Source organism: Pseudophryne corroboree, unplaced genomic scaffold, assembly GCF_028390025.1.
Source record: "Pseudophryne corroboree isolate aPseCor3 unplaced genomic scaffold, aPseCor3.hap2 scaffold_400, whole genome shotgun sequence".
In the NCBI taxonomy this organism is placed as follows: domain Eukaryota; kingdom Metazoa; phylum Chordata; class Amphibia; order Anura; family Myobatrachidae; genus Pseudophryne; species Pseudophryne corroboree.
The window spans coordinates 111914-386588 of record NW_026970040.1 but is presented as its reverse complement, the minus strand read 5'-3'; the positions used below and the strand labels follow the sequence as shown (position 1 = coordinate 386588).

Below are 274675 nucleotides of genomic sequence, written 5' to 3'. Positions count from 1 at the left end.
GGAAAGGCAGCAAGATGCATCCTCATTTCAATATCTACTGAAATAATACAGGTTGACACCAGGAAACATTAAAGCCACTGCATCCTTGCTGCTTTCTCATGTGGAAGTCTGTTTAATGTGAAAACAAGGTGATATCTAATTAGCACACAGGTAAGGAATTAAGAAAATCTTTATTTAAGGGTGAAGAGGTTTCTCACAAAATCGTTGCCCCAATGCATCATTGAAATTCAAGCTGGAAAGATGATTTTAATATATCACTTGTACATTTTGTATTGCTCTTCTGGTGACAATGTAGTTTGTTTTTGTCAATTACCATTTTAATAATCGGGTAAAGAAAATTAAGTGGATTTTTGAAAGAAAACAATACTGTCTATATACTATTAAAACAAATTAAAAAGGTAAAAGTTATTGTACTTTAAGTAAAATAAAAAGAGCAAAAATATCAATCCCAGTTTTGGATTACTTTAATTAACAAAAAAAATGCATATAGCAGAGGATAATTTAAATCTGCCTACCTCTGGGTTATGGACCCAGCATGCTTCCATTACAGTACTCTGCTGCACATGTAAGTGCAAGAGATCCTGAAGCACTCACTCATCATGGGAAAGTACCAATGTGTTTCTTCATTGGTTGATGGAAGAAACATCTTACAAAAACTCTCCAGATTATTGACTATTTAAAGTTTTTCTAGGAAACGTTCTAGATGAATGCTTATTAGCCTTTGTCAGTATGTACTTTTGCAAAGTGTCGCTGTAGCGCAATCAGTTAGTGTGTACGGCTATTAACCAAAAAGTTGGTGGTTCAATCCCACCCAGGGACGTAATTGACCTTGTGATCAGCTTTTGGTGATATTTAAGTAGACAAGTCAAAATTTCAAACCCTCTCTTATGGTGTAGGGTACCTGGCCTACTCTGATGTAATCAGAGTTAGATTTGATTAAGTGATTTTATAAAAAAAACAGCTAGGAAGCACAATTTAGCAGTGGGTTGCAGAGAAAAAGAAATATGCTGGCAGAAAAATCCAATTGAGTGATTAAACAGCTCTTCATTTTCTGGCTTTATTTTTATGCTAACAAATTTGTTCTCTGAAAAGTGTCCACAAAGCCAAGTATATGATTAACACCTTTGTAGGGATGGTTTTTCACCTATTACTAAATTAAACATGCTTCATTGGAAAGGCAGCAAGATGCATCCTCATTTCAATATCTACTGAAATAATACAGGTTGACACCAGGAAACATTAACGCCACTGCATCCTTGCTGCTTTCTCATGTGGAAGTCTGTTTAATGTGAAAACAAGGTGATATCTAATTAGCACACAGGTAAGGAATTAAGAAAATCTTTATTTAAGGGTGAAGAGGTTTCTCACAAAATCGTTGCCCCAATGCATCATTGAAATTCAAGCTGGAAAGATGATTTTAATATATCACTTGTACATTTTGTATTGCTCTTCTGGTGACAATGTAGTGTCAATGTTTTTGTCAATTACCATTTTAATAATAAGGTAAAGAAAATTAAGTGGATTTTTGAAAGAAAACAATACTGTCAATATAATTTTAAAACAAATTAAAATAATAAAAGTTATTGTACTTTAAGTAAAAATAAAAGAGCAAAAATATCAATCCCAGTTTTGGATTACTTTAATTAACAAAAAAAAATGCATATAGCAGAGGATAGTTTCAATCTGCCTACCTCTGGGTTATGGGCCCAGCATGCTTCCATTGCAGTACTCTGCTGCACATGTAAGTGCAAGAGATCCTGAAGCACTCACTCATCATAGGAAAGTACCAATGTGTTTCTTCATTGGTTGATGGAAGAAACATCTTACAAAAACTCTCCAGATTATTGACTTTTTAAAGTTTTTCTAGGAAACGTTCTAGATGAATGCTTATTAGCCTTTGTCAGTATATACTTTTGCAATGTGTCTCTGTGGCGCAATCAGTTAGCGTGTTCGGTTATTAACCAAAAGGTTGGTGGTTCAATCCTACCCAGGGACGTAATTTACCTTGTTATCAGATTTTGGTGATCTTTAAGTAGACAAGTCAAAATTTCAAACCCCCTCTTATGGTGTAGGGTACCTGGCCTTCTCTGATGTAATCAGAGTTAGATTTGATTAAGTGATTTTATAAAAGAACAGCTAGGAAGCACAACTTAGCAGTGGGTTGCAGAGAAAAAGAAATATGCTTGCAGAAAAATCCAATTGAGTGATTAAACAGCTCTTCATTTTCTGGCTTTATTTTTATGCTAACAAATTTGTTCTCTGAAAAGTGTCCACAAAGCCAAGTATCTGATTAAAACCTTTGTAGGGATGGTTTTTCACCTATTACTAAATTAAACTTGCTTCATTGGAAAGGCAGCAAGTGATGTCATCCAAGCAGTGGGTCAAAGTTGGCTTCAACCCTCGTCTGCTTATGAAAAGAGAAAAGGGATATGCAGGGCATGGCGGCCTTTTGCGACGCTTGGATGACCCCTAGTTCGCATTAAACACCCCAACCCTCCTTCGGTGTGGGGCTCATGTTGGCCATGCCCCAGCCCCTGAAGCATTCAATCTGATTTCTTGCAGCTGCTGGGTACTGTAACAGCTCCAGGGCTGCTCTGTAAGGCAAGTAAAAGGGTGTGGGCCCTGCAGCACTACCTGTAGTTCGCATTGTGCATTGGAAGGCACAAAGTAAGCAGACGGGAGGAGAAGTCAGGATAGTGCACAAGGTTATAGAAGGGAGGGGCTCAAGAAAAGAGAAGTGGAAACAGACAGCATACTAGGCTGGAGAGAGACCTGAGACAAAGAGATCTGAATTATACGAGAGCCGTCCAGGGGAAACACAAATTATGCAGTCAAGTTTCCCACATTTGGGGAAATCGCAAGGGGCAGCACACCCAGAGTGCAATGGGTGAGCCTTGCCCTGGGAGAAGCACCTTCATGATCATAGTATCTCACCTGGCAGGTTAGTAGGAGTTGGGCTAGAGCTGGGGAGGGTCGCTGCTCGGGCACTACCTGTCAAGTGAAGGAGATCCAACTGAGGCAGCACAAGGGAACATTTAAAAGAAGAACAAGGCTAGAGGAAGATCTGAGACAAAGAAATCTGAGTTTTACCAGAGCTGACCAGAGGAAAGCACAAACACAGTCCCCCACTACCACAAATAATGCAGTCGAGTTTCCCACATTTGGGGAAATCACAGGGGTCAGCATACCCAGAATGCAATGAATGAACCTCACCCTGGGAGAACAATCTTCATGACAATAGTATCTCCTATGCAAAATAAGTATGATTTGGGATAGGGCTGGGGAGGGCCGCTGCTCAGGCACATCTCTGTCAAGTAAAGGAGATTCAACTGAGGCAGCACAAGGGAACTCTCATCTGGGGACAACAACTGCAGGGAGAACACATATTTTCAGATGAACATGGGGTGGCAGAAGGCTGCCTAATACTGAAGCACCCCCAAACAACAAACCAAATGCAACAACTAGTGCAAGCATTCCTGGGGGATGGCCTGCAGCAGATGGATTTGAATATGGTGATGTCATCCAAGCAGTGGGTCAAAGTTGGCTTCAACCCTCGTCTGCATATGAAAAGAGAAAAGGGGCGTGCAGGGCATGGAGGCCTTTTGTGGTGCTTGGATGACCCCTAGTTCGCATTAAGCACCCCCACCCTCCTTCGGTGTGGGGCTCATGTTGGCCATTCCCCAACCCCTGAAGCATTCAAGCTGATTTCTTGCAGCAGCTGGGCACTGTAACAGCTCCAGAGCTGCTCTGTAAAGCAAGTAAAAGGGTGTGGGCCCTGCAGCACTACCCGTAGTTTGCATTGTGCATTGGGAGGCACAAAGTAAGCAGACGGGAGGATAAGTCAGGATAGTGCACAAGGGTATAGAAGGGAGGGGCTTAAGAAAAAAGAAGTGTAACCAGACAGCAAACTAGGCTGGAGAGAGACCTGAGACAAAGAGATCTGAATTACATGAGAGCCGACCAGGGAAAACTCAAATTATGCAGTCAAGTTTCCCACATTTGGGGAAATCGCAGGGGCAGCACACCCAGAGTGCAATGGGTGAGCCTTGCCCTGGGAGAAGCAACTTCATGATCATAGTATCTCACCAGGCAGGTAAGTAGGAGTTGGGCTAGAGCTGGGGAGGGTCGCTGCTCGGGCACCCCCCTGTCAAGTGAAGGAGATCCAACTGAGGCAGCACAAGGGAACTCTCGAAAGAAGAACAAGGCTAGAGGAAGATCTGAGACAAAGAAATCTGACTTTTACCAGAGCTGACCAGAGGAAAGCACAAACACAGTCCCCCACTACCACAAATAATGCAGTCGAGTTTCCCACATTTGGGGAAATCACAGGGGTCAGCATACCCAGAATGCAATGAATGAACCTCACCCTGGGAGAACAATCTTCATGACCATGGTATCTCCTATGCAAAATAAGTATGATTTGGGATAGGGCTGGGGAGGGCCGTTGCTCAGGCACATCTCTGTCAAGTAAGTTGCATTTGATTTGTTGTTTGGGAGTGCTTCAGTATTAGGCAGCCTTCTGCCCTACCATGTTCATCTGAAAATATGTGTTCTCCCTGCAGTTGTTGTCCCCAGATGAGAGTTCCCTTGTGCTGCCTCAGTTGAATCTCCTTTTGGAGAAGACCTCAATAAGATTGTAGCTGATCTGGCTACTGCTAAAACAGCTTGCCTACCTAGTATTACTCCTACCACGCAGAAGGCTAAAACTACTTTTCTTGGCCCTTTCATCCTCCAGGTAAAGCGTACCCAAGGTCAGGCATACCCAAAGCAAGCTCATGTTTCCAGACCTGCCAAGCCCAGACTGAAGCAATCCTGGGCTGCCCATCAGCCTGCTTCCAAAACGGACAAGCCTGCCGCATGACGGTGCAGGCCTCCCTCTGGGGGATCCCAGGGTGGGGGGCCCGACTTCTAGGTTTGGCAAAGAAAGGTATAATTCTAAGCTAGAGAATTCTGTTTGGAGCTCACCTTGTACTTTGTGAAGAAATAATCAGCATTGTGGCTGAGCAGATACATGTAGTGTGTGGCTGCAAACTGCATGGATCTGCTGCGTTGTAATGCTGATTCTTTTTTTTGCAAAGTACCAATAGCTTCATATAATGTTCACAATTTTTATGCAGGATCAAATAGCTCAATAGGTAGGGTGTTTGATTAGAATTCAACAGGTTATAGGTTTAAATCCTGGGTATGGTAGTTTGAGATGTGTTATTTAATAAAGTCTGTTGTTCTGACTGCCGGCATCCTATCACCTGGGATATCATACTAAATAAATGGAGTTGATCAAATTTTTTTTTTAACTAGGGACAATTTCCAGATACTTCTCTTTATAACTGAGATTGCCCCCTGGAACTTCACATCAGTTGACAACTATGCATGAGTGGGCAGTGCTTGCCCTGGATCTGCCCACCCATTTATGTGCCGTCATAAAATAAAGCATGACTAACAGTTATCCTGGGCGTACACTACACAATTATCTGTCAGGCTATCTATCCAGTCTGGATGGATGGAATTAAAATCTGGTAATGTATAGGAGCAAATGTCAATTAACCATTTGCTCCCAAACACTAGAAAAGTGGTCAAAAATGGTCATTACACAAATTGGTTAAACCCAAAATTTAACCAATTTGTTTAGGGGACCATTTTTGTCCATTTTTTAGTGTTTGAGAGTAAATCGTTGATGGTCATTTGCTCACATAGATAACCGGATTTCTATTCCAACCAGCCAGTGTTGGAGAGATGGTCTGCCAGATTACATAATGCATACCAGAGCCATAACTAGACTTTTTGGTGCCCTGTGACAGAGAATTATATGCCCTCCCCCCCATTTTTGCAATATGGACAAAAGGCGCATGCCTTGTGGGGAATGGGCATAACAAGATTGGTCTCAGAGAAAGCACATGAGATATGAAGATATATCTAGTATACTTGACACTCAATGGTTTGTGGTATTGCCGGGGTGCCCTCCTTAAATGCATATACAGTCACACATGGCATGTTTGTGTAAATGGCATATCAGCAGTCAGCACTAACTGGTGACATGCCATTTGTACAAGTATGCCATGTGTGACTAATATATAAACATACTTTATTAAATAACACCTCAAACTATCATACCCAGGATTCAAACCTATAACCTGTTAAATTCTAATCAAACACCCTACCCATTGAGCTACTTGATCCTGCATCTATTCTAACCTCCAAAAACAGATTCAGTTGCATTTTCCAGTTTGTTTTGTTTGCGCCTTTGCAAATGTCTTACATCGACAAACTTATTTAGTACTATTTTGCAAATAGGGTTACATTGTCGCAACATTGTGTTCCCTAATTGCTTGATTTTTTAAATGCAAAAATTGATAAAGACACCTGATAATTGCTCTGTGGAGTCTTCTTTTGTGTCTACTTCTTATCTACATTTAATTCCCTACCTATAATCAAGGCATTTTTAAATGCTGGGCGCTGCCAGGACGTGAGGCCTACCTAGTCTTTAGATCTGAATTTGAATGTACTTGTGAACTAACTTAATTTCCTACTTCTAAATTCATTCCTAAATTCACTACTTACATTAATCCTGTAGTTGGGCATTTTGAGCCTTCAATTGTGGGCATTGTTTTGTGTCCAGACCAGCAGCTGGTGGTGTGCATTTGCTGGAAAGGCATCGAAGACCTCCGATATGCTGCATCTCCTGATGTGTGTCTGCCTCAAGTGGCTGTCAGCAAATGCATGCTAGACACCCCATTCCAAGCTGATTGTGACATCACGGAACATGCATCATAGAACAGGCATGCTAGAACATGGGTCTTCAACCTGCGACCCTCCAGCTGCTGTGGAACTACATATCCCAGCATGCCCTGCCTCAGTTTTAGCATACCTTAATAGCAAAACTGTGGCAGGGCATGCTGGGATGTGTAGTTTCACAGCAGCTGGAGGGCCACAGGATGAAGACCCATGTGCTAGAACCAAACCGCAGGTACATTGAATGCTAGCAAGCTGAATGTTTAAATCCTTTTTGTTCCGCAGCATTCCAATGCGGAAGATTCCATGGAACCAGAGATTATTCCATTGAGAAGGACATGCTGCCTGGATGACTGCACTGTGCAAATTAAATCACGGAGCCAGTTGGCTTGTGGGTAGCTCTGGTGACTGGGTGGTTGGGTGGGCGGTGTGTCGGAGGTGGAGCACATGCAAATGAATGTGTATCATCCAGCTAGTGAGAGAGAAAACTCATGCAGGAGTGTGCCTGCTTGTCAGTGAGTTATGCACCTTGCCAGACGTCAAATCTACATGGAGCAACTGGAGGGGACAAGAGCAGGTTTGGAAAATATAGACAAAAGAGCATATATGCTTGCGCATTCTCCATGATTGTGTCAGCGTATGTTTTGGTGCACTGCACTTTCCTCCACTAAGTTTTAGCCATTTTGTTTAAACGCAAGTGTAGTTGCTACTCGCTCTTTTGGCTGTGATATTGTATCGTGGTTGAAGAGTCTGCTGGAGGGATTGTTTTCTTCATTGGCGAGAGACTGAAGATATTCCAGGATGGAAGGCTTGGGAACACTATCCGATTTTCAGTTGTGGAAGAGTTGAAAGACCGGATTGGACTACATTCTATAGTAAAGGGTATCTTTGTATTTATTAATCCTCCCTTTATATGTGTCTGTCTTTCAATAAAGCTTTGGGCTTGTGATTCCGTCACCCTCTTACACTCCACACCCATAGCCTTATTAACTATTGTATTGTTTAAATGTATAGTGCAGTTCATGATTTATAGTGTAGGCTGGCCTGTGCTGTAGTTCTTGAACTGTACTATACCGACAGCATTTGTATTGTGTTTTGGCTGTGTTGCAACACAGTACTTATGTGTGTAATGTTTATGTATGTTTTTTTGCTTCTTTATGTCAATAAAGACTGCTTTTTCAATCCAATATCTGAAAACAATCAATGTTTATCTTTGATGGCAATAGAAGTGGTATGATATTTGCTGCTTTTGAAAGGCAATATCTGATATGTCCCCTATCTGGGAACCATATATTAAATGGCTTTTCAGAAAAGGGAGAGGGGAGAAGAGCTTTCAGTACTTGTAGGACCGATGCACATTTCCTATTCTAGCCTCCAAAAACAGATTCAGTTGCATTTTCCAGCGTGTTTTGGATGCGCCTTTGCAAATGTCTTACATCGACAAACTTATTTAGTACTATTTTGCAAATAGGGTTACATTGTTGCAACATTGTGTTCCCTAATTGCTTGATTTTTTAAATGCAACAATTGATAAAAACACCTGATAACTGCTCTGCGGAGTCTTATTTTGTGTCTACTTCTTATCTACATTTAATTCCGTACCTCTAATCAAGGCATTTTTAAATGCTGGCGGCTGCCAGGACGTGAGGCCTACCTAGACTTTAGATCTGAATTTGAATGTACTTGTGAACTAACTTAATTTCCTACTTCTAAATTCATTCCTAAATTCACTACTTACATGAATCCTGTAGTTTGGCATTTTGGGACTTCGATTGTGGGCATTGTTTTGTGTCCAGACCAGCAGCAGGTGGTGTGCATTTGCTGGAAAGGCATCGAAGACCTCCGATATGCTGCATCTCCTGATGTGTGTCTCCCTCAAGTGGCTGTCAGCAAATGCCTGCTAGACACCCCATTCCAAGCTGATTGTGACATCACGGAACATGCATCATAGAACAGGCATGCTAAAACATGGGTCTTCAACCTGCGACCCTCCAGCTGCTGTGGAACTACACATCCCAGCATGCCCTGCCTCAGTTTTAGCATACCTTAATAGCAAAACTGTGGCAGGGCATGCTGGGATGTGTAGTTTCACAGCAGCTGGAGGGCCACAGGATGAAGACCCATGTGCTAGAGCCAAGCCGCAGGTACATTGAATGCTAGCAAGCTGAATATTTAAATCCTTTTTGTTCCGCAGCATTCCAATGCGGAAGATTCCATGGAACCAGAGATCCTTCCATTGAGAAGGACATGCTGCCTGGATGACTACACTGTGCAAATTAAATCACGGAGCCAGTTGGTTTGTGGGTGGCTCTGGTGACTGGGTGGTTGGGTGGGTGGTGTGTCGGAGGTGGAGCACATGCAAATGATTGTGTATCATCCAGCTAGTGAGAGAGAAAACTCATGCAGGAGTGTGCCTGCTTGTCAGTGGGTTATGCACCTTGCCAGACGTTAAATCTACATAGAGCAGCTGGAGGGGACAAGAGCAGGTTTGCAAAATATAGATAGAAGAGCATATATGCTGGCGCATTCTCCATGATTGTGTCAGCTTATGTTTTGGTGCACTGCACTTTCCTCCACTAAGTTTTAGCCATTTTTGTTAAGCTCAAGTGTAGTTGCTTCTCGGCCTTTTGGCTGTGATCTTGTATTGTGGTTGAAGGGTCTGCTGGAGGGAGGGATTGCTTTCTTCATTGGCGAAAGACCAAAGATATTCCAGGATGGAAGGCTTGGGAACACTATCCGTTTTTCAATTGTGGAAGAGTTGAAAGACCGGATTGGACTACATTCTATAGTAAAGGATGTCTTTCTATTTATTAATCCTCCCCTTATATGTGTCAGTCTTTCAATAAAGCTTCGGGCTTGTGATTCCCTCACCCTCTTACACTCCACACCCATAGCCTTATTAACTGTTGTATTATTGTACAGTTTAAATGTATAGTGCAGTTCATGATTTATAGTGTAGGCTGGCCTGTGCTGTAGTTCTTGAACTGTACTATACCGTCAGCATTTCTATTGTGTTTTGGCTGTGCCGCAACGCGGTACTTATGTGTGTAATGTTTATGTATGTTTTTTTTGCTTCTTTATGTGCATCGGTCCTACAAGTACTGAAAGCTCTTCTCCCATCTCCCTTTTCTGAAAAGCCATTTAATATATGGTTCCCAGATAGGGGACATATCAGATATTGGATTTCAAAAGCATCAAATATCATACCACTTTTATTGCCATCAAAGATAAACATTGATTGTTTTCAGATATTGGCTTGAAAAAGCAGTCTTTATTGACATAAAAAAAACATACATAAACATTGCACACATAAATACAGTGTTGCAGCACAGCCAAAACACAATACAAATGCTGACGGTATAGTACAGTTCAAGAACTACAGCACAGGCCAGTCTACACTATAAATCATGAACTGCACTATACATTTAAACTATACAATAATACAACAGTTAATAAGGCTATGGGTGTGGAGTGTAAGAGGGTGAGGGATTCACAAAACCGAAGCTTTATTGTAACACAGACACATATAAGGGGAGGGTCAATAAATAGAAAGATATCCTTTACTATAGAATGTAGTCCAATCCGACCTCTGTGCTCTTCCACAACTGAAAAACAGATAGTGTTCCCAAGCCTTCCATCCTGGAATATCTTTGGTCTTTCGCCAATGAAGAAAACAATCCCTCCCTCCAGCAGACCCTTCAACCACGATACAAGATCACAGCCAAAAGGCCGAGAAGCAACTACACTTGAGCTTAACAAAAATGGCTAAAACTTAGTGGAGGAAAGTGCAGTGCACCAAAACATAAGCTGACACAATCATGGAGAATACGCCAGCATATATGCTCTTCTATCTATATTTTGCAAACCTGCTCTTGTCCCCTCCAGCTGCTCTATGTAGATTTAACGTCTGGCAAGGTGCATAACCCACTGACAAGCAGGCACACTCCTGCATGAGTTTTCTCTCTCACTAGCTGGATGATACACAATCATTTGCATGCGCTCCACTTCCGACACACCACCCACCCAACCACCCAGTCACCAGAGCCACCCACAAGCCAACTGGCTCCGTGATTTAATTTGCACAGTGTAGTCATCCAGGCAGCATGTCCTTCTCAATGGAAGGATCTCTGGTTCCATGGAATCTTCCGCATTGGAATGCTGCGGAACAAAAAGGATTTAAATATTCAGCTTGCTAGCATTCAATGTACCTGCGGCTTGGCTCTAGCACATGGGTCTTCATCCTGTGGCCCTCCAGCTGCTGTGAAACTACACATCCCAGCATGCCCTGCCACAGTTTTGCTATTAAGGTATGCTAAATCTGAGGCAGGGCATGCTGGGATGTGTAGTTCCACAGCAGCTGGAGGGTCGCAGGTTGAAGACCCATGTTTTAGCATGCCTGTTCTATTATGCATGTTCCATGATGTCACAATCAGCTTGGAATGGGGTGTCTAGCAGGCATTTGCTGACAGCCACATGAGGGAGACACACATCAGGAGATGCAGCATATCGGAGGTCTTCGATGCCTTTCCAGCAAATGCACACCACCTGCTGCTGGTCTGGACACAAAACAATGCCCACAATCGAAGTCCCAAAATGCCCAACTACAGGATTCATGTAAGTAGTGAATTTAGGAATGAATTTAGAAGTAGGAAATTAAGTTAGTTCACAAGTACATTCAAATTCAGATCTAAAGACTAAACACAAAACACAAAATAAGACTCCACAGAGCAATTATCAGGTGTCTTTATCAATTGTTGCATTTAAAAAATCAAGCAATTAGGGAACACAATGTTGCGACAATGTAACCCTATTTGCAAAATAGTACTAAATAAGTTTGTCGATGTAAGACATTTGCAAAGGCGCAAACAAAACACGCTGGAAAATGCAACTGAATCTGTTTTTGGAGGTTAGAAAAGATGCAGGATCAAGTAGCTCAATGGGTAGGGTGTTTGATTAGAATTCAACAGGTTATAGGTTTGAATCCTGGGTATGATAGTTTGAGGTGTTATTTAATAAAGCATGTTTATATATTAGTCACACATGGCTTACTTGTACAAATGGCATGTCACCAGTTAGTGCTGACTGCTGATATGCCATTTGCACAAACATGCCATGTGTGACTGTATATGCATTTAAGGAGGGCACCCCGGCAATACCACAAACCATTGAGTGTCAAGTATACTAGATATATCTTCATATCTCATGTGCTTTCTCTGAGACCAATCTTGCTATGCCCCTTCCCCACACGGCATGCACCTTTTGTCCATATTGCAAAAATGGGGAGGGGGGGGGGGCATATAATTCTCTGTCACAGGGCACCAAAAAGTCTAGTTATGGCTCTGGTATGCATTATGTAATCTGGCAGACCATCTCTCCTTTACTTGACAGAGATGTGCCTGAGCAGCGGCCCTCCCCAGCCCTATCCCAAATCATACTTATTTTGCATAGGAGATACCATGGTCATGAAGATTGTTCTCCCAGGGTGAGGTTCATTCATTGCATTCTGGGTATGCTGACCCCTGTGATTTCCCCAAATGTGGGAAACTCGACTGCATTATTTGTGGTAGTGGGGGACTGTGTTTGTGCTTTCCTCTGGTCAGCTCTGGTAAAAGTCAGATTTCTTTGTCTCAGATCTTCCTCTAGCCTTGTTCTTCTTTCGAGAGTTCCCTTGTGCTGCCTCAGTTGGATCTCCTTCACTTGACAGGGGGGTACCCGAGCAGCGACCCTCCCCAGCTCTAGCCCAACTCCTAATTACCTGCCAGGTGAGATACTATGATCATGAAGGTGCTTCTCCCAGGGCAAGGCTCACCCATTGCACTCTGGGTGTGCTGCTCCTGCGATTTCCCCAAATGTGGGAAACTTGACTGCATAATTTGTGTTTCCCCTGGTCGGTTCTCGTATAATTCAGATCTCTTTGTCTCAGGTCTCTCTCCAGCCTAGTTTGCTGTCTGTTTCCACTTCTCTTTTCTTGAGCCGCTCCCTTCTATACCCTTGCGCACTATCCTTACTTCTCCCGTCTGCTTACTTTGTGCCTTCCAATGCACAATGCAAACTACAGGTAGTGCTGCAGGGCCCACACCCTTTTACTTGCCGTACAGAGCAGCTCTGGAGCTGTTACAGAGCCCAGCTACTGCAAGAAATCAGCTTGAATGATTCAGGGGCTGAGGCATAGCCAACATGAGCCCCACACCGAAGGAGGGTGGAGATGTTTAATGCGAACTAGGGGTCATCCAAGCGCTGCAAAAGGCCGCCATGCCCTGCACGCCCCTTTTCTCTTTTCACATGCAGACGAGGGTTGAAGCCAACTTTGACCCACTGCTTGGATGACATCACCATATGCAAATCCATCTGCTGCAGGCCTTCCCCCAGGAATGCTTGCACTAGTTGTTGCATTTGGTTTGTTGTTTGGGGGTGCTTCAGTATTAGGCAGCCTTCTGCCCTCCCATGTTCATCTGAAAATATGTGTTCTCCCTGCAGTTGTTGTCCCCAGATGAGAGTTCCCTTGTGCTGCCTCAGTTGAATCTCCTTTACTTGACAGAAATGTGCCTGAGCAGCGGCCCTCCCCAGCCCTATCCCAAATCATACTTATTTTGCATAGGCGATACCATGGTCATGAAGATTGTTTTCCCAGGGTGAGGTTCATTCATTGCATTCTGGGTATGCTGACCCCTGTGATTTCCCCAAATGTGGGAAACTCGACTGCATTATTTGTGGTAGTGGGGGACTGTGTTTGTGCTTTCCTCTGGTCAGCTCTGGTAAAAGTCAGATTTCTTTGTCTCGGATCTTCCTCTAGCCTTGTTCTTCTTTCGAGAGTTCCCTTGTGCTGCCTCAGTTGGATCTCCTTCACTTGACAGGGGGGTACCCGAGCAGCGACCCTCCCCAGCTCTAGCCCAAATCCTACTTACCTGCCAGGTGAGATACTATGATCATGAAGGTGCTTCTCCCAGGGCAAGGCTCACCCATTGCACTCTGGGTGTGCTGCTCCTGCGATTTCCCCAAATGTGGGAAACTTGACTGCATAATTTGTGTTTCCCCTGGTCGGCTCTCGTATAATTCAGATCTCTTTGTCTCAGGTCTCTCTCCAGCCTAGTTTGCTGTCTGTTTCCACTTCTCTTTTCTTGAGCTGCTCCCTTCTATGCCATTGGGCACTATCCTGACTTCTCCCGTCTGCTTACTTTGTGCCTTCCAATGCACAATGCAAACTACAGGTAGTGCTGCAGGGCCCACACCCTTTTACTTGCCGTACAGAGCAGCTCTAGAGCTGTTACAGTGCCCAGCTGCTGCAAGAAATCAGCTTGTATGCTTCAGGGCCTGGGGCATAGCCAACATGAGCCCCACACCGAAGGAGGGGGGAGGTGTTTAATGCGAACTAGGGGTCATCCAAGCGCCGCAAAAGGCCGCCATGCCCTGCACGCCCCTTTTCTCTTTTCATATGCAGACGAGGGTTGAAGCCAACTTTGACCCACTGCTTGGATGACATCACCATATGCAAATCCATCTGCTGCAGGCCTTCCCCCAGGAATGCTTGCACTAGTTGTTGCATTTGGTTTGTTGTTTGGGGGTGCTTCAGTATTAGGCAGCCTTCTGCCCTCCCATGTTCATCTGAAAATATGTGTTCTCCCTGCAGTTGTTGTCCCCAGATGAGAGTTCCCTTGTGCTGCCTCAGTTGAATCTCCTTTACTTGACAGAGATGTGCCTGAGCAGCGGCCCTCCCCAGCCCTATCCCAAATCATACTTATTTTGCATAGGAGATACCATGGTCATGAAGATTGTTCTCCCAGGGTGAGGTTCATTCATTGCATTCTGGGTATGCTGACCCCTGTGATTTCCCCAAATGTGGGAAACTCGACTGCATTATTTGTTGTAGTGGGGGACTGTGTTTGTGCTTTCCTCTGGTCAGCTCTGGTAAAAGTCAGATTTCTTTGTCTCAGATCTTCCTCTAGCCTTGTTCTTCTTTCCAGAGTTCCCTTGTGCTGCCTCAGTTGGATCTACTTCACTTGACAGGGATATGCCCGAGCAGCGACCATCCCCAGCTCTAGCCCAACTCCTACTTACCTGCCAGGTGAGATACTATGATCATGAAGGTGCTTCTCCCAGGGCAAGGCTCACCCATTGCACTCTGGGTGTGCTGCCCCTGCGATTTCCCCAAATGTGGGAAACTTGACTGCAGAATTTGTGTTTCCCCTGGTCGGCTCTCGTATAATTCAGATCTCTTTGTCTCGGGTCTCTCTACAGCCTAGTTTGCTGTCTGTTTCCACTTCTTTTTTCTTGAGCCCCTCCCTTTTATACCCTTGTGCACTATCCTGACTTCTCCTCCTCTCTGCTTACTTTGTGCCTTCCAATGCACAATGCAAACTACAGGTAGTGCTGCAGGGCCCACACCCTTTTACTTGCCTTACAGAGCAGCTCTGGAGCTGTTACAGTGCCAAGCTGCTGCAAGAAATCAGCTTGAATGCTTCAGGGGCTGGGGCATGGCCAACATGAGACCAACACCGAAGGAGGGTGGGGGTGTTTAATGCAAACTAAGGGTCATCCAAGCGCCGCTAAAGGCCGCCATGCCCTGCACGCCCCTTTTCTCTTTTCATATGCAGACGAGGGTTGAAGCCAACTTTGACCCACTGCTTGGATGACATCACCATATGCAAATCCATCTGCGGCAGGCCTTCCCCCAGGAATGCTTGCACTAGTTGTTGCATTTGGTTTGTTGTTTGGGGGTGCTTCAGTATTAGGCAGCCTTCTGCCCTCCCATGTTCATCTGAAAATATGTGTTCTCCCTGCAGTTGTTGTCCCCAGATGAGAGTTCCCTTGTGCTGCCTCAGTTGAATCTCCTTTACTTGACAGAGATGTGCCTGAGCAGCGGCCCTCCCCAGCCCTATCCCAAATCATACTTATTTTGCATAGGAGATACCATGGTCATGAACATTATTCTCCCAGGGTGAGGTTCATTCATTGCATTCTGGGTATGCTGACCCCTGTGATTTCCCCAAATGTGGGTAACTCGACTGCATTATTTGTGGTAGTGGGGGACTGTGTTTGTGTTTTCCTCTGGTCAGCTCTGGTAAAAGTCAGATTTCTTTGTTTCAGATCTTCCTCTAGCCTTGTTCTTCTTTCGAGAGTTCTCTTGTGCTGCCTCAGTTGGATCTCCTTCACTTGACAGGGGGGTGCCCGAGCAGCGACCCTCCCCAGCTCAAGCCCAACTCCTACTTACCTGCCAGGTGAGATACTATGATCATGAAGGTGCTTCTCCCAGGGCAAGGCTCACCCATTGCACTCTGGGTGTGCTGCCCCTGCGATTTCCCCAAATGTGGGAAACTTGACTGAATAATTTGTGTTTCCCCTGGTCGGCTCTCGTATAATTCAGATCTCTTTGTCTCAGGTCTCTCTCCAGCCTAGTTTGCTGTCTGTTTCCACTTCTTTTTTCTTGAGCCCCTCCCTTTTATACCCTTGTGTACTATCCTGACTTCTCCTCCTGTCTGCTTACTTTGTGCCTTCCAATGCACAATGCAAACTACACACCCTTTTACTTGCCTTACAGAGCAGCTCTGTTGCTGTTACAGTGCCAAGCTGCTGTAAGAAATCAGCTTGAATGCTTCAGGGGCTGGGGCATTGTCAACATGAGCCCCACACCGTAGGAGGGTGGGGGTGTTTAATGCGAACTAAGGGTCATCCAAGCGCCGCAAAAGGCCGCCATGCCCTGCATACCCCTTTTCTCTTTTCATATGCAGATGAGGGTTCCAGCCAACTTTGGCCCACTGCTTGGATGACATCACCGTATGCAAATCCGTCTTCTGCAGAACTTCCCCCAGGAATGCTTGTACTAGTTGTTGCATTTGGTTTGTTGTTTGGGGGTGCTTCAGTATTAGGCAGCCTTCTGCCCTCCCATGTTCATCTGAAAATATGTGTTCTCCCTGCAGTTGTTGTCCCCAGATGAGAGTTCCCTTGTGCTGCCTCAGTTGAATCTCCTATACTTGACAGAGATGTGCCTGAGCAGCGGCCCTCCCCAGCCCTATCCCAAATCATACTTATTTTGCATAGGCGATACCATGGTCATGAAGATTGTTCTCCCAGGGTGAGGTTCATTCATTGCATTCTGGGTATGCTGACCCCTGTGATTTCCCCAAATGTGGGAAACTCGACTGCATTATTTGTGGTAGTGGGGGACTGTGTTTGTGCTTTCCTCTGGTCAGCTCTGGTAAAAGTCAGATTTCTTTGTCTCAGATCTTCCTCTAGCCTTGTTCTTCTTTCGAGAGTTCCCTTGTGCTGCCTCAGTTGGATCTCCTTCACTTGACAGGGGGTGCCCGAGCAGCAATCCTCCACAGCTCTGGCCCAACTCCTACTTACCTGCCAGGTGAGATACTATGATCTTCACTGTTAGGGCAATCAGGATGTGGAATTCCCTGCCAGGGAAGGTGGTAATGGCGGACTCTGTAATTGGATTTAAAAAAGGAATGGATACATTTCTGAATGAAAAAGCTATCCAAGGTTATAATACTTAAAATATCAACATGGTTAATCCGGGGGTAACATGAGTTGTAGTAGCTAACTTGTCATAAAACATTATTCAGCAAGTATGTAGAATCATCACAACTTAAAACAGGTTGAACACGATGGGCAATTTGCCTCTATTCAACCTCAAAAACTATGTTACTATATGTTACTATATTACTATGTTACTGTAGTATACAGAACACCACAATGCAATGAGCAGTGATAGTGAGCACTGATGAGGATACTAGAACTGACACTGAGCAGAAAGATGCAGCACTGGACTATTAGTAATGTACTGTAGTATGCTGAGCACAACAATGCAGCACAAGACAATGAGCAGTGATACTGAGCACTGATGAGGATACTACTGAGAACTGACACTTAGCAGGAGAGACACACTACTAGTATTACTGAGCAGCAATAAGTATCCACTGATACTGAGCACTGATATTGAGATTTCCACTGAGAGAACATAGCCACGTCCTCTCCGCTCTCTCTTCAATGTACGAGTAAAAATGGCGGCAACGCGCATCTCTTTATATGGAATCCGAATCTCGCGAGAATCCGACAGCGGGATGATGACATTTTCCCTTGTTCAGGTTTTCCGAGTCAGGCGGGAACAACCGAGCCTGCCTCGGACCAGTGTAAACCACGTGGAGTTCATGGGGAATTCGGTTCTCGGAGAACCGAACCCGCTCCTCTCTACCTTATACCCATCAATTTTTTTTATTTTCAATCTAAGCCCCTGCAGTTTTCTGTAAGCATCTGCTTTGCTATGATGATCAACAAGTCACAAGGGCAAACACTCAGGGCTTGAGGCGTAGATCTTAGGACCAGCTGCTACAAGCATGGCAGAGGTGTCACTATCACTGGTGACACCCAGAGAGGTGGCGAGGGAGATTGTAATGCAGTGCGCGCAGATAAGCAGCGCAATGGTAAAAAGGAGGCATGGTTTCATAGGTAGGGGCGTGGCCTGGTGGCCTGAATCTACATTTTGTTGCTCCGGGTGTCTCGGGGGTTGGGGGCTGCACCGGGGACTAGTGTGTGAGCGGTGCTGGCTCCTGCACAGTGACAGGGCATGGCCACTAGAGATGTGCACCGGAAATTTTTCGGGTTTTGTGTTTTGGTTTTGGGTTCGGTTCCGCGGCCGTGTTTTGGGTTCGAACGCGTTTTGGCTAAACCTCACCGAATTTTTTTTGTCGGATTCGGGTGTGTTTTGGATTCGGGTGTTTTTTTCAAAAAACCCTAAAAAACAGCTTAAATCATAGAATTTGGGAGTCATTTTGATCCCAAAGTATTATTAACCTCAATAACCATAATTTCCACTCATTTTCAGTCTATTCTTAACACCTCACACCTCACAATATTATTTTTAGTCCTAAAATTTGCACCGAGGTCGCTGGATGACTAAGCTCAGCGACCCAAGTGGCCGACACAAACACCTGGCCCATCTAGGAGTGTCACTGCAGTGTCACGCAGGATGGCCCTTCCAAAAACACTCCCCAAACAGCACATGACGCAAAGAAAAAAAGAGGCGCAATGAGGTAGCTGTGTGACTAAGCTCAGCGACCCAAGTGGCCGACACAAACACCTGGCCCATCTAGGAGTGGCACTGCAGTGTCACGCAGGATGGCCCTTCCAAAAAACACTCCCCAAACAGCACATGACGCAAAGAAAAAAAGAGGCGCAATGAGGTAGCTGTGTGACTAAGCTCAGCGACCCAAGTGGCCGACACAAACACCTGGCCCATCTAGGAGTGTCACTGCAGTGTCACGCAGGATGGCCCTTCCAAAAAACACTCCCCAAACAGCACATGACGCAAAGAAAAAAAGAGGCGCAATGAGGTAGCTGTGTGACTAAGCTCAGCGACCCAAGTGGCCGACACAAACACCTGGCCCATCTAGGAGTGGCACTGCAGTGTCACGCAGGATGGCCCTTCCAAAAAACACTCCCCAAACAGCACATGACGCAAAGAAAAATGAAAGAAAAAAGAGGTGCAAGATGGAATTGTCCTTGGGCCCTCCCACCCACCCTTATGTTGTATAAACAGGACATGCACACTTTAACCAACCCATCATTTCAGTGACAGGGTCTGCCACACGACTGTGACTGAAATGACGGGTTGGTTTGGACCCCCACCAAAAAAGAAGCAATTAATCTCTCCTTGCACAAACTGGCTCTACAGAGGCAAGATGTCCACCTCATCATCATCCTCCGATTCATCACCGTGTACATCCCCCTCCTCACAGATTATCAATTCGTCCCCACTGGAATCCACCATGTCAGCTCCCTGTGTACTTTGTGGAGGCAATTGCTGCTGGTCAATGTCTCCACGGAGCAATTGATTATAATTCATTTTAATGAACATCATCTTCTCCACATTTTCTGGAAGTAACCTCGTACGCCGATTGCTGACAAGGTGAGCGGCGGCACTAAACACTCTTTCGGAGTACACACTTGTGGGAGGGCAACTTAGGTAGAATAAAGCCAGTTTGTGCAAGGGCCTCCAAATTGCCTCTTTTTCCTGCTAGTATACGTACGGACTGTCTGACGTGCCTACTTGGATGCGGTCACTCATATAATCCTCCACCATTCTTTCAATGGTGAGAGAATCATATGCAGTGACAGTAGATAATCGTTGGCAGGTCCTTCAGTCCGGACCAGATGTCAGCATCAGCAGTCGCTCCAGACTGCCCTGCATCACCGCCAGCGGGTGGGCTCGGAATTCTGAGCCTTTTCCTCGCACCCCCAATTGCGGGAGAATGTGAAGGAGGAGCTGTTGACCGATCAAGTTCCACTTGACTTGATAATTTTCTCACCAGCAGGTCTTTGAACCCCTGCAGACTTGTGTCTGCCGGAAAGAGAGATACAACGTAGGTTTTAAATCTAGGATCGAGCACGGTGGCCAAAATGTAGTGCTCTGATTTCAACAGATTGACCACCCGTGAATCCTGGTTAAGCGAATGAAGGGCTCCATCCACAAGTCCCACATGCCTAGCGGAATCGCTCTGTCTTAGCTCCTCCTTCAATGTCTCCAGCTTCTTCTGCAAAAGCCTGATGACGGGAATGACCTGACTCAGGCTGGCAGTGTCTGAACTGACTTCACGTGTGGCAAGTTCAAAAGGTTTCAGAACCTTGCACAACGTTGAAATCATTCTCCACTGCGCTTGAGACAGGTGCATTCCACCTCCTATATCGTGGTCAGATGTATAGGCTTGAATGGCCTTTTGCTGCTCCTCCATCCTCTGAAGCATATAGAGGGTTGAATTCCACCTCGTTACCACTTCTTGCTTCAGATGATGGCAGGGCAGGTTCAGGCGTTTTTGGTGTTGCTCCAGTCTTCTGTACGTGGTGCCTGTACGCCGAAAGTGTCCCGCAATTCTTCTGGCCACCGACAGCATCTCTTGCACGCCCCTGTCGTTTTTTAAATAATTCTGCACCACCAAATTCAAGGTATGTGCAAAACATGGGACGTGCTGGAATTTGCCCAGATATAATGCACGCACAATATTGCTGGCGTTGTCCGATGCCACAAATCCACAGGAGAGTCCAATTGGGGTAAGCCATTCTGCGATGATCTTCCTCAGTTGCCGTAAGAGGTTTTCAGCTGTGTGCGTATTCTGGAAAGCGGTGATACAAAGCGTAGCCTGCCTAGGAAAGAGTTGGCGTTTGCGAGATGCTGCTACTGGTGCCGCCGCTGCTGTTCTTGCGGCGGGAGTCAATACATCTACCCAGTGGGCTGTCACAGTCATATAGTCCTGAGTCTGCCCTGCCCCACTTGTCCACATGTCCGTGGTTAAGTGGACATTGGGTACAACTGCATTTTTTAGGACACTGGTGAGTCTTTTTCTGAGGTCTGTGTACATTTTCGGTATCGCCTGCCTAGAGAAATGGAACCTAGATGGTATTTGGTACCGGGGACACAGTACCTCAATCAAGTCTATAGTTGGCTCTGAAGTAATGATGGATACCGGAACCACGTTTATCACCGCCCAGGATGCCAAGGCCTCAGTTATCTGGGATGACCATCGACTCCCAGCAGCAACAACAGCAGCGCCAGCAGCAGTAGGCGTTACACTCAAGGATGCATCGGAGGAATCCCAGGCAGGAGAGAACTCGTCAGAATTGCCAGTGACATGGCCTGCAGGACTATTGGCATTCCTGGGGAAGGAGGAAATTGACACTGAGGGAGTTGGTGGGGTGGTTTGCGTGAGCTTGGTTACAAGAGGAAGGGATTTACTGGTCAGTGGACTGCTTCCGCTGTCGCCCAAAGTTTTTGAACTTGTCACTGACTTATGATGAATGCGCTGCAGGTGACGTATAAGGGAGGATGTTCCGAGGTGGTTAACGTCCTTACCCCTACTTATTACAGCTTGACAAAGGCAACACACGGCTTGACACCTGTTGTTCGCATTTCTGTTGAAATACTTCCACACCGAAGAGCTGATTTTTTTGGTATTTTCACCAGGCATGTCAATGGCCATATTCCTCCCACGGACAACAGGTGTCTCCCCGGGTGCCTGACTTAAACAAACCACCTCACCATCAGAATCCTCCTTGTCAATTTCCTCCCCAGCGCCAGCAACACCCATATCCTCCTCATCCTGGTGTACTTCAACACTGACATCTTCAATCTGACTATCAGAAACTGGACTGTGGGTGCTCCTTCCAGCACTTGCAGGGGGTGTGCAAATGGTGGAAGGTGCATGCTCTTCACGTCCAGTGTTGGGAAGGTCAGGCATCGCAACCGACACAATTGGACTCTCCTTGTGGATTTGTGATTTTGAAGAACGCACAGTTCTTTGCTGTGCTTTTGCCAGCTTAAGTCTTTTCATTTTTCTAGCGAGAGGCTGAGTGCTTCCATCCTCATGTGAAGCTGAACCACTAGCCATGAACATAGGCCAGGGCCTCAGCCGTTCCTTGCCACTCCTTGTGGTAAATGGCATATTGGCAAGTTTACGCTTCTCCTCCGACGATTTTTATTTAGATTTTTGAGTCCTTTTTTTACTGATCTTTTGTGTTTTGGATTTTACATGCTCTGTACTATGACATTGGGCATCGGCATTGGCAGACGACGTTGATGGAATTTCATCTTCTCGGCCATGACTAGTGGCAGCAGCTTCAGCACGAGGTGGAAGTGGATCTTGATCTTTCCCTATTTTTGGAACCTCAACATTTTTGTTCTCTATATTTTAATAGGCATTAATATTTAAAAGGCACCTCAGGTAAACAATGGAGATGGATGGATACTAGTATACTTATGGATGACGAGTGACTGACGACACAGAGGTAGCTACAGCCGTGGACTACCGTACTGCGTCTGCTAGTATAGAGATGATAATTAATGATATAAAAAAAATATATATATAACTACTGTAGGTATATATAATATAATGACGGACCTGGTGGACACTGTCAGCAGACTGCTAAACTACTAGTATGAAGAAGATAGAAAAAAAACCCCACCTCAGGTAGGTAGGTATACAATTATGGACGAGCACTGACGACACAGAGATAGCCACAGCCGTGGCCTACCATACTGCGTCTGCTAGTATAGAGATGATAATTAATGATATAAAAAAAATATATATAACTACTGTAGGTATATATAATATAATGACGGACCTGGTGGACACTGTCAGCAGACTGCTAAACTACTAGTATGAAGAAGATAGAAAAAAAACTCCACCACAGGTAGGTATACAATTATGGATGAGTGACGACACAGAGGTAGGTACAGCCGTGGACTACCGTACTGCGTCTGCTAGTATAGATAATATACTAAATATATTACTACTGTAGGTATATAATATAATGACGGACCTGGTGGACACTGTCAGCAGACTCCTAAACTACTAGTATGAAGAAGATAGAAAAAAAACCCCCACCACAGGTTGGTATACAATTATGGACGAGTGACGACACAGAGGTAGGTACAGCCGTGGACTACCATACTGCGTCTGCTAGTATAGACAATATATTAAATATATTACTACTGTAGGTATATAATATAATTACGGACCTGGTGGACACTGTCAGCAGACTCCTAAACTACTAGTATGAAGAAGATAGAAAAAAAACCCCACCACAGTTAGGTATACAATTATGGACGAGTGACGACACAGAGGTAGGTACAGCCGTGGACTACCGTACTGCGTCTGCTAGTATAGATAATATACTAAATATATTACTACTGTAGGTATATAATATAATGACGGACCTGGTGGACACTGCCAGCAGACTCCTAAACTACGAGTATGAAGAAGATAGTAATCAGTGTCCACACCAGTGCGCACACGGTCCACCCCCTACGGCCACGCTCCCCTTCATCAGCGGCCTCGTGATCCGGAAGGGCGGTGTGTGTGTGACTGACCTTAGGAAGAAACCGGAGCCTCCGCTGCAGTGACCCAGCAACCAGGGCACGGGAGTATACAGCGCCGCTGGGAGTGATGAAGCTGCAGTAAAGATGTCTATTAGACCTAGCCTGCTGCAGCCCTTGTAGATTCTCATAAAACAAGTTCTTCTTTTCTTGTCAAAATTAATAGCTAAGAATAGGCTGCCTGAGGCAGGCCCCTGTTAAGTGGCCTGCTACTGAAGGCACCAACTACAAACTGAGCTCCCTGTTCATGGAAGCGGGGTTATAGAGGAGGATGCGCTGAGCATCTTGGGAACAGTCAAAAGCTTTGAGCCGGTTGGTGCCTCAGATCAAGATCCTACTCTACACCCCAATGTGAATCCTTGTGGAGTCCAGTGTACCCCACAGAAGAAATTAATGTGTCACACCCATTGGCAGCAACCTTAGAATAGCTGCTGACGGGCACAATTGAGAAAAAAAGGGGGGGGGGACATTTGAATCCAGCACATAGATGCAATTCAAATATGTAATTTGTACCTTCCTATTTTAAAATATAATGGATGAACCTCACCCTGTGAGAACAATCTTCATGATCAAGAGATCTCATATGCAAAATAAGTATGAGTTGGGATAGGGCTGGGGAGGGTGGCTGCTCGGGCAGCCCCTGCCCCGTCAAGTTAAGGAGATTCAACTGAGGAAGCACAAGGGAACTCTCGTCTGGGGACAACAACTGCAGGGAGACCACATCTTTTCAGATGAACATGGGAGGGCGGAAGGCTGCCTAATACTGAAGCACCATCAAATATCAAACCATATGCAACAACTAGTACAAGCATTCCTGGGGGAAGGTCTGCAGCAGACGGATTTGCATACGGTGATGTCATCCAAGCAGTGGGCCAAAGTTGGCTGGAACCCTCATCTGCATATGAAAAGAGAAAAGGGGCATGCAGGGCATGGCGGCCTTTTGCGGTGCTTGGATGACCCCTAGTTCGCATTAAACAACCCCACCCTCCTTTGGTGTGGGGCTCATGTTGGCTATGCCCCAGCCCCTGAAGCATTCAAGCTGATTTCTTGCAGCAGCTGGGCACTGTAACAGCTCCAGAGCTGCTCTGTAAGGCAACTAAAAGGGTGTGGGCCCTGCAGCACTACCTGTAGTTCGCATTGTGCGTTGGAAGGCACAAAGTAAGCAGACGGGAGAAGTCAGGATAGTGCGCAAGGGCATAGAAGGGAGCGGCTCCAGAAAAGAGAAGTGGAAACAGACAGCAAACTAGGCTGGAGAGAGACCTGAGACAAAGAGATCTGAATTATACGAGAGCCGACCAGGGGAAACACAAATTATGCAATCAAGTTTCCCACATTTGGGGAAATCGCAGGAGCAGCACACCCAGAGTGCAATGGGTGAGCCTTGCCCTGGGAGAAGCACCTTCATGATCATAGTATCTCACCTGGCAGGTAAGTAGGAGTTGGGCTAGAGCTGGGGAGGGTCACTGCTTGGGCACCCCCCTGTCAAGTGAAGGAGATCCAACTGAGGCAGCACAAGGGAACTCTCGAAAGAAGAACAAGGCTAGAGGAAAATCTGAGACAAATAAATCTGACTTTTACCAGAGCTGACCAGAGGAAAACACAAACACAGTCCCCCACTACCACAAAAAATGCAGGCGAGTTTCCTACATTTGGGGAAATCACAGGAGTCAGCATACCCAGAATGCAATGAATGAACCTCACCCTGGGTGAACAATCTTCATGACCATGGTGTCTCCTATGCAAAATAAGTATGATCTGGGATAGGGCTGGGGAGGGCCGCTGCTCAGGCACATCTCTGTCAAGTAAAGGAGATTCAACTGAGGCAGCACAAGGGAACTCTCATCTGGGGACAACAACTGCAGGGAGAACACATATTTTCAGATGAACATGGGAGGGCAGAAGGCTGCCTAATACTGAAGCACCCCCAAACAACAAACCAAATGCAACAACTAGTAAAAGCATTCCTGGGTGAAGGTCTGCAGAAGACGGATTTGCATACGGTGATGTCATCCAAGCAGTGGGCCAAAGTTGGCTGGAACCCTCATCTGCATATGAAAAGAGAAAAGGGTTATGCAGGGCATGGCGGCCTTTTGCGGCGCTTGGATGACCCCTAGTTCGCATTAAACACCCCCACCCTCCTTTGGTGTGGGGCTCATGTTGGCCATGCCCCATCCCCTGAAGCATTCAAGCTGATTTCTTGCAGCAGCTGGGCACTGTAACAGCTCCAGAGCTGCTCTGTAAGGCAAGTAAAATATTGTGTGGGCCCTGCAGCACTACCTGTAGTTTGCATTGTGCATTGGAAGGCACAAAGTAAGCAGACGGGAGGAGAAGTCAGGATAGTGCACAAGGGTATAGAAGGGAGGGGCTCAAGATAAAAGAAGTGGAAACAGACAGCAAACTAGGCTGGAGAAAGACCTGAGACAAAGAGATCTGAATTATACGAGAGCCGACCAGAGGAAACACAAATTATGCAGTCAAGTGTCCCACATTTGGGGAAATCGTAGGAGCAGCACACCCAGAGTGCAATGGGTGAGCCTTGCCCTGGGAGAAGCACCTTCCTGATCATAGTATCTCACCTGGCAGGTAAGTAGGAGTTGGGCTAGAGCTGGGGAGGGTCGCTGCTCGGGCACCCCCCTGTCAAGTGAAGGAGATCCAACTGAGGCAGCACAAAGAAACTCTCGAAAGAAGAACAAGGCTAGAGGAAGATCTGAGACAAAGAAATCTGACTTTTACCAGAGCTGACCAGAGGAAAGCACAAACACAGTCCCCCACTACCACAAATAATGCAGTCGAGTTTCCCACATTTGGGGAAATCACAGGGGTCAGCATACCCAGAATGCAATGAATGAACCTCACCCTGGGAGAACAATCTTCATGACCATGGTATCTCCTATGCAAAATAAGTATGATTTGGGATAGGGCTGGGGAGGGCCGCTGCTCAGGCACATCTCTGTCAAGTAAAGGAGATTCAACTGAGGCAGCACAAGGGAACTCTCATCTGGGGACAACAACTGCAGGGAGAACACATATTTTCAGATGAACATGGGAGGGCAGAAGGCTGCCTAATACTGAAGCACCCCCAAATAACAAACCAAATGCAACAACTAGTAAAAGCATTCCTGGGTGAAGGTCTGCAGAAGACGGATTTGCATACGGTGATGTCATCCAAGCAGTGGGCCAAAGTTGGCTGGAACCCTCATCTGCATATGAAAAGAGAAAAGGGTTATGCAGGGCATGGCGGCCTTTTGCGGCGCTTGGATGACCCCTAGTTCGCATTAAACACCTCCACCCTCCTTCGGTGTGGGGCTCATGTTGGCTATGCCCCAGCCCCTGAAGCATTCAAGCTGATTTCTTGCCGCAGCTGGGCACTGTAACAGCTCCAGAGCTGCTCTGTAAGGCAACTAAAAGGGTGTGGGCCCTGCAGCACTACCTGTAGTTCGCATTGTGCGTTGGAAGGCACAAAGTAAGTAGACGGGAGAAGTCAGGATAGTGCGCAAGGGCATAGAAGGGAGCGGCTCAAGAAAAGAGAAGTGGAAACAGACAGCAAACTAGGCTGGAGAGAGACCTGAGACAAAGAGATCTGAATTATACGAGAGCCGACCAGGAGAAACACAAATTATGCAGTCAAGTTTCCCACATTTGGGGAAATCGCAGGGGCAGCACACCCAGAGTGCAATGGGTGAGCCTTGCCCTGGGAGAAGCACCTTCCTGATCATAGTATCTCACCTGGCAGGTAAGTAGGAGTTGGGCTAGAGCTGGGGAGGGTCGCTGCTCGGGCACCCCCCTGTCAAGTGAAGGAGATCCAACTGAGGCAGCACAAAGAAACTCTCGAAAGAAGAACAAGGCTAGAGGAAGATCTGAGACAAAGAAATCTGACTTTTACCAGAGCTGACCAGAGGAAAGCACAAACACAGTCCCCCACTACCACAAATAATGCAGTCGAGTTTCCCACATTTGGGGAAATCACAGGGGTCAGCATACCCAGAATGCAATGAATGAACCTCACCCTGGGAGAACAATCTTCATGACCATGGTATCTCCTATGCAAAATAAGTATGATTTGGGATAGGGCTGGGGAGGGCCGCTGCTCAGGCACATCTCTGTCAAGTAAAGGAGATTCAACTGAGGCAGCACAAGGGAACTCTCATCTGGGGACAACAACTGCAGGGAGAACACATATTTTCAGATGAACATGGGAGGGCAGAAGGCTGCCTAATACTGAAGCACCCCCAAACAACAAACCAAATGCAACAACTAGTAAAAGCATTCCTGGGTGAAGGTCTGCAGAAGACGGATTTGCATACGGTGATGTCATCCAAGCAGTGGGCCAAAGTTGGCTGGAACCCTCATCTGCATATGAAAAGAGAAAAGGGTTATGCAGGGCATGGCGGCCTTTTGCGGCGCTTGGATGACCCCTAGTTCGCATTAAACACCTCCACCCTCCTTCGGTGTGGGGCTCATGTTGGCTATGCCCCAGCCCCTGAAGCATTCAAGCTGATTTCTTGCCGCAGCTGGGCACTGTAACAGCTCCAGAGCTGCTCTGTAAGGCAAGTAAAAGGGTGTGGGCCCTGCAGCACTACCTGTAGTTCGCATTGTGCGTTGGAAGGCACAAAGTAAGTAGACGGGAGAAGTCAGGATAGTGCGCAAGGGCATAGAAGGGAGCGGCTCAAGAAAAGAGAAGTGGAAACAGACAGCAAACTAGGCTGGAGAGAGACCTGAGACAAAGAGATCTGAATTATACGAGAGCCGACCAGGAGAAACACAAATTATGCAGTCAAGTTTCCCACATTTGGGGAAATCGCAGGGGCAGCACACCCAGAGTGCAATGGGTGAGCCTTGCCCTGGGAGAAGCACCTTCATGATCATAGTATCTCACCTGGCAGGTAAGTAGGAGTTGGGCTAGAGCTGGGGAGGGTCACTGCTCGGGCACCCCCCTGTCAAGTGAAGGAGATCCAACTGAGGCAGCACAAGGGAACTCTCGAAAGAAGAACAAGGCTAGAGGAAAATCTGAGACAAAGAAATCTGACTTTTACCAGAGCTGACCAGAGGAAAACACAAACACAGTCCCCCACTACCACAAAAAATGCAGGCGAGTTTCCTACATTTGGGGAAATCACAGGGGTCAGCATACCCAGAATGCAATGAATGAACCTCACCCTGGGTGAACAATCTTCATGACCATGGTGTCTCCTATGCAAAATAAGTATGATCTGGGATAGGGCTGGGGAGGGCCGCTGCTCAGGCACATCTCTGTCAAGTAAAGGAGATTCAACTGAGGCAGCACAAGGGAACTCTCATCTGGGGACAACAACTGCAGGGAGAACACATATTTTCAGATGAACATGGGAGGGCAGAAGGCTGCCTAATACTGAATCACCCCCAAACAACAAACCAAATGCAACAACTAGTGCAAGCATTCCTGGGGGAAGGCCTGCAGCAGATGGATTTGCATATGGTGATGTCATCCAAGCAGTTGGTCAAAGTTGGCTTCAACCCTCATCTGCATATGAAAAGAGAAAAGGGGCGTGCAGGGCATGGCGGCCTTTTGCGGTGCTTGGATGACCCCTAGTTTGCATTAAACACCCCCACCCTCCTTTGGTGTGGGGCTCATGTTGGCCATGCCCGATCCCCTGAAGCATTCAAGCTGATTTCTTGCAGCAGCTGGGCACTGTAACAGCTCCAGAGCTGCTCTGTAAGGCAAGTAAAATATTGTGTGGGCCCTGCAGCACTACCTGTAGTTTGCATTGTGCATTGGAAGGCACAAAGTAAGCAGACGGGAGGAGAAGTCAGGATAGTGCACAAGGGTATAGAAGGGAGGGGCTCAAGATAAAAGAAGTGGAAACAGACAGCAAACTAGGCTGGAGAAAGACCTGAGACAAAGAGATCTGAATTACACGAGAGCCGACCAGAGGAAACACAAATTATGCAGTCAAGTGTCCCACATTTGGGGAAATCGTAGGAGCAGCACACCCAGAGTGCAATGGGTGAGCCTTGCCCTGGGAGAAGCACCTTCCTGATCATAGTATCTCACCTGGCAGGTAAGTAGGAGTTGGGCTAGAGCTGGGGAGGGTCGCTGCTCGGGCACCCCCCTGTCAAGTGAAGGAGATCCAACTGAGGCAGCACAAAGAAACTCTCGAAAGAAGAACAAGGCTAGAGGAAGATCTGAGACAAAGAAATCTGACTTTTACCAGAGCTGACCAGAGGAAAGCACAAACACAGTCCCCCACTACCACAAATAATGCAGTCGAGTTTCCCACATTTGGGGAAATCACAGGGGTCAGCATACCCAAAATGCAATGAATGAACCTCACCCTGGGAGAACAATCTTCATGACCATGGTATCTCCTATGCAAAATAAGTATGATTTGGGATAGGGCTGGGGAGGGCCGCTGCTCAGGCACATCTCTGTCAAGTAAAGGAGATTCAACTGAGGCAGCACAAGGGAACTCTCATCTGGGGACAACAACTGCAGGGAGAACACATATTTTCAGATGAACATGGGAGGGCAGAAGGCTGCCTAATACTGAAGCACCCCCAAACAACAAACCAAATGCAACAACTTTTGCAAGCATTCCTGGGGGAAGGCCTGCAGCAGATGGATTTGCATATGGCGATGTCATCCAAGCAGTGTGTCAAAGTTGGCTTCAACCCTCGTCTGCATATGAAAAGAGAAAAGGGGCGTGCAGGGCATGGCGGCCTTTTGCGGCACTTGGATGACCCCTAGTTCGCATTAAACACCTCCACCCTCCGTCGGTGTGGGGCTCATGTTGGCTATGCCCCAGCCCCTGAAGCATTCAAGCTGATTTCTTGCAGCAGCTGGGCACTGTAACAGCTCCAGAGCAGCTCTGTAAGGCAAGTAAAAGGGTGTGGGCCCTGCAGCACTACCTGTAGTTCGCATTGTGCGAGACCCCTAGTTCGCATTAAACACCCCCACCCTCCTTCGGTGTGGGGCTCATGTTGGCCATGCCCCAGCCCCTGAAGCATTCACGCTGATTTCTTGCAGCAGCTGGGCACTGTAACAGCTCAAGAGCTGCTCTGTAAGGCAAGTAAAAGGGTGTGGGCCCTGCAGCACTACCTGTAGTTTGCATTGTGCATTGGAAGGCACAAAGTAAGCAGATGGGAGGAGAAGTCAGGATAGTGCACAAGGGTATAGACGGGAGGGGCTCAAGAAAAAAGAAGTGGAAACAGACAGCAAACTAGGCTTCCAATGCACAATGCAAACTACAGGTAGTGCTGCAGGGCCCACACCCTTTTACTTGCCTTACAGAGCAGCTCTGGAGCTGTTTAATCACTCAATTGGATTTTTCCGCCAGCATAATTTTTCTCTTACGTCCTAGAGGATGCTGGGGACTCCGTAAGGACCATGGGGGATAGACGGGCTCCGCAGGAGACATGGGCACTTTAAGAAAGACTTTAGATCTGGGTGTGCACTGGCTCCTCCCTCTATGCCCCTCCTCCAGACCTCAGTTTACTACTGTGCCCAGAGGAGACTGGGTGCTTTTCAGGGAGCTCTCCTGAGTTTCCTGACAGAAAGTATATTTGTTAGATTTTTTTATTTTCAGGGAGCCTGCTGGCAACAGACTCCCTGCATCGAGGGGCGGAGGAGAGAGATGCACACCTACTTCTGTGAGTTGATAGGCTCTGCTTCTTAGGCTACTGTACAGCATTAGCTCCAGAGGGATCGGTACGCAGGTCTCACCCTCGCCGTCCGTCCCAGAGCCGCGCCGCCGTCCCCCTCGCAGAGCCGGAAGATAGAAGCCGGGTGAGTATGAGAAGAAAAGAAGACTTCAGAGGCGGCGGAAGACTTCATGATCTTCACTGAGGTAACGCATAGCAGTAAAGCTGTGCTCCATTGCTCCCATACACCTCACACACGGCAGTCAGTGTAAGGGTGAAGGGCGCAGGGGGGACGCCCTGGGCAGCAATATAGACCTCTCTTTGGCAAAATAAATATATATGCAGCTAGGCACTGTATATATATATAAGAGCCCCCGCCATTTTTTTACTATATTTGTGCGGGACAGAAGCCCGTCGCTGAGGGGGTGGGGCTTCTCCCTCAGCACTCACCAGCGCCATTTTCTCCACAGCACCACTGAGGGGAAGCTCCACGGACTCTCCCCTGCTTATACCACGGTAGAAAGAGGGTCTTAAAGAAGAGGGGGGCACATAATTAGGCGCATATATATATGGAAATACAGCGCTACTGGGTAAACATAAAATTATTGTGTTTTTTTCCTGGGTCATATAGCGCTGGGGTGTGTGCTGGCATACTCTCTCTCTCTGTCTCTCCAAAGGGCCTTGTTGGGGAACTGTCCTCAGATAAGAGGATTCCCTGAGTGTATGGTGTGTCGGTACACGTGTGTCGACATGTCTGAGGTAGAAGGCTCTCCTAGAGAGGAGCAGGAGCAAATTAATGTGGTGTCTCCAGAGCCGGCCCTAACCAATATGATGCCCTAGGCAAAATTTTGTCTGGTGCCCCCTGGCACCACCGCTGGTTCTGCCTCTGACCTTGCATCTCTTTCCCAGCACCATTACCCCTCACCCATAGCAGTCCTTGTATTTTAAATAGGAACAGTTAGCACATTTGACGCACAGCCCAAAAAGGGGCATCTTCTTGCTGGGAAGGGACATGGCCACACAATAGTAACCCCAATTCCAATTACGCCACACAGTACTGCAACTTTATTCACATTTAATCTTGCGATAGTGTCCATAATTCATATTACATCCCACAGTAGTATCACTTTACCTTATAAACGTTACTCCTCACAGTAGAGCCCCTTATTCACATTACATCACACTGAATTTCTCCTTATTCACATTGCACCACACCTTATTGCTCTTTATTCACATTAGATGACACAGTAGTGCCCTTTCTATTTGCAACGCCACATAGTATAGCACCTTATACACATAATGCCGCACATTAGTAATGCATTTATACACAATTCCACACAGTAATGCCCCTTACACATATGAGACACATTAATGTCCTTATAAACATAATGCACCTTACACATTATGACAACCTTTATTAATGCCCTTTTACACATAATGTCCCTTACACATATGCAGCACATTATTAATGCCCTTATACACATAATGACACACATAGTGCCCCCTACACATTTGCTGCACATTATTAGTGCCCCTATACACATAATGACACACATACATTAGTACCCTGTTACACATATGCCGCACATTATTAATGCCCTTATACACATAATGACACACATAGTGGCCCTTTACACATATGCTGCACATTATTAATGCATTTTTACATGACACACATAATGCTCCTTACACATATTCTGAACACTACTGCACAACCAACCCACTCACATGCACACAGCACTCACACTTCCACTAACACTGTGACCTCTGCCTCTGCTCGGATACAGATGTGTCCTCACAAATCTTGCATCAATGCTAACGTTGGGCACTTTTAAAAAAAATGAAAATGCATCTTATTTGCATTGCTATGTGGCTAGGATGCACAAGCAGCTTCTGCTGATTAAACTGATATGCAGCATGCCAATATACTGTGTGAGACTGTGGCTGTATCTGCATATGAAATGCTACATACAGAATATAGGCATGTCGCATATCATTTTAACCAGCAGAAGCTGGTGATGCCCCTAGGCATATCAAATGCCCTAGGCAATTGCCTAGGTTGCCTATGCCTATGGCCGGCTCTGGGTGTCTCCATCGACAACGCCGACACCTGACTGGATGGATATGTGGAATGTTTTAAGTGCTAATGTAAGCTTATTGCACAAGAGATTAGACAAAGCTGAAGCTAGGGAACAGTCAGGGTGTCAACCCATGCCTGTCCCTATGTCGCAGGGACCTTCGGGGTCTCAAAAGCGCCCACTATCCCAAATAGTTGACACAGATACCGACACGGATTCTGACTCCAGTGTCGACTACGATGATGCAAAGTTACAGCCAAAATTGGCTAAATGTATTCGATATATGATTATTGCAATAAAAGATGTTTTGCACATCACAGAGTCCCCTGTCCCTGACACGAGGGTACACATGTATAAGGGAAAGAAACCTGAGATAACCTTTCCCCCCTCACATGAGTTGAACGAATTATGTGAAAAAGCTTGGGAATCTCCAGACAAAAAGCTGCAGATTCCCAAAAGGATTCTTATGGCGTATCCTTTCCCGCCAATGGACAGGATACGGTGGGAATCCTCCCCTAGGGTGGATAAAGCATTGACACGCTTATCCAAAAAGGTAGCGCTGCCATCCCAAGATACGGCTACCATCAGGGACCCTGCTGACCGCAAGCAGGAGGTTACCCTAAAGTCCATTTACACACATTCTGGTACCTTACTCAGACCGGCAATTGCGTCGACCGGGGTTGTAGCGCGGTGGCAGCATGGACAGATACCTTATCAGCAGAGATTGAGACCCTAGATAAGGATGCTCTGTTATTGACCATAGGGCATATAAAAGATGCTGTCCTATATATGAGAGATGCTCAAAGTGACATTAGTCTACTGGGTTCTAGAATAAACGCTATGTCGATTTCTGGTAGACAAGTCCTATGGACCCGGCAATGGACAGGTGATGCCGACTCAAAAAGGCATATGGAGGTTTTACCTTACAGGGGTGAGGAATTGTTTGGGGAAGGTCTCTCGGACCTAGTCTCCACAGCTACAGCTGGTAAATCAAATTTTTTGCCTTATATTCCCTCACAGCCTAAGAAAGCACCACATTATCAAATGCAGTCCTTTCGATCACAGAGAAACAAGAAAGTACGAGGTGCGTCCTTTCTTGCCAGAGGTAAGGGCAGAGGGAAGAAGCTGCACAACACAGCTAGTTCCCAGGAACAGAAGTCCTCCCCGGCCTCTACAAAATCCACCGCATGATGCTGGGGCTCCGCCAAAGGAGTCCGCCCAGTTGGGGGCACGTCTTCGAGTTTTCAGCCACATCTGGGTTCATTCGCAGGTGGATCCCTAGGCAATAGAAATTGTTTCTCAGGGTTACAAGCTTAAATTCGAAGAGGTGCCTCCTCGCCGGTTTTTCAAATCGGCCCTACCATCTTCTCCCCAGGAAAGGGAGATAGTGTTAAATGCAATTCACAAATTGTATCTTCAACAGGTGGTGGTCAAGGTTCCCCTGCTTCAACAAGGAAAGGGAAATTATTCGACCCTGTTTGTAGTCCCAAAACCGGACGGTTTGGTCAGACCCATATTAAATTTAAAATCCCTGAACCTATACTTGAAAAGGTTCAAGTTCAAGATGGAATCGCTAAGAGCGGTCATCGCCAGCCTAGAAGGGGGGGATTTTATGATATCTCTGGACATAAAGGATGCATACCTTCATGTACTCATTTATCCACCTCATCAGGCGTACCTAAGGTTTGCGGTACAGTATTGTCATTACCAATTTCAGACGTTGCCGTTTGGTCTCTCCAGAATTTTCTCCGAGAATTTTCACCAAGGTAATGACGGAAATTATGGTGCTCCTGCGAAAGCAAGGTGTCACAATTATCCCGTACTTGAACGATCTCCTCATAAAAGCGAGATCAAGAGAGCAGTTGCTGAACAGCGTATAACTTTCACTGAAGGTGTTACAGCAACACGGCTGGATTCTCAATATCCCGAAGTCGCAGTTGGTTCCTACGACTCGTCTGACTTTGCTTGGGCATTATTCTGGATACGGACCAGAAAAGGGTTTATCTTCCGATAGAAAAGGCCCAGGAACTCATGACTCTGGTCAGGAACCTATTGAAACCAAAACAGGTGTCAGTGCATCACTGCACTCGAGTCCTGGGAATGATGGTGGCATCATACGAGGCCATTCCCTTCGGCAGGTTCCTTGCGAGGATCTTGCAATGGGACCTACTGGACAAGTGGTCCGGGTCACATCTACAGATTCATCAGTTGATCACCCTGTCCCCCAGGGCCAGGGTATCTCTCCTGTGGTGGCTGCAGAGTGCTCACCTTCTAGAGGGCCACAGGTTCGGCATTCAGGACTGGATCCTGGTGACCACGAACGCGAGCCTCCGAGGTTGGGGAGCAGCCACACAGGGAAGAAATTTCCAAGGTCTTTGGTCAAGTCAGGAGACTTGTCTTCACATCAACATCCTGGAGCTAAGGGCCATATACAACGCCCTATGTCAAGCGGAGACCTTACTTCGCGACCAACCAGTTCTGATCCAGTCAGACAACGTCACCGCAGTAGTTCATGTAAACCGCCAAGGCGGCACAAGGAGCAGAGTGGCGATGGCGGAAGCCACCAGAATTCTTCGCTGGGCGGAGAATCATGTAAGCGCACTGTCAGCAGTGTTCATTCCGGGAGTGGACAACTGGGAAGCAGACTTCCTCAGCAGACACGACCTACATCCAGGAGAGTGGGGACTCCATCAGGAAGTCTTCGCACAGATTGCAAGTCTGTGGGGACTGTTCCAGATAGACATGATGGCGTCCCGCCTCAACAAAAAGCTACAGAGGTATTGCACCAGGTCAAGAGACCCTCAGGCAGTAGCTGTAGACGTGAAAAGGAAAATTGCAGTAGAGATCAGTTTCATTGGGTGCACTCCATCCCTTTTACCAATAGTTTGTAATTTAATAATTCCATACATTCATTATTGGATGTTTATCCTTCAACAAGAAAAAACCAATATCCACGTGGAATATTCCTAGCTTGTGTTCCACATGTGATATTATTATGGTCTTATTAGGCCATACTAAAGCGAAATATTTAAAACTGATAGAAATAGAAAAACGTGAAGAAAGAAAAAATCTTTATTAGACAGATTTCTGTCTTGTGTAAAAATAAAACAAAAATTTGATTTAAAACCAAATTGTGTGCCGCCTGTTTTATGCTTCTATACTCTCAATATACTCTTATGATGAGTACAATGTGTAGCCTGTATTACTCGTATATACACCTGCTATAGATAGTAGTATAATCCCATCTTTATTCTGAATTGCTGTGTGTCATATATATTGACACCTATACCAGTGTAATGTTCTACTTATTATATATCTGGACCTTATGTATTGGTCCCAAAAAATTAACAAATTAGTGTAGGGAAAAAAACCGTCCGTTTCATATTAAATCATAGCCTTTGTGCTTATAGCGTATTCAATCACCCTCTTGCTCTGGTCACTCTTGTATTGTCAGTGTACTGTTGCCAAGTATGCATAAAGTGGCAACAACAGTTTAGTAACAATTTTGATGTTAATACTGTGTCAATTCTACATCATCTGCAACAAATGTTGCCATGTGGATAGTGTTTCATAGTTCTTAGTACTCTGTCCCTGTTAATGTGCTTGAGACATTCATGCAGGCTTGACACATGCCGATTTATTAATTATGCCTCAATTCTCATGTTCCAGTTGCTCTTTATATATATAAAATTCCTTGTGGATGATGTACCTTCAGAATTCTAATTATTAAAGGAACTGTTGTTAACCCCTTATATACATAATCTATATAAGTATTTACAGGAATCAGAGATTTTTCATTCACACGTATTTGTATGGATATTCCACACCCTCCCTATCATAGGGATTATTGTTGTTATTCTGATCTGTTACTGACATACACAAACCCTGATGGCATTTACAGGGATCTAAAGTTTGAAATTTAGATGTGTGCCTATATTGGCACTCCACACACCATTTATTCCAAAAACTGCAGTTTTGTTGCTAGTACATACACATGATGTTAAAGCACACACAAGTACACAAGAGTCTGTAAGTAATCTCTATGCATATGCTGATGATAATTTGTGTACCTATACACCACGTTTCTGATATAATATATACAAGAGTCACATGACCTGCATAAATTCCAGTGTCTGTGTACTGCAAAACGGATTATACTAATCCTGTTTGCGGTAACTTGCTCTTGTCATACACAGTCTATTCATTCTGAGTGGTGAATGTACATGAGACGGATCTTTACACATGCACGTCTCATAGACACACAGCTATGTTTCCAATAATACGGTCTCCTTTCTACCTTCTATAGTTTATTCTTAATATAAAGTTGGTGATTTAGGCTAAACATTAATGAGCATCGGCGACGCACAGCTTGGTTAGCTGTGCGTCGCCGATGCTCATTAATGTTTAGCCTAAATCACCAACTTTATATTAAGAATAAACTATAGAAGGTAGAAAGGAGACCGTATTATTGGAAACATAGCTGTGTGTCTATGAGACGTGCATGTGTAAAGATCCGTCTCATGTACATTCACCACTCAGAATGAATAGACTGTGTATGACAAGAGCAAGTTACCGCAAACAGGATTAGTATAATCCGTTTTGCAGTACACAGACACTGGAATTTATGCAGGTCATGTGACTCTTGTATATATTATATCAGAAACGTGGTGTATAGGTACACAAATTATCATCAGCATATGCATAGAGATTACTTACAGACTCTTGTGTACTTGTGTGTGCTTTAACATCATGTGTATGTACTAGCAACAAAACTGCAGTTTTTGGAATAAATGGTGTGTGGAGTGCCAATATAGGCACACATCTAAATTTCAAACTTTAGATCCCTGTAAATGCCATCAGGGTTTGTGTATGTCAGTAACAGATCAGAATAACAACAATAATCCCTATGATAGGGAGGGTGTGGAATATCCATACAAATACGTGTGAATGAAAAATCTCTGATTCCTGTAAATACTTATATAGATTATGTATATAAGGGGTTAACAACAGTTCCTTTAATAATTAGAATTCTGAAGGTACATCATCCACAAGGAATTTTATATATATAAAGAGCAACTGGAACATGAGAATTGAGGCATAATTAATAAATCGGCATGTGTCAAGCCTGCATGAATGTCTCAAGCACATTAACAGGGACAGAGTACTAAGAACTATGAAACACTATCCACATGGCAACATTTGTTGCAGATGATGTAGAATTGACACAGTATTAACATCAAAATTGTTACTAAACTGTTGTTGCCACTTTATGCATACTTGGCAACAGTACACTGACAATACAAGAGTGACCAGAGCAAGAGGGTGATTGAATACGCTATAAGCACAAAGGCTATGATTTAATATGAAACGGACGGTTTTTTTCCCTACACTAATTTGTTAATTTTTTGGGACCAATACATAAGGTCCAGATATATAATAAGTAGAACATTACACTGGTATAGGTGTCAATATATATGACACACAGCAATTCAGAATAAAGATGGGATTATACTACTATCTATAGCAGGTGTATATACGAGTAATACAGGCTACACATTGTACTCATCATAAGAGTATATTGAGAGTATAGAAGCATAAAACAGGCGGCACACAATTTGGTTTTAAATCAAATTTTTGTTTTATTTTTACACAAGACAGAAATCTGTCTAATAAAGATTTTTTCTTTCTTCACGTTTTTCTATTTCTATCAGTTTTAAATATTTCGCTTTAGTATGGCCTAATAAGACCATAATAATATCACATGTGGAACACAAGCTAGGAATATTCCACGTGGATATTGGTTTTTTCTTGTTGAAGGATAAACATCCAATAATGAATGTATGGAATTATTAAATTACAAACTATTGGTAAAAGGGATGGAGTGCACCCAATGAAACTGATCTCTACTGCAATTTTCCTTTTCATATCTACTTTTAGATCAGTGGGTAGCACCAATATTCGTATATATTGGGTATTAGACACATAAATGAGTGAATATACAATCCCTAACATTAAAACTTATATTTATTGTAGATCCAGGTGCGGGATTTTCTCTTGCAAAAAGTAGCTGTAGACGCCCTAGTGACACCGTGGGTGTTCCGGTCGGTCTATGTATTTCCTCCTCTACCTCTCATACCCAAGGTGTTGATAATAGTAAGAAAAAGAGGAGTAAGAACAATTCTCATTGTTCCAGATTGGCCGCGAAGGACCTGGTATCCAGATCTGCAGGAAATGCTCACAGAAGATCCGTGGCCACTTCCTCTAAGACAGGACCTGTTGCAACAGGGGCCCTGTCTGTTCCAAGACTTACCGCGGCTGCGTTTGACGGCATGGCGGTTGAACGCCGGATCCTAGCGGAAAAGGGTATTCCAGATGAGGTCATTCCTACGCTAATAAAGGCTAGGAAGGACGTGACATCTAAACATTATCACTGTATATGGCGAAAATATGTTTCTTGGTGTGAGGCCAGGAATGCTCATACAGAAGAATTCCACCTGGGCCACTTCCTTCACTTCCTACAAACTGGAGTGAATTTGGGCCTAAAATTAGGCTCTATTAAAGTTCAGATTTTGGCCTTATCCATTTTCTTTCAAAAGGAATTGGCCTCTCTTCCTGAAGTAAGTACAAACTTTTGTGAAGGGAGTACTGCATATTCAGCCTCCTTTTGTACCTCCGGTGGTCCCTTGGGACCTTAACGTGGTGTTAAGGTTATGGTTTGAACCACTTAAAATGGTGGAGTTTAAATATCTCACTTGGAAGGTGGTCATGTTATTAGCCTTGGCTTCCGCTAGGCGAGTGTCGGAATTAGCAGCTTTATCACATAAAATCCCCTATCTGGTTTTCCATATGGATAGAGCGGAATTGCAGACCCGTCCTCAATTCCTGCTAAAAGTGGACTCATCCTTTCATATGAACCAACCTATTGTGGTGCCTGTGGCTACGCGTGACTTGGAGGATTCCGAGTCCCTTGATGTGGTCAGGGCTTTGAAAATTTACGTGGCCAGAACGGCTAGAGTCAGAAAAACAGAAGCACTGTTTGTCCTGTATGCAGCCAACAAGATTGGCACCCCTGCTTCAAAGCAGACTATTGCTCTCTGGATCTGTAACACGATTCAGCAGGCGCATTCTATGGCGGGATTGCCGTTGCCTAATTCAGTCAAGGCCCATTCCACTAGGAAGGTGGGCTCTTCTTGGGCAGCTGCCCGAGGGGTCTCGGCACTACAGCTGTGCCGAGCTGCTACTTGGTCGGGTTCAAACACCTTTGCAAAGTTCTATAAGTTTGATACCCTGGCTGAGGAGGACCTCCTGTTTGCTCAATCGGTGCTGCAGAGTCATCCGCAGGAGCCCGTTTGGGAGCTTTGGTATAATCCCCATGGTCCTTACGGAGTCCCCAGCATCCTCTAGGACGTAAGAGAAAATAAGATTTTAAACCTACCGGTAAATCTTTTTCTCGTTGTCCGTAGAGGATGCTGGGTGCCCGTCCCAAGTGCGGACTACTTCTGCAAGACTTGTATATAGTTATTGCTTACATAAGGGTTATATGTTAGTTTTCATCGGTCTTGGACTGATGCTATGTTGTTTTCATACTGTTAACTGGGTAGTATATCACAAGTTATACGGTGTGATTGGTGTGGCTGGTATGAATCTTGACCTTGGATTAACAAAAATCCTTTCCTCGTACTGTCCGTCTCCTCTGGGCACAGTTTCTCTAACTGAGGTATGGAGGAGGGGCATAGAGGGAGGAGCCAGTGCACACCCAGATCTAAAGTCTTTCTTAAAGTGCCCATGTCTGCTGCGGAGCCCGTCTATCCCCCATGGTCCTTACGGAGTCCCCATCATCCTCTACGGACTACGAGAAAAAAATTTACCGGTAGGTTTAAAATGTTATTTTTTTCTCTGCAACCCACTGCTAAATTGTGCTTCCTAGCTGTTTTTTATAAAATCACTTAATTTAATCTAACTCTGATTACGTCAGAGAAGGCCAGGTACCCTACACCATAAGAGGGGGTTTGAAATTTAGACTTGTCTACTTAAAGATCACCAAAATATGATCACAAGGTCAATTACATCCCTGGGTGGGATTGAACCACCAACCTTTTGGTTAATAGCCCATGTAAGTGAAAGAGATCCTGAAGCACTCACTCATCATGGGAAAGTACCAATGTGTTTCTTACAAAAATTCTCCAGATTATTGACTTTTTAAAGTTTTTCTAGGAAACGTTCTAGATGAATGCTTATTAGCCGTTGTCAGTATCTACTTTTGCAAGGTGTCTATGTGGCGCAATCGGTTAGCATGTTTGGCTATTAACCAAAAGGTTGGTGGTTCAATCCCACCCAGGGATGTAATTGACCTTGTAATCAGATTTTGGTGATCTTTAAGTAGACAAGTCAAAATTTCAAACCCCCTGTTATGGTGTAGGGTACCTGGCCTTCTCTGATGTAATCAGAGTTAGATTTGATTCAGTGATTTTATAAAAACAGCTAGGAAGAACAATTTAGCAGTGGGTTGCAGAGAAAAAGAAATATGCTGGCAGAAAAATCCAATTGAGTGATTAAACAGCTCTTCATTTTCTGGCTTTATTTTTATGCTAACTAATTTGTTCTCTGAAAAGTGTCCACAAAGCCAAGTATCTGATTAACATATTTGTAGGGATGGTTTTTCACCTATTACTAAATTAAACTTGCTTCATTGGAAAGGCAGCAAGATGCATCCTCATTTCAATATCTACTGAAATAATACAGGTTGACACCAGGAAACATTAACGCCACTGCATCCTTGCTGCTTTCTCATGTGGAAGTCTGTTTAATGTGAAAACAAGGTGATATCTAATTAGCACACAGGTAAGGAATTAAGAAAATATTTAAGGGTGAAGATGTTTCTCACAAAATCGTTGCCCCAATGCATCATTGAAATTCAAGCTGGAAAGATGATTTTAATAAATCACTTGTACATTTTGTATTGCTCTTCTGGTGACAATGTAGTTTGCTTTTGTCAATTACCATTTTAATAATCGGGTAAAGAAAATTAATTGGATTTTTGAAAGAAAACAATACTGTCAATATACTATTAAAACAAATTAAAATGGTAAAAGTTATTGTACTTTAAGTAAAAATAAAAGAGCAAAAATATCAATCCCAGTTTTGGATTCATTTAATTAAAAGCTGTATTGTACCTTTGCATTTTTCTCCCAAACGAAGGACACTAGAATGAAAATTTTAAAGCCTCCTGTTAGTGCTTCATCTACACGTTATAGCCCTGAATTTTCCAATGCCTATCTCTTTGCAAAAGAGAGATATGGGCAAAGAAATGCTGTATTGTACCTTTGCATTTTTCTCCCAAACGAAAGACACTAGAATGAAAATTTTAAAGCCTCCTGTTAGTGCTTCATCTACACGTTATAGCCCTGCATTTTCCAATGCCTATCTCCTTGCAAAAGAGAGATATCGGCAAGGAAAAGCTGCATTGTACTTTTGCATTTTTCTCCCAAACGAAAGACACTAGAATGAAAATTTTAAAGCCTCCTATTAGTGCTTTATCTACACGTTATAGCCCTGAATTTTCCAATGCCTATCTCTTTGCAAAAGAGAGATATCGGCAAGGAAAATCTGTATTGTACCTTTGCATTTTTCTCCCAAACGAAGGAAACTAGAATGAAAAATTTAAAGCCTCCTGTTAGTGCTTCATCTACACGTTATAGCCCTGAATTTTCCAATGCCTATGTCTTTGCAAAAGAGAGATATCGGCAAGGAAAAGCTGTATTGTACCTTTGCATTTTTCTCCCAAACGAAGGACACTAGAATGAAAATTTAAAAGCCTCCTGTTAGTGCTTCATCTACACGGTATAGCCCTGAATTTTCCAATGCCTAGCTCTTTGCAAAAGAGAGATATTGGCAAGGAAAAGCTGTATTGTACCTTTGCATTTTTCTCCCAAACGAAAGACACTAGAATGAAAATTTTAAAGCCTCCTGTTAGTGCTTCATCTACACGTTATAGCCCTGAATTTTCCAATGCCTATCTCTTTGCAAAAGAGAGATATTGGCAAGGAAAAGCTGTATTGTACCTTTGCATTTTTCTCCCAAACGAAAGACACTAGAATGAAAATTTTAAAGCCTACTGTTAGTGCTTCATCTACACGTTATAGCCCTGAATTTTCCAATGCCTATCTCTTTGCAAAAGAGATATTGGCAAGGAAAAGCTGTATTGTACCTTTGCATTTTTCTCCCAAACGAAGGACACTAGAATGAAAATTTTAAAGCCTCCTATTAGTGCTTCATCTACACGTTATAGCCCTGCATTTTCCAATGCCTATCTCTTTGCAAAAGAGAGATATCGGCAAGGAAAAGCTGCATTGTACTTTTGCATTTTTCTCCCAAACGAAAGACACTAGAATGAAAATTTTAAAGCCTCCTGTTAGTGCTTCATCTACACGTTATAGCCCTGAATTTTCCAATGCCTATCTCTTTGCAAAAGAGAGATATCGGCAAGGAAAAGCTGTATTGTACCTTTGCATTTTTCTCCCACACGAAGGACACTAGAATGAAAATTTTAAAGCCTCCTATTAGTGCTTCATCTACACGTTATAGCCCTGAATTTTCCAATGCCTATCTCTTTGCAAAAGAGAGATATCGGCAAGGAAAAGCTGTATTGTACCTTTGCATTTTTCTCCCAAACGAAGGACACTAGAATGAAAATTTTAAAGCCTCCTGTTAGTGCTTCATCTACACGTTATAGCCCTGAATTTTCTCTTTGCAAAATAGAGATATCGGCAAGGAAAAGCTGTATTGTACCTTTGCATTTTTCTCCCAAACGAAAGACACTAGAATGAAAATTTTAAAGCCTCCTGTTAGTGCTTCATCTACACGTTATAGCCCTGAATTTTCCAATGCCTATCTCTTTGCAAAAGAGAGATATCGGCAAGGAAATGCTGTATTGTACCTTTGCATTTTTCTCCCAAACGAAAGACACTAGAATGAAAATTTTAAAGCCTCCTGTTAGTGCTTCATCTACACGTTATATCCCTGAATTTTCCAATGCCTAGCTCTTTGCAAAAGAGAGATATCGGCAAGGAAAAGCTGTATTGTACCTTTGCATTTTTCTCCCAAACGAAAGACACTAGAATGAAAATTTTAAAGCCTCCTATTAGTGCTTCATCTACACGTTATAGCCCTGAATTTTCCAATGCCTATCTCTTTGCAAAAGAGAGATATCGGCAAGGAAAAGCTGTATTGTACCTTTGCATTTTTCTCCCAAACGAAGGACACTAGAATGAAAATTTTAAAGCCTCCTGTTAGTGCTTCATCTACACGTTATAGCCCTGAATTTTCCAATGCCTATCTCTTTGCAAAAGAGAGATATCGGCAAGGAAAAGCTGTATTGTACCTTTGCATTTTTCTCCCAAACGAAAGACACTAGGATGAAAATTTTAAAGCCTCCTGTTAGTGCTTCATCTACACGTTATAGCCCTGAATTTTCCAATGCCTATCTCTTTGCAAAAGAGAGATATCGGCAAGGAAAAGCTGTATTGTACCTTTGCATTTTTCTCCCAAACGAAGGACACTAGAATGAAGATTTAAAAGCCTCCTGTTAGTGCTTCATCTACACGGTATAGCCCTGAATTTTCCAATGCCTAGCTCTTTGCAAAAGAGAGATATTGGCAAGGAAAAGCTGTATTGTACCTTTGCATTTTTCTCCCAAACGAAGGACACTAGAATGAAAATTTTAAAGCCTCCTGTTAGTGCTTCATCTACACGTAATAGCCCTGAATTTTCCAATGCCTATCTCTTTGCAAAAGAGAGATATCGGCAAGGAAATGCTGTATTGTACCTTTGCATTTTTCTCCCAAACGAAAGACACTAGCATGAAAATTTTAAAGCCTCCTGTTAGTGCCTCATCTACACGGTATAGCCCTGAATTTTCCAATGCCTAGCTCTTTGCAAAAGAGAGATATTGGCAAGGAAAAGCTGTATTGTACCTTTGCATTTTTCTCCCAAACGAAGGACACTAGAATGAAAATTTTAAAGCCTCCTGTTAGTGCTTCATCTACACGTTATAGCCCTGAATTTTCCAATGCCTATCTCTTTGCAAAAGAGAGATATCGGCAAGGAAAAGCTGTATTGTACCTTTGCATTTTTCTCCCAAACGAAAGACACTAGAATGAAAATTTTAAAGCCTCCTGTTAGTGCTTCATCTACATGTTATAGCCCTGCATTTTCCAATGCCTATCTCTTTGCAAAAGAGAGATATTGGCAAGGAAAAGCTGTATTGTACCTTTGCATTTTTCTCCCAAACGAAAGACACTAGAATGAAAATTTTAAAGCCTCCTGTTAGTGCTTCATCTACACGTTATAGCCCTGAATTTTCCAATGCCTATCTCTTTGCAAAAGAGAGATATCGGCAAGGAAAAGCTGTATTGTACCTTTGCATTTTTCTCCCAAACGAAAGACACTAGAATGAAAATTTTAAAGCCTACTGTTAGTGCTTCATCTACACGTTATAGCCCTGAATTTTCCAATGCCTATCTCTTTGCAAAAGAGAGATATGGGCAAAGAAATGCTGTATTGTACCTTTGCATTTTTCTCCCAAACGAAAGACACTAGAATGAAAATTTTAAAGCCTCCTGTTAGTGCTTCATCTACACGTTATAGCCCTGCATTTTCCAATGCCTATCTCCTTGCAAAAGAGAGATATCGGCAAGGAAAAGCTGCATTGTACTTTTGCATTTTTCTCCCAAACGAAAGACACTAGAATGAAAATTTTAAAGCCTCCTATTAGTGCTTTATCTACACGTTATAGCCCTGAATTTTCCAATGCCTATCTCTTTGCAAAAGAGAGATATCGGCAAGGAAAATCTGTATTGTACCTTTGCATTTTTCTCCCAAACGAAGGAAACTAGAATGAAAAATTTAAAGCCTCCTGTTAGTGCTTCATCTACACGTTATAGCCCTGAATTTTCCAATGCCTATGTCTTTGCAAAAGAGAGATATCGGCAAGGAAAAGCTGTATTGTACCTTTGCATTTTTCTCCCAAACGAAGGACACTAGAATGAAAATTTAAAAGCCTCCTGTTAGTGCTTCATCTACACGGTATAGCCCTGAATTTTCCAATGCCTAGCTCTTTGCAAAAGAGAGATATTGGCAAGGAAAAGCTGTATTGTACCTTTGCATTTTTCTCCCAAACGAAAGACACTAGAATGAAAATTTTAAAGCCTCCTGTTAGTGCTTCATCTACACGTTATAGCCCTGAATTTTCCAATGCCTATCTCTTTGCAAAAGAGAGATATTGGCAAGGAAAAGCTGTATTGTACCTTTGCATTTTTCTCCCAAACGAAAGACACTAGAATGAAAATTTTAAAGCCTACTGTTAGTGCTTCATCTACACGTTATAGCCCTGAATTTTCCAATGCCTATCTCTTTGCAAAAGAGATATTGGCAAGGAAAAGCTGTATTGTACCTTTGCATTTTTCTCCCAAACGAAGGACACTAGAATGAAAATTTTAAAGCCTCCTATTAGTGCTTCATCTACACGTTATAGCCCTGCATTTTCCAATGCCTAGCTCTTTGCAAAAGAGAGATATCGGCAAGGAAAAGCTGCATTGTACTTTTGCATTTTTCTCCCAAACGAAAGACACTAGAATGAAAATTTTAAAGCCTCCTGTTAGTGCTTCATCTACACGTTATAGCCCTGAATTTTCCAATGCCTATCTCTTTGCAAAAGAGAGATATCGGCAAGGAAAAGCTGTATTGTACCTTTGCATTTTTCTCCCAAACGAAAGACACTAGAATGAAAATTTTAAAGCCTCCTGTTAGTGCTTCATCTACACGTTATAGCCCTGAATTTTCCAATGCCTATCTCTTTGCAAAAGAGAGATATCGGCAAGGAAATGCTGTATTGTACCTTTGCATTTTTCTCCCAAACGAAAGACACTAGAATGAAAATTTTAAAGCCTCCTGTTAGTGCTTCATCTACACGTTATATCCCTGAATTTTCCAATGCCTAGCTCTTTGCAAAAGAGAGATATCGGCAAGGAAAAGCTGTATTGTACCTTTGCATTTTTCTCCCAAACGAAAGACACTAGAATGAAAATTTTAAAGCCTCCTATTAGTGCTTCATCTACACGTTATAGCCCTGAATTTTCCAATGCCTATCTCTTTGCAAAAGAGAGATATCGGCAAGGAAAAGCTGTATTGTACCTTTGCATTTTTCTCCTAAACGAAGGACACTAGAATGAAAATTTTAAAGCCTCCTGTTAGTGCTTCATCTACACGTTATAGCCCTGAATTTTCCAATGCCTATCTCTTTGCAAAAGAGAGATATCGGCAAGGAAAAGCTGTATTGTACCTTTGCATTTTTCTCCCAAACGAAAGACACTAGGATGAAAATTTTAAAGCCTCCTGTTAGTGCTTCATCTACACGTTATAGCCCTGAATTTTCCAATGCCTATCTCTTTGCAAAAGAGAGATATCGGCAAGGAAAAGCTGTATTGTACCTTTGCATTTTTCTCCCAAACGAAGGACACTAGAATGAAGATTTAAAAGCCTCCTGTTAGTGCTTCATCTACACGGTATAGCCCTGAATTTTCCAATGCCTAACTCTTTGCAAAAGAGAGATATTGGCAAGGAAAAGCTGTATTGTACCTTTGCATTTTTCTCCCAATCGAAGGACACTAGAATGAAAATTTTAAAGCCTCCTGTTAGTGCTTCATCTACACGTAATAGCCCTGAATTTTCCAATGCCTATCTCTTTGCAAAAGAGAGATATCGGCAAGGAAATGCTGTATTGTACCTTTGCATTTTTCTCCCAAACGAAAGACACTAGCATGAAAATTTTAAAGCCTCCTGTTAGTGCCTCATCTACACGGTATAGCCCTGAATTTTCCAATGCCTAGCTCTTTGCAAAAGAGAGATATTGGCAAGGAAAAGCTGTATTGTACCTTTGCATTTTTCTCCCAAACGAAGGACACTAGAATGAAGATTTAAAAGCCTCCTGTTAGTGCTTCATCTACACGGTATTGCCCTGAATTTTCCAATGCCTAGCTCTTTGCAAAAGAGAGATATTGGCAAGGAAAAGCTGTATTGTACCTTTGCATTTTTCTCCCAAACGAAGGACACTAGAATGAAAATTTTAAAGCCTCCTGTTAGTGCTTCATCTACACGTAATAGCCCTGAATTTTCCAATGCCTATCTCTTTGCAAAAGAGAGATATCGGCAAGGAAATGCTGTATTGTACCTTTGCATTTTTCTCCCAAACGAAAGACACTAGCATGAAAATTTTAAAGCCTCCTGTTAGTGCCTCATCTACACGGTATAGCCCTGAATTTTCCAATGCCTAGCTCTTTGCAAAAGAGAGATATTGGCAAGGAAAAGCTGTATTGTACCTTTGCATTTTTCTCCCAAACGAAGGACACTAGAATGAAAATTTTAAAGCCTCCTGTTAGTGCTTCATCTACACGTTATAGCCCTGAATTTTCCAATGCCTATCTCTTTGCAAAAGAGAGATATCGGCAAGGAAAAACTGTATTGTACCTTTGCATTTTTCTCCCAAACGAAAGACACTAGAATGAAAATTTTAAAGCCTCCTGTTAGTGCTTCATCTACATGTTATAGCCCTGCATTTTCCAATGCCTATCTCTTTGCAAAAGAGAGATATTGGCAAGGAAAAGCTGTATTGTACCTTTGCATTTTTCTCCCAAACGAAAGACACTAGAATGAAAATTTTAAAGCCTCCTGTTAGTGCTTCATCTACACGTTATAGCCCTGAATTTTCCAATGCCTATCTCTTTGCAAAAGAGAGATATCGGCAAGGAAAAGCTGTATTGTACCTTTGCATTTTTCTCCCAAACGAAAGACACTAGAATGAAAATTTTAAAGCCTACTGTTAGTGCTTCATCTACACGTTATAGCCCTGAATTTTCCAATGCCTATCTCTTTGCAAAAGAGAGATATGGGCAAAGAAATGCTGTATTGTACCTTTGCATTTTTCTCCCAAACGAAAGACACTAGAATGAAAATTTTAAAGCCTCCTGTTAGTGCTTCATCTACACGTTATAGCCCTGCATTTTCCAATGCCTATCTCCTTGCAAAAGAGAGATATCGGCAAGGAAAAGCTGCATTGTACTTTTGCATTTTTCTCCCAAACGAAAGACACTAGAATGAAAATTTTAAAGCCTCCTATTAGTGCTTTATCTACACGTTATAGCCCTGAATTTTCCAATGCCTATCTCTTTGCAAAAGAGAGATATCGGCAAGGAAAATCTGTATTGTACCTTTGCATTTTTCTCCCAAACGAAGGAAACTAGAATGAAAAATTTAAAGCCTCCTGTTAGTGCTTCATCTACACGTTATAGCCCTGAATTTTCCAATGCCTATGTCTTTGCAAAAGAGAGATATCGGCAAGGAAAAGCTGTATTGTACCTTTGCATTTTTCTCCCAAACGAAGGACACTAGAATGAAAATTTAAAAGCCTCCTGTTAGTGCTTCATCTACACGGTATAGCCCTGAATTTTCCAATGCCTAGCTCTTTGCAAAAGAGAGATATTGGCAAGGAAAAGCTGTATTGTACCTTTGCATTTTTCTCCCAAACGAAAGACACTAGAATGAAAATTTTAAAGCCTCCTGTTAGTGCTTCATCTACACGTTATAGCCCTGAATTTTCCAATGCCTATCTCTTTGCAAAAGAGAGATATCGGCAAGGAAATGCTGTATTGTACCTTTGCATTTTTCTCCCAAACGAAAGACACTAGAATGAAAATTTTAAAGCCTCCTGTTAGTGCTTCATCTACACGTTATATCCCTGAATTTTCCAATGCCTAGCTCTTTGCAAAAGAGAGATATCGGCAAGGAAAAGCTGTATTGTACCTTTGCATTTTTCTCCCAAACGAAAGACACTAGAATGAAAATTTTAAAGCCTCCTATTAGTGCTTCATCTACACGTTATAGCCCTGAATTTTCCAATGCCTATCTCTTTGCAAAAGAGAGATATCGGCAAGGAAAAGCTGTATTGTACCTTTGCATTTTTCTCCTAAACGAAGGACACTAGAATGAAAATTTTAAAGCCTCCTGTTAGTGCTTCATCTACACGTTATAGCCCTGAATTTTCCAATGCCTATCTCTTTGCAAAAGAGAGATATCGGCAAGGAAAAGCTGTATTGTACCTTTGCATTTTTCTCCCAAACGAAAGACACTAGGATGAAAATTTTAAAGCCTCCTGTTAGTGCTTCATCTACACGTTATAGCCCTGAATTTTCCAATGCCTATCTCTTTGCAAAAGAGAGATATCGGCAAGGAAAAGCTGTATTGTACCTTTGCATTTTTCTCCCAAACGAAGGACACTAGAATGAAGATTTAAAAGCCTCCTGTTAGTGCTTCATCTACACGGTATAGCCCTGAATTTTCCAATGCCTAACTCTTTGCAAAAGAGAGATATTGGCAAGGAAAAGCTGTATTGTACCTTTGCATTTTTCTCCCAATCGAAGGACACTAGAATGAAAATTTTAAAGCCTCCTGTTAGTGCTTCATCTACACGTAATAGCCCTGAATTTTCCAATGCCTATCTCTTTGCAAAAGAGAGATATCGGCAAGGAAATGCTGTATTGTACCTTTGCATTTTTCTCCCAAACGAAAGACACTAGCATGAAAATTTTAAAGCCTCCTGTTAGTGCCTCATCTACACGGTATAGCCCTGAATTTTCCAATGCCTAGCTCTTTGCAAAAGAGAGATATCGGCAAGGAAAAGCTGTATTGTACCTTTGCATTTTTCTCCCAAACGAAGGACACTAGAATGAAAATTTTAAAGCCTCCTGTTAGTGCTTCATCTACACGTTATAGCCCTGAATTTTCCAATGCCTATCTCTTTGCAAAAGAGAGATATCGGCAAGGAAAAACTGTATTGTACCTTTGCATTTTTCTCCCAAACGAAAGACACTAGAATGAAAATTTTAAAGCCTCCTGTTAGTGCTTCATCTACATGTTATAGCCCTGCATTTTCCAATGCCTAGCTCTTTGCAAAAGAGAGATATTGGCAAGGAAAAGCTGTATTGTACCTTTGCATTTTTCTCCCAAACGAAAGACACTAGAATGAAAATTTTAAAGCCTCCTGTTAGTGCTTCATCTACACGTTATAGCCCTGAATTTTCCAATGCCTATCTCTTTGCAAAAGAGAGATATCGGCAAGGAAAAGCTGTATTGTACCTTTGCATTTTTCTCCCAAACGAAAGACACTAGAATGAAAATTTTAAAGCCTACTGTTAGTGCTTCATCTACACGTTATAGCCCTGAATTTTCCAATGCCTAGCTCTTTGCAAAAGAGAGATATCGGCAAGGAAAAGCTGTATTGTACCTTTGCATTTTTCTCCCAAACGAAAGACACTAGAATGAAAATTTTAAAGCCTCCTGTTAGTGCTTCATCTACACGTTATAGCCCTGAATTTTCCAATGCCTATCTCTTTGCAAAAGAGAGATATCGGCAAGGAAAAGCTGTATTGTACCTTTGCATTTTTCTCCCAAACGAAGGACACTAGAATGAAAATTTTAAAGCCTCCTATTAGTGCTTCATCTACACGTTATAGCCCTGAATTTTCCAATGCCTATCTCTTTGCAAAAGAGAGATATCGGCAAGGAAAAACTGTATTGTACCTTTGCATTTTTCTCCCAAACGAAAGACACTAGAATGAAAATTTTAAAGCCTCCTGTTAGTGCTTCATCTACACGTTATAGCCCTGAATTTTCCAATGCCTATCTCTTTGCAAAAGAGAGATATCTGCAAGGAAAAGCTGTATTGTACCTTTGCATTTTTCTCCCAAACGAAAGACACTAGAATGAAAATTTTAAAGCCAACTGTTAGTGCTTCATCTACACGTTATAGCCCTGCATTTTCCAATGCCTATCTCTTTGCAAAAGAGAGATATCGGCAAGGAAAAGCTGCATTGTACTTTTGCATTTTTCTCCCAAACGAAAGACACTAGAATGAAAATTTTAAAGCCTCCTGTTAGTGCTTCATCTACACGTTATAGCCCTGAATTTTCCAATGCCTAGCTCTTTGCAAAAGAGAGATATTGGCAAGGAAAAGCTGTATTGTACCTTTGCATTTTTCTCCCAAACGAAAGACACTAGAATGAAAATTTTAAAGTCTCTTGTTAGTGCTTCAACTACACGTTATAGCCCTGAATTTTCCAATGCCTATCTCTTTGCAAAAGAGAGATATCGGCAAGGAAAAACTGTATTGTACCTTTGCATTTTTCTCCCAAACGAAAGACACTAGAATGAAAATTTTAAAGCCTCCTGTTAGTGCTTCATCTACATGTTATAGCCCTGCATTTTCCAATGCCTAGCTCTTTGCAAAAGAGAGATATTGGCAAGGAAAAGCTGTATTGTACCTTTGCATTTTTCTCCCAAACGAAAGACACTAGAATTAAAATTTTAAAGCCTCCTGTTAGTGCTTCATCTACACGTTATAGCCCTGCATTTTCCAATGCCTATCTCTTTGCAAAAGAGAGATATCGGCAAGGAAAAGCAGCATTGTACTTTTGCATTTTTCTCCCAAACGAAAGACACTAGAATGAAAATTTTAAAGCCTCCTGTTAGGGCTTCATCTACACGTTATAGCCCTGAATTTTCCAATGACTAGCTCTTTGCAAAAGAGAGATATTGGCAAGGAAAAGCTGTATTGTACCTTTGCATTTTTCTCCCAAAAGAAGGACACTAGAATGAAAATTTTAAAGCCTCCTATTAGTGCTTCATCTACACGTTATAGCCCTGAATTTTCCAATGCCAAGCTCTTTGCAAAAGAGAGATATCGGCAAGGAAAAGCTGTATTGTACCTTTGCATTTTTCTCCCAAACGAAAGACACTAGAATGAAAATTTTAAAGCCTCCTGTTAGTGCTTCATCTACACGTTATAGCCCTGAATTTTCCAATGCCTATCTCTTTGCAAAAGAGAGATATCGGCAAGGAAAAGCTGTATTGTACCTTTGCATTTTTCTCCCAAACGAAGGACACTAGAATGAAGATTTAAAAGCCTCCTGTTAGTGCTTCATCTACACGGTATAGCCCTGAATTTTCCAATGCCTAGCTCTTTGCAAAAGAGAGATATTGGCAAGGAAAAGCTGTATTGTACCTTTGCATTTTTCTCCCAAACGAAGGACACTAGAATGAAAATTTAAAAGCCTCCTGTTAGTGCTTCATCTACACGGTATAGCCCTGAATTTTCCAATGCCTAGCTCTTTGCAAAAGAGAGATATTGGCAAGGAAAAGCTGTATTGTACCTTTGCATTTTTCTCCCAAACGAAAGATACTAGAATGAAAATTTTAAAGCCTCCTGTTAGTGCTTCATCTACACGTTATAGCCCTGAATTTTCCAATGCCTATCTCTTTGCAAAAGAGAGATATCGGCAAGGAAAAGCTGTATTGTACCTTTGCATTTTTCTCCCAAACGAAAGACACTAGAATGAAAATTTTAAAGCCTCCTGTTAGTGCTTCATCTACACGTTATAGCCCTGAATTTTCCAATGCCTAGCTCTTTGCAAAAGAGAGATATCGGCAAGGAAAAGCTGTATTGTACCTTTGCATTTTTCTCCCAAACGAAAGACACTAGAATGAAAATTTTAAAGCCTCCTATTAGTGCTTCATCTACACGTTATAGCACTGAATTTTCCAATGCCTATCTCTTTGCAAAAGAGAGATATCGGCAAGGAAAAGCTGTATTGTACCTTTGCATTTTTCTCCCAAACGAAGGACACTAGAATGAAGATTTAAAAGCCTCCTTGTTAGTGCTTCATCTACACGTTATAGCCCTGAATTTTCCAATGCCTAGCTCTTTACAAAAGAGAGATATTGGCAAGGAAAAGCTGTATTGTACCTTTGCATTTTTCTCCCAAACGAAGGACACTAGAATGAAAATTTTAAAGCCTCCTGTTAGTGCTTCATCTACACGTAATAGCCCTGAATTTTCCAATGCCTATCTCTTTGCAAAAGAGAGATATCGGCAAGGAAATGCTGTATTGTACCTTTGCATTTTTCTCCCAAATGAAAGACACTAGCATGAAAATTTTAAAGCCTCCTGTTAGTGCTTCATCTACACGTTATAGCCTTGCATTTTCCAATGCCTATCTCTTTGCAAAAGAGAGATATCGGCAAGGAAAAGCTGCATTGTACTTTTGCATTTTTCTCCCAAACGAAAGACACTAGAATGAAAATTTTAAAGCCTCCTGTTAGTGCCTCATCTACACGGTATAACCCTGAATTTTCCAATGCCTAGCTCTTTGCAAAAGAGAGATATTGGCAAGGAAAAGCTGTATTGTACCTTTGCATTTTTCTCCCAAACGAAGGACACTAGAATGAAAATTTTAAAGCCTCCTGTTAGTGCTTCACCTACACGTAATAGCCCTGAATTATCCAATGCCTATCTCTTTGCAAAAGAGAGATATCGGCAAGGAAAAGCTGCATTGTACTTTTGCATTTTTCTCCCAAACGAAAGACACTAGAATGAAAATTTTAAAGCCTCCTGTTAGTGCTTCATCTACACGTTATAGCCCTGAATTTTCCAATGCCTATCTCTTTGCAAAAGAGAGATATCGGCAAGGAAAAGCTGTATTGTACCTTTGCATTTTTCTCCCAAACGAAAGACACTAGAATGAAAATTTTAAAGCCTACTGTTAGTGCTTCATCTACACGTTATAGCCCTGAATTTTCCAATGCCTAGCTCTTTGCAAAAGAGAGATATCGGCAAGGAAAAGCTGTATTGTACCTTTGCATTTTTCTTCCAAACGAAAGACACTAGAATGAAAATTTTAAAGCCTCCTGTTAGTGCTTCATCTACACGTTATAGCCCTGAATTTTCCAATGCCTATCTCTTTGCAAAAGAGAGATATCGGCAAGGAAAAGCTGTATTGTACCTTTGCATTTTTCTCCCAAACGAAAGACACTAGAATGAAAATTTTAAAGCCTACTGTTAGTGCTTCATCTACACGTTATAGCCCTGCATTTTCCAATGCCTATCTCTTTGCAAAAGAGAGATATCGGCAAGGAAAAGTTGCATTGTACTTTTGCATTTTTCTCCCAAACGAAAGACACTAGAATGAAAATTTTAAAGCCTACTGTTAGTGCTTCATCTACACGTTATAGCCCTGAATTTTCCAATGCCTAGCTCTTTGCAAAAGAGAGATGTCGGCAAGGAAAAGCTGTATTGTACCTTTGCATTTTTCTCCCAAACGAAAGACACTAGAATGAAAATTTTAAAGCCTCCTGTTAGTGCTTCATCTACACGTTATAGCCCTGAATTTTCCAATGCCTATCTCTTTGCAAAAGAGAGATATCGGTAAGGAAAAGCTGTATTGTACCTTTGCATTTTTCTCCCAAACGAAGGACACTAGAATGAAAATTTTAAAGCCTCCTATTAGTGCTTCATCTACACGTTATAGCCCTGAATTTTCCAATGCCTATCTCTTTGCAAAAGAGAGATATCGGCAAGGAAAAACTGTATTGTACCTTTGCATTTTTCTCCCAAACGAAAGACACTAGAATGAAAATTTTAAAGCCTCCTGTTAGTGCTTCATCTACACGTTATAGCCCTGAATTTTCCAATGCCTATCTCTTTGCAAAAGAGAGATATCGGCAAGGAAAAGCTGTATTGTACCTTTGCATTTTTCTCCCAAACGAAAGACACTAGAATGAAAATTTTAAAGCCTCCTGTTAGTGCTTCATCTACACGTTATAGCCCTGAATTTTCCAATGCCTATCTCTTTTCAAAAGAGAGATATCGGCAAGGAAAAACTGTATTGTACCTTTGCATTTTTCTCCCAAACGAAAGACACTAGAATGAAAATTTTAAAGCCTCCTGTTAGTGCTTCATCTACACGTTATAGCCCTGAATTTTCCAATGCCTATCTCTTTGCAAAAGAGAGATATCGGCAAGGAAAAGCAGCATTGTACCTTTGCATTTTTCTCCCAAACGAAAGACACTAGAATGAAAATTGTAAAGCCTCCTGTTAGTGCTTCATCTACACGTTATAGCCCTGCATTTTCCAATGCCTAGCTCTTTGCAAAAGAGAGATATCGGCAAGGAAAAGCTGTATTGTACCTTTGCATTTTTCTCCCAAACGAAAGACACTAGAATGAAAATTTTAAAGCCTCCTGTTAGTGCTTCATCTACACGTTATAGCCCTGCATTTTCCAATGCCTATCTCTTTGCAAAAGAGAGATATCGGCAAGGAAAAGCAGCATTGTACTTTTGCATTTTTCTCCCAAACGAAAGACACTAGAATGAAAATTTTAAAGCCTCCTGTTAGTGCTTCATCTACACGTTATAGCCCTGAATTTTCCAATGCCTAGCTCTTTGCAAAAGAGAGATATTGGCAAGGAAAAGCTGTATTGTACCTTTGCATTTTTCTCCCAAACGAAGGACACTAGAATGAAAATTTTAAAGCCTCCTATTAGTGCTTCATCTACACGTTATAGCCCTGAATTTTCCAATGCCTAGCTCTTTGCAAAAGAGAGATATCGGCAAGGAAAAGCTGTATTGTACCTTTGCATTTTTCTCCCAAACGAAAGACACTAGAATGAAAATTTTAAAGCCTCCTGTTAGTGCTTCATCTACACGTTATAGCCCTGAATTTTCCAATGCCTTTCTCTTTGCAAAAGAGAGATATCGGCAAGGAAAAGCTGTATTGTACCTTTGCATTTTTCTCCCAAACGAAGGACACTAGAATGAAGATTTAAAAGTCTCCTGTTAGTGCTTCATCTACACGGTATAGCCCTGAATTTTCCAATGCCTAGCTCTTTGCAAAAGAGATATTGGCAAGGAAAAGCTGTATTGTACCTTTGCATTTTTCTCCCAAACGAAGGACACTAGAATGAAAATGTTAAAGCCTCCTGTTAGTGCTTCATCTACACGTTATAGCCCTGAATTTTCCAATGCCTATCTCTCTGCAAAAGAGAGATATCGGCAAGGAAAAACTGTATTGTACCTTTGCATTTTTCTCCCAAACGAAAGACACTAGAATGAAAATTTTAAAGCCTCCTATTAGTGCTTCATCTACACGTTATAGCCCTGAATTTTCCAATGCCTATCTCTTTGCAAAAGAGAGATATCGGCAAGGAAATGCTGTATTGTACCTTTGCATTTTTCTCCCAAACGAAAGACACTAGAATGAAAATTTTAAAGCCTCCTGTTAGTGCTTCATCTACACGTTATAGCCTTGCATTTTCCAATGCCTATCTCTTTGCAAAAGAGAGATATCGGCAAGGAAAAGCTGCATTGTACTTTTGCATTTTTCTCCCAAACGAAAGACACTAGAATGAAAATTTTAAAGCCTCCTGTTAGTGCTTCATCTACACGTAATAGCCCTGAATTTTCCAATGCCTATCTCTTTGCAAAAGAGAGATATCGGCAAGGAAATGCTGTATTGTACCTTTGCATTTTTCTCCCAAACGAAAGACACTAGAATGAAAATTTTAAAGCCTCCTGTTAGTGCTTCATCTACACGTTATAGCCCTGAATTTTCCAATGCCTATCTCTTTGCAAAAGAGAGATATCGGCAAGGAAAAGCTGTATTGTACCTTTGCATTTTTCTCCCAAACGAAAGACACTAGAATGAAAATTTTAAAGCCTACTGTTAGTGCTTCATCTACACGTTATAGCCCTGAATTTTCCAATGCCTAGCTCTTTGCAAAAGAGAGATATCGGCAAGGAAAAGCTATATTGTACCTTTGCATTTTTCTCCCAAACGAAAGACACTAGAATGAAAATTTCAATGCCTCCTGTTAGTGCTTCATCTACACGTTATAGCCCTGAATTTTCCAATGCCTATCTCTTTGCAAAAGAGAGATATCGGCAAGGAAATGCTGTATTGTACCTTTGCATTTTTCTCCCAAACGAAAGACACTAGAATTAAAATTTTAAAGCCTCCTGTTAGTGCTTCATCTACACGTTATAGCCCTGCATTTTCCAATGCCTATCTCTTTGCAAAAGAGAGATATCGGCAAGGAAATGCTGTATTGTACCTTTGCATTTTTCTCCCAAACGAAAGACACTAGCATGAAAATTTTAAAGCCTCCTGTTAGTGCTTCATCTACACGTTATAGCCCTGAATTTTCCAATGCCTATCTCTTTGCAAAAGAGAGATATCGGCAAGGAAATGCTGTATTGTACCTTTGCATTTTTCTCCCAAACGAAAGACACTAGAATTAAAATTTTAAAGCCTCCTGTTAGTGCTTCATCTACACGTTATAGCCCTGCATTTTCCAATGCCTATCTCTTTGCAAAAGAGAGATATCGGCAAGGAAAAGCTGCATTGTACTTTTGCATTTTTCTCCCAAACGAAAGACACTAGAATGAAAATTTTAAAGCCTCCTGTTAGTGCTTCATCTACACGTAATAGCCCTGAATTTTCCAATGCCTATCTCTTTGCAAAAGAGAGATATCGGCAAGGAAAAGCTGCATTGTACTTTTGCATTTTTCTCCCAAACGAAAGACACTAGAATGAAAATTTTAAAGCCTCCTGTTAGTGCTTCATCTACACGTTATAGCCCTGAATTTTCCAATGCCTATCTCTTTGCAAAAGAGAGATATCGGCAAGGAAAAGCTGTATTGTACCTTTGCATTTTTCTCCCAAACGAAAGACACTAGAATGAAAATTTTAAAGCCTACTGTTAGTGCTTCATCTACACGTTATAGCCCTGAATTTTCCAATGCCTAGCTCTTTGCAAAAGTGAGATATCGGCAAGGAAAAGCTGTATTGTACCTTTGCATTTTTCTCCCAAACGAAAGACACTAGAATGAAAATTTTAATGCCTCCTGTTAGTGCTTCATCTACACGTTATAGCCCTGAATTTTCCAATGCCTATCTCTTTGCAAAAGAGAGATATCGGCAAGGAAAAGCTGTATTGTACCTTTGCATTTTTCTCCCAAACGAAGGACACTAGAATGAAAATTTTAAAGCCTCCTATTAGTGCTTCATCTACACGTTATAGCCCTGAATTTTCCAATGCCTAGCTCTTTGCAAAAGAGAGATATTGGCAAGGAAAAGCTGTATTGTACCTTTGCATTTTTCTCCCAAACGAAGGACACTAGAATGAAAATTTTAAAGCCTCCTGTTAATGCTACATCTACACGTAATAGCCCTGAATTTTCCAATGCCTATCTCTTTGCAAAAGAGAGATATCGGCAAGGAAATGCTGTATTGTACCTTTGCATTTTTCTCCCAAACGAAAGACACTAGCATGAAAATTTTAAAGCCTCCTGTTAGTGCTTCATCTACACGTTATAGTCCTGAATTTTCCAATGCCTATCTCTTTGCAAAAGAGAGATATCGGCAAGGAAATGCTGTATTGTACCTTTGCATTTTTCTCCCAAACGAAAGACACTAGAATTAAAATTTTAAAGCCTCCTGTTAGTGCTTCATCTACACGTTATAGCCCTGCATTTTCCAATGCCTATCTCTTTGCAAAAGAGAGATATCGGCAAGGAAAAGCTGCATTGTACTTTTGCATTTTTCTCCCAAACGAAAGACACTAGAATGAAAATTTTAAAGCCTCCTGTTAGTGCTTCATCTACACGTTATAGCCCTGAATTTTCCAATGCCTATCTCTTTGCAAAAGAGAGATATCGGCAAGGAAAAGCTGTATTGTACCTTTGCATTTTTCTCCCAAACGAAGGACACTAGAATGAAAATTTTAAAGCCTCCTATTAGTGCTTCATCTACACGTTATAGCCCTGAATTTTCCAATGCCTAGCTCTTTGCAAAAGAGAGATATTGGCAAGGAAAAGCTGTATTGTACCTTTGCATTTTTCTCCCAAACGAAGGACACTAGAATGAAAATTTTAAAGCCTCCTGTTAATGCTTCATCTACACGTAATAGCCCTGAATTTTCCAATGCCTATCTCTTTGCAAAAGAGAGATATCGGCAAGGAAATGCTGTATTGTACCTTTGCATTTTTCTCCCAAACGAAAGACACTAGCATGAAAATGTTAAAGCCTCCTGTTAGTGCTTCATCTACACGTTATAGCCCTGAATTTTCCAATGCCTATCTCTTTGCAAAAGAGAGATATCGGCAAGGAAATGCTGTATTGTACCTTTGCATTTTTCTCCCAAACGAAAGACACTAGAATTAAAATTTTAAAGCCTCCTGTTAGTGCTTCATCTACACGTTATAGCCCTGCATTTTCCAATGCCTATCTCTTTGCAAAAGAGAGATATCGGCAAGGAAAAGCTGCATTGTACTTTTGCATTTTTCTCCCAAACGAAAGACACTAGAATGAACATTTTAAAGCCTCCTGTTAGTGCTTCATCTACACGTAATAGCCCTGAATTTTCCAATGCCTATCTCTTTGCAAAAGAGAGATATCGGCAAGGAAAAGCTGCATTGTACTTTTGCATTTTTCTCCCAAACGAAAGACACTAGAATGAAAATTTTAAAGCCTCCTGTTAGTGCTTCATCTACACGTTATAGCCCTGAATTTTCCAATGCCTATCTCTTTGCAAAAGAGAGATATCGGCAAGGAAAAGCTGTATTGTACCTTTGCATTTTTCTCCCAAACGAAAGACACTAGAATGAAAATTTTAAAGCCTACTGTTAGTGCTTCATCTACACGTTATAGCCCTGAATTTTCCAATGCCTAGCTCTTTGCAAAAGAGAGATATCGGCAAGGAAAAGCTGTATTGTACCTTTGCATTTTTCTCCCAAACGAAAGACACTAGAATGAAAATTTCAATGCCTCCTGTTAGTGCTTCATCTACACGTTATAGCCCTGAATTTTCCAATGCCTATCTCTTTGCAAAAGAGAGATATCGGCAAGGAAAAGCTGTATTGTACCTTTGCATTTTTCTCCCAAACGAAGGACACTAGAATGAAAATTTTAAAGCCTCCTATTAGTGCTTCATCTACACGTTATAGCCCTGAATTTTCCAATGCCTAGCTCTTTGCAAAAGAGAGATATTGGCAAGGAAAAGCTGTATTGTACCTTTGCATTTTTCTCCCAAACGAAGGACACTAGAATGAAAATTTTAAAGCCTCCTGTTAATGCTTCATCTACACGTAATAGCCCTGAATTTTCCAATGCCTATCTCTTTGCAAAAGAGAGATATCGGCAAGGAAATGCTGTATTGTACCTTTGCATTTTTCTCCCAAACGAAAGACACTAGCATGAAAATTTTAAAGCCTCCTGTTAGTGCTTCATCTACACGTTATAGTCCTGAATTTTCCAATGCCTATCTCTTTGCAAAAGAGAGATATCGGCAAGGAAATGCTGTATTGTACCTTTGCATTTTTCTCCCAAACGAAAGACACTAGAATTAAAATTTTAAAGCCTCCTGTTAGTGCTTCATCTACACGTTATAGCCCTGCATTTTCCAATGCCTATCTCTTTGCAAAAGAGAGATATCGGCAAGGAAAAGCTGCATTGTACTTTTGATTTTTTCTCCCAAACGAAAGACACTAGAATGAAAATTTTAAAGCCTCCTGTTAGTGCTTCATCTACACGTAATAGCCCTGAATTTTCCAATGCCTATCTCTTTGCAAAAGAGAGATATCGGCAAGGAAAAGCTGCATTGTACTTTTGCATTTTTCTCCCAAACGAAAGACACTAGAATGAAAATTTTAAAGCCTCCTGTTAGTGCTTCATCTACAAGTTATAGCCCAGAATTTTCCAATGCCTATCTCTTTGCAAAAGAGAGATATCGGCAAGGAAAAGCTGTATTGTACCTTTGCATTTTTCTCCCAAACGAAAGACACTAGAATGAAAATTTTAAAGCCTACTGTTAGTGCTTCATCTACACGTTATAGCCCTGAATTTTCCAATGCCTAGCTCTTTGCAAAAGAGAGATATCGGCAAGGAAAAGCTGTATTGTACCTTTGCATTTTTCTCCCAAACGAAAGACACTAGAATGAAAATTTTAAAGCCTCCTGTTAGTGCTTCATCTACACGTTATAGCCCTGCATTTTCCAATGCCTATCTCTTTGCAAAAGAGAGATATCGGCAAGGAAAAGCTGTATTGTACCTTTGCATTTTTCTCCCAAACGAAGGACACTAGAATGAAAATTTTAAAGCCTCCTATTAGTGCTTCATCTACACGTTATAGCCCTGAATTTTCCAATGCCTAGCTCTTTGCAAAAGAGATATTGGCAAGGAAAATCTGTATTGTACCTTTGCATTTTTCTCCCAAACGAAGGACACTAGAATGAAAATTTTAAAGCCTCCTATTAGTGCTTCATCTACACGTTATAGCCCTGAATTTTCCAATGCCTAGCTCTTTGCAAAAGAGAGATATCGGCAAGGATAAGCTGTATTGTACCTTTGCATTTTTCTCCCAAACGAAAGACACTAGCATGAAAATTTTAAAGCCTCCTGTTAGTGCTTCATCTACACGTTATAGCCCTGAATTTTCCAATGCCTATCTCTTTGCAAAAGAGAGATATCGGCAAGGAAAAGCTGTATTGTACCTTTGCATTTTTCTCCCAAACGAAGGACACTAGAATGAAGATTTAAAAGCCTCCAGTTAGTGCTTCATCTACACGGTATAGCCCTGAATTTTCCAATGCCTAGCTCTTTGCAAAAGAGAGATATTGGCAAGGAAAAGCTGTATTGTACCTTTGCATTTTTCTCCCAAACGAAGGACACTAGAATGAAAATTTTAAAGCCTCCTGTTAGTGCTTCATCTACACGTAATAGCCCTGAATTTTCCAATGCCTATCTCTTTGCAAAAGAGAGATATCGGCAAGGAAATGCTGTATTGTACCTTTGCATTTTTCTCCCAAGCGAAAGACACTAGCATGAAAATTTTAAAGCCTCCTGTTAGTGCTTCATCTACACGTTATAGCCCTGCATTTTCCAATGCCTATCTCTTTGCAAAAGAGAGATATCGGCAAGGAAAAGCTGCATTGTACTTTTGCATTTTTCTCCCAAACGAAAGACACTAGAATGAAAATTTTAAAGCCTCCTGTTAGTGCCTCATCTACACGTAATAGCCCTGAATTTTCCAATGCCTATCTCTTTGCAAAAGAGAGATATCGGCAAGGAAAAGCTGCATTGTACTTTTGCATTTTTCTCCCAAACGAAAGACACTAGAATGAAAATTTTAAAGCCTCCTGTTAGTGCTTCATCTACACGTTATAGCCCTGAATTTTCCAATGCCTATCTCTTTGCAAAAGAGAGATATCGGCAAGGAAAAGCTGTATTGTACCTTTGCATTTTTCTCCCAAACGAAAGACACTAGAATGAAAATTTTAAAGCCTACTGTTAGTGCTTCATCTACACGTTATAGCCCTGAATTTTCCAATGCCTAGCTCTTTGCAAAAGAGAGATATCGGCAAGGAAAAGCTGTATTGTACCTTTGCATTTTTCTCCCAAACGAAAGACACTAGAATGAAAATTTTAAAGCCTCCTGTTAGTGCTTCATCTACACGTTATAGCCCTGAATTTTCCAATGCCTATCTCTTTGCAAACGAGAGATATCGGCAAGGAAAAGCTGTATTGTACCTTTGCATTTTTCTCCCAAACGAAGGACACTAGAATGAAAATTTTAAAGCCTCCTATTAGTGCTTCATCTACACGTTATAGCCCTGAATTTTCCAATGCCTATCTCTTTGCAAAAGAGAGATATCGGCAAGGAAAAACTGTATTGTACCTTTGCATTTTTCTCCCAAACGAAAGACACTAGAATGAAAATTTTAAAGCCTCCTGTTAGTGCTTCATCTACACGTTATAGCCCTGAATTTTCCAATGCCTATCTCTTTGCAAAAGAGAGATATCGGCAAGGAAAAGCTGTATTGTACCTTTGCATTTTTCTCCCAAACGAAAGACACTAGAATGAAAATTTTAAAGCCTCCTGTTAGTGCTTCATCTACACGTTATAGCCCTGAATTTTCCAATGCCTATCTCTTTTCAAAAGAGAGATATCGGCAAGGAAAAACTGTATTGTACCTTTGCATTTTTCTCCCAAACGAAAGACACTAGAATGAAAATTTTAAAGCCTCCTGTTAGTGCTTCATCTACACGTTATAGCCCTGAATTTTCCAATGCCTATCTCTTTGCAAAAGAGAGATATCGGCAAGGAAAAGCAGCATTGTACCTTTGAATTTTTCTCCCAAACGAAAGACACTAGAATGAAAATTGTAAAGCCTCCTGTTAGTGCTTCATCTACACGTTATAGCCCTGCATTTTCCAATGCCTAGCTCTTTGCAAAACAGAGATATTGGCAAGGAAAAGCTGTATTGTACCTTTGCATTTTTCTCCCAAACGAAGGACACTAGAATGAAAATTTTAAAGCCTCCTGTTAGTGCTTCATCTACACGTTATAGCCCTGCATTTTCCAATGCCTATCTCTTTGCAAAAGAGAGATATCGGCAAGGAAAAGCAGCATTGTACTTTTGCATTTTCCCCCAAACGAAAGACACTAGAATGAAAATTTTAAAGCCTCCTGTTAGTGCTTCATCTACACGTTATAGCCCTGAATTTTCCAATGCCTAGCTCTTTGCAAAAGAGAGATATTGGCAAGGAAAAGCTGTATTGTACCTTTGCATTTTTCTCCCAAACGAAGGACACTAGAATGAAAATTTTAAAGCCTCCAATTAGTGCTTCATCTACACGTTATAGCCATGAATTTTCCAATGCCTAGCTCTTTGCAAAAGAGAGATATCGGCAAGGAAAAGCTGTATTGTACCTTTGCATTTTTCTCCCAAACGAAAGACACTAGAATGAAAATTTTAAAGCCTCCTGTTAGTGCTTCATCTACACGTTATAGCCCTGAATTTTACAATGCCTTTCTCTTTGCAAAAGAGAGATATCGGCAAGGAAAAGCTATATTGTACCTTTGCATTTTTCTCCCAAACGAAGGACACTAGAATGAAGATTTAAAAGCCTCCTGTTAGTGCTTCATCTACACGGTATAGCCCTGAATTTTCCAATGCCTAGCTCTTTGCAAAAGAGAGATATTGGCAAGGAAAAGCTGTATTGTACCTTTGCATTTTTCTCCCAAACGAAGGACACTAGAATGAAAATGTTAAAGCCTCCTGTTAGTGCTTCATCTACACGTTATAGCCCTGAATTTTCCAATGCCTATCTCTCTGCAAAAGAGAGATATCGGCAAGGAAAAACTGTATTGTACCTTTGCATTTTTCTCCCAAACGAAAGACACTAGAATGAAAATTTTAAAGCCTCCTGTTAGTGCTTCATCTACACGTTATAGCCCTGAATTTTCCAATGCCTATCTCTTTGCAAAAGAGAGATATCGGCAAGGAAATGCTGTATTGTACCTTTGCTTTTTTCTCCCAAACGAAAGACACTAGAATGAAAATTTTAAAGCCTCCTGTTAGTGCTTCATCTACACGTTATAGCCCTGCATTTTCCAATGCCTATCTCTTTGCAAAAGAGAGATATCGGCAAGGAAAAGCTGCATTGTACTTTTGCATTTTTCTCCCAAACGAAAGACACTAGAATGAAAATTTTAAAGCCTCCTGTTAGTGCTTCATCTACACGTGATAGCCCTGCATTTTCCAATGCCTATCTCTTTGCAAAAGAGAGATATCGGCAAGGAAATGCTGTATTGTACCTTTGCATTTTTCTCCCAAACGAAAGACACTAGAATGAAAATTTTAAAGCCTCCTGTTAGTGCTTCATCTACACGTTATAGCCCCTGCATTTTCCAATGCCTATCTCTTTGCAAAAGAGAGATATCGGCAAGGAAAAGCTGCATTGTACTTTTGCATTTTTCTCCCAAACGAAAGACACTACAATGAAAATTTTATAGCCTCCTGTTAGTGCTTCATCTACACGTTATAGCCCTGCATTTTCCAATGCCTATCTCTTTGCAAAAGAGAGATATCGGCAAGGAAAAGCTGCATTGTCCTTTTGCATTTTTCTCCCAAACGAAAGACACTAGAATGAAAATTTTAAAGCCTCCTGTTAGTGCTTCATCTACACGTTATAGCCCTGCATTTTCCAATGCCTATCTCTTTGCAAAAGAGAGATATCGGCAAGGAAAAGCTGCATTGTACTTTTGCATTTTTCTCCCAAACGAAAGACACTAGAATGAAAATTTTAAAGCCTCCTGTTAGTGCTTCATCTACACGTTATAGCCCTGAATTTTCCAATGCCTATCTCTTTGCAAAAGAGAGATATCGGCAAGGAAAAGCTGTATTGTACCTTTGCATTTTTCTCCCAAACGAAAGACACTAGAATGAAAATTTTAAAGCCTCCTGTTAGTGCTTCATCTACACGTAATAGCCCTGAATTTTCCAATGCCTATCTCTTTGCAAAAGAGAGATATCGGCAAGGAAAAGCTGCATTGTACTTTTGCATTTTTCTCCCAAACGAAAGACACTAGAATGAAAATTTTAAAGCCTCCTGTTAGTGCTTCATCTACACGTTATAGCCCTGAATTTTCCAATGCCTATCTCTTTGCAAAAGAGAGATATCGGCAAGGAAAAGCTGTATTGTACCTTTGCATTTTTCTCCCAAACGAAAGACACTAGAATGAAAATTTTAAAGCCTACTGTTAGTGCTTCATCTACACGTTATAGCCCTGAATTTTCCAATGCCTAGCTCTTTGCAAAAGAGAGATATCGGCAAGGAAAAGCTGTATTGTACCTTTGCATTTTTCTCCCAAACGAAAGACACTAGAATGAAAATTTTAAAGCCTCCTGTTAGTGCTTCATCTACACGTTATGGCCCTGAATTTTCCAATGCCTATCTCTTTGCAAAAGAGAGATATCGGCAAGGAAAAGCTGTATTGTACCTTTGCATTTTTCTCCCAAACGAAGGACACTAGAATGAAAATTTTAAAGCCTCCTATTAGTGCTTCATCTACACGTTATAGCCCCGAATTTTCCAATGCCTAGCTCTTTGCAAAAGAGAGATATTGGCAAGGAAAAGCTGTATTGTACCTTTGCATTTTTCTCCCAAACGAAGGACACTAGAATGAAAATTTTAAAGCCTCCTGTTAATGCTTCATCTACACGTAATAGCCCTGAATTTTCCAATGCCTATCTCTTTGCAAAAGAGAGATATCGGCAAGGAAATGCTGTATTGTACCTTTGTATTTTTCTCCCAAACGAAAGACACTAGCATGAAAATTTTAAAGCCTCCTGTTAGTGCTTCATCTACACGTTATAGCCCTGCATTTTCCAATGCCTATCTCTTTGCAAAAGAGAGATATCGGCAAGGAAAAGCTGCATTGTACTTTTGCATTTTTCTCCCAAACGAAAGACACTAGAATGAAAATTTTAAAGCCTCCTGTTAGTGCCTCATCTACACGGTATAGCCCTGAATTTTCCAATGCCTAGCTCTTTGCAAAAGAGAGATATTGGCAAGGAAAAGCTGTATTGTACCTTTGCATTTTTCTCCCAAACGAAGGACACTAGAATGAAAATTTTAAAGCCTCCTGTTAGTGCTTCATCTACACGTAATAGCCCTGAATTTTCCAATGCCTATCTCTTTGCAAAAGAGAGATATCGGCAAGGAAAAGCTGCATTGTACTTTTGCATTTTTCTCCCAAACGAAAGACACTAGAATGAAAATTTTAAAGCCTCCTGTTAGTGCCTCATCTACACGTTATAGCCCTGAATTTTCCAATGCCTATCTCTCTGCAAAAGAGAGATATCGGCAAGGAAAAACTGTATTGTACCTTTGCATTTTTCTCCCAAACGAAAGACACTAGAATGAAAATTTTAAAGCCTCCTGTTAGTGCTTCATCTACACGTTATAGCCCTGAATTTTCCAATGCCTATCTCTTTGCAAAAGAGAGATATCGGCAAGGAAATGCTGTATTGTACCTTTGCTTTTTTCTCCCAAACGAAAGACACTAGAATGAAAATTTTAAAGCCTCCTGTTAGTGCTTCATCTACACGTTATAGCCCTGCATTTTCCAATGCCTATCTCTTTGCAAAAGAGAGATATCGGCAAGGAAAAGCTGCATTGTACTTTTGCATTTTTCTCCCAAACGAAAGACACTAGAATGAAAATTTTAAAGCCTCCTGTTAGTGCTTCATCTACACGTGATAGCCCTGCATTTTCCAATGCCTATCTCTTTGCAAAAGAGAGATATCGGCAAGGAAATGCTGTATTGTACCTTTGCATTTTTCTCCCAAACGAAAGACACTAGAATGAAAATTTTAAAGCCTCCTGTTAGTGCTTCATCTACACGTTATAGCCCCTGCATTTTCCAATGCCTATCTCTTTGCAAAAGAGAGATATCGGCAAGGAAAAGCTGCATTGTACTTTTGCATTTTTCTCCCAAACGAAAGACACTAGAATGAAAATTTTATAGCCTCCTGTTAGTGCTTCATCTACACGTTATAGCCCTGAATTTTCCAATGCCTATCTCTTTGCAAAAGAGAGATATCGGCAAGGAAAAGCTGTATTGTACCTTTGCATTTTTCTCCCAAACGAAAGACACTAGAATGAAAATTTTAAAGCCGACTGTTAGTGCTTCATCTACACGTTATAGCCCTGCATTTTCCAATGCCTATCTCTTTGCAAAAGAGAGATATCGGCAAGGAAAAGCTGCATTGTCCTTTTGCATTTTTCTCCCAAACGAAAGACACTAGAATGAAAATTTTAAAGCCTCCTGTTAGTGCTTCATCTACACGTTATAGCCCTGCATTTTCCAATGCCTATCTCTTTGCAAAAGAGAGATATCGGCAAGGAAAAGCTGCATTGTACTTTTGCATTTTTCTCCCAAACGAAAGACACTAGAATGAAAATTTTAAAGCCTCCTGTTAGTGCTTCATCTACACGTTATAGCCCTGAATTTTCCAATGCCTATCTCTTTGCAAAAGAGAGATATCGGCAAGGAAAAGCTGTATTGTACCTTTGCATTTTTCTCCCAAACGAAAGACACTAGAATGAAAATTTTAAAGCCTCCTGTTAGTGCTTCATCTACACGTAATAGCCCTGAATTTTCCAATGCCTATCTCTTTGCAAAAGAGAGATATCGGCAAGGAAAAGCTGCATTGTACTTTTGCATTTTTCTCCCAAACGAAAGACACTAGAATGAAAATTGTAAAGCCTCCTGTTAGTGCTTCATCTACACGTTATAGCCCTGCATTTTCCAATGCCTAGCTCTTTGCAAAACAGAGATATTGGCAAGGAAAAGCTGTATTGTACCTTTGCATTTTTCTCCCAAACGAAGGACACTAGAATGAAAATTTTAAAGCCTCCTGTTAGTGCTTCATCTACACGTTATAGCCCTGCATTTTCCAATGCCTATCTCTTTGCAAAAGAGAGATATCGGCAAGGAAAAGCAGCATTGTACTTTTGCATTTTTCTCCCAAACGAAAGACACTAGAATGAAAATTTTAAAGCCTCCTGTTAGTGCTTCATCTACACGTTATAGCCCTGAATTTTCCAATGCCTAGCTCTTTGCAAAAGAGAGATATTGGCAAGGAAAAGCTGTATTGTACCTTTGCATTTTTCTCCCAAACGAAGGACACTAGAATGAAAATTTTAAAGCCTCCAATTAGTGCTTCATCTACACGTTATAGCCATGAATTTTCCAATGCCTAGCTCTTTGCAAAAGAGAGATATCGGCAAGGAAAAGCTGTATTGTACCTTTGCATTTTTCTCCCAAACGAAAGACACTAGAATGAAAATTTTAAAGCCTCCTGTTAGTGCTTCATCTACACGTTATAGCCCTGAATTTTACAATGCCTTTCTCTTTGCAAAAGAGAGATATCGGCAAGGAAAAGCTATATTGTACCTTTGCATTTTTCTCCCAAACGAAGGACACTAGAATGAAGATTTAAAAGCCTCCTGTTAGTGCTTCATCTACACGGTATAGCCCTGAATTTTCCAATGCCTAGCTCTTTGCAAAAGAGAGATATTGGCAAGGAAAAGCTGTATTGTACCTTTGCATTTTTCTCCCAAACGAAGGACACTAGAATGAAAATGTTAAAGCCTCCTGTTAGTGCTTCATCTACACGTTATAGCCCTGAATTTTCCAATGCCTATCTCTCTGCAAAAGAGAGATATCGGCAAGGAAAAACTGTATTGTACCTTTGCATTTTTCTCCCAAACGAAAGACACTAGAATGAAAATTTTAAAGCCTCCTGTTAGTGCTTCATCTACACGTTATAGCCCTGAATTTTCCAATGCCTATCTCTTTGCAAAAGAGAGATATCGGCAAGGAAATGCTGTATTGTACCTTTGCTTTTTTCTCCCAAACGAAAGACACTAGAATGAAAATTTTAAAGCCTCCTGTTAGTGCTTCATCTACACGTTATAGCCCTGCATTTTCCAATGCCTATCTCTTTGCAAAAGAGAGATATCGGCAAGGAAAAGCTGCATTGTACTTTTGCATTTTTCTCCCAAACGAAAGACACTAGAATGAAAATTTTAAAGCCTCCTGTTAGTGCTTCATCTACACGTGATAGCCCTGCATTTTCCAATGCCTATCTCTTTGCAAAAGAGAGATATCGGCAAGGAAATGCTGTATTGTACCTTTGCATTTTTCTCCCAAACGAAAGACACTAGAATGAAAATTTTAAAGCCTCCTGTTAGTGCTTCATCTACACGTTATAGCCCCTGCATTTTCCAATGCCTATCTCTTTGCAAAAGAGAGATATCGGCAAGGAAAAGCTGCATTGTACTTTTGCATTTTTCTCCCAAACGAAAGACACTACAATGAAAATTTTATAGCCTCCTGTTAGTGCTTCATCTACACGTTATAGCCCTGAATTTTCCAATGCCTATCTCTTTGCAAAAGAGAGATATCGGCAAGGAAAAGCTGTATTGTACCTTTGCATTTTTCTCCCAAACGAAAGACACTAGAATGAAAATTTTAAAGCCGACTGTTAGTGCTTCATCTGCACGTTATAGCCCTGCATTTTCCAATGCCTATCTCTTTGCAAAAGAGAGATATCGGCAAGGAAAAGCTGCATTGTCCTTTTGCATTTTTCTCCCAAACGAAAGACACTAGAATGAAAATTTTAAAGCCTCCTGTTAGTGCTTCATCTACACGTTATAGCCCTGCATTTTCCAATGCCTATCTCTTTGCAAAAGAGAGATATCGGCAAGGAAAAGCTGCATTGTACTTTTGCATTTTTCTCCCAAACGAAAGACACTAGAATGAAAATTTTAAAGCCTCCTGTTAGTGCTTCATCTACACGTTATAGCCCTGAATTTTCCAATGCCTATCTCTTTGCAAAAGAGAGATATCGGCAAGGAAAAGCTGTATTGTACCTTTGCATTTTTCTCCCAAACGAAAGACACTAGAATGAAAATTTTAAAGCCTCCTGTTAGTGCTTCATCTACACGTAATAGCCCTGAATTTTCCAATGCCTATCTCTTTGCAAAAGAGAGATATCGGCAAGGAAAAGCTGCATTGTACTTTTGCATTTTTCTCCCAAACGAAAGACACTAGAATGAAAATTTTAAAGCCTCCTGTTAGTGCTTCATCTACACGTTATAGCCCTGAATTTTCCAATGCCTATCTCTTTGCAAAAGAGAGATATCGGCAAGGAAAAGCTGTATTGTACCTTTGCATTTTTCTCCCAAACGAAAGACACTAGAATGAAAATTTTAAAGCCTACTGTTAGTGCTTCATCTACACGTTATAGCCCTGAATTTTCCAATGCCTAGCTCTTTGCAAAAGAGAGATATCGGCAAGGAAAAGCTGTATTGTACCTTTGCATTTTTCTCCCAAACGAAAGACACTAGAATGAAAATTTTAAAGCCTCCTGTTAGTGCTTCATCTACACGTTATAGCCCTGAATTTTCCAATGCCTATCTCTTTGCAAAAGAGAGATATCGGCAAGGAAAAGCTGTATTGTACCTTTGCATTTTTCTCCCAAACGAAGGACACTAGAATGAAAATTTTAAAGCCTCCTATTAGTGCTTCATCTACACGTTATAGCCCCGAATTTTCCAATGCCTAGCTCTTTGCAAAAGAGAGATATTGGCAAGGAAAAGCTGTATTGTACCTTTGCATTTTTCTCCCAAACGAAGGACACTAGAATGAAAATTTTAAAGCCTCCTGTTAATGCTTCATCTACACGTAATAGCCCTGAATTTTCCAATGCCTATCTCTTTGCAAAAGAGAGATATCGGCAAGGAAATGCTGTATTGTACCTTTGCATTTTTCTCCCAAACGAAAGACACTAGCATGAAAATTTTAAAGCCTCCTGTTAGTGCTTCATCTACACGTTATAGCCCTGCATTTTCCAATGCCTATCTCTTTGCAAAAGAGAGATATCGGCAAGGAAAAGCTGCATTGTACTTTTGCATTTTTCTCCCAAACGAAAGACACTAGAATGAAAATTTTAAAGCCTCCTGTTAGTGCCTCATCTACACGGTATAGCCCTGAATTTTCCAATGCCTAGCTCTTTGCAAAAGAGAGATATTGGCAAGGAAAAGCTGTATTGTACCTTTGCATTTTTCTCCCAAACGAAGGACACTAGAATGAAAATTTTAAAGCCTCCTGTTAGTGCTTCATCTACACGTAATAGCCCTGAATTTTCCAATGCCTATCTCTTTGCAAAAGAGAGATATCGGCAAGGAAAAGCTGCATTGTACTTTTGCATTTTTCTCCCAAACGAAAGACACTAGAATGAAAATTTTAAAGCCTCCTGTTAGTGCCTCATCTACACGTTATAGCCCTGAATTTTCCAATGCCTATCTCTCTGCAAAAGAGAGATATCGGCAAGGAAAAACTGTATTGTACCTTTGCATTTTTCTCCCAAACGAAAGACACTAGAATGAAAATTTTAAAGCCTCCTGTTAGTGCTTCATCTACACGTTATAGCCCTGAATTTTCCAATGCCTATCTCTTTGCAAAAGAGAGATATCGGCAAGGAAATGCTGTATTGTACCTTTGCTTTTTTCTCCCAAACGAAAGACACTAGAATGAAAATTTTAAAGCCTCCTGTTAGTGCTTCATCTACACGTTATAGCCCTGCATTTTCCAATGCCTATCTCTTTGCAAAAGAGAGATATCGGCAAGGAAAAGCTGCATTGTACTTTTGCATTTTTCTCCCAAACGAAAGACACTAGAATGAAAATTTTAAAGCCTCCTGTTAGTGCTTCATCTACACGTGATAGCCCTGCATTTTCCAATGCCTATCTCTTTGCAAAAGAGAGATATCGGCAAGGAAATGCTGTATTGTACCTTTGCATTTTTCTCCCAAACGAAAGACACTAGAATGAAAATTTTAAAGCCTCCTGTTAGTGCTTCATCTACACGTTATAGCCCCTGCATTTTCCAATGCCTATCTCTTTGCAAAAGAGAGATATCGGCAAGGAAAAGCTGCATTGTACTTTTGCATTTTTCTCCCAAACGAAAGACACTAGAATGAAAATTTTATAGCCTCCTGTTAGTGCTTCATCTACACGTTATAGCCCTGAATTTTCCAATGCCTATCTCTTTGCAAAAGAGAGATATCGGCAAGGAAAAGCTGTATTGTACCTTTGCATTTTTCTCCCAAACGAAAGACACTAGAATGAAAATTTTAAAGCCGACTGTTAGTGCTTCATCTACACGTTATAGCCCTGCATTTTCCAATGCCTATCTCTTTGCAAAAGAGAGATATCGGCAAGGAAAAGCTGCATTGTCCTTTTGCATTTTTCTCCCAAACGAAAGACACTAGAATGAAAATTTTAAAGCCTCCTGTTAGTGCTTCATCTACACGTTATAGCCCTGCATTTTCCAATGCCTATCTCTTTGCAAAAGAGAGATATCGGCAAGGAAAAGCTGCATTGTACTTTTGCATTTTTCTCCCAAACGAAAGACACTAGAATGAAAATTTTAAAGCCTCCTGTTAGTGCTTCATCTACACGTTATAGCCCTGAATTTTCCAATGCCTATCTCTTTGCAAAAGAGAGATATCGGCAAGGAAAAGCTGTATTGTACCTTTGCATTTTTCTCCCAAACGAAAGACACTAGAATGAAAATTTTAAAGCCTCCTGTTAGTGCTTCATCTACACGTAATAGCCCTGAATTTTCCAATGCCTATCTCTTTGCAAAAGAGAGATATCGGCAAGGAAAAGCTGCATTGTACTTTTGCATTTTTCTCCCAAACGAAAGACACTAGAATGAAAATTTTAAAGCCTCCTGTTAGTGCTTCATCTACACGTTATAGCCCTGAATTTTCCAATGCCTATCTCTTTGCAAAAGAGAGATATCGGCAAGGAAAAGCTGTATTGTACCTTTGCATTTTTCTCCCAAACGAAAGACACTAGAATGAAAATTTTAAAGCCTACTGTTAGTGCTTCATCTACACGTTATAGCCCTGAATTTTCCAATGCCTAGCTCTTTGCAAAAGAGAGATATCGGCAAGGAAAAGCTGTATTGTACCTTTGCATTTTTCTCCCAAACGAAAGACACTAGAATGAAAATTTTAAAGCCTCCTGTTAGTGCTTCATCTACACGTTATGGCCCTGAATTTTCCAATGCCTATCTCTTTGCAAAAGAGAGATATCGGCAAGGAAAAGCTGTATTGTACCTTTGCATTTTTCTCCCAAACGAAGGACACTAGAATGAAAATTTTAAAGCCTCCTATTAGTGCTTCATCTACACGTTATAGCCCCGAATTTTCCAATGCCTAGCTCTTTGCAAAAGAGAGATATTGGCAAGGAAAAGCTGTATTGTACCTTTGCATTTTTCTCCCAAACGAAGGACACTAGAATGAAAATTTTAAAGCCTCCTGTTAATGCTTCATCTACACGTAATAGCCCTGAATTTTCCAATGCCTATCTCTTTGCAAAAGAGAGATATCGGCAAGGAAATGCTGTATTGTACCTTTGCATTTTTCTCCCAAACGAAAGACACTAGCATGAAAATTTTAAAGCCTCCTGTTAGTGCTTCATCTACACGTTATAGCCCTGCATTTTCCAATGCCTATCTCTTTGCAAAAGAGAGATATCGGCAAGGAAAAGCTGCATTGTACTTTTGCATGTTTCTCCCAAACGAAAGACACTAGAATGAAAATTTTAAAGCCTCCTGTTAGTGCCTCATCTACACGGTATAGCCCTGAATTTTCCAATGCCTAGCTCTTTGCAAAAGAGAGATATTGGCAAGGAAAAGCTGTATTGTACCTTTGCATTTTTCTCCCAAACGAAGGACACTAGAATGAAAATTTTAAAGCCTCCTGTTAGTGCTTCATCTACACGTAATAGCCCTGAATTTTCCAATGCCTATCTCTTTGCAAAAGAGAGATATCGGCAAGGAAAAGCTGCATTGTACTTTTGCATTTTTCTCCCAAACGAAAGACACTAGAATGAAAATTTTAAAGCCTCCTGTTAGTGCTTCATCTACACGTTATAGCCCTGAATTTTCCAATGCCTATCTCTTTGCAAAAGAGAGATATCGGCAAGGAAAAGCTGTATTGTACCTTTGCATTTTTCTCCCAAACGAAAGACACTAGAATGAAAATTTTAAAGCCTCCTGTTAGTGCTTCATCTACACGTTATAGCCCTGAATTTTCCAATGCCTATCTCTTTGCAAAAGAGAGATATCGGCAAGGAAATGCTGTATTGTACCTTTGCTTTTTTCTCCCAAACGAAAGACACTAGAATGAAAATTTTAAAGCCTCCTGTTAGTGCTTCATCTACACGTTATAGCCCTGCATTTTCCAATGCCTATCTCTTTGCAAAAGAGAGATATCGGCAAGGAAAAGCTGCATTGTACTTTTGCATTTTTCTCCCAAACGAAAGACACTAGAATGAAAATTTTAAAGCCTCCTGTTAGTGCTTCATCTACACGTGATAGCCCTGCATTTTCCAATGCCTATCTCTTTGCAAAAGAGAGATATCGGCAAGGAAATGCTGTATTGTACCTTTGCATTTTTCTCCCAAACGAAAGACACTAGAATGAAAATTTTAAAGCCTCCTGTTAGTGCTTCATCTACACGTTATAGCCCCTGCATTTTCCAATGCCTATCTCTTTGCAAAAGAGAGATATCGGCAAGGAAAAGCTGCATTGTACTTTTGCATTTTTCTCCCAAACGAAAGACACTAGAATGAAAATTTTATAGCCTCCTGTTAGTGCTTCATCTACACGTTATAGCCCTGAATTTTCCAATGCCTATCTCTTTGCAAAAGAGAGATATCGGCAAGGAAAAGCTGTATTGTACCTTTGCATTTTTCTCCCAAACGAAAGACACTAGTATGAAAATTTTAAAGCCGACTGTTAGTGCTTCATCTACACGTTATAGCCCTGCATTTTCCAATGCCTATCTCTTTGCAAAAGAGAGATATCGGCAAGGAAAAGCTGCATTGTCCTTTTGCATTTTTCTCCCAAACGAAAGACACTAGAATGAAAATTTTAAAGCCTCCTGTTAGTGCTTCATCTACACGTTATAGCCCTGCATTTTCCAATGCCTATCTCTTTGCAAAAGAGAGATATCGGCAAGGAAAAGCTGCATTGTACTTTTGCATTTTTCTCCCAAACGAAAGACACTAGAATGAAAATTTTAAAGCCTCCTGTTAGTGCTTCATCTACACGTTATAGCCCTGAATTTTCCAATGCCTATCTCTTTGCAAAAGAGAGATATCGGCAAGGAAAAGCTGTATTGTACCTTTGCATTTTTCTCCCAAACGAAAGACACTAGAATGAAAATTTTAAAGCCTCCTGTTAGTGCTTCATCTACACGTAATAGCCCTGAATTTTCCAATGCCTATCTCTTTGCAAAAGAGAGATATCGGCAAGGAAAAGCTGCATTGTACTTTTGCATTTTTCTCCCAAACGAAAGACACTAGAATGAAAATTTTAAAGCCTCCTGTTAGTGCTTCATCTACACGTTATAGCCCTGAATTTTCCAATGCCTATCTCTTTGCAAAAGAGAGATATCGGCAAGGAAAAGCTGTATTGTACCTTTGCATTTTTCTCCCAAACGAAAGACACTAGAATGAAAATTTTAAAGCCTACTGTTAGTGCTTCATCTACACGTTATAGCCCTGAATTTTCCAATGCCTAGCTCTTTGCAAAAGAGAGATATCGGCAAGGAAAAGCTGTATTGTACCTTTGCATTTTTCTCCCAAACGAAAGACACTAGAATGAAAATTTTAAAGCCTCCTGTTAGTGCTTCATCTACACGTTATGGCCCTGAATTTTCCAATGCCTATCTCTTTGCAAAAGAGAGATATCGGCAAGGAAAAGCTGTATTGTACCTTTGCATTTTTCTCCCAAACGAAGGACACTAGAATGAAAATTTTAAAGCCTCCTATTAGTGCTTCATCTACACGTTATAGCCCCGAATTTTCCAATGCCTAGCTCTTTGCAAAAGAGAGATATTGGCAAGGAAAAGCTGTATTGTACCTTTGCATTTTTCTCCCAAACGAAGGACACTAGAATGAAAATTTTAAAGCCTCCTGTTAATGCTTCATCTACACGTAATAGCCCTGAATTTTCCAATGCCTATCTCTTTGCAAAAGAGAGATATCGGCAAGGAAATGCTGTATTGTACCTTTGCATTTTTCTCCCAAACGAAAGACACTAGCATGAAAATTTTAAAGCCTCCTGTTAGTGCTTCATCTACACGTTATAGCCCTGCATTTTCCAATGCCTATCTCTTTGCAAAAGAGAGATATCGGCAAGGAAAAGCTGCATTGTACTTTTGCATTTTTCTCCCAAACGAAAGACACTAGAATGAAAATTTTAAAGCCTCCTGTTAGTGCCTCATCTACACGGTATAGCCCTGAATTTTCCAATGCCTAGCTCTTTGCAAAAGAGAGATATTGGCAAGGAAAAGCTGTATTGTACCTTTGCATTTTTCTCCCAAACGAAGGACACTAGAATGAAAATTTTAAAGCCTCCTGTTAGTGCTTCATCTACACGTAATAGCCCTGAATTTTCCAATGCCTATCTCTTTGCAAAAGAGAGATATCGGCAAGGAAAAGCTGCATTGTACTTTTGCATTTTTCTCCCAAACGAAAGACACTAGAATGAAAATTTTAAAGCCTCCTGTTAGTGCTTCATCTACACGTTATAGCCCTGAATTTTCCAATGCCTATCTCTTTGCAAAAGAGAGATATCGGCAAGGAAAAGCTGTATTGTACCTTTGCATTTTTCTCCCAAACGAAAGACACTAGAATGAAAATTTTAAAGCCTACTGTTAGTGCTTCATCTACACGTTATAGCCCTGAATTTTCCAATGCCTAGCTCTTTGCAAAAGAGAGATATCGGCAAGGAAAAGCTGTATTGTACCTTTGCATTTTTCTCCCAAACGAAAGACACTAGAATGAAAATTTTAAAGCCTCCTGTTAGTGCTTCATCTACACGTTATAGCCCTGAATTTTCCAATGCCTATCTCTTTGCAAAAGAGAGATATCGGCAAGGAAAAGCTGTATTGTACCTTTGCATTTTTCTCCCAAACGAAGGACACTAGAAAGAAAATTTTAAAGCCTACTATTAGTGCTTCATCTACACGTTATAGCCCTGAATTTTCCAATGCCTATCTCTTTGCAAAAGAGAGATATCGGCAAGGAAAAGCTACATTGTCCTTTTGCATTTTTCTCCCAAACGAAAGACACTAGAATGAAAATTTTAAAGCCTCCTGTTAGTGCTTCATCTACACGTTATAGCCCTGCATTTTCCAATGCCTATCTCTTTGCAAAAGAGAGATATCGGCAAGGAAAAGATGCATTGTCCTTTTGCATTTTTCTCCCAAACGAAAGACACTAGAATGAAAATTTTAAAGCCTCCTGTTAGTGCTTCATCTACACGTTATAGCCCTGCATTTTCCAATGCCTATCTCTTTGCAAAAGAGAGATATCAGCAAGGAAAAGCTGCATTGTTCTTTTGCATTTTTCTCCCAAACGAAAGACACTAGAATGAAAATTTTAAAGCCTCCTGTTAGTGCTTCATCTACACGTAATAGCCCTGAATTTTCCAATGCCTATCTCTTTGCAAAAGAGAGATATCGGCAAGGAAAAGCTGCATTGTACTTTTGCATTTTTCTCCCAAACGAAAGACACTAGAATGAAAATTTTAAAGCCTCCTGTTAGTGCTTCATCTACACGTTATAGCCCTGAATTTTCCAATGCCTATCTCTTTGCAAAAGAGAGATATCGGCAAGGAAAAGCTGTATTGTACCTTTGCATTTTTCTCCCAAACGAAAGACACTAGAATGAAAATTTTAAAGCCTACTGTTAGTGCTTCATCTACACGTTATAGCCCTGAATTTTCCAATGCCTAGCTCTTTGCAAAAGAGAGATATCGGCAAGGAAAAGCTGTATTGTACCTTTGCATTTTTCTCCCAAACGAAAGACACTAGAATGAAAATTTTAAAGCCTCCTGTTAGTGCTTCATCTACACGTTATAGCCCTGAATTTTCCAATGCCTATCTCTTTGCAAAAGAGAGATATCGGCAAGGAAAAGCTGTATTGTACCTTTGCATTTTTCTCCCAAACGAAGGACACTAGAATGAAAATTTTAAAGCCTCCTATTAGTGCTTCATCTACACGTTATAGCCCTGAATTTTCCAATGCCTAGCTCTTTGCAAAAGAGAGATATTGGCAAGGAAAAGCTGTATTGTACCTTTGCATTTTTCTCCCAAACGAAGGACACTAGAATGAAAATTTTAAAGCCTCCTGTTAATGCTTCATCTACACGTAATAGCCCTGAATTTTCCAATGCCTATCTCTTTGCAAAAGAGAGATATCGGCAAGGAAATGCTGTATTGTACCTTTGCATTTTTCTCCCAAACGAAAGACACTAGCATGAAAATTTTAAAGCCTCCTGTTAGTGCTTCATCTACACGTTATAGCCCTGCATTTTCCAATGCCTATCTCTTTGCAAAAGAGAGATATCGGCAAGGAAAAGCTGCATTGTACTTTTGCATTTTTCTCCCAAACGAAAGACACTAGAATGAAAATTTTAAAGCCTCCTGTTAGTGACTCATCTACACGGTATAGCCCTGAATTTTCCAATGCCTAGCTCTTTGCAAAAGAGAGATATTGGCAAGGAAAAGCTGTATTGTACCTTTGCATTTTTCTCCCAAACGAAGGACACTAGAATGAAAATTTGAAAGCCTCCTGTTAGTGCTTCATCTACACGTAATAGCCCTGAATTTTCCAATGCCTATCTCTTTGCAAAAGAGAGATATCGGCAAGGAAAAGCTGCATTGTACTTTTGCATTTTTCTCCCAAACGAAAGACACTAGAATGAAAATTTTAAAGCCTCCTGTTAGTGCTTCATCTACACGTTATAGCCCTGAATTTTCCAATGCCTATCTCTTTGCAAAAGAGAGATATCGGCAAGGAAAAGCTGTATTGTACCTTTGCATTTTTCTCCCAAACGAAAGACACTAGAATGAAAATTTTAAAGCCTCCTGTTAGTGCTTCATCTACACGTTATAGCCCTGAATTTTCCAATGCCTAGCTCTTTGCAAAAGAGAGATATCGGCAAGGAAAAGCTGTATTGTACCTTTGCATTTTTCTCCCAAACGAAAGACACTAGAATGAAAATTTTAAAGCCTCCTGTTAGTGCTTCATCTACACGTTATAGCCCTGAATTTTCCAATGCCTATCTCTTTGCAAAAGAGAGATATCGGCAAGGAAAAGCTGTATTGTACCTTTGCATTTTTCTCCCAAACGAAGGACACTAGAAAGAAAATTTTAAAGCCTCCTATTAGTGCTTCATCTACACGTTATAGCCCTGAATTTTCCAATGCCTATCTCTTTGCAAAAGAGAGATATCGGCAAGGAAAAACTGTATTGTACCTTTGCATTTTTCTCCCAAACGAAAGACACTAGAATGAAAATTTTAAAGCCTCCTGTTAGTGCTTCATCTACACGTTATAGCCCTGAATTTTCCATTGCCTATCTCTTTGCAAAAGAGAGATATCGGCAAGGAAAAGCTGTATTGTACCTTTGCATTTTTCTCCCAAACGAAAGACACTAGAATGAAAATTTTAAAGCCTACTGTTAGTGCTTCATCTACACGTTATAGCCCTGCATTTTCCAATGCCTATCTCTTTGCAAAAGAGAGATATCGGCAAGGAAAAGCTGCATTGTACTTTTGCATTTATCTCCCAAACGAAAGACACTAGAATGAAAATTTTAAAGCCTCCTGTTAGTGCTTCATCTACACGTTATAGCCCTACATTTTCCAATGCCTATCTCTTTGGAAAAGAGAGATATCGGCAAGGAAAAGCTGCATTGTACTTTTGCATTTTTCTCCCAAACGAAAGACACTAGAATGAAAATTTTAAAGCCTCCTGTTAGTGCTTCATCTACACGTTATAGCCCTGAATTTTCCAATGCCTAGCTCTTTGCAAAAGAGAGATATTGGCAAGGAAAAGCTGTATTGTACCTTTGCATTTTTCTCCCAAACGAAAGACACTAGCATGAAAATTTTAAAGCCTCCTGTTAGTGCTTCATCTACACGTTATAGCCCTGCATTTTCCAATGCCTATCTCTTTGCAAAAGAGAGATATCGGCAAGGAAAAGCTGCATTGTACTTTTGCATTTTTCTCCCAAACGAAAGACACTAGAATGAAAATTTTAAAGCCTCCTGTTAGTGCCTCATCTACACGGTATAGCCCTGAATTTTCCAATGCCTAGCTCTTTGCAAAAGAGAGATATTTGCAAGGAAAAGCTGTATTGTACCTTTGCATTTTTCTCCCAAACGAAAGACACTAGAATGAAAATTTTAAAGCCTCCTGTTAGTGCTTCATCTACACGTTATAGCCCTGCATTTTCCAATGCCTATCTCTTTGCAAAAGAGAGATATCGGCAAGGAAAAGCTGCATTGTACTTTTGCATTTTTCTCCCAAACGAAAGACACTAGAATGAAAATTTTAAAGCCTCCTGTTAGTGCTTCATCTACACGTTATAGCCCTGCATTTTCCAATGCCTATCTCTTTGCAAAAGAGAAATATCGGCAAGGAAAAGCTGCATTGTACTTTTGCATTTTTCTCCCAAACGAAAGACACTAGAATGAAAATTTTAAAGCCTCCTGTTAGTGCTTCATCTACACGTAATAGCCCTGAATTTTCCAATGCCTATCTCTTTGCAAAAGAGAGATATCGGCAAGGAAAAGCTGCATTGTACTTTTGCATTTTTCTCCCAAACGAAAGACACTAGAATGAAAATTTTAAAGCCTCCTGTTAGTGCTTCATCTACACGTTATAGCCCTGCATTTTCCAATGCCTATCTCTTTGCAAAAGAGAGATATCGGCAAGGAAAAGCTGCATTGTACTTTTGCATTTTTCTCCCAAACGAAAGACACTAGAATGAAAATTTTAAAGCCTCCTGTTAGTGCTTCATCTACACGTAATAGCCCTGAATTTTCCAATGCCTATCTCTTTGCAAAAGAGAGATATCGGCAAGGAAAAGCTGTATTGTACCTTTGCATTTTTCTCCCAAACGAAAGACACTAGAATGAACATTTTAAAGCCTCCTGTTAGTGCTTCATCTACACGTTATAGCCCTGAATTTTCCAATGCCTATCTCTTTGCAAAAGAGAGATATCGGCAAGGAAAAGCTGTATTGTACCTTTGCATTTTTCTCCCAAACGAAGGACACTAGAATGAAAATTTTAAAGCCTCCTATTAGTGCTTCATCTACACGTTATAGCCCTGAATTTTCCAATGCCTAGCTCTTTGCAAAAGAGAGATATTGGCAAGGAAAAGCTGTATTGTACCTTTGCATTTTTCTCCCAAACGAAGGACACTAGAATGAAAATTTTAAAGCCTCCTGTTAATGCTTCATCTACACGTAATAGCCCTGAGTTTTCCAATGCCTATCTCTTTGCAAAAGAGAGATATCGGCAAGGAAATGCTGTATTGTACCTTTGCATTTTTCTCCCAAACGAAAGACACTAGCATGAAAATTTTAAAGCCTCCTGTTAGTGTTTCATCTACACGTTATAGCCCTGCATTTTCCAATGCCTATCTCTTTGCAAAAGAGAGATATCGGCAAGGAAAAGCTGCATTGTACTTTTGCATTTTTCTCCCAAACGAAGGACACTAGAATGAAAATTTTAAAGCCTCCTATTAGTGCTTCATCTACACGTTATAGCCCTGAATTTTCCAATGCCTAGCTCTTTGCAAAATAGAGATATTGGCAAGGAAAAGCTGTATTGTACCTTTGCATTTTTCTCCCAAACGAAGGACACTAGAATGAAAATTTTAAAGCCTCCTGTTAATGCTTCATCTACACGTAATAGCCCTGAGTTTTCCAATGCCTATCTCTTTGCAAAAGAGAGATATCGGCAAGGAAATGCTGTATTGTACCTTTGCATTTTTCTCCCAAACGAAAGACACTAGCATGAAAATTTTAAAGCCTCCTGTTAGTGTTTCATCTACACGTTATAGCCCTGCATTTTCCAATGCCTATCTCTTTGCAAAAGAGAGATATCGGCAAGGAAAAGCTGCATTGTACTTTTGCATTTTTCTCCCAAACGAAAGACACTAGAATGAAAATTTTAAAGCCTCCTGTTAGTGCCTCATCTACACGGTATAGCCCTGAATTTTCCAATGCCTAGCTCTTTGCAAAAGAGAGATATTGGCAAGGAAAAGCTGTATTGTACCTTTGCATTTTTCTCCCAAACGAAGGACACTAGAATGAAAATTTTAAAGCCTCCTGTTAGTGCTTCATCTACACGTAATAGCCCTGAATTTTCCAATGCCTATCTCTTTGCAAAAGAGAGATATCGGCAAGGAAAAGCTGCATTGTACTTTTGCATTTTTCTCCCAAACGAAAGACACTAGAATGAAAATTTTAAAGCCTCCTGTTAGTGCTTCATCTACACGTAATAGCCCTGAATTTTCCAATACCTAGCTCTTTGCAAAAGAGAGATATTGGCAAGGAAAAGCTGTATTGTACCTTTGCATTTTTCTCCCAAACGAAGGACACTAGAATGAAAATTTTAAAGCCTCCTGTTAGTGCTTCATCTACACGTAATAGCCCTGAATTTTCCAATGCCTATCTCTTTGCAAAAGAGAGATATCGGCAAGGAAAAGCTGCATTGTACTTTTGCATTTTTCTCCCAAACGAAAGACACTAGAATGAAAATTTTAAAGCCTCCTGTTAGTGCTTCATCTACACGTTATAGCCCTGAATTTTCCAATGCCTATCTCTTTGCAAAAGAGAGATATCGGCAAGGAAAAGCTGTATTGTACCTTTGCATTTTTCTCCCAAACGAAAGACACTAGAATGAAAATTTTAAAGCCTCCTGTTAGTGCTTCATCTACACGTTATAGCCCTGAATTTTCCAATGCCTATCTCTTTGCAAAAGAGAGATATCGGCAAGGAAAAGCTGTATTGTACCTTTGCATTTTTCTCCCAAACGAAGGACACTAGAATGAAAATTTTAAAGCATCCTATTAGTGCTTCATCTACACGTTATAGCCCTGAATTTTCCAATGCCTATCTCTTTGCAAAAGAGAGATATCGGCAAGGAAAAGCTGTATTGTACCTTTGCATTTTTCTCCCAAACGAAGGACACTAGAATGAAAATTTAAAAGCCTCCTGTTAGTGCTTCATCTACACGGTATAGCCCTGAATTTTCCAATGCCTAGCTCTTTGCAAAAGAGAGATATTGGCAAGGAAAAGCTGTATTGTACCTTTGCATTTTTCTCCCAAACGAAGGACACTAGAATGAAAATTTTAAAGCCTCCTGTTAGTGCTTCATCTACACGTTATAGCCCTGAATTTTCCAATGCCTATCTCTTTGCAAAAGAGAGATATTGGCAAGGAAAAGCTGTATTGTACCTTTGCATTTTTCTCCCAAACGAAGGACACTAGAAAGAAAATTTTAAAGCCTCCTGTTAGTGCTTCATCTACACGTTATAGCCCTGAATTTTCCAATGCCTAGCTCTTTGCAAAAGAGAGATATTGGCAAGGAAAAGCTGTATTGTACCTTTGCATTTTTCTCCCAAAAGAAGGACACTAGAATGAAAATTTTAAAGCCTCTTGTTAGTGCTTCATCTACACGTTATAGCCCTGAATTTTCCAATGCCTATCTCTTTGCAAAAGAGAGATATCGGCAAGGAAAAGCAGCATTGTACTTTTGCATTTTTCTCCCAAACGAAAGACACTAGAATGAAAATTTTAAAGCCTCCTATTAGTGCTTCATCTACACGTTATAGCCCTGAATTTTCCAATGCCTAGCTCTTTGCAAAAGAGAGATATCGGCAAGGAAAAGCTGTATTGTACCTTTGCATGTTTCTCCCAAACGAAGGACACTAGAATGAAAATTTTAAAGCCTCCTATTAGTGCTTCATCTACACGTTATAGCCCTGAATTTTCCAATGCCTATCTCTTTGCAAAAGAGAGATATCAACAAGGAAAAGCTGTATTGTACCTTTGCATTTTTCTCCCAAACGAAGGACACTAGAATGAAAATTTTAAAGCCTCCTGTTAGTGCTTCATCTACACGTTATAGCCCTGAATTTTCAAATGCCTATCTCTTTGCAAAAGAGAGATATCGGCAAGGAAAAGCTGTATTGTACCTTTGCATTTTTCTCCCAAACGAAAGACACTAGAATGAAAATTTTAAAGCCTACTGTTAGTGCTTCATCTACACGTTATAGCCCTGAATTTTCCAATGCCTAGCTCTTTGCAAAAGAGAGATATCGGCAAGGAAAAGCTGTATTGTACCTTTGCATTTTTCTCCCAAACGAAAGAGACTAGAATGAAAATTTTAAAGCCTCCTGTTAGTGCTTCATCTACACGTTATAGCCCTGAATTTTCCAATGCCTATCTCTTTGCAAAAGAGAGATATCGGCAAGGAAAAGCTGTATTGTACCTTTGCATTTTTCTCCCAAACGAAGGACACTAGAAAGAAAATTTTAAAGCCTCCTATTAGTGCTTCATCTACACGTTATAGCCCTGAATTTTCCAATGCCTATCTCTTTGCAAAAGAGAGATATCGGCAAGGAAAAACTGTATTGTACCTTTGCATTTTTCTCCCAAACGAAAGACACTAGAATGAAAATTTTAAAGCCTCCTGTTAGTGCTTCATCTACACGTTATAGCCCTGAATTTTCCAATGCCTATCTCTTTGCAAAAGAGAGATATCGGCAAGGAAAAGCTGTATTGTACCTTTGCATTTTTCTCCCAAACGAAAGACACTAGAATGAAAATTTTAAAGCCTACTGTTAGTGCTTCATCTACACGTTATAGCCCTGCATTTTCCAATGCCTATCTCTTTGCAAAAGAGAGATATCGGCAAGGAAAAGCTGCATTGTACTTTTGCATTTTTCTCCCAAACGAAAGACACTAGAATGAAAATTTTAAAGCCTACTGTTAGTGCTTCATCTACACGTTATAGCCCTGCATTTTCCAATGCCTATCTCTTTGGAAAAGAGAGATATCGGCAAGGAAAAGCTGCATTGTACTTTTGCATTTTTCTCCCAAACGAAAGACACTAGAATGAAAATTTTAAAGCCTCCTGTTAGTGCTTCATCTACACGTTATAGCACTGAATTTTCCAATGCCTATCTCTTTGCAAAAGAGAGATATCGGCAAGGAAAAGCTGCATTGTACTTTTGCATTTTTCTCCCAAACGAAAGACACTAGAATGAAAATTTTAAAGCCTCCTGTTAGTGCTTCATCTACACGTTATAGCCCTGAATTTTCCAATGCCTAGCTCTTTGCAAAAGAGAGATATTGGCAAGGAAAAGCTGTATTGTACCTTTGCATTTTTCTCCCAAACGAAAGACACTAGAATGAAAATTTTAAAGCCTCCTGTTAGTGCTTCATCTACACGTTATAGCCCTGAATTTTCCAATGCCTATCTCTTTTCAAAAGAGAGATATCGGCAAGGAAAAACTGTATTGTACCTTTCCATTTTTCTCCCAAACGAAAGACACTAGAATGAAAATTTTAAAGCCTCCTGTTAGTGCTTTATCTACACGTTATAGCCCTGAATTTTCCAATGCCTATCTCTTTGCAAAAGAGAGATATCGGCAAGGAAAAGCTGTATTGTACCTTTGCATTTTTCTCCCAAACGAAGGACACTAGAATGAAAATTTAAAAGCCTCATGTTAGTGCTTCATCTACACGTTATAGCCCTGCATTTTCCAATGCCTATCTCTTTGCAAAAGAGAGATATCGGCAAGGAAAAGCAGCATTGTACCTTTGCATTTTTCTCCCAAACGAAAGACACTAGAATGAAAATTGTAAAGCCTCCTGTTAGTGCTTCATCTACACGTTATAGCCCTGCATTTTCCAATGCCTAGCTCTTTGCAAAAGAGATATATTGGCAAGGAAAAGCTGTATTGTACCTTTGCATTTTTCTCCCAAACGAAAGACACTAGAATGAAAATTGTAAAGCCTCCTGTTAGTGCTTCATCTACACGTTATAGCCCTGCATTTTCCAATGCCTAGCTCTTTGCAAAAGAGATATATTGGCAAGGAAAAGCTGTATTGTACCTTTGCATTTTTCTCCCAAACGAAAGACACTAGAATGAAAATTTTAAAGCCTCCTGTTAGTGCTTCATCTACACGTTATAGCCCTGAATTTTCCAATGCCTAGCTCTTTGCAAAAGAGAGATATCGGCAAGGAAAAGCAGCATTGTACCTTTGCATTTTTCTCCCAAACGAAAGACACTAGAATGAAAATTGTAAAGCCTCCTGTTAGTGCTTCATCTACACGTTATGGCCCTGAATTTTCCAATGCCTAGCTCTTTGCAAAAGAGAGATATTGGCAAGGAAAAGCTGTATTGTACCTTTGCATTTTTCTCCCAGACGAAGGACACTAGAATGAAAATTTTAAAGCCTCCTATTAGTGCTTCATCTACACGTTATAGCCCTGAATTTTCCAATGCCTATCTCTTTGCAAAAGAGAGATATCGGCAAGGAAAAGCTGTATTGTACCTTTGCATTTTTCTCCCAAACGAAGGACACTAGAATGAAGATTTAAAAGCCTCCTGTTAGTGCTTCATCTACACGGTATAGCCCTGAATTTTCCAATGCCTAGCTCTTTGCAAAAGAGAGATATTGGCAAGGAAAAGCTGTATTGTACCTTTGCATTTTTCTCCCAAACGAAGGACACTAGAATGAAAATTTTAAAGCCTCCTGTTAGTGCTTCATCTACACGTTATAGCCCTGAATTTTCCAATGCCTATCTCTTTGCAAAAGAGAGATATCGGCAAGGAAATGCTGTATTGTACCTTTGCATTTTTCTCCCAAACGAAAGACACTAGAATGAAAATTTTAAAGCCTCCTGTTAGTGCTTCATCTACACGTTATAGCCCTGAATTTTCCAATGCCTATCTCTTTGCAAAAGAGAGATATCGGCAAGGAAAAGCTGTATTGTACCTTTGCATTTTTCTCCCAAACGAAAGACACTAGAATGAAAATTTTAAAGCCTACTGTTAGTGCTTCATCTACACGTTATACCCCTGAATTTTCCAATGCCTAGCTCTTTGCAAAAGCGAGATATCGGCAAGGAAAAGCTGTATTGTACCTTTGCATTTTTCTCCCAAACGAAAGACACTAGAATGAAAATGTTAAAGCCTCCTGTTAGTGCTTCATCTACACGTTATAGCCCTGAATTTTCCAATGCCTATCTCTTTGCAAAAGAGAGATATCGGCAAGGAAAAGCTGTATTGTACCTTTGCATTTTTCTCCCAAACGAAGGACACTAAAATGAAAATTTTAAAGCCTCCTATTAGTGCTTCATCTACACGTTATAGCCCTGAATTTTCCAATGCCTATCTCTTTGCAAAAGAGAGATATCGGCAAGGAAAAGTGTGTTGTACTTTTGCATTTTTCTCCCAAACGAAAGACACTAGAATGAAAATTTTAAAGCCTCCTGTTAGTGCTTCATCTACACGTTATAGCCCTGCATTTTCCAATGCCTATCTCTTTGCAAAAGAGAGATATCGGCAAGGAAAAGCTGCATTGTACTTTTGCATTTTTCTCCCAAACGAAAGACACTAGAATGAAAATTTTAAAGCCTCCTGTTAGTGCTTCATCTACACGTTATAGCCCTGAATTTTCCAATGCCTATCTCTTTGCAAAAGAGAGATATCGGCAAGGAAAAGCTGTATTGTACCTTTGCATTTTTCTCCCAAACGAAAGACACTAGATTGAAAATGTTAAAGCCTACTGTTAGTGCTTCATCTACACGTTATAGCCCTGAATTTTCCAATGCCTAGCTCTTTGCAAAAGAGAGATATCGGCAAGGAAAAGCTGTATTGTACCTTTGCATTTTTCTCCCAAACGAAGGACACTAGAATGAAGATTTAAAAGCCTCCTGTTAGTGCTTCATCTACACGGTATAGCCCTGAATTTTCCAATGCCTAGCTCTTTGCAAAAGAGAGATATTGGCAAGGAAAAGCTGTATTGTACCTTTGCATTTTTCTCCCAAACGAAGGACACTAGAATGAAAATTTTAAAGCCTCCTGTTAGTGCTTCATCTACACGTTATAGCCCTGAATTTTCCAATGCCTATCTCTTTGCAAAAGAGAGATATCGGCAAGGAAAAACTGTATTGTACCTTTGCATTTTTCTCCCAAACGAAAGACACTAGAATGAAAATTTTAAAGCCTCCTGTTAGTGCTTCATCTACACGTTATAGCCCTGAATTTTCCAATGCCTATCTCTTTGCAAAAGAGAGATATCGGCAAGGAAATGCTGTATTGTACCTTTGCATTTTTCTCCCAAACGAAAGACACTAGAATGAAAATTTTAAAGCCTCCTGTTAGTGCTTCATCTACACGTTATAGCCCTGCATTTTCCAATGCCTATCTCTTTGCAAAAGAGAGATATCGGCAAGGAAAAGCTGTATTGTACCTTTGCATTTTTCTCCCAAACGAAAGACACTAGATTGAAAATGTTAAAGCCTACTGTTAGTGCTTCATCTACACGTTATAGCCCTGAATTTTCCAATGCCTAGCTCTTTGCAAAAGAGAGATATCGGCAAGGAAAAGCTGTATTGTACCTTTGCATTTTTCTCCCAAACGAAGGACACTAGAATGAAGATTTAAAAGTCTCCTGTTAGTGCTTCATCTACACGGTATAGCCCTGAATTTTCCAATGCCTAGCTCTTTGCAAAAGAGAGATATTGGCAAGGAAAAGCTGTATTGTACCTTTGCATTTTTCTCCCAAACGAAGGACACTAGAATGAAAATTTTAAAGCCTCCTGTTAGTGCTTCATCTACACGTTATAGCCCTGAATTTTCCAATGCCTATCTCTTTGCAAAAGAGAGATATCGGCAAGGAAAAACTGTATTGTACCTTTGCATTTTTCTCCCAAACGAAAGACACTAGAATGAAAATTTTAAAGCCTCCTGTTAGTGCTTCATCTACACGTTATAGCCCTGAATTTTCCAATGCCTATCTCTTTGCAAAAGAGAGATATCGGCAAGGAAATGCTGTATTGTACCTTTGCATTTTTCTCCCAAACGAAAGACACTAGAATGAAAATTTTAAAGCCTCCTGTTAGTGCTTCATCTACACGTTATAGCCCTGCATTTTCCAATGCCTATCTCTTTGCAAAAGAGAGATATCGGCAAGGAAATGCTGTATTGTACCTTTGCATTTTTCTCCCAAACGAAAGACTCTAGAATGAAAATTTTAAAGCCTCCTGTTAGTGCTTCATCTACACGTTATAGCCCTGAATTTTCCAATGCCTATCTCTTTGCAAAAGAGAGATATCGGCAAGGAAAAGCTGTATTGTACCTTTGCATTTTTCTCCCAAACGAAAGACACTAGAATGAAAATTTTAAAGCCTACTGTTAGTGCTTCATCTACACGTTATAGCCCTGAATTTTCCAATGCCTAGCTCTTTGCAAAAGAGAGATATCGGCAAGGAAAAGCTGTATTGTACCTTTGCATTTTTCTCCCAAACGAAGGACACTAGAATGAAAATTTTAAAGCCTCCTATTAGTGCTTCATCTACACGTTATAGCCCTGAATTTTCCAATGCCTATCTCTTTGCAAAAGAGAGATATCGGCAAGGAAAAGCTGTATTGTACCATTGCATTTTTCTCCCAAACGAAGGACACTAGAATGAACATTTTAAAGCCTCCTATTAGTGCTTCATCTACACGTTATAGCCCTGAATTTTCCAATGCCTATCTCTTTGCAAAAGAGAGATATCGGCAAGGAAAAACTGTATTGTACCTTTGCATTTTTCTCCCAAACGAAAGACACTAGAATGAAAATTTTAAAGCCTCCTGTTAGTGCTTCATCTACACGTTATAGCCCTGAATTTTCCAATGCCTATCTCTTTGCAAAAGAGAGATATCGGCAAGGAAAAGCTGTATTGTACCTTTGCATTTTTCTCCCAAACGAAAGACACTAGAATGAAAATGTTAAAGCCTACTGTTAGTGCTTCATCTACACGTTATAGCCCTGAATTTTCCAATGCCTAGCTCTTTGCAAAAGAAAGATATCGGCAAGGAAAAGCTGTATTGTACCTTTGCATTTTTCTCCCAAACGAAAGACACTAGAATGAAAATTTTAAAGCCTCCTGTTAGTGCTTCATCTACACGGTATAGCCCTGAATTTTCCAATGCCTAGCTCTTTGCAAAAGAGAGATATTGGCAAGGAAAAGCTGTATTGTACCTTTGCATTTTTCTCCCAAACGAAGGACACTAGAATGAAAATTTTAAAGCCTCCTGTTAGTGCTTCATCTACACGTTATAGCCCTGCATTTTCCAATGCCTATCTCTTTGCAAAAGAGAGATATCGGCAAGGAAAAGCTGCATTGTACTTTTGCATTTTTCTCCCAAACGAAAGATACTAGAATGAAAATTTTAAAGCCTCCTGTTAGTGCTTCATCTACACGTTATAGCCCTGAATTTTCCAATGCCTATCTCTTTGCAAAAGAGAGATATCGGCAAGGAAAAGCTGCATTGTACCTTTGCATGTTTCTCCCAAACGAAAGACACTAGAATGAAAATGTTAAAGCCTACTGTTAGTGCTTCATCTACACGTTATAGCCCTGAATTTTCCAATGCCTATCTCTTTGCAAAAGAGAGATATTGGCAAGGAAAAGCTGTATTGTACCTTTGCATTTTTCTCCCAAACGAAGGACACTAGAAAGAAAATTTTAAAGCCTCCTGTTAGTGCTTCATCTACACGTTATAGCCCTGAATTTTCCAATGCCTAGCTCTTTGCAAAAGAGAGATATTGGCAAGGAAAAGCTGTATTGTACCTTTGCATTTTTCTCCCAAAAGAAGGACACTAGAATGAAAATTTTAAAGCCTCTTGTTAGTGCTTCATCTACACGTTATAGCCCTGAATTTTCCAATGCCTATCTCTTTGCAAAAGAGAGATATCGGCAAGGAAAAGCAGCATTGTACTTTTGCATTTTTCTCCCAAACGAAAGACACTAGAATGAAAATTTTAAAGCCTCCTATTAGTGCTTCATCTACACGTTATAGCCCTGAATTTTCCAATGCCTAGCTCTTTGCAAAAGAGAGATATCGGCAAGGAAAAGCTGTATTGTACCTTTGCATGTTTCTCCCAAACGAAGGACACTAGAATGAAAATTTTAAAGCCTCCTATTAGTGCTTCATCTACACGTTATAGCCCTGAATTTTCCAATGCCTATCTCTTTGCAAAAGAGAGATATCAACAAGGAAAAGCTGTATTGTACCTTTGCATTTTTCTCCCAAACGAAGGACACTAGAATGAAAATTTTAAAGCCTCCTGTTAGTGCTTCATCTACACGTTATAGCCCTGAATTTTCAAATGCCTATCTCTTTGCAAAAGAGAGATATCGGCAAGGAAAAGCTGTATTGTACCTTTGCATTTTTCTCCCAAACGAAAGACACTAGAATGAAAATTTTAAAGCCTACTGTTAGTGCTTCATCTACACGTTATAGCCCTGAATTTTCCAATGCCTAGCTCTTTGCAAAAGAGAGATATCGGCAAGGAAAAGCTGTATTGTACCTTTGCATTTTTCTCCCAAACGAAAGAGACTAGAATGAAAATTTTAAAGCCTCCTGTTAGTGCTTCATCTACACGTTATAGCCCTGAATTTTCCAATGCCTATCTCTTTGCAAAAGAGAGATATCGGCAAGGAAAAGCTGTATTGTACCTTTGCATTTTTCTCCCAAACGAAGGACACTAGAAAGAAAATTTTAAAGCCTCCTATTAGTGCTTCATCTACACGTTATAGCCCTGAATTTTCCAATGCCTATCTCTTTGCAAAAGAGAGATATCGGCAAGGAAAAACTGTATTGTACCTTTGCATTTTTCTCCCAAACGAAAGACACTAGAATGAAAATTTTAAAGCCTCCTGTTAGTGCTTCATCTACACGTTATAGCCCTGAATTTTCCAATGCCTATCTCTTTGCAAAAGAGAGATATCGGCAAGGAAAAGCTGTATTGTACCTTTGCATTTTTCTCCCAAACGAAAGACACTAGAATGAAAATTTTAAAGCCTACTGTTAGTGCTTCATCTACACGTTATAGCCCTGCATTTTCCAATGCCTATCTCTTTGCAAAAGAGAGATATCGGCAAGGAAAAGCTGCATTGTACTTTTGCATTTTTCTCCCAAACGAAAGACACTAGAATGAAAATTTTAAAGCCTACTGTTAGTGCTTCATCTACACGTTATAGCCCTGCATTTTCCAATGCCTATCTCTTTGGAAAAGAGAGATATCGGCAAGGAAAAGCTGCATTGTACTTTTGCATTTTTCTCCCAAACGAAAGACACTAGAATGAAAATTTTAAAGCCTCCTGTTAGTGCTTCATCTACACGTTATAGCACTGAATTTTCCAATGCCTATCTCTTTGCAAAAGAGAGATATCGGCAAGGAAAAGCTGCATTGTACTTTTGCATTTTTCTCCCAAACGAAAGACACTAGAATGAAAATTTTAAAGCCTCCTGTTAGTGCTTCATCTACACGTTATAGCCCTGAATTTTCCAATGCCTAGCTCTTTGCAAAAGAGAGATATTGGCAAGGAAAAGCTGTATTGTACCTTTGCATTTTTCTCCCAAACGAAAGACACTAGAATGAAAATTTTAAAGCCTCCTGTTAGTGCTTCATCTACACGTTATAGCCCTGAATTTTCCAATGCCTATCTCTTTTCAAAAGAGAGATATCGGCAAGGAAAAACTGTATTGTACCTTTCCATTTTTCTCCCAAACGAAAGACACTAGAATGAAAATTTTAAAGCCTCCTGTTAGTGCTTTATCTACACGTTATAGCCCTGAATTTTCCAATGCCTATCTCTTTGCAAAAGAGAGATATCGGCAAGGAAAAGCTGTATTGTACCTTTGAATTTTTCTCCCAAACGAAGGACACTAGAATGAAAATTTAAAAGCCTCATGTTAGTGCTTCATCTACACGTTATAGCCCTGCATTTTCCAATGCCTATCTCTTTGCAAAAGAGAGATATCGGCAAGGAAAAGCAGCATTGTACCTTTGCATTTTTCTCCCAAACGAAAGACACTAGAATGAAAATTGTAAAGCCTCCTGTTAGTGCTTCATCTACACGTTATAGCCCTGCATTTTCCAATGCCTAGCTCTTTGCAAAAGAGATATATTGGCAAGGAAAAGCTGTATTGTACCTTTGCATTTTTCTCCCAAACGAAAGACACTAGAATGAAAATTGTAAAGCCTCCTGTTAGTGCTTCATCTACACGTTATAGCCCTGCATTTTCCAATGCCTAGCTCTTTGCAAAAGAGATATATTGGCAAGGAAAAGCTGTATTGTACCTTTGCATTTTTCTCCCAAACGAAAGACACTAGAATGAAAATTTTAAAGCCTCCTGTTAGTGCTTCATCTACACGTTATAGCCCTGAATTTTCCAATGCCTAGCTCTTTGCAAAAGAGAGATATCGGCAAGGAAAAGCAGCATTGTACCTTTGCATTTTTCTCCCAAACGAAAGACACTAGAATGAAAATTGTAAAGCCTCCTGTTAGTGCTTCATCTACACGTTATAGCCCTGAATTTTCCAATGCCTAGCTCTTTGCAAAAGAGAGATATTGGCAAGGAAAAGCTGTATTGTACCTTTGCATTTTTCTCCCAGACGAAGGACACTAGAATGAAAATTTTAAAGCCTCCTATTAGTGCTTCATCTACACGTTATAGCCCTGAATTTTCCAATGCCTATCTCTTTGCAAAAGAGAGATATCGGCAAGGAAAAGCTGTATTGTACCTTTGCATTTTTCTCCCAAACGAAAGACACTAGAATGAAAATTTTAAAGCCTACTGTTAGTGCTTCATCTACACGTTATAGCCCTGCATTTTCCAATGCCTATCTCTTTGCAAAAGAGAGATATCGGCAAGGAAAAGCTGCATTGTACTTTTGCATTTTTCTCCCAAACGAAAGACACTAGAATGAAAATTTTAAAGCCTACTGTTAGTGCTTCATCTACACGTTATAGCCCTGCATTTTCCAATGCCTATCTCTTTGGAAAAGAGAGATATCGGCAAGGAAAAGCTGCATTGTACTTTTGCATTTTTCTCCCAAACGAAAGACACTAGAATGAAAATTTTAAAGCCTCCTGTTAGTGCTTCATCTACACGTTATAGCACTGAATTTTCCAATGCCTATCTCTTTGCAAAAGAGAGATATCGGCAAGGAAAAGCTGCATTGTACTTTTGCATTTTTCTCCCAAACGAAAGACACTAGAATGAAAATTTTAAAGCCTCCTGTTAGTGCTTCATCTACACGTTATAGCCCTGAATTTTCCAATGCCTAGCTCTTTGCAAAAGAGAGATATTGGCAAGGAAAAGCTGTATTGTACCTTTGCATTTTTCTCCCAAACGAAAGACACTAGAATGAAAATTTTAAAGCCTCCTGTTAGTGCTTCATCTACACGTTATAGCCCTGAATTTTCCAATGCCTATCTCTTTTCAAAAGAGAGATATCGGCAAGGAAAAACTGTATTGTACCTTTCCATTTTTCTCCCAAACGAAAGACACTAGAATGAAAATTTTAAAGCCTCCTGTTAGTGCTTTATCTACACGTTATAGCCCTGAATTTTCCAATGCCTATCTCTTTGCAAAAGAGAGATATCGGCAAGGAAAAGCTGTATTGTACCTTTGCATTTTTCTCCCAAACGAAGGACACTAGAATGAAAATTTAAAAGCCTCATGTTAGTGCTTCATCTACACGTTATAGCCCTGCATTTTCCAATGCCTATCTCTTTGCAAAAGAGAGATATCGGCAAGGAAAAGCAGCATTGTACCTTTGCATTTTTCTCCCAAACGAAAGACACTAGAATGAAAATTGTAAAGCCTCCTGTTAGTGCTTCATCTACACGTTATAGCCCTGCATTTTCCAATGCCTAGCTCTTTGCAAAAGAGATATATTGGCAAGGAAAAGCTGTATTGTACCTTTGCATTTTTCTCCCAAACGAAAGACACTAGAATGAAAATTGTAAAGCCTCCTGTTAGTGCTTCATCTACACGTTATAGCCCTGCATTTTCCAATGCCTAGCTCTTTGCAAAAGAGATATATTGGCAAGGAAAAGCTGTATTGTACCTTTGCATTTTTCTCCCAAACGAAAGACACTAGAATGAAAATTTTAAAGCCTCCTGTTAGTGCTTCATCTACACGTTATAGCCCTGAATTTTCCAATGCCTAGCTCTTTGCAAAAGAGAGATATCGGCAAGGAAAAGCAGCATTGTACCTTTGCATTTTTCTCCCAAACGAAAGACACTAGAATGAAAATTGTAAAGCCTCCTGTTAGTGCTTCATCTACACGTTATAGCCCTGAATTTTCCAATGCCTAGCTCTTTGCAAAAGAGAGATATTGGCAAGGAAAAGCTGTATTGTACCTTTGCATTTTTCTCCCAGACGAAGGACACTAGAATGAAAATTTTAAAGCCTCCTATTAGTGCTTCATCTACACGTTATAGCCCTGAATTTTCCAATGCCTATCTCTTTGCAAAAGAGAGATATCGGCAAGGAAAAGCTGTATTGTACCTTTGCATTTTTCTCCCAAACGAAGGACACTAGAATGAAGATTTAAAAGCCTCCTGTTAGTGCTTCATCTACACGGTATAGCCCTGAATTTTCCAATGCCTAGCTCTTTGCAAAAGAGAGATATTGGCAAGGAAAAGCTGTATTGTACCTTTGCATTTTTCTCCCAAACGAAGGACACTAGAATGAAAATTTTAAAGCCTCCTGTTAGTGCTTCATCTACACGTTATAGCCCTGAATTTTCCAATGCCTATCTCTTTGCAAAAGAGAGATATCGGCAAGGAAATGCTGTATTGTACCTTTGCATTTTTCTCCCAAACGAAAGACACTAGAATGAAAATTTTAAAGCCTCCTGTTAGTGCTTCATCTACACGTTATAGCCCTGAATTTTCCAATGCCTATCTCTTTGCAAAAGAGAGATATCGGCAAGGAAAAGCTGTATTGTACCTTTGCATTTTTCTCCCAAACGAAAGACACTAGAATGAAAATTTTAAAGCCTACTGTTAGTGCTTCATCTACACGTTATACCCCTGAATTTTCCAATGCCTAGCTCTTTGCAAAAGCGAGATATCGGCAAGGAAAAGCTGTATTGTACCTTTGCATTTTTCTCCCAAACGAAAGACACTAGAATGAAAATGTTAAAGCCTCCTGTTAGTGCTTCATCTACACGTTATAGCCCTGAATTTTCCAATGCCTATCTCTTTGCAAAAGAGAGATATCGGCAAGGAAAAGCTGTATTGTACCTTTGCATTTTTCTCCCAAACGAAGGACACTAAAATGAAAATTTTAAAGCCTCCTATTAGTGCTTCATCTACACGTTATAGCCCTGAATTTTCCAATGCCTATCTCTTTGCAAAAGAGAGATATCGGCAAGGAAAAGTGTGTTGTACTTTTGCATTTTTCTCCCAAACGAAAGACACTAGAATGAAAATTTTAAAGCCTCCTGTTAGTGCTTCATCTACACGTTATAGCCCTGCATTTTCCAATGCCTATCTCTTTGCAAAAGAGAGATATCGGCAAGGAAAAGCTGCATTGTACTTTTGCATTTTTCTCCCAAACGAAAGACACTAGAATGAAAATTTTAAAGCCTCCTGTTAGTGCTTCATCTACACGTTATAGCCCTGAATTTTCCAATGCCTATCTCTTTGCAAAAGAGAGATATCGGCAAGGAAAAGCTGTATTGTACCTTTGCATTTTTCTCCCAAACGAAAGACACTAGATTGAAAATGTTAAAGCCTACTGTTAGTGCTTCATCTACACGTTATAGCCCTGAATTTTCCAATGCCTAGCTCTTTGCAAAAGAGAGATATCGGCAAGGAAAAGCTGTATTGTACCTTTGCATTTTTCTCCCAAACGAAGGACACTAGAATGAAGATTTAAAAGCCTCCTGTTAGTGCTTCATCTACACGGTATAGCCCTGAATTTTCCAATGCCTAGCTCTTTGCAAAAGAGAGATATTGGCAAGGAAAAGCTGTATTGTACCTTTGCATTTTTCTCCCAAACGAAGGACACTAGAATGAAAATTTTAAAGCCTCCTGTTAGTGCTTCATCTACACGTTATAGCCCTGAATTTTCCAATGCCTATCTCTTTGCAAAAGAGAGATATCGGCAAGGAAAAACTGTATTGTACCTTTGCATTTTTCTCCCAAACGAAAGACACTAGAATGAAAATTTTAAAGCCTCCTGTTAGTGCTTCATCTACACGTTATAGCCCTGAATTTTCCAATGCCTATCTCTTTGCAAAAGAGAGATATCGGCAAGGAAATGCTGTATTGTACCTTTGCATTTTTCTCCCAAACGAAAGACACTAGAATGAAAATTTTAAAGCCTCCTGTTAGTGCTTCATCTACACGTTATAGCCCTGCATTTTCCAATGCCTATCTCTTTGCAAAAGAGAGATATCGGCAAGGAAAAGCTGTATTGTACCTTTGCATTTTTCTCCCAAACGAAAGACACTAGATTGAAAATGTTAAAGCCTACTGTTAGTGCTTCATCTACACGTTATAGCCCTGAATTTTCCAATGCCTAGCTCTTTGCAAAAGAGAGATATCGGCAAGGAAAAGCTGTATTGTACCTTTGCATTTTTCTCCCAAACGAAGGACACTAGAATGAAGATTTAAAAGTCTCCTGTTAGTGCTTCATCTACACGGTATAGCCCTGAATTTTCCAATGCCTAGCTCTTTGCAAAAGAGAGATATTGGCAAGGAAAAGCTGTATTGTACCTTTGCATTTTTCTCCCAAACGAAGGACACTAGAATGAAAATTTTAAAGCCTCCTGTTAGTGCTTCATCTACACGTTATAGCCCTGAATTTTCCAATGCCTATCTCTTTGCAAAAGAGAGATATCGGCAAGGAAAAACTGTATTGTACCTTTGCATTTTTCTCCCAAACGAAAGACACTAGAATGAAAATTTTAAAGCCTCCTGTTAGTGCTTCATCTACACGTTATAGCCCTGAATTTTCCAATGCCTATCTCTTTGCAAAAGAGAGATATCGGCAAGGAAATGCTGTATTGTACCTTTGCATTTTTCTCCCAAACGAAAGACACTAGAATGAAAATTTTAAAGCCTCCTGTTAGTGCTTCATCTACACGTTATAGCCCTGCATTTTCCAATGCCTATCTCTTTGCAAAAGAGAGATATCGGCAAGGAAATGCTGTATTGTACCTTTGCATTTTTCTCCCAAACGAAAGACTCTAGAATGAAAATTTTAAAGCCTCCTGTTAGTGCTTCATCTACACGTTATAGCCCTGAATTTTCCAATGCCTATCTCTTTGCAAAAGAGAGATATCGGCAAGGAAAAGCTGTATTGTACCTTTGCATTTTTCTCCCAAACGAAAGACACTAGAATGAAAATTTTAAAGCCTACTGTTAGTGCTTCATCTACACGTTATAGCCCTGAATTTTCCAATGCCTAGCTCTTTGCAAAAGAGAGATATCGGCAAGGAAAAGCTGTATTGTACCTTTGCATTTTTCTCCCAAACGAAGGACACTAGAATGAAAATTTTAAAGCCTCCTATTAGTGCTTCATCTACACGTTATAGCCCTGAATTTTCCAATGCCTATCTCTTTGCAAAAGAGAGATATCGGCAAGGAAAAGCTGTATTGTACCATTGCATTTTTCTCCCAAACGAAGGACACTAGAATGAACATTTTAAAGCCTCCTATTAGTGCTTCATCTACACGTTATAGCCCTGAATTTTCCAATGCCTATCTCTTTGCAAAAGAGAGATATCGGCAAGGAAAAACTGTATTGTACCTTTGCATTTTTCTCCCAAACGAAAGACACTAGAATGAAAATTTTAAAGCCTCCTGTTAGTGCTTCATCTACACGTTATAGCCCTGAATTTTCCAATGCCTATCTCTTTGCAAAAGAGAGATATCGGCAAGGAAAAGCTGTATTGTACCTTTGCATTTTTCTCCCAAACGAAAGACACTAGAATGAAAATGTTAAAGCCTACTGTTAGTGCTTCATCTACACGTTATAGCCCTGAATTTTCCAATGCCTAGCTCTTTGCAAAAGAAAGATATCGGCAAGGAAAAGCTGTATTGTACCTTTGCATTTTTCTCCCAAACGAAAGACACTAGAATGAAAATTTTAAAGCCTCCTGTTAGTGCTTCATCTACACGGTATAGCCCTGAATTTTCCAATGCCTAGCTCTTTGCAAAAGAGAGATATTGGCAAGGAAAAGCTGTATTGTACCTTTGCATTTTTCTCCCAAACGAAGGACACTAGAATGAAAATTTTAAAGCCTCCTGTTAGTGCTTCATCTACACGTTATAGCCCTGCATTTTCCAATGCCTATCTCTTTGCAAAAGAGAGATATCGGCAAGGAAAAGCTGCATTGTACTTTTGCATTTTTCTCCCAAACGAAAGATACTAGAATGAAAATTTTAAAGCCTCCTGTTAGTGCTTCATCTACACGTTATAGCCCTGAATTTTCCAATGCCTATCTCTTTGCAAAAGAGAGATATCGGCAAGGAAAAGCTGTATTGTACCTTTGCATTTTTCTCCCAAACGAAGGACACTAGAATGAAAATTTTAAAGCCTCCTATTAGTGCTTCATCTACACGTTATAGCCCTGAATTTTCCAATGCCTATCTCTTTGCAAAAGAGAGATATCGGCAAGGAAAAGCTGTATTGTACCTTTGCATTTTTCTCCCAAACGAAGGACACTAGAATGAAAATTTTAAAGCCTCCTGTTAGTGCTTCATCTACACGTAATAGCCCTGAATTTTCCAATGCCTATCTCTTTGCAAAAGAGAGATATCGGCAAGGAAAAGCTGCATTGTACTTTTGCATTTTTCTCCCAAACGAAAGACACTAGAATGAAAATTTTAAAGCCTCCTGTTAGTGCTTCATCTACACGTTATAGCCCTGAATTTTCCAATGCCTATCTCTTTGCAAAAGAGAGATATCGGCAAGGAAAAGCATTATTGTACCTTTGCATTTTTCTCCCAAACGAAGGACACTAGAATGAAAATGTTAAAGCCTCCTATTAGTGCTTCCTCTACACGTTATAGCCCTGAATTTTCCAATGCCTATCTCTTTGCAAAAGAGAGATATCGGCAAGGAAAAGCTGTATTGTACCTTTGCATTTTTCTCCCAAACGAAAGACACTAGAATGAAAATGTTAAAGCCTCCTGTTAGTGCTTCATCTACACGTTATAGCCCTGAATTTTCCAATGCCTAGCTCTTTGCAAAAGAGAGATATCGGCAAGGAAAAGCTGTATTGTACCTTTGCATTTTTCTCCCAAACGAAAGACACTAGAATGAAAATGTTAAAGCCTACTGTTAGTGCTTCATCTACACGTTATAGCCCTGAATTTTCCAATGCCTAGCTCTTTGCAAAAGAGAGATATCGGCAAGGAAAAGCTGTATTGTACCTTTGCATTTTTCTCCCAAACGAAAGACACTAGAATGAAAATTTTAAAGCCTCCTGTTAGTGCTTCATCTACACGTTATAGCCCTGAATTTTCCAATGCCTATCTCTTTGCAAAAGAGAGATATCGGCAAGGAAAAGCTGTATTGTACCTTTGCATTTTTCTCCCAAACGAAGGACACTAGAATGAACATTTTAAAGCCTCCTATTAGTGCTTCATCTACACGTTATAGCCCTGAATTTTCCAATGCCTATCTCTTTGCAAAAGAGAGATATCGGCAAGGAAAAGCTGTATTGTACCTTTGCATTTTTCTCCCAAACGAAAGACACTAGAATGAAAATGTTAAAGCCTACTGTTAGTGCTTCATCTACACGTTATAGCCCTGAATTTTCCAATGCCTAGCTCTTTGCAAAAGAGAGATATCGGCAAGGAAAAGCTGTATTGTACCTTTGCATTTTTCTCCCAAACGAAAGACACTAGAATGAAAATTGTAAAGCCTCCTGTTAGTGCTTCATCTACACGGTATAGCCCTGAATTTTCCAATGCCTAGCTCTTTGCAAAAGAGAGATATTGGCAAGGAAAAGCTGTATTGTACCTTTGCATTTTTCTCCCAAACTAAGGACACTAGAATGAAAATTTTAAAGCCTCCTGTTAGTGCTTCATCTACACGTTATAGCCCTGAATTTTCCAATGCCTATCTCTTTGCAAAAGAGAGATATCGGCAAGGAAAAGCTGTATTGTACCTTTGCATTTTTCTCCCAAACGAAAGACACTAGAATGAAAATTTTAAAGCCTCCTGTTAGTGCTTCATCTACACGTTATAGCCCTGAATTTTCCAATGCCTATCTCTTTGCAAAAGAGAGATATCGGCAAGGAAAAGCTGTATTGTACCTTTGCATTTTTCTCCCAAACGAAGGACACTAGAATGAAAATTTTAAAGCCTCCTATTAGTGCTTCATCTACACGTTATAGCCCTGAATTTTCCAATGCCTATCTCTTTGCAAAAGAGAGATATCGGCAAGGAAAAGTGTATTGTACTTTTGCATTTTTCTCCCAAACGAAAGACACTAGAATGAAAATTTTAAAGCCTCCTGTTAGTGCTTCATCTACACGTTATAGCCCTGCATTTTCCAATGCCTATCTCTTTTCAAAAGAGAGATATCGGCAAGGAAATGCTGCATTGTACTTTTGCATTTTTCTCCCAAACGAAGGACACTAGAATGAAAATTTTAAAGCCTCCTGTTAGTGCTTCATCTACACGTTATAGCCCTGAATTTTCCAATGCCTATCTCTTTGCAAAAGAGAGATATCGGCAAGGAAAAGCTGTATTGTACCTTTGCATTTTTCTCCCAAACGAAAGACACTAGATTGAAAATGTTAAAGCCTACTGTTAGTGCTTCATCTACACGTTATAGCCCTGAATTTTCCAATGCCTAGCTCTTTGCAAAAGAGAGATATCGGCAAGGAAAAGCTGTATTGTACCTTTGCATTTTTCTCCCAAACGAAGGACACTAGAATGAAGATTTAAAAGCCTCCTGTTAGTGCTTCATCTACACGGTATAGCCCTGAATTTTCCAATGCCTAGCTCTTTGCAAAAGAGAGATATTGGCAAGGAAAAGCTGTATTGTACCTTTGCATTTTTCTCCCAAACGAAGGACACTAGAATGAAAATTTTAAAGCCTCCTGTTAGTGCTTCATCTACACGTTATAGCCCTGAATTTTCCAATGCCTAGCTCTTTGCAAAAGAGAGATATCGGCAAGGAAAAGCTGTATTGTACCTTTGCATTTTTCTCCCAAACGAAAGACACTAGAATGAAAATTTTAAAGCCTCCTGTTAGTGCTTCATCTACACGTTATAGCCCTGAATTTTTCAATGCCTATCTCTTTGCAAAAGAGAGATATCGGCAAGGAAAAGCTGTATTGTACCTTTGCATTTTTCTCCCAAACGAAGGACACTAGAATGAAAATTTTAAAGCCTCCTATTAGTGCTTCATCTACACGTTATAGCCCTGAATTTTCCAATGCCTAGCTCTTTGCAAAAGAGAGATATTGGCAAGGAAAAGCTGTATTGTACCTTTGCATTTTTCTCCCAAACGAAGGACACTAGAATGAAAATTTTAAAGCCTCCTGTTAATGCTTCATCTACACGTAATAGCCCTGAATTTTCCAATGCCTATCTCTTTGCAAAAGAGAGATATCGGCAAGGAAATGCTGTATTGTACCTTTGCATTTTTCTCCCAAACGAAAGACACTAGCATGAAAATTTTAAAGCCACCTGTTAGTGCTTCATCTACACGTTATAGCCCTGCATTTTCCAATGCCTATCTCTTTGCAAAAGAGAGATATCGGCAAGGAAAAGCTGCATTGTACTTTTGCATTTTTCTCCCAAACGAAAGATACTAGAATGAAAATTTTAAAGCCTCCTGTTAGTGCCTCATCTACACGGTATAGCCCTGAATTTTCCAATGCCTAGCTCTTTGCAAAAGAGAGATATCGGCAAGGAAAAGCTGTATTGTACCTTTGCATTTTTCTCCCAAACGAAAGACACTAGAATGAAAATTTTAAAGCCTACTGTTAGTGCTTCATCTACACGTTATAGCCCTGAATTTTCCAATGCCTATCTCTTTGCAAAAGAGAGATATCGGCAAGGAAAAGCTGTATTGTACCTTTGCATTTTTCTCCCAAACGAAAGACACTAGAATGAAAATTTTAAAGCCTACTGTTAGTGCTTCATCTACACGTTATAGCCCTGAATTTTCCAATGCCTAGCTCTTTGCAAAAGAGAGATATCGGCAAGGAAAAGCTGTATTGTACCTTTGCATTTTTCTCCCAAACGAAAGACACTAGAATGAAAATTTTAAAGCCTCCTGTTAGTGCTTCATCTACACGTTATAGCCCTGAATTTTCCAATGCCTATCTCTTTGCAAAAGAGAGATATCGGCAAGGAAAAGCTGTATTGTACCTTTGCATTTTTCTCCCAAACGAAGGACACTAGAATGAAAATTTTAAAGCCTCCTATTAGTGCTTCATCTACACGTTATAGCCCTGAATTTTCCAATGCCTATCTCTTTGCAAAAGAGAGATATCGGCAAGGAAAAACTGTATTGTACCTTTGCATTTTTCTCCCAAACGAAAGACACTAGAATGAAAATTTTAAAGCCTACTGTTAGTGCTTCATCTACACGTTATAGCCCTGCATTTTCCAATGCCTATCTCTTTGCAAAAGAGAGATATCGGCAAGGAAAAGCTGTATTGTACCTTTGCATTTTTCTCCCAAACGAAAGACACTAGAATGAAAATTTTAAAGCCTCCTGTTAGTGCTTCATCTACACGTTATAGCCCTGAATTTTCCAATGCCTATCTCTTTGCAAAAGAGAGATATCGGCAAGGAAAAGCTGCATTGTACTTTTGCATTTTTCTCCCGAACGAAAGACACTAGAATGAAAATTTTAAAGCCTCCTGTTAGTGCTTCATCTACACGTTATAGCCCTGAATTTTCCAATGCCTAGCTCTTTGCAAAAGAGAGATATCGGCAAGGAAAAGCAGCAGTGTACCTTTGCATTTTTCTCCCAAACGAAAGACACTAGAATGAAAATTGTAAAGCCTCCTGTTAGTGCTTCATCTACACGTTATAGCCCTGAATTTTCCAATGCCTAGCTCTTTGCAAAAGAGAGATATTGCCAAGGAAAAGCTGTATTGTACCTTTGCATTTTTCTCCCAGACGAAGGACACTAGAATGAAAATTTTAAAGCCTCCTATTAGTGCTTCATCTACACGTTATAGCCCTGAATTTTCCAATGCCTATCTCTTTGCAAAAGAGAGATATCGGCAAGGAAAAGCTGTATTGTACCTTTGCATTTTTCTCCCAAACGAAAGACACTAGAATGAAAATTTTAAAGCCTCCTGTTAGTGCTTCATCTACACGTTATAGCCCTGAATTTTCCAATGCCTATCTCTTTGCAAAAAAGAGATATCGGCAAGGAAATGCTGTATTGTACCTTTGCATTTTTCTCCCAAACGAAAGACACTAGCATGAAAATTTTAAAGCCACCTGTTAGTGCTTCATCTACACGTTATAGCCCTGCATTTTCCAATGCCTATCTCTTTGCAAAAGAGAGATATCGGCAAGGAAAAGCTGCATTGTACTTTTGCATTTTTCTCCCAAACGAAAGATACTAGAATGAAAATTTTAAAGCCTCCTGTTAGTGCCTCATCTACACGGTATAGCCCTGAATTTTCCAATGCCTAGCTCTTTGCAAAAGAGAGATATTGGCAAGGAAAAGCTGTATTGTACCTTTGCATTTTTCTCCCAAACGAAGGACACTAGAATGAAAATTTTAAAGCCTCCTGTTAGTGCTTCATCTACACGTTATAGCCCTGAATTTTCCAATGCCTATCTCTTTGCAAAAGAGAGATATCGGCAAGGAAAAGCTGTATTGTACCTTTGCATTTTTCTCCCATACGAAAGACACTAGAATGAAAATTTTAAAGCCTACTGTTAGTGCTTCATCTACACGTTATAGCCCTGAATTTTCCAATGCCTATCTCTTTGCAAAAGAGAGATATCGGCAAGGAAAAGCTGTATTGTACCTTTGCATTTTTCTCCCAAACGAAAGACACTAGATTGAAAATGTTAAAGCCTACTGTTAGTGCTTCATCTACACGTTATAGCCCTGAATTTTCCAATGCCTAGCTCTTTGCAAAAGAGAGATATCGGCAAGGAAAAGCTGTATTGTACCTTTGCATTTTTCTCCCAAACGAAGGACACTAGAATGAAGATTTAAAAGCCTCCTGTTAGTGCTTCATCTACACGGTATAGCCCTGAATTTTCCAATGCCTAGCTCTTTGCAAAAGAGAGATATTGGCAAGGAAAAGCTGTATTGTACCTTTGCATTTTTCTCCCAAACGAAGGACACTAGAATGAAAATTTTAAAGCCTCCTGTTAGTGCTTCATCTACACGTTATAGCCCTGAATTTTCCAATGCCTAGCTCTTTGCAAAAGAGAGATATCGGCAAGGAAAAGCTGTATTGTACCTTTGCATTTTTCTCCCAAACGAAAGACACTAGAATGAAAATTTTAAAGCCTCCTGTTAGTGCTTCATCTACACGTTATAGCCCTGAATTTTTCAATGCCTATCTCTTTGCAAAAGAGAGATATCGGCAAGGAAAAGCTGTATTGTACCTTTGCATTTTTCTCCCAAACGAAGGACACTAGAATGAAAATTTTAAAGCCTCCTATTAGTGCTTCATCTACACGTTATAGCCCTGAATTTTCCAATGCCTAGCTCTTTGCAAAAGAGAGATATTGGCAAGGAAAAGCTGTATTGTACCTTTGCATTTTTCTCCCAAACGAAGGACACTAGAATGAAAATTTTAAAGCCTCCTGTTAATGCTTCATCTACACGTAATAGCCCTGAATTTTCCAATGCCTATCTCTTTGCAAAAGAGAGATATCGGCAAGGAAATGCTGTATTGTACCTTTGCATTTTTCTCCCAAACGAAAGACACTAGCATGAAAATTTTAAAGCCACCTGTTAGTGCTTCATCTACACGTTATAGCCCTGCATTTTCCAATGCCTATCTCTTTGCAAAAGAGAGATATCGGCAAGGAAAAGCTGCATTGTACTTTTGCATTTTTCTCCCAAACGAAAGATACTAGAATGAAAATTTTAAAGCCTCCTGTTAGTGCCTCATCTACACGGTATAGCCCTGAATTTTCCAATGCCTAGCTCTTTGCAAAAGAGAGATATCGGCAAGGAAAAGCTGTATTGTACCTTTGCATTTTTCTCCCAAACGAAAGACACTAGAATGAAAATTTTAAAGCCTACTGTTAGTGCTTCATCTACACGTTATAGCCCTGAATTTTCCAATGCCTATCTCTTTGCAAAAGAGAGATATCGGCAAGGAAAAGCTGTATTGTACCTTTGCATTTTTCTCCCAAACGAAAGACACTAGAATGAAAATTTTAAAGCCTACTGTTAGTGCTTCATCTACACGTTATAGCCCTGAATTTTCCAATGCCTAGCTCTTTGCAAAAGAGAGATATCGGCAAGGAAAAGCTGTATTGTACCTTTGCATTTTTCTCCCAAACGAAAGACACTAGAATGAAAATTTTAAAGCCTCCTGTTAGTGCTTCATCTACACGTTATAGCCCTGAATTTTCCAATGCCTATCTCTTTGCAAAAGAGAGATATCGGCAAGGAAAAGCTGTATTGTACCTTTGCATTTTTCTCCCAAACGAAGGACACTAGAATGAAAATTTTAAAGCCTCCTATTAGTGCTTCATCTACACGTTATAGCCCTGAATTTTCCAATGCCTATCTCTTTGCAAAAGAGAGATATCGGCAAGGAAAAACTGTATTGTACCTTTGCATTTTTCTCCCGAACGAAAGACACTAGAATGAAAATTTTAAAGCCTCCTGTTAGTGCTTCATCTACACGTTATAGCCCTGAATTTTCCAATGCCTAGCTCTTTGCAAAAGAGAGATATCGGCAAGGAAAAGCAGCAGTGTACCTTTGCATTTTTCTCCCAAACGAAAGACACTAGAATGAAAATTGTAAAGCCTCCTGTTAGTGCTTCATCTACACGTTATAGCCCTGAATTTTCCAATGCCTAGCTCTTTGCAAAAGAGAGATATTGCCAAGGAAAAGCTGTATTGTACCTTTGCATTTTTCTCCCAGACGAAGGACACTAGAATGAAAATTTTAAAGCCTCCTATTAGTGCTTCATCTACACGTTATAGCCCTGAATTTTCCAATGCCTAGCTCTTTGCAAAAGAGAGATATCGGCAAGGAAAAGCTGTATTGTACCTTTGCATTTTTCTCCCAAACGAAAGACACTAGAATGAAAATTTTAAAGCCTCCTGTTAGTGCTTCATCTACACGTTATAGCCCTGAATTTTCCAATGCCTAGCTCTTTGCAAAAGAGAGATATCGGCAAGGAAATGCTGTATTGTACCTTTGCATTTTTCTCCCAAACGAAAGACACTAGCATGAAAATTTTAAAGCCACCTGTTAGTGCTTCATCTACACGTTATAGCCCTGCATTTTCCAATGCCTATCTCTTTGCAAAAGAGAGATATCGGCAAGGAAAAGCTGCATTGTACTTTTGCATTTTTCTCCCAAACGAAAGATACTAGAATGAAAATTTTAAAGCCTCCTGTTAGTGCCTCATCTACACGGTATAGCCCTGAATTTTCCAATGCCTAGCTCTTTGCAAAAGAGAGATATTGGCAAGGAAAAGCTGTATTGTACCTTTGCATTTTTCTCCCAAACGAAGGACACTAGAATGAAAATTTTAAAGCCTCCTGTTAGTGCTTCATCTACACGTTATAGCCCTGAATTTTCCAATGCCTATCTCTTTGCAAAAGAGAGATATCGGCAAGGAAAAGCTGTATTGTACCTTTGCATTTTTCTCCCATACGAAAGACACTAGAATGAAAATTTTAAAGCCTACTGTTAGTGCTTCATCTACACGTTATAGCCCTGAATTTTCCAATGCCTATCTCTTTGCAAAAGAGAGATATCGGCAAGGAAAAGCTGTATTGTACCTTTGCATTTTTCTCCCAAACGAAAGACACTAGAATGAAAATTTTAAAGCCTCCTGTTAGTGCTTCATCTACACGTTATAGCCCTGAATTTTCTAATGCCTATCTCTTTGCAAAAAAGAGATATCGGCAAGGAAATGCTGTATTGTACCTTTGCATTTTTCTCCCAAACGAAAGACACTAGCATGAAAATTTTAAAGCCACCTGTTAGTGCTTCATCTACACGTTATAGCCCTGCATTTTCCAATGCCTATCTCTTTGCAAAAGAGAGATATCGGCAAGGAAAAGCTGCATTGTACTTTTGCATTTTTCTCCCAAACGAAAGATACTAGAATGAATATTTTAAAGCCTCCTGTTAGTGCCTCATCTACACGGTATAGCCCTGAATTTTCCAATGCCTAGCTCTTTGCAAAAGAGAGATATTGGCAAGGAAAAGCTGTATTGTACCTTTGCATTTTTCTCCCAAACGAAGGACACTAGAATGAAAATTTTAAAGCCTCCTGTTAGTGCTTCATCTACACGTTATAGCCCTGAATTTTCCAATGCCTATCTCTTTGCAAAAGAGAGATATCGGCAAGGAAAAGCTGTATTGTACCTTTGCATTTTTCTCCCATACGAAAGACACTAGAATGAAAATTTTAAAGCCTACTGTTAGTGCTTCATCTACACGTTATAGCCCTGAATTTTCCAATGCCTATCTCTTTGCAAAAGAGAGATATCGGCAAGGAAAAGCTGTATTGTACCTTTGCATTTTTCTCCCAAACGAAAGACACTAGAATGAAAATTTTAAAGCCTCCTGTTAGTGCTTCATCTACACGTTATAGCCCTGAATTTTCCAATGCCTATCTCTTTGCAAAAGAGAGATATCGGCAAGGAAAAGCTGTATTGTACCTTTGCATTTTTCTCCCAAACGAAGGACACTAGAATGAAAATTTTAAAGCCTCCTATTAGTGCTTCATCTACACGTTATAGCCCTGAATTTTCCAATGCCTATCTCTTTGCAAAAGAGAGATATCGGCAAGGAAAAACTGTATTGTACCTTTGCATTTTTCTCCCAAACGAAAGACACTAGAATGAACATTTTAAAGCCTCCTGTTAGTGCTTCATCTACACGTTATAGCCCTGAATTTTCCAATGCCTATCTCTTTGCAAAAGAGAGATATCGGCAAGGAAAAGCTGTATTGTACCTTTGCATTTTTCTCCCAAACGAAAGACACTAGAATGAAAATTTTAAAGCCTACTGTTAGTGCTTCATCTACACGTTATAGCCCTGCATTTTCCAATGCCTATCTCTTTGCAAAAGAGAGATATCGGCAAGGAAAAGCTGCATTGTACTTTTGCATTTTTCTCCCAAACGAAAGACACTAGAATGAAAATTTTAAAGCCTCCTGTTAGTGCTTCATCTACACGTTATAGCCCTGCATTTTCCAATGCCTATCTCTTTGCAAAAGAGAGATATCGGCAAGGAAAAGCTGCATTGTACTTTTGCATTTTTCTCCCAAACGAAAGACACTAGAATGAAAATTTTAAAGCCTCCTGTTAGTGCTTCATCTACACGTTATAGCCCTGAATTTTCCAATGCCTAGCTCTTTGCAAAAGAGAGATATCGGCAAGGAAAAGCAGCATTGTACCTTTGCATTTTTCTCCCAAACGAAAGACACTAGAATGAAAATTGTAAAGCCTCCTGTTAGTGCTTCATCTACACGTTATAGCCCTGAATTTTCCAATGCCTAGCTCTTTGCAGAAGAGAGATATTGGCAAGGAAAAGCTGTATTGTACCTTTGCATTTTTCTCCCAGACGAAGGACACTAGAATGAAAATTTTAAAGCCTCCTATTAGTGCTTCATCTACACGTTATAGCCCTGAATTTTCCAATGCCTAGCTCTTTGCAAAAGAGAGATATCGGCAAGGAAAAGCTGTATTGTACCTTTGCATTTTTCTCCCAAACGAAAGACACTAGAATGAAAATTTTAAAGCCTCCTGTTAGTGCTTCATCTACACGTTATAGCCCTGAATTTTCCAATGCCTATCTCTTTGCAAAAGAGAGATATCGGCAAGGAAATGCTGTATTGTACCTTTGCATTTTTCTCCCAAACGAAAGACACTAGCATGAAAATTTTAAAGCCACCTGTTAGTGCTTCATCTACACGTTATAGCCCTGCATTTTCCAATGCCTATCTCTTTGCAAAAGAGAGATATCGGCAAGGAAAAGCTGCATTGTACTTTTGCATTTTTCTCCCAAACGAAAGATACTAGAATGAAAATTTTAAAGCCTCCTGTTAGTGCCTCATCTACACGGTATAGCCCTGAATTTTCCAATGCCTAGCTCTTTGCAAAAGAGAGATATTGGCAAGGAAAAGCTGTATTGTACCTTTGCATTTTTCTCCCAAACGAAGGACACTAGAATGAAAATTTTAAAGCCTCCTGTTAGTGCTTCATCTACACGTTATAGCCCTGAATTTTCCAATGCCTATCTCTTTGCAAAAGAGAGATATCGGCAAGGAAAAGCTGTATTGTACCTTTGCATTTTTCTCCCATACGAAAGACACTAGAATGAAAATTTTAAAGCCTACTGTTAGTGCTTCATCTACACGTTATAGCCCTGAATTTTCCAATGCCTATCTCTTTGCAAAAGAGAGATATCGGCAAGGAAAAGCTGTATTGTACCTTTGCATTTTTCTCCCAAACGAAAGACACTAGAATGAAAATTTTAAAGCCTCCTGTTAGTGCTTCATCTACACGTTATAGCCCTGAATTTTCCAATGCCTATCTCTTTGCAAAAAAGAGATATCGGCAAGGAAATGCTGTATTGTACCTTTGCATTTTTCTCCCAAACGAAAGACACTAGCATGAAAATTTTAAAGCCACCTGTTAGTGCTTCATCTACACGTTATAGCCCTGCATTTTCCAATGCCTATCTCTTTGCAAAAGAGAGATATCGGCAAGGAAAAGCTGCATTGTACTTTTGCATTTTTCTCCCAAACGAAAGATACTAGAATGAAAATTTTAAAGCCTCCTGTTAGTGCCTCATCTACACGGTATAGCCCTGAATTTTCCAATGCCTAGCTCTTTGCAAAAGAGAGATATTGGCAAGGAAAAGCTGTATTGTACCTTTGCATTTTTCTCCCAAACGAAGGACACTAGAATGAAAATTTTAAAGCCTCCTGTTAGTGCTACATCTACACGTTATAGCCCTGAATTTTCCAATGCCTATCTCTTTGCAAAAGAGAGATATCGGCAAGGAAAAGCTGTATTGTACCTTTGCATTTTTCTCCCATACGAAAGACACTAGAATGAAAATTTTAAAGCCTACTGTTAGTGCTTCATCTACACGTTATAGCCCTGAATTTTCCAATGCCTATCTCTTTGCAAAAGAGAGATATCGGCAAGGAAAAGCTGTATTGTACCTTTGCATTTTTCTCCCAAACGAAAGACACTAGAATGAAAATTTTAAAGCCTCCTGTTAGTGCTTCATCTACACGTTATAGCCCTGAATTTTCCAATGCCTATCTCTTTGCAAAAGAGAGATATCGGCAAGGAAAAGCTGTATTGTACCTTTGCATTTTTCTCCCAAACGAAGGACACTAGAATGAAAATTTTAAAGCCTCCTATTAGTGCTTCATCTACACGTTATAGCCCTGAATTTTCCAATGCCTATCTCTTTGCAAAAGAGAGATATCGGCAAGGAAAAACTGTATTGTACCTTTGCATTTTTCTCCCAAACGAAAGACACTAGAATTAACATTTTAAAGCCTCCTGTTAGTGCTTCATCTACACGTTATAGCCCTGAATTTTCCAATGCCTATCTCTTTGCAAAAGAGAGATATCGGCAAGGAAAAGCAGCATTGTACCTTTGCATTTTTCTCCCAAACGAAAGACACTAGAATGAAAATTGTAAAGCCTCCTGTTAGTGCTTCATCTACACGTTATAGCCCTGAATTTTCCAATGCCTAGCTCTTTGCAGAAGAGAGATATTGGCAAGGAAAAGCTGTATTGTACCTTTGCATTTTTCTCCCAGACGAAGGACACTAGAATGAAAATTTTAAAGCCTCCTGTTAGTGCTTTATCTACACGTTATAGCCCTGAATTTTCCAATGCATAGCTCTTTGCAAAAGAGAGATATCGGCAAGGAAAAGCTGTATTGTACCTTTGCATTTTTCTCCCAAACGAAAGACACTAGAATGAAAATTTTAAAGCCTCCTGTTAGTGCTTCATCTACACGTTATAGCCCTGAATTTTCCAATGCCTATCTCTTTGCAAAAGAGAGATATCGGCAAGGAAAATCTGTATTGTACCTTTGCATTTTTCTCCCAAACGAAGGACACTAGAATGAAGATTTAAAAGCCTCCTGTTAGTGCTTCATCTACACGGTATAGCCCTGAATTTTCCAATGCCTATCTCTTTGCAAAAGAGAGATATTGGCAAGGAAAAGCTGTATTGTACCTTTGCATTTTTCTCCCAAACGAAGGACACTAGAATGAAAATTTTAAAGCCTCCTGTTAGTGCTTCATCTACACGTTATAGCCCTGAATTTTCCAATGCCTATCTCTTTGCAAAAAGAGAGATATCGGCAAGGAAAAACTGTATTGTACCTTTGCATTTTTCTCCCAAACGAAAGACACTAGAATGAAAATTTTAAAGCCTCCTGTTAGTGCTTCATCTACACGTTATAGCCCTGAATTTTCCAATGCCTATCTCTTTGCAAAAGAGAGATATTGGCAAGGAAAAGCTGTATTGTACCTTTGCATTTTTCTCCCAAACGAAAGACACTAGAATGAAAATTTTAAAGCCTCCTGTTAGTGCTTCATCTACACGTTATAGCCCTGCATTTTCCAATGCCTATCTCTTTGCAAAAGAGAGATATCGGCAAGGAAAAGCTGTATTGTACTTTTGCATTTTTCTCCCAAACGAAAGACACTAGAATGAAAATTTTAAAGCCTCCTGTTAGTGCTTCATCTACACGTTATAGCCCTGAATTTTCCAATGCCTAGCTCTTTGCAAAAGAGAGATATTGGCAAGGAAAAGCTGTATAGTACCTTTGCATTTTTCTCCCAGACGAAGGACACTAGAATGAAAATTTTAAAGCCTCCTATTAGTGCTTCATCTACACGTTATAGCCCTGAATTTTCCAATGCCTAGCTCTTTGCAAAAGAGAGATATCGGCAAGGAAAAGCTGTATTGTACCTTTGCATTTTTCTCCCAAACGAAAGACACTAGAATGAAAATTTTAAAGCCTCCTGTTAGTGCTTCATCTATACGTTATAGCCCTGAATTTTCCAATGCCTATCTCTTTGCAAAAGAGAGATATCGGCAAGGAAAAGCTGTATTGTACCTTTGCATTTTTCTCCCAAACGAAGGACACTAGAATGAAGATTTTAAAGCCTCCTGTTAGTGCTTCATCTACACGTTATAGCCCTGCATTTTCCAATGCCTATCTCTTTGCAAAAGAGAGATATCGCAAGGAAAAGCTGCATTGTACTTTTGCATTTTTCTCCCAAACGAAAGACACTAGAATGAAAATTTTAAAGCCTCCTGTTAGTGCTTCATCTACACATTATAGCCCTGAATTTTCCAATGCCTAGCTCTTTGCAAAAGAGAGATATCGGCAAGGAAAAGCAGCATTGTACCTTTGCATTTTTTTCCCAAACGAAAGACACTAGAATGAAAATTGTAAAGCCTCCTGTTAGTGCTTCATCTACACGTTATAGCCCTGAATTTTCCAATGCCTAGCTCTTTGCAAAAGAGAGATATTGGCAAGGAAAAGCTGTATTGTACCTTTGCATTTTTCTCCCAGACGAAGGACACTAGAATGAAAATTTTAAAGCCTCCTGTTAGTGCTTTATCTATACGTTATAGCCCTGAATTTTCCAATGCATAGCTCTTTGCAAAAGAGAGATATCGGCAAGGAAAAGCTGTATTGTACCTTTGCATTTTTCTCCCAAACGAAAGACACTAGAATGAAAATTTTAAAGCCTCCTGTTAGTGCTTCATCTACACGTTATAGCCCTGAATTTTCCAATGCCTATCTCTTTGCAAAAGAGAGATATCGGCAAGGAAAATCTGTATTGTACCTTTGCATTTTTCTCCCAAACGAAGGACACTAGAATGAAGATTTAAAAGCCTCCTGTTAGTGCTTCATCTACACGGTATAGCCCTGAATTTTCCAATGCCTATCTCTTTGCAAAAGAGAGATATTGGCAAGGAAAAGCTGTATTGTACCTTTGCATTTTTCTCCCAAACGAAGGACACTAGAATGAAAATTTTAAAGCCTCCTGTTAGTGCTTCATCTACACGTTATAGCCCTGAATTTTCCAATGCCTATCTCTTTGCAAAAGAGAGATATCGGCAAGGAAAAACTGTATTGTACCTTTGCATTTTTCTCCCAAACGAAAGACACTAGAATGAAAATTTTAAAGCCTCCTGTTAGTGCTTCATCTACACGTTATAGCCCTGAATTTTCCAATGCCTATCTCTTTGCAAAAGAGAGATATTGGCAAGGAAAAGCTGTATTGTACCTTTGCATTTTTCCCCCAAACGAAAGACACTAGAATGAAAATTTTAAAGCCTCCTGTTAGTGCTTCATCTACACGTTATAGCCCTGCATTTTCCAATGCCTATCTCTTTGCAAAAGAGAGATATCGGCAAGGAAAAGCTGTATTGTACTTTTGCATTTTTCTCCCAAACGAAAGACACTAGAATGAAAATTTTAAAGCCTCCTGTTAGTGCTTCATCTACACGTTATAGCCCTGAATTTTCCAATGCCTAGCTCTTTGCAAAAGAGAGATATTGGCAAGGAAAAGCTGTATTGTACCTTTGCATTTTTCTCCCAGACGAAGGACACTAGAATGAAAATTTTAAAGCCTCCTATTAGTGCTTCATCTACACGTTATAGCCCTGAATTTTCCAATGCCTAGCTCTTTGCAAAAGAGAGATATCGGCAAGGAAAAGCTGTATTGTACCTTTGCATTTTTCTCCCAAACGAAAGACACTAGAATGAAAATTTTAAAGCCTCCTGTTAGTGCTTCATCTACACGTTATAGCCCTGAATTTTCCAATGCCTATCTCTTTGCAAAAGAGAGATATCGGCAAGGAAAAGCTGTATTGTACCTTTGCATTTTTCTCCCAAACGAAGGACACTAGAATGATGATTTTAAAGCCTCCTGTTAGTGCTTCATCTACACGTTATAGCCCTGAATTTTCCAATGCCTATCTCTTTGCAAAAGAGAGATATCGGCAAGGAAATGCTGTATTGTACCTTTGCATTTTTCTCCCAAACGAAAGACACTAGAATGAAAAATTTGAAAGCCTCCTGTTAGTGCTTCATCTACACGTTATCGCCCTGCATTTTCCAATACCTATCTCTTTGCAAAAGAGAGATATCGGCAAGGAAAAGCTGCATTGTACTTTTGCATTTTTCTCCCAAACGAAAGACACTAGAATGAAAATTTTAAAGCCTCCTGTTAGTGCTTCATCTACACGTTATAGCCCTGAATTTTCCAATGCCTATCTCTTTGCAAAAGAGAGATATCGGCAAGGAAAAGCTGTATTGTACCTTTGCATTTTTCTCCCAAACGAAAGACACTAGAATGAAAATTTTAAAGCCTACTGTTAGTGCTTCATCTACACGTTATAGCCCTGAATTTTCCAATGCCTAGCTCTTTGCAAAAGAGAGATATCGGCAAGGAAAAGCTGTATTGTACCTTTGCATTTTTCTCCCAAACGAAAGACACTAGAATGAAAATTTTAAAGCCTCCTGTTAGTGCTTCATCTACACGTTATAGCCCTGAATTTTCCAATGCCTATCTCTTTGCAAAAGAGAGATATCGGCAAGGAAAAGTGTATTGTACTTTTGCATTTTTCTCCCAAACGAAAGACACTAGAATGAAAATTTTAAAGCCTCCTGTTAGTGCTTCATCTACACGTTATAGCCCTGCATTTTCCAATGCCTATCTCTTTGCAAAAGAGAGATATCGGCAAGGAAAAGCTGTATTGTACCTTTGCATTTTTCTCCCAAACGAAAGACACTAGATTGAAAATGTTAAAGCCTACTGTTAGTGCTTCATCTACACGTTATAGCCCTGAATTTTCCAATGCCTAGCTCTTTGCAAAAGAGAGATATCGGCAAGGAAAAGCTGTATTGTACCTTTGCATTTTTCTCCCAAACGAAGGACACTAGAATGAAGATTTAAAAGCCTCCTGTTAGTGCTTCATCTACACGTTATAGCCCTGAATTTTCCAATGCCTATCTCTTTGCAAAAGAGAGATATTGGCAAGGAAAAGCTGTATTGTACCTTTGCATTTTTCTCCCAAACGAAAGACACTAGAATGAAAATTTTAAAGCCTCCTGTTAGTGCTTCATCTACACGTTATAGCCCTGCATTTTCCAATGCCTATCTCTTTGCAAAAGAGAGATATCGGCAAGGAAAAGTGTATTGTACTTTTGCATTTTTCTCCCAAACGAAAGACACTAGAATGAAAATTTTAAAGCCTCCTGTTAGTGCTTCATCTACACGTTATAGCCCTGCATTTTCCAATGCCTATCTCTTTGCAAAAGAGAGATATCGGCAAGGAAAAGCTGTATTGTACCTTTGCATTTTTCTCCCAAACGAAAGACACTAGATTGAAAATGTTAAAGCCTACTGTTAGTGCTTCATCTACACGTTATAGCCCTGAATTTTCCAATGCCTAGCTCTTTGCAAAAGAGAGATATCGGCAAGGAAAAGCTGTATTGTACCTTTGCATTTTTCTCCCAAACGAAGGACACTAGAATGAAGATTTAAAAGCCTCCTGTTAGTGCTTCATCTACACGTTATAGCCCTGAATTTTCCAATGCCTATCTCTTTGCAAAAGAGAGATATTGGCAAGGAAAAGCTGTATTGTACCTTTGCATTTTTCTCCCAAACGAAAGACACTAGAATGAAAATTTTAAAGCCTCCTGTTAGTGCTTCATCTACACGTTATAGCCCTGCATTTTCCAATGCCTATCTCTTTGCAAAAGAGAGATATCGGCAAGGAAAAGCTGTATTGTACTTTTGCATTTTTCTCCCAAACGAAAGACACTAGAATGAAAATTTTAAAGCCTCCTGTTAGTGCTTCATCTACACGTTATAGCCCTGAATTTTCCAATGCCTAGCTCTTTGCAAAAGAGAGATATTGGCAAGGAAAAGCTGTATTGTACCTTTGCATTTTTCTCCCAGACGAAGGACACTAGAATGAAAATTTTAAAGCCTCCTATTAGTGCTTCATCTACACGTTATAGCCCTGAATTTTCCAATGCCTAGCTCTTTGCAAAAGAGAGATATCGGCAAGGAAAAGCTGTATTGTACCTTTGCATTTTTCTCCCAAACGAAAGACACTAGAATGAAAATTTTAAAGCCTCCTGTTAGTGCTTCATCTACACGTTATAGCCCTGAATTTTCCAATGCCTATCTCTTTGCAAAAGAGAGATATCGGCAAGGAAAAGCTGTATTGTACCTTTGCATTTTTCTCCCAAACGAAGGACACTAAAATGATGATTTTAAAGCCTCCTGTTAGTGCTTCATCTACACGTTATAGCCCTGCATTTTCCAATGCCTATCTCTTTGCAAAAGAGAGATATCGGCAAGGAAAAGCTGCATTGTACTTTTGCATTTTTCTCCCAAACGAAAGACACTAGAATGAAAATTTTAAAGCCTCCTGTTAGTGCTTCATCTACACATTATAGCCCTGAATTTTCCAATGCCTATCTCTTTGCAAAAGAGAGATATCGGCAAGGAAAAGCTGTATTGTACCTTTGCATTTTTCTCCCAAACGAAAGACACTAGATTGAAAATGTTAAAGCCTACTGTTAGTGCTTCATCTACACGTTATAGCCCTGAATTTTCCAATGCCTAGCTCTTTGCAAAAGAGAGATATCGGCAAGGAAAAGCTGTATTGTACCTTTGCATTTTTCTCCCAAACGAAGGACACTAGAATGAAGATTTTAAAGTCTCCTGTTAGTGCTTCATCTACACGTTATAGCCCTGCATTTTCCAATGCCTAGCTCTTTGCAAAAGAGAGATATTGGCAAGGAAAAGCTGTATTGTACCTTTGCATTTTTCTCCCAAACGAAGGACACTAGAATGAAAATTTTAAAGCCTCCTGTTAGTGCTTCATCTACACGTTATAGCCCTGAATTTTCCAATGCCTATCTCTTTGCAAAAGAGAGATATCGGCAAGGAAAAACTGTATTGTACCTTTGCATTTTTCTCCCAAACGAAAGACACTAGAATGAAAATTTTAAAGCCTCCTGTTAGTGCTTCATCTACACGTTATAGCCCTGAATTTTCCAATGCCTATCTCTTTGCAAAAGAGAGATATCGGCAAGGAAATGCTGTATTGTACCTTTGCATTTTTCTCCCAAACGAAAGACACTAGAATGAAAAATTTGAAAGCCTCCTGTTAGTGCTTCATCTACACGTTATAGCCCTGCATTTTCCAATGCCTATCTCTTTGCAAAAGAGAGATATCGGCAAGGAAAAGCTGCATTGTACTTTTGCATTTTTCTCCCAAACGAAAGACACTAGAATGAAAATTTTAAAGCCTCCTGTTAGTGCTTCATCTACACGTTATAGCCCTGAATTTTCCAATGCCTATCTCTTTGCAAAAGAGAGATATCGGCAAGGAAAAGCTGTATTGTACCTTTGCATTTTTCTCCCAAACGAAAGACACTAGAATGAAAATTTTAAAGCCTACTGTTAGTGCTTCATCTACACGTTATAGCCCTGAATTTTCCAATGCCTAGCTCTTTGCAAAAGAGAGATATCGGCAAGGAAAAGCTGTATTGTACCTTTGCATTTTTCTCCCAAACGAAAGACACTAGAATGAAAATTTTAAAGCCTCCTGTTAGTGCTTCATCTACACGTTATAGCCCTGAATTTTCCAATGCCTATCTCTTTGCAAAAGAGAGATATCGGCAAGGAAAAGCTTTATTGTACCTTTGCATTTTTCTCCCAAACGAAGGACACTAGAATGAAAATTTTAAAGCCTCCTATTAGTGCTTCATCTACACGTTATAGCCCTGAATTTTCCAATGCCTATCTCTTTGCAAAAGAGAGATATCGGCAAGGAAAAGCTGTATTGTACTTTTGCATTTTTCTCCCAAACGAAAGACACTAGAATGAAAATTTTAAAGCCTCCTGTTAGTGCTTCATCTACACGTTATAGCCCTGAATTTTCCAATGCCTAGCTCTTTGCAAAAGAGAGATATTGGCAAGGAAAAGCTGTATTGTACCTTTGCATTTTTCTCCCAGACGAAGGACACTAGAATGAAAATTTTAAAGCCTCCTATTAGTGCTTCATCTACACGTTATAGCCCTGAATTTTCCAATGCCTAGCTCTTTGCAAAAGAGAGATATCGGCAAGGAAAAGCTGTATTGTACCTTTGCATTTTTCTCCCAAACGAAAGACACTAGAATGAAAATTTTAAAGCCTCCTGTTAGTGCTTCATCTACACGTTATAGCCCTGAATTTTCCAATGCCTATCTCTTTGCAAAAGAGAGATATCGGCAAGGAAAAGCTGTATTGTACCTTTGCATTTTTCTCCCAAACGAAGGACACTAGAATGATGATTTTAAAGCCTCCTGTTAGTGCTTCATCTACACGTTATAGCCCTGCATTTTCCAATGCCTATCTCTTTGCAAAAGAGAGATATCGGCAAGGAAAAGCTGCATTGTACTTTTGCATTTTTCTCCCAAACGAAAGACACTAGAATGAAAATTTTAAAGCCTCCTGTTAGTGCTTCATCTACACATTATAGCCCTGAATTTTCCAATGCCTATCTCTTTGCAAAAGAGAGATATCGGCAAGGAAAAGCTGTATTGTACCTTTGCATTTTTCTCCCAAACGAAAGACACTAGATTGAAAATGTTAAAGCCTACTGTTAGTGCTTCATCTACACGTTATAGCCCTGAATTTTCCAATGCCTAGCTCTTTGCAAAAGAGAGATATCGGCAAGGAAAAGCTGTATTGTACCTTTGCATTTTTCTCCCAAACGAAGGACACTAGAATGAAGATTTTAAAGCCTCCTGTTAGTGCTTCATCTACACGTTATAGCCCTGCATTTTCCAATGCCTAGCTCTTTGCAAAAGAGAGATATTGGCAAGGAAAAGCTGTATTGTACCTTTGCATTTTTCTCCCAAACGAAGGACACTAGAATGAAAATTTTAAAGCCTCCTGTTAGTGCTTCATCTACACGTTATAGCCCTGAATTTTCCAATGCCTATCTCTTTGCAAAAGAGAGATATCGGCAAGGAAAAACTGTATTGTACCTTTGCATTTTTCTCCCAAACGAAAGACACTAGAATGAAAATTTTAAAGCCTCCTGTTAGTGCTTCATCTACATGTTATAGCCCTGAATTTTCCAATGCCTATCTCTTTGCAAAAGAGAGATATCGGCAAGGAAATGCTGTATTGTACCTTTGCATTTTTCTCCCAAACGAAAGACACTAGAATGAAAAATTTGAAAGCCTCCTGTTAGTGCTTCATCTACACGTTATAGCCCTGCATTTTCCAATGCCTATCTCTTTGCAAAAGAGAGATATCGGCAAGGAAAAGCTGCATTGTACTTTTGCATTTTTCTCCCAAACGAAAGACACTAGAATGAAAATTTTAAAGCCTCCTGTTAGTGCTTCATCTACACGTTATAGCCCTGAATTTTCCAATGCCTATCTCTTTGCAAAAGAGAGATATCGGCAAGGAAAAGCTGTATTGTACCTTTGCATTTTTCTCCCAAACGAAAGACACTAGAATGAAAATTTTAAAGCCTACTGTTAGTGCTTCATCTACACGTTATAGCCCTGAATTTTCCAATGCCTAGCTCTTTGCAAAAGAGAGATATCGGCAAGGAAAAGCTGTATTGTACCTTTGCATTTTTCTCCCAAACGAAAGACACTAGAATGAAAATTTTAAAGCCTCCTGTTAGTGCTTCATCTACACGTTATAGCCCTGCATTTTCCAATGCCTATCTCTTTGCAAAAGAGAGATATCGGCAAGGAAAAGCTGTATTGTACCTTTGCATTTTTCTCCCAAACGAAAGACACTAGATTGAAAATGTTAAAGCCTACTGTTAGTGCTTCATCTACACGTTATAGCCCTGAATTTTCCAATGCCTAGCTCTTTGCAAAAGAGAGATATCGGCAAGGAAAAGCTGTATTGTACCTTTGCATTTTTCTCCCAAACGAAGGACACTAGAATGAAGATTTAAAAGCCTCCTGTTAGTGCTTCATCTACACGGTATAGCCCTGAATTTTCCAATGCCTAGCTCTTTGCAAAAGAGAGATATTGGCAAGGAAAAGCTGTATTGTACCTTTGCATTTTTCTCCCAAACGAAGGACACTAGAATGAAAATTTTAAAGCCTCCTGTTAGTGCTTCATCTACACGTTATAGCCCTGAATTTTCCAATGCCTATCTCTTTGCAAAAGAGAGATATCGGCAAGGAAAAACTGTATTGTACCTTTGCATTTTTCTCCCAAACGAAAGACACTAGAATGAAAATGTTAAAGCCTCCTGTTAGTGCTTCATCTACACGTTATAGCCCTGAATTTTCCAATGCCTATCTCTTTGCAAAAGAGAGATATCGGCAAGGAAAAGCTGTATTGTACCTTTGCATTTTTCTCCCAAACGAAAGACACTAGAATGAAAATTTTAAAGCCTACTGTTAGTGCTTCATCTACACGTTATAGCCCTGAATTTTCCTATGCCTAGCTCTTTGCAAAAGAGAGATATCGGCAAGGAAAAGCTGTATTGTACCTTTGCATTTTTCTCCCAAACGAAAGACACTAGAATGAAAATTTTAAAGCCTCCTGTTAGTGCTTCATCTACACGTTATAGCCCTGAATTTTCCAATGCCTATCTCTTTGCAAAAGAGAGATATCGGCAAGGAAAAGCTGTATTGTACCTTTGCATTTTTCTCCCAAACGAAGGACACTAGAATGAAAATTTTAAAGCCTCCTATTAGTGCTTCATCTACACGTTATAGCCCTGAATTTTCCAATGCCTATCTCTTTGCAAAAGAGAGATATCGGCAAGGAAAAGTGTATTGTACTTTTGCATTTTTCTCCCAAACGAAAGACACTAGAATGAAAATTTTAAAGCCTCCTGTTAGTGCTTCATCTACACGTTATAGCCCTGCATTTTCCAATGCCTATCTCTTTGCAAAAGAGAGATATCGGCAAGGAAAAGCTGTATTGTACCTTTGCATTTTTCTCCCAAACGAAAGACACTAGATTGAAAATGTTAAAGCCTACTGTTAGTGCTTCATCTACACGTTATAGCCCTGAATTTTCCAATGCCTAGCTCTTTGCAAAAGAGAGATATCGGCAAGGAAAAGCTGTATTGTACCTTTGCATTTTTCTCCCAAACGAAGGACACTAGAATGAAGATTTAAAAGCCTCCTGTTAGTGCTTCATCTACACGGTATAGCCCTGAATTTTCCAATGCCTAGCTCTTTGCAAAAGAGAGATATTGGCAAGGAAAAGCTGTATTGTACCTTTGCATTTTTCTCCCAAACGAAGGACACTAGAATGAAAATTTTAAAGCCTCCTGTTAGTGCTTCATCTACACATTATAGCCCTGAATTTTCCAATGCCTATCTCTTTGCAAAAGAGAGATATCGGCAAGGAAAAACTGTATTGTACCTTTGCATTTTTCTCCCAAACGAAAGACACTAGAATGAAAATTTTAAAGCCTCCTGTTAGTGCTTCATCTACACGTTATAGCCCTGAATTTTCCAATGCCTATCTCTTTGCAAAAGAGAGATATCGGCAAGGAAATGCTGTATTGTACCTTTGCATTTTTCTCCCAAACGAAAGACACTAGAATGAAAATTTTAAAGCCTCCTGTTAGTGCTTCATCTACACGTTATAGCCCTGCATTTTCCAATGCCTATCTCTTTGCAAAAGAGAGATATCGGCAAGGAAAAGCTGCATTGTACTTTTGCATTTTTCTCCCAAACGAAAGACACTAGAATGAAAATTTTAAAGCCTCCTGTTAGTATAATTTAAACAGCTCTTCATTTTCTGGCTTTATTTTTATGCTAACAAATTTGTTCTCTGAAAAGTGTCCACAAAGCCAAGTATCTGATTAACATCTTTGTAGGGATGGTTTTTCACCTATTACTAAATTAAACTTGCTTCATTGGAAAGGCAGCAAGATGCATCCTCATTTCAATATCTACTGAAATAATACAGGTTGACACCAGTAAACATTAACGCCACTGCATCCTTGCTGCTTTCTCATGTGGAAGTCTGTTTAATGTGAAAACAAGGTGATATCTAATTAGCACACAGGTAAGGAATTAAGAAAATCTTTATTTAAGGGTGAAGATGTTTCTCACAAAATCGTTGCCCCAATGCATCATTGAAATTCAAGCTGGAAAGATGATTTTAATATATCACTTGTACATTTTGTATTGCTCTTCTGGTGACAATGTAGTTTGCTTTTGTCAATTACCATTTTAATAATCGGGTAAAGAAAATTAATTGGATTTTTGAAAGAAAACAATACTGTCAATATACTATTAAAACAAATTAAAATGGTAAAAGTTATTGTACTTTAAGTAAAAATAAAAGAGCAAAAATATCAATCCCAGTTTTGGATTACTTTAATTAACAAAAAAAAATGCATATAGCAGAGGATAGTTTCAATCTGCCTACCTCTGGGTTATGGACCCAGCATGCTTCCATTACAGTACTCTGCTGCACATGTAAGTGCCAGAGATCCCGAAGCACTCACTCATCATGGGAAAGTACCAATGTGTTTCTTCATTGGTTGATGGAAGAAACATCTTACAAAAACTCTCCACATTATTGACTTTTAAAAATGTTTCTAGGAATCGTTCTAGATGAATGCTTATTAGCCTTTGTCAGTATGTACTTTTGCAAAGTGTCGCTGTGGCGCAATCAGTTAGTGTATAAGGCTATTAACCAAAAGGTTGGTTGTTCAATCCCACCCAGGGACTTAATTGACCTTGTTATCAGATTTTGGTGATCTTTAAGTAGACAAGTCAAAATTTCAAACCCCCTGTTATGGTGTAGGGTACCTGGCCTTCTCTGATGTAATCAGAGTTAGATTTGATTCAGTGATTTTATAAAAACAGCTAGGAAGCACAATTTAGCAGTGGGTTGCAGAGAAAAAGAAATATGCTGGCAGAAAAATCCAATTGAGTGATTAAACAGCTCTTCATTTTCTGGCTTTATTTTTATGCTAAATAATTTGTTCTCTGAAAAGTGTCCACAAAGCCAAGTATCTGATTAACATATTTGTAGGGATGGTTTTTCACCTATTACTAAATTAAACTTGCTTCATTGGAAAGGCAGCAAGATGCATCCTCATTTCAATATCTACTGAAATAATACAGGTTGACACCAGGAAACATTAACGCCACTGCATCCTTGCTGCTTTCTCATGTGGAAGTCTGTTTAATGTGAAAACAAGGTGATATCTAATTAGCACACAGGTAAGGAATTAAGAAAATCTTTATTTAAGGGTGAAGATGTTTCTCACAAAATCGTTGCCCCAATGCATCATTGAAATTCAAGCTGGAAAGATGATTTTAATATATCACTTGTACATTTTGTATTGCTCTTCTGGTGACAATGTAGTTTGTTTTTGTCAATTACCATTTTAATAATAGGGTAAAGAAAATTAAGTGGATTTTTGAAAGAAAACATTACTGTCAATATACTATTAAAACAAATTAAAATGGTAAAAGTTATTGTACTTTAAGTAAAAATAAAAGCTAAAATATCAATCCCAGTTTTGGATTACTTTAATGAACAAAAAAAATATGCATATAGCAAAGGATAGTTTCAATCTGCCTACCTCTGGGTTATGGGCCCAGCATGCTTCCATTGCAGTACTCTGCTGCACATGTAAGTGCAAGAGATCCTGAAGCACTCACTCATCATGCGAAAGTACCAATGTGTTTCTTCATTGGTTGCTGGAAGAAACATCTTACAAAAACTCTCCAGATTATTGACTTTTTAAAGTTTTTCTAGGAAACGTTCTAGATGAATGCTTATAAGTCTTTGTCAGTATGTACTTTTTGCAAAGTGTCTCTGTGGCGCAATCGGTTAGTGTGTTCAGCTATTAATCAAAAGGTTGGTGGTTCAATCCCACCCAGGGACGTAATTGACCTTGTAATCAGATTTTGGTGATATTTAAGTAGACAAGTCAAAATTGCAAACCCCCTCTTATGGTGTAGGGTACCTGGCCTTCTCTGATGTAATCAGAGTTAGATTTGATTAAGTGATTTTATAAAAAAACAGCTAGGAAGCACAATTTAGCAGTGGGTTGCAGAGAAAAAGAAAAATGCTGGCAGAAAAATCCAATTGAGTGATTAAACAGCTCTTCATTTTCTGGCTTTATTTTTATGATAACAAATTTGTTCTCTGAAAAGTGTCCACAAAGCCAAGTATCTGATTAACATCTTTGTAGGGATGTTTTCTCACCTATTACTAAATTAAACTTGCTTCATTGGAAAGGCAGCAAGATGCATCCTCATTTCAATATCTACGGAAATAATACAGGTTGACACCAGGAAACATTAACGCCACTGCATCTTTGCTGTTTTCTCATGTGGAAGTCTGTTTAATGTGAAAACAAGGTGATATCTAATTAGCACACAGGTAAGGAATTAAGAAAATCTTTATTTAAGGGTGAAGATGTTTCTCACAAAATCGTTGCCCCAATGCATCATTGAAATTCAAGCTGGAAAGATGATTTTAATATATCACTTGTACATTTTGTATTGCTCTTCTGGTGACAATGTAGTTTGTTTTTGTCAATTACCATTTTAATAATCGGGTAAAGAAAATTAATTGGATTTTTGAAAGAAAACAATACTGTCAATATACTATTAAAACAAATTAAAATGGTAAAAGTTATTGTACTTTAAGTAAAAATAAAAGAGCAAAAATATCAATCCCAGTTTTGGATTACTTTAACAAAAAAAAATGCATATAGCAGAGGATAGTTTCAATCTGCCTACCTCTGGGTTATGGACCCAGCATGCTTCCATTACAGTACTCTGCTGCACATGTAAGTGCAAGAGATCCTGAAGTACTCACTCATCATGGGAAAGTACAATGTGTTTCTTCATTGGTTGATGGAAGAAACATCTTACAAAAACTCTCCACATTATTGACTTTTTAAAATGTTTCTAGGAATCGTTCTAGATGAATGCTTATTAGCCTTTTTCAGTATGTACTTTTGCAAAGTGTCGCTGTGGCGCAATCAGTTAGTGTGTAAGGCTATTAACCAAAAGGTTGGTGGTTCAATCCCACCCAGGGACTTAATTGACCTTGTTATCAGATTTTGGTGATCTTTAAGTAGACAAGTCAAAATTTCAAACCCCCTGTTATGGTGTAGGGTACCTGGCCTTCTCTGATGTAATCAGAGTTAGATTTGATTCAGTGATTTTATAAAAACAGCTAGGAAGCACAATTTAGCAGTGGTTTGCAGAGAAAAAGAAATATGCTGGCAGAAAAATCCAATTGAGTGATTAAACAGCTCTTCATTTTCTGGCTTTATTTTTATGCTAACTAATTTGTTCTCTGAAAAGTGTCCACAAAGCCAAGTATCTGATTAACATATTTGTAGGGATGGTTTTTCACCTATTACTAAATTAAACTTGCTTCATTGGAAAGGCAGCAAGATGCATCCTCATTTCAATATCTACTGAAATAATACAGGTTGACACCAGGAAACATTAACGCCACTGCATCCTTGCTGCTTTCTCATGTGGAAGTCTGTTTAATGTGAAAACAAGGTGATATCTAATTAGCACACAGGTAAGGAATTAAGAAAATCTTTATTTAAGGGTGAAGATGTTTCTCACAAAATCGTTGCCCCAATGCATCATTGAAATTCAAGCTGGAAAGATGATTTTAATATATCACTTGTACATTTTGTATTGCTCTTCTGGTGACAATGTAGTTTGTTTTTGTCAATTACCATTTTAATAATAGGGTAAAGAAAATTAAGTGGATTTTTGAAAGAAAACAATGCTGTCAATATACTATTAAAACAAATTAAAATGGTAAAAGTTATTGTACTTTAAGTAAAAATAAAAGCTAAAATATCAATCCCAGTTTTGGATTACTTTAATGAACAAAAAAAAATGCATATAGCAAAGGATAGTTTCAATCTGCCTACCTCTGGGTTATGGGCCCAGCATGCTTCCATTGCAGTACTCTGCTGCACATGTAAGTGCAAGAGATCCTGAAGCACTCACTCATCATGCGAAAGTACCAATGTGTTTCTTCATTGGTTGCTGGAAGAAACATCTTACAAAAACTCTCCAGATTATTGACTTTTTAAAGTTTTTCTAGGAAACGTTCTAGATGAATGCTTATTAGTCTTTGTCAGTATGGACTTTTTGCAAAGTGTCTCTGTGGCGCAATCGGTTAGTGTGTTCAGCTATTAATCAAAAGGTTGGTGGTTCAATCCCACCCAGGGACGTAATTAACCTTGTGATCAGATTTTGGTGATATTTAAGTAGACAAGTTAAAATTGCAAACCCCCTCTTATGGTGTAGGGTACCTGGCCTTCTCTGATGTAATCAGAGTTAGATTTGATTAAGTGATTTTATAAAAAATCAGCTAGGAAGCACAATTTAGCAGTGGGTTGCAGAGAAAAAGAAAAATGCTGGCAGAAAAATCCAATTGAGTGATTAAACAGCTCTTCATTTTCTGGCTTTATTTTTATGATAACAAATTTGTTCTCTGAAAAGTGTCCACAAAGCCAAGTATCTGATTAACATCTTTGTAGGGATGGTTTTTCACCTATTACTAAATTAAACTTGCTTCATTGGAAAGGCAGCAAGATGCATCCTCATTTCAATATCTACGGAAATAATACAGGTTGACACCAGGAAACATTAACGCCACTGCATCTTTGCTGTTTTCTCATGTGGAAGTCTGTTTAATGTGAAAACAAGGTGATATCTAATTAGCACACAGGTAAGGAATTAAGAAAATCTTTATTTAAGGGTGAAGATGTTTCTCACAAAATCGTTGCCCCAATGCATCATTGAAATTCAAGCTGGAAAGATGATTTTAATATATCACTTGTACATTTTGTATTGCTCTTCTGGTGACAATGTAGTTTGTTTTTGTCAATTACCATTATAATAATCGGGTAAAGAAAATTAATTGGATTTTTGAAAGAAAACAATACTGTCAATATACTATTAAAACAAATTAAAATGGTAAAAGTTATTGTACTTTAAGTAAAAATAAAAGAGCAAAAATATCAATCCCAGTTTTGGATTACTTTAATTAACAAAAAAAAATGCATATAGCAGAGGATAGTTTCAATCTGCCTACCTCTGGGTTATGGACCCAGCATGCTTCCATTACAGTACTCTGCTGCACATGTAAGTGCAAGAGATCCTGAAGCACTCACTCATCATGGGAAAGTACCAATGTGTTTCTTCATTGGTTGATGGAAGAAACATCTTACAAAAACTCTCCACATTATTGACTTTTTAAAATGTTTCTAGGAATCGTTCTAGATGAATGCTTATTAGCCTTTGTCAGTATGTACTTTCGCAAAGTGTCGCTGTGGCGCAATCAGTTAGTGTGTAAAGCTATTAACCAAAGGGTTGGTGGTTCAATCCCACCCAGGGACTTAAGTGACCTTGTTATCAGATTTTGGTGATCTTTAAGTAGACAAGTCAAAATTTCAAACCCCCTGTTATGGTGTAGGGTACCTGGCCTTCTCTGATGTAATCAGAGTTAGATTTGATTCAGTGATTTTATAAAAACAGCTAAGAAGCACAATTTAGCAGTGGGTTGCAGAGAAAAAGAAATATGCTGGCAGAAAAATCCAATTGAGTGATTAAACAGCTCTTCATTTTCTGGCTTTATTTTTATGCTAACTAATTTGTTCTCTGAAAAGTGTCCACAAAGCCAAGTATCTGATTAACATATTTGTAGGGTGGTTTTTCACCTATTACTAAATTAAACTTGCTTCATTGGAAAGGCAGCAAGATGCATCCTCATTTCAATATCTACTGAAATAATACAGGTTGACACCAGGAAACATTAACGCCACTGCATCCTTGCTGCTTTCTCATGTGGAAGTCTGTTTAATGTGAAAACAAGGTGATATCTAATTAGCACACAGGTAAGGAATTAAGAAAATCTTTATTTAAGGGTGAAGATGTTTCTCACAAAATCGTTGCCCCAATGCATCATTGAAATTCAAGCTGGAAAGATGATTTTAATATATCACTTGTACATTTTGTATTGCTCTTCTGGTGACAATGTAGTTTGTTTTTGTCAATTACCATTTTAATAATCGGGTAAAGAAAATTAATTGGATTTTTGAAAGAAAACAATACTGTCAATATACTATTAAAACAAATTAAAATGGTAAAAGTTATTGTACTTTAAGTAAAAATAAAAGCTAAAATATCAATCCCAGTTTTGGATAACTTTAATGAACAAAAAAAAAATGCATATAGCAAAGGATAGTTTCAATCTGCCTACCTCTGGGTTATGGGCCCAGCATGCTTCCATTGCAGTACTCTGCTGCACATGTAAGTGCAAGAGATCCTGAAGCACTCACTCATCATGCGAAAGTACCAATGTGTTTCTTCATTGGTTGCTGGAAGAAACATCTTACAAAAACTCTCCAGATTATTGACTTTTTAAAGTTTTTCTAGGAAACGTTCTAGATGAATGCTTATTAGTCTTTGTCAGTATGGACTTTTTGCAAAGTGTCTCTGTGGCGCAATCGGTTAGTGTGTTCAGCTATTAATCAAAAGGTTGGTGGTTCAATCCCACCCAGGGACGTAATTAACCTTATGATCAGATTTTGGTGATATTTAAGTAGACAAGTTAAAATTGCAAACCCCCTCTTATGGTGTAGGGTACCTGGCCTTCTCTGATGTAATCAGAGTTAGATTTGATTAAGTGATTTTATAAAAAATCAGCTAGGAAGCACAATTTAGCAGTGGGTTGCAGAGAAAAAGAAAAATGCTGGCAGAAAAATCCAATTGAGTGATTAAACAGCTCTTCATTTTCTGGCTTTATTTTTATGATAACAAATTTGTTCTCTGAAAAGTGTCCACAAAGCCAAGTATCTGATTAACATCTTTGTAGGGATGGTTTTTCACCTATTACTAAATTAAACTTGCTTCATTGGAAAGGCAGCAAGATGCATCCTCATTTCAATATCTACGGAAATAATACAGGTTGACACCAGGAAACATTAACGCCACTGCATCTTTGCTGTTTTCTCATGTGGAAGTCTGTTTAATGTGAAAACAAGGTGATATCTAATTAGCACACAGGTAAGGAATTAAGAAAATCTTTATTTAAGGGTGAAGATGTTTCTCACAAAATCGTTGCCCCAATGCATCATTGAAATTCAAGCTGGAAAGATGATTTTAATATATCACTTGTACATTTTGTATTGCTCTTCTGGTGACAATGTAGTTTGTTTTTGTCAATTACCATTATAATAATCGGGTAAAGAAAATTAATTGGATTTTTGAAAGAAAACAATACTGTCAATATACTATTAAAACAAATTAAAATGGTAAAAGTTATTGTACTTTAAGTAAAAATAAAAGAGCAAAAATATCAATCCCAGTTTTGGATTACTTTAATTAACAAAAAAAAATGCATATAGCAGAGGATAGTTTCAATCTGCCTACCTCTGGGTTATGGACCCAGCATGCTTCCATTACAGTACTCTGCTGCACATGTAAGTGCAAGAGATCCTGAAGCACTCACTCATCATGGGAAAGTACCAATGTGTTTCTTCATTGGTTGATGGAAGAAACATCTTACAAAAACTCTCCACATTATTGACTTTTTAATATGTTTCTAGGAATCGTTCTAGATGAATGCTTATTAGCCTTTGTCAGTATGTACTTTCGCAAAGTGTCGCTGTGGCGCAATCAGTTAGTGTGTAAAGCTATTAACCAAAGGGTTGGTGGTTCAATCCCACCCAGGGACTTAAGTGACCTTGTTATCAGATTTTGGTGATCTTTAAGTAGACAAGTCAAAATTTCAAACCCCCTGTTATGGTGTAGGGTACCTGGCCTTCTCTGATGTAATCAGAGTTAGATTTGATTCAGTGATTTTATAAAAACAGCTAAGAAGCACAATTTAGCAGTGGGTTGCAGAGAAAAAGAAATATGCTGGCAGAAAAATCCAATTGAGTGATTAAACAGCTCTTCATTTTCTGGCTTTATTTTTATGCTAACTAATTTGTTCTCTGAAAAGTGTCCACAAAGCCAAGTATCTGATTAACATATTTGTAGGGTGGTTTTTCACCTATTACTAAATTAAACTTGCTTCATTGGAAAGGCAGCAAGATGCATCCTCATTTCAATATCTACTGAAATAATACAGGTTGACACCAGGAAACATTAACGCCACTGCATCCTTGCTGCTTTCTCATGTGGAAGTCTGTTTAATGTGAAAACAAGGTGATATCTAATTAGCACACAGGTAAGGAATTAAGAAAATCTTTATTTAAGGGTGAAGATGTTTCTCACAAAATCGTTGCCCCAATGCATCATTGAAATTCAAGCTGGAAAGATGATTTTAATATATCACTTGTACATTTTGTATTGCTCTTCTGGTGACAATGTAGTTTGTTTTTGTCAATTACCATTTTAATAATCGGGTAAAGAAAATTAATTGGATTTTTGAAAGAAAACAATACTGTCAATATACTATTAAAACAAATTAAAATGGTAAAAGTTATTGTACTTTAAGTAAAAATAAAAGCTAAAATATCAATCCCAGTTTTGGATAACTTTAATGAACAAAAAAAAAATGCATATAGCAAAGGATAGTTTCAATCTGCCTACCTCTGGGTTATGGGCCCAGCATGCTTCCAGTGCAGTACTCTGCGGCACATGTAAGTGCAAGAGATCCTGAAGCACTCACTCATCATGCGAAAGTACCAATGTGTTTCTTCATTGGTTGCTGGAAGAAACATCTTACAAAAACTCTCCAGATTATTGACTTTTTAAAGTTTTTCTAGGAAACGTTCTAGATGAATGCTTATTAGTCTTTGTCAGTATGGACTTTTTGCAAAGTTTCTCTGTGGTGCAATCGGTTAGTGTGTTCAGTTATTAATCAAAAGGTTGGTGGTTCAATCCCACCCAGGGACGTAATTGACCTTGTGATCAGATTTTGGTGATATTTAAGTAGACAAGTCAAAATTGCAAACCCCCTCTTATGGTGTAGGGTACCTGGCCTTCTCTGATGTAATCAGAGTTAGATTTGATTAAGTGATTTTATAAAAAAACAGCTAGGAAGCACAATTTAGCAGTGGGTTGCAGAGAAAAAGAAAAATGCTGGCAGAAAAATCCAATTGAGTGATTAAACAGCTCTTCATTTTCTGGCTTTATTTTTATGATAACAAATTTGTTCTCTGAAAAGTGTCCACAAAGCCAAGTATCTGATTAACATCTTTGTAGGGATGGTTTTTCACCTATTACTAAATTAAACTTGCTTCATTGGAAAGGCAGCAAGATGCATCCTCATTTCAATATCTACGGAAATAATACAGGTTGACACCAGGAAACATTAACGCCACTGCATCTTTTCTGTTTTCTCATGTGGAAGTCTGTTTAATGTGAAAACAAGGTGATATCTAATTAGCACACAGGTAAGGAATTAAGAAAATCTTTATTTAAGGGTGAAGATGTTTCTCACAAAATCGTTGCCCCAATGCATCATTGAAATTCAAGCTGGAAAGATGATTTTAATATATCACTTGTACATTTTGTATTGCTCTTCTGGTGATAATGTAGTTTGTTTTTGTCAATTACCATTTTAATAATCGGGTAAAGAAAATTAATTGGATTTTTGAAAGAAAACAATACTGTCAATATACTATTAAAACAAATTAAAATGGTAAAAGTTATTGTACTTTAAGTAAAAATAAAAGAGCAAAAATATCAATCCCAGTTTTGGATTACTTTAATTAACAAAAAAAAATGCATATAGCAGAGGATAGTTTCAATCTGCCTACCTCTGGGTTATGGACCCAGCATGCTTCCATTACAGTACTCTGCTGCACATGTAAGTGCAAGAGATCCTGAAGCACTCACTCATCATGGGAAAGTACCAATGTGTTTCTTCATTGGTTGATGGAAGAAACATCTTACAAAAACTCTCCACATTATTGACTTTTTAAAATGTTTCTAGGAATCGTTCTAGATGAATGCTTATTAGCCTTTGTCAGTATGTACTTTTGCAAAGTGTTGCTGTGGCGCAATCAGTTAGTGTGTAAAGCTGTTAACCAAAAGGTTGGTGGTTCAATCCCACCCAGGGACTTAATTGACCTTGTTATCAGATTTTGGTGATCTTTAAGTAGACAAGTCAAAATTTCAAACCCCCTGTTATGGTGTAGGGTACCTGGCCTTCTCTGATGTAATCAGAGTTAGATTTGATTCAGTGATTTTATAAAAACAGCTAAGAAGCACAATTTAGCAGTGGGTTGCAGAGAAAAAGAAATATGCTGGCAGAAAAATCCAATTGAGTGATTAAACAGCTCTTCATTTTCTGGCTTTATTTTTATGCTAACTAATTTGTTCTCTGAAAAGTGTCCACAAAGCCAAGTATCTGATTAACATATTTGTAGGGATGGTTTTTCACCTATTACTAAATTAAACTTGATTCATTGGAAAGGCAGCAAGATGCATCCTCATTTCAATATCTACTGAAATAATACAGGTTGACACCAGGAAACATTAACGCCACTGCATCCTTGCTGCTTTCTCATGTGGAAGTCTGTTTAATGTGAAAACAAGGTGATATCTAATTAGCACACAGGTAAGGAATTAAGAAAATCTTTATTTAAGGGTGAAGATGTTTCTCACAAAATCGTTGCCCCAATGCATCATTGAAATTCAAGCTGGAAAGATGATTTTAATATATCACTTGTACATTTTGTATTGCTCTTCTGGTGACAATGTAGTTTGTTTTTGTCAATTACCATTTTAATAATCGGGTAAAGAAAATTAATTGGATTTTTGAAAGAAAACAATACTGTCAATATACTATTAAAACAAATTAAAATGGTAAAAGTTATTGTACTTTAAGTAAAAATAAAAGCTAAAATATCAATCCCAGTTTTGGATTACTTTAATGAACAAAAAAAAATGCATATAGCAAAGGATAGTTTCAATCTGCTTACCTCTGGGTTATGGGCCCAGCATGCTTCCAGTGCAGTACTCTGCGGCACATGTAAGTGCAAGAGATCCTGAAGCACTCACTCATCATGCGAAAGTACCAATGTGTTTCTTCATTGGTTGCTGGAAGAAACATCTTACAAAAACTCTCCAGATTATTGACTTTTTAAAGTTTTTCTAGGAAACGTTCTAGATGAATGCTTATTAGTCTTTGTCAGTATGTACTTTTTGCAAAGTTTCTCTATGGTGCAATCGGTTAGTGTGTTCAGTTATTAATCAAAAGGTTGGTGGTTCAATCCCTCCCAGGGACGTAATTGACCTTGTGATCAGATTTTGGTGATATTTAAGTAGACAAGTCAAAATTGCAAACCCCCTCTTATGGTGTAGGGTACCTGGCCTTCTCTGATGTAATCAGAGTTAGATTTGATTAAGTGATTTTATAAAAAAACAGCTAGGAAGCACAATTTAGCAGTGGGTTGCAGAGAAAAAGAAAAATGCTGGCAGAAAAATCCAATTGAGTGATTAAACAGCTCTTCATTTTCTGGCTTTATTTTTATGATAACAAATTTGTTCTCTGAAAAGTGTCCACAAAGCCAAGTATCTGATTAATATCTTTGTAGGGATGGTTTTTCACCTATTACTAAATTAAACTTGCTTCATTGGAAAGGCAGCAAGATGCATCCTCATTTCAATATCTACGGAAATAATACAGGTTGACACCAGGAAACATTAACGCCACTGCATCTTTGCTGTTTTCTCATGTGGAAGTCTGTTTAATGTGAAAACAAGGTGATATCTAATTAGCACACAGGTAAGGAATTAAGAAAATCTTTATTTAAGGGTGAAGATGTTTCTCACAAAATCGTTGCCCCAATGCATCATTGAAATTCAAGCTGGAAAGATGATTTTAATATATCACTTGTACATTTTGTATTGCTCTTCTGGTGACAATGTAGTTTGTTTTTGTCAATTACCATTTTAATAATCGGGTAAAGAAAATTAATTGGATTTTTGAAAGAAAACAATACTGTCAATATACTATTAAAACAAATTAAAATGGTAAAAGTTATTGTACTTTAAGTAAAAATAAAAGAGCAAAAATATCAATCCCAGTTTTGGATTACTTTAATTAACAAAAAAAAATGCATATAGCAGAGGATAGTTTCAATCTGCCTACCTCTGGGTTATGGACCCAGCATGCTTCCATTACAGTACTCTGCTGCACATGTAAGTGCAAGAGATCCTGAAGCACTCACTCATCATGGGAAAGTACCAATGTGTTTCTTCATTGGTTGATGGAAGAAACATCTTACAAAAACTCTCCAGATTATTGACTATTTAAAGTTTTTATAGGAAACGTTCTAGATGAATGCTTATTAGCCTTTGCCAGTATGTACTTTTGCAAAGTGTCGCTGTGGCACAGTCAGTTAGTGTGTACGGCTATTAACCAAAAGGTTGGTGGTTCAATCCCACCCAGGGACGTAATTGACCTTGTTATCAGATTTTGTTGATCTTTAAGTAGACAAGTCAAAATTTTGAAAACCCCTGTTATGGTGTAGGGTACCTGGCCTTCTCTGATGTAATCAGATTTGATTCAGTGATTTTATAAAAACAGCTAGGAAGCACAATTTAGCAGTGGGTTGCAGAGAAAAAGAAATATGCTGGCAGAAAAATCAAATTGAGTGATTAAACAGCTCTTCATTTTCTGGCTTTATTTTTATGCTAACTAATTTGTTCTCTGAAAAGTGTCCACAAAGCCAAGTATCTGATTAACATCTTTGTAGGGATGGTTTTTCACCTATTACTAAATTAAACTTGCTTCATTGGAAAGGCAGCAAGATGCATCCTCATTTCAATGTCTACGGAAATAATACAGGTTGACACCAGGAAACATTAACGCCACTGCATCTTTGCTGTTTTCTCATGTGGAAGTCTGTTTAATGTGAAAACAAGGTGATATCTAATTAGCACACAGGTAAGGAATTAAGAAAATCTTTATTTAAGGGTGAAGATGTTTCTCACAAAATCGTTGCCCCAATGCATCATTGAAATTCAAGCTGGAAAGATGATTTTAATATATCACTTGTACATTTTGTATTGCTCTTCTGGTGACAATGTAGTTTGTTTTTGTCAATTACCATTTTAATAATCGGGTAAAGAAAATTAAGTGGATTTTTGAAAGAAAACAATACTGTCAATTATAAGGGCACGGTCGTGCCCTTATTTTAAGGCTGAATTGAACAAACGGAATTCTCCCATAGGGAACTTCTGAGATGGGGGCATGGTGTTTGAGGGGCTACACCTCAAAACTGATAGGACGTACTGAGCTAAAGTTTGGCATGGACGCGTAGAATCGTCACCCGCTGCTGCAGGCCAAATTTCAGGGCAAAATAATAAAAAATGAGGAATTGGGAGTAAGCTAAAGTTCCAACTGTCAGTTTTTTTCTGCCACTGCCTCTGTGGCTTTTTGACAACGTTTTCCCATAGAGTGAATGAAGATTTTTTTGGGAAGGCATAACTCAGGATAGAGGACGAATTAAGACTTGGGGTTTGTTTTACTAGATAGAGTATGCCCCAGTGTAGTGCCTTTTGGGGTTGTGGTTTTTCAGAAAGTTATAGGGTTTTTTTAATTAAGAGAAATATGCCCCATTATAGAGATAGGGCATTTCAATTTGTTGCGCCTGCGCAGTGACCGCCAGCAGGGGGTGTACAGAGAGTAGCTCTGGCAGTTGGGCACGAGGAGACAGAGCGGGAAGGAGTCACGTGGAGCTGCAGGAGGACAGCCAGCGGTTCCCGGCGTGTGAGTTCATTGAGGTCCATGAAGCGGGAGGAGATCGCCGGAGCTGCGTAGCACTGGGTGAGTTCTGTCAGGCAGCCCACCGCTGTGTACCCAGCTTCCACTTCTCCCCCGCGTGTCCGGCCACCCTCCCCTCCCGCCCGCCCGGCCACCCTCCCCTCCCGCCTGCCCGCCCGCCCGCTCGCCCGCCCGCTCGCCCGCCCGCTCGCCCGCTGTGTGCCCGGCCGCCCGCCGGACCTTCCCTGGTGGCTGCCTGCGTCTCCTCCCCGCGTCTGTGGTGCGGCTGGCAGTAGGAGGCATCTCGGGCAGCTGTGTTCCGGCCACTCCTCCCTCCTCCTCCTCCCGCTGTGTCCGGCCCTCCCTCCCTGCAGTATGCAGTATTTATCAAGGTCTCTATGGTCACCAGTCACCCCCCCCTTCCCCCTCTCACCCTCCCTGCTGTGTGTCCGTCTCCCCCCCCTGCTGTGTGTCCGTCGCCCCCCCCTTGCCCTCCCTGCTGTGTGTCCCCCCCTCCTCCCTGCAGTGTATCCCCCCCCGCGCCCTCCCTGCTGTGTGTCCGGCCACCCTCCCCTCCTCCCGCTGTGTCCGGCCACCCCCCCCTCCCGCTGTGTCCGGCCACCCCCCCCTCTCGCTGTGTCCGTCCACCCCCCCTCCCGCTGTGTCCGTCCACCCCCCCCTCCCGCTGTGACCGGCCACCCCCCCCCACTCCCGCTGTGTCCGGCCACCCCCCCTCCTCCCGCTGTGTCCGTCCACCCCCCTCCTCCCGCTGTGTCCGTCCACCCCCCCTCCTCCTCTCTGCTGTGTGTCCGTTCTCCCCCCGCCCTCCCTGCTGTGTGTCCGTCCCCCCCGCCCTCCCTGCTGTCCGTCCCCCCCCGCCCTCCCTGCAGCGCCTGACACACGAACACGCAGCGCTTGACACACACGCACACACGCACCACCTGACACACACATACAGACGCAGCACCTGACACTCACACGGACCTGACACACACGCACACACTCACACGCAGCGCCTGACACACACAGACACGCAGCGCCTGACACACACAGACACGCAGCGCCTGACACACACACACTCACGCACCTGACACACACACTCACGCACCTGACACACACACACACTCACGCACCTGACACACACACACTCACGCACCTGACACACGCACACTCACGCACCTGACACACGCACACGGCACGCAGCACCTGACACACACACACAGCACCTGACACACACACACACACGCAGCACCTGACACACAGACATGCAGCGCCTGACACACACATGCAGACACGCAGCACCTGACACACACACGCAGACACGCAGCACCTGACACACACACACACGCAGCACCTGACACACACACGCAGACACGCAGCACCCGACACACACACGCAGACACACAGCACCTGACACACACACAGACACGCAGCACCTGACACAGACACGCAGCACCTGACACACACACACATACGCAGCACCTGACACACACACACACACAGCACCTGACACACACACACGCAGCACCTGACACAGACATGCAGCGCCTGACACACACACGCAGACATGCAGCACCTGACACACACATGCAGCACCTGACAGACACACACACACACACACACATGCAGCACCTGACACACCCACACACACAGACATGCAGCACCTGACACACCCACACACACACGCAGCACCTGACACACATACATACATGTGGCATTTAACGCACACACGCACAGCACCTGACACACAATCATATACACTCAGAGCACCTAACACATACATACACTCGCAGCACCTCACACACACTCGTATACACACGCAGCACCTGCCACTCACACATATATACACATGTAGCACCTGCCACTCCCACATACATGAACAGCACCTAACACACACATATATACATGCAGCACCTGACACACACATACACGTGCAGCACCTGACAGTCACACACATACAGATGCGACACAAACACATACACGCTCAACACCTGACACCCACGTGGCAGCTGACGCATACAAATGCAGCACCTGAGATACACACATATACACGTGCAGCACCTGAGACACACACATACACGTACAGCACCTGACACACACACACATGTATGTACACGCGCGGCTCCAGGCACACACATACGTACGTACACACGCGGAATTTAACACACACACACACATACACGTGCGGCACCTGACACACATGTACGAACACGCGTGGCTCCTGACACACACACACACGCGTGGCTCCTGACACACACACACACATGTACGAACACGCGCGGCTCCTGACACACACACGTATATACGTATACGCACGGCACCTGACACCTACACGTATGTACGTATACGCACGGCTCCTGACACCCACACGCATGTACACGCGCGGCTCCTGGCACACACACACACACGTACGTACACGCGCGGCACCTGACACACGCCTGTACGTACACACATGCACAGCACCTGACATACACACATGTAGGTACGCGCCACCTGACACACACACACACACACACGTACACGCACGACACTTGACACACACGTACGTACACGCACGGCACTGACACGTATGTACGCGCATGGCACCTGACACTCACGTACATACTAGTGATGAGTGGGTTCGGTTCGTCGGAATCCGAACCCCCCGAACTTCACCCATTTTACACGGGTCCGAGGCAGGTTCGAACCTTCCCGCCTTGCTCGGCTAGCCCGAGCGCGCACGAACGTCATCATCCCGCTGTCGGATTCTCGCGAGATTCGGATGTCTGCATTCGTGGAAAGGGATCCCATGTGTAAACATGGGACCCTTTTCAGTCCGTCTGGTCCGGGTGTTCGGTTTGTTGTTTTGCCAAGTACGTGGATTTAATCTGGAACCTGGATCAGGTGAGTATAATTATCTTTTATTTTCAGGTACCCGTGGATTCTACTTGGAGAAGAGGACCGACAGCTTCATGTCAACATAGGTAAGTATGTGTGTGTCGGCAGGTGGGAAATAAAGTTATACTTTCACGGTGTCTGTGTCCTGTTTTTATTTGGGTATTTTTTCCCCAGTAGAACTACAGGTACCAGCGGGCCCGTTTTTCTCCTGCATGCTGGTACTTGTGGTTCTCAAAGTACCAGCTTGCGGGGGAGGCTTGCTGGGACTTGTAGTACTACTAGAAAAAACAATATTCTTTAAATTTTCTCAAGGCTATCAGCCTCCCATCCGCAGCCCTTGGATGGGGGGGACAGCCTCGGGCTTCACCCCTGGCCCTTAGGTGGCTGGGGGGGGACCCCTTGATTGAAGGGGTCCCCACTCCCCCAGGGTACCCCGGCCAGGGGTGACTAGTTGGATATTTAATGCCACGGCCGCAGGGCACTGTATAAAAGTGACCCCCGGCTGTGGCATTATCTGTCCAGCTAGTGGAGCCCGATGCTGGTGTAAAAAATACGGGGGACCCCTACTCTTTTTGTCCCCCGTATTTTTTGCACCAGCACCAGGCGCAGAGCCCGGTGCTGGTTTTAAAAATACGGGGGATCCCCTGTCCGTTTTTCCCCCGGATTTTTAGAACCAGGACCGGCTCGAAGAGCCCGAGGCTGGTTATGCTTTGGAGGGGGGACCCACGCAATTTTTTTTCCGGGTTTTTCACATTCCATTTAAAAAATAAATAATATTTTAAAAAATATATAAATAATACTTGTGCCTCCAAAAAAGACAAACCAAGTACCTAATCCCTTCTAATATAAATAGATATGCTATTACCAAAAAAAAAAAACTGCAAAAAAAAACATGTTTTTAAATTTTTTTTATTAGATTCCGCCAGCAAAGTGTGGCGGATTGAAAATGACGAATTTACTGTTTAAAAGCACTGTTGTCGAATTTACAAACTTCAATTGAATATACTTTTGTCGAATTGCCGCATTTGTACCATTGCAGAAAAGTCGAATTTGTCAAATGTCGAATTTTAAAGTCGAATTTTGAAAGCCTGTAAGAATAGGCTCCGTCCCCTTCTACCCCTGTACCTTGCTCTCTCCTGTCTGTGCTCTCTCCCGTCTGTAGGAATAGGCCCCACCCCCTTCTTACCCTCCAGTGACTGCTCTCTCCTGACAAGTGGACCAGGCCTGCCCCCTACACGCTGCTGGTGTCTTCATTGTTACTTGGTCTGGAGCTCCGTTGGGGAGAGAACTCACGTGAGCTCATTAAGAATGAGGAACTGGGATGTTTTAATTTTATTGTGAGTAGTGTAGTGTGGTGATGTAGTATGTTGTATGGGGGGTATAGTGTAATTATGAAGTGCAGCATATGGGAGGGCTGTAGCATAGTGATGTAGTGTGGCATATGGGGGGTGGTAGCGCATAGGCGTGCGTACAGGGGGTGCCTGGTGCGCACAGGCACTCCCTAATGTCCAGCACCGCTGCACGCCACGCTTGCTGTAGCACAGTGATCGCTGAGTGTGTGATCGGTGGAGCCTAGCCTGCAGCTCATTTCCGTACCTCCCACCACCGCTGCACCCGACCCCCCTCTGCCTGCTGCTAATACTATGCTGAGTGCATTCGTCGGCGGCCTCACTGGGGGGACTGGCGTCACCTTGCAATGTGACGTGGTGATGTCCGCCCATGCTCTCCTCCCGCCCACCTGTGCTTTCCTCCTGCTGCGGTCTATCAGTCCTAGTGTGCCGCGGCCGCCACACCACTGGCAGTGTTCCTCTAGGAGGGACTGGGAGCTGCTGGCAGACACATTCTGCTGAGACTTACTTGTCAGTTCGGGTTCCGGACGGCAGGCGGCGGGTGGGAGGGCAGACGGGGAGCAGGTGTCACAAGGAGTGTGTGGGTAACTAATTCACAATACTTCCGCTCAACGTGGCACTGCTGGTCCTTCATCTCCCATGTCTCTTCACCAGGTGGCGGGCGGCCCGGAAATTAAGTGATGTGTTGTGCAGCAGTCAGTGTGAAGTGACTGTGAGTAACACTGGTGGTGCTGATGATGCTTCTGCAGAATCTGGAAGCAATTAATTCATAAATATAATGTACTCTATCAGTGTTTCTCTGACGTCCTAGTGGATGCTGGGAACTCCGTAAGGACCATGGGGATTAGCGGCTCCGCAGGAGACTGGGCACAAAAGTAAAGCTTTAGGACTACCTGGTGTGCACTGGCTCCTCCCCCTATGACAATCCTCCAAGCCTCAGTTAGATTTTTGTGCCCGGCCGAGAAGGGTGCACACTAGGGGCTCTCCTGAGCTTCTTAGTGAAAGTTTAGTTTTAGGTTTTTTATTTTCAGTGAGACCTGCTGGCAACAGGCTCACTGCATCGAGGGACTAAGGGGAGAAGAAGCGAACTCACCTGCGTGCAGAGTGGATTGGGCTTCTTAGGCTACTGGACACCATTAGCTCCAGAGGGACCGAACACAGGCCCAGCCTCGGAGCTCGGTCCCAGAGCCGCGCCGCCGGCCCCCTTACAGAGCCAGAAGCAAGAAGAGGTCCGGAAAATCGGCGGCAGAAGACATCCTGTCTTCACCAAGGTAGCGCACAGCACTGCAGCTGTGCGCCATTGCTCCTCAGCACACTTCACACTTCGGTCACTGAGGGTGCAGGGCGCTAGGGGTGGGCGCCCTGAGCAGCAATAGAAACACCTTGGCTGGCGAAAATACATCACATATAGCCCCCAGGGCTATATGGATGAATTTTAACCCCTGCCAGATTCCACAGAAAAACGGGAGAAAAGGCCGCCGAGAAGGGGGCGGAGCCTATCTCCTCAGCACACTGGCGCCATTTTCTCTCACAGCTCCGTTGGAGGGAAGCTCCCTGGCTCTCCCCTGCAGTTACTACACTACAGAAAGGGATTAAAAAAGAGAGGGGGGCACTAATTAGGCGTAGTATAACAATACAGCAGCTATAAGGGGAAAAACACTTATATAAGGTTATCCCTGTATATATATATATATATATAGCGCTCTGGTGTGTGCTGGCATACTCTCCCTCTGTCTCCCCAAAGGGCTAGTGGGGTCCTGTCCTCTATCAGAGCATTCCCTGTGTGTGTGCTGTGTGTCGGTACGATTGTGTCGACATGTATGAGGAGGAAAATGGTGTGGAGGCGGAGCAATTGCCTGTAATGGAGTTGTCACCCCCTAGGGAGTCGACACCTGAGTGGCTGAGCTTATGGAAGGAATTACGTGACAGTGTCAGCTCTTTACAAAAGATTGATGACATGAGACAGCCTGCTACTCAGCCTGTGCCTGTCCAGGTGTCTCAAAAGCCATCAGGGGCTCTAAAACGCCCGTTACCGCAGATGGCAGATACAGACGCCGACACGGATACTGATTCCAGTGTCGACGATTAAGAGACGAATGTGACTTCCAGTAGGGCCACACGTTACATGATTGAGGCTATGGAAAATGTTTTTACACATTTCTGATAATACCAGTACCACTAAAAAGGGTATTATGTTGGGTGAGAAAAAACTGCCTGTAGTTTTTCCTGCATCTGAGGAATTAAATGAAGTGTGTGATGATGCGTGGGTTTCCCCCGATAAAAACTGTTAATTCCTAAAAAGTTATTAGCATCATACCCCTTCCCGCCAGAGGATAGGGCACATTGGGAAACACCCCCTAGGGTGAATAAAGCGCTCACACGCTTGTCTAAACAGGTGGCACTACCGTCCCCGGATACGGACGCCCTTAAGGAACCTGCTGACAGAAAGCAGTAAAATATCCTAAAATGTATATACACTCACACGGGTGTGATACTGCGACCAGCAATCGCCTCAGCCTGGATGTGCAGTGCTGGGGTGGCTTGGTCGGATTCCCTGACTGACAATATTGATACCCTAGATAGGGACAGTATATTACTGACTATAGAGCATTTAAAAGATGCTTTCTATATATGCGTGATGCACAGAGGGATATTTGCCGACTGGCATCAAGAGTAAGTGCGCTGTCCATTTCTGCCAGAAGAGGGTTATGGACAAGACAGTGGTCAGGTGATGCTGATTCCAAAAGGCATATGGAAGTATCGCCTTATAAAAGGGAGGAGTTATTTGGGGTAGGTCTAACAGACCTGGTGGCCACGGCAACGGCTGGGAAATCCACATTTTTACCCCAGGTAGCCTCTCAACATAAGAAGACGCCGTATTATCAGGCGCAGTCCTTTGGGCCCCATAAGGGCAAGCGGGCAAAAGGCTCCTCATTTCTGCCCCGTGGCAGAGGGAGAGGAAAAAGGCTGCAGCAAACAGCCAGTTCCCAGGAACAGAAACGGTGGGGGCCCGTCTCATAAATTTCAGCGTGCAGTGGGCTCACTCACAGGTGGACCCCTGGATCCTTCAGGTGGTATCTCAGGGGTACAAATTGGAATTCGAGACGTCTCCCCTTCGCCGTTTTCCTAAAGTCTGCTTTACCGACGTCTCCCTCCGACAGGGAGGCGGTATGGGAAGCCATTCACAAGCTGTATTCCCAGCAGGTGATAATCAAGGTACCCCTCCTACAACAGGGAAAGGGGTATTATTCCACGCTGTTTGTGGTACCTAAGCCGGACGGCTCGGTGAGACCTAATTTAAATCTGAAATCCTTGAACACTTACATACAAAGGTTCAAATTCAAGATGGAGTCACTCAGAGCGGTGATGGCAAACCGGGAAGAAGGGGATTATATGGTGTCTCTGGACATCAAGGATGCTTATCTCCATGTCCCAAATTACCCTTCTCACCAAGGGTACCTCAGGTTTGTGGTACAGAACTGTCACTATCAGTTTCAGACGCTGCCGTTTGGTTTGTCCACGGCACCCCGGGTCTTTACCAAAGTAATGGCCGAAATGATGATACTCCTTCGAAGGAAGGGAGTTTTAATTATCCCTTACTTGGACGATCTCCGGATTAGGGCAAGATCCAGGGAACAGTTGGTAGTCGGGGTAGCACTATCTCAGGTAGTGTTGCGGCAGCACGGTTGGATTCTTAATATTCCAAAATCGCAGCTGATTCCGACGACACGTCTTCTATTCCTAAGGATGATCCTGGACACAGTCCAGAAAATAAGAATTTACTTACCGATAATTCTATTTCTCATAGTCCGTAGTGGATGCTGGGGACTCCGAAAGGACCATGGGGAATAGCGGCTCCGCAGGAGACTGGGCACAAAGTAAAAGCTTTAGGACTAGCTGGTGTGCACTGGCTCCTCCCCCTATGACCCTCCTCCAAGCCTCAGTTAGGATACTGTGCCCGGACGAGCGTACACAATAAGGAAGGATTTTGAATCTTGGGTAAGACTCATACCAGCCACACAAATCACACCGTACAACTTGTGATCTGAACCCAGTTAACAGCATGATAACAGAAGGAGCCTCTGAAAAGATGGCTCACAACAACAATAACCCGATTTTTGTAACAATAACTATGTACAAGTAATGCAGACAATCCGCACTTGGGATGGGCGCCCAGCATCACTACGGACTATGAGAAATAGAATTATCGGTAAGTAAATTCTTATTTTCTCTAACGTCCTAGTGGATGCTGGGGACTCCGAAAGGACCATGGGGATTATACCAAAGCTCCCAACCGGGCGGGAGAGTGCGGATGACTCTGCAGCACCGAATGAGAGAACTCCAGGTCCTCCTCAGCCAGGGTATCAAATTTGTAGAATTTAGCAAACATGTTTTCCCCTGACCAAGTAGCTGCTCGGCAAAGTTGTAAAGCGGAGACCCCTCGGGCAGCCGCCCAAGATGAGCCCACTTTCCGTGTGGAATGGGCTTTTACAGATTTTGGCTGTGGCAGGCCTGCCACAGAATGTGCAAGCTGAATTGTACTACAAATCCAACGAGCAATCGTCTGCTTAGAAGCAGGAGCACCCAGCTTGCTGGGTGCATACAGGATAAACAGCGAATCAGATTTTCTGACTCCAGCCGTCCTGGAAACATATATTTTCAGGGCCCTGACTACGTCCAGCAACTTGGAATCCTCCAAGTCCCTAGTAGCCGCAGGCACCACATATGAAAAATTAGGTAAGGGCTTTTATAGGATAAAGCCGCCAATTCTGAGACACGATCTACAGAGAGCCAACGTAAAAAATAACAATGTTTATTAATAAAACATATAAAAAGATTAATTGTCAAATAACCGGTGAAAAATATATATATATAAATATATATAAGAACATTCTACCTTTGAGAAAGTCACGTGAACGTGACGAAACGCGTCAGGACCCGCCCCTATCCACACTCAGCTCAGGTGAAATCTTCCAGGTGTTCCTTGGTCCCCGCTGCACCCTCCGTCTACAGCATCCGACATCAGCGGCTTCAGCGCACACGCCGCCACGACCGGGTTGTGAGAGAGACGGTCCATTCCTTTCCGCTGCACAGCGTATATGGGCATTGCAGGACATTGAAGCCGAGGACGCTCGGCTCTTACCAGCCCATTTTGGAAAGGTATTGAATATCAATTTCAACTGAGGGACTTTTTTATTCATTAGGATCCTACCAACACACCTGGTATTTATCAACTATCTAACAAGTGAATCACGGAACTTTTCACCCCAATAAGCTGAGTCATTACAATATACCACTAGTTCACGTCTAGTGACTGTTCTTATATATATTTGTATATATTTTTCACCGGTTATTTGACAATTAATCTTTTTATATGTTTTATTAATAAACATTGTTATTTTTTACGTTGGCTCTCTGTACATCATGTTTCGTTCCTGATATTCAGCGCAGCCGTTTGTTCTTTTTCTATGCTATCACCACAATACTACACATAGTATTCCGGCAAGCGCAGACTATCAGGAACATAAAATTGTGATTATTTAATTCTATGAAACACGTATTGGTTTTCACTTTTTATTTTGATGATTAGGCGCTCGTTTGTTGCAGTTTTTTGTTTTGGTCAATTCTGAGACACGCCTGGCTGAAGCCAGGGCTAACAGCATTACCACTTTCCATGTGAGATATTTTAAGTCCACAGTGGTGAGTGGTTCAAACCAATGTGATTTTAGGAATCCCAAAACTACATTGAGATCCCAAGGTGCCACTGGAGGCACAAAAGGAGGCTGTATATGCAGTACTCCCTTGACAAACGTCTGAACTTCAGGAACAGAAGCCAGTTCTTTTTGGAAGAATATTGACAGGGCCAAAATTTGAACCTTAATGGACCCTAATTTGAGGCCCATAGACAGTCCTGTTTGCAGGAAATGCAGGAAACGACCCAGTTGAAATTCCTCTGTAGGGGCCTTCCTGGCCTCGCACCACGCAACATATTTACGCCAAATACGGTGATAATGTTGTATGGTTACATCCTTCCTGGCTTTGATCAGGGTAGGGATGACTTCATCCGGAATGCCTTTTTCCTTCAGGATCCGGCGTTGAACCGCCATGCCGTCAAACGCAGCCGCGGTAAGTCTTGGAACAGACATGGTCCCTGCTGGAGCAGGTCCTTTCTTAGAGGTAGAGGCCACGGGTCTTCCGTGAGCATCTCTTGAATTTCCGGGTACCAAGTCCTTCTTGGCCAATCCGGAGCCACGAGTATAGTCTTTACTCCTCTCCTTCTTATGATTCTCAGTACTTTTGGTATGAGAGGAAGAGGAGGGAACACATACACTGACTGGTACACCCACGGTGTTACCAGAGAGTCCACAGCTATTGCCTGAGGGTCCCTTGACCTGGCGCAATATCTGTCCAGTTTTTTGTTGAGGCGGGACGCCATCATGTCCACCCTTTGGTTTTTCCCAACGGTTCACAATCATGTGGAAGACTTCTGGGTGAAGTCCCCACTCCCCCGGGTGAAGATCGTGTCTGCTGAGGAAGTCTGCTTCCCAGTTGTCCACTCCCGGAATGAACACTGCTGACAGTGCTATCACATGATTCTCCGCCCAGCGAAGAATCCTTGCCACTTCCATCATTGCCCTCCTGCTTCTTGTGCCGCCCTGTCTGTTTACGTGGGCGACTGCCGTGATGTTGTCCGACTGGATCAACACCGGCTGACCCTGAAGCAGAGGTCTTGCCTGACTTAGGGCATTGTAAATGGCCCTTAGTTCCAGGATATTTATGTGAAGTGACGTTTCCATGCTTGACCACAAGCCCTGGAAATTTCTTCCCTGTGTGACTGCTCCCCAGCCTCTCAGGCTGGCATCCGTGGTCACCAGGACCCAATCCTGAATGCCGAATCTGCGGCCCTCTAGGTTATGAGCACTCTGTAACCACCACAGGAGAGACACCCTTGTCCTTGGAGACAGGGTTATCCGCTGATGCATTTGAAGATGCGATCCGGACCAATTGTCCAGCAGATCCCACTGAAAAGTTCTTGCGTGGAATCTGCCGAATGGAATCGCTTCGTAAGAAGCCACCATCTTTCCCAGGACCCTTGTGCATTGATGTACTGACACTTGGCCTGGTCTTAGGAGGTTCCTGACTAGGTCGGATAACTCCTTGGCTTTCTCCTCCGGGAGAAACACCTTTTTCTGTACTGTGTCCAGAATCATCCCTAGGAACAGCAGACGTGTCGTCGGAATCAGCTGCGATTTTGGAATATTTAGAATCCATCCGTGCTGTCGTAGTACTACTTGAGATAGTGCTACTCCGACCTCTAACTGTTCTCTGGACCTTGCCTGCTTACTTTGTGCCTTCCAATGCACAATGCAAACTACAGGTAGTGCTGCAGGGCCCACACCCTTTTACTTGCCGTACAGAGCAGCTCTGGAGCTGTTACAGTGCCCAGCTGCTGCAAGAAATCAGCTTGAATGCTTCAGGGGCTGGGGCATAGCCAACATGAGCCCCACACCGAAGGAGGGTGGAGGTGTTTAATGCGAACTAGGGGTCATCCAAGCGCCGCAAAAGGCCGCCATGCCCTGCACGCCCCTTTTCTCTTTTCATATGCAGACGAGGGTTGAAGCCAACTTTGACCCACTGCTTGGATGACATCACCGTATGCAAATCCATCTGCTGCAGGCCTTCCCCCAGGAATGCTTGCACTAGTTGTTGCATTTGGTTTGTTGTTTGGGGGTGCTTCATTATTAGGCAGCCTTCTGCCCTCCCATGTTCATCTGAAAATATGTGTTCTCCCTGCAGTTGTTGTCCCCAGATGAGAGTTCCCTTGTGCTGCCTCAGTTGAATCTCCTTTACTTGACAGAGATGTGCCTGAGCAGCGGCCCTCCCCAGCCCTATCCCAAATCATACTTATTTTGCATAGGAGATACCATGGTCATGAAGATTGTTCTCCCAGGGTGAGGTTCATTCATTGCATTCTGGGTATGCTGACCCCTGTGATTTCCCCAAATGTGGGAAACTCGACTGCATTATTTGTGGTAGTGGGGGACTGTGTTTGTGCTTTCCTCTGGTCAGCTCTGGTAAAAGTCAGATTTATTTGTCTCAGATCTTCCTCTAGCCTTGTTCTTCTTTCGAGAGTTCCCTTGTGCTGCCTCAGTTGGATCTCCTTCACTTGACAGGGGGGTACCCGAGCAGCGACCCTCCCCAGCTCTAGCCCAACTTCTACTTACCTGGCAGGTGAGATACTATGATCATGTAGGTGCTTCTCCCAGGGCAAGGCTCACCCATTGCACTCTGGGTGTGCTGCTCCTGCGATTTCCCCAAATGTGGGAAACTTGACTGCATAATTTGTGTTTCCCCTGGTCGGCTCTCATATAATTCAGATCTCTTTGTCTCAGGTCTCTCTCCAGCCTAGTTTGCTGTCTGTTTCAACTTCTCTTTTCTTGAGCCGCTCCCTTCTATGCCCTTGCGCACTATCCTGACTTCTCCCGTCTGCTTACTTTGTGCCTTCCAATGCACAATGCAAACTACAGGTAGTGCTGCAGGGCCCACACCCTTTTACTTGCCGTTCAGAGCAGCTCTGGAGCTGTTACAGTGCCCAGCTGCTGCAAGAAATCAGCTTGAATGCTTCAGGGGCTGGGGCATAGCCAACATGAGCCCTACACCGAAGGAGGGTGGAGGTGTTTAATGCGAACTAGGGGTCTTCCAAGCGCCGCAAAAGGCCGCCATGCCCTGCACGCCCCTTTTCTCTTTTCATATGCAGACGAGGGTTGAAGCCAACTTTGACCCACTGCTTGGATGACATCACCATATGCAAATCCATCTGCTGCAGGCCTTCCCCCAGGAATGCTTGTACTAGTTGTTGCATTTGGTTTGTTGTTTGGGGGTGCTTCAGTATTAGGCAGCCTTCTGCCCTCCCATGTTTATCTGGAAATATGTGTTCTCCCTGCAGTTGTTGTCCCCAGATGAGAGTTCCCTTGTGCTGCCTCAGTTGAATCTCCTTTACTTGACAGAGATGTGCCTGAGCAGCGGCCCTCCCCAGCCCTATCCCAAATCATACTTATTTTGCATAGGCGATACCATGGTCATGAAGATTGTTCTCCCAGGGTGAGGTTCATTCATTGCATTCTGGGTATGCTGACCCCTGTGATTTCCCCAAATGTGGGAAACTCGACTGCATTATTTGTGGTAGTGGGGGACTGTGTTTGTGCTTTCCTCTGGACAGCTCTGGTAAAAGTCAGATTTATTTGTCTCAGATCTTCCTCTAGCCTTGTTCTTCTTTCGAGAGTTCCCTTGTGCTGCCTCAGTTGGATCTCTTTCACTTGACAGGGGGGTGCCAGAGCAGCGACCCTCCCCAGCTCTAGCCCAACTCCTACTTACCTGCCAGGTGAGATACTTTGATCATGAAGGTGCTTCTCCCAGGGCAAGGCTCACCCATTGCACTCTGGGTGTGGTGCCCCTGCGATTTCCCCAAATGTGGGAAGCTTGACTGCATAATTTGTGTTTCCCCTGGTCGGCTCTCGTATAATTCAGATCTCTTTGTCTCAGGTCTCTCTCCAGCCTAGTTTGCTGTCTGTTTCCACTTCTTTTTTCATGAGCCCCTCCCTTTTATACCCTTGTGCACTATCCTGACTTCTCCTCCTGTCTGCTTACTTTGTGCCTTCCAATGCACAATGCAAACTACAGGTAGTGCTGCAGGGCCCACACCCTTTTACTTGCCGTACAGAGCAGCTCTGGAGCTGTTACAGTGCCCAGCTGCTGCAATAAATCAGCTTGAATGCTTCAGGGGATGGGGCATGGCCAACATGAGCCCCACACCAAAGGAGGGTGGGGGTGTTTAATGCGAACTAGGGGTCATCCAAGCACCGCAAAAGGCCGCCATGCCCTGCACGCCCCTTTTCTCTTTTCATATGCAGATGAGGGTTGAAGCCAACTTTGACCCACTGCTTGGATGACATCACCGTATGCAAATCCGTCTTCTGCAGAACTTCCCCCAGGAATGCTTGCACTAGTTGTTGCATTTGGTTTATTGTTTGGGGGTGCTTCAGTATTAGGCAGCCTTCTGCCCTCCCATGTTCATCTGAAAATATGTGTTCTCCCTGCAGTTGTTGTCCCCAGATGAGAGTTCCCTTGTGCTGCCTCAGTTGAATCTCCTTTACTTGACAGAGTTGTGCATGAGCAGCGGCCCTTTCCAGCCCTATCCCAAATCATACTTATTTTGCATAGGAGATATCATGGTCATGAAGATTACTCTCCCAGGGTGAGGTTCATTCATTGCATTCTGGGTATGCTGACCCCTGTGATTTCCCCAAATGTGGGAATCGCGACTGCTTTATTTGTTGGTAGTGGGGGACTGTGTTTGTGTTTTCCTCTGGTCAGCTCTGGTAAAAGTCAGATTTCTTTGTTTCAGATCTTCCTCTAGCCTTGTTCTTCTTTCGAGAGTTTCCTTGTGCTGCCTCAGTTGGATCTCCTTCACTTGACATTGGGGTGCCCGAGCAGCGACCCTCCCCAGCTCTAGCCCAACTCCTACTTACCTGCCAGGTGAGATACTATGATCATGAAGGTGCTTCTCCCAGGGCAAGGCTCACCCATTGCACTCTGGGTGTGCTGCCCCTGCGATTTCCCCAAATGTGGGAAACTTGACTGCATAATTTGTGTTTCCCCTGGTCAGGTCTCGTATAATTCAGATCTCTTTGTCTCAGGTCTCTCTCCAGCCTAGTTTGCTGTCTGTTTCAACTTCTCTTTTCTTGAGCCGCTCCCTTTTATACCCTTGTGCACTATCCTGACTTCTCCTCCTGTCTGCTTACTTTGTGCCTTCCAATGCACAATGCAAACTACAGGTAGTGCTGCAGGGCCCACACCATTTTACTTGCCTTACAGAACAGCTCTGGAGCTGTTACAGTGCCAAGCTGCTGCAAGAAATCAGCTTGAATGCTTCAGGGGATGGGGCATGGCCAACATGAGCCCCACACCGAAGGAGGGTGGGGGTGTTTAATGCGAACTAAGGGTCATCCAAGCGCCGCAAAAGGCCGCCATGCCCTGCATACCCCTTTTCTCTTTTCATATGCAGATGAGGGTTCCAGCCAACTTTGGCCCACTGCTTGGATGACATCACCGTATGCAATTCCGTCTTCTGCAGAACTTCCCCCAGGAATGCTTGTACTAGTTGTTGCATTTGGTTTGTTGTTTGGGGGTGCTTCAGTATTAGGCAGCCTTCTGCCCTCCCATGTTCATCTGAAAATATGTGTTCTCCCTGCAGTTGTTGTCCCCAGATGAGAGTTCCCTTGTGCTGCCTCAGTTGAATCTCCTTTACTTGACAGAGATGTGCATGAGCAGCGGCCCTCCCCAGCCCTATCCCAAATCATACTTATTTTGCATAGGAGATACCATGGTCATGAAGATTGTTCTCCCAGGGTGATATTCATTCATTGCATTTTGGGTATGCTGACCCCTGTGATTTCCCCAAATGTGGGAAACTCGCCTGCATTATTTGTGGTAGTGGGGGACTGTGTTTGTGCTTTCCTCTGGTCAGCTCTGGTAAAAGTCAGATTTCTTTGTCTCAGATTTTCCTCTAGCCTTGTTCTTCTTTCGAGAGTTCCCTTGTGCTGCCTCAGTTGGATCTCCTTCACTTTACAGGGGGGTACCCGAGCAGCGACCCTCCCCAACTCTCGCCCAACTCCTACTTACCTGCTAGGTGAGATACTATGATCATGAAGGTGCTTCTCCCAGGGCAAGGCTCACCCATTGCACTCTGGGTGTGCTGCTCCTGCCATTTCCTGAAATGTGGGAAACTTGACTGCATAATTTGTGTTTCCCCTGGTCGGCTCTCGTATAATTCAGATCTCTTTGTCTCAGGTCTCTCTCCAGCCTAGTTTGCTGTCTGTTTCCACTTCTCTTTTCTTGAGCCGCTCCCTTCTATGCCCTTGCGCACTATCCTGACTTCTCCTCCTTTCTGCTTACTTTGTGCCTTCCAACGCACAATGCGAACTACAGGTAGTGCTGCAGGGCCCACACCCTTTTACTTGCCTTACAGAGCAGCTCTGGAGCTGTTACAGTGCCCAGCTGCTGCAAGAAATCAGCTTGAATGCTTCAGGGGCTGGGGCATAGCCAACATGAGCCCCACACCGAAGGAGGGTGGAGGTGTTTAATGCAAACTAGGGGTCAGCCAAGTGCCGCAAAAGGCCACCATGCCCTGCACGCCCCTTTTCTCTTTTCATATGCAGACGAGGGTTGAAGCCAACTTTGACCCACTGCTTGGATGACATCACCATATGCAAATCTATCTGCTGCAGGCCTTCCCCCAGGAATGCTTGCATTAGTTGTTGCATTTGGTTTGTTGTTTGGGGGTGCTTCAGTATTAGGCAGCCTTCTGCCCTCCCATGTTCATCTGAAAATATGTGTTCTCCCTGCAGTTGTTGTCCCCAGATGAGAGTTCCCTTGTGCTGCCTCAGTTGAATCTCATTTACTTGACAGAGATGTGCCTGAGCAGCGGCCCTCCCCAGCCCTATCCCAAATCATACTTATTTTGCATAGGAGATACCATGGTCATGAAGATTGTTCTCCCAGGGTGATGTTCATTCATTGCATTCTGGGTATGCTGACCCCTGTGATTTCCCCAAATTTGGGAAACTCGACTGCATTATTTGTGGTAGTGGGGGACTGTGTTTGTGCTTTCCTCTGGTCAGCTCTGGTAAAAGTCAGATTTCTTTGTCTCAGATCTTCCTCTAGCCTTGTTCTTCTTTCGAGAGTTTCCTTGTGCTGCCTCAGTTGGATCTCCTTCACTTGACAGGGGGGTGCCCGAGCAGCGACCCTCCCAAGCTCTAGCCCAACTCCTACTTACCTGCCAGGTGAGATACTATAATCAGGAAGGTGCTTCTCCCAGGGCAAGGCTCACCCATTGCACTCTGGGTGTGCTGCTCCTACGATTTCCCCAAATGTGGGACACTTGACTGCATAATTTGTGTTTCCTCTGGTCGGCTCTCGTATAATTCAGATCTCTTTGTCTCAGGTCTCTCTCCAGCCTAGTTTGCTGTCTGTTTCCACTTTTTTTTTTTTCTTGAGCCCCTCCCTTCTATACCCTTGTGCACTATCCTGACCTCCTCCCGTCTGCTTACTTTGTGCCTTCCAATGCACAATGCAAACTACAGGTAGTGCTGCAGGGCCCACACCCTTTTACTTGCCTTACAGAGCAGCTCTGGAGCTGTTACAGTGCCCAGCTGCTGCAAGAAATCAGCTTGAATGCTTCATGGGATGGGGCATGGCCAACATGAGCCCCACACCAAAGGAGGGTGGGGGTGTTTAATGCGATCTAGGGGTCATCCAAGCAGCGCAAAAGGCCGCCATGCCCTGCACGCCCCTTTTCTCTTTTCATATGCAGATGAGGTTTGAAGCCAACTTTGACCCACTGCTTGGATAACATCACCATATGCAAATCCATGTGCTGCAGGCCTTCCCCCAGGAATGCTTGCACTAGTTGTTGCATTTGGTTTGTTGTTTGGGGGTGCTTCAGTATTAGGCAGCCTTCTGCCCTCCCATGTTCATCTGAAAATATGTGTTCTCCCTGCAGTTGTTGTCCCCAGATGAGAGTTCCCTTGTGCTGCCTCAGTTGAATTTCCTTTACTTGACAGAGATGTGCCTGAGCAGCGGCCCTCCCCAGCCCTATCCCAAATCATACTTATTTTGCATAGGAGACACCATGGTCATGAAGATTGTTCACCCAGGGTGAGGTTCATTCATTGCATTCTGGGTATGCTGACCCCTGTGATTTCCCCAAATGTGGGAAACTCGCCTGCATTATTTGTGGTAGTGGGGGACTGTGTTTGTGTTTTCCGCTGGTCAGCTCTGGTAAAAGTCAGATTTCTTTGTCTCAGATCTTCCTCTAGCCTTGTTCTTCTTTCGAGAGTTCCATTGTGCTGCCTCAGTTGTATCTCCTCCACTTGACAGGGGGGTGCCCGAGCAGCGACCCTCCCCAGCTCTAGCCCAACTCCTACTTACCTGCCAGGTGAGATACTATGATCTTGAAGGTGCTTCTCCCAGGGCAAGGCTCACCCATTGCACTCTGGGTGTGCTGCTCCTGCGATTTCCCCAAATGTGGGAAACTTGACTGCATAATTTGTGTTTCCCCTGGTCGGCTCTCGTATAATTCAGATCTCTTTGTCTCAGGTCTCTCTCCAGCCTAGTTTGCTGTCTGTTTCAACTTCTCTTTTCTTGAGCCGCTCCCTTCTATGCCCTTGCGCACTATCCTGACTTCTCCAGTCTGCTTACTTTGTGCCTTCCAATGCACAATGCTAACTACAGGTAGTGCTGCAGGGCCCACACCCTTTTACTTGCCGTTCAGAGCAGCTCTGGAGCTGTTACAGTGCCCAGCTGCTGCAATAAATCAGCTTGAATGCTTCAGGGGATGGGGCATGGCCAACATGAGCCCCACACCAAAGGAGGGTGGGGGTGTTTAATGCGTACTAGGGGTCATCCAAGCACCGCAAAAGGCCGCCATGCCCTGCACGCCCCTTTTCTCTTTTCATATGCAGATGAGGTTTGAAGCCAACTTTGACCCACTGCTTGGATAACATCACCATATGCAAATCCATGTGCTGCAGGCCTTCCCCCAGGAATGCTTGCACTAGTTGTTGCATTTGGTTTGTTGTTTGGGGGTGCTTCAGTATTAGGCAGCCTTCTGCCCTCCCATGTTCATCTGAAAATATGTGTTCTCCCTGCAGTTGTTGTCCCCAGATGAGAGTTCCCTTGTGCTGCCTCAGTTGAATTTCCTTTACTTGACAGAGATGTGCCTGAGCAGCGGCCCTCCCCAGCCCTATCCCAAATCATACTTATTTTGCATAGGAGACACCATGGTCATGAAGATTGTTCACCCAGGGTGAGGTTCATTCATTGCATTCTGGGTATGCTGACCCCTGTGATTTCCCCAAATGTGGGAAACTCGCCTGCATTATTTGTGGTAGTGGGGGACTGTGTTTGTGTTTTCCGCTGGTCAGCTCTGGTAAAAGTCAGATTTCTTTGTCTCAGATCTTCCTCTAGCCTTGTTCTTCTTTCGAGAGTTCCATTGTGCTGCCTCAGTTGTATCTCCTCCACTTGACAGGGGGGTGCCCGAGCAGCGACCCTCCCCAGCTCTAGCCCAACTCCTACTTACCTGCCAGGTGAGATACTATGATCTTGAAGGTGCTTCTCCCAGGGCAAGGCTCACCCATTGCACTCTGGGTGTGCTGCTCCTGCGATTTCCCCAAATGTGGGAAACTTGACTGCATAATTTGTGTTTCCCCTGGTCGGCTCTCGTATAATTCAGATCTCTTTGTCTCAGGTCTCTCTCCAGCCTAGTTTGCTGTCTGTTTCAACTTCTCTTTTCTTGAGCCGCTCCCTTCTATGCCCTTGCGCACTATCCTGACTTCTCCAGTCTGCTTACTTTGTGCCTTCCAATGCACAATGCTAACTACAGGTAGTGCTGCAGGGCCCACACCCTTTTACTTGCCGTTCAGAGCAGCTCTGGAACTGTTACAGTGCCCAGCTGCTGCAATAAATCAGCTTGAATGCTTCAGGGGATGGGGCATGGCCAACATGAGCCCCACACCAAAGGAGGGTGGGGGTGTTTAATGCGAACTAGGGGTCATCCAAGCACCGCAAAAGGCCGCCATGCCCTGCACGCCCCTTTTCTCTTTTCATATGCAGATGAGGGTTGAAGCCAACTTTGACCCACTGCTTGGATGACATCACCGTATGCAAATCCGTCTTCTGCAGAACTTCCCCCAGGAATGCTTGCACTAGTTGTTGCATTTGGTTTGTTGTTTGGGGGTGCTTCAGTATTAGGCAGCCTTCTGCCCTCCCATGTTCATCTGAAAATATGTGTTCTCCCTGCAGTTGTTGTCCCCAGATGAGAGTTCCCTTGTGCTGCCTCAGTTGAATCTCCTTAACTTGACAGAGATGTGCATGAGCAGCGGCCCTCCCCAGCCCTATCCCAAATCATACTTATTTTGCATAGGAGATACCATGGTCATGAAGATTACTCTCCCAGGGTGAGGTTCATTCATTGCATTCTGGGTATGCTGACCCCTGTGATTTCCCCAAATGTGGGAAACGCGACTGCTTTATTTGTTGGTAGTGGGGGACTGTGTTTGTGTTTTCCTCTGGTCAGCTCTGGTAAAAGTCAGATTACTTTGTTTCAGATCTTCCTCTAGCCTTGTTCTTCTTTCGAGAGTTTCCTTGTGCTGCCTCAGTTGGATCTCCTTCACTTGACAGGGGGGTGCCCGAGCAGCGACCCTCCCCAGCTCTAGCCCAACTCCTACTTACCTGCCAGGTGAGATACTATGATCATGAAGGTGCTTCTCCCAGGGCAAGGCTCACCCATTGCACTCTGGGTGTGCTGCCCCTGCGATTTCCCCAAATGTGGGAAACTTGACTGCAAAATTTGTGTTTCCCCTGGTCAGGTCTCGTATAATTCATATCTCTTTGTCTCAGGTCTCTCTCCAGCCTAGTTTGCTGTCTGTTTCAACTTCTCTTTTCTTGAGCCGCTCCCTTTTATACCCTTGTGCACTATCCTGACTTCTCCTCCTGTCTGCTTACTTTGTGCCTTCCAATGCACAATGCAAACTACAGGTAGTGCTGCAGGGCCCACACCCTTTTACTTGCCTTACAGAACAGCTCTGGAGCTGTTACAGTGCCAAGCTGCTGCAAGAAATCAGCTTGAATGCTTCAGGGGATGGGGCATGGCCAACATGAGCCCCATACCGAAGGAGGGTGGGGGTGTTTAATGCGAACTAAGGGTCATCCAAGCAGCGCAAAAGGCCGCCATGCCCTGCATACCCCTTTTCTCTTTTCATATGCAGATGAGGGTTCCAGCCAACTTTGGCCCACTGCTTGGATGACATCAACGTATGCAATTCCGTCTTCTGCAGAACTTCCCCCAGGAATGCTTGTACTAGTTGTTGCATTTGGTTTGTTGTTTGGGGGTGCTTCAGTATTAGGCAGCCTTCTGCCCTCCCATGTTCATCTGAAAATATGTGTTCTCCCTGCAGTTGTTGTCCCCAGATGAGAGTTTCCTTGTGCTGCCTCAGTTGAATCTCCTTTACTTGACAGAGATGTGCATGAGCAGCGGCCCTCCCCAGCCCTATCCCAAATCATACTTATTTTGCATAGGAGATACCATGGTCATGAAGATTGTTCTCCCAGGGTGAGGTTCATTCATTGCATTTTGGGTATGCTGACCCCTGTGATTTCCCCAAATGTGTGAAACTCGACTGCATTATTTGTGGTAGTGGGGGACTGTGTTTGTGCTTTCCTCTGGTCAGCTCTGGTAAAAGTCAGATTTCTTTGTCTCAGATTTTCCTCTAGCCTTGTTCTTCTTTCGAGAGTTCCCTTGTGCTGCCTCAGTTGGATCTCCTTCACTTTACAGGGGGGTACCCAAACAGCGACCCTCCCCAACTCTCGCCCAACTCCTACTTACCTGCTAGGTGAGATACTATGATCATGAAGGTGCTTCTCCCAGGGCAAGGTTCACCCATTGCACTCTGGGTGTGCTGCTCCTGCGATTTCCCGAAATGTGGGAAACTTGACTGCATAATTTGTGTTTCCCCTGGTCGGCTATCGTATAATTCAGATCTCTTTGTCTCAGGTCTCTCTCCAGCCTAGTTTGCTGTCTGTTTCCACTTCTCTTTTCTTGAGCCGCTCCCTTCTATGCCCTTGCGCACTATCCTGACTTCTCCGCCTTTCTGCTTACTTTGTGCCTTCCAACGCACAATGCGAACTACAGGTAGTGCTGCAGGGCCCACACCCTTTTACTTGCCTTACAGAGCAGCTCTGGAGCTGTTACAGTGCCCAGCTGCTGCAAGAAATCAGCTTGAATGCTTCAGGGGCTGGGGCATAGCCAACATGAGCCCCACACCGAATGAGGGTGGAGGTGTTTAATGCAAACTAGGGGTCAGCCAAGTGCCGCAAAAGGCCACCATGCCCTGCACGCCCCTTTTCTCTTTTCATATGCAGACGAGGGTTGAAGCCAACTTTGACCCACTGCTTGGATGACATCACCATATGCAAATCTATCTGCTGCAGGCCTTCCTCCTGGAATGCTTGCACTAGTTGTTGCATTTGGTTTGTTGTTTGGGGGTGCTTCAGTATTAGGCAGCCTTCTGCCCTCCCATGTTCATCTGAAAATATGTGTTCTCCCTGCAGTTGTTGTCCCCAGATGAGAGTTCCCTTGTGCTGCCTCAGTTGAATCTCCTTTACTTGACAGAGATGTGCCTGAGCAGCGGCCCTCCCCAGCCATATCCCAAATCATACTTATTTTGCATAGGAGATACCATTGTTATGAAGATTGTTCTCCCAGGGTGCGGTTCATTCATTGCACTCTGGGTATGCTGACCCCTGTGATTTCCCCAAATGTGGGAAACTCGACTGCATTATTTGTGGTAGTGGTGGACTGTGTTTGTGCTTTCCTCTGGTCAGCTCTGGTAAAAGTCAGATTTCTTTGTCTCAGATCTTCCTCTAGCCTTGTTCTTCTTTCGAGAGTTCCTTTGTGCTGCCTCAGTTGGATCTCCTTCACTTGACAGGGGGGTGCCCGAGTAGCGACCCTCCCCAGCTCTAGCCCAACTCCTACTTACCTGCCAGGTGAGATACTATGATCATGAAGGTGCTTCTCCCAGGGCAAGGCTCACCCATTGCACTCTGGGTGTGCTGCCCCTGCGATTTCTCCAAATGTGGGAAACTTGACTGCATAATTTGTGTTTCCCCTGGTCGGCTCTCGTATAATTCAGATCTCTTTGTCTCAGGTCTTTCTCCAGCCTAGTTTGCTGTCTGTTTCCACTTCTCTTTTCTTGAGCCGCTCCCTTCTATGCCCTTGCGCACTATCCTGACTTCTCCCGTCTGCTTACTTTGTGCCTTCCAACGCACAATGCGAACTACAGGTAGTGCTGCAGGGCCCACACCCTTTTACTTGCCTTACAGAGCAGCTCTGGAGCTGTTACAGTGCCCAGCTGCTGCAAGAAATCAGCTTGAATGCTTCAGGGGCTGGGGCATAGCCAACATGAGCCCCACACCGAAGGAGGGTGGAGGTGTTTAATGCGAACTAGGGGTCATCCAAGCGCCGCAAAAGGCCGCCATGCCCTGCATAACCCTTTTCTCTTTTCATATGCAGATGAGGGTTCCAGCCAACTTTGGCCCACTGCTTGGATGACATCACCGTATGCAAATCCGTCTTCTGCAGACCTTCACCCAGGAATGCTTTTACTAGTTGTTGCATTTGGTTTGTTGTTTGGGGGTGCTTCAGTATTAGGCAGCCTTCTGTCCTCCCATGTTCATCTGAAAATATGTGTTCTCCCTGCAGTTGTTGTCCCCAGATGAGAGTTCCCTTGTGCTGCCTCAGTTGAATCTCCTTTACTTGACAGAGATGTGCCTGAGCAGCGGCCCTCCCCAGCCCTATCCCAAATCATACTTATTTTGCATAGGAGATACCATGGTCATGAAGATTGTTCTCCCAGGGTGAGGTTCATTCATTGCATTCTGGGTATGCTGACCCCTGTGATTTCCCCAAATTTGGGAAACTCGACTGCATTATTTGTGGTAGTGGGGGACTGTGTTTGTGCTTTCCTCTGGTGAGCTCTGGTAAAAGTCAGATTTCTTTGTCTCAGATCTTCCTCTAGCCTTGTTCTTCTTTCGAGAGTTTCCTTGTGCTGCCTCAGTTGGATCTCCTTCACTTGACAGGGGGGTGCCCGAGCAGCGACCCTCCCCAGCTCTAGCCCAACTCCTACTTACCTGCCAGGAGAGATACTATGATCTTGAAGGTGCTTCTCCCAGGGCAAGGCTCACCCATTGCACTCTGGGTGTGCTGCCCCTGCGATTTCCCCAAATGTGGGAAACTTGACTGCATAATTTGTGTTTCCCCTGGTCAGGTCTCGTATAATTCAGATCTCTTTGTCTCAGGTCTCTCTCCAGCCTAGTTTGCTGTCTGTTTCCACTTCTCTTTTCTTGAGCCGCTCCCTTCTATGCCCTTGCGCACTATCCTGACTTCTCCGCCTTTCTGCTTACTTTGTGCCTTCCAATGCACAATGCAAACTACAGGTAGTGCTGCAGGGCCCACACCCTTTTACTTGCCTTACAGAGCAGCTCTGGAGCTGTTACAGTGCCCAGCTGCTGCAAGAAATCAGCTTGAATGCTTCATGGGATGGGGCATGGCCAACATGAGCCCCACACCAAAGGAGGGTGGGGGTGTTTAATGCGATCTAGGGGTCATCCAAGCAGCGCAAAAGGCCGCCATGCCCTGCACGCCCCTTTTCTCTTTTCATATGCAGATGAGGGTTGAAGCCAACTTTGACCCACTGCTTGGATAACATCACCATATGCAAATCCATCTGCTGCAGGCCTTCCCCCAGGAATGCTTGCACTAGTTGTTGCATTTGGTTTGTTGTTTGGGGGTGCTTCAGTATTAGGCAGCCTTCTGCCCTCCCATGTTCATCTGAAAACATGTGTTCTCCCTGCAGTTGTTGTCCCCAGATAAGAGTTCCCTTGTGCTGCCTCAGTTGAATTTCCTTTACTTGACAGAGATGTGCCTGAGCAGCGGCCCTCCCCAGCCCTATCCCAAATCATACTTATTTTGCATAGGAGACACCATGGTCATGAAGATTGTTCACCCAGGGTGAGGTTCATTCATTGCATTCTGGGTATGCTGACCCCTGTGATTTCCCCAAATGTGGGAAACTCGCCTGCATTATTTGTGGTAGTGGGGGATTGTGTTTGTGTTTTCCGCTGGTCAGCTCTGGTAAAAGTCAGATTTCTTTGTCTCAGATCTTCCTCTAGCCTTGTTCTTCTTTCGAGAGTTCCATTGTGCTGCCTCAGTTGGATCTCCTTCACTTGACAGGGGGGTGCCCGAGCAGCGACCCTCCCCAGCTCTAGCCCAACTCCTACTTACCTGCCAGGAGAGATACTATGATCTTGAAGGTGCTTCTCCCAGGGCAAGGCTCACCCATTGCACTCTGGGTGTGCTGCCCCTGCGATTTCCCCAAATGTGGGAAACTTGACTGCATAATTTGTGTTTCCCCTGGTCGGCTCTCGTATAATTCAGATCTCTTTGTCTCAGGTCTCTCTCCAGCCTAGTTTGCTGTCTGTTTCCACTTCTCTTTTCTTGAGCCGCTCCCTTCTATGCCCTTGCGCACTATCCTGACTTCTCCCGTCTGCTTACTTTGTGCCTTCCAACGCACAATGCGAACTACAGGTAGTGCTGCAGGGCCCACACCCTTTTACTTGCCTTACAGAGCAGCTCTGGAGCTGTTACAGTGCCCAGCTGCTGCAAGAAATCAGCTTGAATGCTTCAGGGGCTGGGGCATAGCCAACATGAGCCCCACACCGAAGGAGGGTGGAGGTGTTTAATGCGAACTAGGGGTCATCCAAGCGCCGCAAAAGGCCGCCATGCCCTGCATAACCCTTTTCTCTTTTCATATGCAGATGAGGGTTCCAGCCAACTTTGGCCCACTGCTTGGATGACATCACCGTATGCAAATCCGTCTTCTGCAGACCTTCACCCAGGAATGCTTTTACTAGTTGTTGCATTTGGTTTGTTGTTTGGGGGTGCTTCAGTATTAGGCAGCCTTCTGTCCTCCCATGTTCATCTGAAAATATGTGTTCTCCCTGCAGTTGTTGTCCCCAGATGAGAGTTCCCTTGTGCTGCCTCAGTTGAATCTCCTTTACTTGACAGAGATGTGCCTGAGCAGCGGCCCTCCCCAGCCCTATCCCAAATCATACTTATTTTGCATAGGAGATACCATGGTCATGAAGATTGTTCTCCCAGGGTGAGGTTCATTCATTGAATTCTGGGTATGCTGACCCCTGTGATTTCCCCAAATTTGGGAAACTCGACTGCATTATTTGTGGTAGTGGGGGACTGTGTTTGTGCTTTCCTCTGGTCAGCTCTGGTAAAAGTCAGATTTCTTTGTCTCAGATCTTCCTCTAGCCTTGTTCTTCTTTCGAGAGTTTCCTTGTGCTGCCTCAGTTGTATCTCCTTCACTTGACAGGGGGGTGCCCGAGCAGCGACCCTCCCAAGCTCTAGCCCAACTCCTACTTACCTGCCAGGTGAGATACTATAATCAGGAAGGTGCTTCTCCCAGGGCAAGGCTCACCCATTGCACTCTGGGTGTGCTGCTCCTACGATTTCCCCAAATGTGGGAAACTTGACTGCATAATTTGTGTTTCCTCTGGTCGGCTCTCGTATAATTCAGATCTCTTTGTCTCAGGTCTCTCTCCAGCCTAGTTTGCTGTCTGTTTCCACTTCTTTTTTCTTGAGCCCCTCCCTTCTATACCCTTGTGCACTATCCTGACTTCTCCTCCCGTCTGCTTACTTTGTGCCTTCCAATGCACAATGCAAACTACAGGTAGTGCTGCAGGGCCCACACCCTTTTACTTGCCTTACAGAGCAGCTCTGGAGCTGTTACAGTGCCCAGCTGCTGCAAGAAATCAGCTTGAATGCTTCATGGGATGGGGCATGGCCAACATGAGCCCCACACCAAAGGAGGGTGGGGGTGTTTAATGCGATCTAGGGGTCATCCAAGCAGCGCAAAAGGCCGCCATGCCCTGCACGCCCCTTTTCTCTTTTCATATGCAGATGAGGGATGAAGCCAACTTTGACCCACTGCTTGGATAACATCACCATATGCAAATCCATCTGCTGCAGGCCTTCCCCCAGGAATGCTTGCACTAGTTGTTGCATTTGGTTTGTTGTTTGGGGGTGCTTCAGTATTAGGCAGCCTTCTGCCCTCCCATGTTCATCTGAAAATATGTGTTCTCCCTGCAGTTGTTGTCCCCAGATGAGAGTTCCCTTGTGCTGCCTCAGTTGAATTTCCTTTACTTGACAGAGATGTGCCTGAGCAGCGGCCCTCCCCAGCCCTATCCCAAATCATACTTATTTTGCATAGGAGACACCATGGTCATGAAGATTGTTCACCCAGGGTGAGGTTCATTCATTGCATTCTGGGTATGCTGACCCCTGTGATTTCCCCAAATGTGGGAAACTCGCCTGCATTATTTGTGGTAGTGGGGGACTGTGTTTGTGTTTTCCACTGGTCAGCTCTGGTAAAAGTCAGATTTCTTTGTCTCAGATCTTCCTCTAGCCTTGTTCTTCTTTCGAGAGTTCCATTGTGCTGCCTCAGTTGGATCTCCTCCACTTGACAGGGGGGTGCCCGAGCAGCGACCCTCCCCAGCTCTAGCCCAACTCCTACTTACCTGCCAGGTGAGATACTATGATCTTGAAGGTGCTTCTCCCAGGGCAAGGCTCACCCATTGCACTCTGGGTGTGCTGCTCCTGCGATTTCCCCAAATGTGGGAAACTTGACTGCATAATTTGTGTTTCCCCTGGTCGGCTCTCGTATAATTCAAATCTCTTTGTCTCAGGTCTCTCTCCAGCTAGTTTGCTGTCTGTTTCAACTTCTCTTTTCTTGAGCCGCTCCCTTCTATGCCCTTGCGCACTATCCTGACTTCTCCCGTCTGCTTACTTTGTGCCTTCCAATGCACAATGCAAACTACAGGTAGTGCTGCAGGGCCCACACCCTTTTACTTGCCGTTCAGAGCAGCTCTGGAGCTGTTACAGTGCCCAGCTGCTGCAATAAATCAGCTTGAATGCTTCAGGGGATGGGGCATGGCCAACATGAGCCCCACACCAAAGGAGGGTGGGGGTGTTTAATGCGAACTAGGGGTCATCCAAGCACCGCAAAAGGCCGCCATGCCCTGCACGCCCCTTTTCTCTTTTCATATGCAGATGAGGGTTGAAGCCAACTTTGACCCACTGCTTGGATGACTTCACTGTATGCAAATCCGTCTTCTGCAGAACTTCCCCCAGGAATGCTTGCACTAGTTGTTGCATTTGGTTTGTTGTTTGGGGGTGCTTCAGTATTAGGCAGCCTTCTGCCCTCCCATGTTCATCTGAAAATATGTGTTCTCCCTGCAGTTGTTGTCCCCAGATGAGAGTTCCCTTGTGCTGCCTCAGTTGAATCTCCTTTACTTGGCAGAGATGTGCATGAGCAGCGGCCCTCCCCAGCCCTATCCCAAATCATACTTATTTTGCATAGGAGATACCATGGTCATGAAGATTACTCTCCCAGGGTGAGGTTCATTCATTGCATTCTGGGTATGCTGACCCCTGCGATTTCCCCAAATGTGGGAAACGCGACTGCTTTATTTGTTGGTAGTGGGGGACTGTGTTTGTGTTTTCCTCTGGTCAGCTCTGGTAAAAGTCAGATTTCTTTGTTTCAGATCTTCCTCTAGCCTTGTTCTTCTTTCGAGAGTTTCCTTGTGCTGCCTCAGTTGGATCTCCTTCACTTGACAGGGGGGTGCCTGAGCAGCGACCCTCCCCAGCTCTAGCCCAACTCCTACTTACCTGCCAGGTGAGATACTATGATCATGAAGGTGCTTCTCCCAGGGCAAGGCTCACCCATTGCACTCTGGGTGTGCTGCCCCTGCGATTTCCCCAAATGTGGGAAACTTGACTGCATAATTTGTGTTTCCCCTGGTCAGGTCTCGTATAATTCAGATCTCTTTGTCTCAGGTCTCTCTCCAGCCTAGTTTGCTGTCTGTTTCCACATCTCTTTTCTTGAGCCGCTCCCTTCTATGCCCTTGCGCACTATCCTGACTTCTCCTCCTTTCTGCTTACTTTGTGCCTTCCAACGCACAATGCGAACTACAGGTAGTGCTGCAGGGCCCACACCCTTTTACTTGCCTTACAGAGCAGCTCTGGAGCTGTTACAGTGCCCAGCTGCTGCAAGAAATCAGCTTGAATGCTTCAGGGGCTGGGGCATAGCCAACATGAGCCCCACACCGAAGGAGGGTGGAGGTGTTTAATGCAAACTAGGGGTCAGCCAAGTGCCGCAAAAGGCCACCATGCCCTGCACGCCCCTTTTCTCATTTCATATGCAGACGAGGGTTGAAGCCAACTTTGACCCACTGCTTGGATGACATCACCATATGCAAATCTATCTGCTGCAGGCCTTCCCCCAGGAATGCTTGCACTAGTTGTTGCATTTGGTTTGTTGTTTGGGGGTGCTTCAGTATTGGGCAGCCTTCTGCCCTCCCATGTTCATCTGAAAATATGTGTTCTCCCTGCAGTTGTTGTCCCGAGATGAGAATTCCCTTGTGCTGCCTCAGTTGAATCTCCTTTACTTGACAGAGATGTGCCTGAGCAGCGGCCCTCCCCAGCCATATCCCAAATCATACTTATTTTGCATAGGAGATACCATTGTTATGAAGATTGTTCTCCCAGGGTGCGGTTCATTCATTGCACTCTGGGTATGCTGACCCCTGTGATTTCCCCAAATGTGGGAAACTCGACTGCATTATTTGTGGTAGTGGTGGACAGTGTTTGTGCTTTCCTCTGGTCAGCTCTGGTAAAAGTCAGATTTCTTTGTCTCAGATCTTCCTCTAGCCTTGTTCTTCTTTCGAGAGTTCCTTTGTGCTGCCTCAGTTGGATCTCCTTCACTTGACAGGGGGGTGCCCGAGCAGTGACCCTCCCCAGCTCTAGCCCAACTCCTACTTACCTGCCAGGTGAGATACTATGATCATGAAGGTGCTTCTCCCAGGGCAAGGCTCACCCATTGCACTCTGGGTGTGCTGCCCCTGCGATTTCCCCAAATGTGGGAAACTTGACTGCATAATTTGTGTTTCTCCTGGTCGGCTCTCGTATAATTCAGATCTCTTTGTCTCAGGTCTCTCTCCAGCCTAGTTTGCTGTCTGTTTCCACTTCTCTTTTCTTGAGCCGCTCCCTTCTATGCCCTTGCGCACTATCCTGACTTCTCCCGTCTGCTTACTTTGTGCCTTCCAATGCACAATGCGAACTACAGGTAGTGCTGCAGGGCCCACACCCTTTTACTTGCCTTACAGAGCAGCTCTGGAGCTGTTACAGTGCCCAGCTGCTGCAAGAAATCAGCTTGAATGCTTCAGGGGCTGGGGCATAGCCAACATGAGCCCCACACCGAAGGAGGGTGGAGGTGTTTAATGCGAACTAGGGGTCATCCAAGCGCCGCAAAAGGCCGCCATGCCCTGCATAACCCTTTTCTCTTTTCATATGCAGATGAGGGTTCCAGCCAACTTTGGCCCACTGCTTGGATGACATCACCGTATGCAAATCAGTCTTCTGCAGACCTTCACCCAGGAATGCTTTTACTAGTTGTTGCATTTGGTTTGTTGTTTGGGGGTGCTTCAGTATTAGGCAGCCTTCTGTCCTCCCATGTTCATCTGAAAATATGTGTTCTCCCTGCAGTTGTTGTCCCCAGATGAGAGTTCCCTTGTGCTGCCTCAGTTGAATCTCCTTTACTTGACAGAGATGTGCCTGAGCAGCGGCCCTCCCCAGCCCTATCCCAAATCATACTTATTTTGCATAGGAGATACCATGGTCATGAAGATTGTTCTCCCAGGGTGAGGTTCATTCATTGCATTCTGGGTATGCTGACCCCTGTGATTTCCCCAAATTTGGGAAACTCGCCTGCATTATTTGTGGTAGTGGGGGACTGTGTTTGTGTTTTCCACTGGTCAGCTCTGGTAAAAGTCAGATTTCTTTGTCTCAGATCTTCCTCTAGCCTTGTTCTTCTTTCGAGAGTTCCATTGTGCTGCCTCAGTTGGATCTCCTCCACTTGACAGGGGGGTGCCCGAGCAGCGACCCTCCCCAGCTCTAGCCCAACTCCTACTTACCTGCCAGGTGAGATACTATGATCTTGAAGGTGCTTCTCCCAGGGCAAGGCTCACCCATTGCACTCTGGGTGTGCTGCTCCTGCGATTTCCCCAAATGTGGGAAACTTGACTGCATAATTTGTGTTTCCCCTGGTCGGCTCTCGTATAATTCAAATCTCTTTGTCTCAGGTCTCTCTCCAGCCTAGTTTGCTGTCTGTTTCAACTTCTCTTTTCTTGAGCCGCTCCCTTCTATGCCCTTGCGCACTATCCTGACTTCTCCCGTCTGCTTACTTTGTGCCTTCCAATGCACAATGCAAACTACAGGTAGTGCTGCAGGGCCCACACCCTTTTACTTGCCGTTCAGAGCAGCTCTAGAGCTGTTACAGTGCCCAGCTGCTGCAATAAATCAGCTTGAATGCTTCAGGGGATGGGGCATGGCCAACATGAGCCCCACACCAAAGGAGGGTGGGGGTGTTTAATGCGAACTAGGGGTCATCCAAGCACCGCAAAAGGCCGCCATGCCCTGCACGCCCCTTTTCTCTTTTCATATGCAGATGAGGGTTGAAGCCAACTTTGACCCACTGCTTGGATGACTTCACTGTATGCAAATCCGTCTTCTGCAGAACTTCCCCCAGGAATGCTTGCACTAGTTGTTGCATTTGGTTTGTTGTTTGGGGGTGCTTCAGTATTAGGCAGCCTTCTGCCCTCCCATGTTCATCTGAAAATATGTGTTCTCCCTGCAGTTGTTGTCCCCAGATGAGAGTTCCCTTGTGCTGCCTCAGTTGAATCTCCTTTACTTGGCAGAGATGTGCATGAGCAGCGGCCCTCCCCAGCCCTATCCCAAATCATACTTATTTTGCATAGGAGATACCATGGTCATGAAGATTACTCTCCCAGGGTGAGGTTCATTCATTGCATTCTGGGTATGCTGACCCCTGTGATTTCCCCAAATGTGGGAAACGCGACTGCTTTATTTGTTGGTAGTGGGGGACTGTGTTTGTGTTTTCCTCTGGTCAGCTCTGGTAAAAGTCAGATTTCTTTGTTTCAGATCTTCCTCTAGCCTTGTTCTTCTTTCGAGAGTTTCCTTGTGCTGCCTCAGTTGGATCTCCTTCACTTGACAGGGGGGTGCCTGAGCAGCGACCCTCCCCAGCTCTAGCCCAACTCCTACTTACCTGCCAGGTGAGATACTATGATCATGAAGGTGCTTCTCCCAGGGCAAGGCTCACCCATTGCACTCTGGGTGTGCTGCCCCTGCGATTTCCCCAAATGTGGGAAACTTGACTGCATAATTTGTGTTTCCCCTGGTCAGGTCTCGTATAATTCAGATCTCTTTGTCTCAGGTCTCTCTCCAGCCTAGTTTGCTGTCTGTTTCCACATCTCTTTACTTGAGCCGCTCCCTTCTATGCCCTTGCGCACTATCCTGACTTCTCCTCCTTTCTGCTTACTTTGTGCCTTCCAACGCACAATGCGAACTACAGGTAGTGCTGCAGGGCCCACACCCTTTTACTTGCCTTACAGAGCAGCTCTGGAGCTGTTACAGTGCCCAGCTGCTGCAAGAAATCAGCTTGAATGCTTCAGGGGCTGGGGCATAGCCAACATGAGCCCCACACCGAAGGAGGGTGGAGGTGTTTAATGCAAACTAGGGGTCAGCCAAGTGCCGCAAAAGGCCACCATGCCCTGCACGCCCCTTTTCTCATTTCATATGCAGACGAGGGTTGAAGCCAACTTTGACCCACTGCTTGGATGACATCACCATATGCAAATCTATCTGCTGCAGGCCTTCCCCCTGGAATGCTTGCACTAGTTGTTGCATTTGGTTTGTTGTTTTGGGGGTGCTTCAGTATTGGGCAGCCTTCTGCCCTCCCATGTTCATCTGAAAATATGTGTTCTCCCTGCAGTTGTTGTCCCGAGATGAGAGTTCCCTTGTGCTGCCTCAGTTGAATCTCCTTTACTTGACAGAGATGTGCCTGAGCAGCGGCCCTCCCCAGCCATATCCCAAATCATACTTATTTTGCATAGGAGATACCATTGTTATGAAGATTGTTCTCCCAGGGTGCGGTTCATTCATTGCACTCTGGGTATGCTGACCCCTGTGATTTCCCCAAATGTGGGAAACTCGACTGCATTATTTGTGGTAGTGGTGGACTGTGTTTGTGCTTTCCTCTGGTCAGCTCTGGTAAAAGTCAGATTTCTTTGTCTCAGATCTTCCTCTAGCCTTGTTCTTCTTTCGAGAGTTCCTTTGTGCTGCCTCAGTTGGATCTCCTTCACTTGACAGGGGGGTGCCCGAGCAGCGACCCTCCCCAGCTCTAGCCCAACTCCTACTTACCTGCCAGGTGAGATACTATGATCATGAAGGTGCTTCTCCCAGGGCAAGGCTCACCCATTGCACTCTGGGTGTGCTGCCCCTGCGATTTCCCCAAATGTGGGAAACTTGACTGCATAATTTGTGTTTCCCCTGGTCGGCTCTCGTATAATTCAGATCTCTTTGTCTCAGGTCTCTCTCCAGCCTAGTTTGCTGTCTGTTTCCACTTCTCTTTTCTTGAGCCGCTCCCTTCTATGCCCTTGCGCACTATCCTGACTTCTCCCGTCTGCTTACTTTGTGCCTTCCAACGCACAATGCGAACTACAGGTAGTGCTGCAGGGCCCACACCCTTTTACTTGCCTTTCAGAGCAGCTCTGGAGCTGTTACAGTGCCCAGCTGCTGCAAGAAATCAGCTTGAATGCTTCAGGGGCTGGGGCATAGCCAACATGAGCCCCACACCGAAGGAGGGTGGAGGTGTTTAATGCGAACTAGGGGTCATCCAAGCGCCGCAAAAGGCCGCCATGCCCTGCATAACCCTTTTCTCTTTTCATATGCAGATGAGGGTTCCAGCCAACTTTGGCCCACTGCTTGGATGACATCACCGTATGCAAATAAGTCTTCTGCAGACCTTCACCCAGGAATGCTTTTACTAGTTGTTGCATTTGGTTTGTTGTTTGGGGGTGCTTCAGTATTAGGCAGCCTTCTGTCCTCCCATGTTCATCTGAAAATATGTGTTCTCCCTGCAGTTGTTGTCCCCAGATGAGAGTTCCCTTGTGCTGCCTCAGTTGAATCTCCTTTACTTGACAGAGATGTGCCTGAGCAGCGGCCCTCCCCAGCCCTATCCCAAATCATACTTATTTTGCATAGGAGATACCATGGTCATGAAGATTGTTCTCCCAGGGTGAGGTTCATTCATTGCATTCTGGGTATGCTGACCCCTGTGATTTCCCCAAATTTGGGAAACTCGACTGCATTATTTGTGGTAGTGGGGGACTGTGTTTGTGCTTTCCTCTGGTCAGCTCTGGTAAAAGTCAGATTTCTTTGTCTCAGATCTTCCTCTAGCCTTGTTCTTCTTTCGAGAGTTTCCTTGTGCTGCCTCAGTTGGATCTCCTTCACTTGACAGGGGGGTGCCCGAGCAGCGACCCTCCCAAGCTCTAGCCCAACTCCTACTTACCTGCCAGGTGAGATACTATAATCAGGAAGGTGCTTCTCCCAGGGCAAGGCTCACCCATTGCACTCTGGGTGTGCTGCTCCTACGATTTCCCCAAATGTGGGACACTTGACTGCATAATTTGTGTTTCCTCTGGTCGGCTCTCGTATAATTCAGATATCTTTGTCTCAGGTCTCTCTCCAGCCTAGTTTGCTGTCTGTTTCCACTTCTTTTTTCTTGAGCCCCTCCCTTCTATACCCTTGTGCACTATCCTGACTTCTCCTCCCGTCTGCTTACTTTGTGCCTTCCAATGCACAATGCAAACTACAGGTAGTGCTGCAGGGCCCACACCCTTTTACTTGCCTTACAGAGCAGCTCTGGAGCTGTTACAGTGCCCAGCTGCTGCAAGAAATCAGCTTGAATGCTTCATGGGAAGGGGCATGGCCAACATGAGCCCCACACCAAAGGAGGGTGGGGGTGTTTAATGCGATCTAGGGGTCATCCAAGCAGCGCAAAAGGCCGCCATGCCCTGCACGCCCCTTTTCTCTTTTCATATGCAGATGAGGGTTGAAGCCAACTTTGACCCACTGCTTGGATAACATCACCATATGCAAATCCATCTGCTGCAGGCCTTCCCCCAGGAATGCTTGCACTAGTTGTTGCATTTGGTTTGTTGTTTGGGGGTGCTTCAGTATTAGGCAGCCTTCTGCCCTCCCATGTTCATCTGAAAATATGTGTTCTCCCTGCAGTTGTTGTCCCCAGATGAGAGTTCCCTTGTGCTGCCTCAGTTGAATTTCCTTTACTTGACAGAGATGTGCCTGAGCAGCGGCCCTCCCCAGCCCTATCCCAAATCATACTTATTTTGCATAGGAGACACAATGGTCATGAAGATTGTTCACCCAGGGTAAGGTTCATTCATTGCATTCTGGGTATGCTGACCCCTGTGATTTCCCCAAATGTGGGAAACTCGCCTGCATTATTTGTGGTAGTGGGGGACTGTGTTTGTGTTTTCCGCTGGTCAGCTCTGTAAAAGTCAGATTTCTTTGTCTCAGATCTTCCTCTAGCATTGTTCTTCTTTCGAGAGTTCCATTGTGCTGCCTCAGTTGGATCTCCTTCACTTGACAGGGGGGTGCCCGAGCAGCAACCCTCCCCAGCTCTAGCCCAACTCCTACTTACCTGCCAGGTGAGATACTATGATCTTGAAGGTGCTTCTCCCAGGGCAAGGCTCACCCATTGCACTCTGGGTGTGCTGCCCCTGCGATTTCCCCAAATGTGGGAAACTTGACTGCATAATTTGTGTTTCCCCTGGTCGGCTCTCGTATAATTCAGATCTCTTTGTCTCAGGTCTCTCTCCAGCCTAGTTTGCTGTCTGTTTCCACTTCTCTTTTCTTGAGCCGCTCCCTTCTATGCCCTTGCGCACTATCCTGACTTCTCCCGTCTGCTTACTTTGTGCCTTCCAACGCACAATGCGAACTACAGGTAGTGCTGCAGGGCCCACACACTTTTATTTGCCTTACAGAGCAGCTCTGGAGCTGTTACAGTGCCCAGCTGCTGCAAGAAATCAGCTTCAATGCTTCAGGGGCTGGGGCATAGCCAACATGAGCCCCACACCGAAGGAGGGTGGAGGTGTTTAATGCGAACTAGGGGTCATCCAAGCGCCGCAAAAGGCCGCCATGCCCTGCATAACCCTTTTCTCTTTTCATATGCAGATGAGGGTTCCAGCCAACTTTGGCCCACTGCTTGGATGACATCACCGTATGCAAATTTGTCTCCTGCAGACCTTCCCCCAGGAATGCTTGTACTAGTTATTGCATATGGTTTGATATTTGATGGTGCTTCAGTATTAGGCAGCCTTCCGCCCTCCCATGTTCATCTGAAAAGATGTGGTCTCCCTGCAGTTGTTGTCACCAGACGAGAGTTCCCTTGTGCTTCCTCAGTTGAATCTCCTTAACTTGACGGGGGAGGGGCTGCCCGAGCAGCCACCCTCCCCAGCCCTATCCCAACTCATACTTATTTTGCATATGAGATCTCTATATCATGAAGATTGTTCTCACAGGGTGAGGTTCATCCATTATATTTTAAAATAGGAAGGTTCAAATTACATATTTGAATTGCATCTATGTGCTGGATTCAAATGTCCCCCCCCCTTCCTTTCTCAATTGTGCCCGTCAGCAGCTATTCTAAGGTTGCTGCCAATGGGTGTGACACATTAATTTCTTCTGTGGGGTACACTGGACTCCACAAGGATTCACATTGGGGTGTAGAGTAGGATCTTGATCTGAGGCACCAACCGGCTCAAAGCTTTTGACTGTTCCCAAGATGCTCAGCGCATTCTCCTCTATAACCCCGCTTCCATGAACAGGGAGCTCAGTTTGTAGTTGTTGCCTTCAGTAGCAGGCCACTTAACAGGGGCCTGCCTCAAGCAGCCTATTCTTAGCTATTAATTTTGACAAGAAAAGAAGAACTTTTTTTATGAGAATCTACAAGGGCTGCAGCAGGCTAGGTCTAATAGACATCTTTACTGCAGCTTCATCACTCCCAGCGGCGCTGTATACTCCCGTGCCCTGGTTGCTGGGTCACTGCAGCGGAGGCTCCGGTTTCTTCCTAAGGTCAGTCACACACAATGTAACACCCCGGTATAACAAGTGTGTAAACTATGTGGAACAGGTCAGGGATACCTTGATGGACTATTCCTCCTTCAGCAGCAGCTCTTCTCTATTCCTGGCAGAGAGGCAAGGTTTCCCCAGACACAAAGAAAGGCAGGCAGGGCTTTGTATGAAAGAATAAATGGTTTACCACATAACTCAGAAAAGGAACTGATTACAGTAGGGAAGGGAAAGATTTGATTCAAGCAACTTAAACACAGACACCATATACACTTTAAGTCATTACACAAATGGTAATATAACTAAATCTGAGATTAATACTACGTTGCTTAGTAATAGAAATCAACTTATGCAGACAATATTTAAGTCCCAGATAACATTGGTGTCACAGCAGGGAGTCTCTATGTGCACGTTGGGGCCCGGTTATGTTGTTACATAGTTATATGCAGCTATTGTCTCCTTTAGCTGTGAACAAAATATTGTAGCTCTGTGTAGTAAAGATGATTGTTTAAAACAAACTGGAGCTGCTTCCCATGTAAATCGCTGCATAGGTATAGTAAATATAGGATAATGTCCTTTGCAGTGGAGTAGGTTTCAATATAAATATGGATTTATCTCACCCAGTCAATAGATGTTTCTGAGGCAGTTTCCCCTCAGATGTAGGCCAGTCAGCATTGGTATAAAGGCTTTATACTCTCCTGTCTCTGACACTTGCTGTGCACTCTCTTGGCTGAGAGTGTCATGGCGTTCTAACTTGTTAATTGCTGCACTTCCACTGCTGTATTTTGCACTACTGCTTACTCTCTCATGCAATTTTCAGCTTATTTGTCTCCCCTCTCTCAGCTGCTCATCTCTGCGTAATGGCGTCGCCAGCTCTTTCCTCACCATGGCTCCAACTGACTTCTCAAACTGCTGTTCAATTTTCTTTTAAATAAACTTTATTTAAAATGGCACAGGCAACTACACTGTTGTCAAAAATGTCCTTGTTGTTATGGGATATCACACGTGCCCCCCCCCCCAAAACATGCGTGTCCTCACGCATTTTGGTTTTATCCCTATATAAACTTCTCACTATATCCAGTCACATTCATTAGTGAACACAGTTTATGTCTGAAACATTAACATGTATCAACATTTTTAACATCAGTATCTGATAGGTATAATTCCTTTTGTGCTATAGTACATTAACACATGCTCCTGGAGCAATCGGTTGAAATCTGGACAGTATATGGTCTTGAAAAGTTTGTCTAGGAAACCTCAACCCCCCTGCCATGGATGAGTATTGAACTCTTTCTAAACTGTCTTTGGGACATGCTGTACAAAACTGCAGCTGACTATGGTGGTTTTCTGTTTTGCAAGCCCTAGTCTTCTTGCCTCCTTGTCGGTGACAAACCACCTTAGTCTGCTGTAAATACATTTTATGAGCCTCTTCCATTCCATCTTGGGATTCAGTATCACAGCTGGTTTGGGACAATGGATTCTGGAGAGAAAGAGGCAGCAAGGTTCTTCTTACAGAACAGGTTGGACAGTTTCGGCACCATCTCTTGATGTCTTCCCTCATTTCAACCCAAAAGAACTTTTTCCAGATGCTTGTTTCCATCCTTTTGCACCCAGGGTGACCTGACTTGTCGTGATATTCTTCAAGCACATAACAAGCACTTTGTCTTGGAATTACAAGTTGACTGATCCTATAATGAGTATTAGGATCTTCACTACATCGAACCAACTGTCCTTTCTCTTCAAACAGCCTTTCTCGCTGTCTCAACAACTTCAGGAGTTCTGGCGAGGATTCTTGCCTTTGTCGCTTGGTCAGGTATTTCCCAGTCTTCAGTAAGGCTTTGAGGTGTCTTATCATCTGACTTTTATCTTGCAGGTGGTCAAAACTGGTTCCTTGAATAGGTTGCTCACAGTTTCTAGAACTGGATGCTATATTATTCATGCCTAACATTGAAGCATTCTTTCGGATAATCTGGACACTGGAGATGGGCATTTCTATCATTATTTGGCTAGCCTTATTTTTTTCATGTTCCTCTCTTACAGATAATTCTGTTATCATTCTTCCCTTTTGTTTGGCTATCCCAGGTTGAAGGCCTTGTTTCTCCTGGAGCTTGTCAGTTTGAAACTCTCCTTGGAGTGCTGCTACGAGCTCCTCACAGCAGTTCCGCAACACATTCATGCCCACTATCACTGGAGGCAATCCATCATCTTGGGCAGTGGTGATGATGAAGCCTTGCTGTGGTAGCACTGTTCGTCCGATTTGAATTTCAGCTTCCCAGTATCCTTTGCAAGGGATGCAGTGCCCATTGCTTGCAATCGGGTTTATCAATGTGGAAGTTGACGGAAACATCTGTTCCTCAGTCCAATGCTGCTCAAACTGTGTTGCTTGTATTGTGGTCACTTGTGATCCAGTGTCTAAGAGAGCGGGCATTGAGACTCCATTGATGCAAACTTGAACCACCGGGCATTGGCTAACATAACGGGTTAACCACATGAATTTGGAGTTTAAATGATCAGGCTGCTCAAATTCTCTCTTAATTTGTCCGCTTCCTTCACAGCTTTGAAAAATGGGTCGCCTTTGGGAGGCAAAGTGGTTGGAAAAAAGTGTCTCCATGTTTCTATGTAGGTCCCATTGGGAACTGTTCAGTGGTCTCCTCTCCTGGCACCATTCCATTTCTTCATGGAGCAGTGCCTGCTGTCTCTTCAGAATCTGCAGGTCTCTGCGCATCTCTGTCACACCACGTGTCAGTTCAGCCAGCTGACCTCGTAACTCACTAGAAGAGTCAAATATGCATGTCTTTGAACATGGCACTGTCACTCCTTTTACTGTAGGTGGGTAAGTAGCTCCTTTAAAACTTGACTCCTGGGCATCAGAATTCTCTTGATACCGTGGCATCTCTGGAATAGACTCTTGTGGAACAGCCCCTGAAGTAAGACTAGAGCCTAGAACTTTAATCGCAGCCTCTTTAAAATCCAGGAATGTGCTTCCAGGCTTCTGCAATCTCAATAGTCGCAGCTGAGTTTTTACAAATTCGCCCCTTGCACCTTCAGTGAACTGGTCCAATAACATTTTCTCTTTGTCATGCACTTCCTCAGGGTCTGCTTGCTGAACATCTCTGAGTGCTTCCTGCAAGCTGAGGGCATAGCCCCGTAGTGACTCTCCTGGTTGTTGCTTTCGAGCAAAGAAGTGCATTTTAAGTTCTGACACTGTCCTTGTGTCAAATGTGGTAGCAAGCCTGTTGAGGATCTGGTCAACAGTCTTCTTCTCTTCAGTAGGCCAAGAAGTAACCTCTCTAAGTGCAAGCCCTTTCAACTGTCCCATCAAGATCTCCACCTTTTGCTGCTCTTTCAGCGGGTACAGACGAAACAAAGACTGCAGTAGTATCCTCATCAGTTTATTTTTGTCAATTACCATTTTAATAATCGGGTAAAGAAAATTAAGTGGATTTTTGAAAGAAAACAATACTGTCAATATACTATTAAAACAAATTAAAATGGTAAAAGTTATTGTACTTTAAGTAAAAATAAAAGAGCAAAAATATCAATCCCAGTTTTGGATTACTTTAATTAACAAAACAAAAATGCATATAGCAGAGGATAGTTTCAATCTGCCTACCTCTGGGCTATAGACCAAGCATGCTTCCATTACAGTACTCTGCTGCACATGTAATTGCAAGAGATCCTGAAGCACTCACTCATCATGGGAAAGTACCAATGTGTTTCTTCATTGGTTGATGGAAGAAACATCTTACAAAAACTCTCCAGATTATTGACTATTTAAAGTTTTTCTAGTAAAAGTTCTAGATGAATGCTTATCAGCCTTTGTCAGTATGTGCTTTTGCAAAGTGTCGCTGTGGCGCAATCAGTTAGTGTGTACGGCTATTAACCAAAAGGTTGGTGGTTCAATCCCACCCAGGGATGTAATTGACCTTGTTATCAGATTTTGGTGATCTTTAAGTAGACAAGTCAAAATTTCAAAAACCCCTGTTATGGTGTAGGGTACCTGGCCTTCTCTGATGTAATCAGAGTTAGATTTGATTCAGTGGTTTTATAAAAACAGCTAGGAAGCACAATTTAGCAGTGGTTTGCAGAGAAAAAGAAATATGCTGGCAAAAAAATCCAATTGAGTGATTAAACAGCTCTTCATTTTCTGGCTTTACTTTTATGCTAACAAATTTGTTCTCTGAAAAGTGTCCACAAAGCCAAATATCTGATAAACATCTTTGTAGGGATGGTTTTTCACCTATTACTAAATTAAACTTGCTTCATTGGAAAGGCAGCAAGATGCATCCTCATTTCAATATCTACTGAAATAATACAGGTTGACACCAGGAAACATTAACGCCACTGCATCCTTGCTGCTTTCTCATGTGGAAGTCTGTTTAATGTGAAAACAAGGTGATATCTAATTAGCACACAGGTAAGGAATTAAGAAAATCTTTATTTAAGGGTGAAGATGTTTCTCACAAAATTGTTGCCCCAATGCATCATTGAAATTCAAGCTGGAAAGATGATTTTAATATATCACTTGTACATTTTGTATTGCTCTTCTGGTGACAATGTAGTTTGTTTTTGTCAATTACCATTTTAATAATAGGGTAAAGAAAATTAAGTGGATTTTTGAAAGAAAACAATACTGTCAATATACTATTAAAACAAATTAAAATGGTAAAAGTTATTGTACTTTAAGTAAAAATAAAAGCTAAAATATCAATCCCAGTTTTGGATTACTTTAATGAACAAAAAAAAATGCATATAGCAAAGGATAGTTTCAATCTGCCTACCTCTGGGTTATGGGCCCAGCATGCTTCCATTGCAGTACTCTGCTGCACATGTAAGTGCAAGAGATCCTGAAGCACTCACTCATCATGCGAAAGTACCAATGTGTTTCTTCATTGGTTGCTGGAAGAAACATCTTACAAAAACTCTCCAGATTATTGACTTTTTAAAGTTTTTCTAGGAAACGTTCTAGATGAATGCTTATTAGTCTTTGTCAGTATGTACTTTTTACAAAGTGTCTCTGTGGCGCAATCGGTTAGTGTGTTCAGCTATTAATCAAAAGGTTGGTGGTTCAATCCCACCCAGGGACGTAATTGACCTTGTGATCAGATTTTGGTGATATTTAAGTAGACAAGTCAAAATTGCAAACCCCCTCTTATGGTGTAGGGTACCTGGCCTTCTCTGATGTAATCAGAGTTAGATTTGATTAAGTGATTTTATAAAAAAACAGCTAGGAAGCACAATTTAGCAGTGGGTTGCAGAGAAAAAGAAAAATGCTGGCAGAAAAATCCAATTGAGTGATTAAACAGCTCTTCATTTTCTGATTTTATGTTTATGCTAACAAATTTGCTCTCTGAAAAGTGTCCACAAAGCCAAGTCTCTGATTAACACCTTTGTAGGAATGGTTTTTCACCTATTACTGAATTAAAAATGCTTAATTGGAAAGGCATCAAAGATGCATCCTCATTTCAATGTCTACTGAAATAATACAGGTTGACACCAGGAAACGTCACTGCATCCTTGCTGCTTCCTCATGGGGAAGTCTGTTTAATGTGAAAACAAGGTGATATCTAATTAGCACACAGGTAAGGAATTAAGAAAATCTTTATTTAAGGGTGAAGATGTTTCTCACAAAATCGTTGCCCCAATGCATCATTGAAATCCAAGCTGGAAAGATGATTTTAATATATCACTTGAACATTTTGTATTGCTCTTCTGGTGACAATGTAGTTTGTTTTTGTCAATTACCATTTTAATAATCGGGTAAAGAAAATTAAGTGGATTTTTTAAAGAAAACAATACTGTCAATATACTATTAAAACAAATAAAAATGGTAAAAGTTATTGTACTTTAAGTAAAAATAAAAGAGCAAAAATATCAATCCCAGTTTTGGATTACTTTAATGAACAAAAAAAATGCATATAGCAGAGGATAGTTTCAATCTGCCTACCTCTGGGTTATGGACCCAGCATGCTTCCATTACAGTACTCTGCTGCACATGTAAGTGCAAGAGATCCTGAAGCACTCACTCATTATGGGAAAGTACCAATGTGTTTCTTCATTGGTTGATGGAAGAAACATCTTACAAAAACTCTCCAGATTATTGACTATTTAAAGTTTTTATAGGAAACGTTCTAGATGAATGCTTATTAGCCTTTGTCAGTATGTACTTTTGCAAAGTGTCGCTGAGGTGCAATCAGTTAGTGTGTACGGCTATTAACCAAAAGGTTGGTGGTTCAATCCCACCCAGGGATGTAATTGACCTTGTTATCAGATTTTGGTGATCTTTAAGTAGACAAGTCAAAATTTCGAAAACCCCTGTTATGGTGTAGGGTACCTGGCCTTCTCTGATGTAATCAGAGTTAGATTTGATTCAGTGGTTTTATAAAAACAGCTAGGAAGCACAATTTAGCAGTGGTTTGCAGAGAAAAAGAAATATGCTGGCAAAAAAATCCAATTGAGTGATTAAACAGCTCTTCATTTTCTGGCTTTACTTTTATGCTAACAAATTTGTTCTCTGAAAAGTGTCCACAAAGCCAAATATCTGATAAACATCTTTGTAGGGATGGTTTTTCACCTATTACTAAATTAAACTTGCTTCATTGGAAAGGCAGCAAGATGCATCCTCATTTCAATATCTACTGAAATAATACAGGTTGACACCAGGAAACATTAACGCCACTGCATCCTTGCTGCTTTCTCATGTGGAAGTCTGTTTAATGTGAAAACAAGGTGATATCTAATTAGCACACAGGTAAGGAATTAAGAAAATCTTTATTTAAGGGTGAAGATGTTTCTCACAAAATTGTTGCCCCAATGCATCATTGAAATTCAAGCTGGAAAGATGATTTTAATATATCACTTGTACATTTTGTATTGCTCTTCTGGTGACAATGTAGTTTGTTTTTGTCAATTACCATTTTAATAATAGGGTAAAGAAAATTAAGTGGATTTTTGAAAGAAAACAATACTGTCAATATACTATTAAAACAAATTAAAATGGTAAAAGTTATTGTACTTTAAGTAAAAATAAAAGCTAAAATATCAATCCCAGTTTTGGATTACTTTAATGAACAAAAAAAAATGCATATAGCAAAGGATAGTTTCAATCTGCCTACCTCTGGGTTATGGGCCCAGCATGCTTCCATTGCAGTACTCTGCTGCACATGTAAGTGCAAGAGATCCTGAAGCACTCACTCATCATGCGAAAGTACCAATGTGTTTCTTCATTGGTTGCTGGAAGAAACATCTTACAAAAACTCTCCAGATTATTGACTTTTTAAAGTTTTTCTAGGAAACGTTCTAGATGAATGCTTATTAGTCTTTGTCAGTATGTACTTTTTACAAAGTGTCTCTGTGGCGCAATCGGTTAGTGTGTTCAGCTATTAATCAAAAGGTTGGTGGTTCAATCCCACCCAGGGACGTAATTGACCTTGTGATCAGATTTTGGTGATATTTAAGTAGACAAGTCAAAATTGCAAACCCCCTCTTATGGTGTAGGGTACCTGGCCTTCTCTGATGTAATCAGAGTTAGATTTGATTAAGTGATTTTATAAAAAAACAGCTAGGAAGCACAATTTAGCAGTGGGTTGCAGAGAAAAAGAAAAATGCTGGCAGAAAAATCCAATTGAGTGATTAAACAGCTCTTCATTTTCTGATTTTATGTTTATGCTAACAAATTTGCTCTCTGAAAAGTGTCCACAAAGCCAAGTCTCTGATTAACACCTTTGTAGGAATGGTTTTTCACCTATTACTGAATTAAAAATGCTTAATTGGAAAGGCATCAAAGATGCATCCTCATTTCAATGTCTACTGAAATAATACAGGTTGACACCAGGAAACGTCACTGCATCCTTGCTGCTTCCTCATGGGGAAGTCTGTTTAATGTGAAAACAAGGTGATATCTAATTAGCACACAGGTAAGGAATTAAGAAAATCTTTATTTAAGGGTGAAGATGTTTCTCACAAAATCGTTGCCCCAATGCATCATTGAAATCCAAGCTGGAAAGATGATTTTAATATATCACTTGAACATTTTGTATTGCTCTTCTGGTGACAATGTAGTTTGTTTTTGTCAATTACCATTTTAATAATCGGGTAAAGAAAATTAAGTGGATTTTTTAAAGAAAACAATACTGTCAATATACTATTAAAACAAATAAAAATGGTAAAAGTTATTGTACTTTAAGTAAAAATAAAAGAGCAAAAATATCAATCCCAGTTTTGGATTACTTTAATGAACAAAAAAAATGCATATAGCAGAGGATAGTTTCAATCTGCCTACCTCTGGGTTATGGACCCAGCATGCTTCCATTACAGTACTCTGCTGCACATGTAAGTGCAAGAGATCCTGAAGCACTCACTCATTATGGGAAAGTACCAATGTGTTTCTTCATTGGTTGATGGAAGAAACATCTTACAAAAACTCTCCAGATTATTGACTATTTAAAGTTTTTATAGGAAACGTTCTAGATGAATGCTTATTAGCCTTTGTCAGTATGTACTTTTGCAAAGTGTCGCTGAGGTGCAATCAGTTAGTGTGTACGGCTATTAACCAAAAGGTTGGTGGTTCAATCCCACCCAGGGATGTAATTGACCTTGTTATCAGATTTTGGTGATCTTTAAGTAGACAAGTCAAAATTTCGAAAACCCCTGTTATGGTGTAGGGTACCTGGCCTTCTCTGATGTAATCAGAGTTAGATTTGATTCAGTGATTTTATAAAAACAGCTAGGAAGCACAATTTAGCAGTGGGTTGCAGAGAAAAAGAAATATGCTGGCAAAAAAATCCAATTGAGTGATTAAATAGCTCTTCATTTTCTGGCTTTATTTTTATGCTAACAAATTTGTTCTCTGAAAAGTGTCCACAAAGCCAAGTATCTGATTAACATCTTTGTAGGGATGGTTTTTCACCTATTACTAAATTAAACTTGCTTCATTGGAAAGGCAGCAAGATGCATCCTCATTTCAATATCTACTGAAATAATACAGGTTGACACCAGGAAACATTAACGCCACTGCATCCTTGCTGCTTTCTCATGTGGAAGTCTGTTTAATGTGAAAACAAGGTGATATCTAATTAGCACACAGGTAAGGAATTAAGAAAATCTTTATTTAAGGGTGAAGATGTTTCTCACAAAATTGTTGCCCCAATGCATCATTGAAATTCAAGCTGGAAAGATGATTTTAATATATCACTTGTACATTTTGTATTGCTCTTCTGGTGACAATGTAGTTTGTTTTTGTCAATTACCATTTTAATAATAGGGTAAAGAAAATTAAGTGGATTTTTGAAAGAAAACAATACTGTCAATATACTATTAAAACAAATTAAAATGGTAAAAGTTATTGTACTTTAAGTAAAAATAAAAGCTAAAATATCAATCCCAGTTTTGGATTACTTTAATGGACAAAAAAAATGCATATAGCAAAGGATAGTTTCAATCTGCCTACCTCTGGGTTATGGGCCCAGCATGCTTCCATTGCAGTACTCTGCTGCACATGTAAGTGCAAGAGATCCTGAAGCACTCACTCATCATGCGAAAGTACCAATGTGTTTCTTCATTGGTTGCTGGAAGAAACATCTTACAAAAACTCTCCAGATTATTAACTTTTTAAAGTTTTTCTAGGAAACGTTCTAGATGAATGCTTATTAGTCTTTGTCAGTATGTACTTTTTGCAAAGTGTCTCTGTGGCGCAATCGGTTAGTGTGTTCAGCTATTAATCAAAAGGTTGGTGGTTCAATCCCACCCAGGGATGTAATTGACCTTGTGATCAGATTTTGGTGATATTTAAGTAGACAAGTCAAAATTGCAAACCCCCTCTTATGGTGTAGGGTACCTGGCCTTCTCTGATGTAATCAGAGTTAGATTTGATTACGTGATTTTATAAAAAAACAGCTAGGAAGCACAATTTAGCAGTGGGTTGGAGAGAAAAAGAAAAATGCTGGCAGAAAAATCCAATTGAGTGATTAAACAGCTCTTCATTTTCTGGCTTTATTTTTATGATAACAAATTTGTTCTCTGAAAAGTGTCCACAAAGCCAAGTATCTGATTAACATCTTTGTATGGATGGTTTTTCACCTATTACTAAATTAAACTTGCTTCATTGGAAAGGCAGCAAGATGCATCCTCATTTCAATATCTACGGAAATAATACAGGTTGACACCAGGAAACATTAACGCCACTGCATCTTTGCTTTTTTCTCATGTGGAAGTCTGTTTAATGTGAAAACAAGGTGATATCTAATTAGCACACAGGTAAGGAATTAAGAAAATCTTTATTTAAGGGTGAAGATGTTTCTCACAAAATCGTTGCCCCAATGCATCATTGAAATCCAAGCTGGAAAGATGATTTTAATATATCACTTGAACATTTTGTATTGCTCTTCTGGTGACAATGTAGTTTGTTTTTGTCAATTACCATTTTAATAATCGAGTAAAGAAAATTAAGTGGATTTTTTAAAGAAAACAATACTGTCAATATACTATTAAAACAAATTAAAATGGTAAAAGTTATTGTACTTTAAGTAAAAATAAAAGAGCAAAAATATAAATCCCAGTTTTGGATTACTTTAATTAACAAAAAAAAAATGCATATAGCAGAGGATAGTTTCAATCTGCCTACCTCTGGGTTATGGACCCAGCATGCTTCCATTACAGTACTCTGCTGCACATGTAAGTGCAAGAGATCCTGAAGCACTCACTCATCATGGGAAAGTACCAATGTGTTTCTTCATTGGTTGATGGAAGAAACATCTTACAAAAACTCTCCAGATTATTGACTATTTAAAGTTTTTATAGGAAACGTTCTAGATGAATGCTTATTAGCCTTTGTCAGTATGTACTTTTGCAAAGTGTCGCTGTGGCGCAATCAGTTAGTGTGTACGGCTATTAACCAAAAGGTTTGTGGTTCAATCCCACCCAGGGATGTAATTGACCTTGTTATCAGATTTTGGTGATCTTTAAGTAGACAAGTCAAAATTTTGAAAACCCCTGTTATGGTGTAGGGTACCTGGTCTTCTCTGATGTAATCAGAGTTAGATTTGATTCAGTGATTTTATAAAAACAGCTAGGAAGCACAATTTAGCAGTGGGTTGCAGAGAAAAAGAAATATGCTTGCAAAAAATCCAATTGAGTGATTAAATAGCTCTTCATTTTCTGGCTTTATTTTTATGCTAACAAATTTGTTCTCTGAAAAGTGTCCACAAAGCCAAGTATCTGATTAACATCTTTGTAGGGATGGTTTTTCACCTATTACTAAATTAAACTTGCTTCATTGGAAAGGCAGCAAGATGCATCCTCATTTCAATATCTACTGAAATAATACAGGTTGACACCAGGAAACATTAACACCACTGCATCCTTGCTGCTTTCTCATGTGGAAGTCTGTTTAATGTGAAAACAAGGTGATATCTAATTAGCACACAGGTAAGGAATTAAGAAAATCTTTATTTAAGGGTGAAGATGTTTCTCACAAAATCGTTGCCCCAATGCATCATTGAAATTCAAGCTGGAAAGATGATTTTAATATATCATTTGTACATTTTGTATTGCTCTTCTGGTGACAATATAGTTTGTTTTTGTCAATTAACATTTTAATAATCGGGTAAAGAAAATTAATTGGATTTTTGAAAGAAAACAATACTGTCAATATACTATTAAAACAAATTAAAATGGTAAAAGTTATTGTACTTTAAGTAAAAATAAAAGAGCAAAAATATCAATCCCAGTTTTGGATTACTTTAATTAACAAAAAAAAATGCATATAGCAGAGGATAGTTTCAATCTGCCTACCTCTGGGTTATGGGCCCAGCATGCTTCCATTACAGTACTCTGCTGCACATGTAAGTGCAAGAGATCCTGAAGCACTCACTCATCATGGGAAAGTACCAATGTGTTTCTTCATTGGTTGATGGAAGAAACATCTTACAAAAACTCTCCACATTATTGACTTTTTAAAATGTTTCTAGGAATCGTTCTAGATGAATGCTTATTAGCCTTTGTCAGTATGTACTTTTGCAAAGTGTTGCTGTGGCGCAATCAGTTACTGTGTAAAGCTATTAACCAAAAGGTTGGTGGTTCAATCCCACCCAGGGACGTAATTGACCTTGTTATCAGATTTTGGTGATCTTTATGTAGACAAGTCAAAATTTCAAACCCCCTCTTATGGTGTAGGGTACCTGGCCTTCTCTGATGTAATCAGAGTTAGATTTGATTCAGTGATTTTATAAAAACAGCTAGGAAGCACAATTTAGCAGTGGGTTGCAGAGAAAAAGAAATATGCTGGCCAAAAAATCCAATTGAGTGATTAAACAGCTCTTCATTTTCTGGCTTTATTTTTATGCTAACAAATTTGTTCTCTGAAAAGTGTCCACAAAGCCAAGTTTCTGATTAACACCTTTGTATGGATGGTTTTTAACCTATTACTAAATTAAACTTGCTTCATTAGAAAAAAAGCAAGATGCATCCTCATTTCAATATCTACTGAAATAATACAGGTTGACACCAGGAAACATTAACGCCACTGCATCCTTGCTGCTTTCTCATGTGGAAGTCTGTTTAATGTGAAAACAAGGTGATATCTAATTAGCACACAGGTAAGGAATTAAGAAAATCTTTATTTAAGGGTGAAGATGTTTCTCACAAAATCGTTGCCCCAATGCATCATTGAAATTCAAGCTGGAAAGATGATTTTAATATATCACTTTACATTTTGTATTGCTCTTCTGGTGACAATGTAGTTTGTTTTTGTCAATTACCATTTTAATAATCGGGTAGATAAAATTAAGTGGATTTTTGAAAGAAAACAATACTGTCAATATACTATTAAAACAAATTAAAATGGTAAAAGTTATTGTACTTTAAGTAAAAATAAAAGAGCAAAAATATCAATCCCAGTTTTGGATTACTTTAATTAACAAAAAAAAATGCATATAGCAGAGGATAGTTTCAATCTGCCTACCTCTGGGCTATGGACCCAGCATGCTTCCATTACAGTACTCTGCTGCACATGTAATTGCAAGAGATCCTGAAGCACTCACTCATCATGGGAAAGTACCAATGTGTTTCTTCATTGGTTGATGGAAGAAACATCTTACAAAAACTCTCCAGATTATTGACTATTTAAAGTTTTTCTAGGAAACGTTCCAGATGAATGCTTATTAGCCTTTGTCAGTATGCACTTTTGCAAAGTGTCGCTGTGGCGCAATCAGTTAGTGTGTACGGCTATTAACCAAAAGGTTGGTGGTTCAATTCCACCCAGGGATGTAATTGACCTTGTTATCAGATTTTGGTGATCTTTAAGTAGACAAGTCAAAATTTCAAAAACCCCTGTTATGGTGTAGGGTACCTGGCCTTCTCTGATGTAATCAGAGTTAGATTTGATTCTGTGATTTTATAAAAACAGCTAGGAAGCACAATTTAGCAGTGGTTTGCAGAGAAAAAGAAATATGCTGGCAAAAAAATCCAATTGAGTGATTAAACAGCTCTTCATTTTCTGGCTTTATTTTTATGCTAACAAATGTGTTCTCTGAAAAGTGTCCACAAAGCCAAGTATCTGATTAACATCTTTGTAGGGATGGTTTTTCACCTATTACTAAATTAAACTTACTTCATTGGAAAGGCAGCAAGATGCATCCTCATTTCAATATCTACTGAAATAATACAGGTTGACACCAGGAAACATTAAAGCCACTGCATCCTTGCTGCTTTCTCATGTGGAAGTCTGTTTAATGTGAAAACAAGGTGATATCTAATTAGCACACAGGTAAGGAATTAAGAAAATCTTTATTTAAGGGTGAAGATGTTTCTCACAAAATCGTTGCCCCAATGCATCATTGAAATTCAAGCTGGAAAGATGATTTTAATATATCACTTGTACATTTTGTATTGCTCTTCTGGTGACAATGTAGTTTGTTTTTGTCAATTACCATTTTAATAATCGGGTAAAGAAAATTAAGTGGATTTTTGAAAGAAAACAATACTGTCAATATACTATTAAAACAAATTAAAATGGTAAAAGTTATTGTACTTTAAGTAAAAATAAAAGAGCAAAAATATCAATCCCAGTTTTGGATTACTTTAATTAACAAAAAAAAATGCATATAGCAGAGGATAGTTTCAATCTGCCTACCTCTGGGTTATGGACCCAGCATGCTTTCATTACAGTACTCTGCTGCACATGTAAGTGCAAGAGATCCTGAAGCACTCACTCATCATGGGAAAGTACCAATGTGTTTCTTCGTTGGTTAATGGAAGAAACATCTTACAAAAACTCTCCAGATTATTGACTTTTTAAAGTTTTTCTAGGAAACGTTCTAGATGAATGCTTATTAGCCTTTGTCAGTATGGACTTTTGCAAAGTGTCTCTGTGGTGCAATCGGTTAGTGTGTTTGGTTATTAACCAAAGGGTTGGTGGTTCAATCCCACCCAGGGATGTAATTGACCTTGTTATCAGATTTTGGTGATCTTTAAGTAGACAAGTCAAAATTTCAAACCCCCTCTTATGGTGTAGGGTACCTGGCCTACTCTGATGTAATCAGAGTTAGATTTGATTAAGTGATTTTATAAAAAAAACAGCTAGGAAGCACAATTTAGCAGTGGGTTGCAGAGAAAAAGAAATATGCTGGCAGAAAAATCCAATTGAGTGATTAAACAGCTCTTCATTTTCTGGCTTTATTTTTATGATAACAAATTTGTTCTCTGAAAAGTGTCCACAAAGCCAAGTATCTGATTAACACCTTTGTAGGGATGGTTTTTCACCTATTACTAAATTAAACATGCTTCATTGGAAAGGCAGCAAGATGCATCCTCATTTCAATATCTACTGAAATAATACAGGTTGACACCAGGAAACATTAACGCCACTGCATCCTTGCTGCTTTCTCATGTGGAAGTCTGTTTAATGTGAAAACAAGGTGATATCTAATTAGCACACAGGTAAGGAATTAAGAAAATCTTTATTTAAGGGTGAAGAGGTTTCTCACAAAATCGTTGCCCCAATGCATCATTGAAATTCAAGCTGGAAAGATGATTTTAATATATCACTTGTACATTTTGTATTGCTCTTCTGGTGACAATGTAGTTTGTTTTTGTCAATTACCATTTGAATAATAGGGTAAAGAAAATTAAGTGGATTTTTGAAAGAAAACAATACTGTCAATATACTATTAAAACAAATTAAAATAATAAAAGTTATTGTACTTTAAGTAAAAATAAAAGAGCAAAATATCAATCCCAGTTTTGGATTACTTTAATTAACAAAAAAAAATGCATATAGCAGAGGATAGTTTCAATCTGCCTACCTCTGGGTTATGGGCCCAGCATGCTTCCATTGCAGTACTCTGCTGCACGTGTAAGTGCAAGAGATCCTGAAGCACTCACTCATCATGGGAAAGTACCAATGTGTTTCTTCATTGGTTGATGGAAGAAACATCTTACAAAAACTCTCCAGATTATTGACTTTTTAAAGTTTTTCTAGGAAACGTTCTAGATGAATGCTTATTAGCCTTTGTCAGTATATACTTTTGCAATGTGTCTCTGTGGCGCAATCAGTTAGCGTGTTCGGTTATTAACCAAAAGGTTGGTGGTTCAATCCTACCCAGGGACGTAATTTACCTTGTTATCAGATTTTGGTGATCTTTAAGTAGACAAGTCAAAATTTCAAACCCCCTCTTATGGTGTAGGGTACCTGGCCTTCTCTGATGTAATCAGAGTTAGATTTGATTAAGTGATTTTATAAAAGAACAGCTAGGAAGCACAACTTAGCAGTGGGTTGCAGAGAAAAAGAAATATGCTTGCAGAAAAATCCAATTGAGTGATTAAACAGCTCTTCATTTTCTGGCTTTATTTTTATGCTAACAAATTTGTTCTCTGAAAAGTGTCCACAAAGCCAAGTATCTGATTAACACCTTTGTAGGGATGGTTTTTCACCTATTACTAAATTAAACTTGCTTCATTGGAAAGGCAGCAAGTGATGTCATCCAAGCAGTGGGTCAAAGTTGGCTTCAACCCTCGTCTGCTTATGAAAAGAGAAAAGGGATATGCAGGGCATGGCGGCCTTTTGCGACGCTTGGATGACCCCTAGTTCGCATTAAACACCCCCACCCTCCTTCGGTGTGGGGCTCATGTTGGCCATGCCCCAGCCCCTGAAGCATTCAAGCTGATTTCTTGCAGCTGCTGGGTACTGTAACAGCTCCAGAGCTGCTCTGTAAGGCAAGTAAAAGGGTGTGGGCCCTGCAGCACTACCTGTAGTTTGCATTGTGCATTGGAAGGCACAAAGTAAGCAGACGGGAGGAGAAGTCTGGATAGTGCACAAGGTTATAGAAGGGAGGGGCTCAAGAAAAGAGAAGTGGAAACAGACAGCATACTAGGCTGGAGAGAGACCTGAGACAAAGAGATCTGAATTATACGAGAGCCGTCCAGGGGAAACACAAATTATGCAGTCAAGTTTCCCACATTTGGGGAAATCGCAAGGGGCAGCACACCCAGAGTGCAATGGGTGAGCCTTGCCCTGGGAGAAGCACCTTCATGATCATAGTATCTCACCTGGCAGGTTAGTAGGAGTTGGGCTAGAGCTGGGGAGGGTCGCTGCTCGGGCACTACCTGTCAAGTGAAGGAGATCCAACTGAGGCAGCACAAGGGAACTCTCAAAAGAAGAACAAGGCTAGAGGAAGATCTGAGACAAAGAAATCTGACTTTTACCAGAGCTGACCAGAGGAAAGCACAAACACAGTCCCCCACTACCACAAATAATGCAGTCGAGTTTCCCAAATTTGGGGAAATCACAGGGGTCAGCATACCCAGAATGCAATGAATGAACCTCACCCTGGGAGAACAATCTTCATGACAATAGTATCTCCTATGCAAAATAAGTATGATTTGGGATAGGGCTGGGGAGGGCCGCTGATCAGGCACATCTCTGTCAAGTAAAGGAGATTCAACTGAGGCAGCACAAGGGAACTCTCATCTGGGGACAACAACTGCAGGGAGAACACATATTTTCAGATGAACATGGGGTGGCAGAAGGCTGCCTAATACTGAAGCACCCCCAAACAACAAACCAAATGCAACAACTAGTGCAAGCATTCCTGGGGGATGGCCTGCAGCAGATGGATTTGAATATGGTGATGTCATCCAAGCAGTGGGTCAAAGTTGCCTTCAACCCTCGTCTGCATATGAAAAGAGAAAAGGGGCGTGCAGGGCATGGAGGCCTTTTGTGGTGCTTGGATGACCCCTAGTTCGCATTAAGCACCCCCACCCTCCTTCGGTGTGGGGCTCATGTTGGCCATTCCCCAGCCCCTGAAGCATTCAAGCTGATTTCTTGCAGCAGCTGGGCACTGTAACAGCTCCAGAGCTGCTCTGTAAAGCAAGTAAAAGGGTGTGGGCCCTGCAGCACTACCCGTAGTTTGCATTGTGCATTGGGAGGCACAAAGTAAGCAGACGGGAGGAGAAGTCAGGATAGTGCACAAGGGTATAGAAGGGAGGGGCTCAAGAAAAAAGAAGTGGAACCAGACAGCAAACTAGGCTGGAGAGAGACCTGAGACAAAGAGATCTGAATTACATGAGAGCCGACCAGGGAAAACTCAAATTATGCAGTCAAGTTTCCCACATTTGGGGAAATCGCAGGGGCAGCACACCCAGAGTGCAATGGGTGAGCCTTGGCCTGGGAGAAGCAACTTCATGATCATAGTATCTCACCTGGCAGGTAAGTAGGAGTTGGGCTAGAGCTGGGGAGGGTCGCTGCTCGGGCACCCCCCTGTCAAGTGAAGGAGATCCAACTGAGGCAGCACAAGGGAACTCTCGAAAGAAGAACAAGGCTAGAGGAAGATCTGAGACAAAGAAATCTGACTTTTACCAGAGCAGACCAGAGGAAAGCACAAACACAGTCCCCCACTACCACAAATAATGCAGTCGAGTTTCCCACATTTGGGGAAATCACAGGGGTCAGCATACCCAGAATGCAATGAATGAACCTCACCCTGGGAGAACAATCTTCATGACCATGGTATCTCCTATGCAAAATAAGTATGATTTGGGATAGGGCTGGGGAGGGCCGTTGCTCAGGCACATCTCTGTCAAGTAAGTTGCATTTGATTTGTTGTTTGGGAGTGCTTCAGTATTAGGCAGCCTTCTGCCCTACCATGTTCATCTGAAAATATGTGTTCTCCCTGCAGTTGTTGTCCCCAGATGAGAGTTCCCTTGTGCTGCCTCAGTTGAATCTCCTTTTGGATAAGACCTCAATAAGATTGTAGCTGATCTGGCTACAGCTAAAACAGCTTGCCTACCTAGTATTACTCCTACCACGCAGAAAATAAAAATATACAAAAGTGCTGCGCTTGAAGTATGCTTGATTGATTAGTAGAATAAAATATATAAAAAATTGTGTATAGGCGTCTGCTTTAATCAATTGGCAACTCACACGGAACTTGCTAATATAAACAAATTTAATAACACACACAGAATAGAAATAAAAAATGGATACAGATGATTAAAACAAATATTTAAAACATAGCTCAAGCACACTGATAGATTTGCTAAATGAATACTGAAATGAGAGGATTGGAAATAGTATCACTTCAATGTTGCCACATAGACCTGTTTACGGTCTCTTTGTATCAATTGAAACTGATGAACAATAGTTAGTACAGCCTATTGGAGAAAAGGTGAACAAAGCTCTCGTACCTCTAAGCTACTGGCGTCCCAGTGCAGAGGATAAGCCGCTGGTTATAATTACCCGTCCTGCGGGAAGATGCAGTAACGCGGCACAAGAGGTACCGGAGCAGCTACCGTGCGTCCGCCGCTGGCACTAGCAAAGTGCAGGTGAAGATCTTAGCAAGCCGGTAATGGTGCTGCAATGATACGCTGAGCTGGCGTTCCGGTGAAATGTTCTCCACGGCTGATTGGCAAGTTCAATTAACACCGCTGCGGGTGAAGGTAACTGGCAACACTCAGTGCGTCTGTGAGCTGAACGAGGGAGTGACGTCAACGCGTTTCGTCCCGTGTCCCGGGACTTCCTCAAGACGAAGAGGAAGTCCCGGGACACGGGACGAAACGCGTTGACGTCACTCCCTCGTTCAGCTCACAGACGCACTGAGTGTTGCCAGTTACCTTCACCCGCAGCGGTGTTAATTGAACTTGCCAATCAGCCGTGGAGAACATTTCACCGGAACGCCAGCTCAGCGTATCATTGCAGCACCATTACCGGCTTGCTAAGATATTCACCTGCACTTTGCTAGTGCCAGCGGCGGACGCACGGTAGCTGCTCCGGTACCTCTTGTGCCGCGTTACTGCATCTTCCCGCAGGACGGGTAATTATAACCAGCGGCTTATCCTCTGCACTGGGACGCCAGTAGCTTAGAGGTACGAGAGCTTTGTTCACCTTTTCTCCAATAGGCTGTACTAACTATTGTTCATCAGTTTCAATTGATACAAAGAGACCGTAAACAGGTCTATGTGGCAACATTGAAGTGATACTATTTCCAATCCTCTCATTTCAGTATTCATTTAGCAAATCTATCAGTGTGCTTGAGCTATGTTTTAAATATTTGTTTTAATCATCTGTATCCATTTTTTATTTCTATTCTGTGTGTGTTATTAAATTTGTTTATATTAGCAAGTTCCGTGTGAGTTGCCAATTGATTAAAGCAGACACCTATACACAATTTTTTATATATTTTATTCTACTAATCAATCAAGCATACTTCAAGCGCAGCACTTTTGTATATTTTTATTTTCTGTCCCTTTGGGGGAACCAGCAGTCCCCCAGTGCTTGCAGCTGTTGTATTGCTTTTTTTCAAATTTACCCAATCAAGGTGCGCCAGGAGTGAGGGTGTTTATACACTCTCAAAAAAATCTTTTTTACCACGCAGAAGGCTAAAAGTACTTTTCTTGGCCCTTTCATCCTCCAGGTAAAGCGTACCCAAGGTCAGGCATACCCAAAGCAAGCTCATGTTTCCAGACCTGCCAAGCCCAGACTGAAGCAATCCTGGGCTGCCCATCAGCCTGCTTCCAAAACGGACAAGCCTGCCGCATGACGGTGCAGGCCTCCCTCTGGGGGATCCCAGGGTGGGGGGCCGACTTCTAGGTTTCGCAAAGAAAGGTATAATTCTAAGCTAGAGAATTCTGTTTGGAGCTCACCTTGTACTTTGTGAAGAAATAATAAGCATTGTGGCTGAGCAGATACATGTAGTGTGTGGCTGCAAACTGCATGGATCTGCTGCGTTGTAATGCTGATTCTTTTTTTTTGCAAAGTACCAATAGCTTCATATAATGTTCACAATTTTTATGCAGGATCAAATAGCTCAATAGGTAGGGTGTTTGATTAGAATTCAACAGGTTATAGGTTTGAATCCTGGGTATGGTAGTTTGAGATGTGTTATTTAATAAAGTATGTTGTTCTGACTGCCGGCATCCTATCACCTGGGATATCATACTAAATAAATGGAGTTGATCAAATTTTTTTTTTTTTTAACTAGGGACAATTTCCAGATACTTCTCTTTATAACTGAGATTGCCCCCTGGAACTTCACATCAGTTGACAACTATGCATGAGTGGGCAGTGCTTGCCCTGGATCTGCCCACCCATTTATGTGCCGTCATAAAATAAAGCATGACTAACAGTTATCCTGGGCGTACACTACACAATTATCTGTCAGGCTATCTATCCAGTCTGGATGGATGGAATGAAAATCTGGTAATGTATAGGAGCAAATGTCAATTAACCATTTGCTCCCAAACACTAGAAAAGTGGTCAAAAATGGTCATTACACAAATTGGTTAAACCCAAAATTTAACCAATTTGTTTAGGGGACCATTTTTGTCCATTTTTTAGTGTTTGAGAGTAAATCGTTGATGGTCATTTGCTCACATAGATAACCGGATTTCTATTCCAACCAGCCAGTGTTGGAGAGATGGTCTGCCAGATTACATAATGCATACCAGAGCCATAACTAGACTTTTTGGTGCCCTGTGACAGAGAATTATATGCCCTCCCCCCCATTTTTGCAATATGGACAAAAGGCGCATGCCTTGTGGGGAAGGGGCATAACAAGATTGGTCTCAGAGAAAGCACATGAGATATGAAGATATATCTAGTATACTTGACACTCAATGGTTTGTGGTATTGCCGGGGTGCCCTCCTTAAATGTTTATACAGTCACACATGGCATGTTTGTGTAAATGGCATATCAGCAGTCAGCACTAACTGGTGACATGCCATTTGTACAAGTAAGCCATATGTGACTAATATATAAACATACTTTATTAAATAACACCTCAAACTATCATACCCAGGATTCAAACCTATAACCTGTTAAATTCTAATCAAACACCCTACCCATTGAGATAATTGATCCTGCATCTATTCTAACCTCCAAAAACAGATTCAGTTGCATTTTCCAGCGTGTTTTGTTTGCGCCTTTGCAAATGTCTTACATCGACAAACTTATTTAGTACTATTTTGCAAATAGGGTTACATTGTCGCAACATTGTGTTCCCTAATTGCTTGATTTTTTAAATGCAAAAATTGATAAAGACACCTGATAATTGCTCTGTGGAGTCTTCTTTTGTGTCTACTTCTTATCTACATTTAATTCCCTACCTATAATCAAGGCATTTTTAAATGCTGGGCGCTGCCAGGACGTGAGGCCTACCTAGTCTTTAGATCTGAATTTGAATGTACTTGTGAACTAACTTAATTTCCTACTTCTAAATTCATTCCTAAATTCACTACTTACATTAATCCTGTAGTTGGGCATTTTGAGCCTTCAATTGTGGGCATTGTTTTGTGTCCAGACCAGCAGCTGGTGGTATGCATTTGCTGGAAAGGCATCGAAGACCTCCGATATGCTGCATCTCCTGATGTGTATCTGCCTCAAGTGGCTGTCAGCAAATGCATGCTAGACACCCCATTCCAAGCTGATTGTGACATCACGGAACATGCATCATAGAACAGGCATGCTAGAACATGGGTCTTCAACCTGCGACCCTCCAGCTGCTGTGGAACTACATATCCCAGCATGCCCTGCCTCAGTTTTAGCATACCTTAATAGCAAAACTGTGGCAGGGCATGCTGGGATGTGTAGTTTCACAGCAGCTGGAGGGCCACAGGATGAAGACCCATGTGCTAGAACCAAACCGCAGGTACATTGAATGCTAGCAAGCTGAATGTTTAAATCCTTTTCGTTCCGCAGCATTCCAATGCGGAAGATTCCATGGAACCAGAGATTATTCCATTGAGAAGGACATGCTGCCTGGATGACTGCACTGTGCAAATTAAATCACGGAGCCAGTTGGCTTGTGGGTGGCTCTGGTGACTGGGTGGTTGGGTGGGCGGTGTGTCGGAGGTGGAGCACATGCAAATGAATGTGTATCATCCAGCTAGTGAGAGAGAAAACTCATGCAGGAGTGTGCCTGCTTGTCAGTGAGTTATGCACCTTGCCAGACGTCAAATCTACATGGAGCAACTGGAGGGGACAAGAGCAGGTTTGGAAAATATAGACAGAAGAGCATATATGCTGGCGCATTCTCCATGATTGTGTCAGCTTATGTTTTGGTGCACTGCACTTTCCTCCACTAAGTTTTAGCCATTTTGTTTAAACGCAAGTGAAGTTGCTTCTCGCTCTTTTGGCTGTGATATTGTATCGTGGTTGAAGAGTCTGCTGGAGGGATTGTTTTCTTCATTGGCGAGAGACTGAAGATATTCCAGGATGGAAGGCTTGGGAACGCTATCCGTTTTTCAGTTGTGGAAGAGTTGAAAGACCGGATTGGACTACATTCTATAGTAAAGGGTATCTTTGTATTTATTAATCCTCCCTTTATATGTGTCTGTCTTTCAATAAAGCTTTGGGCTTGTGATTCCGTCACCCTCTTACACTCCACACCCATAGCCTTATTAACTATTGTATTGTTTAAATGTATAGTGCAGTTCATGATTTATAGTGTAGGCTGGCCTGTGCTGTAGTTCTTGAACTGTACTATACCGACAGCATTTGTATTGTGTTTTGGCTGTGCTGCAACACAGTACTTATGTGTGTAATGTTTATGTATGTTTTTTTGCTTCTTTATGTCAATAAAGACTGCTTTTTCAATCCAATATCTGAAAACAATCAATATTTATCTTTGATGGCAATAGAAGTGGTATGATATTTGCTGCTTTTGAAAGGCAATATCTGATATGTCCCCTATCTGGGAACCATATATTAAATGGCTTTTCAGAAAAGGGAGATGGGAGAAGAGCTTTCAGTACTTGTAGGACCGATGCACATTTCCTATTCTAGCCTCCAAAAACAGATTCAGTTGCATTTTCCAGCATGTTTTGGATGCGCCTTTGCAAATGTCTTACATCGACAAACTTATTTAGTACTATTTTGCAAATAGGGTTACATTGTTGCAACATTGTGTTCCCTAATTGCTTGAATTTTAAATTCAACAATTGATAAAAACACCTGATAACTGCTCTGCGGAGTCTTATTTTGTGTCTACTTCTTATCTACATTTAATTCCGTACCTCTAATCAAGGCATTTTTAAATGCTGGCGGCTGCCAGGACGTGAGGCCTACCTAGACTTTAGATCTGAATTTGAATGTACTTGTGAACTAACTTAATTTCCTACTTCTAAATTCATTCCTAAATTCACTACTTACATGAATCCTGTAGTTGGGCATTTTGGGACTTCGATTGTGGGCATTGTTTTGTGTCCAGACCAGCAGCAGGTGGTGTGCTTTTGCTGGAAAGGCATCGAAGACCTCCGATATGCTGCATCTCCTGATGTGTGTCTCCCTCAAGTGGCTGTCAGCAAATGCCTGCTAGACACCCCATTCCAAGCTGATTGTGACATAATGGAACATGCATCATAGAACAGGCATGCTAAAACATGGGTCTTCAACCTGCGACCCTCCAGCTGCTGTGGAACTACACATCCCAGCATGCCCTGCCTCAGTTTTAGCATACCTTAATAGCAAAACTGTGGCAGGGCATGCTGGGATGTGTAGTTTCACAGCAGCTGGAGGGCCACAGGATGAAGACCCATGTGCTAGAGCCAAGCCGCAGGTACATTGAATGCTAGCAAGCTGAATATTTAAATCCTTTTTGTTCCGCAGCATTCCAATGCGGAAGATTCCATGGAACCAGATATCCTTCCATTGAGAAGGACATGCTGCCTGGATGACTACACTGTGCAAATTAAATCACAGAGCCAGTTGGTTTGTGGGTGGCTCTGGTGACTGGGTGGTTGGGTGGTTGGGTGGGTGGTGTGTCGGAGGTGGAGCACATGCAAATGATTGTGTATCATCCAGCTAGTGAGAGTGAAAACTCATGCAGGAGTGTGCCTGCTTGTCAGTGGGTTATGCACCTTGCCAGACGTTAAATCTACATAGAGCAGCTGGAGGGGACAAGAGCAGGTTTGCAAAATATAGATAGAAGAGCATATATGCTGGCGCATTCTCCATGATTGTGTCAGCTTATGTTTTGGTGCACTGCACTTTCCTCCACTAAGTTTTAGCCATTTTTGTTAAGCTCAAGTGTAGTTGCTTCTCGGCCTTTTGGCTGTGATCTTGTATTGTGGTTGAAGGGTCTGCTGGAGGGAGGGATTGCTTTCTTCATTGGCGAAAGACCAAAGATATTCCAGGATGGAAGGCTTGGGAACACTATCCGTTTTTCAATTGTGGAAGAGTTGAAAGACCGGATTGGACTACATTCTATAGTAAAGGATGTCTTTCTATTTATTAATCCTCCCCTTATATGTGTCAGTCTTTCAATAAAGCTTCGGGCTTGTGATTCCCTCACCCTCTTACACTCCACACCCATAGCCTTATTAACTGTTGTATTATTGTACAGTTTAAATGTATAGTGCAGTTCATGATTTATAGTGTAGGCTGGCCTGTGCTGTAGTTCTTGAACTGTACTATACCGTCAGCATTTCTATTGTGTTTTGGCTGTGCCGCAACGCGGTACTTATGTGTGTAATGTTTATGTATGTTTTTTTGCTTCTTTATGTGCATCGGTCCTACAAGTACTGAAAGCTCTTCTCCCATCTCCCTTTTCTGAAAAGCCATTTAATATATGGTTCCCAGATAGGGGACATATCAGATATTGGATTTCAAAAGCATCAAATATCATACCACTTTTATTGCCATCAAAGATAAACATTGATTGTTTTCAGATATTGGCTTGAAAAAGCAGTCTTTATTGACATAAAAAAAAACATACATAAACATTGCACACATAAATACAGTGTTGCAGCACAGCCAAAACACAATACAAATGCTGACGGTATAGTACAGTTCAAGAACTACAGCACAGGCCAGTCTACACTATAAATCATGAACTGCACTATACATTTAAACTATACAATAATACAACAGTTAATAAGGCTATGGGTGTGGAGTGTAAGAGGGTGAGGGATTCACAAAACCGAAGCTTTATTGTAACACAGACACATATAAGGGGAGGGTCAATAAATAGAAAGATATCCTTTACTATAGAATGTAGTCCAATCCGACCTCTGTGCTCTTCCACAACTGAAAAACAGATAGTGTTCCCAAGCCTTCCATCCTGGAATATCTTTGGTCTTTCGCCAATGAAGAAAACAATCCCTCCCTCCAGCAGACCCTTCAACCACGATACAAGATCACAGCCAAAAGGCCGAGAAGCAACTACACTTGAGCTTAACAAAAATGGCTAAAACTTAGTGGAGGAAAGTGCAGTGCACCAAAACATAAGCTGACACAATCATGGAGAATGCGCCAGCATATATGCTCTTCTATCTATATTTTGCAAACCTGCTCTTGTCCCCTCCAGCTGCTCTATGTAGATTTAACGTCTGGCAAGGTGCATAACCCACTGACAAGCAGGCACACTCCTGCATGAGTTTTCTCTCTCACTAGCTGGATGATACACAATCATTTGCATGCGCTCCACTTCCGACACACCACCCACCCAACCACCCAGTCACCAGAGCCACCCACAAGCCAACTGGCTCCGTGATTTAATTTGCACAGTGTAGTCATCGAGGCAGCATGTCCTTCTCAATGGAAGGATCTCTGGTTCCATGGAATCTTCCGCATTGGAATGCTGCGGAACAAAAAGGATTTAAATATTCAGCTTGCTAGCATTCAATGTACCTGCGGCTTGGCTCTAGCACATGGGTCTTCATCCTGTGGCCCTCCAGCTGCTGTGAAACTACACATCCCAGCATGCCCTGCCACAGTTTTGCTATTAAGGTATGCTAAAACTGAGGCAGGGCATGCTGGGATGTGTAGCTCCACAGCAGCTGGAGGGTCGCAGGTTGAAGACCCATGTTTTAGCATGCCTGTTCTATGATGCATGTTCCATTATGTCACAATCAGCTTGGAATGGGGTGTCTAGCAGGCATTTGCTGACAGCCACTTGAGGGAGACACACATCAGGAGATGCAGCATATCGGAGGTCTTCGATGCCTTTCCAGCAAATGCACACCACCTGCTGCTGGTCTGGACACAAAACAATGCCCACAATCGAAGTCCCAAAATGCCCAACTACAGGATTCATGTAAGTAGTGAATTTAGGAATGAATTTAGAAGTAGGAAATTAAGTTAGTTCACAAGTACATTCAAATTCAGATCTAAAGACTAAACACAAAACACAAAATAAGACTCCACAGAGCAATTATCAGGTGTCTTTATCAATTGTTGCATTTAAAAAATCAAGCAATTAGGGAACACAATGTTGCGACAATGTAACCCTATTTGCAAAATAGTACTAAATAAGTTTGTCGATGTAAGACATTTGCAAAGGCGCAAACAAAACACGCTGGAAAATGCAACTGAATCTGTTTTTGGAGGTTAGAAAAGATGCAGGATCAAGTAGCTCAATGGGTAGGGTGTTTGATTAGAATTCAACAGGTTATAGGTTTGAATCCTGGGTATGATAGTTTGAGGTGTTATTTAATAAAGCATGTTTATATATTAGTCACACATGGCTTACTTGTACAAATGGCATGTCACCAGTTAGTGCTGACTGCTGATATGCCATTTGCACAAACATGCCATGTGTGACTGTATATGCATTTAAGGAGGGCACCCCGGCAATACCACAAACCATTGAGTGTCACGTATACTAGATATATCTTCATATCTCATGTGCTTTCTCTGAGACCAATCTTGTTATGCCCCTTCCCCACAAGGCATGCACCTTTTGTCCATATTGCAAAAATTGGGAGGGGGGGGGGCATATAATTCTCTGTCACAGGGCACCAAAAAGTCTAGTTATGGCTCTGGTATGCATTATGTAATCTGGCAGACCATCTCTCCTTTACTTGACAGAGATGTGCCTGAGCAGCGGCCCTCCCCAGCCCTATCCCAAATCATACTTATTTTGCATAGGAGATACCATGGTCATGAAGATTGTTCTCCCAGGGTGAGGTTCATTCATTGCATTCTGGGTATGCTGACCCCTGTGATTTCCCCAAATGTGGGAAACTCGACTGCATTATTTGTGGTAGTGGGGGACTGTGTTTGTGCTTTCCTCTGGTCAGCTCTGGTAAAAGTCAGATTTCTTTGTCTCAGATCTTCCTCTAGCCTTGTTCTTCTTTCGAGAGTTCCCTTGTGCTGCCTCAGTTGGATCTCCTTCACTTGACAGGGGGGTACCCGAGCAGCGACCCTCCCCAGCTCTAGCCCAACTCCTACTTACCTGCCAGGTGAGATACTATGATCATGAAGGTGCTTCTCCCAGGGCAAGGCTCACCCATTGCACTCTGGGTGTGCTGCTCCTGCGATTTCCCCAAATGTGGGAAACTTGACTGCATAATTTGTGTTTCCCCTGGTCGGTTCTCGTATAATTCAGATCTCTTTGTCTCAGGTCTCTCTCCAGCCTAGTTTGCTGTCTGTTTCCACTTCTCTTTTCTTGAGCCGCTCCCTTCTATACCCTTGCGCACTATCCTTACTTCTCCCGTCTGCTTACTTTGTGCCTTCCAATGCACAATGCAAACTACAGGTAGTGCTGCAGGTACCACACCCTTTTACTTGCCGTACAGAGCAGCTCTGGAGCTGTTACAGAGCCCAGCTACTGCAAGAAATCAGCTTGAATGATTCAGGGGCTGAGGCATAGCCAACATGAGCCCCACACCGAAGGAGGGTGGAGATGTTTAATGCGAACTAGGGGTCATCCAAGCGCCGCAAAAGGCCGCCATGCCCTGCACGCCCCTTTTCTCTTTTCACATGCAGATGAGGGTTGAAGCCAACTTTGACCCACTGCTTGGATGACATCACCATATGCAAATCCATCTGCTGCAGGCCTTCCCCCAGGAATGCTTGCACTAGTTGTTGCATTTGGTTTGTTGTTTGGGGGTGCTTCAGTATTAGGCAGCCTTCTGCCCTCCCATGTTCATCTGAAAATATGTGTTCTCCCTGCAGTTGTTGTCCCCAGATGAGAGTTCCCTTGTGCTGCCTCAGTTGAATCTCCTTTACTTGACAGAGATGTGCCTGAGCAGCGGCCCTCCCCAGCCCTATCCCAAATCATACTTATTTTGCATAGGCGATACCATGGTCATGAAGATTGTTTTCCCAGGGTGAGGTTCATTCATTGCATTCTGGGTATGCTGACCCCTGTGATTTCCCCAAATGTGGGAAACTCGACTTCATTATTTGTGGTAGTGGGGGACTGTGTTTGTGCTTTCCTCTGGTCAGCTCTGGTAAAAGTCAGATTTCTTTGTCTCGGATCTTCCTCTAGCCTTGTTCTTCTTTCGAGAGTTCCCTTGTGCTGCCTCAGTTGGATCTCCTTCACTTGACAGGGGGGTACCCGTGCAGCGACCCTCCCCAGCTCTAGCCCAAATCCTACTTACCTGCCAGGTGAGATACTATGATCATGAAGGTGCTTCTCCCAGGGCAAGGCTCACCCATTGCACTCTGGGTGTGCTGCTCCTGCGATTTCCCCAAATGTGGGAAACTTGACTGCATAATTTGTGTTTCCCCTGGTCGGCTCTCGTATAATTCAGATCTCTTTGTCTCAGGACTCTCTCCAGCCTAGTTTGCTGTCTGTTTCCACTTCTCTTTTCTTGAGCTGCTCCCTTCTATGCCATTGGGCACTATCCTGACTTCTCCCGTCTGCTTACTTTGTGCCTTCCAATGCACAATGCAAACTACAGGTAGTGCTGCAGGGCCCACACCCTTTTACTTGCCGTACAGAGCAGCTCTAGAGCTGTTACAGTGCCCAGCTGCTGCAAGAAATCAGCTTGTATGCTTCAGGGCCTGGGGTATAGCCAACATGAGCCCCACACCGAAGGAGGGTGGAGGTGTTTAATGCGAACTAGGGTCATCCAAGCGCCGCAAAAGGCCGCCATGCCCTGCACGCCCCTTTTCTCTTTTCATATGCAGACGAGGGTTGAAGCCAACTTTGACCCACTGCTTGGATGACATCACCATATGCAAATCCATCTGCTGCAGGCCTTCCCCCAGGAATGCTTGCACTAGTTGTTGCATTTGGTTTGTTGTTTGGGGGTGCTTCAGTATTAGGCAGCCTTCTGCCCTCCCATGTTCATCTGAAAATATGTGTTCTCCCTGCAGTTGTTGTCCCCAGATGAGAGTTCCCTTGTGCTGCCTCAGTTGAATCTCCTTTACTTGACAGAGGTGTGCCTGAGCAGCGGCCCTCCCCAGCCCTATCCCAAATCATACTTATTTTGCATAGGAGATACCATGGTCATGAAGATTGTTCTCCCAGGGTGAGGTTCATTCATTGCATTCTGGGTATGCTGACCCCTGTGATTTCCCCAAATGTGGGAAACTCGACTGCATTATTTGTTGTAGTGGGGGACTGTGTTTGTGCTTTCCTCTGGTCAGCTCTGGTAAAAGTCAGATTTCTTTGTCTCAGATCTTCCTCTAACCTTGTTCTTCTTTCGAGAGTTCCCTTGTGCTGCCTCAGTTGGATCTACTTCACTTGACAGGGATGTGCCCGAGCAGCGACCCTCCCCAGCTCTAGCCCAACTCCTACTTACCTGCCAGGTGAGATACTATGATCATGAAGGTGCTTCTCCCAGGGCAAGGCTCAACCATTGCACTCTGGGTGTGCTGCTCCTGCGATTTCCCCAAATGTGGGAAACTTGACTGCATAATTTGTGTTTCCCCTCGTCGGCTCTCGTATAATTCAGATCTCTTTGTCTCAGGTCTCTCTCCAGCCTAGTTTGCTGTCTGTTTCCACTTCTCTTTTCTTGAGCCGCTCCCTTCTATGCCCTTGCGCACTATCCTGACTTCTCCCGTCTGCTTACTTCGTGCCTTCCAACGCACAATGCGAACTACAGGTAGTGCTGCAGGGCCCACACCCTTTTACTTGCCTTACAGAGTAGCTCTGGAGCAGTTACAGTGCCCAGCTGCTGCAAGAAATCAGCTTGAATGCTTCAGGGGCTGGGGCATAGCCAACATGAGCCCCACACCGAAGGAGGGAGGAGGTGTGTAATGCAAACTAGGGGTCATCCAAGCGCTGCAAAAGGCCGCCATGCCCTGCACGCCCCTTTTCTCTTTTCATATGCAGACGAGGGTTGAAGCCAACTTTGACCCACTGCTTGGATGACATCACCATATGCAAATCCATCTGCTGCAGGCCTTCCCCCAGGAATGCTTGCACTAGTTGTTGCATTTGGTTTGTTGTTTGGGGGTGCTTCAGTATTAGGCAGCCTTCTGCCCTCACATGTTCATCTGAAAATATGTGTTCTCCCTGCAGTTGTTGTCCCCAGATGAGAGTTCCCTTGTGCTGCCTCAGTTGAATCTCCTTTACTTGACAGAGATGTGCCTGAGCAGCGGCCCTCCCCAGCCCTATCCCAAACCATACTTATTTTGCATAGGCGATACCATGGTCATGAAGATTGTTCTCCCAGGGTGAGGTTCATTCATTGCATTCTGGGTATGCTGACCCCTGTGATTTCCCCAAATGTGGGAAACTCGACTGCATTATTTGTGGTAGTGGGGGACTGTGTTTGTGCTTTCCTCTGGCCAGCTTTGGAAAAAGTCAGATTTCTTTGTCTCAGATCTTCCTCTAGCCTTGTTCTTCTTTCGAGAGTTCCCTTGTGCTGCCTCAGTTGGATCTCTTTCACTTGACAGGGGGGTGCCCGAACAGCGACCCTCCCCAGCTCTAGCCCAACTCCTACTTACCTGCCAGGTGAGATACTATGATCATGAAGGTGCTTCTCCCAGGGCAAGGCTCACCCATTGCACTCTGGGTGTGCTGCCCCTGCGATTTCCCCAAATGTGGGAAACTTGACTGCATAATTTGTGTTTCCCTTGGTCGGCTCTCGTATAATTCAGATCTCTTTGTCTCAGGTCTCTCTCCAGCCTAGTGTGCTGTCTGTTTCCACTTCTCTTTTCTTCAGCCGCTCCCTTCTATACCCTTGTGCACTATCCTGACTTCTCCTCCCGTCTGCTTACTTTGTGCCTTCCAATGCACAATGCAAACTACAGGTAGTGCTGCAGGGCCCACACCCTTTTACTTGCCTTACAGAGCAGCTCTGGAGCTGTTACAGTGCCCAGCTGCTGCAAGAAATCAGCTTGAATGCTTCAGGGGATGGGGCATGGCCAACATGAGCCCCACACCAAAGGAGGGTGGAGGTGTTTAATGCGAACTAGGGGTCATCCAAGCACCGCAAAAGGCCGCCATGCCCTGCACGCCCCTTTTCTCTTTTCATATGCAGATGAGGGTTGAAGCCAACTTTGACCCACTGCTTGGATGACATCACCGTATGCAAATCCGTCTTCTGCAGAACCTACCCCAGGAATGCTTGCACTAGTTGTTGCATTTGGTTTGTTGTTTGGGGGTGCTTCAGTATTAGGCAGCCTTCTGCCCTCCCATGTTCATCTGAAAATATGTGTTCTCCCTGCAGTTGTTGTCCCCAAATGAGAGTTCCCTTGTGCTGCCTCAGTTAAATCTCCTTTACTTGACAGAGATGTGCATGAGCAGCGGCCCTCCCCAGCCCTATTCCAAATCATACTTATTTTGCATAGGAGATACCATGGTCATGAAGATTTTTCTCCCAGGGTGAGGTTCATTCATTGCATTTTGGGTATGCTGACCCCTGTGATTTCCCCAAATGTGGGAAACTCAACTGCATTATTTGTGGTAGTGGGGGACTGTGTTTGTGCTTTCCTCTGGTCAGCTCTGGTAAAAGTCAGATTTCTTTGTCTCAGATTTTCCTCTAGCCTTGTTCTTCTTTCGAGAGTTCCCTTGTGCTGCCTTAGTTGGATCTCCTTCACTTTACAGGGGGGTACCCGAGCAGCGACCCTCCCCAGCTCTAGCCCAACTCCTACTTACCTGCCAGGAGAGATACTATGATCATGAAGGTGCTTCTCCCAGGGCAAGGCTCACCCATTGCACTCTGGGTGTGCTGCTCCTGCGATTTCCCCAAATGTGGGAAACTTGACTGTATAATTTGTGTTTCCCCTGGTCGGCTCTCGTATAATTCAGATCTCTTTGTCTCAGGTCTCTCTCCAGCCTAGTTTGCTGTCTGTTTCCACTTCTCTTTTCTTGAGCCGCTCCCTTCTATGCCCTTGCGCACTATCCTGACTTCTCCTCCTGTCTGCTTACTTTGTGCCTTCCAACGCACAATGCGAACTACAGGTAGTGCTGCAGGGCCCACACCCTTTTACTTGCCTTACAGAGCAGCTCTGGAGCTGTTACAGTGCCCAGCTGCTGCAAGAAATCAGCTTGAATGCTTCAGGGGCTGGGGCATAGCCAACATGAGCCCCACACCAAAGGAGGGTGGAGGTGTTTAATGCAAACTAGGGGTCAGCCAAGCGCCGCAAAAGGCCACCATGCCCTGCACGCCCCTTTTCTCTTTTCATATGCAGACGAGGGTTGAAGCCAACTTTGACCCACTGCTTGGATGACATTACCATATGCAAATCCTTCTGCGGCAGGCCTTCCCCCAGGAATGTTTGCACTAGTTGTTGCATTTGGTTTGTTGTTTGGGGGTGCTTCAGTATTAGGCAGTCTTCTGCCCTCCCATGTTCATCTGAAAATATATGTTCTCCCTGCAGTTGTTGTCCCAAGATGAGAGTTCCCTTGTGCTGACTCAGTTGAATCTCCTTTACTTGACAGAGATGTGCATGAGCAGCGGCCCTCCCCAGCCCTATTCCAAATCATACTTATTTTGCATAGGAGATACCATGGTCATGAAGATTTTTCTCCCAGGGTGAGGTTCATTCATTGCATTTTGGGTATGCTGACCCCTGTGATTTCCCCAAATGTGGGAAACTTGACTGCATTATTTGTGGTAGTGGGAGACTGTGTTTGTGCTTTCCTCTGGTCAGCTCTGGTAAAAGTCAGATTTCTCTGTCTCAGATCTTCCTCTAGCCTTGTTCTTCTTTCGAGAGATCCCTGGTGCTGCCTCAGTTGGATCTCCTTCACTTCACAGGGGGGAACCCGAGCAGCGACCCTCCCCAGCTTTAGCCCAACTCCTACTTACCTGCCAGGTGAGATACTATGATCATGAAGGTGCTTCTCCCAGGGCAAGGCTCAACCATTGCACTCTGGGTGTGCTGCTCCTGCGATTTCCCCAAATGTGGGAAACTTGACTGCATAATTTGTGTTTCCCCTCGTCGGCTCTCGTATAATTCAGATCTCTTTGTCTCAGGTCTCTCTCCAGCCTAGTTTGCTGTCTGTTTCCACTTCTCTTTTCTTGAGCCGCTCCCTTCTATGCCCTTGCGCACTATCCTGACTTCTCCCGTCTGCTTACTTCGTGCCTTCCAACGCACAATGCGAACTACAGGTAGTGCTGCAGGGCCCACACCCTTTTACTTGCCTTACAGAGTAGCTCTGGAGCAGTTACAGTGCCCAGCTGCTGCAAGAAATCAGCTTGAATGCTTCAGGGGCTGGGGCATAGCCAACATGAGCCCCACACCGAAGGAGGGTGGAGGTGTGTAATGCGAACTAGGGGTCATCCAAGCGCTGCAAAAGGCCGCCATGCCCTGCACGCCCCTTTTCTCTTTTCATATGCAGACGAGGGTTGAAGCCAACTTTGACCCACTGCTTGGATGACATCACCATATGCAAATCCATCTGCTGCAGGCCTTCCCCCAGGAATGCTTGCACTAGTTGTTGCATTTGGTTTGTTGTTTGGGGGTGCTTCAGTATTAGGCAGCCTTCTGCCCTCACATGTTCATCTGAAAATATGTGTTCTCCCTGCAGTTGTTGTCCCCAGATGAGAGTTCCCTTGTGCTGCCTCAGTTGAATCTCCTTTACTTGACAGAGATGTGCCTGAGCAGCGGCCCTCCCCAGCCCTATCCCAAATCATACTTATTTTGCATAGGCGATACCATGGTCATGAAGATTGTTCTCCCAAGGTGAGGTTCATTCATTGCATTCAGGGTATGCTGACCCCCATGATTTCCCCAAATGTGGGAAACTCGACTGCATTATTTGTGGTAGTGGGGGACTGTGTTTGTGCTTTCCTCTGGTCAGCTCTGGAAAAAGTCAGATTTCTTTGTCTCAGATCTTCCTCTAGCCTTGTTCTTCTTTCGAGAGTTCCCTTGTGCTGCCTCAGTTGGATCTCTTTCACTTGACAGGGGGGTGCCCGAACAGCGACCCTCCCCAGCTTTAGCCCAACTCCTACTTACCTGCCAGGTGAGATACTATGATCATGAAGGTGCTTCTCCCAGGGCAAGGCTCAACCATTGCACTCTGGGTGTGCTGCTCCTGCGATTTCCCCAAATGTGGGAAACTTGACTGCATAATTTGTGTTTCCCCTCGTCGGCTCTCGTATAATTCAGATCTCTTTGTCTCAGGTCTCTCTCCAGCCTAGTTTGCTGTCTGTTTCCACTTCTCTTTTCTTGAGCCGCTCCCTTCTATGCCCTTGCGCACTATCCTGACTTCTCCCGTCTGCTTACTTCGTGCCTTCCAACGCACAATGCGAACTACAGGTAGTGCTGCAGGGCCCACACCCTTTTACTTGCCTTACAGAGTAGCTCTGGAGCAGTTACAGTGCCCAGCTGCTGCAAGAAATCAGCTTGAATGCTTCAGGGGCTGGGGCATAGCCAACATGAGCCCCACACCGAAGGAGGGTGGAGGTGTGTAATGCGAACTAGGGGTCATCCAAGCGCTGCAAAAGGCCGCCATGCCCTGCACGCCCCTTTTCTCTTTTCATATGCAGACGAGGGATGAAGCCAACTTTGACCCACTGCTTGGATGACATCACCATATGCAAATCCATCTGCTGCAGGCCTTCCCCCAGGAATGCTTGCACTAGTTGTTGCATTTGGTTTGTTGTTTGGGGGTGCTTCAGTATTAGGCAGCCTTCTGCCCTCACATGTTCATCTGAAAATATGTGTTCTCCCTGCAGTTGTTGTCCCCAGATGAGAGTTCCCTTGTGCTGCCTCAGTTGAATCTCCTTTACTTGACAGAGATGTGCCTGAGCAGCGGCCCTCCCCAGCCCTATCCCAAATCATACTTATTTTGCATAGGCGATACCGTGGTCATGAAGATTGTTCTCCCAAGGTGAGGTTCATTCATTGCATTCTGGGTATGCTGACCCCCATGATTTCCCCAAATGTGGGAAACTCGACTGCATTATTTGTGGTAGTGGGGGACTGTGTTTGTGCTTTCCTCTGGTCAGCTCTGGAAAAAGTCAGATTTCTTTGTCTCAGATCTTCCTCTAGCCTTGTTCTTCTTTCGAGAGTTCCCTTGTGCTGCCTCAGTTGGATCTCTTTCACTTGACAGGGGGGTGCCCGAACAGCGACCCTCCCCAGCTCTAGCCCAACTCCTACTTACCTGCCAGGTGAGATACTATGATCATGAAGGTGCTTCTCCCAGGGCAAGGCTCACCCATTGCACTCTGGGTGTGCTGCCCCTGCGATTTCCCCAAATGTGGGAAACTTGACTGCATAATTTGTGTTTCCCCTGGTCGGCTCTCGTATAATTCAGATCTCTTTGTCTCAGGTCTCTCTCCAGCCTAGTTTGCTGTCTGTTTCCACTTCTCTTTTCTTCAGCCGCTCCCTTCTATACCCTTGTGCACTATCCTGACTTCTCCTCCCGTCTGCTTACTTTGTGCCTTCCAATGCACAATGCAAACTACAGGTAATGCTGCAGGGCCCACACCCTTTTACTTGCCTTACAGAGCAGCTCTGGAGCTGTTACAGTGCCCAGCTGCTGCAAGAAATCAGCTTGAATGCTTCAGGGGATGGGGCATGGCCAACATGAGCCCCACACCAAAGGAGGGTGGAGGTGTTTAATGCGAACTAGGGGTCATCCAAGCACCGCAAAAGGCCGCCATGCCCTGCACGCCCCTTTTCTCTTTTCATATGCAGATGAGGGTTGAAGCCAACTTTGACCCACTGCTTGGATGACATCACCGTATGCAAATCCGTCTTCTGCAGAACTTCCCCCAGGAATGCTTGCACTAGTTGTTGCATTTGGTTTGTTGTTTGGGGGTGCTTCAGTATTAGGCAGCCTTCTGCCCTCCCATGTTCATCTGAAAATATGTGTTCTCCCTGCAGTTGTTGTCCCCAGATGAGAGTTCCCTTGTGCTGCCTCAGTTAAATCTCCTTTACTTGACAGAGATGTGCATGAGCAGCGGCCCTCCCCATCCCTATTCCAAATCATACTTATTTTGCATAGGAGATACCATGGTCATGAAGATTTTTCTCCCAGGGTGAGGTTCATTCATTGCATTTTGGGTATGCTGACCCCTGTGATTTCCCCAAATGTGGGAAACTCAACTGCATTATTTGTGGTAGTGGGGGACTGTGTTTGTGCTTTCCTCTGGTCAGCTCTGGTAAAAGTCAGATTTCTTTGTCTCAGATTTTCCTCTAGCCTTGTTCTTCTTTCGAGAGTTCCCTTGTGCTGCCTTAGTTGGATCTCCTTCACTTTACAGGGGGGTACCCGAGCAGCGACCCTCCCCAGCTCTAGCCCAACTCCTACTTACCTGCCAGGTGAGATACTATGATCATGAAGGTGCTTCTCCCAGGGCAAGGCTCACCCATTGCACTCTGGGTGTGCTGCTCCTGCGATTTCCCCAAATGTGGGAAACTTGACTGTATAATTTGTGTTTCCCCTGGTCGGCTCTCGTATAATTCAGATCTCTTTGTCTCAGGTCTCTCTCCAGCCTAGTTTGCTGTCTGTTTCCACTTCTCTTTTCTTGAGCCGCTCCCTTCTATGCCCTTGCGCACTATCCTGACTTCTCCTCCTGTCTGCTTACTTTGTGCCTTCCAACGCACAATGCGAACTACAGGTAGTGCTGCAGGGCCCACACCCTTTTACTTGCCTTACAGAGCAGCTCTGGAGCTGTTACAGTGCCCAGCTGCTGCAAGAAATCAGCTTGAATGCTTCAGGGGCTGGGGCATAGCCAACATGAGCCCCACACCAAAGGAGGGTGGAGGTGTTTAATGCAAACTAGGGGTCAGCCAAGCGCCGCAAAAGGCCACCATGCCCTGCATGCCCCTTTTCTCTTTTAATATGCAGACGAGGGTTGAAGCCAACTTTGACCCACTGCTTGGATGACATCACCATATGCAAATCCATCTGCGGCAGGCCTTCCCCCAGGAATGCTTGCACTAGTTGTTGCATTTGGTTTGTTGTTTGGGGGTGCTTCAGTATTAGGCAGCCTTCTGCCCTCCCATGTTCATCTGAAAATATATGTTCTCCCTGCAGTTGTTGTCCCAAGATGAGAGTTCCCTTGTGCTGCCTCAGTTGAATCTCCTTTACTTGACAGAGATGTGCATGAGCAGCGGCCCTCCCCAGCCCTATTCCAAATCATACTTATTTTGCATAGGAGATACCATGGTCATGAAGATTTTTCTCCCAGGGTGAGGTTCATTCATTGCATTTTGGGTATGTGGGAAACTTGACTGCATTATTTGTGGTAGTGGGAGACTGTGTTTGTGCTTTCCTCTGGTCAGCTCTGGTAAAAGTCAGATTTCTTTGTCTCAGATTTTCCTTTAGCCTTGTTCTTCTTTCGAGAGTTCCCTTGTGCTACCTCAGTTGGATCTCCTTCACTTTACAGGGGGGTACCCGAGCAGCGACCCTCCCCAGCTCTAGCCCAACTCCTACTTACCTGCCAGGTGAGATACTATGATCATGAAGGTGCTTCTCCCAGGGCAAGGCTCACCCATTGTACTCTGGGTGTGCTGCTCCTGCGATTTCCCCAAATGTGGGAAACTTGACTGCATAATTTGTGTTTCCCCTGGTCGGCTCTCGTATAATTCAGATCTCTTTGTCTCAGGTCTCTCTCCAGCCTAGTTTGCTGTCTGTTTCCACTTCTCTTTTCTTCAGCCGCTCCCTTCTATACCCTTGTGCACTATCCTGACTTCTCCTCCCGTCTGCTTACTTTGTGCCTTCCAATGCACAATGCAAACTACAGGTAGTGCTGCAGGGCCCACACCCTTTTACTTGCCTTACAGAGCAGCTCTGGAGCTGTTACAGTGCCAAGCTGCTGCAGGAAATCAGCTTGAATGCTTCAGGGGCTGGGGCATAGCCAACATGAGCCCCACACCGAAGGAGGGTGGAGGTGTTTAATGCAAACTAGGGGTCAGACAAGCGCCGCAAAAGGCCACCATGCCCTGCACGCCCCTTTTCTGTTTTCATATGCTTGGATGACATCACCATATGCAAATCCATCTGCGGCAGGCCTTCCCCCAGGAATGCTTGCACTAGTTGTTGCATTTGGTTTGTTGTTTGGGGGTGCTTCAGTATTAGTCAGCCTTCTGCTCCACCCTCCTTTGGTGTGGGGCTCATGTTGGCCATGTCCCATCCCCTGAAGCATTCAAGCAGATTTCTTGCAGCAGCTGGGGAAATCACAGGGGTCAGCATACCCAGAATGCAATGAATGAACCTCACCCTGGGAGAATAATCTTCATGACCATGGTATCTCCTATGCAAAATAAGTATGATTTGGGATAGAGCTGGGGAGGGCCGCTGCTCAGGCACATCTCTGTCAAGTTAAGGAGATTCAACTGAGGCAGCACAAGGGAACTCTCATCTGGGGACAACAACTGCAGGGAGAACACATATTTTCAGATGAACATGGGAGGGCAGAAGGCTGCCTAATACTGAAGCACCCCCAAACAACAAACCAAATGCAACAACTAGTGCAAGCATTCCTGGGGGAAGTTCTGCAGAAGACGGATTTGCATATGGTGATGTCATCCAAGCAGTGGGTCAAAGTTGGCTTCAACCCTCGTCTGCATATGAAAACAGAAAAGGGGCGTGCAGGGCATGGTGGCCTTTTGCGGCGCTTGTCTGACCCCTAGTTTGCATTAAACACCTCCACCCTCCTTCGGTGTGGGGCTCATGTTGGCTATGCCCCAGCCCCTGAAGCATTCAAGCTGATTTCTTGCAGCAGCTGGGCACTGTAACAGCTCCAGAGCTGCTCTGTAAGGCAAGTAAAAGGGTGTGGGCCCTGCAGCACTACCTGTAGTTTGCATTGTGCATTGGAAGGCACAAAGTAAGTAGACGGGAGGAGAAGTCAGGATAGTGCACAAGGGTATAGAAGGGAGCGGCTGAAGAAAAGAGAAGTGGAAACAGACAGCAAACTAGGCTGGAGAGAGACCTGAGACAAAGAGATCTGAATTATACGAGAGCCGACCAGGGGAAACACAAATTATGCAGTCAAGTTTCCCACATTTGGGGAAATCGCAGGAGCAGCACACCCAGAGTACAATGGGTGAGCCTTGCCCTGGGAGAAGCACCTTCATGATCATAGTATCTCACCTGGCAGGTAAGTAGGAGTTGGGCTAGAGCTGGGGAGGGTCGCTGCTCGGGTACCCCCCTGTAAAGTGAAGGAGATCCAACTGAGGCAGCACAAGGGAACTCTCGAAAGAAGAACAAGGCTAAAGGAAAATCTGAGACAAAGAAATCTGACTTTTACCAGAGCTGACCAGAGGAAAGCACAAACACAGTCTCCCACTACCACAAATAATGCAGTCAAGTTTCCCACATTTGGGGAAATCACAGGGGTCAGCATACCCAAAATGCAATGAATGAACCTCACCCTGGGAGAAAATCTTCATGACCATGGTATCTCCTATGCAAAATAAGTATGATTTGGAATAGGGCTGGGGAGGGCCGCTGCTCATGCACATCTCTGTCAAGTAAAGGAGATTCAACTGAGGCAGCAAAAGGGAACTCTCATCTGGGGACAACAACTGCAGGGAGAACATATATTTTCAGATGAACATGGGAGGGCAGAAGGCTGCCTAATACTGAAGCACCCCCAAACAACAAACCAAATGCAACAACTAGTGCAAGCATTCCTGGGGGAAGGCCTGCCGCAGATGGATTTGCATATGGTGATGTCATCCAAGCAGTGGGTCAAAGTTGGCTTCAACCCTCGTCTGCATATGAAAAGAGAAAAGGGGCGTGCAGGGCATGGTGGCCTTTTACGGCGCTTGGCTGACCCCTAGTTTGCATTAAACACCTCCACCCTCCTTTGGTGTGGGGCTCATGTTGGCTATGCCCCAGCCCCTGAAGCATTCAAGCTGATTTCTTGCAGCAGCTGGGCACTGTAACAGCTCCAGAGCTGCTCTGTAAGGCAAGTAAAAGGGTGTGGGCCCTGCAGCACTACCTGTAGTTCGCATTGTGCGTTGGAAGGCACAAAGTAAGCAGACAGGAGGAGAAGTCAGGATAGTGCGCAAGGGCATAGAAGGGAGCGGCTCAAGAAAAGAGAAGTGGAAACAGACAGCAAACTAGGCTGGAGAGAGACCTGAGACAAAGAGATCTGAATTATACGAGAGCCGACCAGGGGAAACACAAATTATGCAGTCAAGTTTCCCACATTTGGGGAAATCGCAGGAGCAGCACACCCAGAGTGCAATGGGTGAGCCTTGCCCTGGGAGAAGCACCTTCATGATCATAGTATCTCACCTGGCAGGTAAGTAGGAGTTGGGCTAGAGCTGGGGAGGGTTGCTGCTCGGGTACCCCCCTGTAAAGTGAAGGAGATCCAACTGAGGCAGCACAAGGGAACTCTCGAAAGAAGAACAAGGCAAGAGGAAAATCTGAGACAAAGAAATCTGACTTTTACCAGAGCTGACCAGAGGAAAGCACAAACACAGTCCCCCACTACCACAAATAATGCAGTTGAGTTTCCCACATTTGGGGAAATCACAGGGGTCAGCATACCCAAAATGCAATGAATGAACCTCACCCTGGGAGAACAATCTTCATGACCATGGTATCTCCTATGCAAAATAAGTATGATTTGGAATAGGGCTGGGGAGGGCCGCTGCTCATGCACATCTCTGTCAAGTAAAGGAGATTCAACTGAGGCAGCACAAGGGAACTCTCATCTGGGGACAACAACTGCAGGGAGAACACATATTTTCAGATGAACATGGGAGGGCAGAAGGCTGCCTAATACTGAAGCACCCCCAAACAACAAACCAAATGCAACAACTAGTGCAAGCATTCCTGGGGGAAGTTCTGCAGAAGACGGATTTGCATACGGTGATGTCATCCAAGCAGTGGGTCAAAGTTGGCTTCAACCCTCATCTGCATATGAAAAGAGAAAAGGGGCGTGCAGGGCATGGCGGCCTTTTGCGGTGCTTGGATGACCCCTAGTTCGCATTAAACACCTCAACCCTCCTTTGGTGTGGGGCTCATGTTGGCCATGCCCCATCCCCTGAAGCATTCAAGCAGATTTCTTGCAGCAGCTGGGCACTGTAACAGCTCCAGAGCTGCTCTGTAAGGCAAGTAAAAGGGTGTGGGCCCTGCAGCACTACCTGTAGTTTGCATTGTGCATTGGAAGGCACAAAGTAAGCAGACGGGAGGAGAAGTCAGGATAGTGCACAAGGGTATAGAAGGGAGCGGCTGAAGAAAAGAGAAGTGGAAACAGACAGCAAACTAGGCTGGAGAGAGACCTGAGACAAAGAGATCTGAATTATACGAGAGCCGACCAGGGGAAACACAAATTATGCAGTCAAGTTTCCCACATTTGGGGAAATCGCAGGGGCAGCACACCCAGAGTGCAATGGGTGAGCCTTGCCCTGGGAGAAGCACCTTCATGATCATAGTATCTCACCTGGCAGGTAAGTAGGAGTTGGGCTAGAGCTGGCGAGGGTCTCTGCTCGGGCACCCCCCTGTCAAGTGAAGGAGATCCAACTGAGGCAGCACAAGGGAACTCTCAAAAGAAGAACAAGGCTCTGAAACAAAGAAATCTGACTTTTACCAGAGCTGACCAGAGGAAAACACAAACACAGTCCCCCACTACCACAAATAAAGCAGTCGAGTTTCCCACATTTGGGGAAATCACAGGGGTCAGCATACCCAGAATGCAATGAATGAACCTCACCCTGGGAGAATAATCTTCATGACCATGGTATCTCCTATGCAAAATAAGTATGATTTGGGATAGAGCTGGGGAGGGCCGCTGCTCAGGCACATCTCTGTCAAGTTAAGGAGATTCAACTGAGGCAGCACAAGGGAACTCTCATCTGGGGACAACAACTGCAGGGAGAACACATATTTTCAGATGAACATGGGAGGGCAGAAGGCTGCCTAATACTGAAGCACCCCCAAACAACAAACCAAATGCAACAACTAGTGCAAGCATTCCTGGGGGAAGGCCTGCCGCAGATGGATTTGCATATGGTGATGTCATCCAAGCAGTGGGTCAAAGTTGGCTTCAACCCTCGTCTGCATATGAAAACAGAAAAGGGGCGTGCAGGGCATGGTGGCCTTTTGCGGCGCTTGTCTGACCCCTAGTTTGCATTAAACACCTCCACCCTCCTTCGGTGTGGGGCTCATGTTGGCTATGCCCCAGCCCCTGAAGCATTCAAGCTGATTTCTTGCAGCAGCTTGGCACTGTAACAGCTCCAGAGCTGCTCTGTAAGGCAAGTAAAAGGGTGTGGGCCCTGCAGCACTACCTGTAGTTTGCATTGTGCATTGGAAGGCACAAAGTAAGCAGACGGGAGGAGAAGTCAGGATAGTGCACAAGGGTATAGAAGGGAGCGGCTGAAGAAAAGAGAAGTGGAAACAGACAGCAAACTAGGCTGGAGAGAGACCTGAGACAAAGAGATCTGAATTATACGAGAGCCGACCAGGGGAAACACAAATTATGCAGTCAAGTTTCCCACATTTGGGGAAATCGCAGGAGCAGCACACCCAGAGTACAATGGGTGAGCCTTGCCCTGGGAGAAGCACCTTCATGATCATAGTATCTCACCTGGCAGGTAAGTAGGAGTTGGGCTAGAGCTGGGGAGGGTCGCTGCTCGGGTACCCCCCTGTAAAGTGAAGGAGATCCAACTGAGGCAGCACAAGGGAACTCTCGAAAGAAGAACAAGGCTAAAGGAAAATCTGAGACAAAGAAATCTGACTTTTACCAGAGCTGACCAGAGGAAAGCACAAACACAGTCTCCCACTACCACAAATAATGCAGTCAAGTTTCCCACATTTGGGGAAATCACAGGGGTCAGCATACCCAAAATGCAATGAATGAACCTCACCCTGGGAGAATAATCTTCATGACCATGGTATCTCCTATGCAAAATAAGTATGATTTGGAATAGGGCTGGGGAGTGCCGCTGCTCATGCACATCTCTGTCAAGTAAAGGAGATTCAACTGAGGCAGCACAAGGGAACTCTCATCTGGGGACAACAACTGCAGGGAGAACACATATTTTCAGATGAACATGGGAGGGCAGAAGGCTGCCTAATACTGAAGCACCCCCAAACAACAAACCAAATGCAACAACTAGTGCAAGCATTCCTGGGGGAAGTTCTGCAGAAGACGGATTTGCATACGGTGATGTCATCCAAGCAGTGGGTCAAAGTTGGCTTCAACCCTCATCTGCATATGAAAAGAGAAAAGGGGCGTGCAGGGCATGGCGGCCTTTTGCGGTGCTTGGATGACCCCTAGTTCGCATTAAACACCTCAACCCTCCTTTGGTGTGGGGCTCATGTTGGCCATGCCCCATCCCCTGAAGCATTCAAGCAGATTTCTTGCAGCAGCTGGGCACTGTAACAGCTCCAGAGCTGCTCTGTAAGGCAAGTAAAAGGGTGTGGGCCCTGCAGCACTACCTGTAGTTTGCATTGTGCATTGGAAGGCACAAAGTAAGCAGACGGGAGGAGAAGTCAGGATAGTGCACAAGGGTATAGAAGGGAGCGGCTGAAGAAAAGAGAAGTGGAAACAGACAGCAAACTAGGCTGGAGAGAGACCTGAGACAAAGAGATCTGAATTATACGAGAGCCGACCAGGGGAAACACAAATTATGCAGTCAAGTTTCCCACATTTGGGGAAATCGCAGGGGCAGCACACCCAGAGTGCAATGGGTGAGCCTTGCCCTGGGAGAAGCACCTTCATGATCATAGTATCTCACCTGGCAGGTAAGTAGGAGTTGGGCTAGAGCTGGCGAGGGTCTCTGCTCGGGCACCCCCCTGTCAAGTGAAGGAGATCCAACTGAGGCAGCACAAGGGAACTCTCAAAAGAAGAACAAGGCTCTGAAACAAAGAAATCTGACTTTTACCAGAGCTGACCAGAGGAAAACACAAACACAGTCCCCCACTACCACAAATAAAGCAGTCGAGTTTCCCACATTTGGGGAAATCACAGGGGTCAGCATACCCAGAATGCAATGAATGAACCTCACCCTGGGAGAATAATCTTCATGACCATGGTATCTCCTATGCAAAATAAGTATGATTTGGGATAGAACTGGGGAGGGCCGCTGCTCAGGCACATCTCTGTCAAGTTAAGGAGATTCAACTGAGGCAGCACAAGGGAACTCTCATCTGGGGACAACAACTGCAGGGAGAACACATATTTTCAGATGAACATGGGAGGGCAGAAGGCTGCCTAATACTGAAGCACCCCCAAACAACAAACCAAATGCAACAACTAGTGCAAGCATTCCTGGGGGAAGGCCTGCCGCAGATGGATTTGCATATGGTGATGTCATCCAAGCAGTGGGTCAAAGTTGGCTTCAACCCTCGTCTGCATATGAAAACAGAAAAGGGGCGTGCAGGGCATGGTGGCCTTTTGCGGCGCTTGTCTGACCCCTAGTTTGCATTAAACACCTCCACCCTCCTTCGGTGTGGGGCTCATGTTGGCTATGCCCCAGCCCCTGAAGCATTCAAGCTGATTTCTTGCAGCAGCTTGGCACTGTAACAGCTCCAGAGCTGCTCTGTAAGGCAAGTAAAAGGGTGTGGGCCCTGCAGCACTACCTGTAGTTTGCATTGTGCATTGGAAGGCACAAAGTAAGCAGACGGGAGGAGAAGTCAGGATAGTGCACAAGGGTATAGAAGGGAGCGGCTGAAGAAAAGAGAAGTGGAAACAGACAGCAAACTAGGCTGGAGAGAGACCTGAGACAAAGAGATCTGAATTATACGAGAGCCGACCAGGGGAAACACAAATTATGCAGTCAAGTTTCCCACATTTGGGGAAATCGCAGGAGCAGCACACCCAGAGTACAATGGGTGAGCCTTGCCCTGGGAGAAGCACCTTCATGATCATAGTATCTCACCTGGCAGGTAAGTAGGAGTTGGGCTAGAGCTGGGGAGGGTCGCTGCTCGGGTACCCCCCTGTAAAGTGAAGGAGATCCAACTGAGGCAGCACAAGGGAACTCTCGAAAGAAGAACAAGGCTAAAGGAAAATCTGAGACAAAGAAATCTGACTTTTACCAGAGCTGACCAGAGGAAAGCACAAACACAGTCTCCCACTACCACAAATAATGCAGTCAAGTTTCCCACATTTGGGGAAATCACAGGGGTCAGCATACCCAAAATGCAATGAATGAACCTCACCCTGGGAGAATAATCTTCATGACCATGGTATCTCCTATGCAAAATAAGTATGATTTGGAATAGGGCTGGGGAGGGCCGCTGCTCATGCACATCTCTGTCAAGTAAAGGAGATTCAACTGAGGCAGCACAAGGGAACTCTCATCTTGGGACAACAACTGCAGGGAGAACATATATTTTCAGATGAACATTGGAGGGCAGAAGGCTGCCTAATACTGAAGCACCCCCAAACAACAAACCAAATGCAACAACTAGTGCAAGCATTCCTGGGGGAAGGCCTGCCGCAGATGGATTTGCATATGGTGATGTCATCCAAGCAGTGGGTCAAAGTTGGCTTCAACCCTCGTCTGCATATGAAAAGAGAAAAGGGGCGTGCAGGGCATGGTGGCCTTTTGCGGCGCTTGGCTGACCCCTAGTTTGCATTAAACACCTCCACCCTCCTTTGGTGTGGGGCTCATGTTGGCTATGCCGCAGCCCCTGAAGCATTCAAGCTGATTTCTTGCAGCAGCTGGGCACTGTAACAGCTCCAGAGCTGCTCTGTAAGGCAAGTAAAAGGGTGTGGGCCCTGAAGCACTACCTGTAGTTCGCATTGTGCGTTGGAAGGCACAAAGTAAGCAGACAGGAGGAGAAGTCAGGATAGTGCGCAAGGGCATAGAAGGGAGCGGCTCAAGAAAAGAGAAGTGGAAACAGACAGCAAACTAGGCTGGAGAGAGACCTGAGACAAAGAGATCTGAATTATACGAGAGCCGACCAGGGGAAACACAAATTATACAGTCAAGTTTCCCACATTTGGGGAAATCGCAGGAGCAGCACACCCAGAGTGCAATGGGTGAGCCTTGCCCTGGGAGAAGCACCTTCATGATCATAGTATCTCACCTGGCAGGTAATTAGGAGTTGGGCTAGAGCTGGGGAGGGTCGCTGCTCGGGTACCCCCCTGTAAAGTGAAGGAGATCCAACTGAGGCAGCACAAGGGAACTCTCGAAAGAAGAACAAGGCTAGAGGAAAATCTGAGACAAAGAAATCTGACTTTTACCAGAGCTGACCAGAGGAAAGCACAAACACAGTCCCCCACTACCACAAATAATGCAGTTGAGTTTCCCACATTTGGGGAAATCACAGGGGTCAGCATACCCAAAATGCAATGAATGAACCTCACCCTGGGAGAAAAATCTTCATGACCATGGTATCTGCTATGCAAAATAAGTATGATTTGGAATAGGGATGGGGAGGGCCGCTGCTCATGCACATCTCTGTCAAGTAAAGGAGATTCAACTGAGGCAGCACAAGGGAACTCTCATCTGGTGACAACAACTGCAGGGAGAACACATATTTTCAGATGAACATGGGAGGGCAGAAGGCTGCCTAATACTGAAGCACCCCCAAACAACAAACCAAATGCAACAACTAGTGCAAGCATTCGTGGGGGAAGTTCTGCAGAAGACGGATTTGCATACGGTGATGTCATCCAAGCAGTGGGTCAAAGTTGGCTTCAACCCTCATCTGCATATGAAAAGAGAAAAGGGGCGTGCAGGGCATGGCGGCCTTTTGCGGTGCTTGGATGACCCCTAGTTCGCATTAAACACCTCCACCCTCCTTTGGTGTGGGGCTCATGTTGGCCATGCCCCATCCCCTGAAGCATTCAAGCTGATTTCTTGCAGCAGCTGGGCACTGTAACAGCTCCAGAGCTGCTCTGTAAGGCAAGTAAAAGGGTGTGGGCCCTGCAGCACTACCTGTAGTTTGCATTGTGCATTGGAAGGCACAAAGTAAGCAGACGGGAGGAGAAGTCAGGATAGTGCACAAGGGTATAGAAGGGAGCGGCTGAAGAAAAGAGAAGTGGAAACAGACAGCAAACTAGGCTGGAGAGAGACCTGAGACAAAGAGATCTGAATTATACGAGAGCCGACCAGGGGAAACACAAATTATGCAGTCAAGTTTCCCACATTTGGGGAAATCGCAGGGGCAGCACACCCAGAGTGCAATGGGTGAGCCTTGCCCTGGGAGAAGCACCTTCATGATCATAGTATCTCACCTGGCAGGTAAGTAGGAGTTGGGCTAGAGCTGGCGAGGGTCTCTGCTCGGGCACCCCCCTGTCAAGTGAAGGAGATCCAACTGAGGCAGCACAAGGGAACTCTCAAAAGAAGAACAAGGCTCTGAAACAAAGAAATCTGACTTTTACCAGAGCTGACCAGAGGAAAACACAAACACAGTCCCCCACTACCACAAATAAAGCAGTCGAGTTTCCCACATTTGGGGAAATCACAGGGGTCAGCATACCCAGAATGCAATGAATGAACCTCACCCTGGGAGAATAATCTTCATGACCATGGTATCTCCTATGCAAAATAAGTATGATTTGGGATAGAGCTGGGGAGGGCCGCTGCTCAGGCACATCTCTGTCAAGTTAAGGAGATTCAACTGAGGCAGCACAAGGGAACTCTCATCTGGGGACAACAACTGCAGGGAGAACACATATTTTCAGATGAACATGGGAGGGCAGAAGGCTGCCTAATACTGAAGCACCCCCAAACAACAAACCAAATGCAACAACTAGTGCAAGCATTCCTGGGGGAAGGCCTGCCGCAGATGGATTTGCATATGGTGATGTCATCCAAGCAGTGGGTCAAAGTTGGCTTCAACCCTCGTCTGCATATGAAAACAGAAAAGGGGCGTGCAGGGCATGGTGGCCTTTTGCGGCGCTTGTCTGACCCCTAGTTTGCATTAAACACCTCCACCCTCCTTCGGTGTGGGGCTCATGTTGGCTATGCCCCAGCCCCTGAAGCATTCAAGCTGATTTCTTGCAGCAGCTTGGCACTGTAACAGCTCCAGAGCTGCTCTGTAAGGCAAGTAAAAGGGTGTGGGCCCTGCAGCACTACCTGTAGTTTGCATTGTGCATTGGAAGGCACAAAGTAAGCAGACGGGAGGAGAAGTCAGGATAGTGCACAAGGGTATAGAAGGGAGCGGCTGAAGAAAAGAGAAGTGGAAACAGACAGCAAACTAGGCTGGAGAGAGACCTGAGACAAAGAGATCTGAATTATACGAGAGCCGACCAGGGGAAACACAAATTATGCAGTCAAGTTTCCCACATTTGGGGAAATCGCAGGAGCAGCACACCCAGAGTACAATGGGTGAGCCTTGCCCTGGGAGAAGCACCTTCATGATCATAGTATCTCACCTGGCAGGTAAGTAGGAGTTGGGCTAGAGCTGGGGAGGGTCGCTGCTCGGGTACCCCCCTGTAAAGTGAAGGAGATCCAACTGAGGCAGCACAAGGGAACTCTCGAAAGAAGAACAAGGCTAAAGGAAAATCTGAGACAAAGAAATCTGACTTTTACCAGAGCTGACCAGAGGAAAGCACAAACACAGTCTCCCACTACCACAAATAATGCAGTCAAGTTTCCCACATTTGGGGAAATCACAGGGGTCAGCATACCCAAAATGCAATGAATGAACCTCACCCTGGGAGAATAATCTTCATGACCATGGTATCTCCTATGCAAAATAAGTATGATTTGGAATAGGGCTGGGGAGTGCCGCTGCTCATGCACATCTCTGTCAAGTAAAGGAGATTCAACTGAGGCAGCACAAGGGAACTCTCATCTGGGGACAACAACTGCAGGGAGAACACATATTTTCAGATGAACATGGGAGGGCAGAAGGCTGCCTAATACTGAAGCACCCCCAAACAACAAACCAAATGCAACAACTAGTGCAAGCATTCCTGGGGGAAGTTCTGCAGAAGACGGATTTGCATACGGTGATGTCATCCAAGCAGTGGGTCAAAGTTGGCTTCAACCCTCATCTGCATATGAAAAGAGAAAAGGGGCGTGCAGGGCATGGCGGCCTTTTGCGGTGCTTGGATGACCCCTAGTTCGCATTAAACACCTCAACCCTCCTTTGGTGTGGGGCTCATGTTGGCCATGCCCCATCCCCTGAAGCATTCAAGCAGATTTCTTGCAGCAGCTGGGCACTGTAACAGCTCCAGAGCTGCTCTGTAAGGCAAGTAAAAGGGTGTGGGCCCTGCAGCACTACCTGTAGTTTGCATTGTGCATTGGAAGGCACAAAGTAAGCAGACGGGAGGAGAAGTCAGGATAGTGCACAAGGGTATAGAAGGGAGCGGCTGAAGAAAAGAGAAGTGGAAACAGACAGCAAACTAGGCTGGAGAGAGACCTGAGACAAAGAGATCTGAATTATACGAGAGCCGACCAGGGGAAACACAAATTATGCAGTCAAGTTTCCCACATTTGGGGAAATCGCAGGGGCAGCACACCCAGAGTGCAATGGGTGAGCCTTGCCCTGGGAGAAGCACCTTCATGATCATAGTATCTCACCTGGCAGGTAAGTAGGAGTTGGGCTAGAGCTGGCGAGGGTCTCTGCTCGGGCACCCCCCTGTCAAGTGAAGGAGATCCAACTGAGGCAGCACAAGGGAACTCTCAAAAGAAGAACAAGGCTCTGAAACAAAGAAATCTGACTTTTACCAGAGCTGACCAGAGGAAAACACAAACACAGTCCCCCACTACCACAAATAAAGCAGTCGAGTTTCCCACATTTGGGGAAATCACAGGGGTCAGCATACCCAGAATGCAATGAATGAACCTCACCCTGGGAGAATAATCTTCATGACCATGGTATCTCCTATGCAAAATAAGTATGATTTGGGATAGAACTGGGGAGGGCCGCTGCTCAGGCACATCTCTGTCAAGTTAAGGAGATTCAACTGAGGCAGCACAAGGGAACTCTCATCTGGGGACAACAACTGCAGGGAGAACACATATTTTCAGATGAACATGGGAGGGCAGAAGGCTGCCTAATACTGAAGCACCCCCAAACAACAAACCAAATGCAACAACTAGTGCAAGCATTCCTGGGGGAAGGCCTGCCGCAGATGGATTTGCATATGGTGATGTCATCCAAGCAGTGGGTCAAAGTTGGCTTCAACCCTCGTCTGCATATGAAAACAGAAAAGGGGCGTGCAGGGCATGGTGGCCTTTTGCGGCGCTTGTCTGACCCCTAGTTTGCATTAAACACCTCCACCCTCCTTCGGTGTGGGGCTCATGTTGGCTATGCCCCAGCCCCTGAAGCATTCAAGCTGATTTCTTGCAGCAGCTTGGCACTGTAACAGCTCCAGAGCTGCTCTGTAAGGCAAGTAAAAGGGTGTGGGCCCTGCAGCACTACCTGTAGTTTGCATTGTGCATTGGAAGGCACAAAGTAAGCAGACGGGAGGAGAAGTCAGGATAGTGCACAAGGGTATAGAAGGGAGCGGCTGAAGAAAAGAGAAGTGGAAACAGACAGCAAACTAGGCTGGAGAGAGACCTGAGACAAAGAGATCTGAATTATACGAGAGCCGACCAGGGGAAACACAAATTATGCAGTCAAGTTTCCCACATTTGGGGAAATCGCAGGAGCAGCACACCCAGAGTACAATGGGTGAGCCTTGCCCTGGGAGAAGCACCTTCATGATCATAGTATCTCACCTGGCAGGTAAGTAGGAGTTGGGCTAGAGCTGGGGAGGGTCGCTGCTCGGGTACCCCCCTGTAAAGTGAAGGAGATCCAACTGAGGCAGCACAAGGGAACTCTCGAAAGAAGAACAAGGCTAAAGGAAAATCTGAGACAAAGAAATCTGACTTTTACCAGAGCTGACCAGAGGAAAGCACAAACACAGTCTCCCACTACCACAAATAATGCAGTCAAGTTTCCCACATTTGGGGAAATCACAGGGGTCAGCATACCCAAAATGCAATGAATGAACCTCACCCTGGGAGAATAATCTTCATGACCATGGTATCTCCTATGCAAAATAAGTATGATTTGGAATAGGGCTGGGGAGGGCCGCTGCTCATGCACATCTCTGTCAAGTAAAGGAGATTCAACTGAGGCAGCACAAGGGAACTCTCATCTTGGGACAACAACTGCAGGGAGAACATATATTTTCAGATGAACATTGGAGGGCAGAAGGCTGCCTAATACTGAAGCACCCCCAAACAACAAACCAAATGCAACAACTAGTGCAAGCATTCCTGGGGGAAGGCCTGCCGCAGATGGATTTGCATATGGTGATGTCATCCAAGCAGTGGGTCAAAGTTGGCTTCAACCCTCGTCTGCATATGAAAAGAGAAAAGGGGCGTGCAGGGCATGGTGGCCTTTTGCGGCGCTTGGCTGACCCCTAGTTTGCATTAAACACCTCCACCCTCCTTTGGTGTGGGGCTCATGTTGGCTATGCCGCAGCCCCTGAAGCATTCAAGCTGATTTCTTGCAGCAGCTGGGCACTGTAACAGCTCCAGAGCTGCTCTGTAAGGCAAGTAAAAGGGTGTGGGCCCTGAAGCACTACCTGTAGTTCGCATTGTGCGTTGGAAGGCACAAAGTAAGCAGACAGGAGGAGAAGTCAGGATAGTGCGCAAGGGCATAGAAGGGAGCGGCTCAAGAAAAGAGAAGTGGAAACAGACAGCAAACTAGGCTGGAGAGAGACCTGAGACAAAGAGATCTGAATTATACGAGAGCCGACCAGGGGAAACACAAATTATACAGTCAAGTTTCCCACATTTGGGGAAATCGCAGGAGCAGCACACCCAGAGTGCAATGGGTGAGCCTTGCCCTGGGAGAAGCACCTTCATGATCATAGTATCTCACCTGGCAGGTAATTAGGAGTTGGGCTAGAGCTGGGGAGGGTCGCTGCTCGGGTACCCCCCTGTAAAGTGAAGGAGATCCAACTGAGGCAGCACAAGGGAACTCTCGAAAGAAGAACAAGGCTAGAGGAAAATCTGAGACAAAGAAATCTGACTTTTACCAGAGCTGACCAGAGGAAAGCACAAACACAGTCCCCCACTACCACAAATAATGCAGTTGAGTTTCCCACATTTGGGGAAATCACAGGGGTCAGCATACCCAAAATGCAATGAATGAACCTCACCCTGGGAGAAAAATCTTCATGACCATGGTATCTCCTATGCAAAATAAGTATGATTTGGAATAGGGATGGGGAGGGCCGCTGCTCATGCACATCTCTGTCAAGTAAAGGAGATTCAACTGAGGCAGCACAAGGGAACTCTCATCTGGTGACAACAACTGCAGGGAGAACACATATTTTCAGATGAACATGGGAGGGCAGAAGGCTGCCTAATACTGAAGCACCCCCAAACAACAAACCAAATGCAACAACTAGTGCAAGCATTCGTGGGGGAAGTTCTGCAGAAGACGGATTTGCATACGGTGATGTCATCCAAGCAGTGGGTCAAAGTTGGCTTCAACCCTCATCTGCATATGAAAAGAGAAAAGGGGCGTGCAGGGCATGGCGGCCTTTTGCGGTGCTTGGATGACCCCTAGTTCGCATTAAACACCTCCACCCTCCTTTGGTGTGGGGCTCATGTTGGCCATGCCCCATCCCCTGAAGCATTCAAGCTGATTTCTTGCAGCAGCTGGGCACTGTAACAGCTCCAGAGCTGCTCTGTAAGGCAAGTAAAAGGGTGTGGGCCCTGCAGCACTACCTGTAGTTTGCATTGTGCATTGGAAGGCACAAAGTAAGCAGACGGGAGGAGAAGTCAGGATAGTGCACAAGGGTATAGAAGGGAGCGGCTGAAGAAAAGAGAAGTGGAAACAGACAGCAAACTAGGCTGGAGAGAGACCTGAGACAAAGAGATCTGAATTATACGAGAGCCGACCAGGGGAAACACAAATTATGCAGTCAAGTTTCCCACATTTGGGGAAATCGCAGGGGCAGCACACCCAGAGTGCAATGGGTGAGCCTTGCCCTGGGAGAAGCACCTTCATGATCATAGTATCTCACCTGGCAGGTAAGTAGGAGTTGGGCTAGAGCTGGGGAGGGTCGCTGTTCGGGCACCCCCCTGTCAAGTGAAAGAGATCCAACTGAGGCAGCACAAGGGAACTCTCGAAAGAAGAACAAGGCTAGAGGAAGATCTGAGACAAAGAAATCTGACTTTTTCCAGAGCTGACCAGAGGAAAGCACAAACACAGTCCCCCACTACCACAAATAATGCAGTCGAGTTTCCCACATTTGGGGAAATCACAGGGGTCAGCATACCCAGAATGCAATGAATGAACCTCACCTTGGGAGAACAATCTTCATGACCATGGTATCGCCTATGCAAAATAAGTATGATTTGGGATAGGGCTGGGGAGGGCCGCTGCTCAGGCACATCTCTGTCAAGTAAAGGAGATTCAACTGAGGCAGCACAAGGGAACTCTCATCTGGGGACAACAACTGCAGGGAGAACACATATTTTCAGATGAACATGTGAGGGCAGAAGGCTGCCTAATACTGAAGCACCCCCAAACAACAAACCAAATGCAACAACTAGTGCAAGCATTCCTGGGGGAAGGCCTGCAGCAGATGGATTTGCATATGGTGATGTCATCCAAGCAGTGGGTCAAAGTTGGCTTCAACCCTCGTCTGCATATGAAAAGAGAAAAGGGGCGTGCAGGGCATGGCGGCCTTTTGCAGTGCTTGGATGACCCCTAGTTCGCATTACACACCTCCACCCTCCTTCGGTGTGGGGCTCATGTTGGCTATGCCCCAGCCCCTGAAGCATTCAAGCTGATTTCTTGCAGCAGCTGGGCACTGTAACTGCTCCAGAGCTACTCTGCAAGGCAAGTAAAAGGGTGTGGGCCCTGCAGCACTACCTGTAGTTCGCATTGTGCGTTGGAAGGCACGAAGTAAGCAGACGGGAGAAGTCAGGATAGTGCGCAAGGGCATAGAAGGGAGCGGCTCAAGAAAAGAGAAGTGGAAACAGACAGCAAACTAGGCTGGAGAGAGACCTGAGACAAAGAGATCTGAATTATACGAGAGCCGACGAGGGGAAACACAAATTATGCAGTCAAGTTTCCCACATTTGGGGAAATCGCAGGAGCAGCACATCCAGAGTGCAATGGTTGAGCCTTGCCCTGGGAGAAGCACCTTCATGATCATAGTATCTCACCTGGCAGGTAAGTAGGAGTTGGGCTAGAGCTGGGGAGGGTCGCTGCTCGGGTTCCCCCCTGTGAAGTGAAGGAGATCCAACTGAGGCAGCACCAGGGAACTCTCGAAAGAAGAACAAGGCTAGAGGAAGATCTGAGACAAAGAAATCTGACTTTTACCAGAGCTGACCAGAGGAAAGCACAAACACAGTCTCCCACTACCACAAATAATGCAGTCAAGTTTCCCACATTTGGGGAAATCACAGGGGTCAGCATACCCAAAATGCAATGAATGAACCTCACCCTGGGAGAAAAATCTTCATGACCATGGTATCTCCTATGCAAAATAAGTATGATTTGGAATAGGGCTGGGGAGGGCCGCTGCTCATGCACATCTCTGTCAAGTAAAGGAGATTCAACTGAGGCAGCACAAGGGAACTCTCATCTTGGGACAACAACTGCAGGGAGAACATATATTTTCAGATGAACATGGGAGGGCAGAAGACTGCCTAATACTGAAGCACCCCCAAACAACAAACCAAATGCAACAACTAGTGCAAGCATTCCTGGGGGAAGGCCTGCCGCAGATGGATTTGCATATGGTGATGTCATCCAAGCAGTGGGTCAAAGTTGGCTTCAACCCTCGTCTGCATATGAAAAGAGAAAAGGGGCGTGCAGGGCATGGTGGCCTTTTGCGGCGCTTGGCTGACCCCTAGTTTGCATTAAACACCTCCACCCTCCTTTGGTGTGGGGCTCATGTTGGCTATGCCCCAGCCCCTGAAGCATTCAAGCTGATTTCTTGCAGCAGCTGGGCACTGTAACAGCTCCAGAGCTGCTCTGTAAGGCAAGTAAAAGGGTGTGGGCCCTGCAGCACTACCTGTAGTTCGCATTGTGCGTTGGAAGGCACAAAGTAAGCAGACAGGAGGAGAAGTCAGGATAGTGCGCAAGGGCATAGAAGGGAGCGGCTCAAGAAAAGAGAAGTGGAAACAGACAGCAAACTAGGCTGGAGAGAGACCTGAGACAAAGAGATCTGCATTATACGAGAGCCGACGAGGGGAAACACAAATTATGCAGTCAAGTTTCCCACATTTGGGGAAATCGCAGGAGCAGCACATCCAGAGTGCAATGGTTGAGCCTTGCCCTGGGAGAAGCACCTTCATGATCATAGTATCTCACCTGGCAGGTAAGTAGGAGTTGGGCTAGAGCTGGGGAGTGTCGCTGCTCGGGTTCCCCCCTGTGAAGTGAAGGAGATCCAACTGAGGCAGCACCAGGGAACTCTCGAAAGAAGAACAAGGCTAGAGGAAGATCTGAGACAAAGAAATCTGACTTTTACCAGAGCTGACCAGAGGAAAGCACAAACACAGTCTCCCACTACCACAAATAATGCAGTCAAGTTTCCCACATTTGGGGAAATCACAGGGGTCAGCATACCCAAAATGCAATGAATGAACCTCACCCTGGGAGAAAAATCTTCATGACCATGGTATCTCCTATGCAAAATAAGTATGATTTGGAATAGGGCTGGGGAGGGCCGCTGCTCATGCACATCTCTGTCAAGTAAAGGAGATTCAACTGAGGCAGCACAAGGGAACTCTCATCTTGGGACAACAACTGCAGGGAGAACATATATTTTCAGATGAACATGGGAGGGCAGAAAACTGCCTAATACTGAAGCACCCCCAAACAACAAACCAAATGCAACAACTAGTGCAAGCATTCCTGGGGGAAGGCCTGCCGCAGATGGATTTGCATATGGTGATGTCATCCAAGCAGTGGGTCAAAGTTGGCTTCAACCCTCGTCTGCATATGAAAAGAGAAAAGGGGCGTGCAGGGCATGGTGGCCTTTTGCGGCGCTTGGCTGACCCCTAGTTCGCATTAAACACCTCCACCCTCCTTTGGTGTGGGGCTCATGTTGGCTATGCCCCAGCCCCTGAAGCATTCAAGCTGATTTCTTGCAGCAGCTGGGCACTGTAACAGCTCCAGAGCTGCTCTGTAAGGCAAGTAAAAGGGTGTGGGCCCTGCAGCACTACCTGTAGTTCGCATTGTGCGTTGGAAGGCACAAAGTAAGCAGACGGGAGGAGAAGTCAGGATAGTGCACAAGGGTATAGAAGGGAGCGGCTGAAGAAAAGAGAAGTGGAAACAGACAGCAAACTAGGCTGGAGAGAGACCTGAGACAAAGAGATCTGATTTATACGAGAGCCGACCAAGGGAAACACAAATTATGCAGTCAAGTTTCCCACATTTGGGGAAATCGCAGGGGCAGCTCACCCAGAGTGCAATGGGTGAGCCTTGCCCTGGGAGAAGCACCTTCATGATCATAGTATCTCACCTGGCAGGTAAGTAGGAGTTGGGCTAGAGCTGGTGAGGGTCGCTGTTCGGGCACCCCCCTGTCAAGTGAAAGAGATCCAACTGAGGCAGCACAAGGGAACTCTCGAAAGAAGAACAAGGCTAGAGGAAGATCTGAGACAAAGAAATCTGACTTTTTCCAGAGCTGGCCAGAGGAAAGCACAAACACAGTCCCCCACTACCACAAATAATGCAGTTGAGTTTCCCACATTTGGGGAAATCACAGGGGTCAGCATACCCAAAATGCAATGAATGAACCTCACCCTCGGAGAACAATCTTCATGATAATGGTATCTCCTATGCAAAATAAGTATGATTTGGGATAGGGCTGGGGAGGGCCGCTGCTCAGGCACATCTCTGTCAAGTAAAGGAGATTCAACTGAGGCAGCACAAGGGAACTCTCATCTGGGGACAACAACTGCAGGGAGAACACATATTTTCAGATGAACATGGGAGGGCAGAAGGCTGCCTAATACTGAAGCACCCCCAAACAACAAACCAAATGCAACAACTTGTAAAAGCATTCCTGGGAGAAGGTCTGCAGAAGACGGATTTGCATACGGTGATGTCATCCAAGCAGTGGGCCAAAGTTGGCTGGAACCCTCATCTGCATATGAAAAGAGAAAAGGGTTAAGCAGGGCATGGCGGCCTTTTGCGGCGCTTGGATGACCCCTAGTTCGCATTAAACACCTCCATTCTCCTTCGGTGTGGGGCTCATGTTGGCTATGCCCCAGCCCCTGAAGTATTCAAGCTGATTTCTTGCAGCAGCTGGGCACTGTAACAGCTCCAGAGCTGCTCTGTAAGGCAAGTAAAAGGGTGTGGGCCCTGCAGCACTACCTGTAGTTCGCATTGTGCGTTGGAAGGCACAAAGTAAGCAGACGGGAGAAGTCAGGATAGTGCACAAGGGCATAGAAGGGAGCGGCTCAAGAAAAGAGAAGTGGAAACAGGCAGCAAACTAGGCTGGAGAGAGACCTGAGACAAAGAGATCTAAATTATACGAGAGCCGACCAGGGGAAACACAAATTATGCAGTCAAGTGTCCCACATTTGGGGAAATCGCAGGAGCAGCATACCCAGAGTGCAATGGGTGAGCCTTGCCCTGGGAGAAGCACCTTCATGATCATAGTATCTCACCTGGCAGGTAAGTAGGAGTTGGGCTAGAGCTGGGGAGGGCTGCTGCTCGGGTACCCCCCTGTCAAGTGAAGGAGATCCAACTGAGGCAGCACAAGGGAACTCTCGAAAGAAGAACAAGGCTAGAGGAAAATCTGAGACAAAGAAATCTGACTTTTACCAGAGCTGACAAGAGGAAAGCACAAACACAGTCCCCCACTACCACAAATAATGCAGTCGAGTTTCCCACATTTGGGGAAATCACAGGGGTCAGCATACCCAAAATGCAATGAATGAACCTCACCCTCGGAGAACAATCTTCATGACCATGGTATCTCCTATGCAAAATAAGTATGATTTGGGATAGGGCTGGGGAGGGCCGCTGCTCAGGCACATCTCTGTCAAGTAAAGGAGATTCAACTGAGGCAGCACAAGGGAACTCCCATCTGGGGACAACAACTGCAGGGAGAACACATATTTTCAGATGAACATGGGAGGGCAGAAGGCTGCCTAATACTGAAGCACCCCCAAACAACAAACCAAATGCAACAACTAGTACAAGCATTCCTGGGGGAAGTTCTGCAGAAGACGGATTTGCATACGGTGATGTCATCCAAGCAGTGGGCCAAAGTTGGCTGGAACCCTCATCTGCATATGAAAAGAGAAAAGGGGTATGCAGGGCATGGCGGCCTTTTGCGGCGCTTGGATGACCCTTAGTTCGCATTAAACACCCCCACCCTCCTTCGGTGTGGGGCTCATGTTGGCTATGCCCCAGCCCCTGAAGCATTCAAGCTGATTTCTTGCAGCAGCTGGGCACTGTAACAGCTCCAGAGCTGCTCTGTACGGCAAGTAAAAGGGTGTGGGCCCTGCAGCACTACCTGTAGTTTGCATTGTGCATTGGAAGGCACTTAAGAATAGAGAAGTGGAAACAGACAGCAAACTAGGCTGGAGAGAGACCTGAGACAAAGAGATCTGAATTATACGAGAGCCGACCAGGGGAAACACAAATTATGCAGTCAAGTTTCCCACATTTGGGGAAATCGCAGGGGCAGCACATCCAGAGTGCAATGGGTGAGCCTTGCCCTGGGAGAAGCACCTTCATGATTATAGTATCTCACCTGGCAGGTAAGTAGAAGTTGGGCTAGAGCTGGGGAGGGTCGCTGCTCGGGCACCCCCCTGTCAAGTGAAGGAGATCCAACTGAGGCAGCACAAGGGAACTCTCGAATGAAGAACAAGGCTAGAGGAAGAACTGAAACAAAGAAATCTGACTTTTACCAGAGCTGACCAGAGGAAAGCACAAACACAGTCCCCCACTACCACAAATAATGAAGTTGAGTTTCCCACATTTGGGGAAATCACAGGGGTCAGCATACCCAGAATGCAATGAATGAACCTCACCCTGGGAGAACAATCTTCAAGACCATGGTCTCTCCTATGCAAAATAAGTATGATTTGGGATAGGGCTGGGGAGGGCCGCTGCTCAGGCACATCTCTGTCAAGTAAAGGAGATTCAACTGAGGCAGCACAAGGGAACTCTCATCTGGGGACAACAACTGCAGGGAGAACACATATTTTCAGATGAACATGGGAGGGCAGAAGGCTGCCTAATACTGAAGCACCCCCAAACAACAAACCAAATGCAACAACTAGTGCAAGCATTCCTGGGGGAAGGCCTGCAGCAGATGGATTTGCATATGGTGATGCCATCCAAGCAGTGGGTCAAAGTTGGCTTCAACCCTCGTCTGCATATGAAAAGAGAAAAGGGGCGTGCAGGGCATGGCGGCCTTTTGCGGCGCTTGGATGATCCCTAGTTCGCATTACACACCTCCACCCTCCTTCGGTGTGGGGCTCATGTTGGCTATGCCCCAGCCCCTGAAGCATTCAAGCTGATTTCTTGCAGCAGCTGGGCACTGTAACTGCTCCCGAGCTGCTCTGTAAGGCAAGTAAAAGGGTGTGGGCCCTGCAGCACTACCTGTAGTTTGCATTGTGCGTTGGAAGGCACGAAGTAAGCAGACGGGAGAAGTCAGGATAGTGCGCAAGGGCATAGAAGGGAGCGGCTCAAGAAAAGAGAAGTGGAAACAGACAGCAAACTAGGCTGGAGAGAGACCTGAGACAAAGAGATCTGAATTATACGAGAGCCGACCAAGGGAAACACAAATTATGCAGTCAAGTTTCCCACATTTGGGGAAATCACAGGGGCAGCACAACCAGAGTGCAATGGGTGAGCCTTGCCCTGGGAGAAGCACCTTCATGATCATAGTATCTCACCTGGCAGGTAAGTAGGAGTTGGGCTAGAGCTGGGGAGGGTCGCTGCTCGGGCACCCCCCTGTCAAGTGAAAGAGATCCAACTGAGGCAGCACAAGGGAACTCTCGAAAGAAGAACAAGGCTAGAGGAAGATCTGAGATAAAGAAATCTGATTTTTACCAGAGCTGACCAGAGGAAATCACAAACACAGTCCCCCACTACCACAAATAATGCAGTCGAGTTTCCCACATTTGGGGAAATCACAGGGGTCAGCATACCCAGAATGCAATGAATGAACCTCACCCTGGGAGAACAGTCTTCATGACCATGGTATCGCCTATGCAAAATAAGTATGATTTGGGATAGGGCTGGGGAGGGCCGCTGCTCAGGCACATCTCTGTCAAGTAAAGGAGATTCAACTGAGGCAGCACAAGGGAACTCTCATCTGGGGACAACAACTGCAGGGAGAACACATATTTTCAGATGAACATGGGAGGGCAGAAGGCTGCCTAATACTGAAGCACCCCCAAACAACAAACCAAATGCAACAACTAGTGCAAGCATTACTGGGGGAAGGCCTGCAGCAGATGGATTTGCATATGGTGATGTCATCCAAACAGTGGGTCAAAGTTGGCTTCAACCCTCGTCTGCATATGAAAAGAGACAAGGGGCGTGCAGGGCATGGCGGCCTTTTGCGGCGCTTGGATGACCATTAGTTCGCATTACACACCTCCACCCTCCTTCGGTGTGGGGCTCATGTTGGCTATTCCCCAGCCCCTGAAGCATTCAAGCTGATTTCTTGCAGCAGCTGGGCACTGCAACTGCTCCAGAGACGCTCTGTAAGGCAAGTAAAAGGGTGTGGGTCCTGCAGCACTACCTGTAGTTTGCATTGTGCGTTGGAAGGCACGAAGTAAGCAGACGGGAGAAGTCAGGATAGTGCGCAAGGGCATAGAAGGGAGCGGCTCAAGAAAAGAGAAGTAGAAACAGACAGCAAACTAGGCTGGAGAGAGACCTGAGACAAAGAGATCTGAATTATACGAGAGCCGACCAGGGGAAACACAAATTATGCAGTCAAGTTTCCCACATTTGGGGAAATCGCAGAAGCAGCACACCCAGAGTGCAATGGGTGAGCCTTGCCCTGGGAGAAGCACCTTCATGATCATAGTATCTCACCTGGCAGGTAAGTAGGAGTTGGGCTAGAGCTGGGGAGGGTCGCTGCTCGAGCATCCCCCTGTCAAGTAAAGGAGATTCAACTGAGGCAGCACAAGGGAACTCTCATCTGGGGACAACAACTGCAGGGAGAACACATATTTTCAGATAAAAATCTTGGTCATGCTCTGGTTTCTCTTCAGAACGAACAAATCTTTCGCCTTTTACTAAAGATTTCCGTGGAGAGGAGCAAAACCGAGTTTTATCTCAATTTTTGCATGCCCCATCTTTTTGGGGTTTCTTTTATCGGTTTAAAGATAGAATGAGTGTGCTTTAATGTAAGCTCATTTGCATAGAAATTACAGTAAATGTTTGTTTCTTTTCAAACAGAACTTTCTTGACCATGCTATTTGCTTGAAAGATCTGGGAGCACATGGAATACAGTACAAACCATGCTTATAGCAAGGAGAAGACAGGTGAGAAATCTGCTTTCTTTCAAATTGGGCGCTCACTTTGATCTGAATGAGGACTGCTGGCACGGCACTCAGGCGACAGGTGGAATCTTGGTCATGCTCTGGTTTCTCTTCAGAACGAACAAATCTTTCGCCTTTTACTAAAGATTTCCGTGGAGAGTAGCAAAACTGAGTTTTATCTCAATTTTTGTATGCCCCATATTATTGGGGTTTCTTTTATCGGATTAAAGACAGAACGAGTGTGCTTTCTTGTTAGCTTTAATGTAAGTTTATTTGCATAACAATGACAATAAATGTCTGTTTCTTTTCAAGCAGAACTTTCTTGACCATACTAATTGCTTGAAAGATCTGGGAGCACATGGAAAAGAGTACAAACCATGCTTATAGCAAGGGGAAGCCTGGTGAGAAATCTGCTTTCTTTCTTTCAAATTGGGTGCTCACTTTGAGCTGAATGAGGACTGCTGGCATGGCACTCAGGCGACAGGTGGAATCTTGGTCATGCTCTGGTTTCTCTTCAGAACGAACAAATCTTTCGCCTTTTACTAAAGATTTCCGTGGAGAGGAGCAAAACTGAGTTTTATCTCAATTTTTGCATGCCCCGTCTTATTGGGGTTTCTTTTATCAGTTTAAAGATAGAACGAGTGTGCTTTAATGTAAGCTCATTTGCGTAGAAATGACAGTAAATGTTTGTTTCTTTTCAAACAGAACTTTCTTGACTATACTAATTGCTTGAAAGATCTGGGAGCACATGGAAAAGAGTACAAACCATGTTTATAGCAAGGGGAAGCCTGGTGAGAAATCTGCTTTCTTTCTTTCAAATTGGGTGCTCACTTTGAGCTGAATGAGGACTGCTGGCATGGCACTCAGGCGACAGGTAGAATCTTGGTCATGCTGTGGTTTCTCTTCAGAACGAACAAATCTTTCGCCTTTTACTAAAGATTTCCGTGGAGAGGAGCAAAACTGAGTTTTATCTCAATTTTTGCATGCCCCATCTTATTGGGGTTTTATTTTATTGGTTTAAAGATAGAATGAGTGTGCTTTAATGTAAGCTCATTTGCATAGAAATGACAGTAAATGTTTGTTTCTTTTCAAACAGAACTTTCTTGACCACACTAATTGTTTGAAAGATCTGGGAGCACATGGAAAAGAGTACAAACCATGTTTATAGCAAGGGGAAGCCTGGTGAGAAATCTGCTTTCTTTCATTCAAATTGGGTGCTCACTTTGAGCTGAATGAGAACTGCTGGCATGGCACTCAGGCGACAGGTGGAATCTTGGTCATGCTCTGGTTTCTCTTCAGAACTAACAAATATTTCGCCTTTTATTAAAGATTTCCGTGGAGAGGAGCAAAACTGAGTTTTATCTCAATTTTTGCATGCCCCATATTATTGGGGTTTCTTTTATCAGTTTAAAGACAGAACGAGTGTGCTTTCTTGTTAGCTTTAATGTAAGTTTATTTGCATAACAATGACAGTAAATGTTTGTTTCTTTTCAAACAGAACTTTCTTGACCATGCTACTTGCTTGAAAGATCTGGGAGCACATGGAAAACAGTACAAACCATGCAGTATCACAAGAGCCTTTATTTGATCTTTCATGAAGATTAGGAAAACAGAGGCTCTGTTTGTCCTGTATGCTCCCAACATGATTGGGTGTCCTGCTTCCATGCAGACCATTATGCGCTGGATCTGTGGTAAGATTCAGCATGCTCATTCCACGGCAGGATTGCCGTTACTGAATTAGGTGAAGACACATTCTACTAGAAAGGTGGGTTCATCCTGGGCAGCTGGTCGGGGAGTCTCGGCATTGCAACTTTGCCGAGCAGCTATTTAGTAAACACTTTTGCTAAGTTTTACAAGTTTGATACCTTGGCTGATGATAACCTCAAGTTGGGTCATTCGGTGCTGCAGAGTCGTACGCACTCTCCCACCCGTTCAAGAGCTTTGGTATAACCCCATGGTTCTTAATGTGACCCCAGCATCCTCTAGGTCGTATGAGAAAATAGGATTTTAATACCTACCGGTAAATCCTTTTCTCTTAGTACGTAGAGGATGCTGGGCACCCGTCCCAGTCCATACTGTGTCTGCAGTTATTACTTGTGGTTATACACATGTTGTGTTACGGTTCTGGTCAGCTTTTTGCTGCAATTGCTCATGCCGTTGGCTTGTGTTCTGTTGAATGCCACGTTCTGCGGCATGCTTAAGGTGTGAGCTGGTAAGATGCTCACCTTAGTTTAACAATAAATCCTTTCCTCGAAATGTCCGTCTCCCTGGGCACAGTTCCTATAACTGGAGTCTGGAGGAGGGGCATAGAGGGAGGAGCCAGTTCACACCCTTTGAAAGTCTTAAAGTGCCCATGTCTCTTGCGGATCCCGTCTATACCCCATGGTTCTTAATGTGACCCCAGCATCCTCTACGGACTAAGAGAAAAGGATGCCCTTGTGTACTATCCTGACTTCTCCTCCCGTCTGCTTACTTTGTGCCTTCCAACGCACAATGCGAACTACAGGTGGTGCTGCAGGGCCCACACCCTTTTACTTGCCTTACAGAGCAGCTCTGGAGCTGTTACAGTGCCCAGCTGCTGCAAGAAATCAGCATGAATGCTTCAGGGGATGGGGCATGGCCAACATGAGCCCCACACCAAAGGAGGGTGGGGGTGTTTAATGCGAACTAGGGGTCATCCAAGCACTGCAAAAGGCCGCCATGCCCTGCATGCCCCTTTTCTCTTTTTATATGCAGATGAGGGTTCCAGCCAACTTTGGCCCACTGCTTGGATGACATCACCGTATGCAAATCCGTCTGCTGCAGACCTTCCCCCAGGAATGCTTGTACTAGTTGTTGGATATGGTTTGATATTTGATGGTGCTTCAGTATTAGGCAGCCTTCCGCCCTCCCATGTTCATCTGAAAAGATGTGGTCTCCCTGCAGTTGTTGTCCCCAGACGAGAGTTCCCTTGTGCTTCCTCAGTTGAATCTCCTTAACTTGACGGGGGAGGGGCTGCCCGAGCTGCCACCCTCCCCAGCCCTATCCCAACTCATACTTATTTTACATATTAGATCTCTTGATCATGAAGATTGTTCTCACAGGGTGAGGTTCATCCATTATATTTTAAAATAGGAAGGTACAAATTACATATTTGAATTGCATCTATGTGCTGGATTCAAATGTCCCCCCCCCCCCTTCCTTTCTCAATTGTGCCCGTCAGCAGCTATTCTAAGGTTGCTGCCAATGGGTGTGACACATTAATTTCTTCTGTGGGGTACACTGGACTCCACAAGGATTCACATTGGGGTGTAGAGTAGGATCTTGATCTGAGGCACCAACCGGCTCAAAGCTTTTGACTGTTCCCAAGAAGCTCAGTGCATTCTCCTCTATAACCCCGCTTCCATGAACAGGGAGCTCAGTTTGTAGTTGGTGCCTTCAGTAGCAGGCCAATTAACAGGGGCCTGCCTCAGGCAGCCTATTCTTAGCTATTAATTTTGACAAGAAAAGAAGAACTTGTTTTATGAGAATCTACAAGGGCTGCAGCAGGCTAGGTCTAATAGACATCTTTACTGCAGCTTCATCACTCCCAGCGGCGCTGTATACTCCCGTGCCCTGGTTGCTGGGTCACTGCAGCGGAGGCTCCGGTTTCATCCTAAGGTCAGTCACACACACACCACCCTTCCGGATCACGAGGCCGCTGATGAAGGGGAGCGAGGCCGTAGGGGGTGGGCCGTGTGCGCACTGCGGTGGACACTGATTACTGGGCAGCCGCTCCACTAGCCACCAGGTACAGTTAAGGAGCACAGGTCTGGGGGTTTTTCTCCTATATTAACCCAATTTTGTACTGCCCGCAGCGCATTGTGATAGGTAATAGGGCCTGATTCAGGTTGGATTGCAATCACAATAAGCGATCCAACTGCAAAAATTGCTAAGAGCATACGCATGTGCCTGCATTTTCTGCGGCACCCCGCAGAGAATGTGATCGCCTCTGCCTGTCAATCGGGGCGGGGAAGGGGGGGAGAGGTGGGTCAGCAACACTCCATTTCCAAGTCAGGGATGGAGCGGTGCGGGGGCAAGGCTTCAAAATGGGGTCTGCAACGGAGGAGACACAGGGGGCGTGGTCACAGCGGCTGTATGACATCACATTCAGCCGCTGTGATCACAAAAATGGTGGCGGCTTCCTGCGCGCACATACAGTCTGCACCAGCAGGAGCCTACACCATTTTTTATGATCACGCTGAACTGCAGTGCGACTGCAATTACAGCATGGTCAAGAAGGGAGGCATCATGCTGGGTGGCCATGCCCTGTCACTGTGCAGGAGCCAGCACCGCTCACACACTAGTCCCCGGGTGCAGCCCCCAACCCCCGGGACACCCGGAGCAACAAAATGTAGATTCAGGCCACCAGGCCACGCCCCTACCTATGAAACCATGCCTCCTTTTTACCATTGCGCTGCTTATCTGCGCGCACTGCATTACAATCTCCCTCGCCACCTCTCTGGGTGTCACCAGTGATAGTGACACTTCTGCCATGCTTGTAGCAGCTGGTCCTAAGATCTACGCCTCAAACCCTGAGTGTTTGCCCTTGTGACTTGTTGATCATCATAGCGAAGCAGATGCTTACAGAAAACTGCAGGGGCTTAGATTGAAAATAAAAAAATTGATGGGTATAAGGTAGAGAGGAGCGGGTTCGGTTCTCCGAGAACCGAATTCCCCACGAACTCCACGTGGTTTACACTGGTCCGAGGCAGGCTCGGTTGTTCCCGCCTGACTCGGAAAACCTGAACAAGGGAAAATGTCATCATCCCGCTGTCGGATTCTCGCGAGATTCGGATTCCATATAAAGAGCTGCGCGTTGCTGCCATTTTTACTCGTGCATTGAAGAGAGAGCGGAGAGGACGTGGCTATGTTCTCTCAGTGGAAATCTCAATATCAGTGCTCAGTATCAGTGGTTACTTATTGCTGCTCAGTAATACTAGTAGTGTGTCTCTCCTGCTCAGTGTCAGTTCTCAGTAGTATCCTCATCAGTGCTCAGTATCACTGCTCATTGTCTTGTGCTGCATTGTGGTGCTCAGCATACTACAGTACATTACTAATAGTCCAGTGCTGCATCTTGCTGCTCAGTGTCAGTTCTAGTATCCTCATCAGTGCTCACTATCACTGCTCATTGCATTGTGGTGTTCTGTATACTACAATAACATAGTAATATAGTAACATAGTTTTTGAGGTTGAATAGAGGCAAATTGCCCATCGTGTTCAACCTGTTTTAAGTTGTGATGATTCTACATACTTGCTGAATAATGTTTTATGACTAGTTAGCTACTATAACTCATGTTACCCCCGGATTAACCATGTTGATATTTTAAGTATTATAACCTTGGATAGCTTTTTCATTCAGAAATGTATCCATTCCTTTTTTAAATCCAATTACAGAGTCCGCCATTACCACCTTCCCTGGCAGGGAATTCCACATCCTGATTGCCCTAACAGTGAAGAAACCTTTCCTCCATTGCGTTCTGAACTTTCCTCCAGTCGCAGCGAGTGACCACGTGTTCTTTTAATAAATAATTCCTCTGATAACTTTTTGTTATGTATCTTTACATATTTGAAGATATTAATAATATCTCCTCTTAGGCACCTCTTTTCTAGTGTATAAATATTCAGCCTAGTAAGTCTTTCCTTATAGTCCAGTACTTTTAGGCCTTTAATCAATTTAGTCTTCAGGATCTCTTACACTTCCATGAGCAGCAGAGTAGTGCAATGGAAGCATGCTGGGCCCATAACCCAGAGGTCGATTGATCGAAACTATTCTCTGCTATGTGCATTTTTTTTTTTATAATTAAAGTAATCAAAAACTGGGATTGATATTTTGGCTCTTTTATTTTTACTTAAAGTACAATAACTTTTATCATTTTAATTTGTTTTAATAGTATATTGACAGCATTGTTTTCTTTAAAAAATCCACTTAATTTTCTTTACCCTATTACTGAAATGGTAATTGACAAAAACAAACTACATTGTCACCAGAAGAGCAATGCAAAATGTACAAGTGATATATGAAAATCATCTTCCATCTTGAATTTCAATGATGCATTGGGACAACAATTTGTGAGAAACATCTTCACCCATAAAGAAAGATTTTCTTAATTCCTTACCTGTGTGCTGATTAGATATCACCTTGTTTTCACATTAAACAGACTTCCCCGTGAGGAAGCAGCAAGGATGCAGTGACGTTTCCTGGTGTCAACCTGTATTATTTCAGTAGACATTGAAATGAGGATGCATCTTTGATGCCTTTCCAATGAAGCAAGTTTATTTCAGTAATAGGTGAAAAACCATTCCTACAAAGGTGTTAATCAGAGACTTGGCTTTGTGGACACTTTTCAGAGAGCAAATTTGTTAGCATAAACATAAAATCAGAAAATGAAGAGCTGTTTAATCACTCAATTGGACTTTTCTGCCAGCATATTTTTTTTTCTCTGCAACCCACTGCTAAATTGTGCTTCCTAGCTGTTTTTTTTATAAAATCACTTAATCAAATCTAACTCTGATTACATCAGAGAAGGCCAGGTACCCTACACCATAAGGGGGGTTTTTGAAATTTTGACTTGTCTACTTAAAGATCACCAAAATCTGATTACAAGGTCAATTACATCCCTGGGTGGGATTGAACCACCAACCTTTTGGTTAATAGCCAAACATGCTAACCGATTGCGCCACAGAGACACCTTGCAAAAGTCAATACTGGATACAGAATGATTTGGTGGGTGTGGAAGAGCCCACATCTTACCAAATAGAAGAAATTCCTATATTTGGAGCACTCTTTTGATGATTAATGATGTGAAAAAGATGAAAACTGTCTATAATTAAAACTTAGCTTTTATTTATCCAATACTCAACTAAAATAAAATAACAGGGGTATATTAGACGTATCAATTACTTATTCCCCTTTTAAACAGTGGTAAAAATATGAATAATTCAAAAAAGAGCAAATATCATCATCTTAAAATTATTTGTATATTTTGCTCAACAATGGATGATAAGAAAAATGATAGTAATCTATCAAACTTATCCAATGAACAGCAGTAATCACAGAAATTAATGACAAAAAATGATAGTAATCTATCAAAAAGTGGCAACAGGGTCCGCCTAACACCACATACGGCTTCTCAGGCTGCCGTCCGCTGCCTTTCTTTCCACGGCACAACCCACGATCCCACTCTCATCTGTCCTCCGCTCCAATGATGAGGTCAGACAGCAGATGGGATCAGTGAACTGGAGTGCCGACTATCCTTTGCCCTCAGAGTTACAGTCACAGTCTCACACTTGACCAGTTACCTGCAGGTAATTTTGATAAAATAACAAGTACCAACGCATACAAAAACATGGCAATAAACAAGGCGCAATTATTGGGGATATAAACACCTGTGATTTTGTTTTAACTTGTGCCTATTAAGATAATATCAATTGTTACCTAGCAACAGCAATGTTTTTTATTAGGAGCAGGTCTGTTTTGTGCAATCTCATTGCACAATAAATGTTGTTAAATGATGCAGTGTTATTAACACAATTGTGATTTAGTCTATTACTGTGGGCCTTTTTATTTCATTTTCGGACTCTGGCTCAGACCCAAGTGGCGCATTTAGGACCCTGCAAGGCTCATAAGCATCAGGGCCCATCTAACACCACGTTGGGGTCTCTAGCCAGTGTGCCAGTTCTATCTTTTTTCTGTGACACAGTCGACGGTCCTACTCTCATCTTTCCTCCGCTCATGGATGAGGTTAGACAGCAGATGGGACTAGCAGACTAGAGTGTCACTATCTAATTTTCTACTATCCATGCCAGCATAATCTTGTTTTTTCTTTATTTGCATTTGTTACATACCTGACAAACAACACTAATGTGTCAGTTTTTCATTCAAGATACAAATGAATCATTTTGGAGACAGAATGTTGCAGTAAAACCCAATTGTAACTATGTATTCTCTAACAGACATGGATATTATTTTCTCTTTAACATGGAAGAGATGTTAAAACACAGATTTACTCTGTGAAATATGGGGAGAAGCTGATCTCACATACACAGCAGTATTTTTCTGCAAGGTGTAATTAATTATATCACCAATATCATCTCTGCTGCTCACAGGATATTTTTGATAGATTACTATCATTTTTTGTCATTAATTTCTGTGATTACTGCTGTTCATTGGATAAGTTTGATAGATTACTATCATTTTCTTATCATCCATTGTTGAGCAAAATATACAAATAATTTTAAGATGATGATATTTGCTCTTTTTTGAATTATTCATATTTTTACCACTGTTTAAAAGGGGAATAAGTAATTGATACGTCTAATATACCCCTGTTATTTTATTTTAGTTGAGTATTGGATAAATAAAAGCTAAGTTTTAATTATAGACAGTTTTCATCTTTTTCACATCATTAATCATCAAAAGAGTGCTCCAAATATAGGAATTTCTTCTATTTGGTAAGATGTGGGCTCTTCCACACCCACCAAATCATTCTGTATCTGGTACACTATTCCTGGGAGCACCTCCAACGTCAGAATAGTTGCCCACTTGGGCTTGATATATTTTTTCTGTTTAGTTGGTTGTTTGAGATTTAGTCATTCAATTATAACCAGTCTGGTGCAGGGTAAACCAAGTTTTGCCACATACTGTTTTCTGAGTTCTTTACTCAGCTCTCCACCCTAGCACAGACATAACAATTCTTCTCAGATCGGACAGACCATTCTATGAAAAACGTTCCTTAGCTGTCTGTTTCTCTAATCTTGACCACTTCACCAGATAGATATGTCTCAGTTCAAACTTCTCTCGGAACTAACATCGAAACGTAAAATAGATGATTTGGATAGTATTTTTTCCAGCTCTGTCAGCGTTTCTGAACCAGAACCAAACTGGGAAGGGGACTTTCAAAAACTAAAAAGACTGTTACAGAAACAAATCCGAACCAACTGGGACCTAACGAGTTTGGAGAATTATATCAAACACAAAATCGTCCCAAGGGGTCTACGCCCAAAAACCTTCCCGGCTTTTGAGTTAGCAACGGAGAACTTAAAACAGGAGTGGGAAAAAGCTCTCCTGAAATGTTCATCAGAACTGATCGGGATCCTCATTAAGCACGACCATTTGGCCCTTGAAGAATGCCAAAAAGAGATTAACATCCTGGGCAAGAAATTAGAAACCTGGGAACAAAACAAGAATTTTCAGAAGTGCTTTGAGGACCAGAAAAAGGAACTGGAACAATACGAAGATACTATCATAGAGAGAAAAAGAACAAAGTTTGCACGAGACACAAGAGATTTTGTCAACAATAAAGTGTTCAGATGGCATAAGATATCAGATCAACAACCTAGAAGGCATAGAGAGGACTCTTATATATCATCTGAAATTGACTCCTCAGGCAGTGAGGATACAGGTGATCACACATCTTCAAGCACTGCTAGCCACAAAGGAGAATTGGATCAAAGACTCTCTTTTTTAGAGGACGGCAGGACACGTCGGGGACAAGCCACAAGAGGAAGACGAGACGTGGCCGTAAGAAAAAACAAAAACAGACAGAGATGGGAATCACCCCCACCGGGGAGATATCCAATTCGAACGTACAAGAAAAAATGAGCGATAGTGACACACTCAATATTATCAACCTCTCTGAACGGATCCTTACAGAAGATCATATCAATATATTCAGGAAGGGCCTATCTTTTTCACCCTCTAAGCCTTTTAATAGGTTTTTGTGGGAGAAAAACCTACGCCTTTTTGGAAGAAAACTTCTTTTAAAGAAGTTCTTCTCGATGAAATCAGATGATAATCTTTCTCTTCCACACTCCTCAGGTCAGGGAATAAGCCCAGAAGAAGGGGACAATATTCCATCATGGTCCTCTCAAGAAGAGGAAGCTCTGGAGTCCCTTGAGGAACTATCCAGGAATGAATCACAATCCCTGGATAACTCTATTACTACCAGAAAAATTTGCAAAAAAAGATCAACATTTATTCCTCAGGAATCTATTAGTCCAGAAACCACGGTTTTCCTAAATTTGGTGTCCAGAGAATTTGACAATATTTACAAGAAATCTGGACATAACAGACGGACAGGTAACCTGAACCAGAAGGAAAGATCGGCCGTAGCAGAGATAAAGGAATGGGATGATGTCATAATCAAACCCTCGGATAAAGGGGGCAACACCGTTTTGTGGCCCAAAGTTATGTACATGAGGGAAGCTTCAAGACAGCTAAATGATACAACATGCTATCAAAAACTTATACTCAACCCTACCCAAAACTATATGGAGTTGTATAACAACATGATAAACCGGGCTTTCACAAATGGTACGATCCTTAAGGAAGAACGTGATTTTCTATATATGACCAATCCAAAAATCCCAACATTTTATCTACTCCCAAAAGTTCATAAGGATCTACAGGAACCGCCAGGACGCCCTATAGTGTCCGGAATAGGTGGACTCTCGGAAAAGGCCAGTATTTTTCTGGACACCCATCTCAGAACACATGTAACACAGCTAGCCTCATATGTTAAAGACACACCAGATGTCCTGAGAAGACTAAATGATGTCCACCTAGAGTCCAGACACATCTTAGTCAGTATGGACGTCGAGTCTCTTTATACGTGCATATCCCATGATCTTGGGTTAAAAGCAGTTGAATATTTCCTACGCATGGAAGGAATGGGTGATTTTCAACTCTTTTTGCTGAAATTATTAAAATTTGTACTGCACAGAAATTATTTTGTCTTCAATGACCACTACTACCTTCAGGTTAGAGGGACGGCTATGGGGGCGGCATGTGCGCCCACATATGCCAACCTCTTCCTGGGGTGGTGGGAAAGAGAACATGTTTTTTCTGACATCAATGATCAACATACACAGCATATTATCACCTGGCTGCGTTATATAGATGACGTTCTCGTCATCTGGGATGGTTCTGAAAGTGAACTGTTTGATTTTCTAACAGATCTTAATAAGAACAACCTCAATTTGAGACTAACGATGAATCATAGCAGTCAGGAAATCTCCTTTCTTGATCTAAAAATCTATAGGGATGGAGGAAACATGTTAGCTACAGAGCTACATCGTAAGGAGACAGCTACAAATAGCATTCTCCATAATTCCAGCTCACATTTCCCTCCCACTATAGCGAACATCCCCAAAGGGGAGTTCCTAAGATTAAAGAGGAACTGTTCGGATGAGGCAACCTACCGACACAAAAGTGAGGAGGTAGCGGCCCGTCTCAAGGAACGAGGCTACAGCAATAGATCCATTAAAAAGGCACGGAACTCCCTTTTGAAAACAACTAGGAATTCCCTCATCTTCCAAGAAAAGAAAGTGAAGGATCAAGATGACCTGAGATTTGTGGGAGACTTCTGTCAGGAGTGGAGACAACTTAAAGAAGGTATACAAAAACACTGGCATGTTCTGTTGTCTGACTCAGACCTAGCAACTAGCCTGGGAGACAAGGTCTCGATGAGCTGGAGAAGGTCACCCAACCTAAAGGACTATTGGGTACAAAGTCATTACCAACGACTCCCTTCCGTCTCTCCTTCAGTAAGAGGCACATACCCTTGTGGGACCTGCAGGGCCTGTGACTATATGAAGCCAACACAAGAAATCACAGACAAATTTGGTAACCAACACAGGATCTCCGATTACTTCAACTGCAAAACAACCAATGTGGTGTATTGCCTACAGTGCCTGTGTGGCAAAAGATATGTGGGAATAACCACACGGATGTTTAAACAACGGATTTTGGAACATGCAGGAACAATCCGAAACGTGGATAGGGATATGCAGAACTTCCGACAAATAACCACGGTGGCCAGACATTTTCATCTCCACCATAATGACAACACCCATCGAATGCAAGCTTTTGGCCTGGAAAAGGTCAAACTTGGAATCAGAGGGGGCGATGTAATGCAGGAACTACTCAAAAAGGAGAGCCAGTGGACCTACCTATTGGGAAGTTTAGCTCCATCAGGTCTCAACGAACACATAAACTATACGGTGTTCCTATGATGATTATTTACATGTGATATTGAGACACGCCATTTAGATCTCGATGGCGCCAATGTATGCGCTCTCTCTCTTTCTCTCTTTCCCCTTTCTTAACTCAACCTTTCCTTAGGCTCCAACAAATTCGTGCTACCCCGGCCTGCAAGACCTATTTTCATTACATGCTGTGTATCAGGCCACTTTTCATTAGATGTATCAACATAATAATTGCAATAGCAAATTAAATCACCAGTATATTTCAACAATATACAACTATTACCCCAATTTTTAACCTACTCCCCCCTTGGTGTCCTCCTTGACTCACCGTCCTTTCCCTTTCCTCCCCACTTTTCACCAGTTCTATTATTATCATTATTTTTATTTCTATAATTCTTACACATTCTGTACTCACTAGTATTCTTATTATTTGAATATACACACTCTTTAGACCGTTTTGAACAACAACTAGGTACACTTTTTGACATTACCTATCAAGGTAACATCTTTATCACCCACAAACATTTGTTTTGTGTTTTCTCACATGTGCACTTTTAATTTTGTGTTTAATGTCACTTTTTTCAATTTTGTCACTTTTATTCACATATTTTTCATCTCTGATACCACAACCATCAGGTCACAATTACATCTGCTCGATGATTTTTCGAGCAGACCTACACATAGAACCTAAATTAATCACCTGCAGTCAATTTCTACACAATCAGGTTTCATAACATTCACAATACAGAGCACCAACACTAATGATACACAACAACCAAACAAGCCTCCCCTGCACTGTAGTCACCCATTTCCCATTATTTAACCCTTTTTTTCCCCATTCTGTCATCCCTTCCCCCTCCCCTTCCAATTTTCCCTTCCCTCAATTACACCCCCCTTTTCTCCTCCCCCTTTTGTTTTCACTTCCCTCCCCCCCCCTCCCCCTTTCCCCCCTCTTTCCCCCCCCCCCCCCCCCTCCCTTTTCCTCCCCCCCCCCCTCCCCCGCTTTTTTCCCCCTGGTCCCTCCATACCCATTTCCCCCCCCCCCCCCTCCCAAACCCCCGCCCCCCCCCCACCCCCCTTTTATAAAAAATTTTTTTTTTTATATTTATATTTATCTTTATAATCTCTAATCCTTAATTTTCATGTTTCATTTTTAATTTCTAATTTTATATTTATATTTATTCTTATTTTTACATTCTTTATATTTATTTTTATTTTACAGTTATATTTATTGTCTTATCTATACCTATCTCATACCCATTTACATTTATCATTATTATTACTATTATTTTCAAATTTATACTCATTTTTATTCTTATTTATTATTTTTTATTATTATCATTATTACTTTTATTTATTTTGCATTTTTCTCTCCTCCGTATTTCCCCAAATTTCAACTTCGTATTCATCAGTGCATAATTTTACTCTATACGGACTTTGGCGGGAAAGCCTAAACTTTAAGGTTATATTATCAAAGATGAATATTCGGCGAGGATAATGCACAATATTTCCATCTCCAGAACAAGATTTGTTCCTCTAAATAGAGTTTTATGTATTTATTATTTATCATAACCGTCTATTAATTAGTAAATTACAGTCACTTTTATCTTACTTACGACGATTGGGTCACCAACCTCTGTCACTGGCATATTTTGATTAACAGGTCGGTCATGTTTATATCTATTTTCATTATTTTTTATTATTATTTCCTATTATCCCTATTATGATTATTACTTTTATTTTGATATCACTATTATTATTAGTATTATCACAGGAGATATTTCCTCTTACTAATCAATTAATTTCTGCATTAAGAATGTCATAGCTTAAATCTCCTGAAACATATTGTCGATTCTAATTATGTTAAATGTATGTTTAGAAAACGCACATTGTCTTTAATCTTATTTTTCTGTTGGATTTTCAGCTTATATAACTGTGATTTGATTAACCATTATCCTCCATAAAAAAATTCTGTTTATTAATTAAACCGTTATTCGATATTTTTGATCTAACACACCATACGCTTTGAACATTACTTTAATTGATTCCATTGTGATCCACATATATTAACTTTCATTTATGGAGGTTTAATAGAATAAGCACTGCCTGGTGGATAGAATTGTTTAACAAAAATTATGCCATAATTAGTGGTCTACGTATATTAACTATTACTTATGGAGCTTCAATAGAATAAGCACAGCCAGGTGGATGGAAGCGCTGAACAAACCTATGCCATAATTAGGCAATTAAGAACTCAGGAAAGGGATTGGTTGATGATCCCCTTTTTAAATGCACCATCTGAACACCACCATAGGCTGCCAGGTGAGCAAGCCCAGGTGGTGAAACGTACGTCCAACTAACGGCCTCACGCACGGACTCCTCACTGCAGGAGGAGCCGTGACCAACAGCAGTCATTCAGAACGGCTGAGCGGCAATGATCCATCGAGTTCGGGGAGATCGCGAGTGGTAATGTACAATAACCTACGGGTCAGACTCACTCACCCGACACTCCCCACACACTCTCTCTCTTCCTGTCAACTTTCACTTTCACGGACAGACACCCGGTCTCCGGTGGCGCATCCGGACCCTGCAAGGCAAGTGGCAACAGGGTCCGCCTAACACCACATACGGCTTCTCAGGCTGCCGTCCGCTGCCTTTCTTTCCACGGCACAACCCACGATCCCACTCTCATCTGTCCTCCGCTCCAATGATGAGGTCAGACAGCAGATGGGATCAGTGAACTGGAGTGCCGACTATCCTTTGCCCTCAGAGTTACAGTCTCACACTTGACCAGTTACCTGCAGGTAATTTTGATAAAATAACAAGTACCAACGCATACAAAAACATGGCAATAAACAAGGCGCAATTATTGGGGATATAAACACCTGTGATTTTGTTTTAACTTGTGCCTATTAAGATAATATCAATTGTTACCTAGCAACAGCAATGTTTTTTATTAGGAGCAGGTCTGTTTTGTGCAATCTCATTGCACAATAAATGTTGTTAAATGATGCAGTGTTATTAACACAATTGTGATTTAGTCTATTACTGTGGGCCTTTTTATTTCATTTTCGGACTCTGGCTCAGACCCAAGTGGCGCATTTAGGACCCTGCAAGGCTCATAAGCATCAGGGCCCATCTAACACCACGTTGGGGTCTCTAGCCAGTGTGCCAGTTCTATCTTTTTTCTGTGACACAGTCGACGGTCCTACTCTCATCTTTCCTCCGCTCATGGATGAGGTTAGACAGCAGATGGGACTAGCAGACTAGAGTGTCACTATCTAATTTTCTACTATCCATGCCAGCATAATCTTGTTTTTTCTTTATTTGCATTTGTTACATACCTGACAAACAACACTAATGTGTCAGTTTTTCATTCAAGATACAAATGAATCATTTTGGAGACAGAATGTTGCAGTAAAACCCAATTGTAACTATGTATTCTCTAACAGACATGGATATTATTTTCTCTTTAACATGGAAGAGATGTTAAAACACAGATTTACTCTGTGAAATATGGGGAGAAGCTGATCTCACATACACAGCAGTATTTTTCTGCAAGGTGTAATTAATTATATCACCAATATCATCTCTGCTGCTCACAGGATATTTTTGATAGATTACTATCATTTTTTGTCATTAATTTCTGTGATTACTGCTGTTCATTGGATAAGTTTGATAGATTACTATCATTTTTCTTATCATCCATTGTTGAGCAAAATATACAAATAATTTTAAGATGATGATATTTGCTCTTTTTTGAATTATTCATATTTTTACCACTGTTTAAAAGGGGAATAAGTAATTGATACGTCTAATATACCCCTGTTATTTTATTTTAGTTGAGTATTGGATAAATAAAAGCTAAGTTTTAATTATAGACAGTTTTCATCTTTTTCACATCATTAATCATCAAAAGAGTGCTCCAAATATAGGAATTTCTTCTATTTGGTAAGATGTGGGCTCTTCCACACCCACCAAATCATTCTGTATCTGGTACACTATTCCTGGGAGCACCTCCAACGTCAGAATAGTTGCCCACTTGGGCTTGATATATTTTTTCTGTTTAGTTGGTTGTTTGAGATTTAGTCATTCAATTATAACCAGTCTGGTGCAGGGTAAACCAAGTTTTGCCACAAAAGTCAATACTGACAAAGGCTAATAATCATTCATCTAGAACGTTTCCTAGAAAAACTTTAAAAAGTCAATAATCTGGAGAATTTTTGTAAGAAACACATTGGTACTTTCCCATGATGAGTGAGTGCTTCAGGATTTCTTGCACTTACATGGGCTATTAACCAAAAGGTTGGTGGTTCAATCCCACCCAGGGATGTAATTGACCTTGTCATCAGATTTTGGTGATCTTTAAGTAGACAAGTCAAAATTTCAAACCCCCTCTTATGGTGTAGGGTACCTGGCCTTCTCTGACGTAATCAGAGTTAGATTTAATTAAGTGATTTTATAAAAAACAGCTAGGAAGCACAATTTAGCAGTGGGTTGCAGAGAAAAAAATAACATTTTAAACCTATCGGTAATTTTTTTTTTCTCGTAGTCCGTAGAGGATGATGGGGACTCCGTAAGGACCATGGGGGATAGACGGGCTCCGCAGCAGACATGGGCACTTTAAGAAAGACTTTAGATCTGGGTGTGCACTGGCTCCTCCCTCTATGCCCCTCCTCCATACCTCAGTTAGAGAAACTGTGCCCAGAGGAGACGGACAGTACGAGGAAAGGATTTTTGTTAATCCAAGGTCAAGATTCATACCAGCCACACCAATCACACCGTATAACTTGTGATATACTACCCAGTTAACAGTATGAATCAAATCTAACTCTGATTACATCAGAGAAGGCCAGGTACCCTACACCATAGCAGGGGTTTTCGAAATTTTGACTTGTCTACTTAAAGATCAACAAAATCTGATAATAAGTTCAATTACATCCCTGGGTGGGATTGAACCACCAACCTTTTGGTTAATAGTCGTATACACTAACTGATTGCGCCACAGCGAAACTTTGCAAAAGTCCATACTGACAAAGGCTAATAAGCATTCATCTAGAACGTTTCCTATAAAAACTTTAAATAGTCAATAATCTGGAGAGTTTTTGTAAGATGTTTCTTCCATCAACCAATGAAGAAACACATTGGTACTTTCCCATGATGAGTGAGTGCTTCAGGATCTCTTGCACTTACATGTGCAGCAGAGTACTGTAATGGAAGCATGCTGGGTCCATAACCCAGAGGTAGGCAGATTGAAACTATCCTCTGCTATATGACTTGTCTACTTAAATATTACCAAAATTTGATCACAAGGTCAATTACGTCCCTGGATGGGATTGAACCACCAACCTTTTGATTAATAGCTGAACACACTAACCGATTGCGCCACAGAGACACTTTGCAAAAAGTACATACTGACAAAGACTAATAAGCATTCATCTAGAACGTTTCCTAGAAAAACTTTAAAAAGTCAATAACCTGGAGAGTTTTTGTAAGATGTTTCTTCCAGCAACCAATGAAGAAACACATTGGTACTTTCCCATGATGAGTGAGTGCTTCAGGATCTCTTGCACTTACATGTGCAGCAGAGTACTGCAATGGAAGCATGCTGGGCCCATAACCCAGAGGTAGGCAGATTGATACTATCCTTTGCTATATGCATTTTTTTTGTTCATTAAAGTAATCCAAAACTGGGATTGATATTTTAGCTTTTATTTTTACTTAAAGTACAATAACTTTTACCATTTTAATTTGTTTTAATAGTATATTGACAGTGTTGTTTTCTTTCAAAAATCCAATTAATTTTCTTTACCCGATTATTAAAATGGTAAGTGACAAAAACAAACTACATTGTCACCAGAAGAGCAATACAAAATGTACAAGTGATATATTAAAATCATCTTTCCAGCTTGAATTTCAATGATGCATTGGGGCAACGATTTTGTGAGAAACATCTTCACCCTTAAATAAAGATTTTCTTAATTCCTTACCTGTGTGCTAATTAGATATCACCTTGTTTTCACATTAAACAGACTTCCACATGAGAAAGCAGCAAGGATGCAGTGGCGTTAATGTTTCCTGGTGTCAACCTGTATTATTTCAGTAGATATTGAAATGAGGATGCATCTTGCTGCCTTTCCAATGAAGCAAGTTTAATTTAGTAATAGGTGAAAAACCATCCCTACAAATATGTTAATCAGATACTTGGCTTTGTGGACACTTTTCAGAGAACAAATTAGTTAGCATAAAAATAAAGCCAGAAAATGAAGAGCTGTTTAATCACTCAATTGGATTTTTCTGCCAGCATATTTCTTTTTCTCTGCAACCCACTGCTAAATTGTGCTTCCTAGCTGTTTTTTTATAAAATCACTGATTCAAATCTAACTCTGATTACATCAGAGTAGGCCAGGTACCCTACACCATAAGAAGGGGGTTTGAAATTTTGACTTGTCTACTTAAAGATCACCAAAATCTGATAACAAGGTCAATTACATCGCTGGGTGGGATTGAACCACCAACCCTTTGATTAATAACCAAACACACTAACCGATTGCGCCACAGAGACACTTTACAAACATGCATACTGACAAAGGCTAATAAGCATTCATCTAGAACGTTTCCTAGAAAAACTTTAAAAAGTCAATAATCTGGAGAGTTTTTGTAAGATGTTTCTTCCATCAACCAACGAAGAAACACATTGGTACTTTCCCATGATGAGTGAGTGCTTCAGGATCTCTTGCACTTACATGTGCAGCAGAGTACTGCAATGGAAACATGCTGGGCCCATAACCCAGAGGTAGGCAGATTGAAACTATCCTCTGCTATATGCATTTTTTTTGGTTAATTAAAGTAATCCAAAACTGGGATTGATATTTTTGCTCTTTTATTTTTACTTAAAGTACAATAACTTTTACCATTTTAATTTGTTTTAATAGTATATTGACAGTATTGTTTTCTTTCAAAAATCCACTTAATTTTCTTTACCCTATTATTAAAATGGTAATTGACAAAAACAAACTACATTGTCACCAGAAGAGCAATACAAAATGTACAAGTGATATATTAAAATCATCTTTCCAGCTTGAATTTCAATGATGCATTGGGGCAACGATTTTGTGAGAAACACCTTCACCCTTAAATAAAGATTTTCTTAATTCCTTACCTGTGTGCTAATTAGATATCACCTTGTTTTCACATTAAACAGACTTCCACATGCGAAAGCAGCAAGGATGCAGTGGCGTTAATGTTTCCTGGTGTCAACCTGTATTATTTCAGTAGACATTGAAATGAGGATGCATCTTGCTGCCTTTCCAATGAAGCAAGTTTAATTCAGTAATAGGTGAAAAACCATTCCTACAAAGGTGTTAATCAGAGACTTGGCTTTGTGGACACTTTTCAGAGAGCAAATTTGTTAGCATAAACATAAAATCAGAAAATGAAGAGCTGTTTAAACAGCTACTGCCTGAGGGTCTCTTGACCTGGTGCAATACCTCTGTAGCTTTTTGTTGAGGCGGGACGCCATCATGTCTATCTGGAACAGTCCCCACCGACTTGCAATCTGTGCGAAGACTTCCTGATGGAGTCCCCACTCTCCTGGATGTAGGTTGTGTCTGCTGAGGAAGTCTGCTTCCCAGTTGTCCACTCCCGGAATGAACACTGCTGACAGTGCGCTTACATGATTCTCCACCCAGCGAAGAATTCTGGTGGCTTCCGCCATCGCCACTCTGCTCCTTGTGCCGCCTTGGCGGTTTACATGAACTACTGCGGTGACGTTGTCTGACTGGATCAGAACTGGTTGGTCGCGAAGTAAGGTCTCCGCTTGACATAGGGCGTTGTATATGGCCCTTAGCTCCAGGATGTTGATGTGAAGACAAGTCTCCTGACTTGACCAAAGACCTTGGAAATTTCTTCCCTGTGTGGCTGCTCCCCAACCTCGGAGGCTCGCGTTCGTGGTCACCAGGATCCAGTCCTGAATGCTGAACCTGCGGCCCTCTAGAAGGTGAGCACTCTGCAGCCACCACAGGAGAGATACCCTGGCCCTGGGGGACAGGGTGATCAACTGATGAATCTGTAGATGTGACCCGGACCACTTGTCCAGTAGGTCCCATTGCAAGATCCTCGCATGGAACCTGCCGAAGGGAATGGCCTCGTATGATGCCACCATCATTCCCAGGACTCGAGTGCAGTGATGCACTGACACCTGTTTTGGTTTCAATAGGTTCCTGACCAGAGTCATGAGTTCCTGGGCCTTTTCTATCGGAAGATAAACCCTTTTCTGGTCCGTATCCAGAATAATGCCCAAGCAAAGTCAGACGAGTCGTAGGAACCAACTGCGACTTCGGGATATTGAGAATCCAGCCGTTTTGCTGTAACACCTTCAATGAAAGTTATACGCTGTTCAGCAACTGCTCTCTTGATCTCGCTTTTATGAGGAGATCGTTCAAGTACGGGATAATTGTGACACCTTGCTTTCGCAGGAGCACCATAATTTCTGTCATTACCTTGGTGAAAATTCTCGGAGAAAATTCTGGAGAGACCAAACGGCAACGTCTGAAATTGGTAATGACAATACTGTACCGCAAATCTTAGGTACGCCTGATGAGGTGGATAAATGAGTACATGAAGGTATGCATCCTTTATGTCCAGAGATATCATAAAATCCCCCCCTTCTAGGCTGGCGATGACCGCTCTTAGCGATTCCATCTTGAACTTGAACCTTTTCAAGTATAGGTTCAGGGATTTTAAATTTAATATGGGTCTGACCAAACCGTCCGGTTTTGGGACTACAAACAGGGTCGAATAATTTCCCTTTCCTTGTTGAAGCAGGGGAACCTTGACCACCACCTGTTGAAGATACAATTTGTGAATTGCATTTAACACTATCTCCCTTTCCTGGGGAGAAGATGGTAGGGCCGATTTGAAAAACCGGCGAGGAGGCACCTCTTCGAATTTCAGCTTGTAGCCCTGAGAAACAATTTCTATTGCCTAGGGATCCACCTGCGAATGAACCCAGATGTGGCTGAAAACTCGAAGACGTGCCCCCAACTGGGCGGACTCCTTTAGCGGAGCCCCAGCGTCATGCGGTGGATTTTGTAGAGGCCGGGGAGGACTTCTGTTCCTGGGAACTAGCTGTGTTGTGCAGCTTCTTCCCTCTGCCCTTACCTCTGGCAAGAAAGGACGCACCTCGTACTTTCTTGTTTCTCTGTGATCGAAAGGACTGCATTTGATAATGTGGTGCTTTCTTAGGCTGTGAGGGAATATAAGGCAAAAAATTTGATTTACCAGCTGTAGCTGTGGAGACAAGGTCCGAGAGACCTTCCCCAAACAATTCCTCACCCCTGTAAGGTAAAACCTCCATATGCCTTTTTGAGTCGGCATCACCTGTCTATTGCCGGGTCCATAGGACTCGTCTAGCAGAAATCGACATAGCGTTTATTCTAGAACCCAGTAGACTAATGTCACTTTGAGCATCTCTCATATATAGGACAGCATCTTTTATATGCCCTATGGTCAATAACATAGCATCCTTATCTAGGGTCTCAATCTCTGCTGATAAGGTATCTGTCCATGCTGCCACCGGGCTACAACCTCGGCCGACGCAATTGCCGGTCTGAGTAAGGTACCAGAATGTGTGTAAATGGACTTTAGGGTAACCTCCTGCTTGCGGTCAGCAGGGTCCCTGATGGTAGCCGTATCCTGGGATGGCAGCGCTACCTTTTTGGATAAGCGTGTCAATGCTTTATCCACCCTAGGGGAGGATTCCCACCGTATCCTGTCCATTGGCGGGAAAGGATACGCCATAAGAATCCTTTTGGGAATCTGCAGCTTTTTGTCTGGAGATTCCCAAGCTTTTTCACATAATTCGTTCAACTCATGTGAGGGGGGAAAGGTTATCTCAGGTTTCTTTCCCTTATACATGTGTACCCTCGTGTCAGGGACAGGGGACTCTGTGATGTGCAAAACATCTTTTATTGCAATAATCATATATCGAATACATTTAGCCAATTTTGGTTGTAACTTTGCATCATCGTAGTCGACACTGGAGTCAGAATCCGTGTCGGTATCTGTGTCAACTATTTGGGATAGTGGGCGCTTTTGAGACCCCGAAGGTCCCTGCGACATAGGGACAGGCATGGGTTGACTCCCTGACTGTTCCCTAGCTTCAGCTTTGTCTAATCTCTTGTGTAATAAGTTTACATTAGCACTTAAAACATTCCACATATCCATCCAGTCAGGTGTCGGCGTTGTCGATGGAGACACCACATTAATTTGCTCCTGCTCCTCTCTAGGAGAGCCTTCTACCTCAGACATGTCGACACACGTGTACCGACACACCATACACTCAGGGAATCCTCTTATCTGAGGACAGTTCCCCAACAAGGCCCTTTGGAGAGACAGAGAGAGAAAGTATGCCAGCACACACCCCAGCGCTATATGACCCAGGAAAAAAACACAATCATTTTATGTTTACCCAGTAGCGCTGTATTTCCATATATATATGCGCCTAATTATGTGCCCTCTCTTCTTTAAGACCCTCTTTCTACCGTGGTATAAGCAGGGGAGAGTCCATGGAGCTTCCCCTCAGCGGTGCTGTGGAGAAAATGGCGCTGGTGAGTGCTGAGGGAGAAGCCCCACCCCCTCAGCGACGGGCTTCTGTCCCGCTCAAATATAGTAAAAAAATGGCGGGGGCTCTTATATATATATACAGTGCCTAGCTGCATATATATTTATTTTGCCAAAGAGAGGTCTATATTGCTGCCCAGGGCGTCCCCCCTGCGCCCTTCACCCTTACACTGACTGCCGTGTGTGAGGTGTATGGGAGCAATGGAGCACAGCTTTACTGCTGTGCGTTACCTCAGTGAAGATCATGAAGTCTTCCGCCGCCTCTGAAGTCTTCTTTTCTTCTCATACTCACCCGGCTTCTATCTTCCGGCTCTGCGAGGGGGACGGCGGCGCGGCTCTGGGACGGACGGCGAGGGTGAGACCTGCGTACCGATCCCTCTGGAGCTAATGCTGTACAGTAGCCTAAGAAGCAGAGCCTATCAACTCACAGAAGTAGGTGTGCATCTCTCCCCTCCGCCCCTCGATGCAGGGAGTCTGTTGCCAGCAGGCTCCCTGAAAATAAAAAAATCTAACAAATATACTTTCTGTCAGGAAACTCAGGAGAGCTCCCTGAAAAGCACCCAGTCTCCTCTGGGCACAGTAGTAAACTGAGGTCTGGAGGAGGGGCATAGAGGGAGGAGCCAGTGCACACCCAGATCTAAAGTCTTTCTTAAAGTGCCCATGTCTCCTGCGGAGCCCGTCTATCCCCCATGGTCCTTACGGAGTCCCCAGCATCCTCTAGGACGTAAGAGAAAAATTATGCTGGCAGAAAAGTCCAATTGAGTGATTAAACAGCTCCAGAGCTGCTCTGTAAGGCAAGTAAAAGGGTGTGGGCCCTGCAGCACTACCTGTAGTTTGCATTGTGCATTGGAAGCCTAGTTTGCTGTCTGTTTCCACTTCTTTTTTCTTGAGCCCCTCCCGTCTATACCCTTGTGCACTATCCTGACTTCTCCTCCCGTCTGCTTACTTTGTGCCTTCCAATGCACAATGCAAACTACAGGTAGTGCTGCAGGGCCCACACCCTTTTACTTGCCTTACAGAGCAGCTCTTGAGCTGTTACAGTGCCCAGCTGCTGCAAGAAATCAGCGTGAATGCTTCAGGGGCTGGGGCATGGCCAACATGAGCCCCACACCGAAGGAGGGTGGGGGTGTTTAATGCCAACTAGGGGTCTCGCACAATGCGAACTACAGGTAGTGCTGCAGGGCCCACACCCTTTTACTTGCATTACAGAGCAGCTCTGGAGCTGTTACAGTGCCCAGCTGCTGCAAGAAATCAGCTTGAATCCTTCAGGGGCTGGGGCATAGCCAACATGAGCCCCACACCGACGGAGGGTGGAGGTGTTTAATGCGAACTAGGGGTCATCCAAGTGCCGCAAAAGGCCGCCATGCCCTGCACGCCCCTTTTCTCTTTTCATATGCAGACGAGGGTTGAAGCCAACTTTGACCCACTGCTTGGATGACATCGCCATATGCAAATCCATCTGCTGCAGGCCTTCCCCCAGGAATGCTTGCACTAGTTGTTGCATTTGGTTTGTTGTTTGGGGGTGCTTCAGTATTAGGCAGCCTTCTGCCCTCCCATGTTCATCTGAAAATATGTGTTCTCCCTGCAGTTGTTGTCCCCAGATGAGAGTTCCCTTGTGCTGCCTCAGTTGAATCTCCTTTACTTGACAGAGATGTGCCTGAGCAGCGGCCCTCCCCAGCCCTATCCCAAATCATACTTATTTTGCATAGGAGATACCATGGTCATGAAGACTGTTCTCCCAGGGTGCGGTTCATTCATTGCATTCTGGGTATGCTGACCCCTGTGATTTCCCCAAATGTGGGAAACTCGACTGCATTATTTAATGCGAACTAGGGGTCATCCAAGCACCGCAAAAGGCCGCCATGCCCTGCATACCCCTTTTCTCTTTTCATAAGCAGACGAGGTTTGAAGCCAAAATTGACCCACTGCTTGGATGACATCACTTGCTGCCTTTCCAATGAAGCAAGTTTAATTTAATAATAGGTGAAAAACCATCCCTACAAAGGTGTTAATCAGATACTTGGCTTTGTGGACACTTTTCAGAGCACAAATTTGTTAGCATAAAAATAAAGCCAGAAAATGAAGAGCTGTTTAATCACTCAATTGGATTTTTCTGCCAGCATATTTCTTTTTCTCTGCAACCCACTGCTAAATTGTGCTTTGTGGCTGTTTTTTTTATAAAATCACTTAATCAAATCTAACTCTGATTACATCAGAGAAGGCCAGGTACCCTACACCATAAGAGGTGGTTTGAAATTTTTACTTGTCTACTTAAAGATCACCAAAATCTGATAACAAGGTCAATTACGTCCCTAGGTGGGATTGAACCACCAACCTTTTGGTTAACAACTGAACACGCTAACTGTTTGTGCCTCAGAGACACTTTGCGAAAGTACATACTGACAAAGGCTAATAAGCATTCATCTAGAACGTTTCCTAGAAAAACTTTAAAAAGTCAATAATCTGGAGAGTTTTTGTAAGATGTTTCTTCCATCAACCAATGAAGAAACACATTGGTACTTTCCCATGATGAGTGAGTGCTTCAGGATCTCTTGCACTTACATGTGCAGCAGAGTACTGTAATGGAAGCATGCTGGGTCCATAACCCAGAGGTAGGCAGATTGAAACTATCCTCTGCTATATGCATTGTTTTTTGTTAATTAAAGTAATCCAAAACTGGGATTGATATTTTTGCTCTTTTATTTTTACTTAAAGTACAATAACTTTTACCATTTTAATTTGTTTTAATAGTATATTGACAGTATTGTTTTCTTTCAAAAATCCACTTAATTTTCTTTACCCTATTATTAAAATGGTAATTGACAAAAACAAACTACATTGTCACCAGAAGAGCAGTACAAAATATACAAGTGATATATTAAAATCATCTTTCCAGCTTTAATTTCAATGATGCCTTGGTGCAACAATTTTGTGAGAAACATCTTCACCCATAAAGAAAGATTTTCTTAATTCCTTACCTGTGTGCTGATTAGATATCACCTTGTTTTCACATTAAACAAACTTCCCCTTGAGGAAGCAGCAAGGATGCAGTGACGTTTATGTTTCCTGGTGTCAACCTGTATTATTTCAGTAGACATTGAAATGAGGATGCATCTTGCTGCCTTTCCAATGAAGCAAGTTTAATTCAGTAATAGGTGAAAAACCATTCCTACTAAAGGTGTTAATCAGAGACTTGGCTTTGTGGACACTTTTCAGAGAGCAAATTTGTTAGCATAAACATAAAATCAGAAAATGAAGAGCTGTTTAATCACTCAATTGGACTTTTCTGCCAGCATAATTTTTTTTCTCAGCAACCCACTGCTAAATTGTGCTTCCTAGCTGTTTTTTATAAAATCACTTAATCAAATCTAACTCTGATTACATCAGAGAAGGCCGGGTACCCTACACCATAAGAGGGGGTTTGAAATTTTGACTTGTCTACTTAAAGATCACCAAAATCTGATAACAAGGTCAATTACGTCCCTGGGTGGGATTGAATCACCAACCTTTAGGTTAATAGCCATACACACTAACTGATTGCGCCATAGCGACACTTTGCGAAAGTACATACTGACAAAGGCTAATAAGCATTCATCTAGAACGTTTCCTAGAAAAACTTTAAAAAGTCAATAATCTGGAGAATTTTTGTAAGAAACACATTGGTACTTTCCCATGATGAGTGAGTGCTTCAGGATCTCTTGCACTTACATGGGCTATTAACCAAAAGGTTCCCACCCAGTGATGTAATTGACCTTGTGATCAGATTTTGGTGATCTTTAAGTAGACAAGTCAAAATTTCAAACCCCCTCTTATGGTGTAGGGTACCTGGCCTTCTCTGACGTAATCAGAGTTAGATTTAATTAAGGTGCGCAAGGGCATAGAAGGGAGCGGTTTAAGAAAAGAGAAGTGGAAACAGACAGCAAACTAGGCTGGAGAGAGACCTGAGACAAAGAGATCTGAATTATACGAGAGCCGACCAGGGGAAACACAAATTATGCAGTCAAGTTTCCCACATTTGGGGAAATCGCAGGAGCAGCACACCCAGAGTGCAATGGGTGAGCCTTGCCCTGGGAGAAGCACCTTCATGATCATAGTATCTCACCTGGCAGGTAAGTAGGAGTTGGGCTAGTGCTGGGGAGGGTCGCTGCTCGGGTACGCCCCTGTCAAGTGAAGGAGATCCAACTGAGGCAGCACAAGGGAACTCTCGAAAGAAGAACAAGGCTAGAGGAAGATCTGAGACAAAGAAATCTGACTTTTGCCAGAGCTGACCAGAGGAAAGCACAAACACAGTACCCCACTACCACCAGGAAACATTAACGCCACTGCATCCTTGCTGCTTTCTCATGTGGTAGTCTATTTAATGTGAAAACAAGGTGATATCTAATTAGCACACAGAAAAGAAAATTAAGTGAATTTTTGAAAGAAAACAATACTGTCAATATACTATTAAAACAAATTAAAATGGTAAAAGTTATTGTACTTTAAGTAAAAATAAAAGAGCAAAAATGTCAATCCCAGTTTTGGATTACTTTAATTAACAAAAAAAATGCATATAGCAGAGGATAGTTTCAATCTGCCTACCTCTGGGTTATGGACCCAGCATGCTTCCATTACAGTACTCTGCTGCACATGTATGTGCAAGAGATCCTGAAGCACTCACTCATCATGGGAAAGTACCAATGTGTTTCTTCATTGGTTGATGGAAGAAACATCTTACAAAAACTCTCCACATTATTGACTTTTTAAAATGTTTCTAGGAAACGTTCTAGATGAATGCTTATTAGCCTTTTTCAGTATATGCTTTTGCAAAGTGTCGCTGTGGCGCAATCAGTTAGTGTGTAAGGCTATTAACCAAAAGGTTGGTGGTTCAATCCCACCCAGGGACGTAATTGACCTTGTTATCAGATTTTGGTGATCTTTATGTAGACAAGTCAAAATTTCAAACCCCCTCTTATGGTGTAGGGTACCTGGCCTTCTCTGATGTAATCAGAGTTAGATTTGATTCAGTGATTTTATAAAAACAGCTAGGAAGCACAATTTAGCAGTGGGTTGCAGAGAAAAAGAAATATGCTGGCAAAAAAATCCAATTGAGTGATTAAACAGCTCTTCATTTTCTGGCTTTATTTTTATGCTAACAAATTTGTTCTCTGAAAAGTGTCCACAAAGCCAAGTCTCTGATTAACACCTTTGTTGGGATGGTTTTTCACCTATTACTAAATTAAACTTGCTTCATTGGAAAGGCAGCAAGATGCATCCTCATTTCAATATCTACAGAAATAATACAGGTTGACACCAGGAAACATTAACGCCACTGCATCCTTGCTGCTTTCTCATGTGGAAGTCTGTTTAATGTGAAAACAAGGTGATATCTAATTAGCACACAGGTAAGGAATTAAGAAAATCTTTATTTAAGGGTGAAGATGTTTCTCACAAAATCGTTGCCCCAATGCATCATTGAAATTCAAGCTGGAAAGATGATTTTAATATATCACTTGTACATTTTGTATTGCTCTTCTGGTGACAATGTAGTTTGTTTTTGTCAATTACCATTTTAATAATCGGGTAAAGAAAATTAATTGGATTTTTGAAAGAAAACAATACTGTCAATATACTATTAAAACAAATTAAAATGGTAAAAGTTATTGTACTTTAAGTAAAAATAAAAGAGCAAAAATATCAATCCCAGTTTTGGATTACTTTAATTAACAAAAAAAATGCATATAGCAAAGGATAGTTTCAATCTGCCTACCTCTGGGTTATGGACCCAGCATGCTTCCATTACAGTACTCTGCTGCACATGTAAGTGCAAGAGGTCCTGAAGCACTCACTTATCATGGGAAAGTACCAATGTGTTTCTTCATTGGTTGATGGAAGAAACATCTTACAAAAACTCTCCACATTATTGACTTTTTAAAATGTTTCTAGGAAACGTTCTAGATATATGCTTATTAGCCTTTGTCAGTATGTACTTTTGCAAAGTGTCGCTGTGGCGCAATCAGTTAGTGTGTATGGTTATTAACCAAAAGGTTGGTGGTTCAATCCCACCCAGGGACGTAATTGACCTTGTTATCAGATTTTGGTGATCTTTAAGTAGACAAGTCAAAATTTCAAACCCCCTGTTATGGTGTAGGGTACCTGGCCTTCTCTGATGTAATCAGAGTTAGATTTGATTCAGTGATTTTATAAAAACAGCTAGGAAGCACAATTTAGCAGTGGGTTGCAGAGAAAAAGAAATATGCTGGCAAAAAAATCCAATTGAGTGATTAAACAGCTCTTCATTTTCTGGCTTTATTTTTATGCTAACAAATTTGTTCTCTGAAAAGTGTCCACAAAGCCAAGTCTCTGATTAACACCTTTGTAGGGATGGTTTTTCACCTATTACTAAATTAAACTTGCTTCATTGGAAAGGCAGCAAGATGCATCCTCATTTCAATGTCTACTGAAATAATACAGGTTGACACCAGGAAACATTAACGCCACTGCATCCTTGCTGCTTTCGCATGTGGAAGTCTGTTTAATGTGAAAACAAGGTGATATCTAATTAGCACACAGGTAAGGAATTAAGAAAATCTTTATTTAAGGGTGAAGGTGTTTCTCACAAAATCGTTGCCCCAATACATCATTGAAATTCAAGCTGGAAAGATGATTTTAATATATCACTTGTACATTTTGTATTGCTCTTCTGGTGACAATGTCGTTTGTTTTTGTCAATTACCATTTTAATAATAGGGTAAAGAAAATTAAGTGGATTTTTGAAAGAAAACAATACTGTCAATATACTATTAAAACAAATTAAAATGGTAAAAGTTATTGTACTTTAAGTAAAAATAAAAGAGCAAAAATATCAATCCCAGTTTTGGATTACTTTAATTAACAAAAAAAAATGCATATAGCAGAGGATAGTTTCAATCTGCCTACCTCTGGGTTATGGGCCCAGCATTTTTCCATTGCAGTACTCTGCTGCACATGTAAGTGCAAGAGATCCTGAAGCACTCACTCATCATGGGAAAGTACCAATGTGTTTCTTCGTTGGTTGATGGAAGAAACATCTTACAAAAACTCTCCAGATTATTGACTTTTTAAAGTTTTTCTAGGAAACGTTCTAGATGAATGCTTATTAGCCTTTGTCAGTATGTACGTTTGTAAAGTGTCTCTGTGGCGCAATCTGTTAGTGTGTTTGGTTATTAATCAAAGGGTTGGTGGTTCAATCCCACCCAGGGATGTAATTGACCTTGTTATCAGATTTTGGTGATCTTTAAGTAGACAAGTCAAAATTTCAAACCCCCTTCTTATGGTGTAGGGTACCTGGCCTACTCTGATGTAATCAGAGTTAGATTTGAATAAGTGATTTTATAAAAAAAACAGCTAGGAAGCACAATTTAGCAGTGGGTTGCAGAGAAAAAGAAATATGCTGGCAGAAAAATCCAATTGAGTGATTAAACAGCTCTTCATTTTCTGGCTTTATTTTTATGCTAACGAATTTGTTCTCTGAAAAGTGTCCACAAAGCCAAGTATCTGATTAACATATTTGTAGGGATGGTTTTTCACCTATTACTAAATTAAACTTGCTTCATTGGAAAGGCAGCAAGATGCATCCTCATTTCAATATCTACTGAAATAATACAGGTTGACACCAGGAAACATTAACGCCACTGCATCATTGCTGCTTTCTCATGTGGAAGTCTGTTTAATGTGAAAACAAGGTGATATCTAATTAGCACACAGGTAAGGAATTAAGAAAATCTTTATTTAAGGGTGAAGATGTTTCTCACAAAATCGTTGCCCCAATGCATCATTGAAATTCAAGCTGGAAAGATGATTTTAATATATCACTTGTACATTTTGTATTGCTCTTCTGGTGACAATGTAGTTTGTTTTTGTCAATTACCATTTTAATAATCGGGTAAAGAAAATTAATTGGATTTTTGAAAGAAAACAATACTGTCAATATACTATTAAAACAAATTAAAATGGTAAAAGTTATTGTACTTTAAGTAAAAATAAAAGCTAAAATATCAATCCCAGTTTTGGATTACTTTAATGAACAAAAAAAAATGCATATAGCAAAGGATAGTTTCAATCTGCCTACCTCTGGGTTATGGGCCCAGCATGCTTCCATTGCAGTACTCTGCTGCACATGTAAGTGCAAGAGATCCTGAAGCACTCACTCATCATGCGAAAGTACCAATGTGTTTCTTCATTGGTTGCTGGAAGAAACATCTTACAAAAACTCTCCAGATTATTGACTTTTTAAAGTTTTTCTAGGAAACGTTCTAGATGAATGCTTATTAGTCTTTGTCAGTATGTACTTTTCGCAAAGTGTCTCTGTGGCGCAATCGGTTAGTGTGTTCAGCTATTAATCAAAAGGTTGGTGGTTCAATCCCATCCAGGGACGTAATTGACCTTGTGATCAGATTTTGGTAATATTTAAGTAGACAAGTCAAAATTGCAAACCCCCTCTTATGGTGTAGGGTACCTGGCCTTCTCTGATGTAATCAGAGTTAGATTTCATTAAGTGATTTTATAAAAAAACAGCTAGGAAGCACAATTTAGCAGTGGGTTGCAGAGAAAAAGAAAAATGCTGGCAGAAAAATCCAATTGAGTGATTAAACAGCTCTTCATTTTCTGGCTTTATTTTTATGATAACAAATTTGTTCTCTGAAAAGTGTCCACAAAGCCAAGTATCTGATTAACATCTTTGTAGGGATGGTTTTTCACCTATTACTAAATTAAACTTGCTTCATTGGAAAGGCAGCAAGATGCATCCTCATTTCAATATCTACGGAAATAATACAGGTTGACACCAGGAAACATTAACGCCACTGCATCTTTGCTGTTTTCTCATGTGGAAGTCTGTTTAATGTGAAAACAAGGTGATATCTAATTAGCACACAGGTAAGGAATTAAGAACATCTTTATTTAAGGGTGAAGATGTTTCTCACAAAATCGTTGCCCCAATGCATCATTGAAATTCAAGCTGGAAAGATGATTTTAATATATCACTTGTACATTTTGTATTGCTCTTCTGGTGACAATGTAGTTTGTTTTTGTCAATTACCATTTTAATAATCGGGTAAAGAAAATTAATAGGATTTTTGAAAGAAAACAATACTGTCAATATACTATTAAAACAAATTAAAATGGTAAAAGTTATTGTACTTTAAGTAAAAATAAAAGAGCAAAAATATCAATCCCAGTTTTGGATTACTTTAATTAACAAAAAAAATGCATATAGCAGAGGATAGTTTCAATCTGCCTACCTCTGGGTTATGGACCCAGCATGCTTCCATTACAGTACTCTGCTGCACATGTAAGTGCAAGAGATCCTGAAGCACTCACTCATCATGGGAAAGTACCAATGTGTTTCTTCATTGGTTGATGGAAGAAACATCTTACAAAAACTCTCCACATTATTGACTTTTTAAAATGTTTCTAGGAATCGTTCTAGATGAATGCTTATTAGCCTTTGTCAGTATGTTCTTTTGCAAAGTGTCGCTGTGGCGCAATCAGTTAGTGTGTAAGGCTATTAACCAAAAGGTTGGTGATTCAATCCCACCAAGGGACTTAATTGACCTTGTTATCAGATTTTGGTGATCTTTAAGTAGACAAGTCAAAATTTCAAACCCCCTATTATGGTGTAGGGTACCTGGCCTTCTCTAATGTAATCAGAGTTAGATTTGATTCAGTGATTTTATAAAAACAGCTAGGAAGAACAATTTAGCAGTGGGTTGCAGAGAAAAAGAAATATGCTGGCAGAAAAATCCAATTGAGTGATTAAACAGCTCTTCATTTTCTGGCTTTATTTTTATACTAACAAATTTGTTCTCTGAAAAGTGTCCACAAAGCCAAGTCTCTGATTAACACCTTTGTAGGGATGGTTTTTCACCTATTACTAAATTAAACTTGCTTCATTGGAAAGGCAGCAAGATGCATCTTCATTTCAATGTCTACTGAAATAATACAGGTTGACACCAGGAAACATTAACGCCACTGCATCCTTGCTGCTTTCGCATGTGGAAGTCTGTTTAATATGAAAACAAGGTGATATCTAATTAGCACACAGGTAAGGAATTAAGAAAATCTTTATTTAAGGGTGAAGATGTTTCTCACAAAATCGTTGCCCCAATGCATCATTGAAATTCAAGCTGGAAAGATGATTTTAATATATCACTTGTACATTTTGTATTGCTCTTCTGGTGACAATGTAGTTTGTTTTTGTCAATTACCATTTTAATAATCGGGTAAAGAAAATTAAGTGGATTTTTGAAAGAAAACAATACTGTCAATATACTATTAAAACAAATTAAAATGGTAAAAGTTATTGTACTTTAAGTAAAAATAAAAGAGCAAAAATATCAATCCCAGTTTTGGATTACTTTAATTAACAAAAAAAAATGCATATAGCAGAGGATAGTTTCAATCTGCCTACCTCTGGGTTATGGACCCAGCATGCTTCCATTACAGTACTCTGCTGCACATGTAAGTGCAAGAGGTCCTGAAGCACTCACTTATCATGGGAAAGTACCAATGTGTTTCTTCATTGGTTGATGGAAGAAACATCTTACAAAAACTCTCCACATTATTGACTTTTTAAAATGTTTCTAGGAATCGTTCTAGATGAATGCTTATTAGCCTTTGTCAGTATGGACTTTTGCAAAGTGTAGCTGTGGCGCAATCAGTTAGTGTGTAAGGCTATTAACCAAAAGGTTGGTTATTCAATCCCACCCAGGGACTTAATTGACCTTGTTATCAGATTTTGGTGATCTTTAAGTAGACAAGTCAACATTTCAAACCCCCTGTTATGGTGTAGGGTACCTGTCCTTCTCTGATGTAATCAGAGTTAGATTTGATTCAGTGATTTTATAAAAACAGCTAGGAAGCACAATTTGGCAGTGGGTTGCAGAGAAAAAGAAATATGCTGGCAGAAAAATCCAATTGAGTGATTAAACAGCTCTTCATTTTCTGGCTTTATTTTTATGCTAACTAATTTGTTCTCTGAAAAGTGTCCACAAAGCCAAGTATCTGATTAACATATTTGTAGGGATGGTTTTTCACCTATTACTAAATTAAACTTGCTTCATTGGAAAGGCAGCAAGATGCATCCTCATTTCAATATCTACTGAAATAATACAGGTTGACACTAGGAAACATTAACGCCACTGCATCCTTGCTGCTTTCTCATGTGGAAGTCTGTTTAATGTGAAAACAAGGTGATATCTAATTAGCACACAGGTAAGGAATTAAGAAAATCTTTATTTAAGGGTGAAGATGTTTCTCACAAAATCGTTGCCCCAATGCATCATTGAAATTCAAGCTGGAAAGATGATTTTAATATATCACTTGTACATTTTGTATTGCTCTTATGGTGACAATGTAGTTTGTTTTTGTCAATTACCATTTTAATAATAGAGTAAAGAAAATTAAGTGGATTTTTGAAAGAAAACAATACTGTCAATATACTATTAAAACAAATTAAAATGGTAAAAGTTATTGTACTTTAAGTAAAAATAAAAGCTAAAATATCAATCCCAGTTTTGGATTACTTTAATGAACAAAAAAAAAATTTCATATAGCAAAGGATAGTTTCAATCTGCCTACCTCTGGGTTATGGGCCCAGCATGCTTCCATTGCAGTACTCTGCTGCACATGTAAGTGCAAGAGATCCTGAAGCACTCACTCATCATGCGAAAGTACCAATGTGTTTCTTCATTGGTTGCTGGAAGAAACATCTTACAAAAACTCTCCAGATTATTGACTTTTTAAAGTTTTTCTAGGAAACGTTCTAGATGAATGCTTATTAGTCTTTGTCAGTATGTGCTTTTTGCAAAGTGTCTCTGTGGCGCAATCGGTTAGTGTGTTCAGCTATTTATCAAAAGGTTGGTGGTTCAATCCCACCCAGGGACGTAATTGACCTTGTGATCAGATTTTGGTGATATTTAAGTAGACAAGTCAAAATTGCAAACCCCCTCTTATGGTATAGGGTACCTGGCCTTCTCTGATGTAATCAGAGTTAGATTTGATTAAGTGATTTTATAAAAAAACAGCTAGGAAGCACAATTTAGCAGTGGGTTGCAGAGAAAAAGAAAAATGCTGGCAGAAAAATCCAATTGAGTGATTAAACAGCTCTTCATTTTCTGGCTTTATTTTTATGATTACAAATTTGTTCTCTGAAAAGTGTCCACAAAGCCAAGTATCTGATTAACATCTTTGTAGGGATGGTTTTTCACCTATTACTAAATTAAACTTGCTTCATTGGAAAGGCAGCAAGATGCATCCTCATTTCAATATCTACGGAAATAATACAGGTTGACACCAGGAAACATTAACGCCACTGCATATTTGCTGTTTTCGCATGTGAAAGTCTGTTTAATGTGAAAACAAGGTGATATCTAATTAGCACACAGGTAAGGAATTAAGAAAATCTTTATTTAAGGGTGAAGGTGTTTCTCACAAAATCGTTGCCCCAATGCATCATTGAAATTCAAGCTGGAAAGATGATTTTAATATATCACTTGTACATTTTGTATTGCTCTTCTGGTGACAATGTAGTTTGTTTTTGTCAATTACCATTTTAATAATCGGGTAAAGAAAATTAATAGGATTTTTGAAAGAAAACAATACTGTCAATATACTATTAAAACAAATTAAAATGGTAAAAGTTATTGTACTTTAAGTAAAAATAAAAGAGCAAAAATATCAATCCCAGTTTTGGATTACTTTAATTAACAAAAAAAAATGCATATAGCAGAGGATAGTTTCAATCTGCCTACCTCTGGGTTATGGGCCCAGCATTTTTCCATTGCAGTACTCTGCTGCACATGTAAGTGCAAGAGATCCTGAAGCACTCACTCATCATGGGAAAGTACCAATGTGTTTCTTCGTTGGTTGATGGAAGAAACATCTTACAAAAACTCTCCAGATTATTGACTTTTTAAAGTTTTTCTAGGAAACGTTCTAGATGAATGCTTATTAGCCTTTGTCAGTATGTACGTTTGTAAAGTGTCTCTGTGGCGCAATCTGTTAGTGTGTTTGGTTATTAATCAAAGGGTTGGTGGTTCAATCCCACACAGGGATGTAATTGACCTTGTTATCAGATTTTGGTGATCTTTAAGTAGACAAGTCAAAATTTCAAACCCCCTTCTTATGGTGTAGGGTACCTGGCCTACTCTGATGTAATCAGAGTTAGATTTGAATAAGTGATTTTATAAAAAAAACAGCTAGGAAGCACAATTTAGCAGTGGGTTGCAGAGAAAAAGAAATATGCTGGCAGAAAAATCCAATTGAGTGATTAAACAGCTCTTCATTTTCTGGCTTTATTTTTATGCTAACGAATTTGTTCTCTGAAAAGTGTCCACAAAGCCAAGTATCTGATTAACATATTTGTAGGGATGGTTTTTCACCTATTACTAAATTAAACTTGCTTCATTGGAAAGGCAGCAAGATGCATCCTCATTTCAATATCTACTGAAATAATACAGGTTGACACCAGGAAACATTAACGCCACTGCATCCTTGCTGCTTTCTCATGTGGAAGTCTGTTTAATGTGAAAACAAGGTGATATCTAATTAGCACACAGGTAAGGAATTAAGAAAATCTTTATTTAAGGGTGAAGATGTTTCTCACAAAATCGTTGCCCCAATGCATCATTGAAATTCAAGCTGGAAAGATGATTTTAATATATCCCTTGTACATTTTGTATTGCTCTTCTGGTGACAATGTAGTTTGTTTTTGTCAATTACCATTTTAATAATCGGGTAAAGAAAATTAATTGGATTTTTGAAAGAAAACAATACTGTCAATATACTATTAAAACAAATTAAAATGGTAAAAGTTATTGTACTTTAAGTAAAAATAAAAGCTAAAATATCAATCCCAGTTTTGGATTACTTTAATGAACAAAAAAAAAATGCATATAGCAAAGGATAGTTTCAATCTGCCTACCTCTGGGTTATGGGCCCAGCATGCTTCCACTGCAGTACTCTGCTGCACATGTAAGTGCAAGAGATCCTGAAGCACTCACTCATCATGCGAAAGTACCAATGTGTTTCTTCATTGGTTGCTGGAAGAAACATCTTACAAAAACTCTCCAGATTATTGACTTTTTAAAGTTTTTCTAGGAAACGTTCTAGATGAATGCTTATTAGTCTTTGTCAGTATGGACTTTTCGCAAAGTGTCTCTGTGGCGCAATCGGTTAGTGTGTTCAGCTATTAATCAAAAGGTTGGTGGTTCAATCCCATCCAGGGACGTAATTGACCTTGTGATCAGATTTTGGTAATATTTAAGTAGACAAGTCAAAATTGCAAACCCCCTCTTATGGTGTAGGGTACCTGGCCTTCTCTGATGTAATCAGAGTTAGATTTGATTAAGTGATTTTATAAAAAAACAGCTAGGAAGCACAATTTAGCAGTGGGTTGCAGAGAAAAAGAAAAATGCTGGCAGAAAAATCCAATTGAGTGATTAAACAGCTCTTCATTTTCTGGCTTTATTTTTATGATAACAAATTTGTTCTCTGAAAAGTGTCCACAAAGCCAAGTATCTGATTAACATCTTTGTAGGGATGGTTTTTCACCTATTACTAAATTAAACTTGCTTCATTGGAAAGGCAGCAAGATGCATCCTCATTTCAATATCTACGGAAATAATACAGGTTGACACCAGGAAACATTAACGCCACTGCATCTTTGCTGTTTTCTCATGTGGAAGTCTGTTTAATGTGAAAACAAGGTGATATCTAATTAGCACACAGGTAAGGAATTAAGA

General features: G+C 42.6%; 123 non-coding genes and 11 pseudogenes across 123 annotated transcripts; 76 read left to right on the top strand and 58 right to left on the bottom strand.

Moving 5' to 3' along the window:
- Positions 1–2785: 2785 nt before the first annotated feature.
- LOC135023620 (U1 spliceosomal RNA) lies at positions 2786–2949 on the bottom strand. The gene has a single exon (XR_010220559.1). It is a non-coding gene; the product is annotated as a U1 spliceosomal RNA (small nuclear RNA).
- A 151-nt stretch (positions 2950–3100) lies between these two features.
- Positions 3101–3264, bottom strand: LOC135023493 (U1 spliceosomal RNA). The gene has a single exon (XR_010220438.1). It is a non-coding gene; the product is annotated as a U1 spliceosomal RNA (small nuclear RNA).
- Positions 3265–3938: 674 nt separating this feature from the next.
- On the bottom strand, positions 3939–4101 carry LOC135023778 (U1 spliceosomal RNA). Its single transcript, XR_010220686.1, has one exon. It is a non-coding gene; the product is annotated as a U1 spliceosomal RNA (small nuclear RNA).
- Positions 4102–4253: 152 nt separating this feature from the next.
- Positions 4254–4417, bottom strand: LOC135023602 (U1 spliceosomal RNA). Its single transcript, XR_010220543.1, has one exon. It is a non-coding gene; the product is annotated as a U1 spliceosomal RNA (small nuclear RNA).
- A 7743-nt stretch (positions 4418–12160) lies between these two features.
- On the top strand, positions 12161–12324 carry LOC135023590 (U1 spliceosomal RNA). The gene has a single exon (XR_010220531.1). It is a non-coding gene; the product is annotated as a U1 spliceosomal RNA (small nuclear RNA).
- Positions 12325–12476: 152 nt separating this feature from the next.
- Positions 12477–12639, top strand: LOC135023629 (U1 spliceosomal RNA). The gene has a single exon (XR_010220569.1). It is a non-coding gene; the product is annotated as a U1 spliceosomal RNA (small nuclear RNA).
- Positions 12640–13310: 671 nt separating this feature from the next.
- LOC135023526 (U1 spliceosomal RNA) lies at positions 13311–13474 on the top strand. The gene has a single exon (XR_010220470.1). It is a non-coding gene; the product is annotated as a U1 spliceosomal RNA (small nuclear RNA).
- Positions 13475–13626: 152 nt separating this feature from the next.
- Positions 13627–13789, top strand: LOC135023666 (U1 spliceosomal RNA). The gene has a single exon (XR_010220606.1). It is a non-coding gene; the product is annotated as a U1 spliceosomal RNA (small nuclear RNA).
- A 671-nt stretch (positions 13790–14460) lies between these two features.
- Positions 14461–14624, top strand: LOC135023504 (U1 spliceosomal RNA). The gene has a single exon (XR_010220448.1). It is a non-coding gene; the product is annotated as a U1 spliceosomal RNA (small nuclear RNA).
- A 152-nt stretch (positions 14625–14776) lies between these two features.
- On the top strand, positions 14777–14939 carry LOC135023708 (U1 spliceosomal RNA). The gene has a single exon (XR_010220636.1). It is a non-coding gene; the product is annotated as a U1 spliceosomal RNA (small nuclear RNA).
- A 674-nt stretch (positions 14940–15613) lies between these two features.
- LOC135023587 (U1 spliceosomal RNA) lies at positions 15614–15777 on the top strand. Its single transcript, XR_010220528.1, has one exon. It is a non-coding gene; the product is annotated as a U1 spliceosomal RNA (small nuclear RNA).
- A 152-nt stretch (positions 15778–15929) lies between these two features.
- Positions 15930–16092, top strand: LOC135023656 (U1 spliceosomal RNA). The gene has a single exon (XR_010220596.1). It is a non-coding gene; the product is annotated as a U1 spliceosomal RNA (small nuclear RNA).
- A 655-nt stretch (positions 16093–16747) lies between these two features.
- On the top strand, positions 16748–16911 carry LOC135023517 (U1 spliceosomal RNA). Its single transcript, XR_010220461.1, has one exon. It is a non-coding gene; the product is annotated as a U1 spliceosomal RNA (small nuclear RNA).
- A 7958-nt stretch (positions 16912–24869) lies between these two features.
- Positions 24870–25032, bottom strand: LOC135023709 (U1 spliceosomal RNA). Its single transcript, XR_010220637.1, has one exon. It is a non-coding gene; the product is annotated as a U1 spliceosomal RNA (small nuclear RNA).
- A 152-nt stretch (positions 25033–25184) lies between these two features.
- LOC135023616 (U1 spliceosomal RNA) lies at positions 25185–25348 on the bottom strand. Its single transcript, XR_010220556.1, has one exon. It is a non-coding gene; the product is annotated as a U1 spliceosomal RNA (small nuclear RNA).
- A 676-nt stretch (positions 25349–26024) lies between these two features.
- LOC135023677 (U1 spliceosomal RNA) lies at positions 26025–26187 on the bottom strand. The gene has a single exon (XR_010220616.1). It is a non-coding gene; the product is annotated as a U1 spliceosomal RNA (small nuclear RNA).
- Positions 26188–26339: 152 nt separating this feature from the next.
- LOC135023579 (U1 spliceosomal RNA) lies at positions 26340–26503 on the bottom strand. Its single transcript, XR_010220520.1, has one exon. It is a non-coding gene; the product is annotated as a U1 spliceosomal RNA (small nuclear RNA).
- A 671-nt stretch (positions 26504–27174) lies between these two features.
- LOC135023628 (U1 spliceosomal RNA) lies at positions 27175–27337 on the bottom strand. Its single transcript, XR_010220568.1, has one exon. It is a non-coding gene; the product is annotated as a U1 spliceosomal RNA (small nuclear RNA).
- A 152-nt stretch (positions 27338–27489) lies between these two features.
- Positions 27490–27653, bottom strand: LOC135023568 (U1 spliceosomal RNA). Its single transcript, XR_010220509.1, has one exon. It is a non-coding gene; the product is annotated as a U1 spliceosomal RNA (small nuclear RNA).
- Positions 27654–28324: 671 nt separating this feature from the next.
- LOC135023623 (U1 spliceosomal RNA) lies at positions 28325–28487 on the bottom strand. The gene has a single exon (XR_010220562.1). It is a non-coding gene; the product is annotated as a U1 spliceosomal RNA (small nuclear RNA).
- Positions 28488–28639: 152 nt separating this feature from the next.
- On the bottom strand, positions 28640–28803 carry LOC135023606 (U1 spliceosomal RNA). Its single transcript, XR_010220547.1, has one exon. It is a non-coding gene; the product is annotated as a U1 spliceosomal RNA (small nuclear RNA).
- Positions 28804–29479: 676 nt separating this feature from the next.
- LOC135023611 (U1 spliceosomal RNA) lies at positions 29480–29642 on the bottom strand. Its single transcript, XR_010220551.1, has one exon. It is a non-coding gene; the product is annotated as a U1 spliceosomal RNA (small nuclear RNA).
- Positions 29643–29794: 152 nt separating this feature from the next.
- On the bottom strand, positions 29795–29958 carry LOC135023487 (U1 spliceosomal RNA). The gene has a single exon (XR_010220432.1). It is a non-coding gene; the product is annotated as a U1 spliceosomal RNA (small nuclear RNA).
- Positions 29959–150595: 120637 nt separating this feature from the next.
- LOC135023556 (U1 spliceosomal RNA) lies at positions 150596–150759 on the top strand. The gene has a single exon (XR_010220498.1). It is a non-coding gene; the product is annotated as a U1 spliceosomal RNA (small nuclear RNA).
- Positions 150760–150911: 152 nt separating this feature from the next.
- On the top strand, positions 150912–151053 carry LOC135023617 (U1 spliceosomal RNA; annotated as a pseudogene).
- A 692-nt stretch (positions 151054–151745) lies between these two features.
- LOC135023516 (U1 spliceosomal RNA) lies at positions 151746–151909 on the top strand. Its single transcript, XR_010220460.1, has one exon. It is a non-coding gene; the product is annotated as a U1 spliceosomal RNA (small nuclear RNA).
- Positions 151910–152061: 152 nt separating this feature from the next.
- Positions 152062–152224, top strand: LOC135023793 (U1 spliceosomal RNA). Its single transcript, XR_010220696.1, has one exon. It is a non-coding gene; the product is annotated as a U1 spliceosomal RNA (small nuclear RNA).
- A 674-nt stretch (positions 152225–152898) lies between these two features.
- Positions 152899–153063, top strand: LOC135023676 (U1 spliceosomal RNA). Its single transcript, XR_010220615.1, has one exon. It is a non-coding gene; the product is annotated as a U1 spliceosomal RNA (small nuclear RNA).
- Positions 153064–153215: 152 nt separating this feature from the next.
- On the top strand, positions 153216–153378 carry LOC135023653 (U1 spliceosomal RNA). Its single transcript, XR_010220593.1, has one exon. It is a non-coding gene; the product is annotated as a U1 spliceosomal RNA (small nuclear RNA).
- Positions 153379–154052: 674 nt separating this feature from the next.
- LOC135023561 (U1 spliceosomal RNA) lies at positions 154053–154216 on the top strand. The gene has a single exon (XR_010220503.1). It is a non-coding gene; the product is annotated as a U1 spliceosomal RNA (small nuclear RNA).
- A 152-nt stretch (positions 154217–154368) lies between these two features.
- LOC135023804 (U1 spliceosomal RNA) lies at positions 154369–154531 on the top strand. The gene has a single exon (XR_010220706.1). It is a non-coding gene; the product is annotated as a U1 spliceosomal RNA (small nuclear RNA).
- A 674-nt stretch (positions 154532–155205) lies between these two features.
- Positions 155206–155369, top strand: LOC135023525 (U1 spliceosomal RNA). The gene has a single exon (XR_010220469.1). It is a non-coding gene; the product is annotated as a U1 spliceosomal RNA (small nuclear RNA).
- Positions 155370–155521: 152 nt separating this feature from the next.
- Positions 155522–155684, top strand: LOC135023730 (U1 spliceosomal RNA). The gene has a single exon (XR_010220656.1). It is a non-coding gene; the product is annotated as a U1 spliceosomal RNA (small nuclear RNA).
- A 675-nt stretch (positions 155685–156359) lies between these two features.
- LOC135023597 (U1 spliceosomal RNA) lies at positions 156360–156523 on the top strand. Its single transcript, XR_010220538.1, has one exon. It is a non-coding gene; the product is annotated as a U1 spliceosomal RNA (small nuclear RNA).
- A 152-nt stretch (positions 156524–156675) lies between these two features.
- LOC135023721 (U1 spliceosomal RNA) lies at positions 156676–156838 on the top strand. The gene has a single exon (XR_010220648.1). It is a non-coding gene; the product is annotated as a U1 spliceosomal RNA (small nuclear RNA).
- A 671-nt stretch (positions 156839–157509) lies between these two features.
- LOC135023595 (U1 spliceosomal RNA) lies at positions 157510–157673 on the top strand. The gene has a single exon (XR_010220536.1). It is a non-coding gene; the product is annotated as a U1 spliceosomal RNA (small nuclear RNA).
- A 152-nt stretch (positions 157674–157825) lies between these two features.
- On the top strand, positions 157826–157988 carry LOC135023720 (U1 spliceosomal RNA). Its single transcript, XR_010220647.1, has one exon. It is a non-coding gene; the product is annotated as a U1 spliceosomal RNA (small nuclear RNA).
- Positions 157989–158659: 671 nt separating this feature from the next.
- On the top strand, positions 158660–158824 carry LOC135023670 (U1 spliceosomal RNA). The gene has a single exon (XR_010220610.1). It is a non-coding gene; the product is annotated as a U1 spliceosomal RNA (small nuclear RNA).
- Positions 158825–158976: 152 nt separating this feature from the next.
- LOC135023694 (U1 spliceosomal RNA) lies at positions 158977–159123 on the top strand (annotated as a pseudogene).
- A 690-nt stretch (positions 159124–159813) lies between these two features.
- LOC135023524 (U1 spliceosomal RNA) lies at positions 159814–159977 on the top strand. The gene has a single exon (XR_010220468.1). It is a non-coding gene; the product is annotated as a U1 spliceosomal RNA (small nuclear RNA).
- Positions 159978–160129: 152 nt separating this feature from the next.
- LOC135023782 (U1 spliceosomal RNA) lies at positions 160130–160292 on the top strand. Its single transcript, XR_010220689.1, has one exon. It is a non-coding gene; the product is annotated as a U1 spliceosomal RNA (small nuclear RNA).
- Positions 160293–160966: 674 nt separating this feature from the next.
- On the top strand, positions 160967–161130 carry LOC135023555 (U1 spliceosomal RNA). Its single transcript, XR_010220497.1, has one exon. It is a non-coding gene; the product is annotated as a U1 spliceosomal RNA (small nuclear RNA).
- Positions 161131–161282: 152 nt separating this feature from the next.
- LOC135023714 (U1 spliceosomal RNA) lies at positions 161283–161445 on the top strand. The gene has a single exon (XR_010220641.1). It is a non-coding gene; the product is annotated as a U1 spliceosomal RNA (small nuclear RNA).
- A 671-nt stretch (positions 161446–162116) lies between these two features.
- On the top strand, positions 162117–162280 carry LOC135023485 (U1 spliceosomal RNA). The gene has a single exon (XR_010220430.1). It is a non-coding gene; the product is annotated as a U1 spliceosomal RNA (small nuclear RNA).
- A 152-nt stretch (positions 162281–162432) lies between these two features.
- LOC135023692 (U1 spliceosomal RNA) lies at positions 162433–162595 on the top strand. The gene has a single exon (XR_010220621.1). It is a non-coding gene; the product is annotated as a U1 spliceosomal RNA (small nuclear RNA).
- Positions 162596–163269: 674 nt separating this feature from the next.
- LOC135023603 (U1 spliceosomal RNA) lies at positions 163270–163433 on the top strand. Its single transcript, XR_010220544.1, has one exon. It is a non-coding gene; the product is annotated as a U1 spliceosomal RNA (small nuclear RNA).
- A 152-nt stretch (positions 163434–163585) lies between these two features.
- LOC135023690 (U1 spliceosomal RNA) lies at positions 163586–163748 on the top strand. The gene has a single exon (XR_010220619.1). It is a non-coding gene; the product is annotated as a U1 spliceosomal RNA (small nuclear RNA).
- Positions 163749–164419: 671 nt separating this feature from the next.
- Positions 164420–164583, top strand: LOC135023528 (U1 spliceosomal RNA). The gene has a single exon (XR_010220471.1). It is a non-coding gene; the product is annotated as a U1 spliceosomal RNA (small nuclear RNA).
- A 152-nt stretch (positions 164584–164735) lies between these two features.
- On the top strand, positions 164736–164898 carry LOC135023689 (U1 spliceosomal RNA). Its single transcript, XR_010220618.1, has one exon. It is a non-coding gene; the product is annotated as a U1 spliceosomal RNA (small nuclear RNA).
- A 674-nt stretch (positions 164899–165572) lies between these two features.
- LOC135023594 (U1 spliceosomal RNA) lies at positions 165573–165736 on the top strand. Its single transcript, XR_010220535.1, has one exon. It is a non-coding gene; the product is annotated as a U1 spliceosomal RNA (small nuclear RNA).
- Positions 165737–165888: 152 nt separating this feature from the next.
- Positions 165889–166030, top strand: LOC135023745 (U1 spliceosomal RNA; annotated as a pseudogene).
- A 691-nt stretch (positions 166031–166721) lies between these two features.
- LOC135023618 (U1 spliceosomal RNA) lies at positions 166722–166886 on the top strand. The gene has a single exon (XR_010220557.1). It is a non-coding gene; the product is annotated as a U1 spliceosomal RNA (small nuclear RNA).
- A 152-nt stretch (positions 166887–167038) lies between these two features.
- Positions 167039–167201, top strand: LOC135023652 (U1 spliceosomal RNA). Its single transcript, XR_010220592.1, has one exon. It is a non-coding gene; the product is annotated as a U1 spliceosomal RNA (small nuclear RNA).
- Positions 167202–167875: 674 nt separating this feature from the next.
- LOC135023546 (U1 spliceosomal RNA) lies at positions 167876–168039 on the top strand. The gene has a single exon (XR_010220488.1). It is a non-coding gene; the product is annotated as a U1 spliceosomal RNA (small nuclear RNA).
- Positions 168040–168191: 152 nt separating this feature from the next.
- Positions 168192–168354, top strand: LOC135023622 (U1 spliceosomal RNA). Its single transcript, XR_010220561.1, has one exon. It is a non-coding gene; the product is annotated as a U1 spliceosomal RNA (small nuclear RNA).
- Positions 168355–169025: 671 nt separating this feature from the next.
- LOC135023586 (U1 spliceosomal RNA) lies at positions 169026–169189 on the top strand. Its single transcript, XR_010220527.1, has one exon. It is a non-coding gene; the product is annotated as a U1 spliceosomal RNA (small nuclear RNA).
- A 152-nt stretch (positions 169190–169341) lies between these two features.
- LOC135023744 (U1 spliceosomal RNA) lies at positions 169342–169483 on the top strand (annotated as a pseudogene).
- A 692-nt stretch (positions 169484–170175) lies between these two features.
- LOC135023668 (U1 spliceosomal RNA) lies at positions 170176–170340 on the top strand. The gene has a single exon (XR_010220608.1). It is a non-coding gene; the product is annotated as a U1 spliceosomal RNA (small nuclear RNA).
- A 152-nt stretch (positions 170341–170492) lies between these two features.
- Positions 170493–170655, top strand: LOC135023651 (U1 spliceosomal RNA). The gene has a single exon (XR_010220591.1). It is a non-coding gene; the product is annotated as a U1 spliceosomal RNA (small nuclear RNA).
- A 675-nt stretch (positions 170656–171330) lies between these two features.
- LOC135023554 (U1 spliceosomal RNA) lies at positions 171331–171494 on the top strand. The gene has a single exon (XR_010220496.1). It is a non-coding gene; the product is annotated as a U1 spliceosomal RNA (small nuclear RNA).
- Positions 171495–171646: 152 nt separating this feature from the next.
- Positions 171647–171809, top strand: LOC135023642 (U1 spliceosomal RNA). The gene has a single exon (XR_010220582.1). It is a non-coding gene; the product is annotated as a U1 spliceosomal RNA (small nuclear RNA).
- A 671-nt stretch (positions 171810–172480) lies between these two features.
- LOC135023484 (U1 spliceosomal RNA) lies at positions 172481–172644 on the top strand. Its single transcript, XR_010220429.1, has one exon. It is a non-coding gene; the product is annotated as a U1 spliceosomal RNA (small nuclear RNA).
- Positions 172645–172796: 152 nt separating this feature from the next.
- On the top strand, positions 172797–172959 carry LOC135023732 (U1 spliceosomal RNA). The gene has a single exon (XR_010220658.1). It is a non-coding gene; the product is annotated as a U1 spliceosomal RNA (small nuclear RNA).
- A 674-nt stretch (positions 172960–173633) lies between these two features.
- LOC135023588 (U1 spliceosomal RNA) lies at positions 173634–173797 on the top strand. Its single transcript, XR_010220529.1, has one exon. It is a non-coding gene; the product is annotated as a U1 spliceosomal RNA (small nuclear RNA).
- A 151-nt stretch (positions 173798–173948) lies between these two features.
- LOC135023706 (U1 spliceosomal RNA) lies at positions 173949–174111 on the top strand. The gene has a single exon (XR_010220634.1). It is a non-coding gene; the product is annotated as a U1 spliceosomal RNA (small nuclear RNA).
- Positions 174112–191779: 17668 nt separating this feature from the next.
- LOC135023619 (U1 spliceosomal RNA) lies at positions 191780–191943 on the bottom strand. Its single transcript, XR_010220558.1, has one exon. It is a non-coding gene; the product is annotated as a U1 spliceosomal RNA (small nuclear RNA).
- Positions 191944–192094: 151 nt separating this feature from the next.
- On the bottom strand, positions 192095–192258 carry LOC135023509 (U1 spliceosomal RNA). The gene has a single exon (XR_010220453.1). It is a non-coding gene; the product is annotated as a U1 spliceosomal RNA (small nuclear RNA).
- Positions 192259–192932: 674 nt separating this feature from the next.
- LOC135023787 (U1 spliceosomal RNA) lies at positions 192933–193095 on the bottom strand. Its single transcript, XR_010220692.1, has one exon. It is a non-coding gene; the product is annotated as a U1 spliceosomal RNA (small nuclear RNA).
- Positions 193096–193247: 152 nt separating this feature from the next.
- LOC135023545 (U1 spliceosomal RNA) lies at positions 193248–193411 on the bottom strand. Its single transcript, XR_010220487.1, has one exon. It is a non-coding gene; the product is annotated as a U1 spliceosomal RNA (small nuclear RNA).
- Positions 193412–202725: 9314 nt separating this feature from the next.
- LOC135023533 (U1 spliceosomal RNA) lies at positions 202726–202889 on the top strand. The gene has a single exon (XR_010220476.1). It is a non-coding gene; the product is annotated as a U1 spliceosomal RNA (small nuclear RNA).
- Positions 202890–203041: 152 nt separating this feature from the next.
- On the top strand, positions 203042–203204 carry LOC135023612 (U1 spliceosomal RNA). Its single transcript, XR_010220552.1, has one exon. It is a non-coding gene; the product is annotated as a U1 spliceosomal RNA (small nuclear RNA).
- Positions 203205–203875: 671 nt separating this feature from the next.
- On the top strand, positions 203876–204039 carry LOC135023585 (U1 spliceosomal RNA). The gene has a single exon (XR_010220526.1). It is a non-coding gene; the product is annotated as a U1 spliceosomal RNA (small nuclear RNA).
- A 152-nt stretch (positions 204040–204191) lies between these two features.
- On the top strand, positions 204192–204354 carry LOC135023665 (U1 spliceosomal RNA). The gene has a single exon (XR_010220605.1). It is a non-coding gene; the product is annotated as a U1 spliceosomal RNA (small nuclear RNA).
- Positions 204355–205024: 670 nt separating this feature from the next.
- On the top strand, positions 205025–205188 carry LOC135023503 (U1 spliceosomal RNA). The gene has a single exon (XR_010220447.1). It is a non-coding gene; the product is annotated as a U1 spliceosomal RNA (small nuclear RNA).
- A 152-nt stretch (positions 205189–205340) lies between these two features.
- LOC135023756 (U1 spliceosomal RNA) lies at positions 205341–205476 on the top strand (annotated as a pseudogene).
- Positions 205477–206174: 698 nt separating this feature from the next.
- Positions 206175–206338, top strand: LOC135023515 (U1 spliceosomal RNA). The gene has a single exon (XR_010220459.1). It is a non-coding gene; the product is annotated as a U1 spliceosomal RNA (small nuclear RNA).
- Positions 206339–206490: 152 nt separating this feature from the next.
- Positions 206491–206653, top strand: LOC135023675 (U1 spliceosomal RNA). The gene has a single exon (XR_010220614.1). It is a non-coding gene; the product is annotated as a U1 spliceosomal RNA (small nuclear RNA).
- A 674-nt stretch (positions 206654–207327) lies between these two features.
- LOC135023785 (U1 spliceosomal RNA) lies at positions 207328–207491 on the top strand. The gene has a single exon (XR_010220691.1). It is a non-coding gene; the product is annotated as a U1 spliceosomal RNA (small nuclear RNA).
- A 152-nt stretch (positions 207492–207643) lies between these two features.
- LOC135023626 (U1 spliceosomal RNA) lies at positions 207644–207806 on the top strand. Its single transcript, XR_010220566.1, has one exon. It is a non-coding gene; the product is annotated as a U1 spliceosomal RNA (small nuclear RNA).
- Positions 207807–208480: 674 nt separating this feature from the next.
- On the top strand, positions 208481–208644 carry LOC135023573 (U1 spliceosomal RNA). Its single transcript, XR_010220514.1, has one exon. It is a non-coding gene; the product is annotated as a U1 spliceosomal RNA (small nuclear RNA).
- Positions 208645–208796: 152 nt separating this feature from the next.
- LOC135023755 (U1 spliceosomal RNA) lies at positions 208797–208932 on the top strand (annotated as a pseudogene).
- A 698-nt stretch (positions 208933–209630) lies between these two features.
- On the top strand, positions 209631–209794 carry LOC135023601 (U1 spliceosomal RNA). Its single transcript, XR_010220542.1, has one exon. It is a non-coding gene; the product is annotated as a U1 spliceosomal RNA (small nuclear RNA).
- A 152-nt stretch (positions 209795–209946) lies between these two features.
- Positions 209947–210082, top strand: LOC135023754 (U1 spliceosomal RNA; annotated as a pseudogene).
- Positions 210083–210780: 698 nt separating this feature from the next.
- On the top strand, positions 210781–210944 carry LOC135023604 (U1 spliceosomal RNA). The gene has a single exon (XR_010220545.1). It is a non-coding gene; the product is annotated as a U1 spliceosomal RNA (small nuclear RNA).
- A 152-nt stretch (positions 210945–211096) lies between these two features.
- LOC135023641 (U1 spliceosomal RNA) lies at positions 211097–211259 on the top strand. The gene has a single exon (XR_010220581.1). It is a non-coding gene; the product is annotated as a U1 spliceosomal RNA (small nuclear RNA).
- A 674-nt stretch (positions 211260–211933) lies between these two features.
- On the top strand, positions 211934–212097 carry LOC135023773 (U1 spliceosomal RNA). Its single transcript, XR_010220682.1, has one exon. It is a non-coding gene; the product is annotated as a U1 spliceosomal RNA (small nuclear RNA).
- Positions 212098–212249: 152 nt separating this feature from the next.
- LOC135023657 (U1 spliceosomal RNA) lies at positions 212250–212412 on the top strand. Its single transcript, XR_010220597.1, has one exon. It is a non-coding gene; the product is annotated as a U1 spliceosomal RNA (small nuclear RNA).
- A 965-nt stretch (positions 212413–213377) lies between these two features.
- LOC135023705 (U1 spliceosomal RNA) lies at positions 213378–213540 on the top strand. Its single transcript, XR_010220633.1, has one exon. It is a non-coding gene; the product is annotated as a U1 spliceosomal RNA (small nuclear RNA).
- A 1352-nt stretch (positions 213541–214892) lies between these two features.
- Positions 214893–215055, bottom strand: LOC135023703 (U1 spliceosomal RNA). Its single transcript, XR_010220631.1, has one exon. It is a non-coding gene; the product is annotated as a U1 spliceosomal RNA (small nuclear RNA).
- A 152-nt stretch (positions 215056–215207) lies between these two features.
- On the bottom strand, positions 215208–215370 carry LOC135023605 (U1 spliceosomal RNA). Its single transcript, XR_010220546.1, has one exon. It is a non-coding gene; the product is annotated as a U1 spliceosomal RNA (small nuclear RNA).
- A 674-nt stretch (positions 215371–216044) lies between these two features.
- Positions 216045–216207, bottom strand: LOC135023664 (U1 spliceosomal RNA). Its single transcript, XR_010220604.1, has one exon. It is a non-coding gene; the product is annotated as a U1 spliceosomal RNA (small nuclear RNA).
- A 152-nt stretch (positions 216208–216359) lies between these two features.
- Positions 216360–216523, bottom strand: LOC135023828 (U1 spliceosomal RNA). The gene has a single exon (XR_010220722.1). It is a non-coding gene; the product is annotated as a U1 spliceosomal RNA (small nuclear RNA).
- Positions 216524–217197: 674 nt separating this feature from the next.
- Positions 217198–217360, bottom strand: LOC135023640 (U1 spliceosomal RNA). Its single transcript, XR_010220580.1, has one exon. It is a non-coding gene; the product is annotated as a U1 spliceosomal RNA (small nuclear RNA).
- Positions 217361–217502: 142 nt separating this feature from the next.
- On the bottom strand, positions 217503–217666 carry LOC135023552 (U1 spliceosomal RNA). The gene has a single exon (XR_010220494.1). It is a non-coding gene; the product is annotated as a U1 spliceosomal RNA (small nuclear RNA).
- A 674-nt stretch (positions 217667–218340) lies between these two features.
- Positions 218341–218503, bottom strand: LOC135023702 (U1 spliceosomal RNA). Its single transcript, XR_010220630.1, has one exon. It is a non-coding gene; the product is annotated as a U1 spliceosomal RNA (small nuclear RNA).
- Positions 218504–218655: 152 nt separating this feature from the next.
- Positions 218656–218819, bottom strand: LOC135023584 (U1 spliceosomal RNA). Its single transcript, XR_010220525.1, has one exon. It is a non-coding gene; the product is annotated as a U1 spliceosomal RNA (small nuclear RNA).
- A 674-nt stretch (positions 218820–219493) lies between these two features.
- On the bottom strand, positions 219494–219656 carry LOC135023639 (U1 spliceosomal RNA). The gene has a single exon (XR_010220579.1). It is a non-coding gene; the product is annotated as a U1 spliceosomal RNA (small nuclear RNA).
- A 142-nt stretch (positions 219657–219798) lies between these two features.
- LOC135023551 (U1 spliceosomal RNA) lies at positions 219799–219962 on the bottom strand. The gene has a single exon (XR_010220493.1). It is a non-coding gene; the product is annotated as a U1 spliceosomal RNA (small nuclear RNA).
- A 674-nt stretch (positions 219963–220636) lies between these two features.
- LOC135023701 (U1 spliceosomal RNA) lies at positions 220637–220799 on the bottom strand. The gene has a single exon (XR_010220629.1). It is a non-coding gene; the product is annotated as a U1 spliceosomal RNA (small nuclear RNA).
- Positions 220800–220951: 152 nt separating this feature from the next.
- On the bottom strand, positions 220952–221115 carry LOC135023583 (U1 spliceosomal RNA). Its single transcript, XR_010220524.1, has one exon. It is a non-coding gene; the product is annotated as a U1 spliceosomal RNA (small nuclear RNA).
- Positions 221116–221789: 674 nt separating this feature from the next.
- LOC135023712 (U1 spliceosomal RNA) lies at positions 221790–221952 on the bottom strand. Its single transcript, XR_010220640.1, has one exon. It is a non-coding gene; the product is annotated as a U1 spliceosomal RNA (small nuclear RNA).
- A 152-nt stretch (positions 221953–222104) lies between these two features.
- On the bottom strand, positions 222105–222268 carry LOC135023536 (U1 spliceosomal RNA). The gene has a single exon (XR_010220479.1). It is a non-coding gene; the product is annotated as a U1 spliceosomal RNA (small nuclear RNA).
- Positions 222269–222942: 674 nt separating this feature from the next.
- Positions 222943–223105, bottom strand: LOC135023638 (U1 spliceosomal RNA). Its single transcript, XR_010220578.1, has one exon. It is a non-coding gene; the product is annotated as a U1 spliceosomal RNA (small nuclear RNA).
- Positions 223106–223247: 142 nt separating this feature from the next.
- LOC135023550 (U1 spliceosomal RNA) lies at positions 223248–223411 on the bottom strand. The gene has a single exon (XR_010220492.1). It is a non-coding gene; the product is annotated as a U1 spliceosomal RNA (small nuclear RNA).
- A 674-nt stretch (positions 223412–224085) lies between these two features.
- Positions 224086–224248, bottom strand: LOC135023700 (U1 spliceosomal RNA). The gene has a single exon (XR_010220628.1). It is a non-coding gene; the product is annotated as a U1 spliceosomal RNA (small nuclear RNA).
- A 152-nt stretch (positions 224249–224400) lies between these two features.
- On the bottom strand, positions 224401–224564 carry LOC135023582 (U1 spliceosomal RNA). Its single transcript, XR_010220523.1, has one exon. It is a non-coding gene; the product is annotated as a U1 spliceosomal RNA (small nuclear RNA).
- A 674-nt stretch (positions 224565–225238) lies between these two features.
- LOC135023637 (U1 spliceosomal RNA) lies at positions 225239–225401 on the bottom strand. Its single transcript, XR_010220577.1, has one exon. It is a non-coding gene; the product is annotated as a U1 spliceosomal RNA (small nuclear RNA).
- Positions 225402–225543: 142 nt separating this feature from the next.
- LOC135023549 (U1 spliceosomal RNA) lies at positions 225544–225707 on the bottom strand. Its single transcript, XR_010220491.1, has one exon. It is a non-coding gene; the product is annotated as a U1 spliceosomal RNA (small nuclear RNA).
- Positions 225708–226381: 674 nt separating this feature from the next.
- Positions 226382–226544, bottom strand: LOC135023699 (U1 spliceosomal RNA). The gene has a single exon (XR_010220627.1). It is a non-coding gene; the product is annotated as a U1 spliceosomal RNA (small nuclear RNA).
- A 152-nt stretch (positions 226545–226696) lies between these two features.
- LOC135023581 (U1 spliceosomal RNA) lies at positions 226697–226860 on the bottom strand. The gene has a single exon (XR_010220522.1). It is a non-coding gene; the product is annotated as a U1 spliceosomal RNA (small nuclear RNA).
- Positions 226861–227534: 674 nt separating this feature from the next.
- On the bottom strand, positions 227535–227697 carry LOC135023711 (U1 spliceosomal RNA). Its single transcript, XR_010220639.1, has one exon. It is a non-coding gene; the product is annotated as a U1 spliceosomal RNA (small nuclear RNA).
- A 152-nt stretch (positions 227698–227849) lies between these two features.
- Positions 227850–228013, bottom strand: LOC135023762 (U1 spliceosomal RNA). The gene has a single exon (XR_010220672.1). It is a non-coding gene; the product is annotated as a U1 spliceosomal RNA (small nuclear RNA).
- Positions 228014–228687: 674 nt separating this feature from the next.
- LOC135023635 (U1 spliceosomal RNA) lies at positions 228688–228850 on the bottom strand. The gene has a single exon (XR_010220575.1). It is a non-coding gene; the product is annotated as a U1 spliceosomal RNA (small nuclear RNA).
- Positions 228851–229002: 152 nt separating this feature from the next.
- LOC135023558 (U1 spliceosomal RNA) lies at positions 229003–229166 on the bottom strand. The gene has a single exon (XR_010220500.1). It is a non-coding gene; the product is annotated as a U1 spliceosomal RNA (small nuclear RNA).
- Positions 229167–229864: 698 nt separating this feature from the next.
- On the bottom strand, positions 229865–230000 carry LOC135023747 (U1 spliceosomal RNA; annotated as a pseudogene).
- A 152-nt stretch (positions 230001–230152) lies between these two features.
- LOC135023572 (U1 spliceosomal RNA) lies at positions 230153–230316 on the bottom strand. Its single transcript, XR_010220513.1, has one exon. It is a non-coding gene; the product is annotated as a U1 spliceosomal RNA (small nuclear RNA).
- Positions 230317–231017: 701 nt separating this feature from the next.
- LOC135023746 (U1 spliceosomal RNA) lies at positions 231018–231153 on the bottom strand (annotated as a pseudogene).
- A 152-nt stretch (positions 231154–231305) lies between these two features.
- On the bottom strand, positions 231306–231469 carry LOC135023571 (U1 spliceosomal RNA). The gene has a single exon (XR_010220512.1). It is a non-coding gene; the product is annotated as a U1 spliceosomal RNA (small nuclear RNA).
- Positions 231470–232143: 674 nt separating this feature from the next.
- On the bottom strand, positions 232144–232306 carry LOC135023655 (U1 spliceosomal RNA). The gene has a single exon (XR_010220595.1). It is a non-coding gene; the product is annotated as a U1 spliceosomal RNA (small nuclear RNA).
- Positions 232307–232458: 152 nt separating this feature from the next.
- Positions 232459–232622, bottom strand: LOC135023834 (U1 spliceosomal RNA). The gene has a single exon (XR_010220728.1). It is a non-coding gene; the product is annotated as a U1 spliceosomal RNA (small nuclear RNA).
- Positions 232623–233314: 692 nt separating this feature from the next.
- LOC135023783 (U1 spliceosomal RNA) lies at positions 233315–233456 on the bottom strand (annotated as a pseudogene).
- Positions 233457–233608: 152 nt separating this feature from the next.
- Positions 233609–233772, bottom strand: LOC135023874 (U1 spliceosomal RNA). The gene has a single exon (XR_010220767.1). It is a non-coding gene; the product is annotated as a U1 spliceosomal RNA (small nuclear RNA).
- Positions 233773–234387: 615 nt separating this feature from the next.
- On the bottom strand, positions 234388–234550 carry LOC135023764 (U1 spliceosomal RNA). Its single transcript, XR_010220673.1, has one exon. It is a non-coding gene; the product is annotated as a U1 spliceosomal RNA (small nuclear RNA).
- Positions 234551–234702: 152 nt separating this feature from the next.
- On the bottom strand, positions 234703–234866 carry LOC135023542 (U1 spliceosomal RNA). Its single transcript, XR_010220485.1, has one exon. It is a non-coding gene; the product is annotated as a U1 spliceosomal RNA (small nuclear RNA).
- A 671-nt stretch (positions 234867–235537) lies between these two features.
- LOC135023768 (U1 spliceosomal RNA) lies at positions 235538–235700 on the bottom strand. The gene has a single exon (XR_010220677.1). It is a non-coding gene; the product is annotated as a U1 spliceosomal RNA (small nuclear RNA).
- Positions 235701–235852: 152 nt separating this feature from the next.
- On the bottom strand, positions 235853–236016 carry LOC135023593 (U1 spliceosomal RNA). Its single transcript, XR_010220534.1, has one exon. It is a non-coding gene; the product is annotated as a U1 spliceosomal RNA (small nuclear RNA).
- A 671-nt stretch (positions 236017–236687) lies between these two features.
- On the bottom strand, positions 236688–236850 carry LOC135023718 (U1 spliceosomal RNA). The gene has a single exon (XR_010220645.1). It is a non-coding gene; the product is annotated as a U1 spliceosomal RNA (small nuclear RNA).
- Positions 236851–236994: 144 nt separating this feature from the next.
- On the top strand, positions 236995–237110 carry LOC135023831 (U5 spliceosomal RNA). The gene has a single exon (XR_010220725.1). It is a non-coding gene; the product is annotated as a U5 spliceosomal RNA (small nuclear RNA).
- A 270-nt stretch (positions 237111–237380) lies between these two features.
- LOC135023827 (U5 spliceosomal RNA) lies at positions 237381–237496 on the top strand. The gene has a single exon (XR_010220721.1). It is a non-coding gene; the product is annotated as a U5 spliceosomal RNA (small nuclear RNA).
- Positions 237497–237782: 286 nt separating this feature from the next.
- LOC135023835 (U5 spliceosomal RNA) lies at positions 237783–237898 on the top strand. Its single transcript, XR_010220729.1, has one exon. It is a non-coding gene; the product is annotated as a U5 spliceosomal RNA (small nuclear RNA).
- A 274-nt stretch (positions 237899–238172) lies between these two features.
- Positions 238173–238288, top strand: LOC135023847 (U5 spliceosomal RNA). The gene has a single exon (XR_010220741.1). It is a non-coding gene; the product is annotated as a U5 spliceosomal RNA (small nuclear RNA).
- A 275-nt stretch (positions 238289–238563) lies between these two features.
- LOC135023861 (U5 spliceosomal RNA) lies at positions 238564–238679 on the top strand. Its single transcript, XR_010220754.1, has one exon. It is a non-coding gene; the product is annotated as a U5 spliceosomal RNA (small nuclear RNA).
- A 22926-nt stretch (positions 238680–261605) lies between these two features.
- Positions 261606–261784, top strand: LOC135023805 (U1 spliceosomal RNA; annotated as a pseudogene).
- A 2083-nt stretch (positions 261785–263867) lies between these two features.
- On the bottom strand, positions 263868–264030 carry LOC135023663 (U1 spliceosomal RNA). The gene has a single exon (XR_010220603.1). It is a non-coding gene; the product is annotated as a U1 spliceosomal RNA (small nuclear RNA).
- Between the last annotated feature and the right edge of the window lie 10645 nt (positions 264031–274675).